At 40.1% G+C, this 288,358-nt stretch overlaps 5 protein-coding genes across 16 annotated transcripts; 2 read left to right on the top strand and 3 right to left on the bottom strand.

Moving 5' to 3' along the window:
• Positions 1–2,745: 2,745 nt before the first annotated feature.
• Positions 2,746–40,599, top strand: WIF1 (Wnt inhibitory factor 1). Of its 2 annotated transcripts, XM_021547379.3 has the most exons (10): positions 2,746–2,915; positions 3,015–3,154; positions 20,024–20,132; positions 25,884–26,024; positions 29,312–29,407; positions 30,998–31,093; positions 32,402–32,497; positions 36,720–36,815; positions 37,441–37,536; positions 39,769–40,599. In XM_021547379.3, exons 1-10 carry the CDS (start codon positions 2,780–2,782, stop codon positions 39,888–39,890), a joined length of 1,128 nt encoding a protein of 375 aa, XP_021403054.2. In that variant the 5' UTR covers positions 2,746–2,779; the 3' UTR covers positions 39,891–40,599. The 2 variants fall into 2 exon arrangements, with proteins under 2 accessions (XP_021403054.2, XP_085424935.1); XM_085568809.1 differs by lacking the exon at positions 25,884–26,024.
• Positions 40,600–74,214: 33,615 nt separating this feature from the next.
• Positions 74,215–125,372, bottom strand: TBC1D30 (TBC1 domain family member 30). 5 transcript variants are annotated; one of them, XM_077783502.2, is made up of 14 exons: positions 125,105–125,372; positions 122,537–122,701; positions 98,268–98,329; positions 97,779–97,844; positions 94,717–94,842; positions 93,651–93,836; positions 90,277–90,445; positions 88,734–88,902; positions 85,822–85,927; positions 80,447–80,559; positions 80,138–80,277; positions 78,359–78,565; positions 78,085–78,141; positions 74,215–76,822 (listed from the first exon to the last, which is right to left on the bottom strand). In XM_077783502.2, exons 1-14 carry the CDS (start codon positions 125,355–125,357, stop codon positions 76,041–76,043), a joined length of 2,601 nt encoding a protein of 866 aa, XP_077639628.2. In that variant the 5' UTR covers positions 125,358–125,372; the 3' UTR covers positions 74,215–76,040. The 5 variants fall into 5 exon arrangements, with proteins under 5 accessions (XP_077639628.2, XP_077639629.2, XP_085424933.1 ...); XM_077783503.2 differs by lacking the exon at positions 78,085–78,141; XM_085568807.1 differs by lacking the exons at positions 122,537–122,701; positions 125,105–125,372 and adding an exon at positions 103,838–107,045.
• A 946-nt stretch (positions 125,373–126,318) lies between these two features.
• Positions 126,319–146,498, top strand: GNS (glucosamine (N-acetyl)-6-sulfatase). The gene is made up of 14 exons (XM_021547444.3): positions 126,319–126,525; positions 126,995–127,054; positions 127,709–127,915; positions 129,010–129,075; positions 129,481–129,579; positions 131,861–132,028; positions 135,500–135,582; positions 136,915–137,033; positions 137,633–137,736; positions 138,083–138,184; positions 139,335–139,442; positions 140,020–140,130; positions 141,984–142,144; positions 142,972–146,498. The coding sequence occupies exons 1-14, from the start codon at positions 126,385–126,387 to the stop codon at positions 143,045–143,047; spliced, it is 1,605 nt and encodes a 534-aa protein (XP_021403119.2). The 5' UTR covers positions 126,319–126,384; the 3' UTR covers positions 143,048–146,498.
• A 5,164-nt stretch (positions 146,499–151,662) lies between these two features.
• RASSF3 (Ras association domain family member 3) lies at positions 151,663–255,749 on the bottom strand. 2 transcript variants are annotated; one of them, XM_085568811.1, is made up of 6 exons: positions 255,473–255,749; positions 228,932–229,056; positions 158,433–158,540; positions 156,676–156,943; positions 154,898–155,013; positions 151,663–154,529 (listed from the first exon to the last, which is right to left on the bottom strand). In XM_085568811.1, exons 1-6 carry the CDS (start codon positions 255,747–255,749, stop codon positions 154,380–154,382), a joined length of 1,044 nt encoding a protein of 347 aa, XP_085424937.1. In that variant the 3' UTR covers positions 151,663–154,379. The 2 variants fall into 2 exon arrangements, with proteins under 2 accessions (XP_085424937.1, XP_021403117.1); XM_021547442.3 differs by lacking the exons at positions 228,932–229,056; positions 255,473–255,749 and adding an exon at positions 204,705–204,934.
• Positions 255,750–257,065: 1,316 nt separating this feature from the next.
• TBK1 (TANK binding kinase 1) lies at positions 257,066–285,454 on the bottom strand. Of its 6 annotated transcripts, none has more exons than XM_085570154.1 (21): positions 285,332–285,454; positions 281,315–281,435; positions 279,494–279,634; positions 278,431–278,560; positions 277,687–277,868; positions 276,733–276,893; positions 274,753–274,863; positions 272,826–273,005; positions 271,112–271,308; positions 269,876–269,934; positions 268,644–268,735; positions 268,119–268,220; positions 266,076–266,154; positions 265,090–265,211; positions 264,888–264,964; positions 264,506–264,545; positions 262,130–262,231; positions 261,944–262,040; positions 260,794–260,900; positions 260,412–260,483; positions 257,066–259,561 (listed from the first exon to the last, which is right to left on the bottom strand). In XM_085570154.1, the coding sequence occupies exons 2-21, from the start codon at positions 281,399–281,401 to the stop codon at positions 259,510–259,512; spliced, it is 2,190 nt and encodes a 729-aa protein (XP_085426280.1). In that variant the 5' UTR covers positions 281,402–281,435; positions 285,332–285,454; the 3' UTR covers positions 257,066–259,509. The 6 variants fall into 6 exon arrangements, with proteins under 6 accessions (XP_085426280.1, XP_085426284.1, XP_085426282.1 ...); XM_085570158.1 differs by lacking the exon at positions 285,332–285,454 and adding an exon at positions 284,873–285,079; XM_085570156.1 differs by lacking the exon at positions 285,332–285,454 and adding an exon at positions 282,761–284,623.
• Positions 285,455–288,358: the final 2,904 nt, after the last annotated feature.

The raw sequence follows: 288,358 nt of genomic DNA, 5'->3' as shown, positions 1-288,358 counted from the left end.
AGAAACTGGAGAGAACAGACACTGCAGTACAACAGGCCAGTCTCAGCACTAACACAGGATTCACCTAAGCCTTGGCACATGCTGCGGGAGAGATACACTACAGAGGTGTCTCTGGGCTTGGATAGTCTGTTGGTACAAACACATACCCATCAAACTGTACTTCAGTCACTAGGTGCCAGCTAATTTCTGCAGAAAATAAGCTGATTGCCACTGCATTTTTTTACTCAGGATTGTTTAAATTGTACCATCACAGTTTTGGAAATTATGTCCCACCTGTTACTACTTGGAAAATTCATTGTCTTCCTTTGTTGGATCTTAAGAAAGCCCCTTTATGTGATGAGTAACAATGTAAATAATTGCATTAGAATATTAGAATATTAGAATATTAGAATATTAGAATATTAGAATATTAGAATATTAGAATATTAGAATATTAGAATATTAGAATATTAGAATATTAGAATATTAGAATATTAGAATATTAAATATTCTTGCCTATCTGTTTAACCTCTCCCTGTGAGTTTCATTTCAGATAGCACTTCTCCCCACTATATTTCTCTTTTGCAGTACAGTTAAAATTTCTTGTGTACTTTCAAGCTAGGAAGACTCAATCACATTTGCAGGCGAACCTTTCGGAGACTGGCGGTTACGGTTATTCTCCCGGACATCACGCGGTCTCGGGCTCCCCGGCAGCCCGCGCTGCGGGATGAGGGCCGGGAGCGCGGCCGGGGTCTGCAGCGGCGGCGGCGGCCGGCAGAGGGCGGCCCCGCGCCGCCGGCGGCCGGGCGGGAGCGGGACATCCCGGGCCGCGCGCACCGCCCTCCGCAGCCAGACGCGGGGAGCGCAGCGGAGTGCGCGAGAGGGGAAAAAAAAGTATTTGACACAAAATAAATGAGAATTATAGAATCGCAGACCGTCAGTATGGCTTGGGATGGAAGGAACCTTGAATGACCGTCTCAGGTTTCAACTCACCTATGACTAGGTTGTTCAAAGCCCTGTTCATCCTGGTCTAACACTTCCAGGAATGGGGTATCCACAACTTCTCTGGGTGACTTGTGCCAGGGCCTCAACTCTCTCATGGCAAAGAATTTCTATCTGATCTAAACTTACTCACTTTGATTTTGAAGCCACTCTCTACCCACTTTGAGATTGAAGCCATTCCCCTTTGTCATATCACTACAGATCCCTGTAAAAATTCTCTCTCCAGCTATTTTCTAGGCTGCCTCTAGGTATATCTGGGAAGATGCTCTAAGGTCTCTCGTGAGCCTTGACCAGGATGAACAACCCCAACTCTCTCAGCCTGTCTTCACAAGAGAGGTGCTCCAGCCACCTCATCATCTTCATGGCTGTGCTCTGGACTCGATCCAACAGGTCTACATCCTTTCTTTGTTGGGGACCGCAGAGCTGGATGCAGTGCTCCAAGCAGGATCTCACAAGAGCAGAGCAGAAGGAGAGAATCTCTCCCTTGACCTGCTTGTCACACTACTGAATAACCAAAAAATAGCAAATAATCACCCCTATCTAACAAGCGTCTAGACATGAGGCATTTCTGTTAGAGTACATACACTGATTCCAGTTTTTGGAACCTAAGATTTTTCATCTGGGCAAGTCACTAGGAAATGCCACTAAATTACATCTGCCTGGAAAAGAAAGACCAACTTCATGTTGCTGTCCATTACATAGAGAATTCCAGTCCTGGCAGTAGTACTGAGGTAACTTTAGCAGTCACACTAACAGGATAAGATGGAGTGCCAGCAGCATCTAAAGCAGAGGGAGAAAATACCCTCCAACTCCTTCCAGAGCATTACAGATAGAAACTTGGGGGTTTTACTCAAATTGTATCTATCCTAAGTTTTGGCTTTTTGGGTCCATTTTTTTTAAAGGCTTTTCTTTTTCTAATGGAAAAATCCAGAAAACATAGAAAGTTTTTTTTAAAATTCCTTTAGAAGTGGTGATTCTGTTTAAATACTTTTTTTAATAGAAAATTTTTTCAAGCTTTACTAAGTTTCTATATTGAGCCAGTTCTAGTTTCTGGGTAAATGGCTACATTTCAGTGTTTTTTTCAGTCCTCAGTGTTCTCAACAACTTCGGACAAAAGCCAGGTGAAAGCTTTTTCTTCCTTTAGCACGTTGCCTCATTTTCTGCATCGTTCTCTGGTGCTGGGAAGCGTGTCCCTGTGCCACTGCCCGGATGATGGCTCGCTTTAGGGCCTGACCTGTCCAGCTTCGCGGGTCCCCGCTGAAGCCGCCTCACCGCACCCACCTGCCGCCCGGGTGATGTTCCCCCCGTCTCCGACTCAAACCACACCGGGGGGGGCGGCTACGCACGAACTTCGATTCTTCACGCAGACACGAGTGTCTCCAACGACTCGCTTGTGACCGTGGTGGTGCCACCTTGACGGCCGGAGTGCTGGGATGCCCCTGAGGCGAGGGTGCACACAGGGAGGGCAGGACAGCGACCCTGCCGTGTCACGGGTGCCCCGTAACAGAACGGGTGTGGGTCAGGCTCCCGGCACTCGCTCTGCTCTTGCGGCAGTGGGCGGCCGCCCGCAGCGCCGGGCGCTGACCGCCCTCCGCGGCGGGGCAGGACCGTGCGAGCGCTCCCGGCCTCCCGCGGCGCCGCCCGCCGCCCTCCCCGTGCCCGCCCCGTGCCCGCCCCGTGCCCGCCCCGTGCCCGCCCCGCGCTGCCGCCGCCCCCGGGGCCGTCCCGCGGCAGAGGGAGGGCGGGCGCGGCCGCGGCGGCAGCGGAGCCGGCGAGCCCGGGCGGGCGGTGCGGGAGCATGGCCCCGGCGGGGCGGCTGTGCTGTGCCGCGCTGCTCTGCGGCGCCCTCAGCCTCTGCAGCCTGCGGGCCGCGCCGCGCCAGCCCGACACCCTCTACTTGTGGATCGACGCCCAGCAAGCGCGGGTGCTCATCGGTAAGTGCGGCCGCTGCCCCGAGCGGCGGGCGGGAGCCCGGCCCGACCCGACCCGACCCGGCGGGGCTGCCGCACATCGCGCCCCTTTGCCTTCCGCAGGCTTCGAGGAGGATATTCTGATCGTGTCCGAGGGGAAGATGGCCCCGTTCACCCACGACTTTAGGAAAGCCCAGCAGAGGATGCCCGCCATCCCCGTCGGCATCCACGCCATGAACTTCACTTGGCAGGCAACGGGACGGGTAGGTGCCGAGATAGAGCTGCGGCAAGGGGCGGGGGAGGCTCCGTAAACCCAGGAGGCAGGTGGTTTGGCCTTGGAATAGTTGAGGAAACCCTCTCTGAGGCGTGCTAGGGCAGCCCTGGGTGCGGGAGTTCGAGGCGCGGGCGGGGGGGCTCGGGGAGCAGGGAGGACCGCGTTGGGATGGCTGGGAAAGCGCGTTGGGAAAGGGGCGTAAGGTGCGCGGGAGCGCCGGGCGGCTCGGGCGCCGGAGAACCCGCAGGCTGCGGGGACGTGAGACAGAACTCACCAGGAACACCCCAGTCGCCTGTCCTTGCCTTAAAAGTTTGTACCAGTCGGCAGTTCCGTGGATGCAGTTTTCTTTTGAATGTCTTTAGCTTATGGACATACGCTATAGGCTCTTCATTGATCTCTATGTACTAAACGTGCAGGCTTAATTTGTAGTTCTACTCAATAACAATTCTCTTCTGTAGACTTAATTTTACCAAGTTAAATTGCAAAACCACACAAATCTGCAGTTTATTGAATTCTGTTGGATTCTTTTGTTGTATGAGAATCTGTGACATTTTTGAGAATAAACATGTATGATTTGACACACTGGCAACATATGTTAAATTTGCAAAAAGATGAAACTTGTTAGTGTACATTATCATGGATACAGAAAAAAACATGGTGACATAAAAATCTGGATAAAATTGTTTCGTTTTTACAATGCTGGACATTGACTTTATACGACAAAGAATTTGGTAGAGATGAAACAATATTTCATTTAAATTGTGAAGGTTGATTGTTCAATTCAGCTAATTGCAGCTTCACAGATTTGGTTGTGGCTTTGGTTGTTTGAAAATATCTACAGGACTTGTTTGGCTTCAAGGTGTTGGCTGACTCCCTTGCAATTTTTGCTGTCCTCACAAAGCCTTTGGGTTTAGGAAGTGCTTGGCCCTTTTCTCCAGAGAGCAAGGTGAATGTGGAGAGACAAAACTTACTTACAAAAGCTGACTTGCTCTAGGTCTTTGGTGTTCCCATCAAGCTTTACAGAGAAAGCAACTTTGTATGGCAAGGGTTGGCATTTAAATACCTAGAAAGAATTAGTGTCTTTTGGGACTGTATTTTCTGTTCCATTTCTCTGCCAGCTTCAGTTGCTGTTGATAAAGCTAGCTCTTTTTTGAATGGTTGATCAAGATGTTAGACTCAATACTGTCCTCTTGGATTTCCTTCTTGTGTTCTTCTTCCTTTGCCACCTACCTTTGCTACCTCGGTAGGTCATTAGGAGAAGGTGGTTCCCACATTGATTTCAGTGAGAAGAGTCACAGGCTTAAAGACAGTATAGGAAAATGTTCTGCTTGATGCCACTTGCAGGACTAAATCCTTCCTCAGAAGATGAAAAGGTGTTTAACCCATTAGTCCTCCTCCTATTTTCTGAATTGCTGAATTCCTCTTAGACAAAGCATTATTAGTAAGTGAAATACTTAAATGGTTAAAAAAGTTCTGTGGTTCTCCAGAATCTCCAATATTTTATGAGGGGAAGAAATGAGTACATTTTTACTTTTTTCCAGTGTGCTATTTTGGTTTTAAGTATACATGTTCTTAGAAGTTTCCATTAACACATCCAGGGAAGTGCTAAAATTTTGCCACCTTTATTCTGTACTTTTCTGGGAATTTCCTAAGTCAGGGAAGGGAGGAGGAGAGGAAAAGAAGAGAAAGGGGAAAGAGAAGCAAGAAAGGAAGAAAGAAAAGAAATGGGAACTCATACTTTTTGAAAGAAGAAAGGCATTTGAAATGCTGAAGTGCTAGACTGCTTTCTGCAAAATAGCTGTTAATTAACATAGTGTTGCCTCATGTTTGGTAAAACTGAAATAATTCTTCTGTGAGTGTTGTGCCTTATAAACCTCTTGACCCTGTATCCCAGTTGAAATTTGAAGATGTTTCTCTGGGACTCCAAGGTTTGGGGGCTTTCACTAGTATATGCCTCCCCTCCAGGATTAGCTAGACCTTTTTTTGGTCTACAGATGTAAGGCTTCTCCTGAGTAGGTGCAGGAGATCCTGTCTGTGGCATTAAATGGTCCTGATATGAATGAAATGGGGGAGTGAGAGAGCAGCTGGATGGGTGTCTGGCAGCCAGACAAGGTCAACCCACCACACTTGGAATCCCCAGCAGGGCATCTTAGCATGTATAAATATCCAGTGGGCAGATGCCATCCACCTGCTCCTGGGGTAAATGATGATCCAAGCTTGAGGTGAGTAAATAGTCTAACTTAGGGAGTGCCAGTGCTTCTCAGTCCTGCGTGGATGAATATTCTAACTCAAAAATGTCTTGTTGAAAGGCACAATTTAAGGACTAGATTGCATTCTGTATTCTGTGTAAATAGAAGTGCTTGAAACTCACTACATTTAGGTGTTACACTTCTGATACAGTGGCCTTTGTGTCCTGAATACATTTTATGTGAAAAAGATTTTTTTTGATAAGCAAACAAAATAATTTTAATTAGAAAGCATTAACCAAAGAAAAGCATTAGTTGCTTTTAATTCCTAGTCCATTAATTCTAATTAATTATTAGGAAATATAAGGAAAACCCAAAATCTAAGGGCCTGAGGGTGCTGAATATATAGGTTTTTGCTAGTGAAATCAGGATGAGCCAGGAGTGACAAGAATGTTAAGTACTGCAAAATGGGATTGTCATGTTTTTATGCACTTTATGCTTCTACCTATAAATTAAAGCATAACATTACAGATACTATATTCTCTTTAGAAATGTAACCTACATAAATTGACAGTTACAAATTTCTTTGAATTGAAAGGTTTTAAAAAACCAAAAATCAGTGATAATATGTACTATATAGCATGCATCCATGTAACCACTAGAGCTCACTGGTGTGCTTCTTGCTCTTCTTCTGGATGTTTTTTGCAAAACAAAATATAATGGCTTTTAGGGGTCTTGTCCTCTGTGGAAGATTGAGCTAAAAAACTTCCTAGTGAGACCCTAGCACAGTGATTAATGCTGCAACATGTTTTACTGTGTCCAATACTGGAAGTTACCAAAGATTTCAGTGATAACATAATCTCTATAGCATTTAGGAATTTATGACAAGTATTTAATGTCCAAATCCACAAAACCTAGCATGTATTTTTAACTTTCAATGGGAATTCTGACAGCTGTAAAATTAAGTTCACATCTAGGGCATTATTGGTGGAAGAGAACCATGTTAAAAAAAAAAGTTGAGTATTTCCCAGACAGCAAGTGCTCAGTGACAGAGCAGCAGCCTGGTTGATTGAATAGACAGGAGGTGAAAAAAAGAAACTTAAAAGCAAGTTGGAATTTTTGTCGTGTTGCATTCTCTGGTTTGATCCACAGAAATAGTCAACCTGGGTCACAGCCTGCCCAGGCTTTTTCTTTCTTTCAGATATGGAAGAAGTAGTTGTGGTCAGATGAATTATTGTAGTGGCTTAATTCGCGCTCCTCACTGTTATGAGTACTCCATAGTTCCTCTCCTGGTGCTTGGTTGAATGCATGACATCTGAAATAAGTCTCAAAGAGTTATTGATAGCCTTGAGTAAATCAAAAAGATGCCCACCTCTGAGAAACAGAGAGTGTATGTCTTCAGTGCATTTTCTAGCATCATTTCTATATTGTAAAGTGAAGATCAGGAATGCTGTGTACTTTTCGGCTCCTGGAGGCTAATTCTGATCTCAGCAATGTGACCATCAGCCCTGAATATCTCAGCTGAATTGTCTGAAATTGTCTTATATTTCTGAGATGTGGCCTGACCATAAATATAAAATAGAATATACAGCTATGCCAGGAGAGGATTTGTTTCCTTGCACAGAGGAAAGCTAACAGACCATGGATTTTAAGGCATTAGTGGTGCAATAAGGTGCTCCAGTCAAACATGGCTATTTCCCTGACAAACTGAAAGAAACCTTAAAGTATTGAATTTCAAAACTTAATTCTTCAAAGGAAATTTTTCTTCAAAGAAACTACTGATTTTTTGGTAATTATCTTATTCATAACCAGTCATTACAGTGATGCTTTTCAGCTTAAAGAATGTCTAATATGCAAAATCTAGGAGATTTTTTCCAATAAAAGTATGGCTCTTCTCGAAGTTGGGTCAAGGTAATAGCACAAACTCACACTCTTGTGCTTTTCAGTGGTACCTTCACTGCACTTTTATGTCACCAAATCGGGGAAATACTTTGTTTTCTGAACCTCTGTACCAAAATTTTCATGTGGAATGTGAAGATGTTTACATACTGTGAGCATGATTTTTAGGCAAGGGGTTCTCAAATCAAAAGCACAGCTCAAAAGCTTTAATATTTAGATTCTACTCAGCTGTGGTATTTTGCGTCTCAGTGCTGTAGACATGCCACCAGGGATCAAAGTAATACTGTAGAGATCCCACTTTCTTAGTAAAGCAGGCATGTGCCAGCCATCTGTTCTATCCGCTGATAGAAAACAGCAGTAAAGTTTCTCAAAGTTTTTCCAAGAAGAAAAGGGGGATTTATTGCTCAGCACAGATGAGTTACAAGGCACCTTGTAGTGTAAGCTGCATCTGGTTTCCATAGTAATTTACATGGCATATGTGTAAACCACACAATTATTCTTTTTACACAGCAGTGTAAACCTGTGTTAAATAAACAGTTCTTCAAGATTTTCATTGTTTTTCATGTCTATAAATAATCCATTTTTAACAAAAATGCTAGTCATAAAGTATTTTCAGTACTTTTGCAGTAGTAGCTGCAATGTACAACGTAACTGTTGAAAAGCATTAGAACTAACAAGGACACCCCAAGCTTTAAGATTTTATTTTGTGAAAATGTACAGATTTCACTCCCTGAGTTACTAACAATTTTTCTGAAATAGAAAATCCAGGCTTTCCTCTTGTCTTGCCTTCCTCTGTTTCACTTTCCTATTTGTAGAAGTTAAAATGTTTTCTGGCAACATCACCTCTTTGCAGACAGGTATGTTCTTAGTGGTCTAAAGTTAATGCCATCAACAAGTAATGCTATAGAGAAAGAAATAACAAAAAAGAGAACTAACTGAAATAATTTTTCATGTATTTAACATCTTCTCTTGCTTTCACACTTTTCAAAGGGGTTTATTTGGGGTAGCCACAACTATTATTGACTCGATTCTAGCCAAGTGGCTTATGTACATACAAAACAAATGTAAGAAATCTGAAACACTCTTCCTAGGGCATGCAGATATGTGAGGAATATGGTGTGCCCCAGAGTTTTCTGATATGTAGTAGATATTTGCATAATGTTGAACAGAATTTCAAAAGCTAAATACCTTACCTCAGAACAATGGGTTCCTGATTATTATTTTTAAAGCTTTCAAGAAAATGCATCTCAAAACTTCTTCTGTTTTGCCTTCCTGTGAGTTTACACTTCACTTGTTAGGGTTTGCTCTTCTTTTATTTGCCTTTTTCTGTACAAATTCCACCATCTGAAAGATTCTGTTGGGGTTTTTTTTTTTTGTTGTTGTTTGTTTTGCTGAGAGGTTTTTGTTTGCTTGTTTGTTTTTTGACAGTTTATTTGTGACCAAGGTCTTCACTGCATCGAACTGTAGCCCAGACATGGTGGAAATGTAATACCCACCTTGACTGGCTGGCAAGGCTGTGCCTGGAGCAGCCCAGGTCTTCAGCACAGCCTCCCACCGCACTCCAGCTGAAGAAGTGAGGAAGTGTCACTTAGATAAGCAAGGGGCATTGCTCCAGCTGGAGAGCAATTGCTAGTGGTCCACCTCAGAGGTCAGTCATGGGTCTCATGCTCACTGTGAAGCAGCAACCCAAAATTTACCTCAAAAAAAGTAATATAAATAAAGCAAGGACACTGATACTGTTGTACTAGGCACACTAAAGCCTCCTAGAGGCACTAGGAGGCTTTACCCAGCTATGATACCTGAAGTCCACAGTATGTTCTGTTCACAGCCACTTAGCAATGGCTTTCAAAGGTTTGGGGTGGATGTTTTTTTCCCCAGCCATACAACAAGAAAACCCCTGGGATTTTTTTTTTTTGCATCCAGAATAAAAGTTTGCTTTGTTTTCCAACCAGCTGGTGGAGTACATCTTTTTTTCAGCCATACAAAGAAAAATGGGCAATTACCTTTAAGATGCTTCAGCACTTGCTGTCATCAGTGCTAAATACTTCAATAAATAACTTGAAGACCAAACACCGCTTTCAGAGCTGGTCCCACAAATCCTCTGAAGTTGCCTGTTTGCCTGGATAAAAAGCTAGCTAAACCCTAAAAAAGCTAGCTGATCCTTAAGGAAATAAATATGCCTGGCATCAAACCAGCCTGGCAATCTGGCAATCTCCCAGCCTCAGGTTTTGGCCCATCACCAGGCAAAATAAACTCTCCAAACAGCAGTCCACTAGTGAGAAGATCTGTCACTGGCTCTGAACACTGAAGCACAGAAACAAGCAACAAGAGCCAGAGAGCCAGCCTTTGCAATAACAGCTGCCCAGAGAAGCAGAGGGCAGACTCTTGACCATCCTGACCATCAGAGAACAGAGCTTTCAGTACTGTGATTATGAACTTGATTTTTCTCAGAACACATGGAAGACATGGACAAATAGCTGCTTGTTGATGTGCAGAAGTTAAGCTCTCCCTGCAACATTTTCTGCTTGCCCTCAACTTGCAAATGTGTGAATATTCATACAGGCAATTGAAATCTGAGACTTAAAACCTCACAGGCAAATAATCAAATCCACTGAACACCTTCAGTAAGGAGTACAAGTACCAACTTCAACCTGTTGCTTTTGAACAGCAGCTAACACTGGTCTCATTTTGCCAAGTTTGAGCCTTAGCCAGTTCTCTTTCTTTCCAAGGATTTGGGAAATAAATTGAGCTGTTGAAACAGAGTCTATTTGAGTAACCAGGTTGAAACAAATTTATTTTCCCGTTGTGAAGCCACTCATACATAAAGTTTCTGCAAGCAGCTATGTGGCAGCAATATTCCTTGCAGAGACTGTCAAGGAGAACAGGCAGGTTGCATAGCAGAGCACTGTCAGAGAGGAAGAGGCAAAATGCAGTTATCTGGGTCTGTAATCCTGAGCAACAGATGGTATGCATAGACATATTAAGAGCTGAGAATTAATTTGCCAACAGAGCATGTTGGCAGTTACCTTGATTGATTGTTTTTTTTTGTGCTGCCTTTTTTACCTCCTTCCTTCCAGTTTTGCACAGGAACCTCTATTTATATTGCATAGGCTTGATCTGATTTCTGTATTGTCAAGGGAGTGTAGCTGAAAGCTTGTAACCCAACATGTTGATTCCCTCTGGTCAGACCTGTGATGTGTTGGTATTAGATACAGGGTGGAGCAGCTTATACTGATCCTTAAGGGCAAAAATTAAAAGCATTTAGCACATCAAGAACCATGGGTTTCACATTTTTACTTGATCTAACTGTAACTTTCCTTTGATGGGACAAAATCTGCACCTTATCCTGTCCACTGATGGTGTTCACATTTGAATTGTATCAGTGTGAATATCCTGCTTAGTTAATAGTCAATTTTTAGTTGTCTTGCCAAATATTCACAGTAAACTTCATAATTTTTATAGTATCATGATGCCACTGTAACTTTCATTCTATGATTCTCTGAATCACCTGACACTAGAATTATATGTAAAACATTTTGACATGCATATCGTATTTATGCAATACCTTTATTCATCCAAAAGTAAGGGCTTTCTCATCCTGTAAAATACAATTGAACAGTATACATTTATTAAATTATGTTAATTAGGAAATGCTTTAAAGGACAAGTAATCTGAGAGTTTCCAAGCAGGAGGAAGGGCGAAAAAACTCACAATCTCTGCAAATTCTTGTAGAATCTCTTGGCTTTCAGCCTCTTCCCAAGCCCAACTACAACAGAAACTTCCCTCTCTAGGTTTATATATGTGTTCCTGTCCCTGATTGCAAAGCCTGAAGTAAGTGCAGTGAGGTCTTTCCTGCTTCCTGATTTAGAGCTGGTGAGGGATCATTCCAAGGCTCTCCAGCCCTTTCTGTACCCTGTAGTGCTGTAGAGAGCAGACCTGACTGCTCAGCAAGGTTTGTGGTGTGGGACATTGTATTTTTTTCTTCCTGAAATAATTGTGGACCCCATTCAGCCCAGTTCTACTCACTCCAATTATCAATAAAGGCTGGGTTTGGTTATTTGGAGAATCTCCAGCAGAAATTAGGGATTGTCAACATACCTAGAATATACTGAGTAGCAAAAAGAACAATTTGGTCCCAATCTGCAAGAGCAGACCATATTTAACATAGATATTCATCAAGGAATAAATTCCATTTCTGATCTCAGCAAAACGCTTGAGTCCCAAATGGGACAGTTGTCTTACAGCAAAGTGCAGACGTTTGCTGTCATAGAACTCCTGCTTGTTTTTCATCACAGGTAAATTTGGGCTTGAGGAGGTCACACATTGATTTCCAAGACTGCTGTTCCTCTTGCATTTTCTCTAATGAAAATGAGGTTAGGGTCTCTTCAAAAGATTCTTCAGGGGAACTTTCAGCTGCTGGACCTCCCTGTCAGTATTTAGACTGACAAAGGATAGGTCGTGTTATCTAGAATTTTAAAAAAAACTCAACAGAAGGATGCAACTTTCCTAAAATAAACTTCCTGCCTTTCTTAGTGGGACTTATTCCTGCAAGTGAGTTTAAAAGGTTTATTTGGAAGCTCAGCTTGGCCCTGTATCGTCAGCAGAGTCCAGGCCTTGTGAAGATGCCTATGCTGCAGATAGACCCCACCTGCACCCATGGAGGGAAAGAAAGATGGCTCAAGACAGCAGGTAAACCAGATAGGTTACCAGATAGTAGGCCTGAACTTTCTTCTGCAAGCACTGGTCTCTGTCATTTGAGTGTACAGGAAGTCAAGGATGAGGTGGTTTTAAACAAGATACTGCATTTAAATGCTGGGAAGCCTGCTGGACCTTAGCTCAAAAGACTCGACCTGTGAGGCTAATACTGTAACCCAGGGATGAAGTTGTGCTGACCTTGCCTATGGAAACCCTGCCTAAAGAAAGGTGTCTGTAGAACCTGTTCAGTTTCCCATCAGAAACTGGAGATAGGATTATTCTTCCATACTTTACTCTGAAGAGAAGCCCATCTTGCTTTGAATAATTCAGGGTATAGTTATGGAGGACAGAACTGTGTGGCAGCCTGTACTGTATATGGAAATATGACAGCAATATACATCCACCTAGCAGAGTCTTCATTCAGTAGAAAAATCAGTGTGATTTCAGGTACGACAGCAAACACACAAGTTCCTTTTCAGATAAACTTAGAAAGCTCTTAGTAGTGAATTTAATTATCCTTTCACAGTAGTATCTAGAATTTGCTTTGATCAATTATAGCCTGTGAAGTAAGAAAATAATTATTCTCAATTTTCACTAAAAATGTATTTGAAAATCCATGCAATAGGTATTAAAGGACAGCAGTGTTAAGAAAATATTTCCTAATGACTAGTTTTTTTTTTTTTTGCAACTTTTTGAATTTTAAACACTTGTCTTCCTGTAAAATAAGGCTGAAGACCAGTATCTGCTGAGCAATAAAGCACAGTCAGAGGTGCTGCAAGCTTTCTGTCACATGGGTACACAAAAGTGGAGGCATCCCTCTTTAAAACCCTTTAAAGACTCCAGTCTAACAGAAGATGCTGTGAGATTTCATAACTTTTGAGAAAGTTCGCTGCTTACATTTTGAAGAGAGATGTTTATATTTATTATACAGGAGTGCCAGTTAAAGCCAAGATTGAAACACATGGACTCAATAAAGGCCAATTATGTGACCTTTGCTGTTTGCCACGCTTTAAACTTGTGTAAGTAATTGATTACACTTTCATGAGATCATAATCAGGAGGTTGTTCTTTGGTAATGGTGTGCTAGAGGAGCTTTATCCTCAACTTCAAAGCTATTCTGGGAGGCTTAAGAACAAAGGGTTGGAAGTTTGAAGCGTGGCCAAAATGAATCTGTATGCATTATCCATGTTTACCACCATTCAAGAGGTGGATTAGCTTATTCTTTGTCTGTGAGCTTTCTCTCATCACATCAGATGAGCCACCATCTCTAAGGTTTACATTTTTGCTCTTAGAACTATTCTTCTTAACTAAATATAGTGTCTGTTCAGATCCCCATCATAATTAACCTGAATACTTGTTAGTACAATCACTTCCCTAATTGTAAAGATTTTATTGAAATTATTTTACATTCCCTGTGAAGAATTTTCAGGGTAAATATCAGTTATCAATAAATCTATCCAAAGCCTGAAACAGACTATAATCTAAAAATGCCCACTTAGGATCAGCCAACCAAGCTATTCACTTACTTTTCAAACTGTGAGTGAGAGAGCCATGTGGCTTTTTCTCAGTGTAGATAGAGCCACATGGAAGTGTTGCAGGTGGCAGTGGCAGACCTGCAGACTTGTTTTCTTAGGAAGTAACCTGATTAGACAGTGTTGTGTATTTTTTCCTCTAAGAACAGTAATAACTTTCTCATTTTTTATTAGCTTTGGGAGATGGGTATTTTGAATGTCTGTGATCATGAAATGTCCACCAGAGAGAGCACTAATCTTTTCTTGGGTGAACAAAGAATGAATTAGCCCTTGCTATGTTGGAACAAGAATTAACTCTTCAGGAGAATAGCCTTTATCAATTTTTCAGAGCAATATGTTTTGTTGCAGATTTGAAGATAGCAAAGGCACGTGTGTGTGTTTAATTTAAATCTGAACTCTTAATGGTATTTCTCTTTTTGGTATACTGTTTGCTTCTCTCCCCTTCCCTAAAACAGAATTATCTAATTTTCATCTGTAAGACATAAGAGAAAACAACTTAAAAGAAGCTTGTGCACCAGGCCTAGTTCATGCAGAGAAATATTATTCCTTGCTAGAAATTTTCAAGATAAAATTAACCATTCATATTTGTCAAATCCTTAGTGATTTTGTCTTCTTTTAGCTTAATTATTTTCAAAAGTAACTCTAGTGAAGCTGTACTGAAATGCATTACAGCAAATGTGTTAAACAAAAAACAGTCTAAATATGGGAAGTTGGGCTATTTTGCTTTTGCTTTTGTTTCCAAATAAAGCAAGATAGAGGAGAGAGAAACTCCCAGACTTTCATCATTGAGGAGCTGTAAATATGTTGTGACTGTTTTAAGAAAGTCGTGCCTGGTGCATGCCTTTGTGTCTGCGTGCTTGTGCTTAACCTGGAGGTTGCTGTGCATCTGTTTGCACAAATGCTGCTACCTAAGGCTGCAGCCTGGTGGAACAGCCCCACTGGCCCCACTGCAGGTACCTGCTGCATCAAGGGTTGCCTCTGATTCAAACCAAGGCCATATTGTCATTAGCAGGCTAATGATGGACAGGAATGTGTACTAGGTTTTATTTGTACCTCTGTCTCAGGAGCTTGCTTTTTTGGCATGATGATGACTTTCAGAGTTAATGCTCTGCAGGTATACTTGGATTTTTCCTTTTCACCTCTGTTCCTCTCAAATCACAGTCTTTCTAGCAAACCCTTCAGCTTCCAGTCTGAGACTGCTTTCAAATTTCTGCTTCAAATTCTAGAGTCCCTCCAGAGCTCAGGGTCTGCTGAGAAAAAATATTTGCTCAAAATGACTGAGTAGGAGCCCTGTTTCCCATATCTTCTAAAGAGCAGACAGCTGCCAGAAACAATGCCAAGTATAATCTAAATCTATTATGCTGTGACATCACCATGCTTCTTGACAGTGATTTTTTAATATTACTTATCTTTATAGAAATTATTTTCTCATTTGGAGGAAAAGCTGATGTATTTTGCAAAGATTTCAGACCATCTTCCCAATGCAAAGAATTCTTGGAAGCCTGTCATGTCACCTTTCAAAGTCTGAGGCTCCTTTTAAAAGCGAATGATAAATGTCACTTTCCCAATTTCATAAATCATTCTGTTGGAGGACCTGATCTGCCAACCACAGCTGAATGCCACGAGACATTAAGCACCCATTAGTCATCTTCCATTGGCAAAATCAGAGTTTTATACCATTCTTCTAAAACCATTAAAGCCACAAATAGTTATTGTTGAAAGTTTCATGCAGGGATGCACTCTATTGTTAAAAAGTCTTCCCTCTTGTATATGGATTTTCTTCAATCTGCCATGATTTCCTTAATGTGAAGAAAGCAGGCATAGAAGAGGCTCTACAGATTTGTGAGCATTTCACCACAGTATTGTCTAATTACTAATGTCACATAATGTATTTTTCTTTGCGGCTGCTCATTTCTCTGAGTTCTAGTTTGTGTCTTTTATTCATTTATTTGAAACAGAAATATCTCTCTTCCTTCTTTTGTGTGCATCTCTGTTGTTTAACCCTGCTGCTTCTGTCCATTCCCATACCCTTAGCAGCTGATACTGGAAGACAGTCAGATTATCCTGTCTTCTATGTAAACCAGTTTTCTCAGAGCTACAGATTTCAGTATCATTTCATGTTGTTGAGCATGCCTCCCATTTTAGGGCTACCTCTTGAGGCTGACAGCAAGTTTCTGAGCATTACACTGAGGCGTGAAAAATAGTTTACCCACTCTGTGACAGGACCAATTAATGGGTTCTGTCCCCAGCACAAAAATGGGCAGTCTGTAGGCAGACACTTTATTATCTGCTTGTCTAAGGAAGCCCCATTATGTCATTCATTACAGCAGTGTCTAGACTGCACTGCAGTAGCAAAATGCTCACATATATGTACATATTCCTACTCTGGCCAGACTCCTTCAATAGCCTGGTATGCACAGCATGGATAATCTTTGCTGGAATTCATCTCACTTTGCTTCATGCTTCATCTTGGAACACAGACCAACTTCTCTGACCTAATGCAGTTAATGTCTTGAAGAAGCAATGGTCCATGCTGTAAACACCTAACAAACACATACATTGTCTCACTTCGTGACTTTATTTATGGCATATGCAGCTGTGAGCATCTGCTATGGATAATGCAGGGTAGAATCTTCCAGTGTGTGCATAGCCAGAAATATTAGTGGATCTGGAATAAAAATTAACTTCTTTGATGTGTTTCTTTCTTTAAATATAGAGAATTGGCATTAAGATATATTTGTCATTTAATTGATAACAGAACATTCAACACTGATCTCTTTAGTATAATGAGAAGAAAATACAGTTAATTTCTTACATCAACTTTCAAAGCTATCATACATTTGCTTCTTAATTAGAAAGGGTGCAGATTTCATTAGGTTATTGAACCATAACATACAAGAGCTCAAGCTACTCTGCTGTGCTTTAGGTACTACAATTCTCTGTCTATCGCATAAAATGACGAAAACATAAAGCGTATTATTGTGAGTTCTTTAATAAAACATGAAAGAAAAAACAGGCAGAAACAACATGGCATCTGAATGATGAGAGAACTTCAATGCAGTAGACCTTGAGCCAAGGAAGGGAGATCTGTAGGAATTTTAACTGTATATCATTTAAAACCAAACTGCCGACAGATGTTTTCTACAATACTTGTTAGGGGGCTTCATTATTTTTATAACCTTTTAAATTCCTCTGATTTATAGAAAACAGCCAGTCAAAGTCCATAAAAGTTAATCCTGACCAAGGAATTATTTGCCTAAAGTGAAATTACCTCTCTCTGCTTTACCCATATGGGGAACTGTTAAAGGGCAGCTGCTTGGGGCTACCTGCTGCCTGAAAGCACCAAGTCCCCAGAGTGTTCACACAAGGTCTTCAGGGGTCCTTGCCTCAGTTTCTGAGGATCTAAAACAAAGATTTTCCACAGAAATAAAGCATACTTCTCCTCAGGTGCTTCTTGAAGTCAAGTCAAACGTCCTTTGTCCATGCAAAGTGTGCAATTGTCAGTGATCAGCAATTTAATGCAAGCTCCATTTTCTTCACCACCTTTGACAACACTGGTTAAGATTTAGCTTCACTACCAAATTTAGATCTTCACATACCAAAGAGTTTGTAGGCTGGTTTAAAAAAACAAAATAAAACAAAACAAAAAACCAAACAAAACCCAAAAAACCCCCAAAACCAAAACAAAACCCTCAAAATAATAAGAGAGCCTTTATAATGGAAAAGGAATTAGAGATGATGGATTTTTTTCATTTATTCCCAACAATATCCAAGCAAATTTTGTTTTCACTACCAAGTCACTCACAATGACCATGTACAGCATAAACTACAGTTGTGACTAGAAAATATTTTAATTCCACAAAACTATATCTCAAATTAACCATCATCACTAAATTTCACGGTAGGCTGGAGCATGGTAAATATTTGCTGAAAGCATGTTGTTTGTTTTTCACTCATGAGGATTAATGCAAGTTAATCAGCAATCAACTCCAGTTACAGCAGGACAATACTGGATACTCAGTGCAGGGTTAGTGTCAAGACAGATTTTCTCCAAATAGGATTTATGGTAGTCAAATCATTTTTAGATTCACAGATTTGGGGAGTTAAACTACTCTGCTTCACTGTGCAGCCTCTGTAGACTGAGATTTTTGTATATAACTTTTATGTCAAAATTTAACCAACTCAATCCAGCATACATGATTTGCAAACATACTCTGCAGCACATGACTTCGAAGTTATGCTAGCTGGGCCTCCCTATCTGAGGTGTTTCAGATCTTAGATACTATAATTCCAAGAAGTTCAGTTTCTGTCAACTCAGCAGATGTACAAACCTTTGCAGAGAAATGGTGAGAGCAGTTATCTCTCCCCAGTGCAATATGTGGCTTTCCTTCTGAACAGCCTGTTGCTTGTGCAATGTCTCTTCTCATCTTTTGAACATGCCATCAGAACATACTCCTGCCTCAGGCACTAACCACTGCCTCACCTCTACCCTGGTTAGAGGAATTACTTCCTTGAGCAGCAGTGAGTATTGTGGCTCATGCAGCAATGGGTCCCTTTTCCATGGGGAACTTTATTTTTGTCTTTATCCTTAGGCTCTAGAAAATTTGCTCTAAAGGATGAGATTCCAGTCCTTTTCCTACAAATTGGGAATCTGGCTCACAAGCTGACCTTCTACAACAGTTTATCTGGAATGGAAATACGGTAGTGGAGCTATTTGGTCTAGTTACCAGTTGTTGTTTACTAGAATAGAAAGAACATAATGTTTTAATATCCTAGGTCATAACTCATTATGACCTGGTTTAGATACAACTAAACATCAAAGCTAGCCAATGAGAAACAGACAGTGGAGCCTTGAATCACTCACTGCACTATTCTATAGATGTGTGGAGACATACAATTATTTTTCTGAACCAAAGTTTTATTTGAAAACAAAAATGTTCACAATCTGACTTTATGGCTTTTTTTTTTTTTTTTCATATTTTGGCATGGTATATTGTATTGGGAAAAAAAAGTCTTTAATTAAAAGCAGCATTTTGAACATTACCCCAGACTTCATTTTTTGTTCTCTGGTTTTACTGTTTCTCTCCATATCCTGTCTCCTCACACATTCACTCCATGTGTTTAACCCCTACTTAAAACCTTACATTGTGTCCTGTCCTATTGTTTTTCAAGTCCTCCTCTGAGGTCTCTGTGCCTACACAACACCCTCTGAAGATTGCCTATGTGGAGTGTAGCCCCTCATGCCCTCTCCTCTCTGTTATGGGGTCTCTTTATTGTCCCTACAGAGCACATGGATACCAGGGCTGATCAGGAATTTCATAACAACCATTCTACCCAAGTCATGAGTGCTTTTCTGGTGTCATCAGTCTTTCTTGTACTAGGGAGCCAAGATATTACAGGAGAAAAAGGACCTTGTTCTGGCTAAGGACATGGACAGACATCTGCTAGACATAAAGTAGCTATTGTTTATCACACCAAATCTTGGCTTATACTCTCTTTGCTGCACTGTTTTGTCTAAAAGGTAGGCAGAACACTACTATCTACTGTCAGTGAGAAGATGGAAACATATCTTTGCCAGTGCCTATGCTAAGGTCTCAAGCATTTATTTACCTGAGATCAGCAGATAGAAGTACCTGCAATCCCTTGTATTGGTATCTCAAGGTAAATTAGATGCTACAATTTAACATAAAAGTTTCATTTCCACTTGCTCTGCACACCAGCAGTTGTGCTACTGACAGTAGTGGAAGCCTCTAGTGACTGGCTAAGGTGCATACATCTCAGGTATATGTGGTGTGTACAGCCACATTGCAGACACATGATGGCACTTTGCATCAAATGTGAAGAAATTTTGAACAGATGACCCAATGGGAGGCCAGGCTCCCGTGGACAAAAGTACCAGAACCTACAATTTATGCCACAGTGAAGGTACTTATTGGGTGTAGGATTAAGGTAGTGGAAAGTAGTTTTTAAATCATGCCAATACTTTCCAGAGATCGCCAAAACAGATCACTGATGTTGCAGTTAATGAGTGACATGAAGCCAGCTTGGTAGGAGAGTTCTCAGCTCCACGCTTGGAACAATGTAATGGAGCAGGGTTGAACAAGGCAGCGTCAGAGATGTAAATAAGATATGTGTCCTGCTGTGGTGCCCCAGCATCGTGGCTACTCACTGCCTGCCACTGTTTGCCCAAAGTGCTGTGCTGTGAGGTCAACCAAGAGCAAGCCTGGATAATCTCATGCCACACTTGTATGTGCCTATGTCTTTTAAAATGCACTCATGGTAGAGGCGGGTCATCCAGGCTCACCAGTCAGTTCCAGGAGGATTCTGCCCAAAAATCCTGTGTATGGTCACTTGCAATCTATGAAATAAGAGGAAATTACCTGAAAATTATGTTTACATGAAGAAGCACTCAGGGAAATTATAGAAACTAATCCAATGAATGGCATCATGAAAAGTGTAGCAATTCTGCTATAATTTATGTGCTTAATAGTTTGCTTCTGTGAATACAATTAAAATAAATATGGATTTTTCATTTATTTTGTCATAGGCTGAGTACTACTATGAATTCCTGTCTTTGCACTCTTTGGATAAAGGCATAATGGCTGATCCAACTATAAATATCCCCCTGCTTGGAACAGTTCCTCATAAAGCATCAGGTTTGTACTGTTGATATTATACATTTTGTTTCTGTAAAATATACTCTACAGCCAGTACAGTCTAAATATTTCATAATGAATTGTAGTTCTGAAGTTTATTGCCTAAAGCAATGCTTGCCACAGTGTTTGGCACCAAACATTTTGTAATTGCCTTGACTTAAGTCCAGCAGTATATTTTGTCTGAGTCAAGACACATGGAGCTTTTATGTGTAGATAACTCAGCAGAAACTTGTGAAAAATTGTTGCATAAAATTCATGAATGGTATTATTTAAGTTGTACAACTTTTGGAAAACAAATTCTTTGATCACTATTGGAAAAGTTACCTAATTATTCTGTTTCTCAGAAGATGAAGTTTGAGGATGTTTTTGCTTTCATTTGGGGTCATCAGGCATTCAGCTCAAAGACACAAGTTCTAATTTAGGATATTATCATTTATCCCCTAATTGTGCATTCTTAATCCTTGGCTGGAATTTACAGCTCCACAGCAGAGGCTGAGCCCAAGCAATGCAAATGCTCCAGAAATACCATGGTTCATAGTGAGCTGTTTTGAGTAAAAAAATCTTTCCATTAAAGATTATTGAATCTGGTTAGCTCTGAAGTGGATAAATAACAATTTATGTGATCTGTTTCAGGGTTCATACGTGATAGCCTCTGGTAGGAAGGCAGAAATATATATCTGGATGACAGTGGTGTCTTAGTGGTCATTGTTTCCTAAATTGCCTTAGCCAACCTGTGGGATAAATGTGGGAAAGAAATGACTAATTAAACAGGAGGATTGGACTGCAAATGAAGCACTGATATACAAGTTTTCATCTTTGCTGAGTCTTTATTCCTTCTCTCCTTTTCAGTGGATAAATTCTGAAAGGTTGTGTATAATATTCTCCATTTTCAGTTTGCAGTAGATTAGCATTGAAGGAATATTTCAACACCCCTTTTTGCCATGCCACCTGGAATTTAGCATGAACAATTGGTCTCTCCATTCAGTGTGGATTGAAGCAGTGGTATTGAAAATAGATTTGGGTGAAAGATGGTATGATATTTGTACCACAACTGCTGCAATTGAATTGGTTCCAAGTCCAATGAATGTCAAATAAAGATACTTAAAAGCAACCTAAAAGTCACAGAAGCCAAGTTGTTGTTAAGTATTATTTCTATCTCCTTGTAAAGCAGGTGAGATATGTGAAAAGCACTCTCTGCTGCACTCAACACTCTCTGATATTACCTAGTTTCTCGTTTAATTTGTAACTATCTATAAAGGCTAGACCAAAATTACCCTTTTCTGATTGTGTTTAGGAAAACCTAATCTAAAAGTGCAGGGAGGCTGGAGATAAGAGCTCACAGTTGAAGCAGAAGGTCTGTTAACCATCATGATGGGAGATCTTATTAAAGCCAAAAAGGACTTGCCTTGTTGGCAGCACTGGTACTTCAGTTCCAGGACTAATAGGGTCATGTCCATGGAGTTCCCTTACATGGATCATGTGCAGGGCACCACTGCACTGGGTGTATATATAAGCAGTATTTAAGTCCTCTTTGGTGTTCTAGTGCTCAGTACCCATAAACTGCTTGAAGCATGTGTACTGCTAATGGTGAGACACTACTGTTATGGTGGGGTTTCTACACTCCCTGTTAGCTGGCCAAAATTAACTAAGTAATCCTAAGTAAATACATGTTATCAAGGTAGTCATTGTTTGCTACTTTGTAATTATTGTTATAATTTAAATCTTGGCAAAACAGAGTTGACAAATCTAGTCTAGTTTGCCTGGATCTACTGCATTACCAAAGAATTTTTTCTATACATACAGATGTCAGAAGAAATTCAACCACAAGCTTGTATTTAGTAACAAATCAACATTTATGGGTTTTTTTGAAAAAGTGTTCTTGCCCAAAGAAAATTAATTGCCCTTACAGACAGTTAAGGAGAAATAAAAGGGGAAAGACGACATGAGTGTGGGAAACAAGAATGAGGATTAACAGATAAGTTATTCAGAGGTAATTGAACCAATGGTTTTATAAAAATCAGTGGATTCTTGAAACTTCTTTGAGGATATCTGTCTCCATATAAGGCATATAAACAGCTTTAGTGCAGTAGGGCCTCTCTAGTCCATATTTGCCTTATGGCCAATGGTGGCCATAAGAAGACCTGTGGAAGAGCAAAAGGAGGAAAAGCACATGTGATACTTCCATTTACCCTCTCAGCTTTTACTACCTTCAGCTGGATTTCCTGTGTCTTAAGTGATTTGTCTACTTTGTAAGCTCACATGAGTTATAGATCTCTCTTTCTAGTACTTCTCCAGGCTGTCCTTGAGTCCGTGTCATATTCAGTTATCTCCAATCACCTTGGCAAGGAGTTCATTGCATGAAGATCCCCCTCCTGTAATTTCAAGTCTGGCTGCAACAGCTTCATCTGATGGGCACTGGTCCTTGCACTGATAGAGACAGTAGCCAATCTATACTGATCATCCTATACATGATTTTGTACACATCTATTATGTATCCCCTGATTTTTTTTCTCTTTACCAGACTTTGAAGAGTCACAACCTACTCAATTGCTTCTCTTTGAATGCAGCCTTGTCCTTCTCTTAGCTTTCTCTAATTCAGTATATCCTGAGATGTGGTACCATATTCTCCTTGGATTTAAGTGAGATTTAAATCACCTAGGTTCCTTAGACTTATTTGAAAACCCATTCCCAAGTCCCAGAATTGGTAGCTCACAACATGGATATTGTTACACCTAAGCACAGTAAGATGTCAAGAAGGGTGAAGATGCTTTTCAGTGGGAACTTAAAGAGCTAAGACTGCTCAGCTTGTGCAAAAGAAGATATTTGGGAGGAGTGTTGATATCTGCATTATGAGAAGTAGCTGGCTGCTTATTTCTGACTGCAGGGAAAAGCCTATGAAGATCCAGTGATTCAATCTGAGGTTAACAAGTTCAAAACAAAGTGAGTCATTTTTGTGGCAGTGATCAACATCTTGAACATCACACTCAGAGAGGTAAACACAGCTAAATGTCTGTGCCCAGGAGCAATGTAGTGGTCTGTGACTGAGAAAGAGATGGCCCCTTAAGTGACCTGAGTTGGCCCCTCCTGTCCCTGTCTGACCCAGGCAGTGCAGAGATGATGCAGATGGTGTGACCAGGCTGATGGCACAGCACTTCTTCATGCATTTCATGCAGTCCCCACAATCCACCAGCCAGGCTCAGTAGACCTTCTCTCCCTGCCCACTGCCAGTGTTGAGACATTAAAATATAGGTGCTGAGCATCCAAAGATGCTGAAAATCTTTCCCAGCTCAGCAGCAGAAATCAGTGTCTTCTCTGAGTGCAACACCATCTCTTCTCTGTCTGCTGTGCTGGTAGAGCGTGGCAGTGGACTGCAGGACTGTGTATGGGCTCCTGCTCCTCTCCAGACCTTTCATGACTGCTTCTATTGAGATTGGTCATTCAGAGACGTCCCTTTAGCAGTCCCACCAGAGACTAAAGATGGGTTTTGTTGCTGGCTTTGGCATATCTGCTTAGTGGGTAAGGCTTGCAGACGTACAGGAGTTACTCTCAGCCTGCTTCTACTGAAGACAATTTAGAGAACCTCAGTTTCCTAAGCAGAGGGAAAAGGCATGACCTCCCAGACAAAAGGTATTAAATCTGCATCCTCTGCATCCTAGGAAGCATTCTAATTACTACCTAAAATTAAATTAGGTTTCGGTCACTATGTTTCCTTAGGTTACTTTTCAAATTTGTTAAACTTTCCTTGTTCCTGTTAGAGCCATATGCTCTGCAGCCCTAGATACAAGTGCTCTAGAGGATGCAGAAATGTATATGTGCAGGAGAGGCTGTTTTATGGCCTGGTGGTGGGAGGATGGTTAACACAAAGAAGTCCCTGTCCGTGATTCCCTCTCCTTGTTTTTAGCCAGTGACAGACAAATGTAGACAGAACTAGTGAAGCAGGGACTAGTGGAGAGCTGAGATTTGCCCTCCTGCAGCCCTGCTCAGCACTGTGATGGGCCACAGGAGCTCATGGCCATGTTTTTTAATGCAAGGGACTTCTCTCTTTGGTTTGACTGTTGTGCTGTTGGTGAGTACTTAGCATTATTCAAACAGGCATAAAAATGAAAAGATTCAGGAAGGGCTTTGGGGCTTTATTTCAACTCTGAACCACCACATAGTTCAGCCAAGATCCAGGTGGTTTTTGCTCACAGGAGGGTCTTTTACTGCATATCTGTGTTCCTAGCTGTTCAGACACATGGTAAGTCCAAAAATTCCAGAATGGTCAGTGCTGGAATAAAAGGTTTATGATCTGTGGCCTTGGACTCTAGGGATATATTGCTGAGACTTTCCCTAAGCATTTAAACGACTGTCAGATCTCAGGGGAGCTCAGGGGTTGCTACCAATTAAATGCAACCTAGATAAAGCTATAGTGCTGTCATTAACAGTCTGCCACATCTTCCTCTCCATTGCAATTTGTTCAACTAAAACACATCCTAATCCAAACACTGATCTCCTGCACTTATGCTATAAGAGTGTTACTACTGTTTAAGATGTTCACAGCATTTAAAATATGTTTTAAAATTATCAACTGTAGTAGTTTCCTTCTTGCCACTTGGCTACATGGTTTTGATCTTTGCAAAGGCTGATGCAAAAGCCCTTCGACTATGTAATTGCTTTAGAATGAGAACTGCAAGGGACCTTTCAGTTTGTAGGACTTCCCAGAGGCAGAATGTGTTTTAGTAATAAATAATTACCAAATAACAAAAGGCACCAAATAACAAAAATGGCCAAATTATGGCTTGCAAAATTTTTATAACTAACAATCTAAAACAACCCAAATGTAGGGCTTTTAGCTCTGTATTTTATTTGGAAATCTCAGACCAGCTTCAGAAGAAAGGAATAAACAGATCCAATTAGTTGGATTTGACTTATTAAGCAGCTAAGAAGAGCCAATTTTGAAGAAAAGAGAAAAAAATCATTTCATCTGAAGATTATTTGAGATCACTTGTGACAATCACAACAGAGAATTCCATAGTTCTGAGGTATTGGACTTACTTCATCATTAAAATACTCCAGATTTGCTGGCCTTAATTAGTTGCTTAAAATCTTTGTATTTCGAAAGTGTTTGAATATTTTTCCTGGGAAGGCAATGTCCAAATGTCACTACACTTAACTAGTTCTGTCAGAGTGAGGTGTCTGTGTATTTTTAAAAAAAACTTCACCCATGATCACACTTATCAAGTGTACCATTTTGTCAGTACTTTATGGAGTAAGCTTTGGTTAGATCAGTATCTTATTTAGGTGATAATTGCAATATCCAAATTAGAAAAACTTACCTAAAGTAGTTTTTTTTTTTCCCCAAAATATATGTTTTTACAGAGGTTATAGAACATTTAGCATAGAAGTGAGAAATTCAACTCAGAAAATTAAGAGTAGACTTCCAGCTTGTTTTGATATATCCTTAGATACCTCCACACGAGTAATTTCCCCATCTGCAGGAAAAGTATGGTTGTGTTAAGATCACTGTCTGTGCTATAGACTCTTGGGGGTATTTCAGTAAATGAACGCAAGCTCTTCTCGTGTCCTGCTTTAGTTCTAACCCTAGGGCCACCTCTGAATAAAAGGATCTGTGTTACATTATTTCATCAATGGCATTCCTCCAAAGCTTAAATACAACTATAATATTTTTTTTATTATTGTAATGTATGCTTTTATATGTATGTGCATATGTCCATGTAAATATAAGTGTTATTGGTATTATTATCCTTTTAGTTGTTCAGGTTGGATTTCCTTGCCTTGGAAAACAAGATGGGGTTGCTGCATTTGAAGTGAATGTGATCATAATGAATTCAGAAGGCAATATTATTCTCCAGACCCCTCAGAACGCCATCTTCTTTAAAACTTGTCAGCAAGGTAACACTGAAGAAAACATGCTGGAATGCTGTTAGACCAGGTCACCTAACTGTCTTCTGTTTCATTTAGAATAAGAGCTAGAGAGGATGGAAATAAAGCAGTCACACAATGTGTAGCAATTATGGTGAATTCCAGGCTTTGTGGCTCTGTGTGCCTTTGCTGATCATTTACTACATGTTTACTGAGCCTTTTCTTACAGAACTCTCTTAGCAGACTGGGTCAGAGGCATTTCTCCCTCCTCCTCTTCACTGCTCATCACGTTAACATCAGTAGAATGTTAATTGAGGACATTGATAGAGATGTATCATATGAAAAGCCCCTGTTAGCAAACAATTTGAGGTGCTTGGAGGAGAGCTAGTTCTGTGAAAGCAGGCTGAGGTTAAAGTTTCCAGAAATGACACATCATCAAGGGAACTGACCTTCTGGGAATTATACTGGCGACACTGGTATGAATTAATGCTGTCAGTGCCTTGGTTCCAGTTTGTTGTTGTTAGGTCCCTAAATCTCAAACTTGCACATCCAAACTGAATTCAAACATCTTAAATCAGAAAATTTCTGCGAAACTTGGTTTTACCTTCTTTGTAGCTCAGGTGTAACCTCTTGGCTTTTGATACAGGTAAAATGGTGGAAGTTGGTGTTCAGTACTTCCACTTATCAAGCAGTAAGCACACAGAGGACACATTGGTAGAAGAAAAGCCATGAAGTTTTTGCAGTGTTTGCTTGGAAAGGAGAGCACTTGTTCAATCAACTGATCTATGAACCATAAGCACTATGTAATCAGACTTTCTGAATTAATTTGATATACCACAAACAACTATAATTATAACTTTAAGCTGAGGCTATGGAAATTGAAAAATCAGTGTCTAAGATAAGATAATTATACCGTATCATGTGCAATTGTATCAAATTAACTCATGAGAGGGCTGATGTACAAAGAACAAGAATTTTTCTTTCCCTATTAAATCTTCGTTCACAGTCCCACATTTTCTTATCTGCACTATTTTCTCTGAGATAATTGGCTGTACTGTGGCTTCAAAGAGTGAGCAGTGGGAGCAAGAGTTGTTTATTCTTTGAAACCTCACTATGCCCAAATAGCAAAGCTGCTTGTCCCCTTTGAAGCCTTGCTGCTGCCAATTAGCCCAGGGAAAGTGAAGGAGGGGGAGAAGAAGTGGGCAGAGAATCAGGAAGAAAAATTGAGGCTTAAGGTACACAAAATCAGTCAGATCTCATGTATGAAGTTGTGTGTCCAGTGTAAATACATCATAAAATTTTCCTATCTTTTTATTTTCAGTTCAGCTCAAAGATACTGAACTCAATAAACTTTGGAAATAGCATTGGAGTATTCTAATAGGGAGAGTAGAGTTACAGGTCTGTATTTTGGAAAGTAGTGGTTTAAAGAGGAAGGGCTCCAAACTGAGTTTAGTAGTAGCAATCATCCAAGTTATCATTTCTGTGTTATTATTTGTTGTTAGCATTTTTATATGAGTTGTAATATCTAACAATTTAGCAGTATTGCATCATATGACCTTTCAAGAAACCTGGGGTTGATTATTGTCCCAGTTCTTTGTTCATGGAGCCAGCTGAAAGACACAAGAAAGATTTCCCAAACTTAAGAGATATGCAGAGGAGGAGATTTCTCACATCATTTCTTCCAGCCCATACTGGAATAATTCCCATTCCTGCCCTGTGTCTAGTAATGGGTAAACAGCAGTGTTTTAGGATACTGAGAAGGATAAGAATGTCTTTAGTGGTTGGTATTAGGTAGGTGTGAGTTAACCTTCCTCTGTAAGATATCATATATGGTGAAGAGCTCCTGTCAGGGCCCTACTCATTGATTCCAGTTATTCTTGGCCATACAGAAAGGCTCCAGCAGAGGAAAGGAGGGGAGCAAGGGAGTAATTTTGTGGATAAGAAAGAATTTGTTGTGGCTAAAAGGTGGTCACAAATAAAAAATAATGTTTTCCTACTTTTCTGCTTGAAATGGTATGCATTTAAGCTTGCAATTTTTTTGGTAATGAACAGCAGCTCTGAAATTAAGTACAAAGACAGAAGCATTTCTAGAAAAAGTCCTAGAATACAGTGTTAGAAATTTTGTGGATAAGAAAGAATTTGTTGTGGCTAAAAGGTGGTCACAAATAAAAAATAATGTTTTCCTACTTTTCTGCTTGAAATGGTATGCATTTAAGCTTGCAATTTTTTTGGTAATGAACAGCAGCTCTGAAATTAAGTACAAAGACAGAAGCATTTCTAGAAAAAGTCCTAGAATACAGTGTTAGAAACAAAAAATCCTTTACTACAATTACTACAGCTGCAGACAGCCTTACTTTTAAGGCATATCATTTTACTTCAAAGGTTTTGAACATTCTCACTTGGAATGTAACACAACAGAGCATCAAGATGAGGAGTTTGCTCCTACCATTGATCCGACTGATGTTAAGTTTTTCTAATGGGAATAGACAGTCTCTCCTGCCTCCCTTATTCTTTGTGAGGGATCTGGGAAGGTATTTTTTGAGTAACTGTTTTTCTACCCAGCAGCCCTTTTTGATGGTGTTCCATATGGCTTGATTTAGTTTGCCTTCTTGTTTGATGGACTCTGGTGATTTGAGGATGGTGGTGGCACTCAGAAATGTCTCTCATCCTTGTATAATCCTGCCAGTGTTGCCAAATGCTTTTACATATTTGATCAATAATTGAGATATGAATGAGAGTTGATGATGATGCAGAACTGTTGTGCAGGAGGGCTTTCATCTTCCTTTCTGGCCTTCTTCCATTTAGCCTTGATGCTCACTCTTTCATGTGAACACAGATTTCATCATTGTCACCTCAGTAGTAACAGATGTGGTAATTAATGTAATGCAAGTTGCAGTGACGTCTACTTCAGTCTGCAGAAATCGAAACTGGTCTTGCACACTAAGGGTAGGTCTAACCAGCCATGCAAGTTCTGCACTAAGCTGCCTGCTCATTTCCACACAGAAAATAAAGTACTGGATGAGCAGAGCATCCACATTGCTCATGCACTTATAGAACAGTAGAGAAATGAAAATGCAGAGTCCACCAACAAGTGCATCACCCATGTGAACATGTGATGGAACATCTATTTGTAGACTACTAAAAGAGAAACTAATTTATCTTGAAGACATCTTAGCTGAATTTCTATTTCTTCAGTGTTTGTCTGCCAGAAAATATTTTATCTCTTGTGTCAAAGAAATATATTAATCCTGTTGAGATCTGGCTGGCAGCTGAAGTATATAACATTTTAATTAAGATTGTTGTTATATTTTATGAAGCGGAATGTCCAGGAGGATGCAGAAATGGAGGGGTTTGCAATGAAAGACATGTCTGTGAATGTCCTGATGGATTCTACGGGCCACACTGTGAGAAAGGTAATTTAATAAAGAATCTCAACTGTTTTCTTTACCACAATCTCAAAAAAACTGTATCTCCTGCACTGTAGGCTTTCCAAAAATTAAGAATGGCCTGTTCTGAAGATTTCATATATTTTGACTTCATAATGTAAGAGAATTGTTATTGTCATCCATGGTCTAGTGGAAATACAAATTTCTTACATGAAACATATTTTCTCTTTCACAAACTGCTTTTAACAAAAACTGATGCAATAGTTAAGTGATCCCTAATAACAGGGAATCCATCTGGCAAGAAGATTAAATAAAATTCTTCTGCTAATGAGGACTAGCTGTGAAACAAAGCACAGTGCTTTTGTTGCTCTGCATTTGTTTATTTAGAAGATAAGATTTGTAAGCTAAAAACAAAAATGGGAAGATGAAGGGAAGATTCTCTTTCTCTTCCATGAGTGGATAATAGCCCAAACCCAAATTTCCAGGAGTGAAGAACCAGGAAATTGGTCTGACTTGGCAAGGAAACCAGATCTTCCTATCCCTCCCTTCCTTTTCCCAGTGGCAGTGCCTCTCCAGGGTGACTGAAGATGCCCATTCCCATGGGCATCCTACTCCAATACAGTCATTCACTCCCAGATACTCTGGATACATCAAAAATATTAAATACAAAGGATTAAGGATTGTTCTCTGGCCTGGAGAGTGTCTGGCACAGCTTACATTCATATATTTAATAAACTCTTACCTTCCAACAAACCCAGTACAAACTCACTCCTGGGAGGAGCCTGTGGTCACTACTCATCCCACGGCCATGGCCAGGAGGATTTGCTGGTCAGCCAGGACAAAGCCAAGCCACTAACAATTTCACAAGATGATTTCACAAGGCCATTAGGCCCCATGCCTGGGTGCTGTTTAACTCACCAGCATGGACCCAACCTCACTGCATGTATCAATTGTGGGCAACCACAAAGTGAAGCATTGCCCCCTGACATGCCTCCCTGAAGAGCCTTTTTGTGATGGCCAGAAGGCAGATAGGTCTTGGGAAAGCACAGGGGCTCCAGAGAAGATTTACTGGGAGCATGGAGGACAGTTTGGCTGTGCAGCAGGCTTTCCTAGTCAAAATTAGGTAGCCATGCTTATTTATGCTCAGGTATGCAGGAGTAGGGAAGGTTCATTGTAAAGCCTGCCTGGGAACCCCACTGAGTTACTGACCCCTCTGAGATTGTCCTGCCTGCACAGTTGAGGAACCAGAATACAGTTGTAGAGAGGACTTTTCGGGGGGGATTTTAAATATATGTAGGTGGTGTATGTGGGTACTTTGCTCTCCTCTGTCTGGTATTAAACTATAGAAGAGACAATTTCTGTTTACATATTGAATCAGATTTGAACTTGAATTAGCCTACAGTTTTTAGTAGCACTATACAGACGTTTCCAGATACAAACCAAAGATATAATAGATTTAACCCCCTACCAGAGGCACTTTGCAAAGGTGACTTAGAACAATAAGCAGAAGGAAAAGTAGCTTAAAGAGCCAATGTGCCGTGTATTTAAATACCAGGAAAGTGCTGACATTTGGACATTGCCACCAGCAATGCTTTTTCTGCTCTTCCCAATCCTCAGCACTGTGTGTTCCTCGCTGCATGAATGGTGGGCTCTGCATCACACCCGGCCTCTGCATCTGCCCCCCGGGGTTCTACGGCATCAACTGCGACAAAGGTAAATGCCAGCCAAAGCCCCGGGCTCTGCACACACAACATCCCTCTAGGCAGCTTCCCTCTACGAGTGCATTTTGGAAAGTCAGGCAAGCCATAAGTAAATAAGTTTTAAAAATATTGTGGTTTTTAAAATAGATGCTATAGCACAGCCCAGAAGCTGCTGGAAGAATATAGAAATTTGCAGGTATCCATACATCCCAGCTCTGTGAAGAGTAGTTTGGATAATCACTTCAGTTGATCCACTGAAAACTGTGGATCTTACCACAAAAATCACTTCTACTTCTGGGGTGAGAAAAAAGGATTACAAAAAAAAATCTCTATTTGAGCTCTAGTTTCCTGTAGTCAAATTAATTTTACTAATTATTTAGTGCATTAATGTGCTGCATCTGGACACATGAAAAAATATGCAAGCTATTCATTTTTTGTTGCTGAATTGGGACTCATGAAGGGTAAAAAACAACAATCAGTTGTTCAGAACAGTAATTGGGAAGAGTCTAAACTACCATGTAGAAAAAAGCAAGTAATTTCCTGCAGAAATGTAACTGACCTGCTCATGGCAAAATGCCATGCTCCATTTGTCATTGCAGGTCTATATGAAGTAAAGATTGGATGCAAAAAGTCCTAGAGGACTTTTCAGCAAAAGAGTGGGAGCCTTCCTATTTCTTTGCACAGACTTTTGTTTGTGTCAATGCCCTCACGTCTTTGAACAGATTTTCACCACATTTAGAAAATGCTTCAAATGTGTGCTTTAATTAAATGCTCTCAATGTCTTGAAGGATTAATGTGAATCCTAGCTGTTTGGTGAAAAGTCACATCTAACACAATGTAAGTTATTTGGCAGCTGAAAGTCAGAGCATTTGCATCAATTGCACCATACAGAAAAACTCACAGAGATTTCTTTTTAGTCAAAGTATCGCTTAAGAACTGCAGTGAAGTATCCTCTTGTAGAAGTAGCTTCCAGTCCTAGGCTGCGCTCCTTTTATCAGACACTGGCAGTTTCAATAACAATAGTGTCTTAATCCTTCAATGAGCTTTATGTGTGGGGGTTGAGAAAGATGTAGCACAGTCTATCCTCAGAGAGCTCACTGCTGTATTGTTCACTTGTCTCATTCTGTATTGCCTTGTGTGTGTGCCCGTGTAAAGCATTATGTAGGAATAGCTGCATTTCAGTCTTGCTTTGTAAACTAGATGAAAAGAGGTTAATCCTCCTTTTACAGCCTACTCAATGTTTATTTATGATGTACAGCAGAGAACATTAAGTCCAAGTTAGTCCCAGTTCATATTAATGACTTCCTTTTATTTGTTTCAGCAAATTGTACAACAACCTGTTTCAATGGAGGGACGTGTTTCTATCTGGGAAAATGCATTTGTCCTTCAGGCTATGAAGGAGACCAATGTGAAATTAGTGAGTAGCATCTTCTTCTAGTATCAATGCCAGAATGGCAACATTTGACCTGCCTCTGCTGGGCTCAGAGCAAAGGTCTCACACAGCAGTTTGGGACCCTCGGAGTCAGATGCCACATGCCTCCAAACAAGTTTCCTACTCAGAAGTTTGATTCGTTTCTGGACCATCTGACCCCCTGCCCTGCTCTGTGTTCACTCGTAACCAGGCATGGTAACACATGAAGGCATAAGTACTCAAGCAGTGCCCTGTGGCAGACAGATATGCTGCCATGCCAAGCTTGTGGGGTGCATCTGTTTTCAAACATTATGGCAAATCACACTTGGGCACAGCAGATTACGTTTGAGCTGTCACCTCTGAAAGGGTTACTGTAATTTGGGAATTAAAATGTTTGGGGCAAAAGGAGGACTGAGCTGTAAGAGCTGAGAGCTTTCATGTAACATGTAAAGTTACATTCACAAGGTAACTTGAGGATGTACAACCAGACATTCTTTCTGGACTTAGAACTTTTAACAGGACATGGTGCAGTAAAGCTTTCCCTGCTGTAAATATTCCCCAGCACCTTCCCAGAAGCATGGAGAGCAGTATTTGGCCTAGGATGTGTAAATGCTGATTTTTTAATATACATCAGTAGAAACAAGTTCTCCTCGCAATTAGGAAATTTGTATAATTTTGGAAACAATGGAAATAAACTCTTAACTTGCTATCAGCCAATACACAACAACAAGTGAATTACTGTGCAAAGAAAGTACACAGATACAGTAAGACCGATGTTTTGCTCAGTCTTTATGTGTAGATTAACAATAGGTGTGTGTAAATGTTTCTACATGTCTCTATGCATTACAAAACATTTTGCAACTCCTTTTTACAGCATTAAAGATTCAAGGAAAAAGGACCAACAAAGCTTTATTGTTTTTAAGTTAATAATGATTGCCCATTGGTATAAATTCAGATCATATGCCATGAGAACAACAGTACAGGTTTTCACTGGATTTACTTTTGCTTACATCAAGTTTAAATTTGACTATTTGGCAGAACCCCATTTCTTTCTTCAGTCCCTAAAAGGTCAACATTATTGACATTTTTCAGATGAAGATTAAAGCTTGATTCAAAGAGAGAAACATGTATTTTATGTCTGGTGGTGTTTTTTTCAGGAGAATTCTTAGAACTGTTATTGCAGCCTGTATAATTAAGGGCAGTCCATTTACTTGATCTGTCTGAGGAGCTGGAGCTCCCATTTGTCTACTGCTGCTTGGAATAAGTGCAACTGTTTTGGCTTCCTGGAAAGGTTTACCTGTGAAACTCAAACTAAATTAATTAAAACACAGGCAGTAAACTAGTTTCTGTACAAAAGAAAAAGAAAGCAAATTCAGATCATGGTATGTTATGACCTAAACTAGGAGAATGTCAATGAGGGCAAGGAAAGCTATGCACTTACTCTGGCTCTTGTAAAGCCAGGACCGCAACTGTTAAACTGTGATTGACAGCTGTCATCACCTCTGGGCACTGCACCAGCACAGCAGTGGAAGATTGCAAGAAATCTAGACAAGGCTTAGAAACACCAGAGCAGAAACACAGCTCAGTCCATTTTCTTAGATCCAGGGCCAGCTACATTCAATCATGGGATTCTTAAAATAATTATGGGGGGGAAACTTTCAACAGACAGAAAGCCATCTTCTGAAAATTGCAAGGTTTTTGTTGTTGTTGGGGCTTATTTAGTATAGGTTTTCAGTGCTTGTGTAATAATTGAATCCCTCTGTAAGACTCCTGTGTTGCCTTCAGGGGAGGCAACGGTGACCTGGTTGCAAGGAACAGCACGGCAGCCCGGTTTCGCCCGGGCTACTCAGGCTAAAGACACATGCTGACACCAGTGTGGTGGATGGTCGAAAGCCTTTATTGTCTTATCTCATGGGTTTAAATAGTCTTGGGGGACTGTGCTACGTCAGGGGGGTTTGGTAGGATCTCTAGGGTTAGTCAGGAGTGGAAAACTACTGGATTAGGTGTGGTTACATTCTTTGGGGTAATGGATAACGTGCTGCAGGAGAAGAGGGGGAAGGGGGTCTTTCTTTCCATCACATCCCGAGATCTTCCGCTCACCTGTCCCTATCTACTACACTCCTGGGAAGTGTATTGAACCCAGTCTACAAGACTAACAAGCATTCACAGGCTTCCAATTTTTTTTTCTGGTTATCAGTATGCATTGTCTCTAATTAGTGTTTCACTTTGAATCCAGAGTTCTATTTTGCTTTGGATTCCTCCCCTACTTGTCACCTTTCTTAGTCAATAGAGTTATTACTCTTTCCTTCATACTGTGACAATATCTTAGTCCAAAGTTAATTGAGCTGTGCTGAGCCAAATGCTTGCCTGTTGATACATGGTGGAAGTTGGTGTCACATCTCTTGACCCATATCTTCCATATTTACTTAAAGAAGTAGGAAAATTCACTGATTTCTTTAGCATTGCTCTTTCCAGTTGTTAATTACTTGGGATGCAAATGTTTGCAAATTAGAATGCCTGAAGTTTCCCTTCCCCAGAGGCTCCTGCAGAGGAATTGTGCTTTTACAGAAACTCTCCTCAGCACTGTTTGTCCCATCAGCTGCTTATGAAGCTTCTTTCAGGATTATTAAAATAATTATAGAATAGAAATAAGTGTTTCCTTTATGTTGACAACACACATGTATCACAAGGGTCTGCAGGGGCTGAGGGCTAAGCAGGCACTGCCTCTGATGTTGAGCTCCCAAGAGGGCAGTCTGTGATCATGAAATGAGGTTTTCAGCACAGTAAGCCAGTGTTGATGCTTAAATTATGATGTGTAGGTCTCAGTTAATGCCTTTCTTTAAAAAAAATATATAAAATGGGAAAGGGAAAGGGAAAGGGAAAGGGAAAGGGAGAGGGAGAGGGAAAGGGAAAGGGAGAGGGAAAGGGAAAGGGAAAGGGAAAGGGAGAGGGAAAGGGAGAGGGAAAGGGAAAGGGAAAGGGAAACAGTTTGCTGCCCCAGGTTCCAGTTTTTGTTTGCTATATATTCAGGTAAATATTAATGTTAAATCTAGGAAGGATGCCTTTGTTTTCTCTTTTCTGGAGAATCTATGAAGTCTAGTGGCATTAGAAAAGATAAAAAATGGTTTTTTTGGACAACAATGAGAAAAGCTGCACTGGTACATATGGGCACCAAGGTGGCAGGAAAGTGAAGGTGAAGTTCCTGGTGGCTCAAGAGTGCCCAGGAAGTGATTGTGAGCCTCCCTCAGCCTGGGAGTGACTGACTTCATGGGCGCTGTGCCTCCCTTCCCAGAGATGAGTGAAGATTTAATTAGTTCAGAAATGCAGACAAATTCTGACCAGGTATAGGCAGTCTGATAATGGGACATTAGATGTTAAGTTTGGGGAAGGTCCCTGGTGCACCATGCCCAGCATGAAAGAAAGAAATTGAGTGTGGTTCTCCACCAGTGGGGGCCTCCTCAGTCCCAGGTGATCAGGGCCAAACAAGACTTCCTACGACACCTGACCCAGCCTATGCCTTTGGCAAAATCTGTTTGTGAAGGAAAGTAATTTCCAGACCAAGAGCCTGGAAAAATGTCTGCCAGTTCTGATTACTGTTAGCAAAGTTGCTCTGTTCTTTAAAGTTGCTCTATTCTTTGCAAGCAGGAAAGAAGGGCATGTATTTTTAATGTGCCCTTAGTTTCTGAGCTGCCATGTGGAACATCCCTCATTACACCATCCACAGCACCATGGTGCTCCTAGCCTGTGCTACAAACTGATGGGTATCTATTTACTGTCTGCAAGTAGCAGCCATACCTATCATTTCCAGAGCGTCTTACTGCTCTCAGATGTCACCAGATTTTTTTCTCCTGGGGCCCCTCAGGTTTGAATCCCGCTCTTTGGAACTGCATAGTCTGGACACTGCTGTGTCCCCTGTAAAGGGTGAGGAGAGCAGGAGTCAGTACTGACCAGTCATGTGGAGGATTCTGCAGGGGCAGAGTGACACAAACCTGGGCAAAAGCTGCAAGGTCACACAGCCTTTGGCCATGCCAGATTATTGTCATATTTTCAAAGGAGAAGAAAGCTTATAAACTAGAAGCACAGACTTGCAGCAGAGTCTTTCCTGATAGATCCACAGTTACACTCTAACATCTGATGAGTTTTTCAGGTACAAGGCAAACTTATCAGACACTTGTCTCCAGCAGGCACAGGGGACTAAGACCATTGTTTCTGTGTTTTCAATTTCTAGGTAAATGCCATCAACCCTGTCGAAATGGAGGCAAATGTACTGGTAAGAATAAATGCAAGTGCTCCAAAGGCTACCAGGGAGACCTGTGTTCAAAGCGTAAGTACCAAAGCCAAAAGTACCATCCATCAGACCTTGTGGGAACATCGAGCTCACTGTGCAGTATCTTTTTTACATAACATCAGTACCAATAGTCTGTTGTCAAAATAATTCAAGTTATTTTACTTTCTAGATGTACATCATACACCAGACTTAAGGAAATAAAGAAACCAGAAACATTTTTTTACAGAAGTGTCCTCACAATCTCTTCTGTACCCTTGAGTTTCTATAAAACAACAGTGTGTCACCTCAGCAAATAGCAGTTTAGTAATAGAGAAATGCTTAATAAAATGTCAATACTTTCCCATGCTAAAATACAATAAGAACATTTAGTGAGTGAGATGCTGGGGACTGCTCTACTTCTCACGCTGGTTCTGGTGGATGCTCAGCTCTGCTGTACAACCTGACTCTCTGGCCAGGGGCTGAGCCAGACCTTGCAGGTAAAGAGATGGGTGTGGACTGTTTCAGGGCTCTGACTGCACTCCGTGCAAAGGCACAAATTTACTTTGAGAGCCACAGCCTGGGCCAGGACCAGCCCATCATGTGAAACAACAGGGAGACCAAATGTGTGACTGTCTCTGGATGAAATGTCAAGAAACCAGGTGTATGTATTTATTTTTCACAGCTGTCTGTGAACCCAGCTGTGGTCTGTATGGCACCTGTGTGGAGCCCAACAAATGCCAGTGCAAAGAAGGCTGGCATGGGAGACACTGCAATAAAAGTAAGTGAGAAACAAACCCTGAGGTGTTACACACCCAGTGCTGTGCAGAAATGACTGCCTCAAGAGCCTTTCCAGCATCATTAGTGATACCATACTCCTTTTTCTTCAATCTTTAATCCAAGCAATAAAACAAAGGTTTTCAATACTCCATAATTTTACCTACTTTAAAAAAATTCAAATAATAATTTGAAAGTGTTTTATCAAGACCATTTTTGTATTAAAAATTCCAGAATCTGGTATCAATCAGAGGAGGACCTTGTATGTCTTCCAGCCATAGCATGGAAGGGATCAAATTCTTTCAATACTCCTCAGTAATACCAGCTAGCTTTGAAATGCTAGGTAGGTATTTTTAAAAGTGAAACTCTGACAGGTTTTAAAACTGATTGAAAATTAGAAAAATATAATGTCCTTTAAAAATTTTGGGGAAATTTGAAGAATTATGCAAGATCTGTTCTTAGCAACTTCCCATTTTTCTTCTCTTCCCACCCATGTTCCACAGCATGAAAAATACATTGCCCCAAAGCAAAGTTAAAGTTCTTCAAATGAATTCCTGTTGTGCTTTTTGGTCCATTTAACCACCTATTGTAGCAACTGATCATTTCACTGGGCTTAAAATGGTACTATATAATTATTTGAAATACAATTGGATATATCCAGTAAGAACCTCAGATTTAATTTTATATTTCATGTGCAACAATACTGTAACAGTAGATCTTCAATATGTGATCTTTATATACTCCCAAAAGATACTAATGTATATCACTGTTGGCTACCAATTCACATGTTGTGTTTTATGTATCAATAATAAAAAAGTTTAAAATTTTGCAGCTACAAAACCAATCAGCCATAAGGAATGTGAATCTTACATTGCAGCATCAACTGCAATGTAAGATTTTATTATGTTCAGTTTCATTAAAACCTGTTGATGCATATTATTTTTGTCACATCAAAATGTAATAGAAAAAATATAGTATTTTCATTAAAAATGAGGTATTATCCAACTAAGATGGATTTTGCTGTGAAAATTAAGTTTGCTGTGAAAATTGGGAGTCTGATTTTCTGTTGTTACCTAGTGGATTTGTGTTTAAGTATTCATGCTGCTCTCTGAAGGAGAAATACCATTCACATAAATTATGGTTAAAAAAAATATAAGGAAATGAACTATACAAGGATACAGTTCATAAGTTTGGTATGAACTTTTTCTTCCTGTCATACTCTCCTTGTAAAGAGCAGATGCAAGTGAAAACAAATACATATTTTAGGTGACAATCACTAAAGAAGTAATTACGCATACAACAAAACCAAAGATCATACCTGCCTTGTGATAAGAAGTCAATAGTCTCACATTATTGTAAACTCCAAGGTTTTGCATCCTTCATTACTTGGAGTTTGGGTACAGTCCTGCTGTGTTTAATACTGCAAAACTCTCTTTTTATTCAGCAAAGAAACTGTGAAGTGGACATTTAGGCAAAATCCACCCCCATTTTAAGTGTCCATTAATGTACATGCACTGCAGTTCCCTCTTTTCAGCTGAAACCAAACATCTCTGGGTCTTGAAAGGAGATTTATAGTTAGCTTGAGAAACTTGTTTCATATTCCATCAAATGAATGGCTCTTTAGTAAAGCTATACTCTTTTAAAAAGTGGTTAAAAAAATTAAACAGAGGAATCAGTTTTTCAAAGTCATTTCCATGAGCTTTAAGTAATGAGATGAGTAAATGAACCTATAAAGAATTACAACATAATACTTTGGATTCCATTTTTATTGTTCAGTTTCATTTTCCACAACAAAGCAGCTCTAGTAAGCCTGTTTCAGATGGCTTCCCCCCCACCCCAGGTGTTTATGGTCAGTGGTGTTCTTTTTCTTTGCATTCAGCCATAAACCAAAGCCCAGCTCAGGTAGCTGGTGCAGATTCTCCCCAGGGGATCACTTATATCCCATTCTAGAGCTGGCAGATCATAATGACTGAAACCCACCTGGTGTGGGGGTTACAGATGTGAACCCCAGGCTAAGCCACAGCCTGGCAGTGCTGAGGTCCCTGGCCAGGCCAAGCATCTTTCTGTCTGGCAGGGCTTTGTTCATCCTGAGGGATGACAGAAGCATGAGCACTTTTGTAAGGCTAAGCAAAATCCTTTGTTCAAATGGGTAAGACAGTTTCCACTTGAAATATTAGCTGTGGATCGTGAGCCCACATCTGTGGATTCTTTTTTCTTGAACTGGATAATTTTCCAGGGTATGGAGCCAGCGGTCTGAGCACCCTGAGGCCAGCAGGCAGCAAGAACAGGCAGCACACGCCTTTGCCAAAAAGGGCTGAAGAGAAGCGTGTTCCACCCGAATCCAATTATATCTGGTGAACTCCAACATCTGAAATGGTTCGTGTTACACAAAGTTCACAGCCTTCATTAACCTCTCATGGATTGAATGTTAAAATGTTGTTCATTACAGTTAAGATTACCAGCTGGAATTTTATTAGCTTCATTATAAACCACTGAACTGACGCTTACTATTCCTTTTAAGTTTTATAGATACTTCTGTAGCATGATTATATAGGCTTCTCTCAGTGCTTTGGATGGTGTTTTGTACTACACTTCAGTTACATCTAAACTTCGTTTTTTTGGTTATATAGCTGCAAATATTATCCAAAAATTAAGTAACAATATTCAAGCAGAAAACCCTTTAGATGCTAACCCTGAATTATTTCCATGACTACAGATGCAATTTGCCTAAGACAAAAGAAAGGCGCATTTTGCAAATTTTTACTAATTGTGTATTTAGACTTTTCCCTAAGAAAAACAAATACATAAATAAATAAGTTGCCTAATTTAAAAACTGAATAACTCAATTGAATATTTTTTTTTACTTTTTTGTGTATTAAAAAGAAACTGCAGTGGTGACATTTAACCAACATAATATATTGTAAACAAAGTAGAGCTATAAAGTACGAAGTTTCTGCATCAGCTTGAAGCAATATAATATATTGTAAACAGAACAGCTCTTATGTAATAAACTTTTTATACTGAATGTTATGTATAAAATAAAGATGCTGCTTTAGTTTTTTGAGTACTGCTCTGTGTGGCCTCCTGCGGTCTCATCAGTGCTGGTTTGGGACAATGGCTTTTCTAGAGCACCCTCATAAAACAGTGGCACTGTGGGGTTGGTCTCCCTCTGCTTTTAGCCCCACAGCTCTTAAAAATATTTCAGAAGAACAAGTTCTTGTGCCTTTGCCAAGGAGGGGAGAACCGGGCAGGCCGTGTATCTCACTCTCTGTACCTGTCCTCCTTATACCACATCCTCCTTTCCCCCAGCACCACCAGCCAGCCATGTTGGTGTGCCCAGTTTGTGGTGCCTCAGCTACTCAGAATATTCTTCTTACAACTTCTGCCCCAGCAGGTGATAGCTGGGCCCTGGCCCTGCTTCGTGCTCAAGGGTGATGGTCCTGTGTCCTGTTGTGATCACTCTGTAGAAGCTTGGCTGCTGCTTCTTGCAACAGTCAAGGGCTACTTGCTTTGTAATTTGATGTGGCTTGGAAGCAGGAAACATGGTTTCTGTCTGAACTGAGGAACAGTAAATATCCAAAGAATTATTACTGACCCTTGCTACAGTGCATTTCTGGCAATCTTATTAACTGGGAGAAAAAAAGAAATAACATAAAGGTGGAAGCATTAGACCTGGGCTTTTCCCTTTACTGTGGCCAGAAAGAGGAGATGTGGGCAGGAAAGGTGCTCAGCCTCTGCCCACAGTCAGTGCTGTCCCAAAAGCACCCTATTCAGATTAAATAAAGATGGAAAAGAGGCAGCCTTAAGCAGAGGAGAAAACACTTTGGTGATGAAAACCTGGGGGATCTGTTCATGAAGGAAACATTTTTTGATATTTTTGTTAAAAGTGTTGAAAGGAGGAGATTAATATTAGGTTGAAATAAAATGTGTAGCTGCCCTGTATGTCCATGGATGCCTCGGGAGCTGTGAACAAACATGAATGTCACGTTTGCTTTTTGTTCTTTCTGTAGCAAAGATTAAATGGCTTATCCCACAGTACAGTAAAAAGCACAGAAAATTATTATTTAAAATTCCTCACATATTTTGGCTGAACTTTTTCTGCTCCTGTCAATTTCTTAGAAAGTGTTTCCTTAAAAATGGCAAGCGTGTTCTTTTATACAGAGTAAATTTTTTGCTACTTGCCCTAAAGACACTTAATGCTGCTGTTTTGTTTTCAGAGTTTCACCACTGATTTTTGGAAATATCATTAATCATAAGAATAATATCATCAGAAAGTTACAAAAGGAAAAAATAGTCCTCAAAGTGCACACTGTACCACAGCTCTGTTTCTAAAATAACATCAATTGTCTACACAAAATTTCCATGGCCTTGTCCATCTGAGCACAAAGTTTCCTGTGTAAGAAACAGTACTTGATGTCAGAGAAGTCAGTGATAACTGAGAATGCTAAAAGAAGACATGAATTTTCCAGAAATGTCCAGTTGGAAGTTGGAAGCAATTTTGCCATTTGAAAATAAACTACAGAATTTATCACAGAAACTGCCTTTTCAGTGGTACTTGGAAAGTTTGAAGTTAGCCAGAGCCAGATGCCAAACATTGCACTTGTGAATAGCAGCTGTAAGGAAATGAAAATGAGTAAAATGATATAAAATGTTAAAACACTATAGCTCTACCAAAGAAATCTCAATTCAAACAACTGACTAAATGCTAACTTTACAAAGGGCTTGGTAATTGATAATTTGGGTATCTAATTTTGGCATCCTGCTATGTCCAGGTGTGCACAACATTTCAAAGGACAAACACACAAGGCACACAAAGAGAGCAGAAACAGACATCCTAAGGGCAAACTGCCTTTTTTATACTGCTGCCATTACTAAATGGATGCACATGCTTTTGGGGGCTGGTAGGTTTTTTTTTGAATTTGCTTTTTAGGTTGACTCTGTCTGTGCCTCTTCACATCTTCACCTGACTGATGGGGAGCTGGAGAGAACTGCGGCCTTTTCTGGTTCTTGCTATGCAGGGATTGGCAGCCTGTGCTGGTACCACCTGCAGAGCAGAGGTATCAGGGGCAGCAGGGCCCAGCACCACTGCACACACCAGGTGCTGCTCATGGGATCTTTCTGACCAGGAGAAAGCAGCACTGGCTGCTGGGACTCAGCACTCTTTCTCCATGTGGTGGGACTGAATGGTCCAGTTGTTCTTCTTCAGCTTCATTTCAAGGAATATTAAGCAATAAAATTATAAAGAAAAAAATTCAGAATTGTTCCAGATGACTCTCTGCCTGTAAGATTCAAACTCCAATAGCCAGACTTAAAGCTTTGGCCAGACTTTCTGGTATTAATTCAAAAACGTCAGCTTTGTTTCTGCTAGACAGATTTGTTACCTTTCCTTTCCCCTCACTCCTCTACATCACCTGTTCTATTGGTATTGCCTCCTGTGGAAAAAATTCCTACTTGCAGATGCTGATGGGAGATCTGGCAGCAGCAGAGAGGGAGCTGCCTGAAATGGCCTGGAGTTATGCCAGGGTTCCCCCAGTGTCTGCACTGCCCACGGCATGGCATTGGGGCAGGGGGAATGGGTGAGTGGGTGTTGAGGAATCACTCAGAGGCATGGTTTCATGGCAGCTCCAGGTCTTGCAGTGATTTCAGCTCTAGCCTAGAGGAACTGCATCTGTCATTTAATCCATTACAGGGATTAAATCCTACTAAATCCCACAAATCTTTCAGTGTGAATACGACTTTGTGTTCAGTGAGGTGATAAGGTGCTATGATTAGCCAAACCTTAAGACCCTGACTAAGCCAGTGACACCTCTCCAGCTCTGAAATGTGCCAGCAAGATTAGCTCACATGACGCTTTAAACAGAAAAGCATCAAATTATACAAAAAAATCTCAGGTGAAATGTGTTCATGTTGCTGTTTATTTTTTCTTGCATCTCTCTGACAGGATGGCTGCTGAGCCACAGACCAGTGGCTCTCAGCACCCAGCTTCTGCTGGAGCACAGCTGGCTGTGCACTCCTTGGTGCTGGCAGCAGCCCAGTCCAGCCATGCAAGTTCACCTGTACTCAGCAAAGCTGAACTGAGCACAGAACAAACAGGTTGGAAGAACAGCAAGGTTTGGGAAAGGCGTGCATGTAGATCTGAGAAGATGTATTTCTTATCTTTGTGGCTTTATGAAGTTAAATTTAAATGAATCCTCACAATTTTGAGTTAAAAAAAGCCCCCACTCCATATATATTTTATTTAGAACACCATATTCTATTATTTATATTAGTTACAGAGACTGAATTTTCACCCCTTTCCACACAGTCCATCAGAAGAGAGAACAGCCTCGTTGCAGGAATCTTTCCACAGAAACATGGATTTTTTCAGAGGATTTAACACACATATCCTGTCTGGCCAAACCACAGCTCAAGAGTAGTTCAGATGCTTATGAGGGACATCCCCTACTTTCTACCACTTGGTTTCCTGGCATATGCCTGGGGAGGTGCTGGCACTGGGGCACTGCACAGGGTTTACAGAGCTAACTGGCTCTAGCTGTTCTGAGTGTTTGACTTTACAACCCTTAATTATATATATCCCCTAATCAGTGTGCTGCACTTGTACTGCATCCTTCTAGTCCAGACAGCCTAGTGAGCCTCTCTCCTAGGCAAGGACCTGTGGCACTCCACAAATTCTCAGGTAGGCAGTATTTGGAAAGGATGGCCCACAGTGTTTATAGCTTGTGTATCAAGTTTCTGTGCTATCCATCATCTCTAACTTGCAGGAGCCTTGCCCAAATGGAGCTTGCTATGATCCTGGGCTGGAATTTTCCCCAGTCCTCCTACTACAGATTGCCAGACCTTGTTGGACGAATTTCGCTACTACAGGAGCTGCTTGTGTGCTGGACTCTGATTTTCTTCAAATTAGGGTAATCCAGCTGAAAGTCTGAGCATTTAATTACGGTCATGGTTGTTCTCAGCATGCACAATTCCACCCTTCAGTGGCCACCTCTTCCTTGGTCTATCTGGAGAGTGATTGCTAAATGTATACATCTCCCAGACTGTGTCACTGTTAAAAAAGCTAAATTAATGTTAAGCACAATCCACCCTGGTTTTTAAACCACTCTTTTTGTGTAAAGGCATAAAGATTTCTCCCCTTTTATCAGCAGTGATAGTTCCACCTCCAAAGCTTATTCCTAAAAGGAACTAACTGTATTTGAAATGTAGCTGAGATGTTAACCTAGTTTGACAGTTGAGGGGTCCTGAGTGGTTTAGATGTCACAACTTACAGCAATCCACTTAAAAACAAGATGTACAGGATTTCTAGGGAGAGGTGAGTTTAGAGTTTCTATTCCTTGTGGTCAGAGAAAGCAGGAACTCCCCCAATAACAGAGGACCTCTCTAGCTGGTGTTTGAAAATTGACAGCAACAGCAGGTGAAGTGTGCAAAGTGGCCCCCTGGAATTGCACCTTTGTTGCCACCAGGGAGCTGAAACAGGAATCACCGAGGGTTTTGGTAGTTGTTCCTGGACATTTTTACAATATACAATATAATAATGTAGAACCACAGAATGGTTTGGGTTGGAAAGGACCTTAAATGTCATCTAGCTCCAGCTCCCCCCTTCCACTAGACTAATTTGTTCAGAGCCCCATCCAACCTGACCTGGAGCACTTCCAGGAACAGGGCACCTAAACTTCTCTGGGCAACCTGTTCCAGTGTCTCACCATCCACACTGTTAAGAATTTCTTCCTTATGTCCATTCTAAATCTACCCTCTTTAATTTAAAAAACATTGCCCCTATCACTACAGGACTTGTTAAAAAGCATTTCTGTCTTTCTTATAAGCCCCCTTTATATATGGAAAGGCTGCAATAAGGTCTTCTTGAAGACTTCTCGAAGCTGAATAACCCCAGCTTTCACAGCCTTTAATTAAATATTTTATTTTGGTTTTCCCTCTCTACTATGCTTCCTTTTTTTGGTTTGTCTTAAAACAAACTAACATCAAGTAAACAAATGAACAAACAAATAATTAAAGAGACCCCAAGTATCTGAAATCCCCAAGAATTTAATTTGTTTAGGATACACCACTTCTGGCCTTTTTAGAGGAACAATTTAATATTGCAGTAGCACCACATTTAACTCTGTGCTTGTCCCTGGAAGTATGATATTACTACAATGTTTTTGAGTACCTTGTGGACCATCCACAGGGAAGGAGCTGCAACAATGAGGGTAGCAGAATGCTTTGGATGTGATATTTTCTTGGGTTTTTAGAGGACAGCGAGAAAATAGCTTGATGATTAGTATTTTGACTGAAATAAGTTTTGGTCACTCAGATGAGTCTATTCTGCTCGAAACAGAGCAGTCTTCTCTGAAGCAAATGAGTGACATGAACACTTAGGCAAAAAAAGTGAGCTGTCAAGTACAGAAAGTACCCAAAAAGTGCCATGAGGTTGTTTAGGTATTTAGGTTCCTGTCCATTTTTTAAGTTTATTATTCAAAGTATCATGCTGCAACAGCTCTGACTGTGCTGCAATCCTCTATTGTCCGTAGCAAAGGTTATTCTAGAAGAGTTTAAGGTAAAAGATCTGCTGAACACGTCTGGATCAAAAGAGAAATGCAGAATTCTGTTTCTTTCTAACTCTGCTTCCTCTCGTAGCAAAACACAGTCCTTTTGTATGTGTTCTCTTTGCATTCCAGAAAATAGAGAGGGAATAATTACATGGAAAAAATGGCTAACTGAGAGTTGTGCTTTTTCTGTCATACCCAGTACAACAATTAAGGTCTCAAAAAGTCAACATGGTGAATGTCCCTTTGAAATTGGTGGGGCTGTGGGGGGAGACTCTTTTAAAAGCCTGGCAAACAATTAACAATAATTATAACTTCATTATTACTGCCACCTTCTTATCTTTTGTGTAACACTCCACTCAGGTTTCCTCATTTAATAAATAGACAGTGATACAACACTGCTGTTTCATATCTGTGAAGTTACAAGAGACAAATGATATTGCTGTGAAACTGGAGTGCAGCTATAAAGTTGCTGCTCCACTGCTTTGGATCTGAAAACACAGCTACATGGCACAAATGTCGCTTGGCTCTTTTACAGGATGTATTTGGAGCCTAGAAGTAACTTCTGCTGAATGTGTGGAGGTTTATTTGACTTTCAGGATGTTCTGGGCCAGTGGTGTTAGCCAAGCCCTGGAGACTGTCCCAGACTCAGAGCCATGTCAAGCAGCTTGATTCTGCCTGGTTTTCCCAGTTTAGCAGAGCTCTCCCAGCTGAGTTACCCATCAAAGTACAGAGGGGAGCAACAATCACAAGCTGACAGTGGCTCTCTTCCTTTTCAAACAGTACTGAAACACAGCTCACAGCAAAGGGCAGGAGAGGAAGTGATGCTGATGTAATTTTCTGTAACAAAATTAAAGATATTTATATTAAAGGTATGTAGCACTAGTTCAAAGAAAAAACCAGTCTGCTTCCAGTATCCATATTTCAAGAGATCACAGAAAATTTATGAGAATTAAGAAGAAAGTTGTAAGAGCTATTCAGAATCATAGAAAAGTGTGAGACACAGTGAGATACTTCAAATGTGTTTCAGGAAGACTGGTTGGGCTGCCCAAAACACTCCCTGCTGCTAAAAGAGAGTTGTTTTCTTCATCTCATACACTATCCTGACCAGAAAAAACAAGCAGTTTTCTGCTGAATAAATGAGCTTGACCGGCTCCCGGTAGATCAGCAGAAGGGATGAGATCTTCAAAAGGAATCCCAGCCATTTCAGCTACTGGCAAAACCAACTCCCTTTCACAAAAATGCCTCTTGGGCTGGAAAAATTAAATCTAGAGAATTTTAGAGAATCTAGAGATTGGAACCAGGGTACACCACTGTTATTAACAGTGTATTAAGTAAGTGTTAGATTTTACTGGGGACTACAGCAAATTCTTCATCATCTGGTCTTAAAAGCCGACCTTCTAAGAGATACATTAGTAGCTAAAAATAAGTTACAGTCTTCATATAGAAATGGCAATACAAGGTTTTGGTTCCTTCCGCACTGTGGTCACCTTAGATTTGGTCTAATAGCTTAGTCTGATCTTAAACATATAAAGCAGTGAATAACCCCAAAACTGAAGCCAAATCCTAATGCAGGTATTTAATTTCTGAGTACATCTATAATTTCACTCCAGAGGTCGAGGAAGCCAAGTAATAACTGAAGTCACAGCAGGGTGCTGTTCATACACTGATATTTGGTCATATGCCATGACTTCAGCTTGTCAAGGACGAGGCAAGGAACTCGAGGCCATATCAAACCTCAACATATATAATTAGAGAAGAGTAGTGGCTTTTCTATTTCCTTCCTTGCTCCTGAAGTGTATTTTTCACTGTCCTATGGCAACTGTTTCTCCTCATCCTGTTGCTAAGTGAGAATTAGAAATTTCAAAAGCTATTGTGAAGGAATTTTGAGAAACACTTCAAAAATTCACACCATTTAAAGAACAGGAACAGAGTTCATGAGGGCACAGAACTGCAGTGTGCTTGTGACACAAGCCTTCATAAAGGCAACTACTCACAAAAGCCCAACAGCAGAATTTAATGTCTCAGTTTATTTCAAATGATGCATTTTCACAGATACAGTCATAGCTATGATGCTTTTACTTTACTGAGTACCAAATGTGGGTCACAGGGGCTTATGTGATTGCTCCTGTCTATCTGGGCACATTGGGTTTTGTAGTCCTGGCTCAACTCCACCCTGGACAAGTGCTGCCTTTATTTGCTGGCAGATCATTCAAGGGATCATTTTGTGCAAGAGACAGCTGAAAGGCATTAAGCAGTACAGTAAATCATTTAACTGGAGCCTAGAATGTGTGAACACTGAACCACAAGCTCTGATGGAAGAAAATTTATTTTGTGTTTTGAATAGTCTTTAATATTAGTGGCCCAGTTTAACCACATATAATGAGCATAATCTGTTCCATTTTCAGCAAGGTCTTTAACCAGATATTGTATACCCTTGGGGTGGTTTCCTCTAATTATTTGAGGTTTCTTACTTGGGAATTTTGTTGTTAAAATGAAATTTTATTTGCACAACCATCAGAGAGAAAGCCTTGGTTTGAGGGAATATTGGTGTGCTGCAGCCAGCCTAGGTATTGGAAGAAGGTGGTGGATTGAGGCTGGAGCATGTAGCCATCTGTTTCCCCCTCAGGCTGCACTTCCCAGGACCTGCTGCTGCAGGGGGAGATGTTGCACTCGCAAATGACCTGTGCTATGCAGAGGTATCACTTTCTGTCCAGGAAAGGTGCTCACGATCACCAGACTGCCTTTCCTCCAGCCTTTCCCACTCCAGTCATCCATCCATCTCTTGGATGCAGCTTCTGAATAGGCAGAGCCAATTCACAGCCACCAGGCTACCAAACCACTGGGCATTAGGAACCAACTCTCAACAGCAAAACCCACAGGAATCATACATCCCCAAGACACCACTTGAGGAAAGAGTCTTATGAACACAACAATGACAACGTGACTGTGCTCCCTGAGTCTTGGCTGTCACCTTCTCCTTCTACACCTTCTCGCAGATGGACTCATTAGTACAGGACAGCGCGCAGGGACCACGGCACCACAGGAACACTCATTTCAGCAGAGCCAGGGCACACGTGTCACTGTCACTCCTGCAACAGCTGCCTTCCAACACACAGATAGCCTGTGCCATTGAGCTCCCAATGCTCACTGCACCCTGCCACCACCCTGCTGGCCTCTTCAGCAGCCCTACCCCTAAGAAAGGTGCTCCAAGAGTGTTGGACAGAAGGAGAGCAGAAGAACTCTGTGTATGTGCATCTTTGGTGCCACAAGGCACTGCCAAGATGCCCCACTGCCACTCTGGACTCCCACGATGATGGAGGTTCAGCCTTTTCAACTTCCAGCAGTTTGGATGCCTCCTGTGTTTGAAGCCATTGGAACCACATCAAACAACCCCAAGCAAAGAATGCCGTTAAAGGATTTATTCAGCCTGGATATGAGTGCTGCTGATGGAAGAAAAGGGAACAAAGATTTCTCAGCCACCATTGTGATCTATCCATTTAAAATATATTAAAAAAAAAAAAAAGATTCCATTTACATTTTGGCTGAGCATTTTACTGCAGACCCTGAGCTAGTTGCAAATTTCTTGGCTTACATAAATACCTCTACCACCAATGGACCTTCACAGAAGGAAAAGGTTCATAATTGAGGAGTAATTGACAATCATGAGAGACATTTTTCAAAAGCGAAGTGTCAGATTTTTAAATTAAAAATCTGTAACTAGAAATATAAATCCCAAAACAATAAGTAGATTAAAACAGTTCTGTAATTAACACTAAGAGTAATGCATCTGTGTAGAAGAGATAATAAATTCTAACTTTTTCTGCTAAGGGAACCTGATTTTTGGTAACAATCATTTTTCTTAGTTCCTCTTCTTCTTTCCATATTTTATTCCAGTTGCAGGGAAGGACACCGTTCAATATATTTTCACCTTTACATTATGTTTAGTGCATTCAAAGTACAGCAGAAGTCCAGTCCACAAGCATATTTTCTCTAACAAAATCCACCCATTTTAAGAATTAGTTCACAGCAAAGCTTTCCCTTCCCTCTTCCTATCTAACCCCAATAAAATCTCTTTAAACTGGGCATTTCCTTTGCCTTCTCATGCTGGTCTTTTAGAAGGAGAGGAGCCATCCAGATGATCTGAGCCCCTCTGTAGGGTTTTCCACAATCATTGGTACTGTCCCTGCTTTAGCAGTGTGTCCCATTACCAGGTTTAAGTAACACACAGATTTTTCCCTTCCTTGCTTGCTTTTATTTTTCCTTCTTTGCTGCCATTACAATGGGTGCACCTAAATGGAAGGTATAGAGGAGAAGGGATCATACTCTTCCATCAGGTGCGCAGCAATACAAAAAGAAGCAGCAGACATAAACCACAACAAGAGATATTCCAATACAGTAAGAAAGGGGGGAAAAGGGATTTATCATGGGTATGGTGGAACACTGCATCAAATGTTGAAGGAAGGTGTGCACTCTTGATCCCTGCAGGTGTTCACACTTGCCCAAACACAACATCTGCAGCCTGATGCAATTCCCAGCTGACCCTGCTCTGAGCAGGGGTTTGGACCAGGTAATCTGAGGTGACTCCCAACCTGAATTATGATTCTATAATGGCCCTTATTGAAGACTACTACATACAGATACACATGTCTGAGACCTGTAATAAGACCACAGATAGGTACCTACTGTCTATGTTCTAGTTCCACATATCACATGGAGGTGAGCTTGGGACAACTGAAAAAACCATCCATGTCAGACGAGTCCAGCGAGAAAAATTCCCTTTGATCTGTTTTGGTTTTTTAAAGATACATATCACTTGAGCTCAATTCTTGGGATGAACAAGCATAACCTACAGTGCTCAACCCAAAATGCTTTTTTCCATAGCAGAGAATGAGGGTGTCTAGAATTTGAAACAATAGAAGCCCTTGAATGTAGATCTCCAAAAGACAAGTTTTATTGGATACCTTCTCATTGATAACGAGTATTGCAAGTTTAAGGCACAATTTGACTGCAATTGCTACACTCTGTAGTACTCACAATTCACCTTTAGCAACCTCATTAATGACCTTCACACACAGCCGTACTTTGCAAAGGCTGTAACCATTGGATCTGTAGTTTCCTCAGGGAAACTAAGTTTCCTCAGTCTGTTACCATCTTCCCTGCTGTACACAGGGTCAGAGCAGAAAAGAATTACTGTAGATGGAAACAAGACCAACATGACAGAGTAGACATGAAACAGTCACCTACCAAAATGCAAACATTTAAATTTTTAAAAGGATAGGTGAAATGAAAGGTTGCTGTCTTGGTTTTTGTTTTCCTCCTCAAAATAAAAAACAACATCCAAGCAGGATTGCCCTTGGAAGGGGAAAAGCAGCAATGAGCAGTAATGAGAAAACTGAGAGAAATCTGAAATACAAACCAAACCCTCCTGCCTCTCTCTCTGACTCTTGGCCACTTATCTCTTATGTCCATGGAACACACAAAGCAAATGTTCTCTCCTTGCAGTGCTTCCTTTCCATCTGGTAAGAGGCACAGCTCTGAAGTACCTAAAGTTTCAGTGAGTATTTCATGCTAGTTTGGAAATATGTCAGGGGATTTTGTGAGTGTAATATAAATACCTCCCACTGCAATTAGTCTCTGCTACTGGTAGAGAAACAGACTTTTGCTAAAGTGCTGCTGTAGTTTCAGTTCATCCCACAAATGTGGCATTGTCTCCTAAAATTACATTACTAATTGCAGCTAATACAGCAAGCCCAGATGAATGCAACTTTGATCTGAGTAGCACCCCTACGCAATCCCTCTGGCATGCAAATGGCAATTACAAAACACAGCTCAAATACAGCTTGAAAGCAAAGATGTAAGGCCAATTTATTTAGTGCCCCTAGACTAAAAAAGGTCCTTATTACAGTGCCAGATTATGATTGACTGAGATTTACTCACAAAAAATTTCCCACTGAGAGTGTGCAACAAGCTGCAATTATTACTAGTCCAACTGGTTTAAAAGAAAAAACAAACAAGCAAAAAAAAAAAAAAACCCCACAAAAACACAAAAAAACCCAAAAAACCCCACAACCAAAAAAATCCATCTTAACTTCAATTTTGGCTGGGCTGCCTGACAGAGACCAGCTGCCAACTACAGCAGCAGAGCAGGCTGAAGGGAGTAGGTGTGGCGGTATGAAAACCAGAATAATATGGAGGAGTGGCAAGGAGCAAGGTAGGAAAGAATGAGGGAGAGGAGAGAGGAGAGAGAATATAATTGAATGGGACAAGGGAAAAGGACAAAATAAGAGAGGTTAAAGGAATAAGAGGACACAGAAAGCAAACACAGAAAAGTAAAAAACAGATGTGAGAAAATGAAGGAAATTGAGAAAGAAAGCAGAGTAGATGAGTAAAAAAAAAAAAAAAAAATAGAAGGACTAGCCAAAGATAGTTCTCTTGAAAACTTGCCACAGACTAGTTCACTAGGGCAAGAACAGGACCCCATGATTTCAGCTTTTGGAAGAAGTCAGTCAGCAGACTTCTTGTGATGCAATCAAGCATGTGAAATCTTCATTTCTCATATGAAATGACCACAAGCATGAATGAATTCAAATGTAGAGCTCTCCTCAGCACAGCTAAGTGAGAAAGTGCTCTCCACGTGGCACCTAGTCCTAGACACATTGTGTGTAAGCTCTGCCATGAAAACCTGACTGAAAAAAAGACTGTTTGAGAAATAAAGAAATGCAGGGGTAGTAATTTAGCAGTACCCTGTGACAACACTAGAGAGCAAGACAGACATACATATGTGATTAACAGGTATGTAGCAGGCAAAGTCTGTTAAAGACAAAAAAATACCAAAGGAACTTCTCCACTGCATGAATCCAGAGATAAGCTTTTCTACACACTACAGGGTTACAAGGGAATCACAAGCCAAAACAAAAGGTTCCTTTTTATTGTCAGTGAAGAAAGTAAGCAATCCCAGAACTTTGGTTGATATACCCAAACAGAGCTGAGCTGGATTAGAAAAACTGATATTTAATTGCAAAAAAAAAAACCCCAAAAACCCCCAAAGTTATCTGAAGCCTTTTAAAAGGTATGTTCATTTGAAGAGACACCAGTACTGCATATAGAAGATGAAAAAGTGGTTTTGCTTCTTAAAAAGAGAAAAACAAACAAACAAAACCAGCAAAATAAACAGTGACTATGTCAGAAAGACTGAAGTGAACAAAATAGGCAGATAAATTCTTATTATCTTAGCATGGAGAGTGCTGCAGCAGCAGCACATTACTATTTAGCTCTGATTTACTCTCTTTTTTAATTTAAATCTCAATTCTATGACTTAACACCCACATTTAGACACACTAAGATAAAGTCTGCAACTTTCAAACAAAATGCAGCTTTAACCCACATAAATAGATAAGTTAGTCAAACATTAATTAAAAGGTGCCTAAAATACTCATTTGCGGAAAGCAAAATAATGCAGATAGCACAAAAGTCTTAATTAAATTCAAGCCAAGCAGAAACCATTTCAGTAGCAACTAAATGACATTTTTAAACAGGAGGTAGGGCAAAACTTCACAGGAGCATAAAATCCTTCTGATTACTCATCCCAAACCTACCTACTGAAAACTTGCATAAATATCTGTGATAATTACTACATAATCACTAAGTCATGCTGCCATGTGGGACTAATTTGTTTTAAGAGAGATGAAAAATGTGAATTGTCTCTTCAAGCAAGAGACCAAGGCAGAAAACCTTCAGGGAAGAAGTTCAGATTCCTGTTTACGTGCATGATTGTTTTCAAGTTAAATCAGTCAAGCCAAGCTCACAGACAGGTCTGACTAAACAATAATCTATCTCCTCTGAGTGCTTTGGAGGAGTACGGAAGAATTTCCTTACTATTTCTAACTATTTCAGTCCTCACTCAGAACATCCTTTTCTTATAACTGTTAAAAAACCACAAACAAACAAAAATAACAAATAGGAAATAATATGAATATCTTAATGACAGAATTCCTGAAGTGAAAGCTGTTCTTACATAAAAGCATGTAGAATTTCCAAGATCAAAGAAATTTCTACCTTTAAGCAATAACCTTATAGGACACTTTATAAGCACAGTTTGTGCTTTTTATTATGCCTTTTTTTAACTAGTCTTAAGGCATCCTTCACAGACAGAAGGTGTATATATCAAACTTTGCCAGATGGGTCTAACCTATATAACTTAAACTCCCTCCTCTTCCCTTGCTTTTCTAAAAACCTTGCTAAAAAGAAGCACCATAGGCTTTAAGATTACATTTTCCCCTAAATAAGGGAAGATTCACCATAATAATGCACTGAACTGAGTTCATTAGAGCAAAAACAAGCAATGTTATCATAAACATGTTGACTTTGCCACACACTGAAATTTTTATAAGAACAGGATGACTGTGGTCATGGCATTGAACTGATGAGCACTGGGTTGAGCTCTCTACTGTCATGAAAACTGGGATAGTGAGCTTGGGCATGGAAATCAATAAATCTCCATCTGTAAAATGAATGTAACTATTGACTTAGAGTTGTCCTTTTAGTTCTTGAAAGAGTAAATCCTCAAAGACTGTGACATCCTGTGTGCAGACAATCACGAAGCTACTCTAGGTAGCTGGAAGGTCAGGGTTTGACTGAAAACTGTTTTGAGAAGTGTCTATCTCCTGAAATAAAGCACCCAAGACAGCAGGACTATAATGTCAATAATCAGCACTGCATTCTGTGGTTGCATTTCTCTGAGCCAAAAACAAATGTTTCTGCAAAATATGCAATCAACAAGATTCTAAAATTGTTCTGTGGCTATGAAAGTGCTCAGAAACATTCATTTTTAGCTCTCAGATTATTTGGGTAGGCACAAACACAGTCATTGTCAGCTTCAGATTAGTGTGCCACTTCATTCCCATGCCTGTAAGTCTCCTGGAGCATTCAGATTCCCTCTCATCAGCACTGGCAAAGCAGTCAAGCTCTTATCAGCTGCAGCTTTGCAGCTGCCCAGAGCACTCAGGTCCACCAAAGCACAGAAAGTGTAGAAGGAGAAGAGGAGGGTGCCCAGGCAGTGCAGGGTGTTGCAGCACAGTCAGCAGGTGCTGGTGGCTGCTCAGTGCCATACAAACAGTCCTGGGAGCAGAGATTACAGGACAAGACTCTCCATTTCAGCTGCTTAGCGGGGAGTTCAGCAAACACCTAAATTTGGCATTGAAAGCTAGATGCATCACAGAATTATAACATCATCTATGAGGTGAATAGGAGGCTTGGCACTCAAGAGTGACAAGGTGCTTAGCCTATTCCTAACTGAGGGGATCCATGAGACTTTATGTATTCCCTCCTGAGCCTAAAACTGATTACCTCAGGACATCAGAAAGATGAAGGGAGATGTTTACTGAACCTCAGGTAAATTATTGGATTGTTTTAATGGAGTTTGACTGCATGTAACGAACTCTGAGCCTTGCAGCCATCCCAGCTGCAGAGTTCAGCAGGCAGCACTGGGTGTTCATGCTCTCTGTGGGGCAGCTGGTCTCCAGCTTAATGCTTAACACAGACATCTGTGGATGGCTTTCCCTGGGTTTTTTCTGAGACTCCTATCCAACGAATGTTTCACATAAAATATGGAACTCGGATTAGCAAAGGTAAGCAAGCCCTGGGACTATCTACTCCCAGTGAACCCCATACACATTTTTGCTATAACACTGTTTCATGAAATTACTGGTAGTACTGAAATTACCTCTCTTTGCAGATCTCTAACCACCACATTTTATAATAATAAGGAAAGACAGCAGCAAGAATTTATTTGGAAACCACATGGTTAAGCAGATCTGGCATCCAGAAATGGCTTTTTACCCTATAAGAATGAAATTACATTTTCAAACCCTAAGTAGTGAGGCATCTTATGTTTGTTAGCCAGCATGCTAACTACTGTAGCTCTTCTTCTTAGAGTCCTGGACATCTTAGATGTTTAGATCAAAGCTTAGCTTTGTTCATGGCTGTAGTCATACACCCAGAACTGCTTGGTGCCAGACTGTAACACCCAGCAGGTTCTCAGGGAGTGATCTAATGCAAAGTCCTGCTGAGGGACACATAAACTCCTTTTAAAGCTATTTTTCCACATAATTAATCTTTTCCACCCCTTTTTGTGTCTATTTTTCCACATAATTCATCTTTTACTACCCCTTTTTGTGTCTGTCTGGAGACTCCTGAGAATAATACTTAAAAAAGAGCAGGAGCTCCGAATTTCCTCCAGGTCCCTGGGAATTTCTGCTGTAATTTAGTTCTTCCTCTAGGGTGAGAAGTCTCCTCTGCTCATAAATACATATGATAAACATATGTTTGTCATAATGTTTGTCATATCTTCTTAAATCACTTTTTCAGTGATCTTGTCACAGAACATAAAGAAAAATATTTTTATCTCCCCCTTTTAAACTCAAATCCAGTAGAACATCATGCAAAATGCAGCTTTGCTAAAAAACTGGGTGAAAAGATTGTCTCTGAAGAAGAAAGTTTTGCACACAGTGTTTTTAGTCCATATCTTTCCTACCCCTTCCAATCTATACCAATTATTAAGCCCCAGAAATTGCTAAAACTTTTACTTGGTTGTCTCCGACTCCTCCTAGATATGGACCCTGTCAGCTGTTTCCTGATCATTGACTTGCAAGGGCCACCTGGCTCAGCTAAGGCACAGTTAATAACCAACCAAAGGAGCTCCTGCAGCTTGATGCAAATTGTCTGTGACTGCTTTACCCTAGAACAGACCCAGACACAAATGGTAGGGCTGTGTTTCCACCCTGAGGCTGTTGATTCCAGGTGTACCCCTACAACAGAGAGCAAACTGCACTCTGCTGCCAGAGGCATCAAGAAGAGCTCACTGGCAATATCAATGGTTATGTGGCATTTGGCAGCGTTTGACTCCAGCTCATTTTGGATTTCCAGCTTCTCTGGTTCCACAGCACTCACCACAGTGTGACTTCATTTGGGTCACCATTATCCACTGTTAGTCTCCACTCTCCTAGACTTCTGCACTGGCTGTATGGTGAGAAGGCCAAGGGGTGAGCAGGTCCTGCTGATCACTCCTGGGCCGTCCAGTCACCAGATCAACACACGGATGGAAACCAGGGAGTCTCAGCCTCTGCAATATTGTCACCAGTGCATTGCCATGGTAGCAATAAGAACCTGCTCTTCTTTAAACACCAAACACACCGACAGATCATCTGTGAGAGAAGGCAAGGTCTGCTGTTTAGACAGGTAGAAGCTCTTCAATCTTCTATGTACTGAAGGCATTCAATGCACCCACTGGTACCCTCTTGGGTCTTTGAAGTACTCTCCCCATAGCAGTTTATGCCAATGATGCAGAGACCCCAGACCACTCAGAGCAGGATGCTTTTACCCCTCATTCCCGGTTAAACTTACTTCAGCTTACACGCCAGGCAGTTGTTGGGATCTTCCTATCACTCAGGAACTGCAGATGGATTCCGCCCCTCTATAGTCTGCTGGCACTAGGGTACACTGTGTGCAGAGGTCTGCTAGAGCTTTATACTCCTGTGGGGCCGATGAGGCAGGCCATGTAAACCCCACAGTTCAGTAAACCCACATTTCCTCCACCTGGCCAAAGACAGGGCCCCTCTATTCCTGGCTGAAGTCTTCATTACTCAATATTTGTAACTGCAAAACAGACAAAGAAACCTCTTTTTGGGGCTCAAAGGTACAATCAGCTCTTTTACTCCACTCAACAGACACTGGAGCAGTAATTTTCCTGGATGGATTCTTTTGGACAGCATTTTCCTTTCAGTTCCTGTATCTAAGTTTCCAGTCTCCAGGTAGGTTACCATCACAATTCCTCGTGGTCACACAGGAAGAACCACAGGATCATACTTAGTGTGCAACACTGGTGCCCTTTCTCTTGGACAGACCAAGGCTAACTCTTCACAGCTGAGGCCTTGGTAGAAGTGCGAGAATATGACCCATGTTCCTCAGCTTGCTCAGAGTTTTTTTGGTCAGTCTGTCCACAGCTGAGACACAGCCCCATGTGGGAAGCAAGATAATCTTCATACTCTCAAAGTTGTCTGCCCACTTCATCTGTAGTCGGTGCCACCATGTCTGTCCAGATGTTATCACCAGAGTGTGGGTGATGACATTGGTGCATTTTGTATAATTTTCACCATGTGGGCCACATGCCCCAGATTTCATCTGGGTCTTTGGATGCTGGTTATTATAGATCACCTTCCACATGGTTAATTCCCTCAGATACTGGATACTTCCCTCAATGTTGGACCATCTGCTTCAGGCATACGTGAATTCTTCCTTGAAGGGACACCTGTCCTTCACACATGTTTGACTTTTTTGATAACAGTTGTGAGGGGGGGTTTTGTCCATCTTAGCAAACCTAACAGAGCCTTTTACAGCTGCAACTGTTGATTCAGTGCAGTAGCTAAGCATTAGTATCTGGCACAGAGGCACTGGGAAAAGGAAGATGCACCCATTTGGTCTGTTTATTTTTGAAAGCTTCCTCATTAGCGTTGTTTTTGTGGGTTCAAGCTCTGTAGGCCTGTCAGGAGATAAAGATGCCTTTCCTGGCTGCTGAAACCAGTCTCCAACATCTGCCCTGTCCAGAGAGAAGAAAAGCTATATTAAAAGAAGAAAAAAATGCTACCACAATTGTTAGCTATTTGCTAGTATGTTTAGGCAATGAGATCAGAGCGGTCAAGACGAAGAAAAGTTTGCTCAGTTCTGATTAAGAGAACCAAAAACTTCTGGCACATAGGTTTTCATCTTACAGTAAATCAAAGGAGCCTCTTATGAACAAAGCCCTTTTCATATTTTACGAACTATAAAACACTCCAATGGGTGTTTACTTGCAAATGACAAAAGGAATGACATGCAGATTTCACAGTACATTGAAAAACATTGGTCAGAACTTAGTTTATATTTAAAAGCAGTTATTGTAAACTCGATTGTATAACATGCTGATCTTTAACAGCAAACATCTGCTTATTCCTCCCAGACATTTATTTTCCCACTCTTCTTCTAAAAAATGCTTTGAATACTGGGGAACAAAAGCGTCTCCATGCCGTGTTCAATCTACATGCACATAAAGTCAATGTGTGAGCATTTTCCAGGGACATTGCATGAAAATTCAAGTGGCTTTACTACCAACAATCTACTCCAGAGATTAGAGAGATGTCTGCCCCACAGTATAGGTAAACAGAGCTTCATTTCCATGTCTATGTTTCAAAAGGCTTTTCTTCAAACTATTCCAAGTTGTCTGTAAACTTTGGAATATTGTCTAAAAAAATTATGAGAAACATTTGCTTCTAAACCTGTCTCTCTAGGCTGAAAATCAACATTGATTGCCAGCAAGTCACCAGCCAGGACGTGCACAGGAAGGATTGTCACTGAGTCGCATATCTGAAGACCAAAAGTTTAAATGTCCGTATTAGCAAATGATCATGTCACCTTCTGTGATGGTGATGGTAGGTTCAAAACTATAATTAAGCTGACAAGCTCCACTGAAACCTGGAAAATAGAGCAAAGCCCAAGTAGGGCTCTTCCTTCCCATAATTAGGTCAAGAACCTGGAGCTATCTATCTGGTGGGTGCAATTGTGGTATGTTTAAATTAAAATCAATCAAGCAAACAAAATACAAAAAAACTGTAGGGAAACTGCCCTTTGCAAATTTTAGTCAATCCTTTCATTGACCATTCCTGATTTCAGTGGGATGCATTTAGGCTGCATTAGGATTAATACACTAATTGGAATATAAAAATTAGGACACTGTGCAGTGCAGAAGAGAAACCTGCAGCAGGTCATCAGCAGATGTGAGAGCTGTCAACATAGGAAAAGCAACATGTTTAGTCATTGAGAGAGGAGGAGGTACCTCATGTTACTCAAAAGCCACGTGAATGAATGAGTAGATGCCACAGTGAAGGGAGGCCCTTCCAGCCTCCAGCCACAGGAATGGCTCAGTGTCCTGTTCCAGGTCCATTTTGGCACCTCACTGTACCAAGAAAGTAGCTGCATCCCTACAGACTTTTCCCTGGGGAAAGGAAAGGAACAAGTGTGGCTGCCATCAGGAGATAGTAGGTCTCATCTCACTTATTAGGCAACAAGTTAAATTTATGCTGTCTGCCACATGTTCCCTTTCTCATCAGTGGAGCCCGCAGGTGGAGCAACTGCTCTGTTTGGTTGTTGGTTTTGTTTGTTTAGGATGGGGAGAACCACACTGTGGAAGTCCCTGTTTGTCTCCTTTAGTTAGAGATAGTGTCCAGAATATTCTGTCAGCTACAAGCATCTGCACTGGTCAGATGAAATCCTTTAGAAGCAAATGGTCAGGAAAGGCAAGCTCAGAGCACTTGGGTGACTTGGCTAGGAATCTAATCAGATCTGTCCAGCAGGTATGAATCATGGGGCTGGGGAGGGCTTAAATGTTCCTGAGAAAACAACATGGTTTGGATTTTACTTAACAGATGAGTCACTAAACAATGTTTATTCTCTGGTCTGCATGATCAGTAACGTGTGTTATGTCATTCACCCTGACAGTGCCATTTCTAATCGAGTCTGGTGGGCTGATGCTGGCTGGATGCCAGCTTCCCCCCAAAGCCACTCTATAACTCTCCTTCCTCAGCTGGAAAAGGGAGAGAAAATGTAAGGAAAAGTGTTGGGTTAAGACAAGAACGTGGAGAGATCACTCACTGGTTACCATCACAGGCAACACATAGTCGATTTGGGGGAAATCAGTTTTCTTTATTACCAACCAGATCAGAGAAGGATAATGGGAAATAAAACCAAACATTAAAAGCACCTTCCCCCTGTATTTTTCTTCTTCCTGGCCTTAACTTCACTCCCCAGTTTTCCACCTCCTCCCAGGCAGCACAGGGACATGGGGAATGGGGGACTGCAGTCCATTTATCATGTGTTGTCTCTGCCACTCTATCCACCTCAGGGCCAAGACTCCTCACATTCTTCCCCTGCTCCAGGGTGGGTGGGGTGGGGTTCTTCCCACACTCCCACATGAGACAGTCCTCCATGATCTCTCTAACACAAGTCCTTCCTACAGGCTGCAGCTCTCTGCAAATTTCTACAGCATGCATTCCTTCCACAGACTGCAGTCCTTCAGGAACAGACTATTCCAGCATAGGTTCCCTGCTGGGTCACAATTCCTGCCAGGAAACCTGGGGAGTCCAGTGTGGACTCCTCTCTCCGCAGGTGCTGTAAGAGCCCTGCTCCAGGATGACCTTCTCTTGGGGTCACCTTTATGCATCCACCTACTCTAGCCTGGGGTGTTCTGTGGGCTGCCAGTGGATCTCTGCTCCACTGTGCACTTCCATGGGCTGCTGTGGGACAGCCTGTCTCACCATGGGCTGCAGGGGAAGCTCAGCTCTAGCACCTGCAGTATCTCCTCCCCCTGCCTGCCCACTGACCTTGGTGTCTGCGGAGCTGTGGCTCTCAGATATTCTCACTCTGCTCTTCTCTGTCTGCTCCTGAACAGAGACTTTCCCCTCTTCCTGAATCTGTTATCCCAGAGATTCTTCCACTGTCACTGATGGGCTCAGCCTTGGCCTGTGGCAGGTCTGTCTCGGAGCTGGCTGGCATTGGCTCTGTGCTTCTGCAGCTTCTCACAGAAGCAGCACACCTGGTAAAATGTGAAATGGATTTGTTCTAATTCACACATCCCACAGAAGGCACACTATGGGGAAAATTTTACACCCAAGCCTCATCATAACAGCCAGCATGTAGAAGGGGTATCTACCTAAACTGAAGCAAAGAAGTGCTCTACACTCAGCAGTTTAAATGGGCTGAGAAGATCCCTTCTCAGATAAAGGCACATGCCAACCCAACCAGCAACATCCTGTGTCTCTGCAGACTGACCCATTTCATGTCCTCCTTGATGAGAATCCAGCTCATCAATCTTATTTTATTGCTGCATTCTAATGTCTTCTTCTGTCAGCAGTCTACCAGTGTGTGATCCTGACTGCTCTCCCTCTTTCCACAACATGCAGATTCAGGTACAATGTTAAATGTAATTAGAATGCTGTCTCTGTTAAAACAAATTATTTTTTGCTACTTGTTATGAAAATGTATAATAGCTAAACATAGCTCAAGAGGTTGACAAACAACTTGTTTGTGAATAAAGAGATCTATAAATATGTAAACAAAGAATGGGAAAAAATATGTGATCACAAAAGTGAATTCTAAAAACATTTCTTGCTTAACTTCCTAGGTGACCACTATATTGAAGAGTACATCTCGTAACATTTAGAAAACACACACTGGGGACAAACAAGGGCTCCCATTTGTTTGTTCTGTCTGTTAAAATTATACTGTGGTTTCTGAATCATAAATCATGGAGTGGAGCTGGAGCTGCATTAGCTGTACTATACAATCTCCCTCCTGCACACAAAGTAAAAATGAAATCCATTTGTGTCCTACGGTGAAGTTAATATGTCCACCTGCATATCCTACAGTTAGTAAACACAGAGCAGGTGAAATCAGGAGGAAACTTACATGAGATCAAAAGATATGTTCAAAAGAAGGGCTGAAGCCATCTGGAATCCCTCAGAGCTGCCAGCTACACAAACGAGACCTGCTGGCATCCTAAGTGGAATTTCTTGCTTCTCTTTCTTCTGAAGCTGGAGGAAGTTCAAATGAACTCTGGGAGAACAGTTGGCACTTTCTTTGTAAGGAGGCTCATTGTTCAGAGAGGTGAGATCAGACACATGTTTCAAGAACACCCAGATTTGGACTCTGAAATGTTGCTGCTTTTGTTTAGGGAGCACTTCGACACAGAAAAAAAATATAAAAAAAGAAAAAGCAGTGTATTAATCTCTGTTTTTTCCATTGTTCCATAATACACTTTGACTTGTCCTACATCTTTCTTAAACTGAAGCAGAACAAATCTAGGGAGCCCACAGGAAAATTTGTTTGGCTCTTTGTTTGGAAAGTCTCTTTATTTAAAAGAAGTAAAATAAACAAAATACGTCCCAGGACTGATTCCAGAGAAACTAGTCTGGCTGCATAGTAAGTAAGAAAGCTATAGATTGCACTGCCATGATTGGGATAATATATGCAAATCCATGACAGAATGAACAGGATTAGAAATCTAAAGTAAATATAAAGTTAAAAAACTACAATTAGAGGGAGCCATGTACTTCAAACAAACATCCGACAAAATTCGCATATCATGAAGGAATGCAGTGCTCCTCCTCCCCCCAGCTTTTAAAAGAGTGTTGGTAAAGGGACAATTAATGCAACATATCTAACACAACTCTGAAGTGACTTTAGTTTTCAACTTTAGGCGAACTGAGGATCTCAAACTCTACTTTGAACACTGCACGGCTTGGGAACAGGGCTATTCCCCTTGGAAACAGAATGCATTCCATGGGGGTATTTTTTGCTTTGGATAAGGAACAGGACAGTTCACAGAAGTCTTGGGTAGAAGGGGGGAGTTGGCTGTTCCTGATGGACTGCCAAAGGACAGCAAAAAGATTTTCAAGTGTGTTTGCCTTTTCATCTACTGAGACACCCCAAATCTGAGAGAGATCTTAGGTACTTCTATACTTAATTTTGACTATATGTGAATGCATCTACATTTGCCCTACAATTTGCCCCTCTTTCATGCTGCCTGGATGTGAGACACACCCCTTGACCCACAACATGCATATTTTAGAGATAACCCAGGCTGACATATCCCTAGGTTATGGTAAAAATGGCACAGCAGGGTCTGTATCTGTTCAGGCTGTGCCTATGAGATCTACCCCAGTGCTTACTGGTGGTGGTATATGCTGATGCCAAATCCAAAACTGCTCCAAAAGGCACCACAGAACACAGAAGTATCATGACAGTGTGGGCAGCAGAACAGGTCCCAAAATATAGACCTACAGCCTGTTCCTGTGGAGAGTGTAAATGTAGTCTTTAGTCTCCATTTACATGGCCTCTGGATATATAGGCTGATATTTTTATGGGATATTAGTAAATATTTTATTATAACAGTGTCTTAAAGTGGAAACCACATTTTGAAATAGTTCACAAAGCAAAGCAAAGTAAAAAGTTTTATCATGTTTCCAGGTGAAGCTAAAAATACATGTATTTCTATCATAACTGAAGTCCACAATAACCTGTGTGTGCTGAGGAATGTTTCATAGCCTAGGAAGAAATTATTTTAGAAAGCCAGAAAGATAGTATCAACCCCACACAATCCTAGAAAATGGATGCCTTCCTCTTCAGAAATCTTGCTATAAATCCACACAGACTTTCACAGAGGTCCCAAACATGCTTCAGCAGCAGACTGAATTTAAAAATAAAACCTCTTGCTGCTTTTAAGTACCTCAAATACTGCAGGATTCTTTCTGGTTTTAAACAGAAAATCTATATGCACCAGTGGCATTCAACTGTTCAGAAACTGTCTTGCTGAAAACAAAGACATTTCCAGAAAAGCAAGTCCTTCAGCAAGTTCTCCAGTTCCCACTGCTAAGAACATGGATAGTAAAAAGAAGGGACCACATCGTTTGAATGTTCTGTAACAGACAAAATAGTAAAAAATCAGAATTAACGTGGAATAAACATTCTTGGGTTAATAAGCCAGGATCCCATGAAGCAGTGGGATGCCTGCAGCAGGAGCAGTCAGCCATACCTGCATGGAAACTGCAACAGAGAAAATGCACTTGAGCATGGCTGAGGTGAGATGCTGTAGATGAAACCCAAACACCAGCATCAGTTGCACATCAATTCTTTAGCAGTCTCTTGCTCACGGAGATGGAAGAGTCCTTTCTTTTTTGGGACATTAATGTTTTCAACTTCAGTTTTTAATGTTAAGAAGGTTATGAATTTTTTATTCTCTGCATTTTGCTATGAGAGGATTTCCACTGGTTGCAGTTCAGATTTCACCTCCAGGTGAAGGGTCTTCCCTTACTCTATTTAGGTGCATGGCTGTGAGCCCCTGTTAGCCTTGTCTTCTTTGGGCTGGATCCAGCCAGTAGCCAAATACCTACATAGCCACTTGCTCACTCCCTTTTCCCAAGGGATGGGGGGGAAAATCAGAAGAAGACAAGAAGACTCATGGATGGAGAAAAAGACAGTCTAGTAAGTGAAGCACAGGCTGCTCATGCCAGCAGAACAGTAACCTGCTGATGACTGAGTCCCACCAGACTAATCTGCAGTGTTCAGGAAGAAGAAAATCAGAATTTCAAGGATCTTGATCTTCACATATGAGATTTTTCTTTGTTTTGGAGAATCATAGGCAATATCTGAGTTCAAGCATTACATCCAACATGGGGAGGATTTAAATTTAGCCCTCCTGTTTGCACAAACACAATTAGCAAAGTAGAAGGTAGTGATAGCTTAGGAGCCAGCAGTCACAATTTCATTACCTTTGTTCTCTGTAACTAGAAGAGACTCCAATTTATACACATCATTGAGGCTTCAAAAGAGCCAGCATTCACACAAGTTGAGAACAATTGACTGAAGTCAGTTGGGAGATGACTCCAAAAAGAAAAATGTTAATTAGGAGATATTTAAGAATATTTCACTAGATGCTAAGAAAGCCACAATACCACAATTGGAAAAGAAGGCTATGACAGTTACAAAATAACTTGATTTAGTAAGATTGCAAAATAAGCTAAAAATATTATGAAGAAATAGAAGTCATGAATGAAAGGATGAATTGACAACAATTAGTACAACTTAGGAATAAAAAGCTAATAAGAGAAACAAACTAGAATTTTATGGGTGGCATGTGTAAGAACAAAATAAAAAAGTAATTTCTTTAATAGACCAGAACAAAGAGACTTGATGATGATGCTGGTTTATTACTGAAGGGAAGTGGTGGTGGTGCTGCTGTCACAGAGGACAGTGATTTATTTGGGAGTATTTGGGAAGAGAGCCAATGGAGAGCAATTTTTTCCCAGCCCTTTCACAAACACTTGAGCTTGAAGACTTAAATCATCCCATATATAGACTTCAATCTTCCTGTATCTTTTTTTGTCTATTTTTTCCCTTTGTACACATCACCAGTAGTGCCTGGTAGTTTTCCACTTTCTACCTCAGTCTTGTGTCATAAGTTGCTGATAAGGAAAGCCAAACACAAGGCTAACTCCATGCCCTATTCATACAGCCTCCACACAACTTTCCTGCCTTTGGAAGGCTCAGCTGAGTTCAGCCAGCACTCTTTTTATAGAAAACTTACCTTGGCAAGTGTCTAACACCATTTCTTGCTCAGCTTCAATTTATGCCAGGAGAGGCACTAGAGCTCTACAGATCCATTTGTGATTCCCCTGGGGGTATAAGGGCATGCATATTTTTCTTTGGAGAAGTTACTGGAGCTACCTCAAACCAGACAAGCTAGCAGAAAACAGATCCTGATATCAATTTTTAGATCCCAAGGCTGCAAGACCACTATGCTGCTCTAGTATTACTAACAATTGGTTAAGGTGTCATACCAGTGCCAAGAGAACATGGAAGTGCATAAATGAACTGGAAACTGGATAAATTAGGTAGAAATAAGGTGGAAACCACTCTCAAATGACTGTCCAGTACTGCAAGGTCTTGTACACAACCTTGCTCTAGTTGAAGCTTTTTCAGTGATGACCAAAAAAAAGAAAATGGGAGATGGAGAGCCTCAGAAACCATACTGCCCAAGCGTGGGCATCTGTGTCCCATGTGAGTCCCATGGGCAGTAGCTGGATGTCATCCCCTCTGTGAGTTGCTGTTGTGGGCACTGTTCCTTCCCACAGAATCCTGTAGGAACCTTCCAAATCTCCTAAATACCCAGCTTCTAATTCCTGTGGCACAGCACAGTTCACAGAGCAGAGGAGGGGGGAAAACCCTATTTGGCTGATGAGACAGGACTGCCTCAGGACACATTTACAGAGCTGGGCATCACAGAGAGGCCAGCCACAGGATTTTTCATGCTCCCCTGGAAGAAAGTAGAGGTTTGAGTAGAGATCCGTGCACCGCATAAGGCTCTCAGGCTCTCCTGCTGAAATAGTTTCTACTTGCTTAAATTAAGTACTTTTCAGGACAGGACTAAAAATGTGGAGATTCAGAGATGAGCTGTGAGAATAACTAAAGGCTATTTGCAATTAGATTAAGGAAGAGAAAGTTGAAATTGTACATGCATACCTACCTAGGCACATCTTCTGTTGGAAGGTGTTTCTCCTCTAAGATACTGTTAGGAATTCCCATTTAAATAAATTCTGAAAATAAGGCCCACAGTCCTATTAAACATTACAGACATCATCTGAAGGGATTGACCATGCCTGAAAACCAGGCTTTGCAGAAGAACAGGTTTGGGTTTATCTCCCTCTGTGTTCTGCAGTGGTAGGAGGCTTTGTAAAGATGTTAAACAGAGAATCAGACAAGAGTATCACAGTGGTCTGTTCTAGTCTCATCACACATTGTGGAGGATAACAAGCAATTCATCTAGTGGTACCTTTCACATAAGTAACCCCCACCAGCATAACATTTTGTAGATTTTTAGATTTTCAGGATCCTACCTAGTTTACACTGAGAAGTATTCCCAGCTATATCCAGCTTCTCCAGGTAAGTTCCCTTCCCTCCTCTCTCTGGCTTCTTTGCTTCTTGTTCCAACAATAATGCATTTCTTTATTAAGACTTTGAAATTTGGAGCAAGAAGATAAAAGGAAAGATATCCTTGGGTTTGGACTAAACCAAAGAGAAAACTGAGGAGATCCTTGCCAGGAATATTGGACAATTTAAACGGATTACCTAGCTGGGGGCTCAGGGTGCCAAAGAAGGTGAATAACACAGCTGGCTGTCTCCTTTGCTATTGTCTAAGCCAGACTTATAAATCACCACATGATAAAGAAGGCATTTCTGAAATTTTGGAGGGAAGAAGGAAAGGAGAACTATAAAAACTAGCCAATTTTTTAGACTTTCACAACAGCAATGGTGTTCAAAGCAGTTAATCTGAATTAAAAACACAGAAGGAATATTGCTTTAAACTCACAAAAACACAGCCCATGTGTGAAGACCAAATCAGCTGTGCTGAGAATGGAGGGGTAAAATCTCAGAGAATGGTAAGTACCACCCCAGAAATATATGGACTATATAAACCCTGCTGACATGTAGCAAGGGCCCAGTAAAGACCCTTCTTTGAAAAGGGTCTTTTTGGACCAGCAGTCACTAGGGATTTTTTTTTAGTGGGGGAGAATGATTTTTAATGGCATCCTACACTTTTGGCATCTTCACAGCCATTGTTCGCTGCAGCAGAAGTTTGCTCTCCTCCAAAATGAAAAATGTGTCTGTTTCTTAAAACCTCAGGGATGGTGTGTAACAGAAGTTGGTCAATAAACCACATAACTAAACTTAACTTCTCCCCTTTCAGTGACAGATGGACTTACTAATGTGGAAATGTCATGACTATATAACAGCCCCAATCTTCATTAACATTTAACAAAGAGTAAAGAATACTTTATGCCATTGGCATAATTTCCATACTCTCAAGGACACTGAAAGCACAAAGCAAAATTCTCTTATTAATTACATATGACGATGCTTACTCAAGTACCCTCCTTTTCTACTGTGCCTGCAACTCTCCTTAAAATCAACAGGGAATACCGACCTCATAAAAGGCACAGTAAAAATCACAAGCCAAAATGTATATCCTCTGGTGAATAATTCACCAGAGATAACTTTGCCCTTAAGTCCTCAAATATCCTGGCTTACTACATCTATAACAGTTTTATGACAAGAAAGGATCTTCATTTCTTCCAAAGAAAAACTTTCAACTGAATTTTAAAGAAAAAGGGGAAAGATTACAAGGAAAAAGCACTATGGGGATGAGAAACTGACTAAGGTGAGGGAAACTAGTTAAAGCTAGAAAATAAATAGTCCTGAAACATTCAATTTTTAGGCCATTCTAAAAAAAAGATAGATGTCAAAGGGCAGGGGTTTCAACGGCAGATTTGTGCAGGGACATGCTCAGGACAAGCTTATTCATATAAGATATGGGACCATCCAGATACTGTGAAACAGGGGAAGATTATTACTAACATGCCAGAAATATGACTGAATGCAGAACTCTGAAATATAGCACATATTAAAAAAAAACCCCAAACTATGGGTATCTCAAAAGTAAATAAATATACATAAAATTGATAGTTTCAGCTTTAGTACCCAAGCAACAAAATGTGAAATTAATCAGATACTGGAAGGAACAAAATGCCACAGCTATTACAAAATTGTAGAAGTTTCTTAAAGACAGTACCATTTATGGACACTAGAGGTTACTAGCTTGTAGTGCAAGAGGAATCATCTTTTTGTTTTTAATTGGTTGTTTTTGAAGAAAAGAAACATTTTTTATGGTTGTATTTGAGCCTGGATGACAATGAAGGGATTCAACTTTTTGTTGGCTTTGGCTCACTGTGTTGTACTAAGCAAGTTATTTAACTTTACTTTGCCAGTGTCTTTTAAATTATAATCATGAAGTAGCTTCTATCTGTACAAACTTCAGACTGTACTGCAAATCATTTGGTTGTCATTTACAATCAATATCAGGCTGGCCAAAATGAAATTTCTCCTTTTTTATCCTTCTTGATGCCATACTACATTTTAGTCTTGCTATGGGCACTGTTTCCAAAGATGCACTGTTAGGATGTCTCTGTGCTTTAGGATCACTGTGCAAGGGTAGCAAGCTCACCAAGAGGAGTCAAATAGAGCAGAAGGGTTGCAATATGTAATCAAAGGTAAACGGACTAGAAACTACTTAACATCTGATCGAAATGAATAAGCATTGAAAACACTAATCTATGACTCTATTTCCTTTCGCAGGAATTGCAGCAGTTGTTTGCATGGAGCGCCGGTGGCACCTAGTGACCACACTTAGAAGATCACGTCGAATGGGTGTGAACTCAGAAAGCCACAGTGCAGACTGGGCCGGAGACCCATCACTGACCTGCTGCGGTGGTGGCTGCAATCCTGGTCTGACCTCTAGCAGCAGCACTGCATCTCTGCAGCCAGACACTGTAGCACTTCTACAGAAGATGCTCTGGTGTCATGCCAACTGCAACAGTGAAATCCTTCCCAGCTCTGTCTGCCACACCAGCCTGGAGGTTCAGCAGCAGTGTGGCACAGCTTGCCTCTCCCACGATGGCAGAAGAAAGCCTCTTCAGCAGCAAACGCTTGGTGGAACAAGTACTTTGCAGTCTGGATGGAAATCAGTGACTCAGCGCTGGCTAGTGGGGATAGAGAACGTGTCCAGCAGCACCGAGTCACCTGGCCCTCTGCCAAGCAGAAAATAGTCCTTTTGTTCCCTCTGGAGAAAGGCCTCTTCTCCAAGAGCACTGGAGGCCAGACACTGAACAGTATTGTTCTAACTGGGTGAAAAGTTTACTAGTGCAGGGGAAACAGTATAAAAATTATCATACAGAGTAATTTGGAGTTCAAAAGGGCACAATGTATGCCTAATGTAAGTGACTAGTAGTGTGGGAATAAGCAGAAGACCATCAGGTCTGTGCGTTGGTGTAGATAAAACAGAGCAATAGACCTACATTTATTAAAAGAAAAAAAGGAAAGCAAAAAAAAGAAACCAAATTTCATTAAGGGATGTCATTAGCAGAGTAAGAGAATCTGCAATTTTAAGTCAAAGTTGGGTAAAAAAATGGTACCATTTCTGACACTCTTTTTGGTACCTGGAACTACAGATTCAGACCTTGTAAGGTGCCACTAAGCTCTCCTCTCCCTGGACATGTGTGACTGGTTGCTGGTGAGCTGTAAATCTTTGGCCTCTCAAAGCCTTAACATCGGATTCCTATGCATATGCTGGGTGGTTGCTAGCGATCTTTCCTACTTTTCCTAAGAATAAAGTTACTTCCTTCTTGCTGGCCAAACACCTTCCTTCCACAGCTGTCCTTGTGATGTGTCTGCACAGACTGGCACCTGCCCTTTACTCTGGGTTTGTACCCATGTGTCATCTAGAGCAGCCACTCGAACCATTAGGAAAGGAAAGCAAGGTGGAGGAGCCATCATGGACAGTGACAGAGAAACACCACTGTTTGTGCCCAAAAGGGGCTGAAGAACTGGCTGGGAACTACTGCCCATGAGTCCTTCACCACTGAACAGGCTTTGTGATGCACTGGATCTGGGGTTTTCAGCCGTATCTGACCCTCTGAGGGCCTATGAGGCTTTTCAGTTCATTCCCACCTTCTGCTGGAGGATCCCTCCAGCTAAGTTTCTTGTGATCTCCCCTGCAAGGAGGCCAGTCAGCCTGGAAGGGAGGAAGCTCAAGTGGAGCCCACACAGGCAACCCAGTACCCAGTAGGAACCACCACGACAGCTGCTGCTTCAGGCTCACATTTTGTGGTGTTTATTATTCTTTTCATTCCTGGCCATGTCTTCATTATTATTATTCTTTTCATGTGAAGGAGGAAATAAGCTCTGTTTGTGGTCCCTGCTGTGCACACCGCTGCCCAGATCAGCACGCTGCTGTGGGTGAGCTGCTGGCCCAGCCACCACCTCATCTCTGTGTGATGTACTCAACCCAGACAAAGCTGGATGACTGCCCCAAGGGAAGGCTGTCTTTGGATGTGCTGTGCTCCTACAGGACTCCATTTTTAGCCATTTCCAATCATTAACTGGCAAAGACACTGGGCTAAGTCGACAAGCATGGTTATCCTTATCTTCCTGAAAACTCTCATCAAATACCCAGACAATGAGTATGAGCAAGGGAGTCCACAAAGGCAAAATACAAACTAAACAGAGAGGAATAGCAGCAAAAATATTGAGTCTTGAGATGCAGAAAGCACTTGTCTTTCCTGATGCAGTATTCAAAAAACAAGTATCCAAAAATTTCCCTATGCCACCAGCAAATATAAAACATCAGAAAACCAACAAATCAGAACACAAAAACATACACATCCATGAGAGGAGACCCTTCTAGATAGCTCAGTGTGAACCTCATCAGAGGGCTCTCCACTGGCATCTCCCTCCTGCCAGGGCAGGAGCAACCATTGGGCTACCAAGTGGGTGGACAACACCATTGCAAGATGTGCACCTTGCTGGCAACAGGCAAGTTCATGACCACTTCGAACATAGGAAATATGGGCAGGAAGCAGCATTTCATAGACTTGTTGTTTACAACTAAAAAATCCTAAAAAGCCATACAGGCACCAAGGAGTTTGTTTTCCCTTGAAACTTGTACCTTTTGCCTGGACAAGTTGATCCTTCCTTCTTCCCAGGCTCTCCATCCACATGTATTGTCTCCAGTGCCACCACCACGCCTGCCTGCTTATTTGTGGTAAACCAGTGTGGTTTGATACAGTTTTATCAGAAAAATACTTGGAAGCATTTGTGGTTCTTTTTAAACCTGTGGTGAGCCAGTAAGTGCTGTGTGCCGCTTGTAGGTCAAAGCACAGCTGAAATGGCATCCTGCAGACTGAGGGAGCCTGGGCCTGAGCATGGTCTGACACTGCAAACCACTTCTATGTCCTAAACTGTGTCAAGTATCTTGTATCACCAGCCAGTGCAAGCCCTGAGGGGTCTTCATTGGGAAAGGGTGTGCAGAAGAGACCCTTCACACGTGCAATTCCCTGCTGTGCACCAGATTCACCCGTCCCACAGAGGAGCACGCCTTCCCAAGGCTGTTAACACAGAGGTGTTCAAAGGTGTAAGAGCAGTTTCTGCCTGCCTGAGAAATCAGTCACTACACCAGTCCCTGTGGCTACTGGCACCCAGCCTGAGGCTGCTTGTCTGACATGACTGCACATCTCAAATCACTGGCAGGCCTCTACACAACCCCCTGACTTGAACGAATCCTTCACCAATAAAAAGCAAGTAAAACTGGAGCAAACAAGGCATTGACTAGGATAGGGATGCATTTGGATCAGTTTTCTATCTCTTCTTACTTCAGTGGAGCTGCTGTCAGATGATACTGGCTCCCTGCCACTCAGCCAGATGCTACTACTGCCCATGGATGGGCGCAAGACAAGTCCTTGCAAATAAGGTCAAGGAAAACTACAGTACAGTGAAACAGCTCACCTTATTTCTGTATTAAATATTTCACACAGTTTAAAATAGATGTTGTGAAAGTTTCATACAGATTTTAAGTCTTGAATTTTGAAAATTAGCTTTTACGTGAATTGGAAATACCTATGTAAAGGGCTGCATTTTACTTTTCCATGAAATAATGTTTTGCTTCCTTTCTAGTAACCACTTAGGTTGTTTTGAATGGATATAGGATTTTTAGTTACACAAAACTGAATTTGCACTATAGCTGAATTGTGGATGAAACCAATTTTTGCTGAGAGCAATTCTGAAAAACTTATCTATCTGCTATTTTTACCCCCAAAGCACTGACAATTTCTAATAATATCTAAATAGGTGTGGACCTGTTTCCACTTGCAGACCTGCAAGTGTCCACAAAATGGAATCAAATGCCTGTCCTTTGAGAGCTTTCATTTGATGATGGTGAAACACATGCTCGGAAGTAAAAGTCTACATAATCCTATTAAAATCTTCTCTCAAAAAACAAACAAACAAAAAAACACCCCAAAACCATTGGAATTAAAAAAAAAAACCCAAAACCCAGAAATGTCATTTGGTCACATGGAATATGGAAGAGAACAATAGAACAAGAAGGTTCAAGGAGAACAAAATGTTTATGGAGCAGATTCCCACCATCATACTTCCCAGCACCCTCAGTTCTGCAATTCCACTCTTCATAGCACAACTTGCTTCATCACTAGACCTCATTTGCTTAAGGGATTCTTTAAGGAAAAATAATGGGAAACCTCTCTGGAGTTCCCTGCATCTCTGGACCTCATCTTAATGTTCTGTCTCAGTACTAAGCAATGAAGTTGCTTTTGCTGTATATTCCAACAGTATTTCAGTTAGAGAGTGAATATCCTTTGAGGTACAGAAGTGTACCTTTGAGGTAGCTAATATGACATTCTGTTTTCTCATCAAGTTGTACTTCAAGAAAATTTCCTGCAGCAAGCATCATCAATGTGTTGAGCAGCTGTGGTTCCTTCACCTCAATCCTAACAGTCCAAGACCTGAATGCACACTTGTAAATTAATATTCATTCTAATGAATCATTAGAATGTGTTGTTCTTTCCCCAGACCTATATCCATGCATAATTTACTGATTTCCCACTGCTTACTTCACAAAACGTGAAAAATTCATGCACATACTTGGACCATTTTAGCAAGTTTTACAGACTGACAGTCCTTTTATTTGTATGGGTTCAGCATACAGTCGCATGATACACTGAAGCTAAGAAATTGGGGAGGATGATTCACAGGAAAATTTTTGAGAAGTCCATTTCTTCTAATTCAGTGCAAAAACAATTCACATACAGTCCATAATCAGAGACTAAATTCTACATTATTTTAAATTTACTTAGTGCTGTAAATAATCATTAGTGACAATACTACTATTGCCTGGAAATAAGGCAGGGCAAGATCTGACCTATATCTGTTTTATAATTATAGTGTTCATAGATGTATATTACTTTATATGCATACACTTATATGAAACAACAGCAAAATAAAACTGTTCCCACAACAATGAACACAGTATATTGTACAGCTTATAAATTATGGTATACAGTAAAATTGTGTCACATACTATAGGTTATGGAATACATTCATAGACAATTATATATATTAATTTTCAAATTCAACAAAGAATTTTTTTAAGCAAGTAAGACATAACATACAATGGTGCTGATTCATCATCACTGCAGTTTAAAATATTGGCCCTTTCATGCCATAGGAAATTTGGAATCAAGGTAATGAATCACAGTCAGTACATTGCATTTGACAGCGCTGCAATGATTTAAGAGCGAACTGAATTTCTTGGAGTTTGAGTATTTGATTTTGCAGTCCTAAAGTTGAATGATCTAGGTTTAGTTTCTCTGTCTGCCTCCGTTATAGACATATAAATACTTGTCTTATGGTATTTATCAGCTCTGCTTTTTGATTTGGAAATAAATACTCAGTTTATCACTTTCTTTCACATCAAAGAGGAATCAAGACATGGAAGCCCAAGGGCACATCCCACTAACATAGTGGCTGATGTGTTGGCTTTAATGGGAAGTGGCACTCTAAGTATCTAATCACTCTATTTATAGAATTTAAACCCCTAAACTACTTTGGAACATTCATATATTTTACCTACTGCTAAGCTGGCAAATATTAATTATCTACAAGTCTAATCTAAATAATAGCTTTTAAATCCATTGAAGTCAAGATGCATCAGAATAATAATCATACAACTATACAAATAGTTGTACCTAATTTTACAGTGCTGCAACTCTCCAGCAGTAAGTAACAAAATGTATGTATGTACACATGTAATAGAGAAAGAGCAAACCTGTGTTGTGGATGGACTTATGCCTGCTGTTCTCATGCTCAATGTGTAGGTTTATATTAAAAATAGTATCAGCAGAGAATTGCTGTGGGAAGAGAAGCACAAAATGCTGCTCAAGAATATATGTAGCCAGATGTCACAAAATGACACTTTTGATTGTTGGGGCTGCTTGTGCTTCTGTTTGTTGTGGCTTCTCCAGCTACTCCCAGAGTATGATGATGAGGTCAGACGGGGAAGCTGCTTAACAATCACAAAAACTGTTACACCTGTCTGCTGCACTGGACAATTGGTCCTTTGAGCTCAGCTAGACAGGAGGCAGCCATGGGGGGCTGAGGGGTTAAAGGCAGCTGGTGATTTAATGTCCAAGTTAGACTTTAAGAAACAGTATGTTTCTCATCGCAAATTAATGTTTATTTTACACAGAACCATCAGAATTAACAATAGGGTGTTAGAGTGCATCTTCACTAATCTATCCCATAACAACATGGAAGTACAATTTTCAAAGACACATATTTATATATCTGGTAACCACTTTTGTCCCTGTTACTTAACTAGCAATTAGAAATGCTTTGGGACACACATACACATGCACACATAAAAAAAAAGGCAATACAAATTCTTTTGTTGCTGTCAGAAATAATAAGTGCCAGCACATCATCGTTTCCTTGTCCCACTGCTGCCACTGGCAGATTTATTGAAACTTCTGCTCATTTGTGGGAAGTGAACAGTTGGTGTTCTTTCAGTGGGGCCATATAATCCTAAATTCCTGGCTGTGGTTGACTTTCGAAGAGGCTTGACACTGGGAAAAGGATTGAAGACCTGTGGCTTTGGGTTCCCAGGCTGGGGCGATTTAGCCAGGTTTCCACTGTCTCTGGATGAAGTGGAAGATTCTGATAAACATGGCTGGCTGGACTGATGGGATGTTGGGTCTACATTGGTTTGGGTATCTGAGGTGAGTTCCAGTGCTTCCAGTTTTAGCTGAACCATGGACACGTTTGTACTGCTGTCCGTAGAGTCTGCCTCAGAGGACTGCTGGTCAACTTTCCGAGTAGTCCTGTCATCCAAACCACCTTCTTCTCTTTCTCCAAAGTCAGAATGTTTGGAAGCCTCCTCCTTTGCACCAGGACTATTTGTTTTACAGTTCTCACTCTGCTCATCTATCAGTCCTACAGTATCTCCATAGCCCAGCTGGCCTTTCGCCCTAGCAATGTTCTTTCGATGAACTCGTATGTGAGTGCGCCATGGAGAGTTCAATTTTGTTTTAAGATCTTCTTGGGGAATGGGAGACATCTTCCCTGTAGCATGGCTTGGAATGTGAATAACAGCATTTTTGAGAGACTTGTTATTTAATTTCATCTTCTTTCCTAAAAGAAGGTGGTTTATCACTGGGGAATGGTTTACCTGAGAAGGGAGGAGGCTGGTAACTGGCCCCTTGTCTGAAAGAAATAATTTAAAAGAAACACAGTATTGTTAAAAGAACAGAACAAACTAATGTTCTAAGGCTCTACCACCAAATTTGATATCTTTCTTGAGATATGGCAAAGGTTTCTAGGACAGAATATATTTTAAACAAACTAACCCAAACTTAAAAATCATCACTGAATTTCACTTATGTCTTAGAGTTGAACACAAAACAGCACCTCCTATATAAGGATTTTTTGCCCTCCTTCACTGCTTTGCACCTATGGGTATACCCCAAGCCAGGAATACCATGAAAATATATAATTTTAAAAAATAGTTTTGGAATTGCACTATAACTGATAGTTTAACATTAATATTGGCTTCTGATATTTCCCCTCTCCTTCATTTCTCTTCCAACAGCAATTCAGTCTCCACATGAGGTCAGTCACACAAGCCTATCCATGAGGCATAATGCATAAAACCACATTTTATTAAGCCAGAGGAGTAGACTCCGAATTAGTGATTAGATGACAGTTTGATTAAATTACAAACCCAGCCCTGTATCATGATTAGTAAGATTAGAAAGATTTGTGTTTGGAAGGTAGGGGTTGGCATCCTTGGAAATCAACATTTTACTGTTTGCACTGTTTCTGCTGGCTACAGCCTCTGTTCAAAGCAAACACTTCACTAATATTTTTTTAATGTCCTTCTAAACCATGTAAATAAAAAAATTGCAGCTCCATGTATTCCAATGCTCCTGCTAGCACAAGTTTAGACAATCTAGAAGAGAAATAATAATTCTCCACAATGACCCATTTGCATGGTTCAATGGTGAACTTAGAAAGATGACACCTAAGCAGGGAGGAATTAATGGGGTGGGCTGTGTTCAGCTTCTACACCCAGTAAAACCTTCAGCTATGCATTTCATGCCAAATCTTGCACTGCTGAGTCTGACAATTAGGGAGACAGACTCCATAATATGGGTTGTTAAATAAGGGACTTAAATCCAGCTCAGTCCACAACAGTATCACTATGGCTAAGTAAACTGCTAGCCACAATGGAACTCTAAGCCAGGTCCTTCAGTTGCATAATTTGCCATGCCCAGATGAATTCAGAGGGGTTTGGATAATACAGACCAGCTAGGAATCTACCTGCCACATGATCTGAAGTATCCTCATCTCTGCATTCACTTTTTCCAGTGCATCAATATGTCAATTCCAAGAATGCCAAAGACTTAAAGTTTTCTGATCAGAGAGATCACGCAATGCACCCAGATAGCAAAGCCACTTTTAAATACCATTGTTTAGTTGGTCCCTGGGACCTAAGAAAAGCCCAGGGTCATCATCTTCAGATCCTGATAAAAGAAGAAAAAATATCACCTTGTTTTCTGTTTGCATGAAGCAATACCCACTTTACTACAAATATTGTGTCATTAATGTCATCATTTACTATAATGTTGTATCATCAGTCTTTCTTATTTTATCTGTTTGGTGAAATATAAAAGAATGTCATTTGCCTGATGAAGTTAGTTTGCAATAAAGCAGGAAACGAAGCACGTTTTGATGTGTTACCTGCTCTGATATACACATGGTGAACCTGCTGTTGCTGCTTCTTCTTTATCCTGGAATATTGCTTTTTCAGTGCATTAATATCAGTGGTCATACGCTCCATCATCATGCTGTTAAAAGCGGTGTGATAGTCACTTCTGCAAGAATCTATTGCTCCTGGACTTAATTCTGCAATGTTACTGGAACCAAGACTTTGTTCTTCATTCTGATCTGTAGAAGGAGGGAATAAAGTGGAGATGAGAAGTAAATTGGCATACTCAAGAGATGTATCTGTACTTCTGTAGATTATTTCCAAGGGAAGTCTGTGTCTGATTCCTACCATCTTATTTAACTATAGTTTTCAATTAAAAATTTATTATAATATGCATATTTAACTAAGCTGTGCTATTACAAAAAGAAACATTATAAATAGCACTAATGCTTAAGAATAGCAGAGGTTTGAGGGGAGGTTAAAGAGTATAAAAGTCAATTAACATGACAGTGCAAAGTTATAAGCATAATTCTTCAAATATCCAATAGTACATCAAGCCACCACTGAAGTAATTCAGTAACAGATTATTAAAGATACTTGGTTGTCATAGAGGCCAAAAATGCAAGTTACAAAATACATTACAGTCAAGCAGGCATGAGATTAAACAACCAACTTAGTGCTACCAGCAAGAAGCATTAGGAAACAGAATACCAAAGGAAGAAAACTGCTAGTAGCAACAAAAGGGACAGGCACAAAGCAGCTGAGGATCAGACAACTTGAGAGTGTCCCTGATCAACAGCTGCAGAGCATTAGCAGCAGGGCAGTTTATTTTCACAGCTGTTTCTGATGCACCAACCTGGCACTACAGGGTCAGGAGGATAATTCTTTTTCAAGGAATGTTTATTTGTCTTTGGCTTAGTTTACAACAGCAGTTTGATGTTCTGACTAAGTGCTAGTTTGAAGCAGCAGGTAGAGAGTCCCCCAGGAAGGGAAAAACAAAACACCACAGCAATTGAGAGGAAAATTGCAGCTTACACGTCTCAGCAAAACCAAGCCACAAGAATGATGAAGTGTGAACAGCAGCTTGTTACATCAGTCTGGCATTTTTTGAGGGTAAGGTGAGAATAAATAAAAATGGCCGCTCCCAAGATAACTGTTGTTATCCAAGAAATAACTGTTGATCCAATACCATTTCATAAAAGCTACTGCTTTTCTTGTATGGATCAGCATTTTGTATTGCTTATTGAGAATTTGCACTGGTGTTTATACAACTCTGTCAAGAAATTTTATTTCTGTGCAGAAGGATTTGAAAAATGGTGACATTTTGAATATATCCAAAACATACAACAATCTGAAAGTTTGGCCAAAACAGCAGTGAAATCACCTGCAGAATTCACTCACTGCTGATTGGTTCCAGTCTTAGCCGTGCATATATATTAATAAAGATCAAGATAATTTATTAAAGGTATACCCTTCACAAAATGCTGATTACCTAACAGCTGTCTCAAAAATATGCATGGATTTAGGTTGGAATTTTTTTCACACATGCTTCTTTTTTTGTGTGGGCAACACTGTGGGGTTGTTTTGTTACCATTACTGCAGCCAAATCATTAACTCATGCCATCATTTACTGTACACCTACAGCCTTCTGTACTTCATGGAGCACAGAAGAAATAATTTGGTACATGCTGTAACCTCTTTGTGCACAGAAAACACACTTTCCATAGCAGCTTTCACAGACAGAGCTGCAGATAATTTCTGCCAGGTCATATAGATTTAATTGTGTTTTCTAAAATTAGAGAAGTCATTACCTTTCATCTGTTTTTGGTATTTTTGGAGCTCTGGTGCCAAAAACCCACTTAATGGTCCAAGACAACCAATCGCATTAGCAATTGAGTCTTCATCATCTAAGTCATTCTCTTCATCACTGTCTCTGGTTCTGCCTAACTTGCTGTCAAAAGAGAACATAAGACAAGTAAGGAAGGTACATTCTTGAATGTGAACATTACCAAGCATTTTCATCTTTTTTAGAAGCATAGAAGGGAGGATCCACCTGCCTTTTCATCTGCAGAGGGTAAATAATAACTCTATACACCATAAGCAGCGCATTTCAAACTTACCCTGAAAATGAAGTTGATTTTACTGCTGCAGGGAAAGGAGTAATATTGTATGTGTATTTCTCCCTCAGTTCTGCCAGTTGTGGAAAAGGAAATTGAGCCATGGTGTAAACAGTCTAGGGGGGGAAAAGAAAGGGCAAGCAACTTTAAAAACTTTTGCTTTAATTAACAGTCTCACAAAAGATTTCTTCATGAACATATTTCCATAGTCTTGGAAGATTAAAGGTTGTACACTCTTGCACATTCGCATGCTGTAAGAAAATGGTCAAGTTTTATGATTTAATCAGTATTTCCTGTAAGAAAAATAAAGACTGACTCTCTATAAAGATACACAGTTTCATTAAAAAAAAAAACAAAAAAAACCCAAAACAAAACAAAACCAAACACAAACAAGGAACTTATAACGTGAGCTGTAGGATCCTTTACAACTCCTGTACTCATTTAATAATTATTGTCAACCCAGTCTTGCCAGCACACCAGAAGTCCTCCAATTTGATTTCACTTACATGTATACATCATTCAGGATGCATCACTGGGGATCTTTCCAGGAGACCTAAGTTTTTGCTGAAGTATTTAACAAAGTATTTAGCACTAGCATAGATAGGAAGGGGCAGATCCTCATCAATGTGGACTGTTGGTTGATTCATTATTTTACCTGAGAAGCTCAAGAGCTTGTGTGAAGGAAATCATGCCAGCAAAAAAACCATCACTAAAGAGGAAGGACCCAACATATCCAAATTTTCTTCCCTCAGTTTCTAGTTTTGATTGCTGGTTGGTTTTGAGGCTAAAGTTGGAATTTGGTGGGGTAAAGGTAGTTGTTTTTCTAAAACAAAGTCATCAAAATGCTAATAAATTTTCTTTACATCAATACTCAGAGTTTAAAAATATACATAGTTGCAAATGCATTTCTTTTCAGCATGATTTTTGCCTTAAGTCACCAGCCAACCTGGCATAAAGATACATCGTATTCATTGCAATATCACTGCTGATTTGCTCCTACATACTTTAGTTGCCTTTTTTCCCCTGCTTTTGTTCACTAGTCAGAACTTTCAAATAATTGCCAAATAATTCATTCTGAGCCTCAATGTGAGAAGAAAAAAACCCCCACAAATATAATTTCCCATAATTTCTCTGAAATATTAAAGTTTTTGCACATCCTGAAAATTAAATATTTTCTGAAAGACAGCAATATAAAATTTTCTTATTAGCTATGACAGTAAATCTTCACTTATTTTTTTTCCTGTGCTATTAAGTCATCGACATTTTCATCTGAAGGCAAATGACCTCAATTAAAATGAAAGAAAATTCTGAACAGGTTCCACATAATCCATTCTTGAACTATACCTTGTTTATGCTAAGTACACTAAGGAAAATTGAAACATGAATTCAATACTAGACATTTCCTGACATGAGGAGGGAAAAAAGTTTAGTTAATGGCAATGATGTAAGCGCTGAGGAGCAGGAAGGACAGTCCTGTCTGAATCAGAGACAGGGCAACAGTGCACCTCACAGGCTTCTGTGTGAGAATGCTTTTACAGTTCAAGCCATTCACAGTGTCTAAGGAAAGGAAGATGCCTTCAAAAATCCATAGCATGAACTGAAGCTTTGCCACTCCATTAAACTACAATGCTACTGTGAAAGACAAATATCGTCTAGGGCCTGAACAGTAATTTTCCGTCAGTCTACCAGACAAAGGAATTTTATGATCTGGAGGAAGACCTCCAGCCCAACTGTCTGCCTGCTTGTTTGATCTCCACCATACTTTCCTGTTAGGTCTTACTTTTTTTCCATATGTTTCAACTCTCTCCAGAGGTTTGTCTGCAATTTATTTCTATGCTTTATGTCAATGTTCTTCTCAGGTAACTTGTTCCATATGCTAGTTACCCTTTAAGTGAAACAGTCGACTCCAATTCCTCCGTTTGCTCCTTGTACCTACTGTTTCAGATTATGCTTTTAGCTTTTGCCTGTCTCCAATCTGTGTCTCTTCCACATCTTCTACAAGTTCTTTCATTTAGCATACATATTTTTAGTTCACCTATTCTTATCAGGTTATAACTGCAGGCCTTGCTTACAACTTGGCTAAGAGACCCACAAAACAAATTGTATGCCAGTGCCAGTTCCACTGGAAATTAAAAAGTATATTACCAGCCAACACCTCTGATATCCTCCCAGCAACAATTCAGAGTCAAAGTATTCTTTTTCTAGTCATTACACAGCCTTGGATGCCATTTGGTTAATTCTGGGGAACTGTCCCAGAGGGAAATAGCCTACACACAAAAGCATGATGCAGCCAAAATTAGCATCTTATTTACATAAGGGACAGATCCTGGGAACAAGAAAAGAGATAAGAATAAAACCCCTCTATTCTCAGTTTAAATAATTTGACAATCCTTTGCATTACTCTAAAAATGCAAAGCTGTCTACACCCTCAGCAGTACACCATACGGGAGGTGATGGGCTGTGGCTTCTAAACAGGGTAAACCATTCTGCAGACAACTTATCAAACATACTTATCTTCACAGCTTCCCCTTACTGGTTTAAAGATCTTCTTTCTTTTCAGTTTGACTATGCAAACAAAATAAAAAGCAAAAGCAAAAACAAACCCAAAAGAAAACAGTGCTACTCAAGTAGAGAGTTAACAGTGAATACCATCAGATCAGGGTAACTGCCTAGGCAGATATTCCAAAATGCTAGAGTACCACAGGATTAATCCCTGTTCCCCTCTGTTCTAGTAAATACAATCTCATCTTCTCTGCGCTATAATGTTCCTGGTTGTACAAACTGAATTAGTTTAGCTGCTTATAAAAATGCTCACTTTCTGACAAGGCATGGAAGCACAGACTCAGACTAGCACACTCTGTTTAGAATATCTGCAGACACCTGATGTGCAGTCTTCTGTCTCCATATTGGAACCAAAACATACCCAGTCTAGAATCTGATGTGTATAGCACTTACCCTTTATTCACCCAAACTGTTCAATCTGAAAAAGGAAGAAACTGTAGGCTGGCTTGCTCCTCCAATGCCATCATGCTCTCCTCAGTAAAACATTAAGAACTTTTGCCACACAAGGGGCAAATCTGCAAAAGCTTTAAGGCTCCCATCCTAACTATAGGTACTGTCTGCATGGGAATGATAAATCTGCAGCAACGATACATACTGGTGGAAAGAATGAGGACATGAGTCCCCAGCTCTTCTTTAGACATCTGCTCTGTCAACACTTCCCTTGAAGGATCAGTTGTACCTCCCTCCTCTAACTCCTAAAAGAAACAAGGTTCTTAGAGTGGAATTTGCTTCCCAGTGGTAGAAATGTGCCTGTTACTCTGGCTTAAGTGAGCCTGGACAACAGTTTAGATGCAAATTTAAGTGTTATGCAAGCCTAAAGAGAAGTGAAATGATTGCCACCAGTGAGCTCTGCTGAAATGTGTAGAGAAGGCAGAGTGGAATATTATAATCCTTTCCGCAGAGTAGGATACGAGTCCTTAAGCCATCTTGTAAAAAGTATTAGATGTAAATTCATCATTCTGATTTTTATTAGGCAGAAAGAAAAAAAAATGAAAATAAAGCATCCCTGGATGACTCCTCTGAAAAAGCTTAAAGCAATCTTAAAAACAGTGTGTTCAAGCAGCCTGGATCTTTTCATTAATGCAATGGTTCATATTTCTTAACTTTTTTCTCCAACCAGATACATGGTAGCACTTACATGCCCTGATGGTAAACTCTTGTAGTTCCTTATTCTTTCCATTTAGGGTAAAGACTGGAGACCTCAGAGATGGCTACACTGCCAGTGCCTGCCTTTGACTTGAAGAAAGCTATGCAAACTATATTGTGGTTTCTTCATCTGAGAGGACACACATAAACCAGATACACTGCTCCTCCATACACAGATCTTAAACCTGCCACATTCTCCATATCAATGGCAATGCCATCCTACCTTAACACTCTTATCAGTGCCATAAAATACACACACACACTATGAACACACATATGTACTGTGCCAAATACTCATTTTTTGCTGAAGCACAAAAAGATTGCTAATTTGCTAGTATTTTTAATTGCAAGAGTTAAAAAAAAAATCCATCCATCTCTCCAACCAGTAAATTATCCATGCCTTATCTTTTATTACACACAGAAGCAAAGAAAGAAATCCACAGACTCACAAAAGACCACCTTAGCTTTCCCAAATATATTCTTATTCACAAATGCCACATCTTGGTTTTGTACCACACTGGAGACCAGGAACTGAAACACAATGACAAGATGTCAGCTTGTGCTGCCCTCTTTACACATCCTCACCATCTGAATTGTCTTGTGAGGGACCTTAACCCTTTCTTAAAAAGCATGTGAGTACCTCTGACCAGCTGCATTTCCATTTTTGAAGCAAAACAAAGCCACAACACTCACTTCTGCCATTCCTAGAGCTTCCTCATACTGCTAACAAATGACAAAAATAACAATGACCAAAATAATAAAATTGAAAATAGTGTACTTTAACACAGTCGTTCAACAATAGGTAATAGTGGTCACCTGCTAACAACTGTTACTAAACTTTTGTAGCTTCACAGACTGACTTTTTTCCTTCCCCTAAGTCAGGTACAAAGTTTCAGGTGAATTATGTTCTCTGTACTTGCAACCATTTGATCAGTATGCTCTAACTCATTAACAGGAAAGTTCCAGAACTGTAAGTCCTTATATAGACAACACCTTAAAATATCATAAGAATAAGTGTTACTGTAAATAAATAAATGTATCTGCTATACTAAAGGCCCTTTCCTTTCCCAGAACAATGTGGGTCTTTATTCTCATACAATGGTATATGCTTCAATAATTCAGGCACTGCAATTATCTACAAATATTTTTGTTTACAATACACTCCTGACTGTTCATGGTGTTTTGTTTTTTTTAAAATCATGAAGGACTTTTTATACACTTCTTACTTCATACACTCTTATTTCCCGCAGTGTTTGCAGAATGGACACAGTATAATATGAAAGTGACCAAAACATAAAAAAAAAGCAAAAGAACACCCTAAAAATGGTGACTACTAAAGATTCTACATCTTAATTGTGTAAATGCAATTGAGTATTATATCACAAAAGACTCAACTGTCAACATAGAATCAATTTTTACTAAATGACACCTAGTGGTTCTCTACATTCATATAAAAATAAGATTCTAGCTCTAACTTAATGTCATCTATTTGTTTCATTGACATGCTAGCTCATGTCAATGCTAGCTCATGCTAGTGTTATCTGAAACTTTTATTCTTGGGAGAATTTAGGTTTCTGCAGTATCTGAAGAAAAATCTGATTTGTTAAAAATCAAGACCTGAAGAAATCAACACAGAAAACACAAAAAATAATTATGTCACAATTACTCACCTGCATAAGTTCATTGCTGTCAACCAGACTGTCTTCAAGCATCTCCTGGGTCAGCTTGCCCATAGTACTGTAAAACTCATCTGCAGTTTCACAACACTCAATTTGCCTACATCAAAATACATGTTGGTTTTTATTTTACTTTTACATATGATTCTACATGTTCAAAACAAAACTGATTTTCTTGTCATCATAAAATATGCATTTCTGTTAGATAGCTTAACTTTTAAGTTTATTTGCAGTTCTGTCCTGACTTCCAAATAATAAAACTATGAACACAACACTGGAAATACTGCAGCAGTAAAAAGATGCACTGACTACAGCTTACTGTCCTGACTCCTCATGATAACAGATTGATGTATCTCTAGACAGGCTATTCCCTCTGCCCCTTTCACATCTACAGCTCAAGAAACAATACATTTTTCCTCCTACGAGCACAAGAGGGTTCTCTTATCAGCCCAAGAAGGGAGCATAAAGATTTCTTGACTGCCTCATCACCCATTCTTCACCATGCACCAAATGGCCAAATTCACTGTCTGAACTTAGTCAGACAGGAAAATATTCGCTGGCCAGAAACCATTCCTGTGGAATAAATTAAGTACAGGTGCATTCATACATGTCATTCTGTTAAAAAATAATTAACCTAACATAAAGCACAATGAAGGAAAATTCACTCATCATATTTGTGAATGCTATTTCTAAATTGGGAATGAGAACTCTGTTGGTTTGGGTTGTTTGTTTGCTTTGGTAGAATGTTTTCTTTGCCTTGTTTTGGGAAGGGGGATTCAATTGGATACTTTTTGTTCACTTTTCCTCACATTTCTAAAAGCACAGAATCATTCTAAACACACAGAGTGTCACCTAGGGGAAGAGAAATATGATTAATATGCTTTTGTGAGTTGGTGTTCTACACACATTAGGGTCAGCTGCTAAGCATCTCTCCTGTCAAGTGAAAAATTTGTTTTTCTTATATCCCAAGGAAGTGCTTTGATGGCTACATATTGTAGCCTCTCCTCTAAAACCCAGATGCTGGAATGATGAAAAAAATACACCCATGATGAAAAAATGCCTTTTTTCTTAAGCAATAGAAGAAGCAACTTCCCTTGATCTTCAGCATCTGTACGTAACAATCATTGAGCTATGAAACACCTTTTGAAACCATAACACAGTTTGGGTAAAATAATGATTAAATAACCAAAAAAAAAAAGTTAAAAATTAGTATAAACAATGGGTTTGCAGCCAATTACCACAAACTTATGGCTTACCTGTCCTGATACCTTCAGTCTCTCGTGACCTCCACATACTGCTTTCTCTACTGCACCTATATTTAACTTCCCCATTCCTTCAGCCTTCCTCAAAACAGAAGTATGATTGAGCCACCTACAGTTTAAAAATGCACTTCTCACCCTATTTTCATTTTGAGAATGAATCTTGCAAAGTATGAAGATCATGAGACTACAAACACTATTTTTAGCCCCAGCTCTTTAAATCCTCCATTCTAGTTCTAATGGTGGACAAAGAGAAACAGAAATATCAGTCTTCTCCCAACATAAACAGGGTCCAGTCTTTTAGCAGACCTTCTCCCATTTCCCACAAACAACAGTGACAAGATGTGCAGTGTCATCATGTCATCAGCTTATTTCTCTTAGACACATTCTTACATATTTCTTGATTCTGTTCCTTGCCATATTTTAAAACATGTTTAATTTTTCTTTAAGTTTTACAGTAAAATCTCCGAAGTAGTAGCTTCCTTTTTATCATGTTATGAGTTGTAGCATTCACAATTAAAACTTTTAAGTGTACAGAGATTTACTGGAAGAACTTTTTATCTAAAGCACTATATGATCACATACAGCTTAATCCCAATGCAAATGATTTGTGCAAGTTTCATTCATGAACTGAATATAAAAAAAGCTCACTAATTATTATTCTTCAGATTAAAAATTAAATGTACTAAACAATTCCTCTTACAATGCAATTAGCCTGCAGTGTTAATTTATTCAGAAAGAAAAAAGGAGATGAAACCTCCAAGGACAGAACTGAACATAAATCCCAGTGGTTCAATTTCAGAGAAAAAAGGAAGACGAGTTTCAATAGGCATCACAAGGAAAAAAATAGATGCAGCTGCTGATGGCAGCTGAAAAATGTTTCCAGATGAACTAACATCTGCTTGACCTGTCAGAGCTCACACCTCCCACTGAAGCCAGTGACAAAACTCATTTCTCTGGGTGCACTGTAAACTCTTTGGAGCGCAAATATTTGCTTTGACAACAGAGGAGTTTGAAGAACTAACATGTCTTGTGTTCTGGCCATATGGTGAATTTCCAAGGCCACAAAGGACTACAATAGAAACTTGGCTGGAATGTGCTTAAAAGCAGAGAATTTCAGGAAAATTAATTTCCTGGCCTTAACAAAAAAGACTCATGTACCACAGGGTCATTCCCTTAGTAACACTGAACTCTTGTACTGGGCAAAGCCAATGGGCTCAAATCCTTAAGTCTCCCTAAGTGAAACTAAGGGAATTAATATCCTCACTTTCAGGTACCCATTTAAATTAGTTGGTCACCCTCAAATTTCTTTGTGTGTCTTTACATAGAGTATTTACCAGCTCCTTCACAGGTTTATGTTCAGGAAAGTCCAATCTTTTAGCACAGCACAAAGACAATATACACAGACAACTCCAACATCTGTAGACATTTTCTGCAAAAAGAGTCAATTAATTATCATGCCCATTCTAACATGATGTCAGAATTACATGTTTCTAAGAAACCATAAAGGTCCTTTATGCAGCTTTTTCAAAACAATCATTCTCCTGAAAGATTGCATCTTGTTTAGAATTGAGAACATCTTAGGGAAAACAAAAGTTCAACATGGCTCATACTGAAAAGAAAAATCAGATAAAAATGACCACTTACTCTCCCAGCTTTGCCCAGATAGCCAAAGCTACTCTCAGTATAATTTCAGAGCCTTCAAAGAATACTGAATCCCAGATCTTCAGAACTGTATGGTTAGGCAGACAGGTGGCAAAGAGTGTCAGAAACCACTGCATTGTGAAGACATTTGTAAGCGGGGGTTCATAGCCTCCTAATGTTAAAAAAAAAAAACAAACAAGAAAAACAAGTTACTTGAAGTAACTGCAATTTACTATCATTTTACAAGGAGTATAAACTGCATAATAAAATCCAGCAGACATTCTAGTACCTCTGTTATTGCTCAAAACTTATTTAGCCTGCAGCTGTACAAAGATAAGCTGAGAAGAACATCATAAAAATTACATAGCCACCTTCCATTCTGCTGCACTGCAGCATCATTGGCTTTGGACTATAAACCCTGGAATACACCACCACACTTTTCCTCCCTTATGTCAGAAAGACTGTTTCTCTTTCCCCAAAGCCATATGAAATAAAAACTTCTATTAAAAAAAATACAAACCCAGCAACTTCCACATAAAATGATGCATTTTTTCATCAACTGATGGCATAAGTCTTTATCTACATGGTGATAAGGTGAAGGTGACCATCTCTGCAAAGTTGTATCTATTATTTTAATATCCTGATGTACTTGTTAAGTTTCAAACAAAATGTAGTATTTCAGGATGAAACTCTTAAAGTTTTACTTTTTCATTATGCTCAGAGAACATTTTGTGCACCCAGTATCAACTGATGCACTGAAGGCCATGACCAGAGGGGACAGCCTGTGAAAACACTTTCAAACAGTAAATATTTCCTTGATACTATTTGTTTGTTTTTTATACAATTTGGGCATAGACACATGGAACATAGCAACAGATCTTTTCTAAAGCAGAACTCTGGGTGCACTTAGCTTCCCAACTCAAAAAGAAACCAAATCACCTAACAAAAAACCTCTTGTCCTCCCCAGAACATTCCCAAATAAAGGAGCTCTAAGTCTGGATGGAATGCTATGCCAGGAAAAAAAAAAATTCACAGTGCAAAGCCAGTTTTCAGGTAGCAACCTGAGACGTACTTCTGAGTTTTGTACCTATGTATTGGTAAGGATCCAGGTGAAGAAATACAAACCAGCGTCCACTGGCTGGCCCCCACATTGTAACTCTTCCCAGAATAGCTATATGAGCCAGCAACTGCACAAAGCAGAAGGAGGACACCTATCTTGAGCTAAGGCAAAAAATTACCTTTCCAAAGTAGCCCTTGTACTAAGCTACATGTTAGTGTTGTCACTCTGTGCTTTGTACATTCTTGTCAACACAATTCTGTTTGCAGCTTAGTGGTGGGACCAAATGATTTCCCTTTGTTTTTTCCTGGAAACAGACTTATGTTAAGGTTATCAGTAACGGAAACCATCATATTTCATCTTAACAATTTAAAATACATATTCTAAGCAATAAACTCATGTAAACACTTAAAATACTGTATTTTTAAATCAGTGCTCAGATGAAACAACAGCAAGACAAAGTTGAATAGCATTTTCTGTTGAACGTACCTCCACTTTCTCTGTTAGCAGCTCTTTGCAGAGTGTCTAAGTGCTGGGACAGTTCAGGAAGCTTCATTCGTAAAAGATCTCGGAAAACAGCCATATCCACAGATAGAGCACGGAGATTATTGACAAAGTAGCTATCAGGAAGCACCTTATCAATTAGGTAAATCATGATCTGTGGGCAAAATGAAGTACTATCATGTAGGACTAACAGAGCAGTTATTTTCTACGAATAATGGAAAAATAAAATTTCTCTGTTCACTAAAGAATGAAATGGAACCAGTGGCAACACATGCTTATGGCACCTCCACTTATATGAGCATCCTCAGGTATCCTAGGTATCCAGAAGCATTCAAGATACAAAGCCCTCTTGAAAATATCCAGAATTTATGAACCATTAAATTACTGAAATCAAAGACTGAAATCAATGTCAAAGTAAGCTATGCCCAAGCTGGCAGCATTACCACACCAAAAGCAATTTTTGACCCTTCAGATGTTGGGACTGTTTATAAGATTCTTCACTGCTGGAGAGTCTCATTATCCCTTCACTGGTAAATGCCACAGCTAGAAGATTGATTTTGCAAATCCCCTATTTTCCCTCTCCAAAATGCAAGGTACTGTTCTTTAAAAAGAAATTCTCCATTTTTTTTACTGTGATTTGTTACCGTATGCTGCACTCCATCTTGTCACTTTAAAAGGTGCTAAATTAAGCAGCATGAGACATTTTAAGCAGACATCTGTTTCAAGTGAGGTAGCTCAACTACATGGATGGTAAGGAATTAAATGGATACTGTCAAACTTTTGAGAATGAACAAATGCAACAAAACATAGAAGCTGATGTTTATCATCAGCCTAACAGAAGACACTGACCTTTCACTTCAGAATCTTTTATGATCTCTATGGCCAATCTACTACTCACATCCAAAGAGCCTGCAGTCATCCCATCTGCATCTTGTCTACATTTCTCTCATATGAGCATTCTTACCATGTTTCATAAAGACCTTGATTCTCAAGCAAAGAAAGCATTGCACCTTCACATACAGGAGACAATCCTTCCAATCACTCTCTTTTCATAAGATGCTCACAGAAACAGCTTCTCAGACACAGGACTACCAAGTGCACCACCTGACATAGTCTTACTGCTTTCTTTTGTTTCCCAGCTGCTTGTGACCACATACTGCCACTTGTCCTTGCAAGATTTCTCTAGCAACAGCAGTCTTATGTTCCATGTTTTAAAGCATGTGGAACAGTAGCCAACAGCTTCTACATGACAGCCTTGTATTTTGTCAGATGCATTATCTAACCTTTACTGAGTAGTGGGTTAACTTACAGTCTTGTAAAAATATGCTTAATTTTGTTCAGATATATTTCAACCAATGGAAGAATAATTTAATATAGCAACATTAACTTATAACTATGCTATTTGTGTTTTCATTAATTCCTTATGACATAAGCTATAAACCCCCATGTTAAAGACTTTTGCTCCCTTCCCACTGAGCAGTATTACTACATTGATCTCTGATATATGAGAGCACAGAGAAGAACAGAAATCTTTTTCAACACTCAAGTTCACAAACACGTAGATTGCTTTGAGAACACCTTTTTTCTTAAAAAGCACTTAATGTATTTACCAGTTTGCAATAGATACTTTCTTCATAACACAACCCTACATATTTACTTTTATTATTTGATTCTGTAGCATTTCCACACAATAACATGCAAAAAAAATTTTTTTTGAGTTTCAGTATCTATAAGACTTTTATAGTTTCGACTTATGCGAGCTGAGATTTTCTTGCTCAGCATAATTTCTGTAGGCTAACTTTGATGCAACTCCAGGGATTTAACTGAATGCTCACCTTAACTAGTTAACATCAAGTATCACTGGCTGGGTATTCACTGAAGCTTTTGTTTGTAATGTCCTCCCCAGAAATGGGACCTGACTGGCAAGACCTAAGAATGCTCTTGCTCCCTTAACTCCCAGTTTCTAAAATAACCCAAACACAGCTACCCTATAGCTACAATCCTGAGGGCACCTTTACTGGCCTCTGTAGCTGTTCACTCACTGCCTGCTTTAGGTGGACTACAACAAAACCATCACATCCTAATACCAAATTCTTATTTCCTCCCACCCATCCTTCTCCTTTCCTTGCCCTTCCCCTCCTGCCTCTGTCTTCTGGGAAAGTTCCAACCCTGCAAAGCCCACACACTAAGCTTGGAAAAGAAATCACTTTATTTTTCATTCTTACTTTTGGCAGGTAAGAACCAGTTTTGGTACAAACAGCCTTCAGTGCTTTACCTCCCTGGGGCAGTCTAATTCCATTCATTGTCTCATCCACAAAAGGAGCCTGACACAACTCACAATAACAGACAACACAAGGATGCACACAGTTCTTATCATCAGCTTGGTCTTCATAAACCTTGGGCAATCCTATTTCCTATGCAACCACATGTGTTTGGGGAGCTTCTGGACAGTATAAGATCACAATAAAATGTGATAAATTACACCTAAAATATTGAGGAAATCTTAAGCAAGAATTACTGAAAGGAAATTTTACTTTCTGATATAAAGTTAGTATATTATGGTATTTTCTTCCTATTACAAGTAGTTGTATAGAATGAAGGATTAAATACCAGCTAGCTAGACTCTACTGCCACAAGCTTTATATTTCAGAAGCTCTGAATGAATTTAAATATTTACCATATTTAAATCATTGTCTAAGGCAAAATAAACAGCTCAGTATTTGAAGAGTCACAGTCATCTTTTATTAATTTGACCCCAACTCACACACATGAGCAAATTTAAGGAAATTGCACGTGATCTTGCCAAACCTTAAACCAGGGCTTGTAGTAAACTGTATTTCTATTTTCTGACATACTATAAATTTCATGAAGCTTTATTTTATTTACAATAAAAACCATCTAACAAAACAAAACAATGTAAGACTAACATAGTCCAGACATTAGCTTCACAGTGACTTACTTTCATTTTGAGTATTTAGTGTTTCCCTAGGATTTGCTATGAAATGTAGCCAATTTATCAAATGCCTCACATGGAGCTGCCACATAAGATGGTGATAATAAAATTTTAATATTTCAGCTACCTGTAGTGTTTGCATGCAGATTTGGAATTATGGGATAAGATATCCTTTAGTAAGTAACAATGGTCCCATTTAATTAAAAAAAAAAATTAATAGTGATAACATTAAAACTATTCATTTTAGGTCAGACAGGATAACAAAATAAAAAGTTCACCAACATAAATCAGCTAGCTCTTTTGTGTTGTGCTCTTTTAGTCTGTCCCCAAAATTCACACAGTGGTTTATTCTGAAGTTCACAAAGTAAAAGCAATCTTTGACAGTGAAAAAAAAAAAATTACTCACTTTCAGGGCATCCCCTTCATTGCCCTCCATTACTTCCAGAATAAGTGCAGCTAGTATGTTAAATCCTTGACAATAGCCAACTGATTTATTCCACCTGGCATAAGCCAGCAAAACACGTTTTAATACCACTCGATCTTGCTCTGCCTCTTGGCCACAGTAAGAACTGCAGCCAGTTCGGTGAAGGTCCTTTAAAGAAAAAAGAAATAAAAATAAAAGTGACAAGACAAGCAGAGAAAAGATGTGTATTTCCATCCCCTGTCAGTTCTCTTGCCTGTCCCAGTTTTCCTTCCATCTCCACCCTCCCAGTACATACTTCCAAAGTTGATGATAACGTTTCTTTTTTAGTCTGTTAAACCTTTACTTTACCCAAAAAAAATAGTTTCAGCAAGCTCTTAAGTAAACACGTCCCCTAAAAAAGTTTATAAAGCATTACCACAGAAGATGTTAACAGATCTCTGGGTTTCAAACATGCAAGGTACTTCAGCTGCTTAATTGAACAAAATAGAGCACCTGTTTTTATCAAAGTATAAAAGAACTAGTAGATAACTGACTTTTCCAAACATACAAGCCAGAAACTGTGTCCTTGAAATTTAAAATATTTATGAGTGAAAGGCAAAATGTACAAAATGGCTGACTGCTTTATATATTAAACATTTATCAGCTGAGAAACACAAATAGGCAGATGTGTTTCACTCCCGTAGAACAACTGAAAAATGCTAATTTGCTGTATTTTAAAACATGCTTTTACTCCCAGAAAACATTAGTGTTTATTTACAGAGAAGGAAAAAACACACTTATAATCCTTTGTCTTCATCAACTCCAGCACTTTTTCAAAATCAAAATAAAGTAAAAATGAAGGGAATAAACCCCAGAAATGGTATCTTTTTCCCAGCTAACACTAACCAGACCAGTGCAAAAGGAACAAAGCAGCAAAAAAACCCAAAAAAAAACCAAGAAAAAAAAAACAACTTTGGTGGGCCAAAGGTAATTAAGATACATTTTTTGCCAAAGCAGTTGCAGAGATGCATTTAAAAATTAGAAAAGAAATAACAAATTAGCTGGCTACCTTTACTATCTGGATGCCCATAGAGTCATCATCAGGATTACTTCTTTCATTGAATGTGAAACGCATGGTTTTGTCCCAGTCAATGGCTATGCTGTGTAAGTAGTGATCAGCCAGGGTCAACCAAACCTAGAAATACATATGGCAAAATTAATTATTTCTCTGATAAAATATAAAGTTTTGATATATATTTCAGATTAACCTTATCAGCTTCACCCATACATGATCTGCTGTTAGACCTGAAATTCGCAGAAGAGAATTTTAGCCACAACAATTTTTGCACAATGAAAATAATATCTTACTCCCTAAAACAGAAAGGAAGGAAATGGTCAGCATTAAGCATCCAGATCTGTGTACTGCTTAAAAAGATGCAAGCCAGCTGTCAGTGAATTCACAGGGGCCCTACAAAATCTAGCAGTGCTGGCTTCCCTTTATCAGAAGTCTCTTCTGATGACTTTGCAGAGCAAATAGTATTTGCCATCTGAAAGCATGACTTGGATTAAAACAACTTACAAGCGGGCTTCCTAAACTGTTGGTGCTACAGGGAATTCTGAAACAAACATTTTTACTACTTTTAAAGCCTAATAATTGCCAGAACATGTTTATGCATGTGTATCCAACACAAAGGCTGGACCTTTATTAAAGATTTGAAAACTTCCTGAAACGTGAAAGGCTCATGGTAGATCATAAAATGACAACAAGTAACAAAAAAGGACCTTTTTTTTCAGGAAACTTAAAGAAATCATGAAAGCAAACTGGTCAAGTCTTATATCAGCCATTAATTCACTCAAGTGAGAAAAGCTATTTAGACATTTCCCACGGATTTAAACACTGAGATAGCTGCATGATGAAGGAATTTATGGACAGCTCCCGGAATCTCATGTTTTCTGCATTTAAATGTCCCATTTCATATATTTGTGAAGCCACCCATGTGGAGGAATGCTACTGTTCTGCCTCCCAACAGCCTCACCACTGCTGATATCCCTACTGATATTGTTTGACTAGATCATTTATCTCTGCCATCCCCATAAACCAAAAGTCACATGCCACAACAATAATGCAGATGTCAACCTGCTCCTTTTGTTGACAGCAAAGGAGGAAATCAGCATGCTGCCACCACAAAATACTTCCTCTATTTTGGTATCTACCTTAAAATCATTGCGAAACCAGGGAATGGCAGTAAAAAGACAACATCTCTTTTCTTACACTACTTCTTTGGTTAGCATTACATGGTCACATGTGAGCAAACACAGAGATGGGCAGAGTGAAAAGGAAAGACAGACATGAGCTGGATAATGTGGCAGAGCATATGCAAGTCTGCTGACTACACAGAACTTGGAGGAGTGGCTGATAAGCCCAAGGACTCATTGACAGGATGGAAAAATGGTCTGACAAGAACCTCATGAAGGTTAAGCTAGGAGAAGAGCAAAGTCCTGCCTCTGGGGAGAAACAATCCCAAGCACCAGAACATTCTGGGGACACCCTGTTGCAAAGTATCTCTGCTATGCAGGAAGGCTGAGAGAGCCGGGACCATTTAGAATGGAGAAAAGGCAGCTTTGGGGGAATCTTACCAGTGTGCATAAACACCTGAAAGGAAGGTGCAAGGAGGATGAAGCCAGGCTTTTCTCATCCATGCCCAGTGACTGGACTGGAGTTAATAGGCACAAACAGAAATACAGGAGGTTCTCCTCAAACATAAAGAAACACATTTTCACTGCGAGGGCAACTGAGCACTGACACAGATTTCTCAGAGAGGTTGTGGAATCTCTGTCCTTGGAGATATTCAGAAGTTACCAGGACATAGTCCTTGGCAACCAGCTGTAGGTGGCCCTGCTTGGGCAGAGGGGTTGGACCAGATGACCTCCAGAGGTCCCATCCAAACTCAGCCCTTCTGAAATTCTGTGACCTCTGCCACTCATGTACCACAGAAAAGTGTCTGAGACACTTTCTGGAGTGTAGGAAAAGAACATTTCAGGAAAGAAAAATGGCTGCTAGATGGGTATAATAATTCATTGAAGTTGTAGATTAAAAATAAATTCATTGTGGTGTGAGGAAAACAATGCCATGAAGTCTTATCTTCCTTCTCCCCGATTTGTCAAGAGGTACAGTTCAGTTTAGAAAGACATTAAAAACAAGAAAAATAAATTAAGCTGATACATCAGAAATATGTGGAACTATATTATTTAGATATAATTTATAATTTATATAATAGATAATAATAATTTATATAATAGATATAATATATAATTATAAGTTATATATTTACATATAAATATATAATTATAATTTATCATTGTAATTATATATTATAATTTTATAAAATATAATAATATATTATTATATATATTATATGTGGAACTGTATTTTATAAATCTAAAGAAATATTATTTTTATTAAAACTGTGTTTTTAAAGCTGAAATTGTGTAACTTGGTTTAAAAAAAAATTAATAGATGTGCCTCTTTTTATACTAGGGGACTTCAAACTTTGAAGAATGTAGTAAAGTAAGTTTGGCAAAATCCCAATGAACCCTATTCTACAACACTAACTCAGTGCAATTTCCTGTTAATGCTGCACTCTTGCCATTCTACATCACTCCTGACTCTGAATTTCCCTAATTTTGGTAATCTGCCTTTTTCCCAACAACTGCTTCTATAAGCATTCTTGTCAGTATTAAGCATCTATCAACTTCACCTTCGTAAGTGTGACAGCCTACACTGCAGATATGTTCTCCTTTCAGTTGTCTTCAGTTGTGGAGGTAATTTCACCTGTGCAATTTCTTGAGACCCACAGTATGAGATAATAACATCTGCACCAGAATAAGTTACCTAAGCCTCAAGCAGAAAAAACCCAACTATTGAAAACACCATCTTTACCTGTCTCCTCAGCCTTTCCATCTGCTCTGTGAGGTTGTCACTGAATAATGTAAACAAGGAAAAACCCCCAGTACAACTTAAAGGGTCCAGATATTTGTTATAAAACCCACTAACAGATAGTATTGATGTAATTCACCTCTCCTGAGAAACCTACAGGCAACATGGCCCACAAGGCATAAAGGTCTACCTACCTTTCTCCTCCATTCCTTTGGGATGCCTGTTGGCAGTCTGGCCACCGCTTTGAGCGCATCATGCCACTAAAAGCAAAAGCATCCAAAATGTAAAATATCCATCATTAGTTTAATGCTACAGTAGAGCAACATTGACTACCTTGTAGACATGCACATTCATTTCATTTTACTACACACATGTCAGAGTTTAACTGCTTAATCCACTCACAGGGAAGATACAGATTAATTACTTGACGATTTGACTAAAGGATAATATTCTAGGACATAAGGATTTAGGAAATAGCTGAATAAACAATGAAAGCCTATTCCATTTTCTAAATATGAATGAAACAGCTTTTGATGCAATTGCAAATAATATGCTGATATTACGATGACAAATGTACTTCTGAACTAGGGCAAGCACCTTGACTGCAGAGAACACAGAATCCTTGACTGCAGAGAACCCAGAGAATCCTTCACAAACTCAAGACAAAAAATGCATCAAATTACCTGCTGAAAACCATTTTGACCTAAAGATGGCTCAAGAGTGAATTTCAATTTTGTATCAACCCCTAGAAAGAAAAAAAAAAAAAAGTCATTATTTCATTTAGCTCAGAAAACAAAAAGAACCCAAAAAACCCCAAACACAAAAATCCCACAGTTGAAACAAGAACATAAAATTTTATCTTCCTGTTTTAACAACTACATTTCAACCTGTTTCAGTGAATTTTGTCTTTATAGTAAATTCAAGGAACAGGTTAAGAAGTACACAGACAAAATATTTTTAAAATGCAGTAATGTGCTCTTTAATGATGTCATTTGGCACAACTCGTTTCACTAATATTCATATAGTTCACTGTTCTACAAACTGTCATATGCATCCACAGAAAAATACATGTGCACAGACAGTTTCTTTTCATCTATGCCAGCTTCTTGACATTAAGTCAGTCAAAACTAATTTGTAAGTTTGGTGTGCTAAAATTATTTTACTGTTCAGAATATATTTTTTTCAAATTCCTCAGACCATAATGCACATTTGGTTAGTACTGTGATTTAAGCTTAGATTTTACTTTGGCCATATGAGTAAACTATTTTACTTGTTGTGAAGCAGGCCTAGTAATTGTTCATATAATATTATATAAAATACCAGAATCTCAAGTGGATCCCAACATGGCACTGGAGCATGCCAGAACATGATCAACAGTAGAATGTTTGTTTTCCATCCCACAGTTCGAATGTACAATTCCCTGGTCCTTCAAATGCCGCTGTCCAGAACTCGGGTGCTGAACACAGCATCAGATCACATCCACTCCCTCCCATCGGCCGGCACAAAGAATGAAGCCTTCTTTCATTTTCCCTCCATAATTTAATACAGTGCTATTGTTCCACATTTACAATTATGTTACACATAGCTTCTAATCTTTCCAGAATATGAAGCCAAACATTCTTAATATAGAAATATATATATATACATACACACATATCTATACGCACACAGAAAACCCAAACACATTATAATACTGCAAGGTTTTAAGTATGCAATATCCATGCTAATCAACTCACCAGTAATACCCAGTTCTTTGGAGATCTAAACCTACAAGTGTGACAGAAAACCGAACTGTAGTGGCATTTGCTATTTATGGAATATAAAATGCCTTTGAGTATTTGCATACTGAAGTGGTGGTAAGTAATTATAAAGCCTTACTACCTGATAATTATATACCTGAAGACAAAACCTTTTTCTCTATGGCTTTTTTTTTTTTGGCTTTTTAAAAATTTGTTAGGGGTGATTGAATAGAAACAAAGAAAAAATCACACTAACTCCAGCTCTGTTGAGAATTTTAGTTTTTTAGAATTGCATCAGTGAGACCTGGAGATTAGTGCTTTCATTTCCCTGCTTCAGATCTGAAAGACATGCTTGTCAGACCTAGAAAAATAAAGATTTCAAACCACAATTGATACATTTTGAAAAAACATTGAAGGATTAATAGCTATTCCTGGGAGTAACTGTTTATTAGTATTCCTTTCCATGGCGCAATGATACTCGGCAGGGGCTCCTAATAGATAAATATTTTCATAATAATTCAAAGCAATGTAACAATGGCAGTAACCTAAGATTAAATTGTATCACATTTGCTGAAATTGGAAAACATGAACTTCATTCTCAAGCAAAAAAAGTAAGTACTGTAAGACCCTAATACATACAAAAATACATCATGACCGAGAACTCCTTTTGTTAAATTAACAGATGCTGACACATTACCAAACACTACCTTGTAGCAAAGAACCAATAGCCTTCCAAAATAACCATGTATTCTTTTCCAGCCCAGCATCCAAATACTAATTATTTCACAGTTTTCTAAGACTTAAAAGATCCCAGTAACAACTTTTCTCTTTTAGAATCTTCCTAAGAAGGACATAAGCAGATACTTCCATGTCTTCAAAAGATCAAGTACAGCAAGATAAAATCTCAGAACAAGGAAAAATCTATCTATAGTTACATGAACATCATGACCAGGGAGCTCACACTACAGTCAAGGTACATGTCTCTCCTGAGACTGAAATGAGACCCTTCAAATGAGACCTTTGACTAAATGAGACTGAAACGAGATCATCCATCTACAAAAGTTAATTAAATCACAGCAAACAATTAAGACAGGTGTGAAAATTACTGTAAATGAGAATTACATCACATGGTAACACCAGACTACACAGAACACTCTGTTCAGCATGGTGAGGAACTGCTTGGTCAGGCCATGCATGACAACCTCTTGTAAAAGCCATGGAATGTGTCCCTTTATTTGTTCTCCATTAGAAGTACTTTCCAAATCAAATTACATGACCGTTTTGTGGGAGGGGAGGAACCATGGGGAATGAACCCCAGAGGATATATGAATTGTTCTTCATTGCCATCCATTTTAAAGAATTTATATTTCCTAAACCCAAAAAATTACAGCATTGCTTAATAAAAAATACAGCAAGTAAGCATGCTAAAAAAAAAGCTGCAACCATACAGAGAGAGTAAGGAAGGTAACCAGAAAATTGGGAGCAGCATCTCATTGCCCATTACTTATTTCTGGCACAAGAATCATCTTGCTACATGCAATTTCTGCACTCTGCTCAAGGAATTGGTCCCTGAGTTTTAGAGCTTCAAGGAACCTAATGTCTATCCCTAACTCAACCTCTCTTGGTTTCCTAATCCTTCCTTTCTCCATCATTCCCCCTTTTTTTATTATAGTTGTCTTCTCTCCATAAACTAAGTTAGATTTCCCAATAGTTTCTTCCCCCCTCAGTACCCCACACTCATACAACCCTACTGCATGTCTGCACCTATTTTCACTGGATTTTCCCATTTCTAACAATCCTCCATCTTTATGTCACATTGCTCTCCATTACATAAACACATGCTTTTTTGCAAAAAAAGACCCCTTCAGGCCTTAAGAGAACTTTTCTTCCTAGCTCCTCAGCAGGGACAGCCTGGCATAGATGCACCACACATAGAGCAATAGTTCCTACTTTAAACATTATCAGTACAACTCAGCCCTTTCAAATCAAATCAGCCAGGCTACGGTGTCATTTGACATATTAAAGATCACCTCCAGTTCATACACTTTCAACTGATTCTTCATATCTGAGAAGCATACTAACTCGTAACAGCAGAAGTATGCTGGGAACACTCTGGAATTATTAGCTCCATGAATACAAGGACACACAAATGTACATGCTTGACAACAAATTTCTGAAAGTCAGGGGAATGCCAAAACAAGCTCTGTTCAATGCCCTTCCAAGCCTGTCACCAGAAACCACTGCAGAAAAGTTATATAAAAAATCAAAGCATTTAAAAAGAGGAAAATATACCCCCCCAAACTACAGACCTGTAAGCTTTCCTGTGTAAAATACACAATAACTCTTGACAAGTAAAGCCTGTAAGAGGGAAGATTATATCCCTAGGATTCCCAAACCCTAGCAGTCTTCCACTGCATAATCAAAATGTAGCATAGAACCACAACAGAGACACAAAATGGGATAAAAATACTGTCAGTCAAGTACCTGGGTGACAGAATCAAATTCCCAGTCCACCCTCAACAAACAAAAGGATAGGGCAAAATCTGGGATTTTTTCAGAAATATCAAACCAGAAGAAAGTGTAGGAAGATGATGTGTTTTAATGCATGTTTGTGAGCTATAAAGACATAGCTTTAAACTTGGGAAGTAGCACTATAGGTTCTCAGCCGTACTTCACAGCTGTTGAAACCTCTCCCACAAAACGCAAATAAATATTTTATCAAAAATAAACAAGGAAAAAGGCCTAAAGCAGATTTGTACGCAGTGGGAGCCCATAGTTGAGGAAAGAGAAGTGTCAATGTAAACTATCACCTTATACTGCTTATTGTCCCAGGAATATTCTTAGCCTTGCAATTTATCTCTAAAAGTAACATTCTGAGTAACTCTGTATGAAACCACTTCTATCAGGAGCCAGAGCTCACTGCGGTGTATCAAAGCACATCTAAAATCTCAGTCCAGAAAAACTTCACAATACAACTTCACAGTACAGACAGCTAATAGAGACACTAAGTAAATCTGAAGAATGTTTCATTCAGGATATTTTAAAAGGGTTCACTAGCTGTCCCATCTCCACCACACATGAAAACATGTATCCTAAACAGAGTTATTGTCTTTACCTACATATGAACAATATGGAAACCCCAAACCAGTGGGATTTTTAGGATTATGGCATTTATAGTTACAGCCCAATCACATCCCCTGGTCTTTGTGCGAGTGTAAATACATGAATGTCATTATCCAGATAACGTCATTACCCGGGATAATAGCAGACTACTGTTGGAGCAGGGGTCTTTGACAATTACAAGTCAGGAAATCTCCTTGAAAACAGCAACTCCATAAATCTACCAAAATGTGTCCAAGACCTTCAGAAGACAGCTTCTGAATCTCATCTCAAACACAGTGAACATTGTGGCTTGATTCACAGAGCTAATACAATGGGAAACTGATCTTTATTTCCATGTATTGCTCTATGTTTCAGTGGATCTTTGGCTTGCATGCTTTGTAAATGTCTAAAATTAGGCAACAGATCAGCAACGTTTTAGCTACAAGTGACAGTTCTAACATGGTAAATTGAATTTAAATTTCTCGATATTTTATTTTTTTAAAAATCCAAAAGTTTGATGGCAGGTAACTAGAATCTAGCATTCAGTCATAATCACCCATCCGTGCTTCTGTTGAGAGCCCCTTCACTGGAGTAAACACACGTCGTTTGCTGACCACCCAGTTTTTGATTTTGATACTGAAGCTGGATCTAGAAAACATAGCTGCAGAGCTGATGGTTTCCCCTTGGAATCGGAATGGTTGCAAATTTAGACAACACCCAACAACAGACAAAGGCTGGGCGGGAGGAGGGGTCTCCGGCAGGTCAAGATGTAGCAGGTTTATCAGGAAAGGTCTGGAAAGGCTGCGAGGAGACTTCGGGCAGGGGGTGGCAGAAAGCTGAGTCGCCGAGCCCGGGGGAGAGGAGACGGAGGGAGAAAGGCACTAGGGAGAGACGACACAAAAGCGCTGCGAGGCGGCGACGCTGAGCGGGAGGAGCAAGGAAAGGACCAGGAGACCTGGAGAGCGGGGCCGGGATCCGCGGGCCGGGTGGGACACGAGCGGGAGGAATTCCCCGGGGCAGGGGCAGCGCGCTGCCGCCCCGCGGGGCCCCGGCCGCCCCCGGCCCCCGCCGGAGCAGCCTCGCACCCGCCGCGGTGCCTCGCCCGCTGCCGGCCCCGGCCGCCTCGCAGGCCCCGCTGCCCGCTCCAGGCCGGCCCGGCCCGGGCGGAGCCTCGCGCTCCGGACCCGCCGGCCGGGCCGCGCCGGGGCTGCCGCAGCGCGGCCGGAGGCGCGTCTGCCCCGGGCCGGGCCGCCCCGGGCGCTGCCCCTCGCCCCGCCGCGCCTACCCGCGGCCCTCATCGCCCGCCGGCCGTCTCCTCCTCTGCGAGCCGCCCCGAGGCCCCGGCCGCTCCCTCCGCCCCACTAAGCCGCTTGCGGGGCGGCAGCCGCCGCCTCCCCGGCCGGCGCAGGTACCTGGCTCCAAGGTGCACAGCAGGCGCGGCGCGGTCCGGGAGATGCAGCTGCGCTTCTTGAGCACATTGCTGAGGATGGTGCCCACGCCGCCGCCCGAGCTCTGCCGCTTCAGGCATCGCCCCCCGCGCCGCAGCGAGCCCGTGAGCCGGTCCTGCCGCATGGTGCCCGGGGCTCGCCCTAGGGCGGCGGGCTGGGGGGCATGGCGTGCGGGGACCCGCACTGCCGACGGCGAAGTCCGAGTGCCGGAGAGAAGAGGGAGGACAAGGAGAGGAGAAAGACAAAAAGGGAAGGAAAAAAAAAAAAAAAACAACCAACCACTGTTCCCGCCCACAATCCTAGCATCACTGCCTGAATAAACCAGCAGCCTCTCCTCCTCCTCCTCCTCCAGCACCACCTGGAATGCAGCGGGCGAGGGGAGCAGCAGCCCTGGTAAGAAATAAAGGGAGCCCTGGCGGCAGTCAGTGGTGGGCTCAGCCGTGCCAAAGGGCTTCAGGACAGCAGCACAACCCCCAGGCTGCACGGAGACCACCCGACACGGGCAATGCGGACACGGCGCTCTTGACGCCGTTAACAGGCGGCAATACTGACATTTCTTCCGAGAATGAAACGAGCTAAATATCCACCAAATAGTCTTCTCACGTAGTACTCGGGCCTACAGCTGGACATATATAGATAATCCTGCTGCCTTTTTCAAAAAGCTGTCTTGAGAAGGAGTCTGACCAGCACTATCAGATCATGGAGCAGGGGAAGAGCAAAGAGTTTAACAGCATGTCAGTGTTAGGGCAGGCTGGGGTCCTGCCCAGCAACAGCCCCAGCAGCAGCATAAGCAAGCATCCTGCACAGTTTCTTTTCTTCACCTCACTGGCAAAGAGACCCTGAACATCCTCAGCTAAAATAACAGCCTTTTCTATGACTCTACATTGCAAATTCACTTACAAGTAATACGCCATGCACTAAGCAGTCAGAAGAAGCGCTTTATTAGATGCATTTTCCAGTGCAATCTGGCCTAAGAGCATCTTAAAAGGGTTTAGGAGATTCTCAAACTAGTGGTTTGATTGACGAGAAAGAAAAGCATTTGAAATAATGATAGCTTTTATAACCTACACCCATCAGCATTTTTGTAGAAGGAGAGCAGATTTATCACATCACATTAGTCAGGCTCAAAGGCCAAACTACCAGAAGTCTCAGTCAACCTGCTAACAATTGTATCTTTGAAACATTTTGCTCCTTTACTAAAAAGTTGTGTTCCTCAGTCACATTATGAGGAGAGAAAATTGGCAACGAATAAGCAGTAAAGCTAATTATATAAAAGACACACAATATAAAACACAGAATCAAGCCTCTTTTTAAAATCAGTTATAACTATTTTTAGAAGTCACTGTTAAGCTTTCAGAGAAGTGTGATTTTGATCATGCCTCTTTAAATATCTGCTTGGGTTTTGGAGAAAAGTCACTACATTTGAGCTGTTAGCTTGCACTCTGAATAGATAATTAAGTCTGTGTGTCGGTGGTTCTTTTTTTAACAAAGGTGACACTTCCCTGCTGATGTAGATGATGCAAATCACTTTATTTCAGTGCCAGCTGGAGATGATGATTTAGTGGTTAAAGCATCAAATTTGAAATCAGTTAGTCTCCATAGGTGTACAGATTGTACCAATGGGACTATAACAGCAACATTTAAATACAGAAATAGCTGTATTATCTCTGTAATATTATTCTCCTCTTGGTTGACCACTTTTTGCAAATAGCATAATATAATTCTTGGATCATTTCAAGACTGACTAATCCAACACCACATGGTGTTGCCCAAAGTCTTGGAAGCCATAACCAAAGTTTCCGAAACCACTCATTATCCAGACAGTAGTATCAGTCATTGCACTAAACCGCATTACCTCCAATTTTTAAACAATTAGAAATCAGGTCTAAGAAAGACATCAATATTTAGCTGATGAAAATAACCAGCTCTCAAAATGAGAATTACGTATCCCCATTATTGCTATTTCTCCTACTTGTCATCTTGTCTCTATAAGAAAACTGGAAACAATCAGGACAATCATACTGTGACTGGGCACACAGATATTTCCAAGCATACCATTAAGGAGCTTTCCTGCATGCCAGCCAATTAATGCAATGTTATTCTGAAGGAAAAAATGCAAAAATTGAACTTCAGGAGACAAAATGAAGAAGCCAAGCCATACTAATAGGTTTGATGACTCACTGAATCATTAGTACAAATGGATTTTAGATGCAGGGATAAGCCTCCCATTAAGCATACATATACATGTCTTCAGGGCTAGAACCTAGCTTCTAGAAAAGTGGATGGCACTGAGTTTCAACCACTGATCAGGCAAAGCCTCTAATCTGCCTGTGGCAAGACATGTTGACTATCATGAATCTAGTTTCATGCACCAGTGCATGGAAGTCTGGTCATGTCCACAAGCCCTCATCTGCATTTACTGACAAGACAGATGACATTCAGAAAGGATTTTAAGGGGGGAAAAAATCAACACGTTTGCCTAGGCAAGATATTTCAGCTCCAGTATTTTGTAATAATCAACTTGAGACTTTGCTTTTTTTACTCCCTCTGTAGTTCATGTATTCCCTCTGACACAACAGAGTCACTTACTGAAAAACCTTACCTCCTCATTTCATACCTCTTTACAATCTTACCACCATCTTCTACACATGCCACTTTAAGGCCAGAATTAAGAATACTATGAGTATTCTTGTTCCTTTATTACAATCAAACTTAGGATGGTCAGTCCCAAGATCAATGCCAGGTTTTGACCAATTCCATTTACCTTAAACCTGTCCATTCGTTAGCCCATTTGTGTCTGCACTGGGACAATGAGGTAAAACACAGGCTGCCAGAAAAGGACAATGAGTACAAACAGATGGGGCAGTGACAGGAACAGAAGGACAGGCAGCAGAAATGGGGCCACAGCACAATCTACTTTTAAAGAATCTATTTGTTTAAGCATATTTCACTTTCAAATGACAGTATACAAGAGAAAAAAAATGGAATTAAATATATGCACATTAGAGACAAGAAAATGTAAGCCAGTCTGAGGTTCTCCCAGACAGCAAAACTGTTTTAAATACATTTAGCCCATTAAACCATCTCCACCACTGGAGAACAAAATTCCTATCCTACCCAGTTCTATGCATATTCTATTATTAAACATCCCCTCTGAAAAAACAGACCTGCTTCCTTCTGCTTGATCTTAAAAGCCTAAAATGAAGCACAACCCACCTGAAGTTTCACACTTCTCCAACGCACAAGATGGAAGCACCTCTGACAGCTTGAAAAGAGGCCTCTGGCTTGTTGAGTCCTTGGCACCACAGGGACAAAGGTGCTATGGCAATGCTACAGCATGAACACAAATTCCCTTGAACACAAAAGCCTGTGAGGTGGCACAGCCCAGCACTCCTCCCACCTCAGCCTGCAAGGGGAGCATCCCCTCCTGCACCACCCATACTGCTCTGTCCACAGCCCCTGGTACTGATGTGCTACCTCAGAATGCAGGGAGTGCATGCCGTGATCCACCAGCTACCTGCAACTACCACGTGGACACCGAGCACAGAGCCTTTGGCACTGTTTAGTGTATCCTCATCACTGTTGCAGGAGCACCTAAGAAGGGAGCTGATGGAGAAATTGGTGTTATGCAGAAGGAGAAACGTGATTATGGACTAACAGATTCAGTTCTGCCATCAAGGTGGTTTCTGTTGCCGGACAAGTAATCCGGGGTTGTCTTTACTGCACAAAGGATGGTTCCAGAAAAAATACGAAAACAAAGTATTTGTGCCTAGAGAAGGTTAATTCTATACACTTGTTAAAAGCAGGAGTCAAGAAAATGGTGCAGTGTGTTCACAGTCTCATCAACACAGCTGTAATATTTTAGACCTTTTTATTTCATTAGTCATCATTTGTATGATTTTGTACACAAATGTCACAAAAGAGGTCAAGACCTCACTGGGTCCTATATTAGATATCACAGACAAAAGCTGCAGAGCCAATCCTTGTCTACAAAGGTATTCAGCACAAATATAAACTACACAATGGACAGGAAATAACATCTATGACTTCCAGGAATAAAGAACAAAATTTTTATGATTTAGGCTAAGGAAGCATGTAGCTAGTCAAATGTTTCCTCCTCCTTTACACTTCAGGCACATAACCTTATTACTTATTTCCCCCTTCCAAAACTGACAGCATGGTCCAAAACTGACACTTTATTACAGCCTTCTTTTTAAGGAAGCCCTAAAGCAGCATACTTGTTCTTGGTGAGCTTATGACAGAGGAGCTGGGGAATTCACTTGCTTAGAGGTAAGATATTTGAAAAAGAACATTGCTTGCATGTTGTTTAGCCATACCTATTGAGGACTAATCTAGAGACAATCATTTAAATAGTACTGCTTAGTATGCTATATATCTTCAAACAGGAAATTAATCTACAAGTCTGTAACTTATGTAAGATGCTCACAACTGCATATGCGCAACATGATCCTTCAGCCATCATAATCAGGATTCAGCCATGAGATTGCGGATGAAGATTCTTTGTTATGATCTTTAGTTGCAGGATTTGGGGTTTTTTTACCTCATTCTCCCCTTTTCCTCCCACACACATTATCCACTTCTCCTTTCTGTACTACACACTTGAATACACTAGGACAGGATTGATGAGAGCAGAGACAAAGTCCCCTCAATAGACCTAGCATCCCCTACCCACAAGTATAGGTTATAATTTATTCTTGGGAATGATGGTCAGTTATATCTAGTAAGTGTACTTTCAAGTTGAATAATGTTCATAGTCATATTGCTTCTTGAAATATTTGGCAGGTACACCCTGAGAAGTATGCCAGAGTTTTCCAGCAACAGCAACTAATGCCAATGGGCTGACTACAAAGGGTCGCTTTATTTCACTCCAGGCCCATCATTGGGAATGGACTGGTCCCAGAGTTTAAAAGGAGAGAATTGAAAGAATCACAGGCACCTCAAATATTTCAGAAAAAAACTGAAAACTTTACTGACATTACAAAACGGATTTGATGTGGAAACTTGTAACATATGGTTCAATAGCTACACTGAAAGAACAAGGCAGAGATTTAACTCTGAACTACCTATGTGGGACACAAAAAGGAGCTTGGACTAATTTTGCTTAATCACAAGACAGCAGTTAGTTCACCTTATTATGCTACTAATAGAAGACAACAAAATTACACAACTGAGAACGCCTAATATACTCTTAAAGCTATCTGTATTCACTGCAGTGCCTGTAAGCCCTACTTCTGGGCTCCAGCATGTTGCTACAGGTACTGCACAAGTACAGCAAAACCTCAGACTGCCTGCTTAAAAAAAAAAAAAAAAAAAAAAAAGTGAAAACACATTAGCAGATAGAGAAGTACAGGTTGACAGCCAGATGATATTGAAAAGCATAGTGGACAGTATTTTTAATATAAGAGCTGCTGTTGTTTCTATGGCCTTCATGGCAGAGATGAGCTCCAAGGGACACACTATGAACCATGAGGTCAATGAGAGTGCTAAGAGATCAGGTTTTAATCATCAACATGTTCAATATGGTGAAACATCTATAAGAAAATATCAGCATAAGGGGAGATTGAAAACGTGCTTGTTTTAAAACACATGTGGGATGGAGGTAGGAGGCAGGAGCCAAGCTTGTATACTACATAAGAAATTATAAGGATGGGACAACAGAGAAAAAAGTAGGTTGTGAAGAGTTTTGGATATGAAAGCAACAAAAGGAAGACAGACTAGAACTACAATGAACATGAGGAAAGCATTCATGAAAACATATGTACAAACACTGAAACAGGTGATTAATGCTGAAGTCCACCTTATGTTTAATTCTTTACTCATATATATGTTGCCTTCCAAAAGGAGGAAAGTACACCCAACAATAAAAGGAGCTTGCAGAAGCTTCCAAATGCTATGTTCCACATGCTTCTAACAAGCTGAAAAAATGATAGATAAGTGGATAGATACCTTCATGTTGTAAAATTGGTTGTGTGTCTGTAACTCAACAGCATCTAGGTTTCTTATTATATATTTTTTAATTTGGTTCAAATGAATAAATAAACTCTGAAGTTATAATTGCCACTTGAGGAACAGTGATAAAGAAAACAAAAGGAGGGGGAGAATAAATTTATTTTACTTATTGCCTTCATGTGCCAACTATAGCAGTAAAGCTATAGCAGATAGTTGCATCTCATGAGCAAGCTAAAAGATGTGTCATGCAAGCACTGTTAAAGTAACAATATATTTTAACTGCTGCAGTAACCACCAGCATAAAGTCTAGAGTTAACAACTGGAATAAAAGTCATAGCAATGCTTACATGGTCAATAAAATATAGAGAGAACACCCTTTAAATTTAATATGAAGTAATCAATCAAAGTGAGGTTTTGGAGAGCAAAAGACCTTCTTTTGACAAAGAAATTACTTGTATCTACAAAAGAAATAAAAAAAAATATTCTGGTAAGGCATATATTAAGAACAAAAATTGCTGAAGAGGCCTATGTAAGAAAAAAAATATTGCTGAAAAGTACAATTATAAATGTTAAGAAATGTTTCCTAACCTTGCTAAACAATATGAAGCAAATGCATATCTTGGCCAGTACTCACACTTCAGAATCCTGCTTAAATGCTACATGGTAATTTAAAAAAATAACTTATTGACTCAGAAAAACTAATGGAATACATGAAAAAAAAAGAATTCTGACAGGTATGATTTGTAGTTATGCTTTAGATAATATTGCAGAAAAATGGAGGTCATAGCAGGTCTCAGATCTAAAACTGAACTTCTCTTCCTTTATTAGAATCTGATTATTTGCTTAGCACCTACCATATAAATTGAATTTTACAGTGTGAATCACCACCTTCATTGATCTGAACTGCTATTTCAGAAAAAGCAGGATTTTTATCTGCCTAGCATAAAGAAAAAAGCAAAATTATCCTATATCCCCAAAGCCTAGATTTATCCACAAATAGAACACTTGGAAGAATTTTAGATTAAAAATTAACTGCCAAAGTTAAAAAAATTATTAATGGCAAAATCTCTTTGCTTTGGCCAGGAATTATTATGGAAATGGACCACATTTATACATATAAGTTTTTATACAGTGACTCATACTTCTTTGCAGTAATGCTGAGGACATGCAGCAAAGACAGGTTCAGCCCACGGAAGGCTTTCATGTAGCAAAGAGCCAGTCTGTCCTGCACTGCCCAAGGATAAGAGTCCAGCTTCCAGCACAGATCCTCTCTCTCAGTACACATGGTCTCCACAGGAACAGAAACATGACCCTTTCTGGAGTTGGGGGTGGGAATGGTGCTGACTCCTAGAGAAGCTCATATAAGCACTGTAGAGCTCTTGGAACCACAAACCTTGATCAGTCAGTAACAAGGCCTGCACCAACACTCCAGTTTTTTGATTGTGGATGCCTTGGTTCCCATTTGTAGATGCCACTAGTTCCATAAAGTTTTGCATGTATATGAAGTTACTGCAACCCCAAGTCCTCCAAACCACCTAATTCTTTTCATCTCCCAAGTGGGCCGTAGCTTCACAGAGCACACTCCCCAAGTGTTGGAAACAGAAGCAGCTAACAAAGCAAAAGAACCTCAAACCACCACCTACACTTTCTGAAAAAAATACACACATTATCCATTTATACAAGTTTGACACAGAGTTTTTTCATTAAATTTGTGAGATGAAGAAGAGAAAATAGTTATCAGTTCCAAAAACATTACTACTCAAATATTTTAGACTCAACAGCTAAATGATAAAACTTCAGGTCATAACTTACTCTTACAGGGCAAGTTCATTGAATTGGATGTGTTTAGGATTAATCAAAGGCTCATTTAGTACTGAAGCCTAGAGGCATTAAAATTGATTTTTAGCATGTTCACCAGCACACAAGGATGAGTTTTTTGGCTAACAGCAAAGCTCTGACTATTTATTTACTACTGCATAGTTCAGAACAACTCACATAATTTCTTTAAACATGTGCTTCTTCTGCCAGCCTTCAAGTAGCCTTGTTTCTTTAAGTTTGTTTTGCAAAGAGCCTCATACCATATATTTGTCCAGTGATATCTTGTTTGTCCAGCTCAATAGGTACCTGACTTCTAGATATCTCTAGATATTACTATAAAGATCAGTAATATTTACCTCTTCAGATTAATGTACTTTTAAAAAAATTATCTGTACATTGATTACCTCCTCACTCTGACTTCCTTTAGTTTCACTGTATAATTATTTTTCCTTCAGGATCTAAGGTCCAATAGCTATTTCTGCCCATGAGCATTGGATAAGACTGGAAATTAGCAATAACATGTTGGGAAAAAACCCAAACCCCAAACAAACTATGAAAACCACACAAACACACACACAAAAATGAAATGTTATCTATTAATGATGCCTAATCCAGCCCAAGAACCAAAAACTGTTCATAGTCTGTATTTGGCCATATGTATTGCATGGATGGCAAGGAAAACATGTTGGTCAGAACCAGGTTCTGTGATTTTAGGAAGTTACCTGTTGCCAATAATTTATAGGGAACAAAATTTAGAAGCTGTTTCACTGCTGACAGAACATTGCAAGAAGGTTCCAAATTTTACTAAGAAAAAGATAAAGGATAGGCTTGGAAGTAAGATGATCTAATGTAGAGATGGAACTCAGACTTGATTGCTCTGGCAAATTTCATGGGTATGTGAGGAACACTCCTTTACTACTCAGTAAATCAGATTCAGGTTATTAACAGCTTCAAGGAGAAAAACATTTTAAAAATCTGAGATTCACATTTAACTCTTCCTTCAGAGCTGCTCCAGTGCAGAATTATAAGCAGAACTATTGATCCAAACAGACTAAGCTCCACAACCCACTCTTCTAGCATCTTGTTTTTAAACACCAAGCTATCCCAAAGCTGCAGAAACATAGCTGCTGGTACTGCCTGATGCTCCATAAATCAGTCTATTTCTATCACTAATTATCCCAAGCAGCTGTTATCCTCCATTTGATCTTCAGTATCCAGGAAAGGTTTTCTTCAAAGACTAATGTGACCAAAGAATGTTTAGCGTGTACCACTTGGAGATAAAATGCATCTGTGTTACTTAAAGGCAATAGACTCTGTTGGGTATTTTCACTGAAGTTCCATTAACCCTCCTATAAGTACACAATGTTTGGGCTTGGTTTTTTGGGTTTTTGTTTTGTTGTTTTGTTTTTTTTTTTTAGAAAAGAGCATTTCAGTAGGAAAAAGAATAGCATTGTCATTGTTTCTTATACAGAACCCCAGCAGAATAAAAGAAAAGCAGTACTCAGCTACACGAGTGTGAAAGACTATGCATACAATCTAAAAGAACTTTTTCCTCTCAGGTTGCTTCCACATCCAAAAACTTGCCAGAAAAAGATTAAAGACTGAAATGATATATTACAGTTATGCAGCTCACACAGCCACACCTGTTGTGAGCTTATACACACAAAGCCTTATATCTTGATTGTCCAACATTTGCCACAGATGGTGTGGCTCTCACTACCTGCAGGTACTGGAGCAGATCTACCATCAGTTCAGAACTGTAAAGATTTGTGAAGTAGAAATGTACTCAGGTGCATTTCTCACACATCACTGCTTCCCATGTGGCCTTTGGCACCACTGGTTGTGGAGCCAGCTTCCTTGAAAATTGCCAGTTAGTGCAATGAGCTCCTAGGTTATGGCGTGGATGCTGATAATGCCTTGCAGCAAAGCACACAAACACTTGAGCACACAGACACGCAGGCTGAGCCCTTTGCTCAGCTGGGCCCTGCACCACACTCCTGCCCCCATGGCCAACACTTCCCCTGCCCCAGGGCAGACATGCAGCTTCTGGGCTGCAGCAGGATGAGCTGTTTCACACTCTTCCTGAACCTATGTGGAAATTGGCACTTCATCTCATTTGATCACAATAATCCCTGGGTGACTGAATAAAACTTTTCCAGTTTTTCAGGGAACTATTAAGACTAACAAAGCTTTACTGTTGATCAGATATCTATAGCAAAAATGTGGCAAACCCTGGACGTTGGGAACAAATTATGATGTCTGGCTCCAGATCAGAAGGCTGAAGGATAGCTTTATTAAAACCATACCGTATTACATTAATATACTATTTGAAGAGATACTATACTATTCTACATACTTACTTCTTACTTACCTAACTATTAAATGAACTTGTGATTCTCTCTGCTCGAGAGTCTGACACAGCTGGATTCAATTGGTCCACGAATCCAAACAACCTTCACCAGAATCCATTCAAGCAATCACTTCAGGTAAACAATCTCCATACCAAATTGCACATGGGGAAAACAAAAGAGCAGAGATAAAGATTGTTTTCTCTTCTTTTCTCTGTGCTTCTCCTTAGAGACAGAATTATGTCTCTCTATCCAGAAAAAGTGAATGTCACAGGTATCCATCTGAATAGCTGCAAAAAAGCAGAGGGAAGAGCAGTGCCTGCCAGTTATTTCTACTCTCATGACTGACTGACAGGGCCTGTAGACAGTGAACAGGCTGTTCTAACTTCATTGTCTCCAAACAGCAGCATCCTTCCTCCAGCGTGCCTCCTCAATTTGAGCTAATCAAATCCCACCTTCTGAAGTCACTGCAGTACCAGAGAAATAAGAGATCACTGGTTTGAGAACCACCTTTTGCAGACAAATTAGTATAGAAATACTACACGTATTGCTTGATAAGTAATCCAAAAAGCTCCACACACAATCTATTGCATTAATCCCTATTTCTAATACCAAGGGAGTATTTTATATAACAAGCACTCTCTAATACATCAACTTCTCATGGCACAGCTGTTAGGAAAAGGGTAATTCAGTGGAGTCAAAATTCTACATGCATTACAAAGCTAATCCTGTGAGGTTAGCTGTGATTTTGCAACAGCAACAGGATTACTGTTATACAGAAAAATATGGAGAAGCAGATAAGCAGTCAGCCTCCAAGTTGTATGCATACCCAAAATAAACACAACCTCCAGTGTACCACTAACTCAACCAATTTCATTGTTGTCACAGCTGCTAGCACATTGACAAAGGATAGTTATAACATCCTACACCAAATGCTGCAGGACAAGAATTCGATCGTTCCTCTGTGATCTGTACATCCCTATACTGAACAATCTGCATTTTCTGTTGCAAACTGGGCCTAGATTAAGCAGCCAGATTATTGCTTACAGAATGATTTACTGAATTTACTGTTCAGCTCCATGATAAACAGTGAAATATTTATTCTGAAAATATTTTTTAATGTTGTAATCACATCCAGCTGCTACTATCCCATCAAGTTTCTATACCATTAAGAAATGCTGCTGAACTATTTATTAGGGAGAAAGGGAGGGAGGAAAGAACGAGAACTATTTGTAGTTAGATAATCAGTGGCTGATTCTCTCACCACCTCAGGTGGCCTTTGCAAGGGTGTACCTTTCTTTTTAGAGGCTGAGGCCAACTATAGGACACACCTACACAACACACTTCAGACAGGCCAACTTAGCCCCACTACACCTTCACCCCAGGTGTCTGCCATCTCCCAGGGCAAGCATTCCAAGTGGGGTGAGATGGCAGGCTGCAGGAGCATTGCTATTCATTTCTCAGGGCCCATAGCTTATACAGAAGTGGGACACCACAGCTGGTTGAGCAGGGTCTCCCAGGTCTCACCACACTGCTGTGGGTGAAGGGAATGTCTCAGAGCAGCCACCTGTTTCTGTGTGAAGCACATTTGGGGCCAAGTTTGATGCTCAACAGGCAGAAGTGAACAGGCAACTGAAGGCTCTCTCTTCTCAGAGACTGAGGTCAGCTGCTCATTTTGCTCAGCTTCCACCGAGCCCTGAACCCCTGGCATCTCCCTTTCTAAGGAAAATCTCACATCTCCAGACACAGCAGCTGACTGAACTGGAAAATGATTGGCAGCAGTGAGCCAGAAGGCAGCACCTTCCTCAAGGGCATCATGATCTCTTAGTCAGCAGGCTCCACACTGTCTCCAGGAATTTACCAGCAGCAGAGATGCCAGCTCTGAATGCAGCCAATTCCCTAATAACCGTAGCAGTAGAATGACACTTGAAAGAAAAAAGTGCCAGTCAGGTGTAGTCTTATCCCCTGTGCTGATACTGAGCACGGCCCAGAGTCACTTGAAACAGAATCACATGGCTTTTAACAAAGGCAATCTCTGTCTCATGATACTAGTCAAAGCAGCCACCAAGAGAGTCTGCTTAGTTAAATCCTGAAGAATATAGCTGAAGGAGCCCATGATAAAAGCCATTTTCAAGAATTGGTGAAATTTTAGCCAATTATGAGATGGCATTTGTTCTGAGGAAGCTGGGAGGTTCTTTTAGTACAGATAAGACACTTCAGTGGTGAGAGTTAGGGACAAAGCAGTTAGGAAAGTATGTGACACAGAAAAGTAAGGATTCATATAACATTACACGACAGACTCAGAAGGAAAACATATGGCTTAGGAATGCATGTGGGTTCCTCAGCTCCCTAACCAGCCTGGCAATCCCAGTGCTGAGCAGCCAGGGAGCGAGCTGCAGAGATGGCTTGCTAAATGTTCCCAGGAGGATCTCTGTAATACAGTTGGTTGAAATCACTTTAATGGAAAGTTCTGACGTAAAATATCACTTTGCGAAAAGCAAAGTCCTTCACAGCAAAATGTCATCTTTGACGAAAATAGATTTCCAAATGCTAAAAGCATGATTTTGACTCCTTTTAGGATTAAACATCTTATAATCTTACTTGAAAATAGCTCATTACGTAATATGAAATGAAAAAGGCATCTGAACAAAGCATTTTAGTTGAAATGCAAACTTTCAGAATTTTGCTTCATAAGCAATTGACTCTTGTGAGTGGGTGTTTTATTTCATGCTGGAACAAGATATTTTAGTTACTGCATCCTTAAAGCAGAATTTCCCTCAAAAGTGAGGATTCCATGTTCTGTAACACTCCAAGCACTTAGTTCTTGCCACCTTTTGAATCTCATATTCTGCAGTGACACAGACCACAAGAACTTCTCAGCTGATATATGACCAAATTAGACAGCAAATCCAGCCTCTTTCTTTCAAGGAAAAAAAGAAAGAAAAATATTATATTTTCAACACCAGAAAAGTAAAGAAACTTTACTTCACCATAGGACTTAAGAAACTGAATTTAGCCTCAAAGTGGCCTCTGAGAGGTATCAAATCTGCACAATTACACAATTTGCCAGGTTTGTAAGGAAACTGCACAGTTTGTCAATTTAGAATTTATATTACAGCTTTGTTTTTACATCAAGAGAATATGGCAGTCAGTTTAAGTATATTTAATTAGTCTGACAAGGGCTTCTGTTGACTCACACGCCAGTCAGCATTCTGGGGTGAGCACAGATCATCCAGAAGAGGTGGCTGGAGACAGTGCCGTGGGGTGGTCTCTCCCCATAGGGTTTACCAATGCTACTGCTCATCAAATGAGAAAAGACATTAAAATTCATTATTTGCAAGATCATACTCTGTGTTCACATCCCATCAGCAGCACAATTATACTTTAAATCTGGGTACTACACTGATAGTTCTCTAGAAGAATATCCTATGAGAGGGATGGGATACAGTGCTATACCAGAACTTTACTGATGTGCTGCTCTGTTAAAGTACTCCCCAAGTCCCAGCATCCCAGCTGTGCTGCTCAAAGACCAGTTCCAAGATGATATTCTCATCAAGAGAAAGTAACCATGGAACTCATTGCCTAAAAACTCCTTGGGATTATTCTGTTAGTGATTGTCAGTCTGCGTTCCACACAGCTGTTACTATGACAAGACTCAAGCTCTCTCCTAGTCTACCTAACAGATACTCAAAATACACAATCTAATTTATATTAGCAAATACTAAATATGCCAAATCTACTTATTGAAACATTTCTTAATGCCCTGATGCACAGTAATGAAGGCTGCAGAAGGTTTGTAGTCCTTCTCCTCCAAGCCTGTTACAAGAAAAGTAATCCTTGTCAGCCCAGACTCCAATTGCAATTGAATAAGCTTTCAGATTTTCCAGAATCTTTGCTGGCTGAAGCTGAATGGAGTTTGTTAGACAAATGGCATTTAATATTATATTCATCACTATAGGCGGCTCTTTTGAATGCCTCTTCGGTAATATTTTCAAAAATTACACAATTTATTAATAATTCTGGCTAACAGTGAGCAAGTCAGTTAAGATCAAACTTAGATCTATAGCCATTTTGCCTTGTGCATGCCCATCCCAAGGGACCAGCAGGTGAATTCACCATCCAGATCAAAAGAACTGCTGCCCAATGCAGCTGACAGACCAAGCACACAGCTACCATCCCCACTGAGCCAAGCTCCAGCATCACTAGATACAGGTTCTCTCCTTTTCTCACTGCTCCATTACCATCCTCTTGGCAAACCAGCACAGGAGACAGAACGGATCAGAAAATCCTTGCTAACCAGTGCCCAGCCCCTCTCCACTAAACTGCCATAAGCAGTGATATTTACTGAATAACTCAAGTCTTCATAAAGAAATAAAAAAATTAAACCAGAGCAATTGGGGTGTTCTAGGTTAAAGCATATTTATACAACTGCAGCAGTACATCAAACTACAGGGAAGTGACTGGGAAGAGACAGATGAGCCACAGGCAAAATTTGGTATGCATTAATTATTACATATGTACAGAAGTACTTGCCCCATGTTGCAAGACATCTGACCCAGAATTAAATCAATCACCAAATCACAGAATACCAGGTTGGAAGGGACCTCAAGGATCATCAATTTTTCTCAACAAAAGCATGATCTAGACAAGATGACCCAATATCCTGTCCAGCCAAATCTTAAAAGCATCCAACATTGAGGAATCCACCACTTTCCTGGGGAGAATATTTCAGTGGCTGATTGTTTTAATTATGAAAAATTTTCGTCTCTTCCATGAACCTTATCAAGTGCAAGTTCAAGCAAATCAGTATTACTCATGTCCACATTATATTATGTTAAAGTTGTTCTTACACCTTTAACCAAACCTTTATCCTATGAACTAAAAACTGTGAATTTCTGGCTTAGTTTTGTAACCATGTTGAGGGAAGAGGAGGGATGGAGAAAATGAGCAAGGAGAAAATTAGTGTATGCAGGAAAAAGACAAGGAAGAACATCTGGAGGGGACCAAGGGATAATGTGAAGAAAATTCAAGGACAAAGAGTAATATGGGTAGACACTGCAAGATAGACAAGATGCAGGGATGGGGAAAATGGAACAGAGCTGAGAAATCCAGTATTTAAAGACTGGGTCATGTAAGAAAAAAATAAAGCATTTGGCAGGGAAAAAAATAAGATGGGACGGGACACAGAGCTGCAGTAGGACTGAAAGAAGGGAACGAGGAGACAAAGACCAGAAATTTAATCTAGGTGTATGACTTTTGCATGTCTAAGTTGCACTTCTCCAGGTACGCATGGTAATGGGATCTTGCTCAGTTCTCCCCTAATCAGCTCATGCAAATAACATCAGGCAAAGCTTTCCCAGTTTCCTCTGAGTTCCACACCCTGTGAGAAAAGTTGATGCTACAGAGACAGTAACTCATTCTCAGAAATTGAGTAGACTTCACAGCCCAGCCTTCTATAAGGAAACTGTTCATGCTCAGGGCACATGCAAACAATAAATCTGTGCCTGGATTATGCCAGTTTATGCTACCTTTCTGTCCAATTAACACTCTGAGGTATAACCCTCTGAATTACTGTAGTTGGATTCCAAAACATTCAGTTCATTTAGTCAGGAGCTCCTGAATAACTTTGACAACCATGTGGGAATTAATGATCTCAGTTATATAGCTTTTTATATATAAAAAGCTATTTGTCACTGTTTTCCATATATTTCACATAAGGAAAATAGTATTTCCTCTGCGAGTAACATTTTTTTGCTACCTTTTCATCCATTTGTAAAGCACTTCCCTTCATGTTTAAGGAAGGTTGATGGCTTATCATCCTTATCCAAACCAGAGATACACCTCCAGTTCTGCACAAAATAAAATATTCTGTGTCTCCCTCTACTGGCTCTGCATTAAATCAAACCAGAAAAAGAAAAACTAGAAAGTAAATACTTATTATTATCTTAGCAAATTCTATACAGAAACAATGCTCAAATAACAGAAGAGTAATACTTCAATCATAGTTTCTAAACAAGTATTACAAGAAAGAATATTAAGGATCTTTCTGAACACAGCATGAGGCCCATTTAATGTTATTACAGGTACATAGCGACACAGCTATTATCAAAAAATTATTTATATAGTTGGGAAGTTTTCTACTAAAATTATTTCTCCATTAAAAATACAAGAGTATATTAATGAACTTTCTGTTTCTATAATTTCAGCTTATTTTATATTGAATCAGATTTAAGCATTCCTGCTTGCTTCTAGCCAGACTGACTTACAGTTAAGCTGGATCCTTTAACTTCTAAATAAATTATAGATAATACATTATTTTGGTTTGGGTTTGGTTGGTTGACTTTTGGGTTTGTTTTAATTAAAACCAATCACGATTTGTGATTCAAGGAATTTCTGGTTTGCAATTTGATCAGTCAAAATATATTTAGTAATGAAAGCAAGCTGTCACTATATAAAATACAAGAGATGTCTTTCATGTACTCTTTAAATGACAGCTGAAAAACCTCATTGTTTTTTACTGAATTCTGCTTTTCTCAAATGATATAATTAAGTGCATAAAGCCCTCTGCTTGTTTCTAATGTGGACTTGAAATATTTCATAGTGCTTCTGGACAAACATATATCTTTTCTTACCCCAAATAAGTCAAAATCACAAGAATTTGAGAAACAAGTGTCATTTCTGCCATGAGGCCAACATTGCGATTTCCTTCTTACTAATTTTCTTCATTGGAGAATTTTATTTAAATTTGGGTAAAAAAAGCATTATTAAAATGTAACTCTTCATTCATATATCAAGTACAGCGCAGTGTACTGATTTTATTATATACTCTACAGAACAATCTATCATTCCTTTAATAGAGCATGAACATTCATGTGCCCAACCAAAATGAATTTCATTCTGCAGTGAATTTTATTTTCTATGGTAATACCTTTTTGTATGCAAAACAAGCATCACCTGCTAAGGACAAAGGTTGGCAGCATAATGAGAAATACAGTAAGTTATTAAATTGTCCCTGGCAAGAGTTCCTCCACATTTACTCTACCCACTCTGGGGTTCAAGTGCTGCAGGTGCTGTGCTGGCTATCAGCGGCCCTGAAGCACAGGCAAGTCAGATGTGGGCTGCCAAGGCTGCCAGGGGGCCAGGCCTCTTCTGTGCATGCAGCAGGGACCAGGAGCCAGCACAGGTCTCAAACTGCAAAACTCACACATTCTGAACTTTGAGAAGCTGAACACAGTTTTGAGCATAGAGCTTTTTAAACAGTACCAGTTTTTTTTTAATTCTCTCTGTAGAAACAGAGTAGAGCATCATAAAAATTATGTCAGAAAATAAGAGATCAAATTTATCAGCCTGTAATTTCTGAACTAACTGAAATTTCCACTAGGAGTTGGTTTGCCAAGCAGTAATCAAAAAGGGTCAGAATTTCCAGAAAAATTTCCATCTTTTCATTAAATAGTATTTGTTTGCAATTGGTCTGTATAGATTGCTTAAAGGTAGCATTCAAACAGCTGAATGTGAACTTAACGTTAATTGAAAACTACAGTTCTACCTCTACACAGAAATTCCACTATGTGGGGAAAAAAGCAATCAGAATTTACAGTCAAATCCTCTAAATATGTAGAAAATTCAGGTAGTCTCATTTAAAAGGAGACTATAGTATATGCTTCCATATTAGTGGCATGGAGGCCTTGCTTATCAAGCTGACATTAAAAAAGGAAATTTTTGAGAAGAAATATGCCTACACAGTAGATGATAGCCAAGAACCTTCATGTCAGGTTTAAGTAAAACAAAAGAACATTTTTAAATGCTTAAAAAATAAGTTTCACATTAATACACAAGCTCTTACCTTGACTACATTAGCACATGCCACTACAGTAAAATTATTTTATTGAAGTCTTTACATGCACCTCAAAGCTCCTACAGACATTTCTATGAAAAGACCATGCTTTATTTACTGTACCTGAACATTTCTGCTGCATGTTAATGAAAAAAATAAGATGGAACGTTAGGTTATTTTCACACATCCTTTCCAAAGGCATAATTTCTATTTATTCTGACATGTGACATTACATGCAGTTTTACTTTAGAAGAACTACCAAAAAGCACTTCAGTCTATCTTAAGACAACAACTTTGCCAAGTCAAATAACAGGTTTTACTGTGCAGAAAAAAAAGGCTAAACAATTAAAGAACAACATTACTTCTCTTTCCCACACAGTCTCTCAGAAAGCCCCAAAACACTGATTTAATAAAGGGCTTTGAGGGAAGTAGGTTTGTTTTTACCAATATTCTTCACCTTGGATCAACTTGGTAAAAGGAGTTACACAGAATTAACAGCTGAGGCTACAGCAGCTTACCCAGCTGAGCTAGATGAAGTTTGCCTGTTTCCAGGTGCTACTGACATCATTAAGAGTCAATCATAACTAAGGAATAGCATAGCCTGGCCTCTTGACTTTAAATTGAGGGCTTAGATGAAACACTGCCCACATTAATGAAATAAACTATTTACACAAGTGCACAGAAAGTACTTACAGCGTTTCTGGGAAACTGCCTGTAAACAAGCTGTGACAATGTCGCAGTTCCTCTGGACTTTTTGTACGAGCCTGTCTTTCTGCTTCAGAAGACGGAGCAACTTTGCTGATTGAACAGAAATTCTGTAATTCAGTTCTCGTTTTATAGTTGTTAATTCATCAACATCTGCCAACAAGCAGAGAAAACAACTTCAGTACTTGCCAAAAAGATTCACAAACAGCTTATTGTAGTTGACACGCAAAGGCACTTGCCCCACAGACATTTACAAATACAAGGTCTCTGTAAATGACAAGTTCTATTGACTGGGGTAATTCCCAGTTATAAACACTCTCAGAATCTGAGCCAAGGTCTTTAATTTTCTTTTAAACAAAAGCACTTGAATTTATTGCACAGAGTATGAATCTTAACAATTATGCTGTTATAAACTCTGAGGAATGTGACAGACATAGACAGAATATATTGATAATAGTGCAACTAGGGGGTACATTTTTAATATAGTATCTTCCAGAAGCTGCCTGGACAAGATACAAATTTGTAACAGACAAGGGAACATGTTCAAGAAGCTGCCTGCAAAGCTAGAAATGCAACTCCAGAAGAAGCTCTAAGTGGGAAATTCTTTCCACTAAAATGCAACTAGATGACTTCTGTCATGGCCTCAGATATCTCCACTGGCCAGTTATAGTGCCACCAGACCCTTTCTGTTCATCAAAATATCTCAGCTAATATTCCTGTTGTCCTCCCATGAGGTGAGTTTCAGGACCAGCAAAGGGAGTTGCTGGGGAGATGCCTGAAGTCCATTCATTTTTCTGAGTCCTCTGCTCTATTCTCAGAGGCTCCCCCACCAGTGAAATCCTAGGTCTTGCCTATCACATGCTGGGCTCTTCGGCTCCTCCCTGTAGTAGCCTGGTACAGCTTGCCACCAGCAGCATCTACACAGCTGCCTGCTCCCTGCAGCTAACTTTTCAAACTACCACTTTCAGTGCAACCAATGTCCCCTGAAGCTGGAAAGAAAATTTTAAAAAATCCATCTTCGGTAACCTGATCTAATGAGAAAAATAAATATGCATCCAGGAAAAGCTACTATCAAGTGGGATGGTAAACAGCTCAGCTTGTGTGGCAAAACCTTTCCAATAATTCTGGAGAGCTTAAAGAAAAGGACAAATTGGGCTGAAATGACCATCAACCATGGGCTAGTTAAAAGTATGACTGCAGTGTCAGGGGAGCCACTGAAAAAACAATACTGTATTTTATAGCCCTGTTTCAGCACCTGCTGCTCAGATGCAATTTTCAACCACCTGTACCAGGCAAGGTAATTTAAAACTAGATCTATGGATTTGAAAACAAAAAAAAAAAACAACAAAAAAAAACCAACAACAAAAAACCCAAACAAACAAACAGAAAACCCCAAACAAAACAAAACAAATCCCACCCCCCCCCAAAAAAAAAAAAAAAAAAGGAAAAAAGTTGCATTTGTAATTTATACAGTCACCACTGGAGTTGTCTGGTAAGTTTTACTCTTTCCCACTCATGCCACTTAGCTGTGCTTGTAAAAAAACAATAACCTGGTAGCAAAACTAATGAGTTGAAGCACCAGAAAATGTATTTCTGAAAAAGAAAATTTCCTGTTGAGTCCCAGGTTACCAAAGGACACACAGAAGAACTTGAGCTACATCCTAGTAACATCAGAAGGCGTGTCATCTCATTAAGAAGCCAAACACGGAAGCAGATAGCTGTTTGTACAGCTCTGAAAAGCAGGCATATTTAGTCACCTCTTTGGTTTTTTCCTTATCAAAAGTAAAAGTGATTAAACATCAGGAGACAAGAGGCCTTTGTTCTCTTTTCCTGTTCATTAGATCAACATGGAGTTGCACATTTAGTCTTTCACAAACATACACTGTTGAGGCTACCTATCATGAGAATTCTTTGAAAAAATTCATTTAAATTTCATTTAGATTCTGATTTACTCCAGCATTTACATTTTTCATTACACTTCTTTTTTTTTTCTTTTTTTTTTTTTTTGAAGACATGCCAACCTCCAAGTAAGCTTTACAGTTGTCCAGTTTAGTGTATGTCCAGTAGAACTCAAAGGCTCTGAGAAAAACTCTTACGATACTGTACTGTATGTGTAGCATTTCTTCTAGATTCAGAAAATAAAAAGAAAAAGAAAGAAAGAAGAACTGGACATTTATTCATTATTGTAAGCGAGGAAAAGCGCCCAACTCGCAGAAACACAAAAGCTTAGGCAGTCTGTCACAGAAACTAGCAGCTGACGAGCCTAATTTGGCTCCTAGGGAACCAAAACAAAAGAGGGGCGATCAGCACAGGAGAACCTAGTCTAAAGGAGCTCTCAGCTAACAGCACGTGGAAGCTTCTGGGAGCCACGGCCACGCAGAAAGCCTGGAAATGGGCACATATACACGCATAGACACATATACACGCATAGACACGTGCGCGCAGGCACGGAGGGCATCTTCGGGCAGGGCTCCCTTGCAAGACAGAGGAAAAGCGAAGCGGCAGGGGCAGCTCCCGGCCCCGGCGGGGCGGCGGCAGGCGCGGGGCGGGCTGTACCTTTCAGCCGCAGGTAATTGACCTGGCTCGGCCGCTGCTGCAGCTCCCGGAGGGCGCGGGAGCGGGCGCTGCCCGAGGAGGCGGCCGCCTCGGCGGCGCTGTACAGCTCGGTGAGCAGTCCGCTCACCAGCGACGAGGTACGGCTGGACCGGCCGCTGCCGGGACCCGCCTCGTCCTCGTCCTCCTCCTCCTCGGCCAGGCTGTCGGCGCTGCTGCCCGCCCTGCCGCCCGCGCCGGCCTCCGCCGCATCCATCTTCCGCGCCGCCGCCGCCGGGTTCCGGGCTCGGCGCGTCCCACGGTCACACGCCGGGGTGGGGCGGGCAGGGGAAAGGGAAGCGGGCCGGAGAGGAGGCGCTCCGGGCAGGAGCGCCGCGCCCGGCTCCGCTCCCTCCCCGCGCACCGTGGTAGAGGCCGGGCGGGGAGCTGCACCTGCCTCGGGTGGGGAGGGTGGGGACCTCGCTCCGCCTCGGGGCGGTGACAGCGGGTGCGATACCCGCACACCGTGCGGCTGCCACGGAGGTCATCACCGTCCTGCCGGCCGTCCTGCTCCTGCCTCCCTGCTGGAGGGGCGGCCTGGTTTTGCCAGCGATTCAGTACCCGGGCTGTGGCCGGTCCCCGTGACACCGCCTGCAACCCGGAGCCGATGGCGGGGTGCGCACGGCCGCCAGAGCCGGGAGCGCCTGGGCTCTGGCTGCCGCACCGATGGCGGTGTAGGGAGGCACGGCCACACGCGTAACAGCCGCGACTAATTCAGGTCAGGAATGGACAGAATCACAGAATGGGTAAGGTTGAGTGCTCCAACCTCCCTGCTCAGGCAAGGTCATTCTAGAGCACATTGCACAGGACTGCGTCCAGCCAGTTCTTGAGTCTCTGCAGTGAGAGACTCCACAACCTCTCTGAGCAACCTGTTCCAGCGCACAGTCACCAGCACAATTAAGAAGTTCTTCCTCATATTCAGGTGGAACTTCCTGTGCGTCAGTCTCTGCCCATTGCATCTCGCCCTATTGCCGGGCTGAGATGACCATTCTTCTGCCCCGAGGAGCTGGCTGCATCCTCTCAGCACGGGGAAGTTTGCCCGTCCCCCGGCGGCGGAGCTCACGCCTGGGAAGCGCCTCCGCACGCAGCGCGGGCCGGGGCGGGGCCGGGGCGGGGCGCTGGCAGCCGCCGGGCCGCGTGACCGCCCCCCGCTCCGGGTCATATGCCGGGGGCGGGGCGGGCCGCGCTGCTGCCCCGGCTGCGCCGCCGCTCCGCCGCCGCTCCGCGCCCCTGGCGGCCCCGCCATGGCCCCCGCCGCGCTGCTCCGCGCGCTGCCGCTGGCCGCGCTGCTGCTGCTCAGCCCGGTGCGGGCGGTCCGGCAGGCGCGGAGGCCCAACGTGGTGCTTATCCTCACGGACGACCAGGACGTCTGCCTGGGCGGCATGGTAACCCTGCGGCGGGGGGCGCGGGCTGGCGGCGGGGCCGGCTCGCCCGGGCCGCGTACCGGGCTGCGGGCGGGGGTCGCTCCGGGTCGCGCCGGGCCCGGCCCGCAGCCGCAGGGGCTCACTGCGGCCTCGGGCCGAGCAGCCCCCGAAAGCAGCCGCGGTGGGGCTGCCACGGGCGGGACGAGCCGCTCTGCGGAGCCGCCGGGGCTCGGGGCCGGGGCCTGTCTGGAACAGCCGCCGCAGATACCCCGGGAAGCTCCCCGCACTTGTGCTCGCTTGGGCCGGCTTGTGCAATCGCTGTGGCCACGCCAGGCCCTAGCGAGAAGGAAAGGGCATTCTTAGTGTCTTGCTGCGGTGGTGCCTAAAAACTGTGGTGTTGGGCCTTTTTCCAGGCAGCCTGCTTAAAGTCCCTGGCTTTACCTGGCATCCTTGCGTTTTTAGCTGATGCCTTTTGATACTTTCTTTTCAGACCCCCCTAAAGAAGACTAACACTCTTATTGCCCAGATGGGAGTAACCTTCGTAAATGCAGTAAGTGTTTGCCTTTATGCTCTGAACCTCTGAGGTGTGAGGATTTATGTATTTTGTGTCTTAGGTCATCTGAGGTCTCAGAAAATTGTATCAGTTTTATGAAAGCTGTAGATATGGATGTGGGGTTTTTAAAATTCAATTGCTACCTACTTTCAGGTCTCAAAATGAATATAACTTAAGGTGATGTTCAAAATCTGTAGTTTCACTTTCTGAAAGCACCTATGCTCACTTCCTTTTTCTGTAAAATAAAACTGCGTAGTCTGACTATTAAAAGAAGCTGCTCAAAACTTCAGTTTTCATGCATGATGAAGTCACTTTATTATTTTCATATTCTAGGGCACCTCCATGGCTAAATAATGGAGTGTGTCAATGGTCAAACAGAATTTTAGTGGGTTCTTACCCCGTCTAAAAACCACATCCAGTCTGGTAGTGAGAAGTCGAAGGACATGTGCTTCAGAGACCTGAAACTGTTTCATGTGCAGATTTTTAATAGTGAAAATACTTCTAATATAATTCTGGGTGTCCAGAAAGAAGTAGGTTTTACTGTTGGTGAACATATTAATCAACCTGTTAGCTGATATTTAAAAGCTATAAATTTTGACATAAAATTGTTTTACTATCCCAGTCTTAAATCTCCTCATTCTGTTTTTCCAGTATGTCCCCAGTGCACTTTGCTGTCCCAGTCGAGCTAGCATTTTAACAGGAAAATATCCACATAATCATCATGTTGTCAATAACACTCTGGAAGGGAACTGTAGCAGCAAGTTATGGCAGAAGATTCAAGAACCATACACCTTCCCAGCAGTGCTCAAAGCTATGTGTGGTTATCAAACATTCTTTGCTGGAAAGTATTTAAATGAGGTATTTGATGTTTATCTGTGTTCTTTTTTTTTTTTTTTTTTTGTGGTTTGTTGTAAGAGTTAAGTGTCCACTGAGGCAAATTCATCAGGAGAACAGATATTTTCAGAGCTCTTTTACAGCAGTTACTCAACACTTTATTATTGAGTCACTTGTATATGTGTGCTTTAGTTTTTTTGTCTTTTTAACTAGGGTATAGTTTCTAGTAGTTCGCACTAAGATGTAAAATTCAGCACTGAAAGCTGCAAGGCTGTGTGTTCCTTTTGTGTGATGGAATTGGATTAGGAGCTATATGAGCTACATAACAACATGTTTTCTTTGCCTCTCATGGTGGAAAACGGTAGTATGATAAAACAATGGAATGTGAGCCTTCATAGCCAGGCATGAATTTGTGTCTGCTGATGTTCCTGAGGCAGCAAGGGGAAGGGAAACTTAGCTGGCTTCCTCTGAGCATCTCTTGACTCAGCAGAGTCTCTCATGCCTGCAGTTAGGCAAGCCACGTAGATTGGAGAGGGCTGCTCTGAGAAAACCCGTTGTGTTGCTCTAAGGCACCCTCTGTTTTGAGTTTGGCACTGACTCAGCAGCTACTTTCCCTATTTTGCTGCCTTAAAGGCTAATTGTTATAGATTATTTGGCACCAAATGGCAACTTGAAGTTCCTACCCCTGTTGGGGGAGGATGAAGGAAAGCTGTTGATCTGTGTGGAATTCTCCTTAGTATCTTGTGAACTGTTATCACAAGTCCTGCAAGTGTCTTGTCACATGGATATTTTGATCACCAGTCATTATTTGATATGTACATTATGTTCTCCAGGATCTTTGCATATTTTCATGTGCAGAATGGAGCAGGGAATAATATTTAAATGTTACTGGTGATTGCTAAGCTTTTAGTTACTGTCTAGTTATTGAACCTTGGTTTCTGTAACAGGACCTACATGTGGTTTTATATGCATATATATGTAGTTTTCCCCATTCTGAAATTGAATTTGGCTTAACATGGTTTCTGAGCAGTGTTGAATGAAGCACATGAATATGAAACATAATGTCTAGCTTTGATTCATCATAATTCAAACTGTGAGTCATGATCTCTTTTTTTCAGTATGGAGCAGAGGATGCAGGGGGAGTAGGTCATGTCCCTCCTGGATGGAGTTTTTGGTATGCTTTGGTATGTGACTTATTTTTAACAACTTAATTTTGGTTGCTTTATAATTCAACTCAAGTTCTAACTTTACTGCTTATGAAAGAGCAGGACAAGAACATCTAATCATTTAATGCAAATTTTCTTCCACTTTTTCATTTACTGTACATCAGATATGTGGCTTTTACAGGGAGTACTCCTACTGAGTGCCTGGAGAAAAAAAAACCAATTTTGTAAATCTAAAGCAGTGAGAGATAGCACTAAAACAAATTTTGTTGGTGGAGACCACTTTTGAGAATTTTTGCAGTATCCTTTGGCAAATGCTCATAATCTATTTGGCAAATGCTTGGAGGCAATTAATTTGGATTATTTCAAGTAATCAATGTACATGTTGCTTTGCATAAGTATCTATGTCACTTTTCTTTTTCACAGGAGAAAAATTCAAAGTACTACAACTATACTCTCTCAGTAAATGGCAAAGCACGAAGGCATGGTGAGAACTACAGCGTAGATTATCTCACAGATGTACTGGTAAGTAATTTTGCAATGTGTGGTACAGAAACTGCTTATAACCAGATAATGCCTCATGCTGGGGACTTGGGAAAGGCTGAGATAATTTGTTAGGCTGTATTAGTTGACAAATGGACAGTTGTACTGTTGTGAGGGTGGGTAGGCATTTATCAACAAAGTAAGACTCCGAGTATATTTAGAAATGACAGATTTATGTTTGAGCTGTGAAGAGGAAAAGGATTCCAGCTGGCCATTTGTTAGCCAGTAGCCCCATTGAGGAGTTAATACTGATTGCTGTGCTGCAGGAGGGACAGGTAGGCAGAAATTTAAATTACTTTATGTGAGGATATGTTTCATTCTATGTAACTTCTGCAACAGATTAACTGGGAAGCATGAACAGATTAACTAGTTGGAAGCATGTAAAAATAAACTTCACACCATGTTTTGTTTAGGTATTATGATGTGTTAGTATCTTGTAGTTTCCAGCTCCATCAGTCGAGAACTTGTAAATATTAAAGCCTAATCAATTCTTCATAGTATATGAGGGCAAAGTGTAGCTGATCAGGGAGGTTTTAGCCTTTTATCTACATAAAATAAGAGAGGTAACAAAGATGTCAGATCCTTTAAGGAAGGATGGAAGACTTACTTTAGCTTTCTTAAGGCCCTGTTTGGCAAGTTGCAGGGGCTGTGGGCGAGGGAAATGTCCCCCAGCTGCCAAGCTAGTCATAAGTTGATGTGCTGTTACAATCTATAGGTTGGTACTGTGTTACTGTGTATAGGTTAACACTCACAAAAACTCTTCTCTAGAAAGGTCTCCTTGTTCAGTCTTGGAGTGTTTCATTGAGACCCTGAGGAGTTTAATTCCACTGGGTGCTCGAATACAGACAGCTGCTCACTAGCAACAGCACTGTTTGATGTTTCTTAGGGTACTGAACAGCTGTCTGATTAAATTTAGATTTACATCGTCTAAAGCTAGATTGGAATTGATGAGCCAGAAGTGAGACTATCCTATTACTGGCATTGTACTGGGATTTTTTGATCCTTCAGCAGCTCGTAAGCATTTTGTCCAACAGGTCATTGTTGCATAAACTGCTTATTTGTGGTATGTTACCTATTGATACAGCAGTGTATCATGATTTTCAGTGTGTTGCCTTCTACTTTCTTTCTGTAGTTACCAAACATGTATCCAGCATTTCAGAGACAGTGTTTAATTAATTTGCTGGGCAGTGCACAGGATAAATTGCTTATGCAAAGTTCCTGTGTTGCGTGATGTGATCCTCAAGCTTTCTTGTCTAAGGGCACCTGGCTACTTGAGTCCAGTATTAAGCATCCAAACACCTGAATCTTTTTACCGCACTTCTCACATGTTGCAGTTTAAGCTCCTAATGAAATCAAAGTTGGCTACCACTATGAGTTTCTGAATGGTTCTTATCCTTTCTTGACTCTGCTGACGTATAACTGAAGTTGAGCCCTACTTGCTTAAATGCTAAATTTAGAAGGAAGGAAGGGGAATTCCTGGTGTGTTGGTTTTTTTGTAGAGAAAGAAAAGGATCTCCAAAATGAAGGCAGGAAAAAAAATATTGCAAAATTTGAATACTGAAGAACTCATCTACAAGTAATACTTTTGAAGCTTTAATTTTAAAGGCTGACCTGGGGGAAGTAAAAATGGAACTCACAATTTCTTCTAACTCACTACTTGAATTTGTGCATAGATTGAAATAAAAATGAAAGTGCAGAGGTGTGAGTGAGTGTATTTTGAGACTGTTCTTACCAGACCTTCTGTAATCTTACCAGACCTTCTTTGTAATCTTGCAGCTTGCTGTAGAATGAGCATAGGCTATAAACAGTGGGGCTGATTTTTTTTTTTTCAGAACTATTGCTATTTCTGAAGAAAGCTGAAGCTCTTAAACTGGGGTCTGTCAGATGGGATCTTAAAGTCTCAGACTTGGACTAGGTTGTAGAAAGCTCTTGACTAAACCAGAGTATAGGTGGACTTTGTTGTACTTGAAATAGGCAAAAATTTCTGATGAGCTTTCCAGGTCTATTTAATGCAAGTATCTGAAGTAGAAAGTCATTTGAAGATGTGAGAAAAATTCTTTGTTTAACATGAGCCACTTGGGGTTATATTTATTATGAGCTGCTGTTCTAGACATTTGTAGATGAGCAAGCAGTAAATTTTTGAAATAGTGTGAATGTTTGCAGTATTATGAGCTCTAAATAAGTTATGAATGTCTAGTTTGGATTTGTCAAATAGTTGCTGCTTTCCTTTGAGGCATGACTTCTCCAATAACACTGTTCACAGGCCAACATGTCACTGGACTTCTTGGAGTATAAATCTAATTTTGAACCCTTTTTTATGATGATTGCGACCCCAGCACCGCACTCCCCTTGGACACCTGCTCCACAGTATACAAAGAGCTTTCAGAATGTCAGTGCACCAAGAAACAGCAATTTTAATATTCATGGCAAGGTAAGCTAACTAGAACGTGTAGGTTATTCTAGTTTGTGAGAGCAGAAGGCAGTGGCCCTGACTTGCATGTTAGATTAGAATAGGCGAGAACTATAACTGCTGGTTGTTCAATCATGTCGAATCGGTGTGTGTCAGGGTCAGATAAGTTTGTTGTGACTTTGAGATATTTGCTTGCTAATGTCTTGTAAAGAAAAACAACATAGTGGCAAGAGTGATATAGTTGTACAGTGGAATTACAATTGATAAAGACAAAAAGTAAATTCTGTGTCCCATTTCTGGACTCTTCTGAAGCTCTTAAAAATGTCTTATGATTGCTCTTGGCATGTTCAGGGGAGCACATAGAGTAATGTGCTACTCAAAGGCTTGGGTGAAGAATGGCAAGAGCTCTGTCTTCCTACACAGATCTGCTTGTGGATGGGGGCAGTCCATTCCTTTGCAGTCCATGGCAAAGCTTCCCCGAGGCGAAAGCATATCATATTAATCAGAGGACTCTGGAATTATGAATTATAGGGCCCAGGGTTAGTAGGTGCTTTAAAAACTTGTTTGAATTTGTAACGTTAAGTTATTTTAGCAGACATCATTGTGACAGGGCAGGACCTTCCACTGCCAGCAAATATGGCCAGATATGGTCTAGTTCAGACTAACCTGCTGCAATTTACTCTGCCAGTGTGTAAACTTCAGAAGCAACTAATTTGGTGAAAACTTACAGAAGTTTTGTATTTTTGATTCAAGTAATTTAAAATATAGAACCCATTGTTGTTCAGTGTTCATTTATTTCACTTCAAGATTTGCTTCTAATCTTAAGACTGAGATAATGTTGCCTAAATGCCTATCAGGAACCCAGTCATACCTCAGGTCACTGTGACTTCAGTAGTACAGAATGAGACTTGTTTTTAGCTGAGGACTGTAGCTTGCAAAATAACCATGTGCTCATCAGTATGATAGAAAAACATGAATAAAAGGAAAGGGCTGCAGGCAGTAACAAATACTTTAGCCCAATCTTTTTAAGTTTCAAACTAGAGAGTGGGAATCAGACTAAGGTTTTTTCTTCCACAAAGGGATTCCAGGTTTTGTCTTAAGGCTCCATTACTGTAATAGAGTGCTTTTAAAATAGTGATTTAGAAGTAACTTGGACAGTGAAGTCAGCAGCTAGCAAAATATACACTGTGGAGTTACCTTACATGATGTGAAAGCTCTGCATATGTCTATATAACACAGAACAAAATGCTGGGCTTAATGTTTGACAGTTAGTATCTGTGGATTCAGCAGTTTTACTAGAGGAACAGACTAGCATTACCTTCCTTCCTAGACACAGGTAATGTGCATTTCTGTAGCTGGCAGTGTTGTGGTCTTGAAGCCTAAGTCTTCTTGGAACTTCGGTGTTCTCTAGAGCTTCACTGTTCTCTAGGACAAACATGATTCCTACAGTAGCAGTACACTTGTAAATAGTCTAAGACCCTCACTGATGTTGTAATGCTTGCTTGACAGTCTTGGATTGTACAGTCTTGACTCCTAAATAAATGTTGCCTTGCTCTCTTATACTGGATGTGGGCAAGGGCTATTAAGAGGACCCATTTAGGCAGAATTTCATCATGGAAAATAGGAATTAAGGTTTTGTATATGTAACTGGTCAGATTCTGAGTTTAACTTCTGCTTTGGATCCTCAGCTAGAAATTATATTAAATGATCAGCAGCTTGGATTCCCAAGCAGAATTATTAATATACCAGATGAATTTTATCTAAGCTGTTCTAAAAGAGAAGCTGATTAAGATATGTGTTTGGTATCTCCCTTGCATACCTTGTTTTTCCTGCAAAATCAAAGCTCAATTGTGTTCTGATTCTTGCAATACATTGTATATTGTCTGGATGTCCTAAAATTTCTCCAAGAAAGGAGCTTAAGGAGGCAGCAGGATTGGTGGACTGCTTTGTATATAAGTGCTAAAAGAGACATGACAGGGAAGCAGATTTGAAAACTCTGAGTGTGAAGTTTATTGAAATCCACAAAGGTGTTTGAGCACTGTGTAAAGCTTTTGAAACTTCAGAGAAAGGTAAGAAGAATGAAATACTCAAAGAGGAGGATTCTGCTGCACTGGGTTGCTTACCTGCCTGAGTTACCCAGTGTGGTTGTGCCTTACAAAGCTCCTCTCCTAAGCACAGCCCTTGTGAAAGGTAGCTGGTGCACTGGTCATGTTGCCAGCTCCTTTGTTCTCTGAAGAACTTCTGTGAGCTAAAGGTAGGATTTGTGCTGTATTTCCTTACTTTTTCTCTCTCAACTGAGACAGACTGTCTCTCCAGAGAATTATTTTACAACTACTATAAAAGAAGCAGCTGAATACAACAGAATTAAAGTAAACTGGACATGTATTAAGTCTCCATGTGAAAAATCTTTCCTTCTGTAGTCAAGAGCAGAAAACAGGGGAACTGAGTAATTGCAGGAGATATGAGTCACTTTGTTGCGAGTCCCTAAAGCCTGAGCCCTTCAGTCATTTGCTTGTGACAGGAGGGAAATTGCATAACAAGAGGCTCTACACAGAGAAGTAACCACCTAAATACAGGCTTAAGCTGAGGGTGATGAGTGGGTCATCTCTGACCTACTAAATGAAAAACTGTAAAGCTGCCTTGACATGACTGTGTTCTTTGTTCTGATCCCCACTAAATACTAACTTCCAGGTTGTTCACAACAGACATTCCCATGTATTTGTACATCAGGTGACCCAGCTCAGACTGGTCCTTCAATTTGGGAGTATCACTTCTTATATGAATTACATCATCTCCTTTACTTTGGGGGTATAGGTGAGGAAAGAAGAAAGGGGCTGTTTCTGAAAGTTGGGAATACATCTAGAAGAATCCATGATACTGCAGCTAAAGAAATGCTCTTGTTTTGGAGTCAAAATCTAAATAAAATAATGTTCTGTCCCATTCAGTAGTGACCAGCCCTGATTTCTTAGACTGCCTGGTAGTGAATCTGATAGTGGCACTGTTACAGATATTTGAACTCACTTTTTTATAACTTAAGTAAATCTAATTGCTTTGGGTGCAGGAGCTTTTGCCCACCTTGCTACCTGTTGAGATGCTCACCAATATTAGTCCCAAAAGTACCTCACTTCTGACAACCAAGTGCAATCTTATAATGATGCTCAATGCTTCACATTGTTTTCCTCAGAACTTTCTTACACTATCACACTTTTACCTCTGACAGAGCCCTCCCTAGATCCTTTCACAATTTTCTTCCCTGAACTGCTTTAAAAAGATCCGTTTCTGCTTTCTTCTCATCAAGGGCTGAGCATAATGGAGCTGTAATGTATCTTACTCTTGAAACTTAGATTTTACATGAACCAACAGGGAAAACCAAAGTCAGGTCAGTTTGATAGTGTTGCCTTTTTCACAGGACTTGTTTTTGTAATTGCTCCAAGAAAGGCTTAAAACCTGATATTTCCCTCATACTCTAATCTTTGTTGTTTTTTTCTTTAGAACAAGCACTGGTTAATTCGACAAGCAAAGACTCCAATGAGCAACTCTTCAATACAATTTCTTGATGATGCTTATAGAAAGCGGTAAGAATTTTTTTGTTGCTTAAGGTTTCTAATCAGAATTTGTAACGTGTGGATTTTAAAAAAAAGTTGTAGTAAGTCTGACAATTTAAATCAGATTACCTCTAATAACAATCAATATCAGATTACCTCTAATAGTTCTCTGGCACTTGTCTTAGAAGACCTGCTGACTTTGTTTACATTTTGCAAAAAAACTATGTCTTCAGAAATACCATATTCACAAATGTTTGTGACAATATTTGTCACAAAAAGACCAATTGCACTTGGTCTCTCTATTGCTTTTCTTTCAGTGCACCACAGGGTTTTATTTAAAAAATGGCCTTACCTTCTGCTTCACTTAATTTCTTACATGATGTACATCAAATGTAGTTGATCTGTCTGCCAGCTAATCTGATGTATTAATTCTGTCTCTCAGTGTGTACATGGGAATGCCTGACTGGCCAGGGGAGGTGCTAGATTCCTTTTTATAAAGGGGATGTGGGGAATAATGTGCAGACAGGACTTGTTCCCTTTTTCAATAGAGAGCAAGGGTATTTGTTTACACCATAGATGTTTTCTTAAAAAGTTTGAAACAAACATTACCTAAAGTGTTGATCTTCATTTTGAGCAGTTACCAGGCATTATTTTGTCACTTTGGAGATAGAAACCCAAGATTTTTAAGATTTGTGCTTTATAAAACGTGAAGGTAAAAATTATGCAACAAAATTTTAAGCCAAGAGACGGCAGAATCCAATAATTGAATAGCTGTAGTTAATTCAGCATAATACTAGTCTGTAGGGTAGTGGAAGCAATCACTTTTCTCAACAGCAAACCCCATGATAAAGAAAAGAACTTGTAGCTGTCAAAGGCTTTAGATACGCTGAAATAATGGACCCTAACATTATATGAGTAATACAAAACAGCTGGTACAGTTTTCAAGCAGAAGGGATCCTATAAAGACAACTAAATTCATGGTTGTTTTGCATTTTATTATTAAACTACGTATAAAGAACTAATAACAAGTGACCTTGCAGGAGATAACTCTCTGTCACTGTGATGCTTCAAGGCTGGTCTTTACTGTGTCCAGATAAGAAGTAATCAGCATTTTGATGTCTTTCACAGACACTACAGAAATCAACAAGAACTGAGGACAAACAGTCTATTTCTATCTTTAATTGCAGCCTTTAAAAAAAGTATATAGTAGTCTATGAAGTTTGTTTTCAGAAATTGTAAGCAAAATAATTTGTTTCTAGTGCATATACTGCTGACTGGAAGCAGGGTATAAATGCCCTACTTGCAGTCAGGGTTATTCCAAATTTTTCATGCTCAAATGTGAAGTACTTTGTTTCTGTGTAGGTGGCAAACTCTGCTCTCGGTAGATGACCTGATAGAGAAACTCGTGAAGAAATTGGAAGTGAATGGAGAGTTAGACAACACGTACATCTTTTACACTTCAGACAATGGCTTCCACACTGGTAAAATTTTCACTTAGTGCTTATTTGTAGAAGATCCAGGAATTGCATAACCTTGTATAGCTCCATGACCACTCCAGCTGTGGGAACACCAGCTGTGGAAAACTATAGATGTGAGAAGTACTGATTTGAATTGTGAAACAATCTGGAGTTGCAGTGTAGGGTGCTTAGGATTTTGTTGTTTTTTTGTTTGGTTTTGGTTTTCAGCATTAATTTCTACCAGTCTAACCTGGTATGCATAAAATTAGGACAGAAATAAAGGAAGGGTCTCTGTTCTGTAGGAAAGGTTGGTATAAGAGGGTTATCCTGTAAAAATCTGTCTGTATCATGTTGTACAACTAAAAGTGCAGTATCTAAGTTGTTTGCAAGATATGGCTTATACTTTGAAGTTATCTCTTCTGTCCTCCAATTTGTTAATGTAGTTCAGGTTAACAATCTCTCTTCTTTAAATATGGGCTGGTGGCAATTACATGCCCATAGCAGAGGGGGTGGAACTAGGTGAGCTTTGTAAGGTCCCTTCCAACCCAAACCACTCTATGGTAACACAAGGCTGATAATGTAAACAAGAAGCCATTTAACTTTTTCCATCTTCTCTTGTTTAGGCCAGTTTTCTTTGCCAATAGACAAACGGCAGCTCTATGAGTTTGATATCAAAGTTCCATTGCTAGTTCGAGGACCAGGGATAAAACCAAATCAGACAAACAAGGTGAGAAAGAAGTGAAATCCCAGTACAGGTTTATTTTTAACGTTATTTCAGAGTTACCGCTTCAGCTGCTCATTTGTTGCCCTGCATAAATATGTATCCATTAAATGAAATACAGAGTGGTTGGAAATGCTAAGACCTCCCTATAAGAAAGCTGTCTGTTCCTGCTTGAATCAAAAGGCCACAAAAGCAAATTATTCACTTTCCAAAATCCCTACTATTGGTTTTCAATGTTACAGGGTCCATTAGCTCATAAAAATGAAATCAGGTAGTCTTTAGATGCAACTGCAAATACGACTATTTAAAATAGGTTCTGAACTTCAGAAGTTAAGTTCTTCTCATCCTGCAGATGCTTGTTGCAAATATTGATTTGGGTCCCACTATTCTGGATATTGCGGGATATGACTTGAATAAGACCCAGATGGATGGGATGTCACTGCTGCCACTGCTGGTAAGTAGAGACAGAGATAGTAACTAATGATTCTTTCAGGGGCAATTCTTCAAAGTCAGTGTTACTTCGTTTGATAGATTAGGTTGACTCATAACCCAGATTCTTCCTTTGATGTTGTTTTCAAGTGGAATGCTCACAGCTGAGTAAAAAAAGTAGGTATTTTTAAATGCAGATGTATTTTCATAAGCACTACAACTCTGTAGTTGCGTCATCTTTTGGATAATTCTCAAATTTGTAATAATTCCTAAATTTTGGATAATTCTCAAATTTGTAATAATTCATGTGTTGAAGCCTGTATTTTGTTTCCACCTTGCATTCTTCTTCCCCTTTTCCTTAGCATTTCTCAGCATAGGAACAGGAGAAAAACAGACTGTTCTTATTAAATCTTTAGTTTGACTCCATTTTCAGCAGAACTGGTGTTTCCTGCCAAACTCTTCAAGAGTGCATGTGGTTTTATAAAGTAAACTTGACCTTTCTAATAGGTGAGCAGAAGCCTATTTAAATAAAGCTGCTTGCTGGTGATCTGTTTAGTTTTAATTCAATTTAGTCTATAAATTGAAGGCAGCTTACTTGGAAAGTAAGCTTGGAAAGATCATCCAGACTTAAAATGGTGCTTTGCTCTTTAAACCTTGTATCCAAACCTTAAGCTGTTCTTTAGACAGAAGCAAGTAAAAGGCACCTGTTCTAAACTCTGGTGGAATCAAATTTGAAACTCATTGTATATTAACTGTAAACTTCCATCTTCCTCTATCTTTTAAAATTCAGCTACAAATAGAGCATCTTAAAATCTAGTTGTTTCTTAAACCTGTTTCTTTTTTGCTTGGTTGGTTTTTGCCAAGGGTAATGTGATACAAATCAAAGGGAAACAGCTTTGTTGTAGGGATCTTGTCTGTAGGATAGTAGTGGCTCCTACTTGGTATTATTGCATGATCTTTATAAATTGAAGATAGTATCTTAAACTCTCACAGGAAGGTGTACTAATATTTTTGGAATTTAATCCTTGTCTTACAGTTACACAAGACCTTCTAACCTAAAGCTAATTATTTAAGACTGATACTGCCTAGTAAGCAGTGGACAGTGTTGTTGTTATTCCAAGCATGGAGAACTTTTTCTATTTCACAGTACAATAAGTTATGTTAACCTCTTGTAGAGAGGAGACAAAAATGTCACGTGGAGATCAGACTTCTTGGTGGAGTACCAAGGAGAAGGATACAATGGCAGTGATCCTACCTGTCCTGGCCTAGGACCTGGAGTCACAGTAAGTAAGATGAGATCTGTTCATATTAGGAAATAGCTGCTGAATTAAACCTATTTGCTATGTGGGCTAACCTGGTTCTGTATATAAGCTCCCAGTGTGTTGGTAAGCAGGAGCCAGCTCACTCTGTAGCTCCTGTGCAGCATTTGACAATTGGAAAGAGATGTCCAGCCTTGTGGAACTGACATGTCCATATGACCAAAGAGATCACAAAAGCCCTTTCAGTGGCAATCTGTGGAACCTCAGGGCTAGAGACTGATGCAGGAAGGTGTGGGTTTAAGTCAAATTGAAGCAGGTTTGCTTTGCTTTACTAAAGTAAAGGATCCTGTTGGTGCTGTCTTCAGTAGTTTGTTGTGCTGTTCTCTTCTGTGTAAATACATTGCTTCCCAGACAAAATGCACTTAATCACCATGATTTTAATAACAACACCGAGTTTTTGCTTAAAATCCCTAGTGGAAATTTGATGTGTTAAATTAAGACCTGGATGTTCATCTGTTAGCTGCAGTTAGCAGGAGCTGGTACAGACCCTAGGAAAAGTTCATCTCCTGCCTGAAGTTTTTGTTTGCTGCTTGCTTCACAGCACTGCTTCCCAGACTGTGTCTGTGAAGATTCCTATAACAACACCTATGCCTGTGTAAGGACACTGTCAGCTTCCTGGGATCTGCAGTACTGTGAATTTGATGACCGGGAGGTAAGTCTGTCTGACTAGCAGATGTCAGCTGTGCACAGGCTGTGTCTGTCTGTGCTCTTATCAGCTCTCAAGGTTTCCATGAAGTTCTCTGAAAAGCAGATTGGCATTGCTTGCAGGATAAACAGTGAAGTACTTGTCGCCTACTTAATGTTTGACCAAAACTGTAGCAGTGTTCTGGGAAGAAGAAAAAAAAAGGGTGTGGGAGGGGAGCAAGGTGTAAACTCTATGGTTATTACCTTCTGGTGTCACCTGACAGCCTCACAGAGAGCTATGCTGGACTGGTTTCAGTTCTCTCTCTTAGCCTAGTTCCATGTAGCAGTCTCTTTTGAACAACAAGTATTTTCTGATACCATAAAGAGAGCAGAGGTACAGTGTTCAACTCTTTTACTTGGGAAGACCTGAAATTCCAGGTTAATAATATCTCATCTAATATTTGCTTGTTTGTCTGGCAAAAATAGCAGTGAAGTTTCAACTATGAGAAAGGTCTCTGACCTTATATTGTGTAGTTTGAGTATCGGGGACATAACGTGCCCCCTTCAGAGGCTGCTTAGGTCTCACTATGGGAGCACGTGCTGTATGTACAAAGGGTGGTGTGTCATGGGGCTGATCTTTAGTTGTGCTTGTTTGCACACAGCTGCTCCAACAAGGTCATGGGGTTTAAGGCAGTTTGGTTGCAAATCTAAAAAACTGTGCTGTCAGCTGTGCAGGCACTGCATGAACAGCAGGTATGCCCAGTAATATGCACCACACAACATGCTGTATGGTAGTCTACAATGAGCAACTTCAGCCAGGGGAGGAAATCCCACGAGATATTTTTGCATTTAGTTAGTGTGAAAAGCTGTACAGGAAACTGAAATGTCAATTAGCAGACTGTGGACCTTGGTTTTTCCCCTCTCTAACAAATTATGATCAACTTAAAGAACTCTTGTTGATTTCTTTGTAAAAGTAGACTCCAAAGTTGACTCAATAATACTCTTCCTGTTGATTTGAGATTTTTCTACTAAGAAGGTATGGTTGTGGCATTTTTTTGGTCACTCTGCATACCTGAGCTAGGTAGACTACAGCCAGCAGTATGTGAAAGGTGCAACAATGGCTTCAGTAACCTTGCAGTGAGCCTTGTAAGAAAAAGGCCAAAGTCTGTCTAGATATGTCTTTATCAAAGTTAGACACAACTCAGCCAGTTTTTATCAGTATCATCTGCACTCAGACCTCCTACTCTAGCACATGCAAAACCACAGCTAAATTCTTGAGATACTATTGACCAATATTTGTCCCACAGAAGAGTCTAGAGATTTAACGTTCCAAAAAACAAATCTGCCCTAAAATCCTCCAGACAAAACTGAAAGTACATGCACACAGAATAAGCTTTTTCTGTTTGAGGCTGTAGCATACTTGTATTCAGCTATTTTGTACATGAAGAAGTTAAGACACCTGTCTGGGTCTGATAGCTCTAAGTATTCAATGCGTACAGAATGTTGATGTGATGGCCATGAAATTACATTATTTTGAGATCCATTAGTGAAAAGACTGCCAGCTTAGGCAAGGCCTCTTACTGTAGTCTTACAGTCACAAGACAAGTGTTGGAAAAAATTCTGCTGTGGCAGGTGAGTACTTTATGTGAAAATAAAACTTCCAACAAAACTGTGCTACTGCAAAGCTTTGCTTTGTTTGCACACTGTCCTGTCTTTGACCATGTAGCTGCATGGCTGAACACAGCCTCATGTGTGGAGCTGTTGCAGAGGAGTTCAGACTAACATCTGAGACTATGTGCTACCATAAAGCATTCTTCTCAATTAATATAACTGTTAATTAGCATTCAGAACTTAATACAGGGCAGGAATTTTCTTCTACAGGTGTTTGTGGAAGTGTATAATTTGACTGCAGATCCACACCAGATCAATAACATTGCTAAAACAATTGATCAAGAAATTCTAGAGAAGATGAACTATCGCCTAATGATGCTGCAGTCCTGCTCAGGAGCAACGTGCCGTACACCAGGTGTCTTCGATCCCGGGTAAACACAGATCCACCTCATTGCTCTAACACTTTTAAATATAATTATTTATTTTTTATTTTGCCTTCTATAGAGGGTATTTATGATGGAATATATCATTGTCATTCATACTGTTTTTTTAATAGATGCTTTCTTATGCTTCTATTTTTTAATAGTTAATCTATATTTTAACTTACCATGTATAATTTTGATGATATGAATACTAGTACTTTAGTGTTGTCAGACATTGTTGACTTAGCACAACTATAGTTGAGCTATTCTGAGTAGTCAAGAGACTGACTTCAGGTTTGCCTGCAAACCAGGAAATGTTCTGCTGGTTTCTATAGGCAGGTATTTTCCAAGTACTCGCTCTGATTTTTCCTGGAGATGCTGTTCACAAGAACGTTTCCTTCAGACCTGAGCTGCCTGTATTAGGTGCTGGAAGTACATCTCACTTTGTGCCTCAAAACTCAGTCACTGATCATTTACAACAAAGCTTTTTTAAGCAGTATTTAAAATATCCTTACTGTGTCCTTAAAGTGCTGTGGAAGTTTGTCATCTAACAGCAAAGTTTTTCTGTTAGAATGTAGCTCCTGAATGCTTGATTGTTATACCATGCCCCTGTGCTGCCTGGACGTTGTAAGCTAGGATTTCTTTCTGTGGAAACAGATTTTTGGTTGCATGTTGTTACAGTTTATATGTTGTAACAAGTTGTCATTGCAGTGTACTGCTGAGGAAGCAGTTTCTCACATAGCCTTGTACCAGAGCTCTTCTAGCACAAAGCTGTCTCTAGAAGTGCTGGTCACTGCAAGCCAAGCAGCTCACACTGACTCTGTTCCTCTCTCCAGGTACAGGTTTGACCCACGGCTCATGTTCAGCAATCACGGCCTACGGGCTCGGAGGTTTTCTACACAGTTCTTGTAAAACCCTTAAGAGCCTCTTGCAATGGGCTCCTACCAACCAGTTCTGCCAGTGACTGCAGCAGGTCTGTCTCTGTTAACTTTCACTGATTACAGCTGGAAGACTTTTAACGGGCTTTTCAAACCCTGTTTGGAAGGAAACCCCTTGTCTTTAGCTGGTTGCCTTGTGCAATATATGTATTTTACAGCTGAACTCTAACTGTAAATTGTTAGACACAGCTAATCTGTCTTGCTCAGATCGTTGATTACCACCTTTTGTCTTTCAAGTACCTTTTCATATCACAGGCACAGAGGTGAACCTGAGTCTATGAATCTGAACAGTTTATTTTGTTCTAAAAAATAAATAAATGTGTATTTTAGTCAGGTTAGATAGGCAGGTGCTATTGCACAGTAATGCTCACCCACATTCAGTGTCACAGACCTTCCTAAAATCTATGCTTAATTATGGGTTTCTGGTATTGAGCTTCAGGCTGCTAAGGACAATAGCAAACTAGCCCAAATGAGAGTAGGAGGGGATTAGTCAAAAGTGTAGGATCTGACTAGCAAGTGTCTTGTGCAGAATTAAAATCCATCTACTAAATAGTGTCTTTCAATGAGACCAATGAATTTTGTAGGACAGCTTCAGTAGCTTGCAAACAAGAATGTAATTTCAGCCTCCTTCTGGTTTTAAATGCTGGGCTGGGTTACTATGTACTACTGAAAAAGGTGTTAGGGTTTTAGACTGATTTCCTAGTGAGTTAAGAGACTGTTGAGACTAACAAGTATTCAAGTAAGTGTGCCTGTGCTTTGAGCTAACTCTTAAATCTGTTTTTAATACACAAACAGCTATAAATAAACAAAATCCAACAACCAGGGCACCACAGTAGAAGTGATCTGTTTCTAACCTCCAAATGTCTTGAATTGTCTAACTTCTTCTGTTGATTAGATTCTTGAAGGTAAATTATTTTGAAAGCAACTAGGTAAAAATAAATCATAGAATCATTGCTCATTAGACATTAGGCAATTTAAATGCTTCATAGTGTGTTGCTTTTTGGTTGAGACCTAACTACTTGGAACCTGCAAAAAGTGGCCTTCACACTAAAGGTCTGCATGTCAGATGTCACTTGGTTCCCCTCCAAAAGGGTGATGTCTTTTCAGCCTTCTGATTAGACTTATCTGAAATGCAGCCAATCATGTGCACCCAAACTTGAGTATCTTTCTAAATCTTGAAAAACACACAACCTTGCATTACCATGTAATTTTTGTGTAGATTCACTGGCAAAACACCATCTGGAAACACTGAATTATGGATCTTCTGCAAGACAAGTTGTGTTGCTCATGGGCAAATCAACTCTGTTTTCAGGCATGATAATCATTCCCTTGTCAAACAAACTAGCAAAACTATTTAGTGTTCAGCTATTTCATGTCTCTTACCCCAGTAGAGAGCATGGTTATTTCAAGTAGTCATTAAGTACACAACAAATTATGACTCAAAACTGCATACCCCCAGTGTGCAGATCCACCAACTGGATACAAGCAATGCAGCAACAAAATAAGTTGAACTTTCTTGGCTTTTAATTCTGAGGCACAGAAGTCCTTAATGTAGCTTAGAGTTGCAAACTTCTGTGGTGGTCTACAGGTTGGATTTTTATAGAACTTTTGTTTCAAATCTCTCAGAAGTGACCAAATATTTGGAAGAGATAAAAAAGCTTGAATGGCAATGTTTCAGCTGAGGCATCTATATAAATGCAGAGGGTTTTGGATATTCAGACTCCTTACATGCTTTCAGAAACTCAGGACATTTTTTTTCCTCAATTACAGCTGTAGCTTTATCCTGTTTTTTGTTTCTCACGATTTAGTATTGGCTCTGTTTTGTCTCTAGAAACCAAACCAAAGTTGTTCATGCTCTCAAGGGTTTTCTTACACACTGAGCTCGTGTAGGTTGTGTTTTGCTTGGAGAATTCTAGCAATTCAGACTTGTTCTTTGTTTAAACTTCATTTTGGTAGCTGTGTGGAGGCTAGTGTGACATACATTGACTGCTGCACATTAAGCCCTCATCAGCCCTATCAAATCTGGGTTGTATATCAAGTTTCTGCTTAAGTTTTGGTGCAAGTAATGTGTATTCTGTTGCTCCTTATTAGAAAAAAAATTTTGTTATGGGTACAGAAATATAACTCTAATACAGTCTTTTCTTGAAGTGATTTTAAGCCCTAATAAGGACACTTTCTTTCAAATGATTTATTTTTTGCCTAATTAGTAATATGAAAGTTGACAATTGATGCAGATTATTCAGTGTGAGTATGAGTGACCAGATGTTTTACCCAGATTAATGCTCTTGCTGTCTGCACATATGTGTAAAGCATTTCATTCCAAGGCTCAGTAATTTAACACACTCACTGTCAGAGAACCACACTATACCTGAAATCTGGCATAGGTAGTAACTGTTGTATTAAACTGAAATTCAGCATAAATCAGTCTTTACCCTTACTTAGTGGTTTACGAGAATATTTGATTCATTCCCACTTTTGATAAAGACTTAAAAACTGTCAAGCATGTAGCTAAAGGAAGAACAGAAACCAAGAGCTGCCTGCCTTCCATTGCTTTTTGAAGCAGTTTATAACTTGTGTCTGTTGCCACCAAGCAGTTAATTCTGAGTATTTTTACAGACTCAAATGAACAGTGTTAATTCTTATCCTTGATAATTAAAAAAAACACTATGAAGGATCTTTGAGTCTTATCCAGATCTAATTCCCAACTAAGTTATTTTAAAACTAAATGGTCTTTCTGGATATACCCTTTCATGTGTCAACCATGGCTGCATCTTTACCTGGTTATAGAAGGCATTCATGTTAAATGTACAGAGTTTTAAACAAAGGGCCTTACTGGTACAGAGTTGCGTTTAAATAAAATGCGATCATGTTTTTTACTTTTTTAAAAAATCATTATTATTAAAAGCAGAGCTGTGATTTTTTTAAAAATGATCTGATCTAGTAAAGTAGATACTGTACAGGGAGAAATACAATTAATAACTTTGTTATATTACCCTAAAGTAAACCAACATTCATTATCATCACTTCAGCATAAGTGAATACAGCCAGTACCTGCTTACCCAGCATGGGCCCGGAAAACTGGGCCTTCTTCATTTTGGGGAATGAAGGTGTAGCAGGGACATGTACATGGAAACACACACCATGGAAACTAAGCAGGTATAATACCTTTTCAATCAAGTTACATTTGAGACTGATTCATCAAGCTGAACACAGTATGTAAACATAATGAAACAGCTGTCTTTTACTGTGATTCAATTAAAATGAGTTTTCTTTGTATGTCTCTGTATGTGAGCATACTTTGCTGTAGCATGGTGTGAGTATATTTCTGCTGTTTTGAACATCTGTTTAGAAAGTGCCCTTCCAGAGGACCCTGTTCACTGCTGCACTTTTGAAGAAAGAAAAAATAAACTGCCTATCAAACTTCCTATCTTTGTTACTGAGCTTGAGTTAAGCCTTCCTACAGGAATATGCTGTGTTGTGTGTGTAATCACTGAATTCCTACTTTATAAGCCTTTAAAAGCCTCTGCTTTACTGCCCTCCTACCTAACAAAGGGCTACTTCACATGGCCCAGGGAATCTTAGTAGTGTCTGGCAGGGCACCACCTGACTGCTTTGCACCAGGAAGAAACCCTGAGGTGAAGGGACAGAGTGAAATGTAACCTGTACTTGCTTGCATTTCCTTGGAAACTGGTGTAGTTCAAGAGATGGGAAACAGAAAGCACAATGGAGAAAAACTGCTGTTCGTAATTAAGTGTAATATGTTCTGCCCCAGGAAAGAGGAAGAATAAAATCTCACATGAGGCTTTTTCCAAAATGGGAACTGTGACCAACAATCTCTGTTACAGAGCTGAAATTCTTGGGTGATTCTGTTTAAAAGTACTACATACATTTAATGAACTATAGAAGGTGGTGACTTGGTACACCTTTAACCTATTTAAGTCTGAGGCCTTCACAAGCTATTCAAACATGTATTTCTGCATTTTAGTTGCATTTCTGCTTAACCATGTGGTATCAGTTTCATCTCTCCTTCAGCAAGGAGGTAGCAGTATTCCATTAAGTAGGCAAAAATATTTAATGGCTGCCTGCACATTGTTTGCTTTCTTTTGATGTTCCAGCCTATGAAAATTATAGTTTACTGTATCACTGCAAGAAAGGACAGCTCTGTATTACTTAGACATTCCCATCACTGACAGCCCAAGTGGCACTACCATCAGGGTCATGGAAGCTTGCCACATCTCCTTGTCATTGATTTCTAAGAACAAGCCACATTTGTGAAGAAAATTGCTGTTACAAGGCTAAAGGAGTCACCTGTTTTTGGAAAATAATTACACAGCCTTAGTATTTCATTCAAGGGATGGAGCAGGGGAATTCCATGATTAGAAAGAAAGGGCATTGCTAATCTATTGCTTTCCAGATGCTGCTCTAGTCAGATTCAGCTGTCAGTATTTTGATAATATCCACTGGACTGTGTTTAGAGCTGTGGTCCAGTAATTGCTCACAAATCTCAGAGTAATCTGCTTTCAAGGTGTTGAAGTTGTTTGAACTTATTCCAGCTGCTAAAATCCACCCATTTTCTAAAAATAGGATTAAGAGGGACTTGATAGAACTCAACTGAATCACCCACTTCCTCATTTTTGCTGTGCAAGTTCTAGAGAGAAGCCAGCTGCATGACTCTTGCTTGGCAAGAATGACTTTGTTGTTTCCTATGGGTTGGCAGCAAAGGCATCAAGGATGAGACTAAAGATTCATGGAGATATTCTCATGCTGTTGATGAAAATCAGTGGAAGCATCAGCAGAGCTCACGTGATCTACCTCTGTCCTGAGGCTTCTGCCTTGTTATCAGCTAACTAAAATGGGCAGTAGATGAAAGCATTACAATTACTGATTCAAACCAAGAACATAACCCTTCTCCTACAGCATGAAAATCCTAAGCAAAAAAAAAAAAAAAGGTGTGTTGGGTTTTGCTTAGCTGTGATGTTTTAAAATAATACCAAAAACATGTAAGTCTTACACTACAGGGCTAACTACATTTTTTACTGGATAACTGCTTAGTGATTTTCTCCTCTACTTCTGAAGTGTTCAAATTAACAAGGCAAAAACTTCACAAAAGTATTTCAAGTCTTTTGAAATTGTATAGTAACTTCAAAAGCTTCTCTGTAGAGTATTAACGAAAAAACACCAGCAGCAATTAAGCCCCACCTTTAGAAAACAGTGTCCTCCTGCCCTTGGGCTGCTCCAGGCTCTGAAGCAGCACTATGCACATGACCAATCCTAGACCTACTGTTCAACAAAACTTGTAGTGTAAAGTCTGTAAGCCTCCTGGAAACCATCTTCTGATACATCTTGTATTTACATAGATTGAACTAAGGCAGGTATTGTGTTCTTCCATGTGACACACATTTTTATCAGCCTAGTATACATTTTAAAATGAGTGCTATCACTTGGCAACAGGTGTTAAAAGATACTCTATATAAGTTATGTTGCCCTTATGTGCCAGTATTACTAAAAACCTGCAAGTTCTGACTGTGACTGCTCATTCGACAAACCAGAGCAGATAAAAATACAGAAATGTCTAACATCTGCTCACTCACATCTACAGAAAAAATGTTAGGAGCAAAGAGGTCAGATTCTACAAGTATCATCTGACAAGTCTAGATTAAAAGAACTGTCTAGGATTACTGGCATATAGAAAGCACCTGTTTATTTGAAGGGAGAGCTTCAGAGCCAGTGTTCTAATGCAACTTTGCCTGGGAAAAAACCAAGGGCTGAACTTAACTGTCAAAAAATACTGGCATTCTAATTCCTCCTGAGACATGCTGGAAACAGCTGAAATTTCTGATCACATTCCAGATTCTGTATTTAAAGAGAGAAATCTTAAACTTGTAATGCTATTTTCTCTCATGCTATATGTGAGGCCACAATGCTATATTTAGGTTTACAGAGTTAGTGAAGGGAGCTTTGCACTCTACTTCTCTCATTGGTATTAGTGGTAAAGTGAAGGCAAAACAGAACTACCTTATCTGTAATATCCTGTCTTATTCATATGGAAAATACATGGAAGAAAGACAGCACCAAGTTAGTACTTTATACAGCATCATAAGAAGTTAGACTTGACAATTGAAGGAATAATCCTTGGATTTAAAAAAAACTTCAAAATTCAAGTTGTGAACATTGCCCTTTCCAAAAGTTGTGGAGGGAGAAGTAGAGAACAGAAAGTGCAATAAAAGGACAATTTTTAAAAAACACCTTTGAGGAAAGCAGGAAGGAAACAGCTTGAGAAGCCATTTGCTAGTACTGGGTGCCTCAGTGCAGGGTGTTGGGCTGGGTCCCTTTCAGGCCTACACTGCTGCAATTGAAGTCAACACTTCTAATTTCAGCTTGCACAAGGGCAAACAAGAACACTCTGGGATTACTTTTCACCTTGCTAGCACATAACACGAAAAGGAGCTTTTCAGACAAACATGCCTTGGCCTTAGCAGTATTTCCTTGAAAAACACCACAAAACAAGTGCCAGCAGCCAGGCTCAGTGTCTGAAGTGCTTGGCTCAAACTGCTCTGAACTGGGCGTTGCCTACTTCTCCATACTGGCTGCTGCAGCAATCTCTTTTACCCATTCACACATCAAGAGGAAAATAATTCCTCCAGAACAGGTAAGTCTTCAGTTCACGGCACTAAACCTGTGTTCTAAACAGTAGATCACAGTGTGTCTCCTCTTACCTGGTTTGAATTTTCAGCAGTCTCCACTTCTTGACCAAGCAGATATAGCAGATGCGTAACTTTACCCATTTGGAAGTCATCCACTTGCCTTCATCATCAAGGGTAAGAGACTCTGAACCTTTCAGAGTCCTGTAAAGATCATCTACAGCTTTTTTATTCACTTGATCCAACTAAGACAAGAGGTGAAGTCTCAAAATGGCATCAAATTAATTATAAAGTAGATGTAAGAAACAAGACATCGGACTAGAAAGTTAGTTGAAGTAGTAGGACTTTATTCCAGAGATACTAGTAACAAGGTATTAACTTTTTTTTTTTAAACAATCTGTTAAAACTGGTACTTCAGAATAAATTAAGGAGTCTGTGGAGCTTTCAGGCCCAAGCTAAAAGTATACAGACTTTTATGAGTTTTTATTTTCTGAAACAAATACAAACAAAAAATTGCCATAATCCTAGACAATTTTATTCCTTAGCATTAGTCTGAGGTATACTAACAAATCTCCCTCTGGGAATGTATGAATACTGCACTAGTCAGCATTGTTTTGCTCAAAATTCACTTACTGAAAAAGTGTTTCTATTTTGCAGTTTTATAGGAGAAACTATTTCTCTTGCATATGAACTTAAATAGTGTAATTTATAGGCTCCTGCAAGGTGAAAAGTGTAGGAAAAATTTTGAAAGCACAGTTATTTCCCAACAAACACAAGCAAGCCATTGAACATTAAAATGAAGGAGGAACACGTACCTGAATGGTTCTAGATCAATGGGAGATGGTAAAAAGTGAATGCTGACAAAACTTGCAAGGGCTGCACGGGAAATCCTCATGCTGGGAACCTGGGAAGGAAAGAAAACCACTCTATACTCACGCAGTCGCAGGAGGGGAGGAAGGGAATGGAGTCTGGTGGGGTTTGTTGCAAGCATTTAAAAATTTCAGCGCTAAAAATTCAGCCTGCGGGAAGACAAAGCAGACCAACAATGTGCCGATCCCTGCCATGGAGAGGAGCAGCCCAACTGCTTCCACAGATGGTGCTGCTGTCCTGCTCTACCTCAGCACTAAACTCATCAGTCTTCAGATGGATGAGTCTGCCTCTGTCCAGCCAAAACACATGAGATTTTTTCTGCCGAGTTGGATTTCTGGTAGTAGATAACTCTGCCACAGGCAGAGCACAGTGACTTGGGTGGTCAGCAGCTTTGCTGACTCCAGTATCTTTAAGGCTTTAATCCATCCCACCCTGGCTGAGTGCTGAAGTACTTGCCATTTGCAGGCCTTACCAAGTGCACACACAGTTGTAATGGGGTTGCTGCACACACCAAACCATGAGGTCTCTCATAAACCAGCCTTCAAGGCACCGGCTGAGCCACTGCCATCTCCTCTGCTGTGGAGCCACGGTGCCTAGGGAAGTGCCACAGACACCAAAGCAAACAGCTCAGCAGCTCCCTTCTACCAATTCAACTTCCATGAAACACAGAGTAAGAGACCGGGAAATTAAACATGGATGTTACTGGAGAAAACCTCTAAAAAGCCATTAAAGATAGAAAGGAGTGAAAAGCATTTCCTGGAGAGAGAGGGCCAGAGTATCACCTCCAGGCTTGGTGTATTGGCCTCATTCCTGCAAGGTGTTTTTTTAACAGAAAGGAAACCACTCGCCCATGGGCTGCCCCACCCAGCAGCTCTGCACTCCCCCTAGGGAGGGGTCAGCTCCATGAGCCCCACAACTCTCAGCTCTGCTCCCTCCCTCTCCCAGGCAAACCTTAGTTTAGGCTAAAGGCCAGCTGTGTGAATCCTGCCCACAGGACTCACTGCTACTTTACACAGAAATCCACTTGGCCTCAAAACCATCACAACACATCGCCAGGTAAAGGAAAAACAAACACATGTCACGTAACCAAGTATTGCCAACTTCAGCTTTAATAATGGAACCATCACTTTTTCTGCCATTTCAGTAATAACTTTAAGGGGAATAAAAACTTCCCTACAAAAATAAAACTAAGCTTGTTAAAATTATAAATAGTTTAAATGTTTGTATTTAAAGACATACATTTTAATGTTTCCCTGCATTCCCCCTCCCTCATCATTTAGTCATTCTGGTACCATCATATAATGACAAGAAAACAGTTTTGCAACAAAAGCTTTGACAGTTCAATTTGATGCTAAAATTAAAAAAAGATAAAACTGACCAGGCATGACCATTTATTTTAAATTAAAGCTGCTGTAACTGCCAGTGTGTAGAACAAAAAAGAAAATTAACTCCACACATGACATCTTAATTAACTGTGGACTAAGACAAAATTAAAATAAAAGTTTATTTTGGTCCCCCACCCCCTTCCCCTTCACCCCAAATCAAGACTCATAGTGCATACAACACTGATTGAGGTTTCTGGCTAAAGTAAATGAAGATGTGCCTACTTAAAAAGATTGATAGTTTAGTTCAAGTAAAACCAAAATTCACATATTTTTATACTCAACTTTAAAACTCAAACAGTGTTTAAATCTGAGCAACAAATGGTTCAATATTGACAGCAATTATGCAATGATTACATAGCTATGGGCAGAAACATAACTTAAGATGTTAACAGAATACCCACCAACACGCTGCTGCATTCCTAGAAAAACAAATTGTAACAAAACTCAAAAGCATTCCCTGAACCATTATAAAGTGTCTCACTTGAGGATAATGTTACTAACTCACACATGCACTACAATGTAACATGTGAAATTACAAAAACAAGCAAGATATGCCTTAGATATATTTTATAGTTAGTCCTACTCTTAATTTCTCTTAACTCTTTAAAACATTATGATTGTCTCATAAGCTCACAAATTCTTTTTACCTAAAATCCTTGTGAAGAGTTTTAAAAAGAATCTTACTAAGGAAAGGAAACAAAGGCACAATTAAATAAAATTAAGGGGAAGAACAGAAGCATCTTGGAGTTTCACACAGTATCCATTAGATGTCACCAAAGTTTTAACCATTCCTTGGGAATTTAAAACGAACACATTAAGAACAGAGGGGAAAAATCCCCAGCACAACTTCTGCTGCTCTTCAATCCTTAGCACTCCTCCACTCCCCCACCCTCCCGTACATAACTCACTTCCTCTCTGGCATGATAATGACTACAGTATCAGTCACTCAAATCTGCCTCCTGCTTCCATGCTTCTATTGCACACCCACTTCTTTGGTTTCTTTTGAACATGCTTTTTTTATTTTTTCTTAGATAAATAACTCTGAAAGAACAACAACTATATTTACACTAAAGTAAAAAGCTTTCTTGCTACATTTTTTCTACTTTTAAATCAAGTAAATCAGCAGTCTGCAGAATTTGGTAATCAGTTTTTCAATTAAGAGTTTAAAAACCATAAAGAAAAAACCTTTTTAAATTATTCAAAACAAGAGGTACTAAGCTCAGTCACCAAAACAGACAATAAATGTTAACGTTCTGCTGGGCTGGAAATGTAAGAAATTCTACTTTCTTTGCCGGACTGAGCTTTTAACAGAGAAAGAAGCAGAGGAAGCTATTTCTGTCTGTCAGATATGGTAATTCAAGATTATCCAGCCTAAAAATGGATCACTGGGCCAGAGGAAGACCTGCCTTACAATAAAGATTAAATGCATCTGTAGTTGTATCTTATGCCTGCACCCTTGTAGACAGGTATTTCTCACAGAGTTATCTGAGACATGGACCACTTTTCAGAATTCAAGTAAGCAGCTTTTTAGGTTTGCCACACTTTTCAAACCCTGACTATGCCTTTATAGAATCAGCTTCTCCAAAAGGGACCAGTATGTGCAGCTCCATTTCCATTTTTACTTAGCTTTTGCTTCTCGTTCCTTCCCACTATTTCTATTATCTTTATTTCTTTTCCAGTGTGGATTTACACAGTTAAAAACCATAAAACTTATTCACAATATTAAAACATACTAAAACTTTAACCTTGCAGAATTAGTATTTCAACTTTCCTCTGTGTAAATACTATTTTCATTGAAAGCCTCCTGACAGCTATTAGAGTTCTTCTCCCCAGCTCTTACCTTCTTTTCAACCTTCTTTTTACTTTCTTCAAAGACCACTTAAAACCTTTCCACAATTTCACAGTACAAAACACAGGATCTCATAAGCTTTCCATCTATAACAGCTCTCTAACAAATTATACAGTAACTATTCAAAAACAGAAAGGTAGTGCAAATCAATTTCATCTCTAAGATAGTGCTCTAATTCTCACCCAAATGGCTTTAATAATTTTTTTAACCTATCAATTTGCACATCCTTACTTGTAAAGATTAAGCAAAGGAGAAAAAAAAAGGTATTATTTCATAGCATCCTAGGAAATTGCTTACAGTTTCACAGCTTGCACCAAGATAACTTGGGAAATTCTCTAGGCACACAGAGGGTTGCAAACTGATGTACAAACATGCAGAATCCCTTACTTGTGGGTGCAAGATGCTAAGTGACCTGGCTTATGGAACTAAGTCTACCCTGGCATCATGAAACAGTCTTCTGAATAAAGAAAACTACTCTCTGCTGCTCTTTGTACGTTGGGTTTGGCATGCTCTATTGACATTTGGTAGTGAGCGTTTTCCTGAGTGTCCTTTGGCCCCTTTTTAACCAGGTTTCAGCACCCCACGAAGGGCTTCTTCAAGTTTGCCCCTGTAAGCTGCATAGCGGTTCTTCAAGATCTGCAGCTGGTCATTTTCCTCTTTGTCCAGTATGCGCAAGAAGTTTTGCAGTTCAGGAATACTAAAAGCTTCCCACTGGAAAGACAAAGAGAGCAAAGAATGGATGAGTGCAACAGAAAATTCACAAATCTTTTATATATACAGTATTTCCAAATTAAACCTCAGACATTGTAGACAATTTCCAACTGAAACAGTATCAGGCACCTTCCTTGTAAATCTTAGGGCATCTGAAAATATTTTACTCTTTTAAATAGCTTTTTTCTTCTGCAGGTAACAACAGGTCAGTCTAACCACAAATGAAATGTTTACATAAGGCACAAAGGAAATTAACAGGGGAAAAATGTCTGCTTCCAAAAAATGATCTGCCCAGTCAGCACAGCTCAAACAGAAGGCCACTCATCCATGAAGTTACACCAACACTGACCCAGGAGGGTGTGACATACCATGGCTTCTCCAGTTTCATGCTCACGTAGAACAAAACTGAGCATTTCTGTTTTGGGGCCTGCCACCAAGCGCAGGTAGAGGGGATGTTCTCTGTCTGACAGCTTGCAGGTATAAACTGCAGGAGAAGGAAACCACAGTAATTATCATCTTAACAACAATGTTTCAAACATTTAGAATGACTAATGCTAGCTAATGCTAAAACAATTTCAGAAAGATGCATGTGCAGCCAAAATTTACACACTGTTTATCTATCAGTCTACATACTGGTTTTGAGCAGTGAGTTTCAGGGAGGAGTTGAGCAGGTGACTGATGGTGACAGTGCAACACTGCGTTTGCACAGGAATGAAATGGCCTCCAGTCAACACAGTGCATGTATGTCAGAATCTGTGGTATTGGTGATTCCAAGATTGTAGAAAGTCTCTGTCTTTCTGCCCCATTGCCAAAGAAGAAGCCATAATTCGTCTGTGCTGTTTTCAAGGTTGTTTATTCTTGCTTATCTCTAACATGTTCTGCTGCCCTGCTGCAGCTCTGTCCTGCAGGGGAGCGTGTGGGGCTCTGCCCTCAGTGGGATGTTACAAACATTAAATACCAGAAACTACGTGTGCTATATTTACAATAATGTGCCAATATCTGTCACCTACATTGAACAGTGTGTCCCCAGCCTAAACCAATAGAAAAATGCCAGCACTACAGTGAAATATGGAGGGCATGAATGAGAAAAAGGACAAGACACACCCAATTCCTCCATCTTGTCCCCTTTGAACCCCTAATCTAGAAACTTAAAATTTTACTTTTGTACCCATGCCACACTTAATTATTACTCATATCAAACACTCAGAGCTTGTAATTCATCCTGTAAGATTGAAAACTCTTTTCCATGGACAGAGATCAGAGACAGTGTCCCTCGGGGCTCTGTACAGGGGGGTTCCTGACCCCCTGCCAGGGTCCCAGGTCTTCCAGGGCAGCCAGAGGGAAGCTCTGGATTCCCACACATGCAGGGCAGGGGGGAAAAATAACTCACAAGAAAAAAATACAACACACAAGTCTGTTGCTCTATCTAAGCATTTATGACATCAGAGCTGTGTATCACTGTTCTGGTACCTTCTCCACTTAAAATTTCATACACAAAGTCTAAATGACAACTCTGCTTGCCTGACAGCCAGAAACATCTGAACTACTGAAACTGCTCTCAATGTCTATGGAAGGAAGGCAGATTTTAAGTGCAAGAACACAGCATGCACCTTTCCCTAAAAAACCCCTTTTCCATCTTCTGGTATTTCCATCACAACTTAAAACAAACTCCTAACAATAGCCAGTGCCCAGGGACAGCCACATGCATTAACATGTGAGCACAACACACGTGCCCGTGGTCATCACCTCAAGAGCAGACTGCCAGTTCCAGTACCTCATGCATCACAGACACCATGGCTTATCTTTTTAAAAACCCATCCTGTAACTTAATCTCACAACTCTGCAGTATAGCAGGCCAGCTAAAATTTAGGACCTGATAAGGGCATAAAATAAAATGGACTGCAAAGCATAGGAGAGCTATGTAATGTTTGAGCAGGTGACTTTGTCTTGGATGAATTATCCTGAAATACCCCCAGCCTTTTACTGTCTTACCACGCTACTTTACATATGGAAAAGAAGACCAGGTAGGAAGATTGTCACCACCATTTATCTGAGTTCTTCCACCTTGCTCACTTCAAGTATTACTATAGCAAAACTCCCTCCCCAAACCCTTCCACTACCAAAACACCAAAAGCTCAGCTTATACCTTGATCTTCCTTGTGACAGCGTTTATAAAGTGCAAACTTAGCAGGGTTGTCAGCCACAAAGAACTTCTTGAGCAAGGCCTCGATAACTTCCCGAACAGTGTTGGTGCTGCTGATGTGGAGGGTGTTCACGCAGCCGTCCGGCAAGTAAAACGCAGTTTCCCGATTGCTGGGAGTGTACCTCCCCTGGCTCTGGGAGGACTGCACAGTGATGGGTCTGCATAGCTCCATCTGCACTTTGATGAAGCCAGTGTAAATCCCATTCGCGTTCTGCAATGAAAGAAAGGCTTGAACTGTTAAAATCATCAGCAATGACCACCTGTGACACAACAGTGGAGCAGCTACATGAAAATGCTCACAGTGAACACTATTTAAATACCACTGCAATACATGACATCTCACAGGAAAGGTAATTTGTTTTGGTAATTCAGTCATTCTTTCTGGAATACCTTCTCAATATTAATTTTTCTTATTAATAACTACAAAGTATTAATTTTTTCTTAATAATAACTGTTGAATTCTAAGTATATTACGACCTAATCAAGCAAAAGGTACAACATACCAGAAATAAGTTTTCACTTTATGAGAGAACTATGAAGAGAAAAAGATCACTAACACGCATATTCATCAACAGATTTAATGCAGAAACACAGAAACTGTCTCCCACATTTTAGCAGTCTTTGTCAACTTAGTCTGAGGCATTTAGATGGTCAAATCGTGTTGAAAAAAACCCTAACAAAAAAACCACAAACAAATAAAACAAAACAAAAAACTCCAAATCAATCAAAAAACCCAACCAAAATATGCAAAGAACTCCCAAAAAACAACAAAAAAACCAAAACAACCCCCCCCAAAAAACAGGCAAAACCCCAAAATAAATGCCAATCCAGTTAACATCTGATATTGTTTATTTCAGTTGCTTTTGAAAGATAAAATAGTGAAGTAAAACAAACCTTACTGAGCTAGAAAAATTTTGACGATCTGGTTTTAGCCATACTAAGTCCTGATCCACATGTAAACAAATAACAAAGATCTTTTTATTACACAGTCATACTTATATGGTTTAGGATATAAGGAATTTCAAAATTTCCATATACACCCACATGAATATGTATTAGAAAATCTGGACAGCAGAGCAACTGAGTAACAGCTTGCTAAGGAGATAGACGTGAATTTTGTTAGTATGGTCTTGAGTAGACTGAACTGAATGTTAGACCTGGTTCACAATCCTTGGAAATGAGAAGTCTTATGTATTATATATGGTTTTTGGGGGAAGAAAGTCTCTTCATGCTGAAAACATGTATGACTACTCTGAAAGTTAAGTATCCTATAATAAATATTTCATGTTTTAACTTTTATCACTGCTTGAGCACCCTTATCAAAGAAATCTGACAAAAATCTATTTGCAGAAACAAGAAAAATATACCTTTCATTTTTACCATTTGAGTGTTTTCAGAATTTGTAAGAAAATTCTGACAAATGTACACCTTAGTGTGAGCTTACAGTTTACCTTAAACACATTTCAAATTACATCAGTTTGTTTTTACAGCACTTTGGTTTGATCCATGTAAAAGAGCTACAGGGATAAAAAGCATTTCAGACATGAGATTTGACTTGCCAGTCTAAGGAAAGGTCTCTTAGAAAATAATTTAAACAGAGAGAGTTTCATATGTAACATGCTGAGAATAAAACAAGTCACAGTGCACTACAAAGTTACAACTTAACATTAAAAATTACAGGAATTCTATGTATAACTTACCAAGGTCATCTTTAATTTATCAGTGACAGATGAATTATAGCTTTGTATCTTCTCTTTAACTTCTTCTTTACTGAGATAAACATGAGGTTCTCTCTCCTTCTGAACATCCTTCAAAAACAAGACAGCAGTTTTAAAACTCAACAAAAAACAAATTATGATTATGGACACAAACATTCTTAGTCCAAATGGTAATTATTCCACAGAGGCACAACATAACAGTAATTAGCTTTGCAGCAACAGACAGGATTAACACATTAAGCAAATCAAACAGAACACTGGGACTGAAGGGAGATGGTTTAATCAATACACCCAAATTCACCTGTGCCCTTTTGTTGGCAACTGTTTTCCTTCAAATATTTTGCAGTAGTATGCAAAACAGCTCAGCTCATTTTATGGCTTGATTTCCTCATGTCAGTGCTATGCCATCTTGTTAAGAATACTTAAAAATTTTGTTAACTATTACTTGGATAATAGGTATTACTGAACAAGTAAAAAGTTTCAACAGTTGCTTTTACAAGGTTGCTATGGATTTCACGTGCAGCAGTAAAAGAAGACCCTGGAATTGGATTTTTTCCAAATAAACATTTGTTCCCAATCTGTATTCCCGCAGCAGCAAACCAGTGTTATAAATACACTCCAGTTTCTACCACTGGCACAAATGCCTTATATAGTATGTAAGAGTTTCAGCTCTCCGCTTTGATGATTTAAGGCTTCATTTAGAAAAGGGAGAAGCTTTGAAGAACCTTAATGCTTTCAGAGAACACCTGAGCACATTCACCCTCCAGACAAACCAGGACGCCATTCCATCTGTCTTCACAAACACATTCCAGTGTAATGTATCCTGAGAAAGGGCTTCCCTGACTGCAGTGGCCTGTTCTGTATCCCACTCCATTGGACACCACTCAGCACAACTCAGCACACAACTTTGCAGGCACTTCAGTTTGCAAGACACTACCCCAAAGATGAGCACATCTGCTGTGGCATTGTAAGATTTCACTTGCCAGAAAGAATCTGCTGAACTTTTTCTGTCTCCTAATTTAAAATAAATTATTTTTAGCTCCTTTAGGCTTAGTTTTGCTTCTCCTATATGGCATTTCACTAAATGACATGCTGAAGGCAGACTTTTTCCCATAGCTATAAAAAGAAAGGTGTGGTCTGAATGGAGAACTTGAAGCCACAAACCTTGAATTCTGATCTGGGCTCAGATACTGATTTCCTGCGTAACATTCAGAACATACCTTTATTTCAAGATCAGGAAACTGAGGCATAAAAAGAACACCAGTAAAAGACCACTCTGCCATTAGTTCTTTAAGCACAATTCTAAGATTGTGTAGCATTTTGCACAGTTGCCAGACCCCACCTACTATACTACAAATACCAAATTACTGAATGTTTTTACAATTCAAATCTCTAGTCTCCCTAGAGAAATGTAACCTTCTTGCCCTTCTGTTTTTCATCTTCCCTCTGCCCCAAATTGCCCCAAATAATAAAGAAAGACAGCTTAATTTGAACTGCCCACTTCATCTCCCCAAAGGCTCTTTCAGCTTTATAGCGTTCAATCTGGGGGCAAACAAAACAGGCACAAACAAAAAAAAGTGACTAAAGGGACAGGAAACAGACTACAGGCCTCTATCTGATGGCTATATGACACATGTCAAGAACCCAAGCTTTAACTTGCTATGTTCACTGTCAGTGTAAGTGCAGACAAACTCCTTCACATGGATTCCAGCCAAGGCTCACCTCAGAGACAACAAGCACATTGTGGAATTCATACCTCTCCAATCTACTAACAATATCGATACTGAAATTCCAATACTGGACACCTCAGCTTTAATGCTTATTATTAATTTCTGATTGTCCAGGCAGGTACCTACCCTGCTGGAACTGTCACCATGATTACTGAAGTCACCCACAACATTTGCTATTATTAAGCAAAAACACTAACTAGGAAAGAGGAAAAAAACCTCACCTTTCTTATGATGAAACATCAACCTTTGTTTAAGAAAAAACAATAAACAATCAAACAACCACTCCACATTAACTTCTATGGCCCTCAAGGTTTAAATTCACAAAAACTACTTTTAATAACTGTAAAAGACAAAAAGAACCTATTGCCTTTAATGGCAACGGCACAGGGCAAAATTCACAAGGCTGACATCTAGGAAATTATCTGTATGCATTATTAAGAAGAAAAAAAAAGGACAAGGAAAAAAACCTTGGTGAATTGGTAGGTATGAATAGACAGCAACTTTCTCCTGTTTTCACATAGGAGAGTTTTCATACTGTTCTCCCAATATGACAGAAATTTGATCTGGTTATAAAAGACACCACCCCACAAGATCACTCTAATCCTGGGGATCGCATTGAAAGCAGGCATGACAAGCAAAATCCAAGCACAGCATCGAAGCCCAGCATTCAAGCCAGCAGATTTCCCACAGACCAGCTCTGGTGATGCTCTTCTAGTCAGCCTTCCCAGGTGCAGCTCCACTACAGAGCTGTGGGCCACGAGGCATCATTGGGGCAGCGGTAATTCCCTCACATGAGTGAGACACAATTCCATACTTGAGCATACCACAGGAATTTCTGCCTTCTTGCACTAGCACTAGAGGCCAGACAAATTTGGCAAAACTCAATGAAGCCCCCGAGAAGCACATCTGTGTGTTTACACAAAAGCGGGGATTGCCTCCTTTTGTAATGAGCATTCTGCCAACAATTTTTCTAAACAACCAAAGCCTGTGCCTTAATTAATTTCAACAGCATGTAGTTCATAGCAAATCTCTGAACTGAATACAAACAGGACTACTGGGATTAAATTAAACAAATGGACCCAAAATCATTCAATAAAAACACAATACGTAATAGGCAGAAATGCTGTTTACTTCAGTCATCATTTTCACCCTACTCCTCCATCTTTCACTATCAAGATGACAGGCAGTGAAAAGTGGAGATGTGTCCCAGGAGAGGAAGTAACTCAATGCCACTGGAAACTTAAGACCAAGATCTTCATGAATTGATCTGGTGATACCATCCTGCAACCAAACAAAAAGCTCAGAACACTCCAACTAATTCATCAGGGTACAACTTCAACCAAGCAAACAAAGCCTCCTCACTAGCTCCACACCAGGACTTACAGACGATCACATTGCTGTCACACAAACTGCAGAGACAGTAAATCCCACATGACTGCTGCCAACAGAAAGCCAACAAAGGAACAGCTCGCTGGGTTTATTGAACAAGAAAACCTCAGCCCACCCACCATGATTCACTGGGTCAGCTGCTCCCACTGAATGTCATTAAGCAGAATACACAGATTTGAGGCACCTGTGTCTTTTAATTTTCCTAATTATACTTAGCCAACATACAAAGAGAAGCTAACAAGATGTTATACGGGTTTTTTTTCCCCTGACTCTTCCCCACAAGTTTCCTGGGGCTGAATTGCTCTCAGTATAAACTGGCACCTAAATTTTGCCATACAGTTTTGCTAGCCATGTTAGAAGTTAAAATAAGTAAGTCTTCTTTGACCACCATACTTAGGTGGGTTGAGGAAGACTAGACAAACTCATTTCCCACAGGAAATAGCAGGTCCTTCATAACAGGACCCACTAAAAGAAAAGCTATCCCCTGCTAACTCTGCTTCTGTCTAACAGATCAAATTCCACCTGGTTATCTCAGGGGTTAAATTTATTTCCTGTGAAGACCTTGAGCCATCCAATACAACAGCAGTACTTCAGTCATGTCTACCATGGTTTACAATGTGCTTCTGACATCTTGCTCTTGAAATGGCCACCAAATGGTTGAAGCCACACCTGCTCAGGGAAAGCAATTGCTCCAAAGGCAGCTGTTTTAAACAAAGGAGCAAGAGCATTTTGGAGGTGAGACTGGGCACAGCTCAGGCACAAGGGGAGCATGATTCATCTGCAGGCTGGTTCAGATGCAGCTGATTTATCTCTGACTCCCTACAAGACGCCCAGCACACACCTCACAATGGTGCAGGGATTTGGGAAACTGCCTTTCTTGAAAAGTCAGGCCTGGTGATGTGTTTCCTAACCAAAGATCCTTGTGTATGTCACAGCAGCAGAGTGAAGCATGAGCACAACCAGCAGAGCAGTTCACACTGTGTCTTCTTCCATCAGCCAAGACTTAGATGTTGCCAGGCTTAACAATATCACTTCTGAGTGCTAGTGCTCAAAAAATGATCTTTCTCTATAAAACAATGCACAAACATTTCCATGCTAGTTTTTGAAAAATTAAATAAATGTATAGAATAAAACCTGAGCTAGGTTCTCTTCCATCACTTAACCAAATTATATTCTCAGTAATGTCTGCCACATCAACACCCCTTTCTCCTCCCAGCTCAATTAAATGTTTTCCTCATCAGAGCTCCTGGTCTCCTTCCACTCCCTGATGTTAATGTGATCTTACCACTTCCTCAGATCAGCACAGATGGGAAAGACAAAAACTAGTCTCAAGGACACAGCTGAATACACCAGAACTCATGCAGATGATATATTTGGGTCTAAACCACTAATTTTCTAGTCTGAGCTATTAATTTTTTTAAAAATCTCTCTGTCCTTAACGACACCTACAGTGCACACCACTGGCAGCCATTTGTATTAAAGGCATTTCTCAAGTCAACCGAAGCAGTATTTCATTCTCAAACAAAATTCCTAAGCAACAGCTGCCAGTAAGAGGGAAATGAGGCAAGTGCTTTCATTTTCCCAAGGGGAATAGCTGGTCTTTCATTAGAGCTCATGATTCAATGCCTCTTCACAGTTGAGGTTCCTCACAATAAAAAGAGCATAAAATTTTTTTCTTTATCGCCTGCACTCCCCATGCTCATCTCATTTATTGTAGCAGAGATGTTTAGACAAGCAGCACTCTCTTTGTAACATTTATGCTGAGTGCAAAGCCCTAGATGAGACTAGCTCAGCATGGATCCTCAAGAAACACAACTAAAACTGCACAAATTACAATTAAAGTGAACTGCAAATCAACTTGTGGTCCCCAAAAAAAGGAATCACATCACATCAGGGGCTTTATGGAAGTCTAAGTCTCACGGTTGCTGCCAACCCTAGTCCTGAATGCAGTAATAGAGCATTAATAAACTCAACAGCTACAGGCTGCTATGGGACGAGGCTAAGAAAAAGTTTCACAAAGAAAGAAAAATCCATATCCATGAAGCCTATATCCTCAGGATCCTTGCCTTGAGTCAAATGCCTGGCTTCCCCAAACTGCTACTGCAGCCTTCTATATATGGAGAGATACAAGAAGGTCTCTCTCTTCCATCCAACCTGCTATTTTCACAAAACTTCAAGAAATTAGCATCTCTTCAGGAACAAGGAATCAAGCTCCTCAGCTTGAAAGACAGAGGAAAATATAACGGACAAAAGGTTGTTTAACCTTTTCTGTTCCTATCCTGGGAACATACATAAAGCATTTTTATGAGAAATCTGAAGAACCAGAGACCTGTGGGAACTCAAGCAATCTATTAAGACACATCAGTCCCTGTATCAGCTCTCATGTTTCACATTAATCCCACACATACTGTGACCATGATTCAGTCAGATGAGTGAAGATGTAATGATCTTGCTGTAAACTGTGGCCAGAAATATTTTTTTAAATAAAACACTGAAGGTTTGAAAATGAGAAATTCAGCCTAATCTGTGTTAAAAAAGACGTTCTTGTTTAGTCATAAAAATTACAGCTAGTGCAATCACATATATCACATATGTTACATTTACATTAAAGAAAGGATTTAAGTAATAGTGCTATCCTACAACAAAAAAAGCAAAACAGAGCATACAGGAAGCAAAGCAAATGGAATTCTGATCTCAGTTGTTACTCCTACAAGCAAGAACAGTCCTTCCTACAGCCTGCCAGCACTCCTACAGGAAAGAAAGAAACTGAAACCTTGCAATTAAATTATTTTGAAACAAGCATCTTACTTCTCCCTCATCCTAGCTCTCCTGAGAGCATAGCAGCTTTCCCAGTGACAGTAATTTCTCCTTCTATGCTGGGGCAAGCCTAAACTCCAGATATGTGCTCTTCCTTCATCTGAAGCCCTGAGACTCACCAAGCAGAGACACTGGTCACAGCCAGTCAGAGACACCAGTAGGCAAAAAGGTGTGAAAAAGACTGAGGGCAGGGTGGCCAAGAAACATTAACATCCAAATATCTCCCAGCATTGACCTTATCACATAGCTGAATCTTGAAATGTTTGCCATCTCCTGAACAAGATGAGATTGCTCTCTGGGTCAGGGGAAAGAGGGACTTTTCTGACAGGATGGATGTGGGCAGAATAATCTCTGTATCTTCCTGTAATGCCTTTTGCTTTTTGCAGCCAGGGAGATGCAATTCTCACAGTGGCAACCAGAGCAAGGAAGCAGTCTCTATTTTAGGAAAATATTTTGTTTTTTCTAAGCAGGTTTGGCTGACATGAGTTTGAACAATTATCCTGACAGCCAGAGAGAGTTCAAGACCAGCTCACAACGTGTCCTCCTGACAGAGCAAGAGAAGTGGCACCCTCCCAGGTCAGGTGTACAGGGCATCCAGGCTGATATTCTGCCTTCTGCAGCAGCAAAAACAAAGGCTATTTCGAACAAGCATGTGAGCCTTTTCTGCAGCCTCTCTGCTGGCATCCACAAGTGTGGAAGCAGGAATTCAGAGGGCACGTCCCTTCCAAGTCTGTTAGGCATCCATTTATGGGCCTGGTGCCTATGCACTGCCAACACTGCCTGTCTCTACACCCCCTGTGGCAAGCTCCACAAATTTATCACTGCAGTATGAAGAGGTACTCCCATCTGCTTTAAGCTGATCTTCTATTAAGACCAAAGATAATTTCTGTTAAAAACATTGAATGCTCTTTAACCCTAATATGGCAAGAGCTAGTAAATCCAAGTTTCACCTTCAGCTTTTCTATCACTTTTGTGATTTTGTAAAACACAGTCACACACCCCCTTTTTCTCCTCTCCAAAGTGAGGAGCCTTGAACTCCTTAGTCTTTTCTAAGGTAGTTGCTCCATCCTCTCAATCATTTTACAGCAGGGTGACTAACCACAAAAATGGGATGTGGGGACCAGACCTGTATCAGAACTTGTGACATAGTGCACCAAAGCTTAGATACTCCTTGTTTATAAATCTGTATGCTACAGGTCTACAACAAATCATTACTTTTATCCATGATGCAATGTGATCTCCCATAGTGGTAACAGAAATCTCCATGCAACACCACAATTTATAATTTTATCATAATTTTACAAGGCACAGGCATTACAGTTAATAAATACTTGTTACTTTCTGACTATTTTCAGTTTTTACCAAGTATCACCATGTGGTTTGGCATGCTAATGAAAGCAATGAATGACAAAGTAAAACGTCATGGCTCCATCTGCCCCCTCTGATGTAAACACTCAAATGTTTATATGGTGAGTATTTTTAAGCAGCAGAGAAACAAAACAAAAGTTGTAACTTCCCTTTATTCCTTTTAACAAATTATTTTCCTTCAAACAGAACTAATATAAACAGAATTCATATTCAGGCATTGTGAAAGGAAGGCTAGAAAACGGAATACATTTGTTGGTGACATTAACATTGTTGCTAGAGTTTAAGTTCATCATGACATCACCTCTGAAAACCCCTAGTTACAAACCCTGTCGTACCCTACATGGTTGTACTTTAACTACTGGCATGCAACCCAGTTTCAAAAAGCAGTCATCTGTTTAAAGTGAAAACCAACTGTACAAATAATAGCAACTCGGGCTCAGCATTAGATTTTGTCCCTAAAGACACAACAGACTTTACACAGATTTGTAAATTTTTCCCTCTCCATACTATGTCACATTTTTAAAGAAATATATTACATTATTTAAATAACATTTAACAGCTGTTTCAGTTTTGAAAATTTCACTAAAACTAGATGTAAGATCACAGTAAATAATTTCCTTCAGGTCTCCTCTTCAGAAAGTATGAATTTTAACTGCTGGCTATTTAAGCACATAGGGTGTTTAATGAACTAAAATTGATTACCAGCCTCTGTGACCTATACAATAAAATCAAGCTTTTAAAAGATCATTAGGAAACAAGCTTATACAGGATATTGTATTGAAAACTCCTTAGTATATCTTGAAAGTTAAGTATGGTCTGAAGCCCAGGGTACTAATACAAGTAGAGACCAAACAACTAAGCAACATTAGGGTTCTGGGTTATTAGACCACAGTATTTGCATACGACCCTACAGTGCAAGAATCCAACATGTTCCATCCAACAGAAGCCAGGAAGACGTTGTTTACAATGACAACCTCCCAGGTCTTCAAATGCAACTCTCTACAGTTTACTTTAAAGCTGACACTGGAAACCAACCAGTCATTCCTGGGGAAGTGAGCCCCGTGCCAGGCCAAGGCACAGTTTTCTCCCCGTGCTTACTGCCGGCACTTTGCAGTCTGAAGCAAGCTCAGTTGTGGGCCTTGTCTCAGCAAAAGCTGGGTGATATGCCAGCTTTTGCCAAGTGTGTCAAACACCATTTTATCTTTAGAGCAACATTCCCTTCTTGGGTTTGGTAGGGTAGTTCTAAGATTGTGTCACCAAATTACTTTTAAAACCTGCCTGCGCTGAGAAAAGACAAGGACTTCATAACCAGGCCAAACCTTAGGGCTGGTGTTAGACAGAAATAGTGAGCCTGTACATGATCACAACAGTCCCACCAACCAAGTAATTTTTGTTTGGATTTGTTCCACTTAAAAGGAAAAACACAAACCTCAAAAATGCAGACTAACAATTCTAACCTAGGAAATATAACATAGTGGCTTCTTCAGATATAGAACAACCCTGAAAGATTTCCCTTATCATAGACACTACAGTGAAACAATATTCAGAAATATGAACAGTCTTCTCAAAGAAATGTGAGGGTTATGGGGAGGATGTAGTACTTTGAAGAACATATAGTTCTTCAAATTAAAAAAGTTACTGTTATTGTCTTTATCATCCTGGCGCTGATCTCATATTTGAAACTTTTCTGAAGGGAAAATGTCCTTCTCTACCATACATGCATCTCAAACTCCCACAAAATTAAGGAAATACAACTATCTTTTTCAAATTAAGTCTGCTTTTTAAAGGCCTCAAAAACTTGTAACAATAACCTTGGCAGACTCAAAGTTGTAAGCAATCACTGGTATCTTCAGTAATATACACAACCTCTAAGCCAAAGTAGCAGAAGCATCTTCTCAGTACATTAAAGAAGATCACAGTAAAACCATCACATGCATTTACAGTCAGCTCATGTAACTGCTGCTTTATATATATACAAAACAAACAGAGCTAAAAACTAACTCTGTCCAAAATCTAATAGTCTACACTGACTGGCTTTAGTTTAAAACAAGTTAGGTTTTCATTAAATAAGTACATAGGAAATATTTTTACACCAACACGACCTCTATCACGGCAATTTGTGCAATTAAGTCTCTACACAGCTTCACAGAAATATTTAAAACCAGTGTCTTCAAAGAGACATCCAAATTAGGTATTTTACAGTGCAAACAAAAGGACGCACCCCTGCAGCCTGGCCTGCACAAAAAGCTTCCTCCTTCTTTCATGCTCTAGAAAATTTATATCACCTGGCAGATTTCATTAACACTTAAACTGTAATGACTGTACCCTTTGCTACAGCCTTTTAATTACCACATTTTATTAAAAATCAGATGGTCAGATGGTACCCAAAAGACATTTTTAAGCCAGCATACTATAATCATTAGCTTTACCTACTACTGCTTGAACTGATCTGGCAAAAATTCAAGAAAGAAAAATTGATGGGGGCAAACTAGGTAACTATGTACTACTGTAGTGTAAACTTACACTGACCTTAATGATAGGATTTTACCTCTATTTTGTATCTTCAGCTTTAAGAAGTCAAATGTTGAAAAAAAAAAATCAGAACCCCTTAGGCAATTATCTCAAGGCTGCAGCAGACAGGAAATTTTCATCTCTTTCTCCACCTTCATTCAATTTGACTGGAATTCCAGTTTGAACTTATCAAGACTTCAGAGCTCAGATATGATTGCTGTACCAGTAAGAAGGAAAATAAAATGCTTGGACCACTCCTGGACTCTTTGCTGCAACACCCCATTTTAAATTATTCCTCTCATCTTGGGGATGAGGGATGCACTAGAGCATTCACGGCCCAGCTGAGAACAAACTGGTACAGGCAGTTGGCTGCTGGACCCCAGCCATCCAGCCCCGTGCCACCACCCACCAAAGCTCATGTCCTAGTGACCTCAAGATCACACTGGTAAGATGGTACTCAATCCTCAGATCTCCGCATGGTGAGGAACCCCACCAACAGAGTCAGGAAGATTATGCCTTGAATAAACTCATCAGCGTGGTAATGATAACCTGCTTCTCTTGTTTTTCTACTGGATTTTAGCTATCAAACACACATTTAAGGCTACCAAGCAATTCAGTTGCAAGCAGAGTGAGACTGACAAAAGGACAAGTTTCTTCAAAACTCCTGTATTTTCTAAAAAGAAAGGCAAACCATACTATTACCATTGCAAAAACTGAAAACTGCCACTAGCTTGTGTTTCAACCCTTTTTGCAAAAATACACTTGTTGCCCAGTTTCAGTATAAATTTGTTTTCCAGAATATATACACACAACATTTCTGCCAAACACATTCATTTCTTACAAATTAATTCAGGTGCCTCCAATGCTGAGACAATTTAAAAGTGGGCTGCTTTCAGCCACATGCCTGCTTCTCTGCTACATGCTACCACTGTCTGAGAAACCAATGTAAGCTGTCACAGTCCTCATCCAGTAACAGAATCACTACCAGCCAGCAGATTACTTCCACAAATCTAGGAGGCTCCTTGCTTAAATAGGATGAATAAGGTATTTTTGTTCTTTTTACAGGTGAAAAAGAACAGAATAAACAAACTGAAAACAGAAGAACTAGCGAGGGAAAGCCAGGATTTTGTTTTATTTTTGCACAGTTTAAAAAAAGACCACAGATAACATAAGCATTAATCAAGTCTACAGCATGAGAGAACTACCTACCGTGCAATAAACACCTCATGGCACAAGTCCCAGGCTACCCAAACACTGTGCTAGCCTGGTGCCATCTATCAGCAGACCGTTTACACCACTGGGATCTCCAGTGCTCATGTGAGCATGCTGCTCCCTTCTCATCAACCCACAGTTTCTGTATCTGGGCAGACCATTCTGTAGTAGTGAACCAGTTTAGAATTGCAGGACAGTTGTTACACTCAAACATTCATTTTTTTTAATAACATCAACAAAAGAGTGGAGTGATAGCAGTTCTATTTAGATCAATACTGGCAGGACACAGTGGAGACAGAACAGAGTAGGAAGCCACAACTGGTAGGTGTTCAAGGCAGGTGTGAACAGAAGACTTCAGAATATGGTTAATGAATATCCCACAGGAAAAGGTGGATAAACCAGCCCTCCATCTGAGGAAAGGTCAGGAGAACAGCAATTAGGCTGCACTGGAGAACAGGGCTTGCTTGCTTACAACCTGATGCTATGGCCCAACTCCAAACACAAGTTATTTGGCCATGCTGGAGAATGGCCACCAGGAAACCAGAGAAGGGGGAAAATGATTCCAAGCTTTGTTCTTAAGGAGCAAATGGGAGAATGTGTTGACTTTACAACATAAAGTTCAAAAAGTTGTTCCTTTTTCCTTTCCAAACAGCTATTTCCCTGCTTTTATGGGCAGGATGTTAGAGGCACAAGGAAGCGCTGCTGCTACTCCACCTTTCCTTAAGCCTGACTTCTGCTTCAGGAAATGTAATTATGAAGCATATGAAGGTATGAGATCTGCTAGAGCTGATAGGCGTTTCAGGCGGAAACAAAAGAGTCTAGTAGAATTTTTCATTTTAAAAAATCATTTTTAGAGATAATAAGGATAATCAGTACCACCACACCCTCTGAGAAAACATTCAGAAGACAGAACACATTGAAAAGGATGGGCCACCTTACAGGCAAGCATCAGATAAGCTGAAACCAGTTCAATCACAGTTTCCTCAAACAATAAATTCTGCAAAGCAAAATCACTGCCTTTTAATAAAAGTATTGGAAATGTTTTGTTAACATTTCCTGTACTTTAACAGAAAATATGGAGAACTCATGGTTTTAGCCAATAAAATGAAGTATGCAATCAGGTATCAACACAATTTTAAAAGGAGATAAAAGTAATTTTTTTTAAAACAAAAAACAAACAAACAAAACCCCCAAAAAACCAACCAACCAAACAAAAAAAAAACCCAACAGCAACAACAACAACAAAAAACCCCACATCACCCAACTGGGAACACAGCATTATTTGTCTAGGTCTTTAAATTTACAGTTGTTCAGTTATTAAGTTATACCTCTATCCTATCTTATTAGAAGTTTATAGCTCACAGGAGCCATTCTTAGCTTACAAATATACACATCACACTTAAAACTCTAAAGTAAAGGGGAGTCTTTTTGAGAGCTGGAAAAATTAAGACTATATCTGGAACTTCTGACACAGACAAAAGCATTAACCTGTAAATCAGAGTTAACCAGTCAGTTCATATCCACTCTTCCACTGAGTGGAATACAATATAATACAGGTCCACTAACAAGACCTTTCTAATTGCCACATGTGAAGGGACTCAGCTTTTACCTCAAGCAAGCCATGTAATTAATTGAAGTATTGGTACTTCTTTTGTTCCAAACCTGTACAGGCAATTTTGCCAGAAGATTGAAATTTGGCCAATTTTCTACCAGTATGTCCTTTGCATAAAGTGATAGCAAAAACTTTTCAAATCAATAAACATTGTGGGGTCACATAAGTAATTCTGCAATGCCTGGCTGCAGGGGGTAGGGAATGGGGAGAGGAACACATAGGTGTCCCTATGCAGCACCCTAGCAAACACTACCACATTATGACACAAGGAACAGTACTGAAAACTACGGACAACAGAACAATGCAGAGGGTGTTCAGGAGGCATTAATTTAGCATCCAATCACTTCTGTCCCACATTAGGAATGTTGGAAGGTACAGTAGCATAGTAGTAAGCCTCACTTTTACATAAAAACTACATGGCACCCCGAATATAAGAAAGTTCTCTCAAAATGGCAGAGCACAGTCTTTGATTAGTAGGACCACTCATCAGGCAATCCTAATGAAATCAGCAGGATTCTTCATTTATTAATTAGTAAAAATTAACAAAAATCAAGCTAGTTACTTACGTAGACTAAGGTGACACACAGTAATGCCAACATAAGCATATATGCAGGAATGGCAACTTTGCAGAAAAAATGGCATGGCAGGCAACATTGAAGTATAGAAACACAAGGAACAAAGGGAGCTTACTACATGCTTTTAAATAAATAGTTTTTACGATGCAAAGTGGGAAGAAGCTAGCTACAGTTTTTCAGTATTTCAGAAAAAGAGCACAGACAATCTAAACAAGCAAACTAAAAAGGGATAGATCCTTTGTGATCCTAAGAAAAGATAAAGCTGTGGGGTATACAACTTGAGATGCCACCACATCTTTTAGTTTTGCTTCAATAAAGGTGCATTTTGTTTGCAATTTCTCAATCTCATACATCTAACTAATTTACATTATTGAAAAATTAACAAGACTCCCAAACATCTTATAGGTTTAGCCAGACTAGGAAATACCACATTTCTAGTGAGTCAGAAGTCATCTAGTTGTATCCTGAGGAAAGAGTGACCAAAACCAGCAACATCTTGATGTTACTGGTAACATAAGGAAATAATGCTCTCAGTTTTTTTGACTCCTAAGCAGTTTTACATGGCCACATAATTATGTAAGAAATTAAGCACACCTGCATCCAGCCACCCTCCCACACAGATACATGGCACTAACCCAGCCCATACACAGGCTAGCCAAAAAGCCTGCTCCAGGATGAGGCTTTCCAAAGCACCCTCTGCTCCTAACAGGAGGGCAGACACCGTGCAGATTCTGCACTGTGTTCTCCTGCCACCAGAGTCCCAACTCCATGTTCCAATACATAAAGGATTAAGCTGGGCAGGAAATCTACTTTTTCCAACAGGACTAACCACACTACCCCTCCTCTCCTGCTTGGCAGGCCTCGGGAGACCACAGCCATCACTATCTGCTTTTCCTGCCTACCAGAACACCTGTGTCCAACCTGATCTCTAAATGCTTTGAAGGGAATTCATATGCATGTGAACTGGCAGATGGAGTATCAACAGGGGGTCATGCTGTTGTTTTAGCCAGTTCAAGTGTTGTCAATGAAACATGTAACAGAATAAGCTTCACTGCAGAAGCAGATTCTTCTATAAATTAATAATAGCTAATAGGCAGATGACCAACTGACTGCCATAGATGGTGGGTGGAGAGAGGCTCCCTGCTGGTAGGCATGGGAATGCCAGCCATTTGCAGTGACTTGCCTATTAACTGTGAGCATAAAACACACTCCTGTGTATTATGATTGGTCATAACTACACTCCTACTCCCTCTGGGATCTCTTTGCAAACTACTACTGGTTAAGAGAATAATTTGCCAGCACAACTGTACATTCCTGGGAATATTTCGCAAATCGGTTGTAAACAGTAGGCTTAGCAAACCTCTTCTAAACATTACACAGAACAAGCAAACATTATCCCTGCACCCATAACCTCAGCACTCTTGTGTTCCAGTTTACACTGAGTCCCATACATCTATTTAATGGGATGTTTTGAAATACCAAGTTATCAGGAATGCTGGCACTAGAATATTGATTCTCACATTAACTTTTCTAACATTACAAGGTCTTCCAGATCTGACTGTTCCAGTTCAGAGCACTCCCACTGAAAGGGCTACTACCACCCTCCACCACAACAGCTGTTTGCAGAACGTGATATTAGTTTCTGTCCAAGCCCTCGCTGATATTTGCTGTCTTGACTCAAGCTGTTTAAGTGACTGCATAGTTTTGAAGTAAAAAAGCACTGAACAAATCCAGTTGAACAAGATTAAAAACTAAGGATTAACAGAAGAAAGAGCAGGCAAAGGAGTAGAGCAATGCTTATTTAGATTTATAAATAACAAAACGCAACACTCCCATACCCAGACTGACTTAGAAACTCCTAATATACAGCTTGTTTTTTAGAAACTAGAGACATCAAAATGCTGCCAAGGGACACCTGGCCCCTTAAGAGGCCTCTAATTTACTGTCTCTGCAGCTGAATAATGGGGAAAGTCTGTATTTTTCACTCCAGCACTCAAACCAGGAATGAAGAGCCAGTTCTGATTTTGCCATGAACACACATATAGTTTTAAGATGAAGTTTGAATCTGTGAGTTTTTAATTGTGTGTCCTTTGGAAGTGAAGTACTGAGCAAGTGTAGGCTCTAAGTTTTACTATGAACTTGACAACCACTAAGTAATGGGTTTAAGTATATTTCACTGAAAATAAAGCTAGGAAAAGGGACTAAAAATTTTCAGAAGATAAATACAGCAAACACCCAAGCATCAAATTTGCAATAATAATTTGCTAACAGATTATTTTAAAAGAACACAAACCATTACCTCTGTGGGTACACAAGCATGTACTGACTGAAATTGTACAGATGGCAACAGCCATTTTGTAGTTGATCACAACTGCAACCAATGTTAAAAAGCTTGAGCTAAGGTTCACAACATTACGTATCAAGAAGACAGTTTTTCCCCTCTCTCAAAACTCCAGCCAAACAGCTCCATTGGAGCAGAGGGAGAAGGTGCAGGGAAATGGATTTGTCTATAACAGAAATTCCTCTGAGCGTCCCTGGAGCAGCTGCAACTGCAAAGGGAAAGCTGTGGAGTCCATGAGGATGACAGGAACCAGTGGGGAAAGCTAGCACAGGCACAGTAGGTCAGGACCATGTGCTGAAAGAGATGCGTTTAGCGCTGTTTCAGAATTGTTGCTCAATTCAAGGTCCACTTTTTAAATAAATGCATGCATCTTTTTGAGCAGCATGGTTAGACTTATTCTCATCAACAACTCAACAGAACTATAGAACAAGCTAATTAATTGATGGATTACCATCAGTGTATTATTCTCCACACTATACGTAGCATTTTCCTCATACACTTACAAACACAAGCTTTTTTAGGTGTTCTGTGGTGATACTTTCATCAAGCAGCTGAAACTGTGAGGCTGGGTCTGTAAGATCCGTTGCTGCAGAATCTGGAAGAAGCCCAGCAAAGAAGGAAGAACAGTGAGAGGAACCTCTCAAATGAATTTGGCTTGGCAGAAACAGGTTCTGCCCCTGCCCTGAAAAGGAGTTTAAAGCACAAAAATATCCACAGATGATTGCTAATGGTAGGTTCTCTCCTTTTAGGGGAGCTGACTTGAGACCTGAGAATTATTAGGATTTGCTGAGTCATGAACATTCACATCTGCAAGCAAAGCAAGCACAAGCCAGAAAAGCTCTCTGCAATGTGAGACACAAGCACAAGTCTGTCACAGCTGTAGATCTAACCAGATCAGAAGCAGAGGACAATTCCTACTACATAGAGGAGGGAGCAAAGTGGGGGAGAGGACAGGACACAAGACACTGATCAAATCTGTTCTGATCAAAACACCTGAACAGTTTAATTCCCATGCCAGGTGATGCAATAACAGAGGAGCCAGTTCCACCATATACACACAAGTGCCATACATGAGAAATCCTAGCATATCCAAGATGCCTACACAGGGCAGGCAGATATGTCAGAGGTTTAGCTGGATGCCTACAACCTATCAAGTGGCAACAGGAGACTGGGCAAGATATACATCCAGCAGTACCCAAGACAACATTAGATACCTCTGGTTTAAGAAGTCCTGAGACCCAACCCACAGGTTGACTTGGTGGTGAGTTGAATGGCTCTTAGCTGTGCTGGCAACATCATCAGTGAGACACCTGCATTCTCACACCTGCATATGAGCATTCAGTCCAGAACTGAATCCTACTCCAGTCATATCCACAAGAGGCAGACTTCAAAAACACAGAAAGACAGTAGTTTTTCCAAGTGAATCTGTGGAATTCCATGTCACAGCACTCTGGGGATGCTACAAGTCTACATGGGTGCAAAAGCAACCACGTAATTCCCAGGAAAAAGCATCCCAGCCTGCAAATCAAAGGGGCTAGAAAAATGTTCTGGCAGGATATCACTGTATAATTGCCCTCTTGCTCTTCCCCAGCACGTACCATTAGTAATTGCCAGACACTGCTCTAAGACAGATCTGGCTTTTGACTTCATATGGGTATCCACACATTTCTTATGTTTCAGCTTCCATATTAAATGGAAATATCATCAGTAATGTGCAAGAGAGAAACAGCAAGTCCCAAAGTGAGATTGGTCAACCAAGATGACTGTCAGATAAGCATGCACAAAGCCCGAGGTGAAGCAGCTAGGGATCACCCAATTCAACCATAACACAAAACACACTTTGACTTAAAGCCAGAAACACGAGCAGTGGTGTACTTGCAGAAGGGAAGAAGCTGTTGTTAATATATTATTATTGGAAGGCACATTCACAAACATTTGTGAAATATCATAGGAAAAAAAAAATCCCTGCTGAAATGATTAATTCTTCTTTTAATGCAAACTTTGAATACCATGCACGGAATTTATGGCCTTATGCCACATACTCTACAATAAGGAGAACGGGATAGACTCATCAAGATTAGCAGCATATATTCTGTGTGCTGGATGAGCCAGAGTCTGTGGGAGGGACGTTGGCAAGTGATAATGTAATTAAAAGTTGTAGTTTAACCCAGAAAGACAAGGAGGAATAATAACGACGGCTTTTCCAAACTTAGCTGTCAAGTTTTTTTAAAAATAAACACAAAAACAATTTATTGTGTTCATTTATAAAATAATTATTTTCTAACCTAGAAAGCACAATACAGAATTGGAGTACCACAGAGCTAGAATTCATTAAGTATCTATGAAGACTATGACAATACTTTACACTTAAGGACAGTAAGATGTTTTCAGATTAAACAGTTGCAGTTGACTTTACAATATTAAGCCTTGGCATGCATATTATACACACATATATATACACATGCATGCACGCACATATAGATATACACATACACTCATACCTCAACAAGAATTCTGCTAAACAACCATTTATTTTTACAAGATTTATGATAAACTAAAAGATGTGGAAGTTGAACCTGAATGGAAAAATAAGGTCATAAACAGATACAACACTGCAAAAATTAATAATGTTTTCCTACTTACTTTCTTATTAAAATAGACTGCAACATAGGTAACTCCTAAAAAGACTTTTTTCAAGAGCTCTCCTCGCTTGGGGGAAGAATCGATTTAGCTTTTTGTACAAATGGTCTTTTAAAACATTTTCTTGCTTTAGATGTTTAGTTATCACTTACATGGCTGCTTCCGATTGAAAGACAGTAATTGCTTTCTCCTTGTTACTAATGCTCTCCTCTGTTCTATTTCAGCACCATGTTAGTGGATTGTCCAGAAACCTGACAAGACAGAAGCTACCTCACATTTAGCAAGACCATAGCACTCTTCTCTCACTTGTTCAAGTCACAGCTTTGAAGCACAAGTCTTGAATCTGAAGTCAGTGTTTTAGTATTAAAAACATCCTCAGCTTATTTCAGAGATCCATTTGAAGCCCACAGAAAAAGCAGTAGTACAAGTTTTCTGCTGCCCTGGAGAAAGTATGGTTAGCCCACCACACATACAGAAGACACTGCAGACAGTAACTGTTCCAGGGTCTCTACTGAGGGGAAAAAAAATCTGCCAAAGGAACTTCCACTCTCTCAAAGAAAGCCTAGCATTTGAAGTAGCAAGCCCAGCTATAGAAAACACGGTTTTTATTTCAACCCACAAGACAGGTATCAAATTGTTACAGCTGGCATTCATTTTGACAGGTCAAGAGTGATCTGCAACTCCTACATACTTAAGGCACATGAGAGCTAATCTATTTGGCTAGGGAAAAAAAAAAAAAAAAAAAAAAAAAAAAAAAAAAAAGCAAGAATTATCCCCTCTGTTTACAACCTTTGAGGACAGAGACTCATATTTTGTAATACTTGCCTTTCAACTGCAGCAAACATTAAAGGACAAGCATTAAAGCAAGCCTGCTATAAAGGACAAAATCTAAAACAAACCAACCAACCTACAAAAAAGAGCACTACTTCTGCCTGAATGTAGGTAGACAAAGAAATAAGGAGAAATGGGAAGTAAAGCCCATAATATAAATGGCCCAATATAAGTAGGAGTACCAAGTGAAGAATAACTAAAAGAAAAATCAGTTGAACTACCACCCATCTTGCTGCAAAGAATATTAAACTAAAATTTTTTAAAAACCCTTGAACAACAACAACAAAACCACTTAAAAGGGTAATAAAGAAAAGCGTGAGCAGATAGGGTATCTTGTCTAGAGTTCAAGACCACATTTGCATTTCACGGGGTAATCAGATACAGTGTGGAAGCCAATGTAACAGGATGCCCTCCCTAAGCAAATAAAAAATTACCAGCTGGAAACTAATAGAACAGCTTCTGTGTTCCTGGGTACTGGGGGGACCAAACCCAGCATGCCAGGCAGCCCTTCAACAAATATGGTATACATTAAAAATACAGAGAGACACTGTAAAACCCCACTTGCACACTTGTTTACATTTTCCTAATCTGAGTAATAGGTAGCATGGCACTACTAGAGACCAAAGAGCTATGCTGCCACCACAGAAAAAGGAAACTCAAGGTCTTACAGTGTTTTCCTTGCAGCTGCAAAACAAAAACCAAAGTCAATCTTCCCTTGTTAATTTTCACACACGTTCCAAAAACTTGCACTAATAAGGGATGGAAAGGGGTGGTGGGAAGGAGGGTGGGATAGCTGTTTGAAAGTCATGTTTGAATAAAAGTCCACCTCAAAGAATCCCACCACCATCTGTTGCCATTTATAGCAGGGATGTATTTTAAACCATACAATCCCCTGAGGCAATGCTGCTGCTCACGCTGGCCTCTATTGAACAATTCAGAGAATTCTGCCCTGAGTAGCACCAACACACAGCTACAGCCCAGGGAATTAGAAGATAAAGACAAGTATCTTCTATTGACAAGTATCTTCTATCTTCTAAAGTATCTACTTTATCAGCGAGTTTCTCTCAACACTTTGTAAATTCTGCTACTGCCCTGATGTTACAACTTTCCCTCGGAAAACCCTTGTGCTGAGGCATGCATAGAGAGGTAACAGAGCATTCACTTTTTGTGAAGTAAAGAGCAGGCTGCAACATCAGGATAGGGCTGCTGCAAGCAGCTGCCAGCAGATCAGAAGGGCAATATATACCACCCGGGGTCAGGACAAACTGAGAAACAACCCCAGTGAGGGCAGCTACAGAAAGAAAAGGCTGAGAAATTCGGAACACCCCTCCACTCCCACAGCAGGAAAGGAGTAGAAGTCTCTTTCACAGCCTCCCTACATGAAAGATTTCTCATGTCCCATCTTGTTTTTACCAGCAGACCTCTGAAGGACAGCTCACAGCCACCCAGGGAGCAGCTGGCGAAGCGCCCACCTGCTCTGAGCCCATGTGAGCAAGGCCAAGTGTGGGTGTCAGCCTGTGATGTGGCTGCACTGACACAGGGGCGGCAAGCTCCTGCAAATTCATCTGGTTGAAAAAACACAGTGGCCTCCTACACAGAGCTGCTGAAAGGCACAGACTTGATGAATGTAAATTAGTTGGTTGTGCCAAACTACAGCGGGTCAGGAAGCAAGTGCAGATGACCATCTGACCCATCCCAGAGGGATTAAAACAAACACTGGCATTTGGGGAAGAAAACAGCTACAGAGAGTAAATACTGAGGGCTACAAGTACCTGCATGGAGAGCTGTGGTATCTGACAAGGGAAAGAAATGGCTCTAGGACCTACATAGTGCAGGGAAGAGTTTAAAGGCTCAAGCTGCAGGCACCCACCCAACACAGGCTGAGTCAGTGTAACAGCTTGGGAAAGACATGGTAGTGAGTACTCAAACCATGATGGAAAAAGGAATCCTGCTGCACCCAGGAGATGTGCAAACAGAAGTCCTCACAGGGAGCCAAAAAAAAAAAAAAAAAAAACCAACCAAACAAACAAACAAAAAAAAAAAAAAAAAAAAAAAAACAAAAAAAAACAAAAAAAAAAAAAAAAAAAAAAAAAAGCCAAAAAACACAACAAACGGTTAAAGTAGGCTTGGGGAAGGGGAATCAAAAATAGGTGCAGACTGCTAGTGGAAGGCAAACAGTCACTGTTCCTACATCATGCACCTCCACTGCAGCACAAATGCCTTGGAACCAGGGTGCTCTCTGGACATGGCAATGTTTCACCATGAAAAGCAAAACTGTTTTCTAGTAAAGTCACACCACCACAGCCTCCGTGACTAGGGAGAAAACACTTAGGAGAAGCAGCTGGAAAGCTATTTATATTGTATCCCAGTAGAAATGTTCAGTGGTCCAGGACATAGAGCTACTTCTCCTCAGCTCCAGTTAAGGATTTGCTTTAGAAGGCCAGGAAACAGACTGCTGTATTTCTGACTTCCAGCTCTCCAGAAGTCAATACCATGCCCGGGAAGGCTCAGCCTTAGTTTACAGTTTACCCTGCAGTTTACCCTACAGTTTACCCAGGTTCAGTACAACAAACACTTTTGATCTCCCTGCAGCAGGTGCTGTCTTCCTGCCTGTCCCAGGCCAGTCTCGGAGGGCACAGATGAAGGTAAGCTGTAGCAGCCTGGCCTGCACAAACATCACTTCAATTTCCTCCTTTCCCTAAAGATACTACTCGCACTACATAGCAAGCAAAAAGGAAGTGAAAATAAAGAGCCAACTGACAGTAGTCAGCAGATTTGTGACCTCAGTAGTACAGCTCCCTTGGTCATACAATAGAGTAAATAAGAAAAAGCAGTGGAAGCAGTACAATTTGGTGATCTAGAGGTACCAAAAAAAGAAGCTTTGTTGGTTGCTGCTAACTAATAATCAAGATCAGTCTGTCTCTACTCACTGAAAGCCAAGGAAAAAGGAAGCAGCATTTTAGTTTTCAACGGTTAAAAAAGCTAAAGAGATTTAAAATGCATGTTAAAAAGGAAAGGGAAAGACAGTTCTTTTCCTACAGAAGTGCACTTTATTCATTAAATGTCCTCATATATCTGAGGGCAGCCATCACTGCACCCACTGCTTGTCTCAGAGGAAGCTGCTGGATGCCACTGACTAACTTCAAACTAAAGCCAAAGCAAAAGGCAAGGGTGGTTTTTTTCCTGTAAAAGTACCTGTTACAGCAGTTAAGCCATTTTAGGAAGTGTTTATAATAGAGTAAGCTAAATGTAGTGCTACAGTTGAGGCTTACAGACCCCGAGTCTATTTTCCAAATTACCTTTCATTTCAATATCACATTTAACAGGTCAAAAGATTAAATGCTTTTCCAAACATTGAGTTTGAAGTCTGATTTCCACAGGTGTCAAAGTGCTTGAAGTTGTCATCAACTATTCTGAAGGTGTAGGGAAAAGAGCTGTCAGTTGCATTGAAGGAAAAAAATCCTTTCATTCTTTCCATATCAAATCTGTAACAACAAAACTTATTTGCACATTACAGTTCAAAAGAACTATGAATTTAAAACTTAATGCTTAGTCTTATCCTTACATTTAATACCATAGTATGCCTGCAATAACACAAAAAATAAAACATCCCTCATCACTTGCTACAAGCTTGATATTACTGTGTATTTTGGTCTTCCTCAAAAGGCATTTAAGCTAACTATGGCAGAGATTCAGTATGTTTACAAATTACTTCTGAATACAGCAGATTACCTGCCTAAGTATTTTCTAAGTACTAAGCAATAATGGTTAGACTTCAATAAAAATCAGCAGCAAAAGTAAAATATGAATATATGGAAAAAGATTACATGGTAGCTTCAACTCCATTTTTTTGCTTTAAAAGAGAATTTTTTCTGCTATTTTTGACATGTCCCCTATTGCCAATTTAACAAAGCTGAAGGAAGAGTCCTCTAACCAAGAGAATAGATGGAGAGCACTTACAAGAGTTGTTTATGAGATGACAAAATGCTTCAAAGAACCCATTATGAACTATAATACCAATTCAAGGAAAGGTACTTCTGGAAAAAAGACACTCATTAGATCTCTCCAAAAGACTGATAACATCTTCAGACTTGAAGTCTGTGCATCCAATTTTAGATTTCCCAATAGCAGTAATTTAGAATTGTTGCTACCATGTATTTTCTTAGTGCTGGAGACTTATGAGTAAGTGGCACTGCATGGTGTTGTGTGTCACTTTAAATCGCCATTAAAGAAAGGCAGTTATTTAAAAAAACCCAACATTGTCTTGTCAATCATCTGCTGTGGGGAGAAGAGAGGCAAGCACAAGCAGTGAATGGCATGATACAGAAAACTCCCATACAAGTTCTCTGTGTTCTGACATGGCTAGTACCAAGCTACTGCCCATAAACGCTGCTCAACCTCAAGCAGCTCCTCCTGAAACACCAAGCCACCCCTGCAGCACATCCCTGCCAAGAGCTACAGTGCAGGACCCAGTCATGCATTGAAAAACTCTCCACACCCCAATCAGCCTTCTCACGTCCCAGGCATCTTGACTGGCAAACTTAAAACTCCAAACAGAGATAGTCTCGTTTGCTGGCACAGGTACACAAACAGCCCCACTCCCTTTTTTCCTAGATGAGTCATGGTACCGGAGTTCCCCTGATCTCACACACTACAGCCCCACCAAAGGCTGTATCAGCTTAAGCAAGGGATAGATGGAACCAATGTTACACTGAGCAACACAGCCATCAATTCATGTCGCACAAGAGTCCTAACAGCTTTCATTTGCTCTAGGGAGCAAATACCCCAGCATTATCATCCAGACTAGGTCAAACATGAGTATCAGGTTTTCCTAGGTGTGACACACCTCAGCAACTTGCTGCTCTCAAGGACAAATGGAGTATTTCACTTCCCTACATCTGTGGGGGTCTCACCTCCTTCCCTGGCTCTCAGCATTTCATCAAACCCTTGGTGAGTGAAAGTCAGCTCACTAATGTGTCAGGAAACTAACTCTAGAAGAAAAACTAAGCTAGCAAAACAAGGTGCATGCAGTACACATAGGGAATACACAGAGTACTGTAAGACTTTTCTCCAGCAGCTTCAACCTGCTCCACTCAGTCAACAACTTCCTGACCCACTCACACCACATATACCAAATGCTCTATTAACAAGTATGGAAGGGTTGGGGTTGGTTCCTTCTTAAATGCAATAAATTAAAGGCATTTCTATGCAAACCTGCACATGCCCTAGTCTTTGCTGAATTCCTTTACATTGCTTTACTCTTAAAAGATTCTTCCCTCCCGCACTGGAGAAGCATACAAAATGCTCCCTGAGTAAACACTATAGACAAAACCTCAGTATTTACAAGTTCAAATCTAAGGCTCTTGACTCATTGGAGCTAGAAGAAATACAGACTTCAGGAGTATTAACATGGGTTTTGAAAGAAGATTTTTTTTCAGCACCAGTGAAGCGATTTGAAAAAGTGCATCAAATAACCACACATACTTTTTTTTTTTTCCTTACCATTCTAATTTTTTTCTTCATTTTGAGGAGATTGAAGGCCTTAAAAGAACAGATCTAGTATGAAAGTATGACACCAAGACTGCAGATGCTTGTCTTGGGAAAACAGCCCAAGAGTCCAAATAATAATGCATGAGTACATCGACTGCAACAGTCACTGTGCATGGACAATCCTTGTCCAGAATTATAAGCATAAAACTGTAGAAGAACTTATAATATTGATGTCAGAGCCATCAGGCACACCTAAGCACCCAGCCTTACAAATTCAACATGTGCCTTTAAACTTGGCAAGCCTCCATTCTCAGCTGGATTTTTTTACTGGGAGCTAATGGACAACATCACAAGTTACCTCTGTGCCAGAGCAAAGTAAAGCCTGTGTGGGTCTGTCCACTCTAGACTGTAATACTGTATGCAATACTTCTTCAGTCAGATGATGTATTTCCTCTGCACCCTGAATGAACTGTCAGCTCTAAAGCAAGGGACAGCTGTGAGGTTTATTAGATAAAGCACCATTCAAATTTTGACATAGGGCCTGCAGTCAAGAGAATTAGTATGGGAAAATGCTACTTGAAATTACACAAATCACCACATGCCCTTTACAATATTACAGGGTCAGTGAAATAAGTTTCATGAAGGACAGAATTTTCACACACTCACTTAGAAGCTTATACATTTAAATGAGAATCTCTTATGTCCAGTAGTTGACTATTAACAATAAAAACAATGGCTACTGGAAACAAGTAATGGGCAAAGTTTATCCAGAAACTATTTTACAATTACAGAACTGCAAATGTCACACAGTCCTTCTCTAGGTATCACTTCCACATTCAGAAGAAGTGTTTCCTTTATTAATATTTCTAATCAGTCTTAATGTTTAAAAGATTTCCTACTGTGCTTCATGATTTCCTTATGAATCATTTGCTTATAATCCATCCTGCAGAATGAACCATCTTTCTTCAAAGCATCAAAGTCATGTTATGTAGTTACTGAGATGGGGCAAGGAAGCAAGACATCCTCAGTAGGAAAGGAAGAATCTCTGTAAAAGGCAGACATGCAAAAGATACTAAAATTTAGCCAGATTGCAAACTTGAATATTCTGTTCTTTTATTCAAAACTATTTCCTGTTTTAAGGTGTTTTTACTGATAGCTTTCCTCAACAGCCTATCAGTTTCCTGACATCCCAGAGTACAAATAAGAGTAAGGGAAGAATTTAACATCCTTTCAGCTTGCTGCTAGGGAAAGAGTCATTTGTGTGCTCCAGCTAAGACATGTAATTAGCTACTTACAATAATGAAGAACTCCACAGGAATCACATTTTCCAAAGATGGGAGCAGTAAAAGCAGCAAAGAGATTAAGAAAACAGCATCCTCTGTTCTGACATATAGCGCCTATCATATACGACTAAATCCTATGTCCTACATGAACTGCAAAATGAAAACATTTTTCCCTGTCAAAATACAAAATACTGTATCTTGAATATACATATAAATGGAAGGGTATTTTATTTAGAAACCAGGAAGTTTTCAACCCTGTCCTTCTTATATCAGCTGTTAGTTAATGAAAAAAAAAAAACAAACCCAAAACACCACAAACTTATTCAGGTCAGAGAATTGCAAGGACCAAAACACACCATTACCTACCTTTGCTTAATTCTAGAAAACACAGATATTATTAGTATTAAGACATTTGATATGGTTTTCCTAATAAAAAAATTTCCAGTGTTTGCCTCATCTGGAAGGAACTAGACTGTTGAAGAGCCCTTCAGTCTCTGCCATACAACATAGAATGAATCTAGAAGCAGATTTTTCACACAAGGTGTCTTGAGTTGTTTACAGTACCAATGACAGATTTAAGCTATTCCAGAAAATTAGTTCTGCAGATATAAGACATATCACTTCTAAAAATCATTCCTAAATCCCACTCATCACTGGAAATCATCTCCAATAAGTATCTGCAAAAGGTGAAAGCCAGAATGGACCACATGGGGATTTTCAAGTAACCAAAGGAAACAAAATATGAAATGCAAAGCCAGATGTCTGCTTTAAAAGAAAGCCAAATCCTCTGATGTTTATAAATGAAGATGCATCTGCCCATTTTTATCTGTGTCTCACGATAAGAATGGTTAGGGGAAAGCACGGCAGAATCCTGCCAGAATCCAGAACAAGCTTGCTGCTGACCACAGCTACCTCAGGAGCTTCCCAGCTAAAAAAGCCCTTTAAAGGAAGTCCTGCACACTTTATTCCAGAACAGGAAGTACTGAGAGGCACAACTGGGGGATGGGAAGTATGCTAGAGTATCCACAACTCCATAGGGAAAGGGGATAATGGGATAACCTCTGTACTGCAACAAATACACAAAAGTGCAGGGAAAAGGTAATACCAAGCCTCCTTCACTGGGAGCATTCACAGGTCTCCACAGTTTTGAGACAAAAGCAGATTGCTTTCTCTAACTAGGCAGTCCCCAGACTGAACTATGCCAAACACTGTGTAAGAGAATAAACACACTTAAGATGCTGACTCTTCTCTAGATAAACACATAGAACTGACAACACAGCCACAGTTAGCAGCAGTGGACACAATCCATTTCCCTTCCCTACACTGAGCACTCACCGAGTGCCACCAATGCCAGAGGGAGAGCCAGGACAGCAATGGGGAACAAAGCTCCTGCTATACTCCCTGTCTTTTAAAAAGAGTCCAGCTGCTACAGGCCATACAAACACATTGTTATTTATCCAACTTTTCAAAACTTCCCAGACCTCCTTTGTTCCAAAAAAGCAAGACTGTTCTGAAAACATTTTCTTATTCAAATGACCCAAGGTCAGGGACACCATCAGCTCCACTCAATACTGAAAATTCTTCCAGCAGCCTAAGAAAAGGCAACAAGAAACCCCCAAGTGGTTTGAATGCAAAGGAACTAATAAAGCCCTATTTGCCTTGATCTTGCATACAACTTACTTGTGAACTACATGACACTTCCACACAGATGCCTCCAAAGAGGCAAGCTGTGATTCAAGTCGTTCTCCCTTGTACTAATCATACAGCTTGTCTTTTGAGCTGTTGCCATGATGTCTTATATGGCATTTGCTGACCTTCTGGCTTGAGCACCAGCAGAGTTAGCTCCTCTGCAAATCCTTCTTACAGGTTAGCTAAAGATTTGTAGAACCTTCAATACCTGTGTGTTTCCAGACCTTTGTGAGCTCTAGTCAACACACTATCTAAGCTTAGGCGAGGGAATGGAAGTGTCACTCCTGCAGGAAACAGCTAAAAATAGATAGCCAGGACAGTTTTGAGATCCTACCACAAGCAGCCAGGCAGGAAAGGTTTTGTCTTAAGCTATACCTCCTCCACAGCAAGAATTGATTCTGCAATAGCTACATACTACATTGAGGCACAGCGCAAACCCACTTGTACTTCTGCCACTCATGTTTCTACTTGTGCCATGCACAAAGAGCTTCCAGCCTCCGAGGCACCAAACAGGGGCTCTGCATGAACACCACAAATCTTTTATGCCAATATGACTCTCTAGTAGCAATGAAAAAGGGGTTCAAGAGTTACAGAAACACCATTCTCAAAGCAACTTCTTGCAAGAGGCTACTGTTAACATCAGTAACATGGATGCAAAAGCAAAAATTCTTCATGCACTTATGTCAATTGTGCAACTGTTCAAATAGAAACAGAAGACAACTTGTTTTGCTCAGAAAATTAATTTTTCCTCCAGAGATGAATGCAAGATGACAGGCCACCTTGAAAACAAGCCATAAGATTAACTAATAATATTTTCAAACTAAAAGAATAAAAGAGACACCATCGAGGTTCAAGGGGAAAGAACAAAGTGGAACTGAAGAACAAGACCATTAAATGCATAGCCTTGGTGGGGTAGGAGGAGAATTTAAAATGGGAGCTATAATTGCACGGGCATTTGCTAAGCAGGTCTGACTATTCAGTTGTGTAAAAGAAAAGAAAACACTCAAGAGATAAGCACTTCAGCCTGCATAGGGCTTGGATACCTGCCCAGAATTCAGGTCATAAGCAAAGACTCTCATAAGCAATGAAGGGTGCCAGAGCAAACACTTCCAAGCAACTGGTCTGCATTTGACTGTCTAGCCAAAAACTAAATGATGCAGTTTTTTTTCTTTTTACTGGCAAACATGTGATATGAAAGTGCAATCAGTGGACAGCAGCTTTACGAATTTCAGTCTTTCACCCACTTTCACTGTCTGTCAACACCCAAATTTTAAATACTGTTATATTTACTATATGCTTCATTTATCCGTTACGTTAACTCAGGAGAAAAAATCTGTGCTTTCTATATTTACTTCCAAACAAGTTCTCTGAAGAACAGCCAAAGCATCCTGAAGGCTGTTGAAGAAAGTTCAATTTTAGCACAGTCACACTCTGACAAAAAGGACTATCACTTTTAAACAACATCTAAACTCCTAAGGATATCCACCTAATACTGCAAAAGAAGTACTATTGGGCTATGGTTTTTGGACTTCTGCATAGACATTTAACCACCTGTCTACTATCAGCAACTATCCTCAAGCCTCCAAGCAGGAGGGATTAATAATTACTCAACATACCAATGCTTATAAATAGACTTGCTTAAGAGATGTCGGGTAAGTGGTAGTGATAAAAATAATCTGAAAAGCATTTGCATCCAGCCAGGTATTGTTTTATGACCTCTTCAGGCACCACAGCCACCAAGGAAGAGGTTTAAAAGAACACACAAAAGTAAAGTTGATGGTATCAGCAGAAAGCTAGTCCAGCCAGTTCTAACACACAACAAAACAGTCACTGGAAGAAAAGATGACAAGAACACCCTACACACCTTTCCTCATACATAAGCTGCTCTCATAAACATCACTGTTTGTATAGCACAGACCAGACTCATCATTCCTTTCAGATGAGATCATCTTCAGAGCTTCCACCAGAAGATCAACTTTCAGAGCTGCACTGCTGCAACACAGACCACCACCTCCACCTGGCCACCAGCCCCGCTGAGGTCACCCACAACACCCAGCATGTGTGCAAACCTCCACTCCAGTTGCCAGCAGGTGCTCCCTGAGACATCCTCCTTGCTGTTCAGCTCTCTGAACTCCTCTCTCTTGGGATAAGGGGCCCTGCATGCTGGTTCTCCAGCTTCCTGCACTGCTAACTGGAATGACCTGAACACTCAAACTACAGGGCTCACAGCCTCCTCCCAACTCCAGATCCCTCACCTGCACAGAAGCTGACCCACAGCTCTTCCAGGCAGCTTGGTCACCCAGATGCCTTATCCTGTACCCAGATCATGGCAGAGCTCTCTGGAGAGCAGAAGGGCCTATTCTCCTATTCCATGGCAGGAAGGCAGGAACCCCCTGTCAAAGCCAGCTGGTATGAGGGAAATGCCGTTGGGAGTGGAGACTCTGCCACAGCCATACGGATAAGCTGGAGCACTCACAGGAGTTCTTACACCTGCTCACATCAGCCCTTCACCCAGAGGAGAGCTAATTCTTTACACGGGTGCTACACACAGGGAACCTCTGAGTCAGGGATGAAGGAAGAGACAGAGACCATGCACTGTCTCCTCACCCTGACTGGGACACTTCATTTCACCTATGGGCTAAATATACACATGCTCTTTGAGTCCCATGGCTCGCTTTCTCAGCTCTCAATAAAATAAAACAGACTTTGCAATTACTTCCCTAAGAAATATTATTAATTGATGGAACCAAAACTGATTATGGACAGATTTGAATATCTGGACAGATTTCTCAGTGCCCCAGTGCACTGTATTCATCTAAGTGCTGAGTTCAGAGTCTATTACAAAATGAGACTGCCTCCAAAAAACCATCAAATTCTTTCAGGTCTTCACAATGCCAGTCAGGTTTTGGTCCTTCTGCTCCTGCTGGTGCTCCCCAGTCTCCTGTTAGCAGTCCATACTTGTTCTTGTTTTAACGAAGTACCTGAAGCAGATTCACACACCTGTAAGAGAAAGATCTAAGAGAACAAGGAAGGGAGGGAACATCTTGTGTCTCGTACAATAAAAACAACCAAGGTAAAAAAATAGATCTAATCTGCCATGTATTGAGGTATGATTTTATGTACTTTTTAAACTTCATACTTTTCTTACATTAGTAGCATACACAGCTCTGCTATTTGCCACGATCCTGACAACACTAGTGCCTTACTCATCTTGAGTTCTGTCCTATTTGTTATTTTCAGTCTTGTGGGGTAAAAGAAAAAAAAAAAAAAGAATCATGATGTGGCCTTCCAGTTTGTCCAGATGCTAATCAGGTAATGTTCTCCCTCTTTAAAACTAGCAAATTAAATTATGAAACAGTCAGAAGTCAAGATGCTCCAATGTCCCCACTCTGTGATTAAATAAAGACAGAAGTGCACAGGCCTGCCTTCTCTTCTTCCAGTGGTCCATCAGCAGAGCAAGATTTCCTGCCGAGAGCAGGTGCCTCCTCCCTTGCTTTAGCTTCTTCACCTACGTTCTTCTGTCTTCCATTCAGCAAAAGAAACTTTCTTCCTCTCGAGCAGTTACATGCAAATAGCTGCCCATATTTACACTTGTGAAAACAGAAGTGCAGTTCATACCATAACCAGTAAAGCCCAAAACAGCAGAACAAAATCATGGCAAAAGGTTGATTATAGCAACTGCCACAGGCAGACAGTTTCAGCTCTGAAACTTATGAAGTGGCATGAAAATAGATACTGATGATACATTTGAGAACCATTAATAAATCCCTTCCAACCTTCCCTCAAAACTGGCAAGCAAGGCAACAAGCAAAAGACTAACATCCAGTTTCCATCAACAGGCTCACACACACCTGGAGTGGAAATATCTTGTAACAGCTGGAGACTTAAGTTGGTCAAGGCATAGGAAAGAGTGCAGCTACCTTCTGGTATGGCGTAACATTCAAAATACATTTCAGTATGTTTAAAACAATGTCCTTAACTTTATTCTCTAAATGGATAAGCCGGCCTGTTAAACCTGTTACAGGGAACAATGAAGGGAGGATTCTAAAGCCACAGAAAATACAAAGAACTAGAAATACACAAATGCATATATTTTGAAAATCAAGAGCCTGCAAGTAAATCCAAGGTTAACATTGCAATCCTATTTGCTGCACTTTCTGTCAGATACCAAAGCATAAACCATATTTTTCATTCAAGAAGTTATACTGCTTTCTTCCTTTCACAACCATTATTCATTAAAAGAATAAACACCAAAAAAAGCCAAACCAAAGCCACACAAAACCAAAATGCCCAGACTTCTGCCTACCTGTATCATGTTTATCCAGTTTAAAAATCTGTCCGAACACTCTAAAGCACATCTTCACTGCACCATCAGCTGGGGCTTTCCCTCTCAAAGTGCAGCTCCACCAGCTAAGCCCAGCCTCTTGTGGTCCCACCCTCTCAGTCAGTTTCCCCATTCGCACATTCCTCCAACTGCTCTAGCACCAGAGCTGTTCCTCTTGCAACCAGAGATCTGATTGAAGGAAGACATCTGAACAAAAACCTACGTTAATTAAACTGAAGCTTCAGTGGAACCACACCCTCTGCTCAAGCAATAGCAGCCACATTGAAACAGCCTTCAACCTGTAGCATCCACCATGCAGGCGTGTGGCTGAGATAAAACAGGGCATGAACAACAGAGGTAGGATTAATTGCTCGGAGATGATCCATTTGTGTCCTATCTTGTGAGATATCACTTCTTCCCTGTGGTTCATAGGACAAATCTAGGAGACTGGAAACCTGGCAGTACTTGGCACTCCCCTTCTACAAAACACCCAAAAAAACCCTGAGTGCTGTGAGTTTCACCAGGCCTGTGTTTTGACCTTTTAAGTCTTAAAACAACTTTTAACATTTAGCTTATTGTGTTTTCACCAAGACGTTTTGCTTCACCAAAAGTGAAGTATGATGAAGTTATGAGCCCACAAAAACCCCACCACCTATTTGCCAATAAATTGTGCAGATTAGCAGTCCAATTACTACTGCAGGTTGGAAGATCTCCTTCGTGAGCATGCAGCCATGGAAGTGCACAGGAACCACAAGAACAGCAGAGGAAACAGAGGAAACAGAGCAAGTGTTGACCAGGAAAGTTATGCTCTGGTGCTACACATCTGAAAGAAAATGGCATCCAATTCCAGCTCAGTTTCAGCATGGCATCCCCACCATATTTCAGACTTTTTCGCTTGTCTGTTTGGAATAGTCAGAACAAAGTTTGTATTTCTCTGTAAGGGCAGTAATGAGGTTCATTTGGAAGCACACAGCAAGGCGAAAATCACACAGCAAGGAAGAATCACAGAATGGGTACTGCTGGAAGGGACCACTGGAGATTATCTAGCCCAACCTTCCTCACTCAATCAGGGTCTCCCAGAGCACATTACTCAGGAGTGTGTGCAGTATGAGAAAGGATCTCTGCAAGTACCTAAAAAACACAGTTTCTTCCCATACTCAGGGAATGGCACCACATTCCTAGTGATTGCCTGTCTTGGGGTGCCAAGACAGACATTGCCCTTAGCACTCTGATGCCCATATTTACAACATAAAAAATACCAATGCTAGTTCTAATAGTCCTTATAGTAAAAAATACTCCTCTCTGCTGCCTTTCATTTCTGACAAAATTACTACTAAATGTCAGTTAAATGCCTTCTGAAAAGTTTTTTTTTTTCCACTCTATCTTCCAGATAGATCTCTGAAGATGAAAACATACAGGTTACTACTTGTTAAATCCAGACAGGGAGCATAGAGCTCCAATCATAACATCTTTACAACTACTTAGTGCAGTAAATCTATTACATAATACATTATTTTTTTCAGCATTGGCCATAAAGGCTGATTTAAACTCATTTTAAAACAGGACCCTTCATTAGAATTCAAGGAGGAGGAGACAAAATAAGAAAAAAGTGAAAAAACAAGGGTGGCATGCTAGCATTCCATATCATGCACTTAAACAAGCTACTTCAGGAGCTAGTTTAAGCTATAAATCACTAAAAAAGAAGTGTGCCATGAACTTAGACTGCTAGAGGAAAAATCACTATATTAGGAATTTTTTTTAATACAAGGTTATTTCCACAGAACATGTTATTTTACTGTCTTAGGAGGCAAACACCTACTGCACTAATAGTCTATTATAATTTCAATTCAAAGCTACATCTTCATATGCCAGTGGTAAATTAAAAAAAGCCTCATGGAGGAAATCACCAAATCATTAAAATCAAATATGCTTTGAAGAATATTTGGGGTCTGCATTCAGGGGTGGGGAAAGATGTGCCTTTAATTATTTTTTAATTAAATTAACTGTGAGTTTTGAAGTTCAGAGCATTAGAAACCACTTTGATGTTTCACTTCACATATCAACCTTTTAGCACAATATAAACAGTCATGTTCCCCCATCCTGAGATAAGCTTCCCACCATGTGAACACATTCACATGAATTCAAAAGCAGCTGTCAGTGTAGACAAACCCACAAACTCTAGCCATAAAACAAACCCTGTGATATAATTCTATTAATCATTCTTACCCATGACTGGGCAAACACAGAAGATCTTTAGAAAGATATTTCTAAATATATAACTTCTGTTCTACTGGCATAACCTGCAAGTTATTTAAACCCTCCAAGATTTGTATTAAGGCACATTTTATCACCCCTCAGTCACGGGAACATGTGGAACAATGGAACAACAGTTTGGATACTGAAATCACCAACTGCTACCACCATCAAAGCAGAGATGTCCACTATAAGAGTACCTAAAGCTCTCCCTGCAAGTGGGATGACCCCTTCCAGGGAAGCATAGTAAGAGAAGAAAATTCATTCTTCCACAAGATTCAGTTCAGTAGGTATGAAACTCCTCCCAAAAGCTCCTATGCCCACTGCTGCCAGTGAGGGACAGCATAACAGCAACTGGAAAACCAAGGACACCCAACAGGAACAAGCCAAACCAAGGGGATGCTGCCAATAACTTTGTCTCCTGAAAACACACGTCAAAAGTTCATCTCAGGCACAGGTGAGCACAAAGCAGCTTTTTGGTGACAAAACACAGAATTAAGCTCCCAGGAACCTCACTATGATTTGGTGATCATGAAGAAGTCAAAAAAATTTGTACACCACCTGCCATGTTTCAAACCAACTTACTTGATCTTCTGATAGCTGAACACTTCTTTAGGGTTACTGTTTTAGAGACAGTTCCATTCTTATTCAGAAATTGAGAAAGGTATTTATCAGGAATTACTTCTGTATTTTATAACAAAGCTCCTATCTCAGCATCAAGGCAATCACAAGTGCCCTATGGTTTAGCAAACCAAAAGAGAAACCCTGGTGGAACATGCCCTGCTAGCAACAGAGCCACTTTGATTTACAAAGCATCGCTGGTTCTCCACCTTGCCTAAATACTTACCATTTATTTGGAATCATGTTACATATGTGATCAGGTCTAAGATGTAAGAACTGTCTACTCTGTGAAGGGTAGACAGTGGCTGGCTAACTGGCACCCAACCTAATCCAGATTATAAAAATGTCACCATACTAAGCACAGGAACTATCCGCTTCATTTAATACAAGAATTCTGACCAGAGCAACAAAAAGCCTGAAACCCACAGTTAAATCTACTTCATAAAGTCCTGTTGCTCACAGGTTTGAGTTAGCAGTAAGAACATTCTCCCAATTATTACACTTTTTGACAACACAGTCTACTGAATATTCACTCAAGAAAAAAGTTATAATTTACAGCACAGAATTAAAAGCCTTATAGAAGATATTTTCTTTAACATACTTTAATTAAAACATGGTGGTTTTAGTTAAGCTCTATTTTATTTTGCTAACATTATACTATTTTTAGAGCAGTAAAAATACCTCCTAGGCAAGCAAGGGACCAACAAAAGTTCAGAGTAATAGATCACATGGTCAGCTGAACACTAATACCATTTTTCAATTTCTGTGAAAACAAACTTGTTCCCATGAAGTCCAAATCAGACCCCAAAGCAATACTGTGCAGTTGATTTTACAGAATCTGTAGAGAAAGTATTTAGATTTATCAGCAATTCTTGTTACAATTGTTATAAGCAACAGCAGCACGAGTCAGTCTCAGACTTAAAGAAGAAGGGAAAGTAATTAGCACCCAAATAATAAAACAAGCTTTTGCTTGGCTAGGACCTTGAAGAAATATAAGGGGGAACGGGGGGGAGTATAGGAAATTGTTCAGGAATGATTTTTGACATAGTCATAGAGCTCAAAGAAAAAACTTAAGAAAGGCAACTAATCACATAAATTAATTCAACTTTATATGAGAATAGAAAAATGAAATTTACAATAATGTGATTATCTGATTCAGAGGTTTAGCTGACTGACATCCAGAAGCTTATGATATTCATATGCATATGCAGTAGTCTGTTACCACTACAGTCACTAAAAGGTAACTAAAAGGTAACTGAAAGTAATTCAGTATTTTAAGAGTCACTTCTCCAGGGAAATAACTAAATTATATTACCAAATATAACAAAAGATATTTTAGTCTTTGAACTCTACAATAGCCCCACTCCAGAAGACTATCTTAACTAGCTACTGTGAAACCATTTACTTAGATCCTGAGATCCCCTTACTGGGCCTTCTAAGGCAGCTAAATTATTTTCATTACAGAAAGAATTGATTAAGGCTCCTGATATCAGTTATCACCCTGTATTCCATATTCTTGGAAGGAGAAAAAGGCATTCCATTAATTCAAGAAAAAAAGTGCTCCTGAATATCAAGTTAAATATCCACAGTTCATCTTAAACTGACCTGCTAACTCATGCAAAAACTGCAAACTCTCCCTAATATTAGATTTTATATCAAAATTTACCCAAAGATCTAGATGAATTTCTAAATACAGAAAATCAGACTTTAGAGTTACAAATTTATGTAGACAGTGCTGTAGAAAAGTAACACTGTGCTAAGTTAGGCTCCATGAAAGCTGTGACTATCATGACCAGTATATTTCTCTAATGAAAGATCAAGTTCCCCTTAATAAAGCAGATTTCTCTTGCACAGATTACATGGGAGTCTGGTTACTGCTTGCATCAGGTTGCTTGCACAACTAATGCTCCGCTGACTGCTATTCTTACACTGCTAGCACTTGTATGTGGGTACCTAATGGAGCAACTGCCTCAAGCATGAATTTTTGATTAAGCTGTGTATTTTTCCACAGGACATAAGACCTTGATCCTATGTGCAGAAATATGAACAGGCAGTTCTTCAGCTTGCACTTACAGCAGGACAGACAGAATACTTTCTCTTCCTTCTTTCCAACAGAACTCCTAAAAGACAACCCACAAATCAACTCCCCATCTCAAATGACTTTTACTATGCCTCACATGTGCGTAGGATGATTTACTCCAGTTTGCTCTCAGCAGTGGATAAGTGCTCATATTATCCTTCAAGAGATGGAGCAAGTCTTGTACACAAAGATTCCTTCCTTCTCCTCCTCCTTCACTATCAGATATAAAAGTTACACCTATTTCTAGCTTTCAGCTGCCAAGTCCATGCCACATGGAGAGTTAGGGATTTATTTTAGCAGTTTTCAGGAGCATCCCCTTATAGCAGCATTTACCCCTGGCTATATCACAGCCATCACATGGGTCTAATTTTTGTATCAAAGTGCTCCTGACAATGGAAATGGGGAGCCTGTATGTTATGACAGGATCAAAACAAACTTTCCTCCTGCTCATATTTCTGTTCCTTGATCTTCAACACTTAGGTTCAACAGCCTAGCCTGACAGATCCAGAAATGCTTCTGCAGAAACCCTTGCTCTCCACTGTTTTTCAAAGTTAAACACACATGCATGGTAACAAAAAAGGGGCTGACCATTCTTTAAGTCATCAGTCTGGAAAGCTGGGGGATCAGTTCCTGCAGCTGGCTACAGCATGTACCTGCTGTGCATTTTAGGCACAGCCTAGGTCACTTGCAAAACATTAATTTTTTTGCTACTTGCAAGCTAATCAAAGACACAAAAAAACAGTGTTGGGGTTTTTTTTACATATTTTAATCATAAATGGTAACATAAGATACCTGTCTATGCCTATATTACATAACCTTTTCACACATCAATAATATAATAAAAAATTGTAATACAGTAGTTCAGACTGCATCTGTTTTGAAAATTTGCACTGACTCCTATGCTAATCTCAATAATACTGATTCTTGAACTTACTTATTTAAAACATGAGGATAAACAATGCAGACCAATTCTCCCATTACACAATACACAACCACCACATTCTTAATCTTTCAGGCAGTGCCAAAGAATATGCCAGTTTCTGTACACACAATCACAATTGGTCATGCTGAAATCCCTAGTGCTGTTGGTGGAGTTTATATGGCTTTACCAGATGCTTCTCATATGAATTATGAGAATATTTTATAATTAGATGAGCAGCTCTGAACAAAAAGACTTCCACAATCTCAATTTATGTATTTAAGTGAACACACTAAATCAAGTTGCTGGTGGGCTGAAAGCAAGACGAGCAGGCTTTGATCTTGAGGAGCCAAATTCTTCAGAGGAGATGAACTCTCTAAGAGAAAAATAATTCTCTACTCTAAATGAATCACCTGAACTAAACTCTTTCCAGTTTACAGGCTAGTGTGACCTAGGCACAACTGCACATAAGAAGTCACTAAGAGGAAGTCCTCTACAACAGAGATTATTAACCATCAATCAAGGTGTTAAACTACTTGTGAAGTATTAACAAATTTGTTCTATTACAAACTTTACTTCAAGGAGGACAAGTCAAATCATGGGATTCCTGCTTCAGCAGAAATAAAATTAAGCACTTAAATATTTGGCAAACTATCATGTTCAGTCAGAGAAGAACTTGATACTCAGTTTTTATTATTACCAATCAGGCTTTAGAGAGACTGTATTGACTCTGCATTACAAACACAAGACAGAAGAACTGTGCACTACGAGGAAGATTTTAGCATGGTTAGACTGTGCATCCATGCACTTGTCCACACCTTGGACCAGTGAGGAGACAGATCACAATACAAGCAGTCCTAATTATGGACAACAGGCATATCTATAAATTATTAGAGACAGCTGCCTTTGTAATTTTCCCCTAGTATATTATTTTGCGTAATTTATAAAAGAAACACACTTGCAAACAGCATTTTCCACAATTACTTAGTGGGTAAAGAGTGAGACAGAGAAGCTGACAACAGGCACACCAAGTACTTCTACATACTCAACATCAACATTTGATGCATCCTCAGAGGCAGATGAACCACTGCTGCCTTTACTATTATATTCGGCACAGCGTAGATTCCTCCGCATACAGGAACACAAATTCCTCTCCAGCATACACACAGATGAGTAACTAGAAAGCATTCTTAATTGCTGCACAAATCACATGTGGCTACTTAGCATAGCCAAATACATGTCTGCATAGGAAGCACTCTCCTCAAAACTGTCTGCAGTATTTCATCAACCTCAGAGAACAGCAAGCATGCCAAAAGAAAAACAGCAATTACTCACTCCAAGTCAATTCATACCTGTCTATAGAAATGTGCAGGCTTTGATACAAAACCCATACAAAAGCCTGACAATGCAGTAGTCAGGTAAGGGCTGCACTGAAACCAGGGGCATGACAGCATGCTGGGGAAACTTCAGTTCCATTAGGGCACACCTCTACCATCTGTGGGACTGCTGGTTTTAAGACCTTTCCTGAATGTTGGTCTCAAAAGGCACAAATCCGTATCTGTGTGTGTCAGATTTACATACATAAATCTAAACTTTTTGTGTATATATATATATATATATATATATATATATAGCTAACATCTAACTATTTTTTTAAAATGTGAGTATGCATCTCTAACAGCCCTACTACGTCTACCTAAGAATGAAGTACAGGATACACTGAATAGCCTGGCCCAATGGCCTGCACATTGGCCTTATCCTCCTATTCATGAGGAGAACTGACAAGAGACCTGTCACTCTCATCTCTCTTCACAAAGCTTACATTGCTTGTCTTGACTCACTAGCATAGTGTCACAGGCAAAATGCTGCATTATATCCCAAGCACTTAATCCAAAATTCTCTGTTCATCAGTTTACTTAGAATCACAGAATATCCTGAGTTGAAAGGGACCCACAAGGATCACCAAAGTCAAACTCTTCACCCTACATAGGACACCCCAAGAATCACACTATGTGCCTGAGAGCATTGTTCAAACGTTTCTTGAACAGGCTGGTGCTGTGACCACTTCCCTGGGGAGCCTGTTCCTGGGCCTGACCACCCTCTGAGTGAAGAACATTTTACTGATACGTAGCCTGAGCCTCCCCTAGACACATTTTCAGGCCATACCCTTGAGTTCTGTCACTGGTTACAAGAGTGGAGAGATCAGTACCTGTCCCTCTATTTCCTTTCATGAGGAAGTTGCAGATGGCAATGAGCTCTCCCCTCAGTCTCTTGTTCTCCAGGCTGAACAAACCAAGTGACCTCAGGCACTCTTCATACAGTTTCCCCTTAATACCCTTCAACACTTTAATTGCCCCCTTTGGATACTCTCCAATAGCTTAATATCTTCCTTACACTGTAACCATTCCCTACAGTTTTGGGCAATATGTTCCTTACATTGCCCAAGACTGCACACAGCATGCAAGGTGAGGCTGCCCCAGTGTAGAACACAGCGTGACAACACCCCGCCTCACCGCAGCTGGCGATGCTGTGCCTGACTCATGTTCAATTTTCCCCTGACCAGGACCTCCAGGTTCTTTTCCACAGTGCTGCTCTCCAGCCTCTAATTCCCCAGTCTGTCCATACATCCACGGTTGCCCCACCTCAGGGGCAGAATATGTCACTTGCCCTTGTTAAACTTAATACAGTTGGTGATTGCTCATCTCTCTAATTTATCACTGTCTCTCTGCCTTTAAGGGACTCAACAGCTCCTCTCAATTTAGTGTTATCAGCAAATTTAGTTCATATTCCTTCCAGTCCTGCATCCAAGTCATTAATGAAGATGTGGACAAGCTCTGGGCTGAGGATGGAGCCCTGCAGAGCTCCATGAGAGGCCAGCTGACAGTCCATGATCATTCACTTTGACCCTCTGTGCCCAACCCATAAGCCAGTAGTGTTTGCAACTGTTAATTCAGCACTGCTGCCACTGACTTTTTACAGAAGAGGCAAACTGTATCATCAGTTTCTACTTTAGTTTTTCTTCATAATTTTGATCTTGCAATAGCTAAATGTTAATCCGCAGGATCCTCTTCCAAAATGGTTATTCTGCTATTATTCTTACACATTAATCTGCAGCTGAAATAACAGATAATGAAAAGGAGGTATCAAATTATCTCATTAAGTAACTTTTTATTGTTTTTTTTAATCTCTTCAGTGTATTCAGACGACCTTGAGCTCTGTTGCTCTGCAGAGCATTTTCCTGGATTCACCACTCTTCAGTTAAAAGAAAATACCCACACTTACTAAGTGCTCCTGATCTAACTAATGTGAAGCCTAGCTACTGCACCTCAAGACTCTGATAAGTGAATCAAAGCCATTTTTTCCCCCCAAGAAAAGGAATAATAAATAATCTAAAGAGTTTCTCTGATGGTACTTAAATAATGTCAATAACAACACATTGTGCTCCCAAAGTTTATAGAGAAGTAACTGCCTGAGATGCACTTAATATAGTATTAATACAATAGACTAAAGAAAACTGTGGAAAGGTTAAGAGTTACTCATCTAGTCTGAATACTACCTGCATATAGTTAAGTCCTCAAAATTTAAACCAATGATTCCAAGAACCAACTGTGATTATAAACCAGCATACGGCAATCAAGATCCTCTGCACAAAGCATAAATCTCATCTCACCTCCAGAGGCTGTCAGACACCAGTAAGGAACTTTAGAGTTCACCACAAAATGGCCATCAAGCCCCTCCAAGTTACTGATGCACACATGCCACATCAAGTCCTCCAAGAGAGAAGAGTGAGGCAAAAACACAAAATAAGGACCACTAGTTTACCATGACAGTGATATGGGCTTAAAATAGAGACAATCTCTACCCTACTCATTCCTTCAGCCCTTAACTTTCAAGTATTTCAGTTGTGACAATGTTTATCCGATAATATTCACTGACTGCCAAATGGATTAAAAAAAAAAAGAACAAAACATTACTGGATATTTTTAGTTGCCTTTTTTAAAATATGTTTCATGACTACATGTCAAACACAAACCTAAACTTTTTGGCTCCAAAGCAATACTAAAATTAGAAGCCTTATTTTTTCTGACAGTCAGGAGAGCCGTTTCCCTAGGGAATGTTACTAAAAGGAAACCCAGGAAGAGTCGTAATGGCCAAACAACGTGAAACATTAATAACGGACATTGGTAATACAAAGACATCCTAACTAGGCTTGAGCAACTACATATCACATTTTACTACTAGAAACTGTTTTCTTCCAAAATCAATTTTTTTTTTAATTATCTCTCTTCCTCTCAATTACATGCCTTGACCTACTGTGCAAATTCATGTGGAAGAACCCTAAAAAGCCCAAAAGTTTGTCCTACTTATTCCCATTTTCACCAGCTCAGTCATTAAAAAAAAACCTGCTACACCTTTCTTTTCAAACCTTCTTCTCCAGCAGTGAAATGAGAGATTACTGATCACCTTGTCAGGACTAGGTAGGGATGAGACTGTCACCCTCTGCCTTTTGCCTTCCCCTTTACACCTCCTCTGCTTTTATCTATCAGCTTTCCATTTCCAGCTTTTCTATGAATTTTCTTTCCCACCACTATTACCACAGTTGCAAATCCCACTGACATGCAGAAAAGTGAGTCACAAAGCCCATGTCATGGCAGAGTGCACTGGGTGAGGGTGCAGGGTAAAGAACTTAGTGGGTCTGGAAGCCATGAAGACCAAGACCAGTAAGGGGAAGAGAGAGGGAGAAATGAGACCTCAGACAGGGAAGGACCAGTGTTGACAGTGAGGCAATGAATTCTTGGGTGCAGAAGGAACATGTGCATTTTTTGCAGACTGCCAACAGAAGAGACTGCATTTTTCTTGCAAACTTTTACAGAGCCCTGTATGAAATAGTAAAAAAACAGCACACACCAATATTTTGGGGTTTTTTTCCAAAGAACAAAGCAGCATCCCAAGTGTCAAACTTCCTATATCCAAGCCATTCTGCATGAGACATCAACCAGAACTCTCTCACATTTTGTTTGCAAACTACTCACAATTCAGATGCTGAACAGAACCTGCAGAACTGGCCCTCTTCTAGCTGAGATCCATGACCTTCACAGCACTGCCAGCTTCCAAAGCAAGGTTTCCCAAAGCATAAGTGATGTCCTGTCTCACAGATTGCTCACATATAAGGGCAGAGAGAGAGCTTGACTACAGCCTCTTCTCATGTTCCAAACTTTAACAGTTACAGTGGAAGGGGCCCTCAAACATAGAGCAGGCAGAACCAAGTACAGGGATGTCCTCAGGTTTTTGCAGTCATCCTGATAGAAGACATGAGCTCCGCGTGGCTTGAAACTAACCACCTACAATGCTTGAAAGGCCACTGTCCATTGAGACCCCTGGGAAAGGAAAGTACTGCAAGGATTCACATCCATCCTGCTCAAAGTGGATAATTCAGGGAACTGGCATGTGGAAGGAAAGCGCAGAAAACATACACAGGAAGATGCACATCCCTCCAGCATATGGTGGGACTTGCAGCAGCAAGGCATGACTGTTTTCAATTTTCCTGAAGGATGGGGGTGGGTTGGAGGAAACAGGGAGAGAAAGGGGTCAGTTTTCAGAAGTTTGCCAAACATCTTATTTTGGTATTTTCTCTACAGGGAATGGACAATTTCCAAAGGCATGATCATACAGAAGCACCAATGTGATCTTGCAAAAGCCTATGTACATGGATAACTTAGCCTCACATGAGTAGTCAGACTGGCAGGACAAAAATATTTACAGTTCTGCCTTTTTAATTTATTAAATTAAATCAAACATTGCAAACATGAAACAGGGTCACACTATGCTCCATCTAGTACCTGACACTCAAATTTTACGCAAGACACGGCTAATAAGAAACCTTAAATAAAGCTAAACTTTCAGGAGCAATAAGACAGCAAAAGGCAACATGCATTTTTATTCACACCGTCCTCAGACTGAAGTATTTCTTGCTTAAGAAATAACTTTTGGACTACTGCTAAACCCTAAGACATCATAACGCCTACTATATGCTGCAATTTTCTTTTAGAAGTGGTATAGAAAGGGGAAGAGTTGTCTAAATCTTTAATCACTCTAGAGATTAGGCATCCTAAGCAAACACCAAAGGTACTATCACAAAATTTTTGCACAACAGCAGTCACTTCATTAATCCTGGCTCATTTGCAGAATTTGTTATATTTAAGCCCATCCTTAACCAACTAAATTAAGGCAAAGATTCACTACTTAAGCTAGTAAATTTCGTTTTCTCTTTCTTTGGAAATCCATACAAAACAAGGCTAAACACTAGTACTGAGTTTTTCTGCAGTCACAGCTGCAAACCAAATGCTCTAAACCATTTCTTCCCTGTAAGAAAAGGGGCAGAGGGAGCTAAGGCAGAAGGATAAACATAACTGCCAGCACTTAAAAGTCTTCTGCAAGAAGAGAAACCCACACTGGAGAACTTAATATTTGTGTAGTTGAGAAAGACACAGAAACAATAACTATCAGCTCCCCTCTTTTCTCTTTGCTCAAGGGGACATAGTATGCATTTTTTAACGAAACCTCAAATACAAACCAAAAGTACCATCCTCATCCCTACAAAGAGGCTTATTATGACTGTTATTGCTGGAAGGGGAAACTCAGTCTTACTGGCCACATGACTGTTGAAATCTACATTCAGCATTGTTTGGAGGTTTGGTTTTTTTTTTCTCTATAAATCATCAGTTGAGAGCAACTGGTAGTAACTTTATGACTAGAAATACGAGCTGAGTATTTCTGATGCTGCAGAGACAGCAATACAGATGAATTTGTTCCAGCCTAGTAAATTTATACTTAAATATGTACCCTGCAACACCTCACTGCAGTATTCTTTTAGGAAGCATTACTAGAGCAGAATATGAAATTTCAGTTATGGGATTTTTTTTTTGTTTTTTTTTTCCAGTCCCTCTTGCTTGGAGATGTTAACACCATATGCAACAATTTACGCATTTGCACAACCTACTACTCATACAGCTAACATTTAGCAACACAACTCATACTTTTTTTTTAATAGCATTAAAGAGATGTGTATGTTTTTAGGATCTGAATTAAGACATGGACCCTCTCACATGTCACGATACAGTAGCTACACCAAGGCAGACAGCAGTTAGGTATCTATTCCCACCGTACTGTCACACCGGGATCCTCCTCTCTAAGGGCCAGGTGGCAGCCAGCGCTGGCCAAATAGGTTACCAGATGAAGTTCAAGGACACTCCACAGCACTCAGCAGCTTCCAGAGAACACCTGAGGTTAAGCGGGAGGCTGAAACTCAAAACGGATGAGACAAAAACGCTGAGGCGAGGTGTCAAGAGAAGTACCCTGCAGAAGCAGCAATGACCTGATACACAGCTGGTCCCAACCTATTTGCTCCAAGTGCCCAAGCTCAGGTGTAGGAAGAGGGTGTGCCCAGGCTCCCTGCCAGACTTTGCAAAGGAAATTAAAGTTCAAGAGAGCTCTTGTACTTCCTCAAACAGGAGCAGGAGTTTCCTGAGGGACAGCTAGAGGGTTTCAGTTTTAAGCAAATCACAAATAACCTCAGAGAAACAGAAACCAAGACTGGCTTTCTGCAGCAGAACACAGCCTACAGGAATGGCTGTAGGCAACAAATGATGTTTTTAGACAAGCGCCACAGGTGGACCAGAGGGCAGCTAACATATCCAGGCTTTCAAATTCAGGTTTATAACCAGGTCCCCACAGCAGTAGTAATACTAACACTGAAATGCATGGCGAAGACTACTAAGAGTTTGCAGAAACAGACAACTGAACAGAAAAAAGGCACTGATGCTGGTGGGAGCAGATGAAGCAGAAATAGCATAAACAGAACAGGCTCGCTAGCCTGTCGTTTCCAAAGACACCATCCATCTCTACAATGAGGTCCTGTGCTTTGGAAGGAGAGAAATGAGAGCGGATAGACTGCTTAGCTAAAAAAGTGTGACGTTTACCCTATATGGTTTAATGACTGCTCTGGGTCGGACAGATCCGCCACTGAATTTCAACGCTGCCCACACAAGGGGTTGGTTCAGAGTTTTTGCTTTGTATTTAATTAGTTGTTCACCTCAAAGCCCCACTTGCCTGAGCCTGAATGCTTAAACCAAGCCACTTAAACACTTCAGACGGCCTTTCGCTGCCAACAAACCAGCTGAAGAGGCTGTCATTCACTCGGAACGAGCTCCGAGAGCGAGGAGGCAGAGGCGGCAGCGGGGCGGCAGCGCGGTCACTCACCGCACAAACAGGGATTTCTGGTCACATCCCTGCCCGCCGGGCAGTGCGGATCCCTCGGAGAGAGGGGCACGCCGGCAGGGGCCCCGCCAGTGACCCCGGGTCGCACGGGAGCCGCGCTGGAAGCCTGCCGAGGGAAGCCCTTCCCGGACGCCTCCTCCCCGCTCCATCCCGCCGCCCGGGCGGCTCCGCGGTCCGTCCCCGTGGGGGAGGGGGCGGCGGACACGTGGAGGCCGAGCCGGAGGGAGCCGAGCCGGAGGGAGCCGGCCCGGCCCGGCGCAGCCGCCCCTCCTGCCCGGCGCACGGCACTCACTTGTGGGGCGGCGCGGCTCTTGCCCGCCGGCCTCCTGAAGAAGGAGGTGCGCGCGGTGAAGAAGAACTCCTCGGACTCTTCCTCCTCCAGGCTGCTGTACCCGCTGCTCATGCTGCTGGTCCAGGTCATCGGCGGCGGCGGGGGCTGCTGGTGGTGCTGGGGCCGGGCGGCGGAGAGCGCCGTCCCGGCCGCCGCATGGGGCCCCGCCGCTGCCGCTCCTCGCCCAGCCCGCGGGGTCCGGGGAGGAGGAGGAGGAGCCGCAGCTCCGGCGGCCCCGCTCCCGCCCTCGCTCCGCTCCCTTCCTGCCGCGCGAGTTCCCGGGCAGCGCCGCCCCGCCCGCCCGGCAGCAGGTGAGGGGAGCGGGGGCTCCGGCCGGGTCCTGACCCCTCCCGGGCTCGTTACCAGCAACGAGGCAGCTGAGGGGGGCCTTGCTGAACTAAGAAGTTCCCAAACCTTTCCCTAATAATTACTCAATTTCACTCTTCAATGTATTGTAAGAATAGTCATTTCAAAAATGACCGACGGCAAAGTAATGGGAAGAGCTTTTCCCTTTCAGATCTTCCAGCAATCCGTGAATTCCGGCTGAGCAGTCACAGCCTCCGGTTCCGCAGCCGCCGCGGTGCCCGGCCGGGGCCGCCCCGCGCACCATCATCAGCACATGGACTATTAAATCAATGGAATTCATTGCCCCAGGATGTAGCGAGGAGGGAGGCTTGTGAAGACTCACCAGGGATTAGATATGTGTGTAGATAGCAAGAATATCCAGACCTGCAACTGGAAAACATATTTAAATCACAAAAGTCCTGATAAGACACAGGGGAAACAACAGACTATCACTACTGGGGGAAATGACAGACAATGCTTGAAGGCCGGATCACTCCGTAATTACCTGCCTCAGAGTCTCATGTCTTCCCTTAATTTATCTAAGGCTGGTCACTGTCACCGACAGGATACTGGGTTTAAGGTACGGCTTCCTAAAGCTGTGCAGCTGCCCGTAGAAGCAGATTCGCCTTTCCTGCACGCCCTTAGCCCGGCGTTCCTGCTGTCCCCTGTGCCACAGCGTCGTCCCATGTGGGGAAGTGAGTCACATCAGCCACTTGCTGCCGGAGCAAACCCGAGACCTTTCAGCAACAGCACAGCCTCAGATTAAACGTATTTGAAGCTGTGCGTTTATACATCAGTTCCCGTGGTCTCAGTACTCAGATACAGATGTAATCTGGGACACCATTAGCTAACATCTCCTTTCCCTCTTCCTGATCCCCATTTCGCTGGTCCCTCACACACTTCTCATCTGCTGTGCGTGGCTGTTCCTTATCCCAACTGGGGGCTGAGTCTGTTTCTGCCAGTAGGTGCTCTTCCTGGACCGAGTATGTCTTACACATTGACAAAGTCACCTCAGAACTGGCAAAACAACTCGCACTGAGAACTAAAACCGGTCAGTCAGTTTGGGAGGTGTTAAATCCTTACTTTCCCATCATCTCTGATTCTTCCGGATTTTCATATGGACTTTGGCATCTGGCAGATTAGAAGCTATCATAGCTTTTAAAAACAAATAATTGAGTTTAACAGTGTAGATGCAGATGTGTCAGCTCTTGAGCCTACTTGTTGGCACTGTAAACCCCTGTGGTATGCAAGATAGCTTTAAGTTGAATGCCAAGTTACTTCAATGTGACTAAAATGTATTAAAATGCTTGCTGTAGAGAAACAAGCTTTGTGTTACCTAGCTCGCTGAGCCCAGACCCATGCCAAAAGGAAGTCACACCAGAGATCCACTGGGCATGCCTCTGAATCTGTCCAAGACCCAATAACTCCAGTTTACAAAACTTGTGGAAAAAACACCCCTGTCCATATTCACAGTTAAGGTGAAGGATTTTAAGTGGCTTAGGTGTGATTAAAAATGGCATTTGTGTTTTCAAACTACAAAAGGTTTTTTATATATTATCTGCTGGCACACTTGATGGACTCCCCAGGAACAAGAGGCCCTGTGTGTATAGCTTGTTTGCTTGGCTGCAGTCTCAAACCTGATAGTGTGTGGGTGGAACTTTAAGCTGGCAAAGAGGATCATTGAGACAATAAGCTGCTGCAACAGAGCTCAAGTTTATCTGTGCAAGATCAGTTGCAAGTTCTGGGCTCGAGTTTATATATTCCCTGGCAACAAGGCATTGCATTCACCTCATCTGTAAAGCATCATTTGTATTGACAACACCAAATTCACATTATCATTTTCTCTAGCTGCAACAAAAAACGATGAAGAAAACATGTCTAAGTTTTCCAGTATGAGTTCACTCCTCCACTATAGCTCAGTTTTTAAGCTTACTAATTTTGACAACAGATTTTTCACTTTAATTTTTTTCAGAAGTGGCACTGAGCAGAACAATTCACATCAAGGTACTAACAGATGTGATGCCTTTCAGTGTTGATTTGTTTGGTGCTTGAAAGTAACATACCCAAAACCAAGTATTTTTCAAGGGTGATACTTAAAGATCAATTGGTATCCCGGTGCATTTCACTGTCCTCTGGCTACTCTCTGCCTATATTTTTAAGGTTCCTATCCCCTGACAAGAACTCTTCCACATTCTCAAATTGACTTTTTAAGCTTACCTAGGTAAGATTCATTCAAGGCTCTTTGTTAGGTGCTGCACTGAAACCACTACAGTACAACACACTACTTTTGGTTTATTCTGACAGGCCTCTTAAATAGTCAACAAAGAAAATGCAAACAGCATCTCATAATGAAAATAAAAATAGCCATGTCTCAAGATAGTAATAAGCTTTCTGAAAGCATACTTGTTCTAAAGGAGAATTATGGATGAATGATTAGGTTAAAAAAAATTAATGTAGAAGCCAAGGAATATGGAACAGGAGTGAGATCCAAAACACAGATCACAGATCAAAACACAGTTATTTCTCCTTCTGAGAAATAATTCAACCCCATGAGTAATTAAGCTGTCAATCAGTTATCATGGGATCACACAGGCAGTTAGCAAGAAAAGAAAAGGCAGATGCTTTTTTAAGATTAATCACTAAGTTCAACTAACAAGTAATGCTACAAATGCACCCGTGAAGAAAAGGAGAATGAGCTTTTTTTTTTTAATTACAGCTTGATGACATAGATAGAATTTCATAGTAGTTTTAAACTGTAGCCAGTTAAAAGTGGTGGCTCAAGTAACACAACATAAAATAGTAATAGACACGCTATTTCAAAGCAAGAATCTCATTAATAAAATATGAATAAAAAGCAATCACAGACAAAGATAACCGGTGTGACATACACTGATTTGTTGTGTAGGAAGAAAAAAAAATTAAATGACTATTCATTTCTAGGATAAAATTCAGTTTTAAATCACTTTGTGGTTTTGGAGACTCAGCTCAGAGAAATGAAATATCAAGCATAGCTTCCACAGAAGTGAAAGCTGCCTTCCTACATGGCAAAACAAGTGTGAATAAGGCAAGAACTAGGACTTTGAACTATCCTAACTGAAATAACCCTTAGAACCAGACATCAAATTGCATAGAGGTGGATTGCTTCACAAGGTCCTGCAGCTTCATTGCTTTATTTGTATTAAAGTAGCACTTTATTGAAGTAATCAAAATACCTCAGGAAAGTATGGTTGAAGAGGTTTACAGGTTTACATGCTCTGAAGAATAAGCAAGTACTTTGCACCATCTCTAACAGTCCTTTAGCTAAACTGTTCTTAAAATGCAATATGGTGCTGAAGCAGCTCCACTATAGGCCATCCCTTCCAGTGTTTAAGTTATTTATTGAGTTAGAAAGTTTTTATTAATATCTCATTTTGAATCCTTAACCCTGCCCATTTGTTTCTTAACAAAAGAAACAGCGGTAGAACAGTTCATTGCTGTTTTTTTAGAGAAAACTTTTGGGTATTTGAGGACTCTTTTTGTTCCTCCCCATTCTTCTGCTTCCCAGACTAAACAAAGGGACAACTGATAAAATATCCTATAGAGTTTACATTAACTCCATTACCAACTGCATGATGTTTACATGTTTCTAAACCATCTCCTCAGCCCTCTGACAGAGAAACTGGGAGGACTCATTGAAAAAGGAAAGCTGGAAACATTCATTTGGCCAGTAATTCTACTTTGAGGCTTGGGACCAAAATGCTCACTTCTGTACACAAGCCTTGGTCTTCTCTCCAGGCTTTGCCAGACTACATCAAAAGCCATTGGGTCAAAGGAGCAGGAAAGGAAAAAACAAGGTACAGCATGGGTCAGAGGGTCCTGTGGCATTTAAGACTACATTTCTATTATCATTTAAAAAGTAATGTGGAGATCTCAAGAGAATAATTCCTCCTTTTCTCTCTCCCCTTTTCAGTCTCCCCTGGCTGAAATCCTGTGAGGGTGCTTGCATGCTCTGGCAAGCAGGATCTGTGGTGGCCCCACAGCTGTGGGCAGCAGCCTCCCATGGTGTGGGAGCAGTGAAGGCAAGCAGGACATGGGCTGTGGGAAGGAAAGCTCATCACAGGGACTAAACTTCCTTGCACCCTCTAAGTCTGCTTTAGTATCCCTTCAGTTTCACCAGTGCTTTTCAGGAAGAGTCTCATTAACAGCTCTAGCAGTATTTCATTCTAGCTGCTATGAATTTACCAGATGCCCCTAGCCCCTGGCTGTTTCAGGAACCCTTTTGGTCATTTCTGGGGTGCTGTGAGTCTCTCCCTCTCTCATTTTCTGCCTTCATATATCTTTGCAAACCCTATCCCTGACCCCAGTAGTCTTATTGACGATTAGTCCCTATGGGACATACTAAATCTTAAGATATGCTTAGGAGTGAAATCCAAAGGGGTTCCTACCAAATAGCACATTGGATTTGGCTTCTGTGTAACATGTTTAACTGGGACATATAATTATTCCATTATGATATTTATTTAAATTATGCCCATATAACAAAAAACATGTCCTAAAAACAAGTTGCAGAGGAAGAAAGACAGCTTGTAACAGACTGTCCCTTTACAATCTGAATAAATAATTAATCGTGTGGGCTTAGTTTTTTCTACATTCCAGCTGAAAACAGTAGTAATTTCAAGTGATCAAAGGAAAGCAATAAAGTTGAAATACAACCAACACAGAACATCCACTCGGGCCTGTAGTTTCCTTACACCAGTAAACTTTCTGTTTACTCATTTCTCCCATTTGTCTTGAATTAATAGCTCAGGTCTGTTTAGTACAACTGGCAGCAGTGACAATTATCCTTTGATTCATACCCCAGCAACTTGTTAATTCAAACAAGGTCATTCCAGCCACACAGGCACATGACTGCAGACTGAAAACAAACAGGAGCCAGGTAAACAACCTTTCCCCATTTCCTGGTGAAGAAATGCCGTGGGGACAGGTACTAGTTATGGCAGTCACAACCTTAGACAGTATTGTCAGGCATTCTTTTCTGGGTCTTCAAATTCTTGATTCTGCCCAAACCTTAAGTCCCTTTGGTGCAACTTTTCATCCAAAATACTCTAAAAGAATGGGATAGCTGGAAGTTAAAAATAACCCGTGTAATTGCTTTCTTACATGTTTGCACATTCTCACTCACCAGATCTCTGCTCTTCATCTATCATACTTGGACTGGTCAGATGATAACAGAAATCAGAGTAAGTTCACCTTTCCCATCCCAAGGGTTCTGCTCAAAGCAGTCAGACCTACATTAGTTTGAAGGGGGAGAGAAAGTAGATGGAACGAGAAGATTGTGCTTGTCTCCTTTCTTGTGATGCTACAAACATGTGACCACCTACCTAAACACACAGTTTGACTGAAATCAATACAGCTATTCATAATTTCAAACATTTCTTTATCTATTCTTTATCTTGTTGCTACCTAAAGCTATATAGATAAAATTGTACCTTTCTGACAGTTTTGGAATTACCATCATCTTTGTGTTAGAGTCTGACAGCTTTCCAGAATCTTCTATACCTTTTTATCTCAAACAGCTATGTCATCAATTCTACTTAGCAAGATGATTCAATGTTGTCCAGCATAAAACTACAAGTACAACCTTCCCCAAGGGACTATTTCTGCAGTTTGAAGACACTGACATGGAGTCTGGCCTCATCATGTGGTATCAGCACTCACATTTCCCACATCCTGCCCTGCCCCAAAACCCACTGGGACCAACTGAAAGACTCTCATTGCCTTTGAAAAGATCTTGATAAAGCAGTCCTTTGCTGTACTGGTGTGCATTTTCCTATCAGTTTTTTGCATCCTAGTTAGGCAGAAGTGCTCTCTAATACAGAGGTTTGTTAGCAATTTTGTTTTGTTCCTCTCCTGTTGATTGTAGACTGCATTATTAAACAGGTGCTTTCTTGTCAAAGATCCAAAAAGGTAGATTTTATAATACAAATTATGAAAAAAAAAATTCAGACATATGAAATATGTTTAATCAAAGGGCTTCAGAGAGCTGTGCAAATGTACTGAAGTGAGAATTGCCCTGCCTTTCACTCTCATTTCCAAGGGTGGATCAGGGATATGTCAGTACTAGTAAGAATTCAAACGTGAGAGCCATGTTCCATCTGGCAATCCATTCCCTGCAGCAATAGCCTTTTTAGCTTATGCTGTAGCCAGCCCCAACAATGTATGCTGTAGCCAGCCCCAACAATGTCAAATAAAGTCTATCAGGACCCAGATGTAGCCCAGAAATGCCAACTCAATAAACAGGTAAATAAAAATCCCTACTCACACAGTCCCATTGATGGGAATAGTCAGACATAAGTATAAGCCAAGGCTGGCATAAGGGAAGCTCAGAGGCCTGGGAGTGCTGTCATCCAATTCTCTGCAAGCAGCCACACCCTGCCGGGGTAAGCAGTAGGACTACTACACGAGAGAATATAATCTCAAGGAAATATTCTATAACAAAGTGTACAAAAACCAGGCATTCTCCTACTTTTAATTCAGTTTCTAATTGCTAACAGTGTATAAAAATACTTGGGGCTGTAAAATTAACTAGGACCTTCTGTTTTAAGTATAGAAACCACAACTGTGGAAGCTCAGCATGCTTCATGGATACCAGGAAAATATAAACCCTAATGCACTGTAGCTGCAATCTGATTCCCAGCATCTGTCCTCAAACTGGTGAATTGGTGGGGGTAGGGGCCTTCTGGTTTGGGAATCACATCCCAATTGTCATTTCCTAGACAAAGAACTAGAAATTGTCTCGTCATACTGTGTATGAGATGACATTTTGCTCTGTTTAATAAGTCTGACTGCAGTAGATAATAGAAATTCCCTAGAAGCTGCCCACACAAGTTCAGGACTTTCTACTAAATCATCTCAACAGCAGTCCATGAAGACAACCGTCCCAGAAAGACAGTGCTGTTTGACAGGACAACAGATCTGACAACTTGTTTGCTGAAATGCCTGTCTAATCCATCCAGTCCACCCTTAGCTGGAAAAATCTGAAAACAATTGCCTTGAAGTGCAGTGCCCTGCACCTGTGGAGCCAGCCCAGCCCGCTGAAGTGCTGGGGCTGCAGCAGGGCAGCCCCGCTTGCTGCTCTGCCTCCCGCTCCCCGCACAGCTCGCGAGTCCAGCGCGCCTTGGGAGGAGCTGCCAGCTGCCAATGCAAGGAACTGGGCTTTGGCCTCTCCTTCTGCAGCGCTGCGACAGATCAACATTTTTCACATTTTCAGCAGGATGTGACCGCCTTTGAAAATTCTGCCCTGAATCAAGCTTTCTCTTAGCTAAATCTCACTAACTTCTTTCATATTTAGTCTGTGTCTTGCTCACTGGCTCAAAAACCTTCTGATTCCCACCTTTGCTATCAAGCTCTTCCTCCCTCAATGAGACAGCACTGCTGCAGGGGGAGAAAAAAGTAAGACAGTTTGAAGAAGAGACAGGAGAGCAGCAAGTGGAAAAAGTTGGAAGTGAGAAATAGGCAAGTCAGCAAAGTAAAACCCAAATTTAAAAAGCAATATTTTAGAATAGAAGTAAGTTTTCCTCACCAGAATTCCATAAAATTCAAAAATATATGTGTATGGAGATTTCTGGGTGGAAAAAGAGCACATGTTTAGGAAAGCTGAGATGTTTCTAATTTTGAAGGAAGGTTTAGAGAAAAAAGCATACTGAAAAATTAGAAATTAAAATAATGAAAAAAGTAATATATGTAAAAGGCAGCTAAGGAAAGAATATGTATCAGGACTGAGAAGATACTGGAGAACTAGAAAAAAGAAAACAAAAGGAAAATATGGTGCTTCTATTTTTCTTTCAAAATTATGGAATGATGTTCACACAGCATCACAAATCCTCAGTTTAGGAGATTTAACATATGGAGGGAAGAGAAAGGGAGGAAGTGGATGCTTTACATCAATGAGAAGTCCAGCAAAGCTGCAGATCACATGGGGCTGTAGCCTTGCCAGAGGCATCCTAGTTCAGTACAGCTCTTGCTCTCCTTTGCCTACATTTTATCAATCAGACATCACTCTGGGGGAAAAAAGAGGTGACCAGAGGAAAAAAAAGCAATATATGTACTTAAATGCAGTAGGAGCACCATTCCCACCCGAGGGAAAGAAACCATTTATGCCCCCACAATCTGCCATGTGGGTGAGGAGGTCAGAGCCTAAGCCCTGGGCTGATGCAGGGAAGTTGACATTACTTATTTTTATCTGTTTTATTAACAAAACCCCATGATGTTATAAAAAATAAACACAAAGGAGATATATCTGGGTCTCAAAAGCATGTACTTGTAAGGTGGGAAATGCCTCTTTCATGACTGACTGCCTCAAGCTTAACATATTCCTGCAAAATCTTCATGCAGGGCATGACTAAGACCCTCATTACTTCTCTGGCCTGCAGCAGAGTTCAGACATGGGTCAGTACACAGGTCACAGAGGAAACTATAAATCTAGCAACTTATATACTTTTGTCTATTTGCTATAGGTAGTCTTTTATACATAACATGTACATGACCTAGAATTTAGAGGACTTGAGCTAACACTGCCAAATGATTCTATTTCCCATCTCAGCCCCAGGGTCTGGTGTTCTGAATATCTTATTTCACATGTTAGTTCATTTGTGGGCTCTATTTTACAGCAAATCAATACATTTCCTTCAAAACAAACCAAAGGTTCTTCCAAGGGTAGTCAGCACCAGAAATCACATCACTGTGGTAGTGTGGAACTCCCCAGTCTTTTCCTGTATTTCACCATCCTCTTACACTATCCCAGCCAGTGGCACTCACTCAGCCACCCCCCCCCACTTTCCAGACACTTTGAATGGATAAAACATGCATGCCATATCCAGAGTCCACGCATACAGGCATGTAGGACACAGCCTGCTCTGAGAAATGTGGACCTGAGGTGCTTTATGGGGCCTGGCCAGATGCCAGAGGTCACTCCCTAGGATGGAAGCCTTTGCCCACAGAGACAATCATGGCTCGCTCAGAAACGGTGCTGCAACTACTCATTACTTTTCAGACTTAACTTTAAAAGAAAAATATTTAATTATTTTAATTTTACACTCTTATGTTTACATGAATTATGTTTACATTGTCTAGAATGTTAGGCTAAATGAATGTTTTCTAAAAATGCGTGTCTAAAACTTTTTTCCAGGAAAAACCCCCTATCCCTACAAAATAGCTTTATTTAATTATTTTACTGAGCTTGCAAGGCTTGCACTCTTTCCTGTGATCTGAAGAGGAAGGATCTGAGGTTTCAGTGCTGTTGTAATCTGGATGGACATAAGTGGTGGAAGAACATGTTAAAATGAGGTTTTATAGTGTAGAGATTTGAATATGAAACTTTGCCAGTTGTGGGACACAGCAAATTGAACAGCAATCCTACAGCAGCAACATCTCTGGTATTTTCCCACCACAGCAATATCCAAACTCTAATGCCATGGCTGTAGATTGATTTTTTATGGCTTTAAAGAGTGTAAACTCTGAACTTCTGGAAACTAAAGTAGTTGTAAATGAAATACATTTTTTATAAAATCATATGTAATTGCTATTTAAGCTTTCACTTCAGACACAGCCCAGACTGACAGCACTTAGGTACTGCTCTTACAGAAGGCAGGGGTTTCAGTTTAGCACATGCAGAGGGGCCTTACACAGGAGCAGGCTGTATTTACGTGCTGCCTCTCCAGCATGAAAACTTGGTACATCCTAAGGAGAATCTGGGGGAAGGGAAGCAGAGGAGCAAAGCAGATTTGCCTAACTCGGGCTGTCTTACAAGCTATGGCTCCAGCATTTGGTACCAAGCATATGCTATATTTTCTACTTGAAAGCTGGCTGCCACTTCAAATGAAATGGTTTTGTATGTGCTGCACCATAAAATTACACAGACACACAGACACAGAGGGCCACTCTAACTAGCTGTTTACCTCTGTGCTTCTACCACAGCACATAAGTTATAATCGGAGGAAGGAAACTCCTAGGAGATGTGAAGGCTTTAATTGTTTCAGTGTGCAGATGGTTTGCATTACAGCGAATCGACACAGCACAAGGTCAATTCATAGTTCAGTAATAGCTGTTTCGGCAAGTGAATTTAGTTTGTTTACATCTCTTCTGGGAAAGTTTTAACTGCTATGTAACTTATTTTATAGATATCTCTAGACTTAAGAAACACTGCAACAGGTGAAACTGGAAGAGCGTAGGTTGCCACAGCCATTTCCTTCATGTCTGATGCTTAGCAATTTTTAGAACAGCTAAATATAGCTTTTTTGCTACAACATTTGAACAACATGTTTCATCATGCTCTCTTTTCTGTCACTGACAGAAATGCTCTGTTACAGGCTCACAAAGATATCTTCCCACAACTCCAATTTCCTTCGCTATATTGAGATGTGCCACACAACCTGTGCAGCTAGAGACTGAAGTAGTTACTCCTGCCCTTAACTGAGGGCCTCAATCTGAGCTGCCTCTCTCTGAGAAGTTTATGTTCCTTTTGCACAGGCAGCTCAGCTGTTCCTGAGGCAGCTGCTGAGCCACCTCAATTTAGGGCTTAGATGGTTAGGATAAACTGGAACCAAATTTTTTCTCTCTCTCTGTTTTTTTTTTTCCTTAATAGCACCAGGCTGAAATCTGCCACAGTAGAACAGCTGCCTCATCAGCTGAGCCATCCCTCCAGGCAAAATGTAGCTTTCCAAGAGGAAAACAAGCTGGGTACTGGGACAGTGGGGGACTACCATAGCAATACCCAGGTAAGCTGGGAAAGCTCCATGTAGGAGAGCCACAAGCACTTCCATTTATGCCATTTACCAGCTGGATCCCAGATCAGTCTGGGTAGCTGCCATTACAAAGGCAATGCCACCAATGCCAACTGTGAAAAATCTGCATCTGGCATGAACAGTGCACAACTTTTGTTTTAAAAAGGATGTTCTTTGTTCCTCACACCTTGTCCTTGAGTTCTGCTGGTCAGTGCTTATTCTCATCAGCCATACTCGGTCTCCATCATTTATCCCCTACCTCTTGTCCCACAGGAGCAATGCCAGATCCCCACATAATCACGGGGCAGCACTGCATCTTCATGTCTGCACTCAGTGTCGGGAGTGCCAGACCTGGAGAGCAAACCACAGCAACATGTTGTCAAAGAGAGGTTATCTTCATATATGTACAGATGCATGTCCATATGCACAGGTAACTTAACACTGTGGGTTCTCCTCCTGTCCTCTGACATGTGACCACATTAGCAGAGACACAGGGTAATTGAAAGATGGGTTGGACCTCAAAGACACTAAATGGTAAGTGAACTTGCAGTCCTACATGCAGACCTCAAAACATGTCAGAAACATCACTCATGATAGCAGCAGAACAATGATAAAGATCTCATGCTCTGTGCTGTATGCATTAGGGTATCTACCTTAATTGTCTTTGGGTCTGAAAGTCTTTCTAAAAACTCTTTGTTTCAAAGACCTGTTCTTAAATTAACTTACAAAAAGTCTGCAAAACTTTGAAAAATATTTTTGCAGCAGAGGTGTGAGGATTTGAAACAGAGAGGCACATCAACACTGCAAGCCATACCTAAGAATTTCACGTCTGTATCCTGGAAGCAATCTCCTCCCACAACCCTGCCACCCTGCACTCAGTGGTCCTTGATGTGGCCTTAACATCTGCTTCGGCATCTGCTCTTTCAGAGGACCTGCCCCTGTGTGCTTGGCTGCTTTCAAAGACCACCTGCGATTGCTCAGGAGGGCTGGCAGCGCTCGCCACGGCTCTGCAGCCGCGCAGATACCCTTACAAGGCAAGGCAGCCATCGCCCCTCTCCTCAGCGAGCCTCCAGCAGCCACATCCACCACTGTACATCCTTGATCCAGCTTTCCTGCGTCCATTTAAAATAACTCTGGGAGGCAAAAGGCAGCCCAAGCTTTAGGTCTAATTCTTCATGTAGATGATAAGCTGAGGTGCACTTGCAGGACAGTGAACAGAGTTTGTCTAGTTCCTAACTTGGACAAGAGATTGCAGGCATCTGGGCCAGAAAGTATTCAGCTGCCAAAATTAAGCAGGCAGCGGGAATCAGAGCAAACTGCCTCTAGCAGCCTTGCCAACAGATTCTGCAGGTCAGCTATTGAAATTATTTGCACATCAGCATATTTCAAATTTTGAATGCAGCCTTTTGCGAAAGATCACAGTGAGAGCATTTGTAAAGAAGGGGTTGTTCTTGGACAAAACCAACTTCCTAAAGAATCCATTTCCTTAACATCAAAAAGGTGAAGGTTTTCCTAAAACTGGCACCAAGAGCATATCTGTGAAATGGAGATAATTACTGGAAATAACCAGTGAGACTGCCAAATCTGACTACAGCAGAACTGCCAGATTTTTTTCCTTCTTAATGGATGCCAAAACACACAGGTGACTTATAAGAAACGAAAGTGTGGAGAAGAGTGTAAAATAAGACTGCTCTTACGCACAGTGCTTTAGCACAGTCTAGAGGACTTGTCTATGAAATGCTGCCAGCAGTTGGACTATGGCCAACTCATCTTAAAATTCAGATAGCCTGAGGGTGGGTGGGATTGAGGCTCACATATTTCCCTTATATCAGAGGCCCCATGGCTCAGGGATGTGTACTGACTTCCCATCAGGCAATCTCAGTCCAAAGAAGGCTCAAAACTGCAAGTTGAGGATATTTTAAAGAAAAAAAGAAAATGGATGTTTACAAAGTGTTAGTAGAACTGGATCTCTTGCAGCAAAACTCCGCTTTTACTGACTCTGCTAGACCCTACATCTCCTTTTTCACTGTCTAACCTAATGCCATGATTCTCAAGAATCCCCAAGAGTAAGGCTGCTCTGGGAGGTCTAGACAGCTTGATGTGACACAGAGGGATAAAAAGAATAAAAAATCCAGATGGCTCATGTCAGGCCCTCTTGTCCCTTTTCTGTGTATCTCTTTCCCTGACAGGGGTCCTTTCTCTGGCCCCACATGGGGGATGTACACATCTGACAGGCTGCTCCTGCACTGCATGGAAGGACCTGGCAGCAAAGGGGTGAAGCCAGCAGCCTGGGATGTGGGTTAAGGCAGGGCAAGTTGTGGGAGCTGTGCAGCCCAGCACAGCTTGGCAAGTTCCTGCTGGGTGATGGAGCATGGGATCTCAGAAAGATGGTTCAGCCAAAGGAGAGGACTCCTGACCTACTCGCAAAGGATCGTGTTAAGGAGACTTCTCAGACAGACAGCAGCTGCCAAATGACAACTGAACGTGTGGATCCTAGGTATTTTCAAAACACTTTTTTCTTCTTCATTCACTCCAATATATTGTTCCTGTCTTTAGTTATATCTGCTGATTGTGGTGAAAATAATATGAAGAACTGAGTAAAATCATAGTTCACAAATGCAAGGGCCAGAGATTTTATTCCTTCTACTCTGTCTTACTGAGTTAACTCTGAATTTACCTTCATCTGTAATCCTCAGCTTTAAGAGATCAACCTTGCTTTCCTTCTCCAAATAATGGATCTTTAACAAATTCAGTGATAGTCATAGAAGTTACAGGTAAAGAATAAAGAAGAAACAATCAAGTTCTCAGAACTCATAACTCTGTGCCACCTAATGCATTCATTCACCCATAACATTTTGCAGGAAAGAGTTCATCTTCATTGTGGTGATAGGTAAGGAACACTACTCACAACCATTTCTAAAACCAACTTCTACTTCTGACTGCCCAGATTGAGACATATTTTTAGGTAAAATGAAATAGCAGGTTTGCATACTGTGGGCAACTTCCTCCCCACAAAACAATGAAGAAAAGAAAGCTGGAGGGAAAAGACTGAAAATTAAATCAACACATCTGAAAACCAAGGCCAAATTGTCTTGCTGAAGGCCATATCTATTCAGTCATTAGTAAAGCAAGGACTGAAAATCTGGCTTCCTCAGTCCCTGTTTCATGCTCTAATTCTCACCTCCAACAAACTGCTTTATAATAATCATAAAACCTTACTGATTAGTCATATATGCAGATAAGGAAATCTCTCTTCAAGGTTATTGTAAAGGAAAATATTACTCAGGATGGCAAAAGGAAGGTCAAGGGAAGAGAACAATGCAAATGGAAATCAGAAAAACACTGGAAAGCAGTATTCTGCTAAACCAAAGTTCATGAGTACTGGGAAATATAAAAGTAATGCTCAGCCTTGTGATACGCTGGTCTTTCTGCCCCAGAGGAGAATGCTGCAGAATTTTCTGATAAGAAATTGTGATAGAAAAGCCTAGTGAAATTAAGACAACATAATTTTTATCTTGAAGTCAACTAAGTGAGGTCCAGGCAGGATGCATGGTACTGACCTCATCCTGCTGCCCCATGGTAACCATCATCACTGCTTTGTTCTCACCTAGGATTGTAAAGCAAAATCATCAATGATGGTATTTATCTTCTTGTAAACACACACTCTAACAGAAAAGACAAAGCCTTAAAATGGGATTTACCATGGCTACAATACACACTTGCAAGCATCAGCAGGGAAAAAGATGGAGTAGTATAGGGTATGATTTAGGCAAATCAAGTAATCATATCCAGTTATCCATCTTACTGCAACACGTCAGCAGACAAAATACCTGGAACAGGCATTTGCAGATTTCCAAGGGTTCACTAATTGAAATACATGTGTCTGATGATCTCTTGGGATCCCATTATGAAAGTTTTCTTCTCAAATGCAAAAGGGAGGTAATTTTTCCATTTTTCTCTAGGGGTATCCAAATAGGGCAGGCATCCAGAGACCAGCCTGGTTTATCTTCTCAGGAAACCATCCAGTGTCCAAGCATCATGGCTCTAGCTTCATCTGGGCCAGGAGCTGATCTAAAATTCATCCATAGGAGGGGCCTCTTGATTAAGAATCATGGCATAAGTCATAAGTAATATGAAGGTCACAGATGAAAAGTGATCAAGATGCAAAGTTACTGTTGAATCAAAAATCCCAATTGGATGTCACAACCATAAATGAAAAATGGTAAAGGGACTTTATCTGATTTTTTGAAAGGTTACATCATTTGTGAAATAAGCATTCAGAAAAAAAAAAAGACCAACAAAAAACAAACCAACCCAACACAAAACCAATGACAACTGATCATCAGTGTATTATTTGTAGAACAAACCATATCTGAAAAGCTTGTAGGAGTATACATTTTGTATCTGTGCCTTTGTGTTCCCAAGAAACTGTACAACAGCCTTTTGTATCCAGGCAGTTTTTTTCACTTGGCAGTAAAATATCATAAGGTCTTGGGAAGCAGAGGTGCTGAATCAGCAGTGGACCTATGCTGCAGGAATGGAGATTTACCATAGCTGAAATAAAAAGGGAGGAGGGAACATGACAAACTAGCTATCGCTTGAGATCTCCTGCTAGTGCTAAGAGAACCCAGCATGTTTTGATCTGAGTCAGCCAACTACTTCTTCATGCTTTGGGTAGGAACAAAGAGACTACTCTCCAGGAGTTTAACTAGTAAGACTTCATTGTCATGCATTTAAATGGCATACAACTGGTGACATTTTCCCCTTTCCCAGTAAGAATATTGAAGCATTAACTCTACATCACTGGATTTTTACACAGCTATATAAACTATTTGCAGAGTAAATGGAGCAGGTTTAAGTTCTTATCCCCAGTTCCTGTGGAGCACACTGATATGAGAAAACATATACAAGAATGGAGCTTCGCTGTAAAATGAGATCCCTTGGAAAAGGGAAACAGAGTGCAGCACAGGCACATAGCTGGGGAGAAACTGAGCTGCTGAGAAAAAGTGGGCTCTTCTGCACTGAGGAAGAGTCTGGAGGGCAGCTTTTAGGCAGTGTCACCAGTTAGAGGAAGCCATGAATCAGTATGAAAAAATGCTACCTGCTGTCATTTGATTCCTGTGCTCTGGGAAACAAGACTTTTCATTTCTGTACGAAAAACAAACAGAACAACATAGGCTCTGTTGTCTACCTGATTTCCTAACAGCTGTCTTTGTTACTGTTAGTTGGCATGCTACTTGGATCAAAGACTGGGAACAAATCTTTTCCTATCTTCACCCAGCAATGTTATCATTAAAATAATCAAAAACCACTCCCCACCTTCCTTCCCCACCAGGGAAGGTTTTGCATCATGCCCTTCCTGCACTGAGTCAAAACCAGCAATCTCTTCTGTGTATATTTCCAGCAGCTGCTAATGCCATAAGTCAAACAAAAAGGCCGAAATTCTATTTAAAAAAAAAAAAAAAAGGCAGATAATGTGAAGCTGGAAGAGTATTTGGGAACATAGGTTTCCCAACAGTTTCCCAACAGCTCTGACTTTCTTTTCTAATCAGCTCTCACTGCCATCTCGTTATTTGCTCAGGGCAGGTCTACATGGGATTAGTTAAGTAGTCTGCATCATATCACAAGCCCAGCTACTTTCCTGAATATTCAAATGCAAAATAAAATCATCCTCTTGAGTAAGTGCACTGGAAAATGTCTGATATTAAATATCTCTTCAGCCCTTTGTTATACTTCACAACCCCTTTACTCCTGTGGATTAATAGGTTAGGACAAACCTGACATGGCTGCTGGTAATTCTATTTAGACTGAGGTGTTTAATGGATATGAAAAACATAATCAGGCCATGAAGGGTAGAATAAAAGCCATTGTCACTCTGTTTGCCAGCCTGTCTCTAACTGAAAGGCAAAGTTCAGTACTCCATCTGTTGTTTATAGCATATGGACTTCTGAGAAAAATCAGTGTTAGGACTTCACTGAGACAGAGATTTGAATGGCCCAGCATTTACACACCATTTAACAATTTCCCTACCAGTGCTCATTTTCTTTGCATGTTTTGAGGGTTCAGTAAGGCACTCAGGACACTATAATGATCAGTGATCTATCACCCAGCAATTGTGCAGCTTCCATGAACAATCTACTCTACAACATAAATCAACAAAATACACATCTTCAAGCACACAAGTTTTGATGCAACATCCATTTGCCTTCCTATGCCACATCAAAATCAACTGTCCTAGTGGTTGATGTCCTGATCTGCATGTTGAAAAATCTACCCTGAAGATAAGACAGAAATGTTCTCTGATCCCTCTGCTGCCAACTGTCACAAGCCCAACCCTCAGGCTCCACACAGAACTTAACATTTTAGAGGATCAGTTCTCCTTGAACTTTTTCTCCAACATGATTCAGCAATGCTATTTGAATACTGGAGAACCACCTGGAACATATAGGTCCTGCAACCCTCTATTACCCGTATTAAATTAGCAATGTTATCATCTGTGCTCTGCTGAGATACTGGGAAGATATTGGTAACTTTGAATTAGGAAGAAAATTGGCACAATAAAAAAATACAGTAAGTATTTTACATCCTACATCTGGCACAACACTGACAGCAGTGGAAAGGATTTGAAAAAATATTAGAAATAAATAGTGTAAAAAGAACATTGATCTTACAATGGCAGCTGACAAAATGGCAGGTTGAGACTGGCTACATTTTAGGGAAACATATTTTCTAGGAAGACAATACAAAACTCTTGAATGTGAAAACACCTAACTGTACAAAAAATCAAAAGCACATTTAAAATATTCCCCTTCTCTAATAGCATTTTCCTCTAATTTGAAGCCTTCTTGTTTCTTCAATGGAACTAGAAAATCAGAGGTGTTTGACAACATTGATCTGGTTGGTAAACAACTGATAACTGACCTTCTCTATGTTTCAGTAATGTGTGCCTTAAGCAGTGACCTTGTTACCTTTCTGTTTGAAAGGTTGAGCCTGAATATTGACCAAGTACTTAAAATGGAAAGAAACCTCCAACAAGCCAATTTTAAGAAAAAAAGATTAAAGACAGATTTAGGGATCAAAATGTGTGGGTTTTTTTAAGTTTAAAAAACATAATGGCATACAAACACAATTTAGATTGCTTCTGTGGGCTGAAAATTTCCACCAGGAAGCTGAAATTTATTCTGTTAAAAATATCAATTCTAATGCTAAGTCTATTTGGTGGTATGATGATACAAGTCTCCTCACCACGTGCCCCATCCAGTCTTTACTTACTGGGCTTTGAGGTCTACTTTGAGTTCTAAAACCCTCTCCTTGTTTAAATGTGTCTTTTGGATTCATCCTACTTGCAATATTCAACTACTGCCTCAGTCCCCATCAACCCAAGAATTTGCTCAGTGTGCCCAAGGAAACCCAACAGACTATTCCTTGATGCTTGTGCCAGAGCATACTGAAAAGGTCCAAATATCTGATAGAGCAAATACAACTCTATAAAATGTTACAATTATTTTATGATTTAAAGACCTTAAGTCAGTATTGTGCAAAGCCCATTTTAATAATAATCCTGTGAGGGAGGGTTACAAAAGGTAGTTCCCCAGAAACTGTTGTTGAAAGTCTCAAATTATTTTTTGAAAGCTTGGAACTAATTTCTAGTTTATATAATTGATCAAGTATTTTATTTTTGACAAATGTATTTTCGTAATAGTAACCTGAGCAATATAGAAATTAGAATTGAAATCAGCTTCAGTTTTGGTTTAAAAGCTTACGCAGTTACTGTCAAAATTTAAATCTTGCTTTGCTTGCCAAAACAAACATAATTCAGTTTTCCTATTTTCCTTTCAGCTACTACCAAGCATAACCATGTTTAACATAGATTTGAAATACGTGAGCCATAAACCCCATACCCATTGTACAGAGTACACACCATTACCAAGAATTAGTAGAGGAAAGCAATCAATAACTCAAAGGTAGCTTTCATTGTTAATCAATAACTGCACACACCTACATTATTATATTCTTCTCTGTGTTGTCAATTTTTTCACAATGGGTTATTTTTGAAGAAATGTTCAACTACCATATCTTTTAAGGCAAGGAACTGAAACCACTTTCAGTTTCACGTACATTTAGGCGACAACCTCAGTGGCCTTCCAAGTCCAGAAGTTTCTGTATTAGTACTGTGAGATCCCCTCATTCTTCTCCATGGCATTCATGCAATTTGAAGCAACCTGGGGGGTGTTGTTATCCAAGCCATTTGCAACACCCTATATCTCTTTTTATACTTTACCAACTGCCGTAGGTCTTGTACAAACTTCAACTCTGAATGCCCTCTGTCTTTGAGAAAATTTGAGCATAGTGAGACCTCTTTGGGAAGGCTTGTCAACTTGAAGAAGAAAATAAATTGTATCTGTGACTTATGCATAAAAAAATATCACTTTTTGATTCATCTAGAATCATAGAAAAATAGGAAAATATCAAAATCCACATAATGGCTTTGATACTTCTTAGACTTTTGAGAAGGCCATGGCATGTCAGTCAGAGGTGGTGTGCCTGTAGTCGGCAACGTGGTAGCACAGAAGACAATTGCTGGAAAGGAGCTTTATTCATCCCACTCTGCTTGCTCGTGGAAGAAATTGGCAACTCTTTCCCCAGCTTTTTCTGAGTGTTCTGTTACAAGATTACAGAGAACCTATATGTATAATTTCCTCTTTAATCTCTATAGGAAGTCTGTTCAGGAGGGAAACATCTAGGGTCACACAATTTTCACCTGAGTCATATATTTCTGCCATTGGGTACTTGCAGTATGTTTGACATTGTGAGTTTCATTTCCCTGTATTAACCCCGCAGCCTTAGCAATCTGTAAGAACAGCTTCATCATGGAATTTCCTTGACCTTTTTATAATGAAATATTTATGTGTGTATATATACACCCTCAGAGAAAGAAGCTCAAAAACTAGGCCTTTTGAGTTCCAGCGACTTGTTAACAAAGTCAAGCTGTGTGACCACATTCCAGATTCTGAGACTGTTTGTGCACACTCATGTGTGCACCCAAGTGCTCTGGTTGCTGGCAGAATTGCACAGGAGGGAAATCCACTGGAAATTTGTAGACTCCCTTTGCAAAATCAGCAGTTAACAGCCTGTAAGAAATTCCTCTTTCCTATAAGGGAAATCTTAAGCCTATATTCTCAAACTGTGTCTCAAAGTGACATTTGTTCAAGGTTATTTGGAGTTTAAGGTGTTTCAGCCACATCATAAGTTCCAGTCCCTGTTGTGCTGACAGCACTGTTCACAGGCTGTGTTGAGAACTGAAGAGCTAATTGGGCTTTGCAAGGACAAAGGTTAGAAGCTACAATATTTTCCTGACCCATTGTGAAAAAGCATTGTCCAAAACCAGCAGTCCTGGTGACAGTGGGAGTGGAAGAGCAAAGAGAACATGGAAAATGTATGGGCATGAACAAGCATTCAGGACCAGGAGCTGCAGCAGGGCACCAAGCTCTGCTGCACTCAGGGCATCACCAGGTCACTGCAGCAGAATAAAGGGAAGTTTATATCACCTGTATCAAGTAGGATATACATTCACACTGCCTGAGCAATCTGAAATGGTGTTAGGTCATAGAGAGCTAGAGTGCAAAGCATTGGCTACTATCATCACAAAATAATATTCTCTGTATTTGAAGGAGCTTATGCAAATACAGAGGTGCCATGACTCTTTACAAGAAAAGATCTAACCTGTACCAGCACAAGAGTGCCAATATAATGTCTTCGAACTAGTGCTTTAGTGTCTTAAAAAAACAAATGCACTCCAAATTAGAACATCCCAGGAAGAAAAGGCACAAAGCCCAGGACTGTGGTCTGTTAGAAAGTCATCCCTCTTTATAAATACTAAAAAGTTTGAGTATTCCTGCAAAATCCCTTCACAATTTAAATTGATGTTCACTGTAGGGGTGAGACATTCCCAAATACATGTGTGACTGTTGTAACTCTGCATTTGACTTGCATAGCTCATGCAAAATTAACTGGATTTGCATGCCATGTGATTTTCAAAGTCACGATATAGATAAAGAAAAAGCATGCATCACTGGGGGAAGTTCTGTGCCAAGAATCTAATGCCTATTTTAGCAAATTATGTAGTGCAATGCACAGCTCTGTAAAAGACAGCAAGTGGTGCTGAGAATCCAAAGTCCTCAATAAAAACCCTTCATAATGTTTACTTAAGAAAATCTCTGCTTTGATCCAGTAGACTGAGTGTGTTAGGTTGGCTCCTGGAGTGCCTCTTCTCACAGGCTTCAGGAAGCAGCTTAGTTTTCACCTGAAGTGGAATTGATTTTTGTCCTATGACTACTCCCTGATATCAATCAAAACAATGGAAGTGAAGACAATTGGAAGATTTGCTTCAAAAGCACAGTCCTGCATCTAAGTAAAAGCCTGCAGACTAGACACCATCCATAGAATAAGAATGCAATGATAATTTTGTAAAGAAGATAGGTTCAGTCTTTTTTCCATCCCCTGACCCCTTCACAATCTTACTAAACACCTATTCAATTTCATACATGGGATGCAGGTTCAAACTTTAAACAGAAAGTTAAAAATCACCTTTAAGGCTGATAAAGTCCAGGAAATTCTAGCATGGAAGAAAATAGTAATTTTGAGAAGGCAGCTGAGCTGGGAGTTGTGTTCAATTAAATAGTAACCTAATGCCATCTTTTGCAACAATGTTCCCCTTCAAAGATATTAAAATTATTGTTAAAAATTCTAATTTCTTTTTTAACTACAAGAGAAGTAGATAAGTCCTAGAAAGATAAAGTGGTCTGAGAAGGTCAGTAGCAGAGAAAGGAGCGAATTCAAACCTTGCAGATTCCTGTGGTAGCTCCATCTGCACTGTGCATGTGGGACAGCCGTGTGTAAAGAAAATGACCCAACAGGAAACATTCCAGGTTTTCTGCATGTAAATGGTTGCTGCCTCAAAATCAGCAGATCATGGATGCTGAAAATAGCATTTGAATCCTCATCTTTCATGTATCAGTTGTCGGGCACACACTGACACAAACAGATAGTTAGGAAAGAGATTTGCAACAACTGTCACCCACTGCAAGCAGTCAAAGTGTGACTTCTTCCAAGAGGAAGGAAATCAGTAGGAAAAAACAGTACTTCTTTGATGCGATCTTGTTGCGCACAAAACAAATGCACATGAAATTTGGCTGCCCTAAGTACTGTAAGGCTCAAAGAACAAGAAACAGTTTCCTAGCTCAGTGTTCATACCCAGGACAGCACTTTCATTTTTTAGATCTCTTGCAGGTGAGCTGTATGTGTCTTTTTGAGTAAAAATTATTTTTAATGCCCTTCTCTCTCTGCTCCCGTCATATTTTCTTGCTGACGGTTACCCACACTTCCAAAACCTGCGTTGCCATGTACTTCCTCCTCTCCATCCCTGCTACTCTGCCTCTCAGCATCTGAGTTATTCCCCTTCAGTCTTCCCAACAGCAAGACACATGGAGCTCACACTATGTCCTCAGTCACAGTTTGGGGGGTTGGACAGTTGGGTGGTGGTTGCGTGGCTTCTACAAAAGAAAATGTTGCACTTGCAGAGAAAATTCATGATGACCTGGAGGACACACACCAAGCTCAACAAGGGTGCTCAGAAATTTTAGAATCATAGAATCATTAAGGTTGGAAAAGTCTTCCAAGATCATCAACTCCAACTTTTAACCAAATACTACTGACGCCACTAAACCATATTGTGAAGTGCCACGTCTTCTCATTTTTTAAACATTTCCATAGATGATGACTTCACCCCTTTCTTGGACAGCCTGTTCTAGGACTATCCTGAACAATCACTCTAGTCACTAGAATTCTTTACACATCTTTGTATTACCAAATACTGTTTTTACTTATCTGGATAAGTAAAATTCTACTTTTTGATAGAATTATCATTTCATAAAAGTTGGTTTTGATATAAGTCTGTGGCAAGTTCCATTTTTTTTCCTGCTAAAAAAATAAAATTATAAAAATGCTTCCTGGAATCTGTATGACTTGTATGGCAAGGACTGAGGATAAAGTCTAATCTGTCCCTCACAAATGTTTCCCAGCTGGATTTTAGGCCTTCTGTATATACTATAAGAATTTTGCTTAACAGGAACCTGGAAACAAAAAGAGCTGCACTATTTTAATTTTTTTTTTTATTTGGAATCCTCTGAGAAAATACATCTTTGGTTGATTCACCGGTAAGTGATCATCACCGAGGAATGCAAGCGCTGGGTTTTATCTCAACTGTGCGCAAATATTTCCTGCTGCTTTTGCCACCAAGCTAAGCTTGTTTTGCTTTGTGTGTCCTCAGACTATTTCACTGAAATGGCAGTGCATCATCTTTAGTTAATGATTGTGCTGTTTGGCTTCACATAAATTCTTACAGTGAATAAAATGAGCATTACCAATAATAGCTGGGACTGGGATTGTTTGGGTTTTAACCCTTTCCCCCAGTAAAGACATTTCTTCAATATAATTCCTAAAGATAGTAAAAGGATTAAACTGACCACTGTGCGTATGCATATTCCAATTTGTTTTCACTAATTATGTTTTGAATAACACTTTTCAGTTAAAACAGTAACACTGTAAGTTTAGACCAGACACGCATTAATGAAGGAGTCTTTTGATGCTCAAATAAAAGGTTTGAAAAAAGGAACTTACACACAAAAAACTTGCCACAATTCTTCATCCTCTCTCCCCCCTAAAAATAAAAGCAGGAGAGTGTCTGTATGTTACCACAGGTGACATCTCAGAAGTTTCTATTGATTAGGTGTAAATGACCCCACAGTGGACAAAACCAACAGGAAAAACACTGTTTTGTGGGATTACTTTTCAGTCAATTTAACTGAAAACTAACTGGGGCAGGAGTCACCCAGCTGGCAGCAGCCAGTTGCTCCTCGACCCAGCTGTGCTGCAAAATCACAGCAGTGAGTGGGAAAATCCAGCTTTGCTGGCCATGCCTAAGTGAGACATTCTTCCCAAGCAGCCAGATGAGGCAGTCAGACCACACTTCACAGCAGAGCTGACAAGAGAAAGCAGTAACTACATGAGCAGGAGATCTCTTACCTGACCACTGCTGTAAGATGAATCTAAGGTATCATGCGTAGTGAGGCAGTCCATTAATTTTCCATTCCGCCGGCAGCCCAGGTGCACCAGGTCTTGGCAGTAAGCATGGCAGGTGTACCTGCAATCTTAAAAACCCACACACAGACACCAGGCAAAAAAAAGAAAGGGAAAAAAAAAAAAAAAAGGAAACAAAAAGAAAACAAAAAGACAAAAAAAAAATTAAAATTGTATTTAAAAGTTAGGTTTCTGCAGACAGAACATAGGAGTGAGACACATCCTTATTTGCTACGTGACCTCAGAGCAATAACCACCTCTCAAGTGAATTTCCCCACCCGTATCAAAGATAATAATAGCAACACAGTGCTGGAGATGTAAATTCACCGGAGCGAAGGTGACAGTGCAGCACACCTCCCAGTGTCACACTGACAGGCCTGCAGTCGAGCAGGTCTTTAGTTAGATCAGGGCTGCCTCACTGAGATGGTCTTGCAAAAGGTCCATGACACAAACGAGGTATTAGCTGTTGCAATGTAAGCATGAAAGGGTCATTTCTCAGAAAAGACACAACATTTTTGACTTACAGACAAAAAATTCTATCCACATAGAATTACTGCTGCATATCTTTTCATATTTTAAATTCTAGGTACTCATAAGAATATGCACATGAATATTGAAAGCAGAATAAGTGGCTTATCTGAAGATTAATTATGCTGATAAATCAAATAGTTACCTTCAGTAATAATTCAGAAATTTCACTTGCTGGTTATCAAAGTCAACTAAGATGGCTATTAAAAATGTAAATTCATTATAACAGGCAGATAGCCCTATCTCTAGTAAGAAATAGATGACTCATACTCCCTCTAATCTCAAAGAAAGAATCACTTTAAGAGTATTTGCAAAAACAGCTTGTATTTGCTTTGAAGCCCTGTTGTGTTTGCTGGTTTTCTGCATAAGCTGGGCAGAGTTCACGATGCCATCTTTGTCTAGGACTGAATGTCACTTTCTATTTTTAGGTTTTAAATTGCTTATAATTTTGCCAAAGAGCAACCACTTGCACTTCAAGTTTCCATGCTGGGGAACATCATGCTGTTTGTTTTAGAACATTTCAGCTAAAACAATTCAGCCATTTCCAAGAATGACTTTGGAGGAAATGCTTTAATTTTTTCTAACTAAGCTACACTTCTTTTATTTTCTTGGTATAAAGCTTTACACTTTCAAGATTTATAGCAAAAGATGAATTCTGGATGGGCTCTTCTGTGCCCTTATCAGCTTCTCAAAAATTTCAGTTTTCCTTATGTTTAATTAGATTCCCATTGCAAAAAATAAATTATTGAACCTTTGCATTTCCAATCCATACTCATCATGGTGTAATGGGGCAAGATAGCAGAGTGTCCCCTGAAATGATATTCCTCTTGGCTAGGGACTGGATCTTTAATGCAATACCCCTGTACCATGAGACCATTCAAAAGTAAAAATTATAACGTGGATTAAGTACAAACCTGCAATCAAATTCCTGTGCCTGATACAGAATTTATGCTACATTTATGTTACATACATAATCTTGCATTAAGGCAAGATTAATTGTATTTATTTGGTACTAAGTCAGCCTGTCAAAACCTTTTCAACACCAACGACCCAGCAAAATGAGTTCCTGGATCAGCACTGTGAGGCAGATAACTGGGATGTTTCTGATCTTAAACAGACTGACTTCATCACAACTATATCACAATAATATCACTGTATCTCAAGTCACACTCCTCTTGAGACATCAGCTAATTATGGGTTGCAAAGGACCCTGTTGCAATATAAATCAAAGCCCTGAAAAAGACTCAAACTCTCTAAAACAGTTACTGTATTTAATGCAGAATTTGAAAAAGGTGAATCAATACTGTGAAGACAAATAAAAGAAGACTGTGGAGACAAATAAAAATAATCGTTAGGCAGCTGTATGGTGCCCAGGAGAAATGATAGCTGTACCTACGTCCTTGTGTGATGCTGGCAAGCCACGTTAGGCTTGCTTCAGTTGCTGCCTAATTTCTCCTGGGTTCCACATTTGAGTTCCTTTATCCAGCTTTTAGTAAACATGGAGTATTCCCAGCTGCAGCTGAAGTCAGGGAGAACTGTGCTTTTGACCCAAATGAGGTTTTCCCAGGGCTCTGTTTTATGCTTATGCATCTGGGATTATTTTTCAGATGATTCATGTACCTCATGAAATTCTGGAGGAGACAGAACACTCATTTTCATGGATGACTTGAGAAGAGAAGGATTTTGTCTTTGGGAAGGGAGCCCATAAGACACAGTGGAAAAACCAAGAGGAATAAATAAAATAGAGAGCCATTGTTTATCCGGAAAGAGAACAGGACATCTCCACAAGAAAGCCAGGATTGGAGCACTTAAATAAAAATTACATTACACTGCAAAAGCAAAAGAAGATAAAATGAATGTAGTATTTTAATTTCCTTTTTTCCCTTAATTTCTGTGTTTTTTACTTTGCAAGTTCAGTTCATTTATCTTCTTTAGAAAAAATGCATATGAGATTGCACTGTATGGCCACCCTTCAATTCTCCCCCTGTAATTCTGACAAAGCTGGCCATTTCAACTACAAATAGTCTAAAAGCTAATTAAGTTTTATGAAAATTATATCCAGGCTAAAGGAGGGAGACACAAACTAACACCCACACTCAGGGCAAAGCTGGCAAAATTCAGCCATTACGCCATTGTCTGTCCATGTCTGGACAACCTGCTACTGCACATCACCTGCGTGGTGAGGAGGTTATGGGGAATCTCCTACAAATCTGTAGGACACCAGGGTTCACTAATTTCCCAACTTCTTGTGACTGCACAAGTGTATGTACTGAGCATGCACCAATTCACAAATAATATTAGCAGAAAATCTGTTAGCTAAACAGTGTTCTGAAACAGGATTGCTTATTCAGTTAGGAAACATTAACTCTCAATGCTATTTTCTTTGCCATTTATATTCATTTTAATTTGTGAGTCCATAATGTCATTTGCAAGACAAGCTCATAACTTCCACCTGGTTATTATAGGCATAATTACAAAAAATGTGAAAGCTTAATCTCTAAAATTGTTTCAATCTTAAGCTAGATTTTAACATATTATTTATAAGTTTAATAAGCAAGATTAGAAAAAGGATGTTTTTTTCCTAAAACACTGGATCTATGTATGATCTTTTTTTCATCTGTGTTTTAGCTTTAAATATATTATTTCATTCCAGTTGTGGCATACAATGTTCCACAAAGGTTTAGACAGCATCAAATTTTAAAAATACCTTCTTCTGGTAAACCTTTACTGCAGCACTTCCAAATTTCCATGAGTTCAAAAAATAGCTATAATTCTGCAAAGACCGTTATGGTCATCAAATCATGGATTGCTGTATTTCTGCTTCGAAAACAATCAGAATCAGGTGCTCTTTCCTGATGTGGTCTGAAATGAATCCTGTTCTTTGAAATCAGACTCTAGGGACCCAGTACATTTGATAAAAGCATTCAGTCACAATTAGGAAAGCTAATAGTTTTATTTTACTGATGCTCAGACTGTCATGTACACTGAATTTATATATGAAAATTATGCATCAATGCATATTAATTATGCAAGTTGTCCTGAATTATTAAGAAATGCAAAGTAAGTATCTATTTATTAAACATATTAATATTATGGTTTGGAAGTTTCATTGTCAGTTACTGAGACATAATGAAACACCTTATGATTTATTATTCTATTGCAACATTGTCTTTACTAGAGTCATAGAAAAAAATAACTTATATTATTGCTAGAAATCAACACCACTCCTGTCCTGCCCTAGTAGGGGTGAACTGTAAGGCTTCAACATGTTCATTTTACATGAATGGACCCAATGTGATGTTTGGCTTTTCTTCACCCAAAACTTGACTTTGCCTGATAGCTTGTAAATGGCTGTTCCCATAACCAATTTGCTCCAGGGCAGTGCAGCAGAAAGCAAGAAAAGGAACAGGCAGGAACCCAAAAGATGCTCCAATGTCAGAGCTTAGTAACTATTGCGAAATCAGGCAGAGGCAGGCAGAGGCTCAATAGCAAAGTGTCTCTATCCTGCTGTGGTCTCCTGTGCCTAGGAAACTTGTGATTTCATTTCTGTGATAGCCCAGAAAAATTTTACTCCCAAATGGATATGCAAAATTACGTTGTGCCTAAACAACTGAAGCACATGGAAAGTTCAAAGCCAAATTTGTATTACTTTTGCATTATTTATCAACCACAGTAAAAAGTCTTTATTAGAAAGTGTCAGGAGGATACACAACTTGGTCCTACTACTGTGTTGGGAAGTTAGCAAGTAAAGTCATCTTTACATGAGAACCTGTAGCTTGGTTCTCAGCAATCAGAATAGAGTTTTAGTGCTGTGCTTGCTCTATGGAAAGTATGCCTGTAAAGCTTCTTGGAAAAATTATTCACACTATGTGAGGTGTTTAGTGCTTTAATTTTTAATCAATTTTCAGTGAGCAGGTAACAAAAGGAAGGAGAATTAAGTTTAGCTATATTTCTCCTGCACAACAGAATTGAACTGTGTTGTTTCTACAATACATTGGTATCAGCATGTCACATTTCAGTTAATGCTTAATATATGTTGTGTTGGCCTTTTTTTGCTGATGCTTAAATGTCTACATTCTAGTGTGATGCTAAAGTTGCTATAAAGATCTTTTTAACAGTTTCACTCAGTTCCGTAATGGAATGAGTAACCTACTTGAAATAAGCAACCTTCAGAAAGCTCTAAGCACAACTACTAGGAGGTGGAGATCTGCTGTAATAAGAGTTTTATCTCTATTAAATACTCCTTATTTCTGCTTGTTTGTTTATCTGTTAGTCACATGTAACATCAGTCTGAGATTAAAATAACGTTCTCACCATATTTCTCAATTAGAGATTTTTTTAGGGATCACTGTTATTTTCAGATAATATATGATTTCTGAGGTCCTTATGGCCATCCTTTCCCCTGAGGGATCTTTGTGTGTATTTTGTGCTCCTTCCCTACTGGGAAGCTACACAAGGCTTAGATCAGATTGAAGTCCACATCTTCCAAACTCCTGTAAAGCTGTGATTGTCTACAAGTACCACTTAAGGTCGTCTGCTGTGTCTCTATAGACTCTGCTGTCAATAGATGCAATGGCAATTCACAGCCACAGGTCAAGACCCTTTTTGGGATACACACTTCCCACAGAGAGGATCCTCTGTCATTTTCCCAAGAACAGAAAGACCATAGAACCGGCTTAACTTGCTGTCTAGGGAAATTGTCCAAGAAGCACTTGAACTGCAGTTCTATCTGTAAGTGTCACAGCCTAACTCAGGGTCAGGAACCCTGCCTTGGAGACAGGATAAGTTCCTGTAGCAGTCTCTATTAAGAGACTGTTAATGCTCTATTAAGAGCATATATTTGGACCTCAGCAAAAGACAAGTGCTTTAATAAAACTGTCCAGGTTCCAACACAAATGCTTGCGCTGCTTTTGTTTTGCCAAGTGTCTCACTGAGATGGAGTTTGGGTACTACACAAAAAACCTGCCATATTACTCACCAGTTTCAGATTCAGAGTTTTTAGATAACAGTTTATCTATCATCTAGGCAGGCAACAACCTGATTCTGCCACATGCAAAGGACATTACATTTGTAAAGTAGGAGGGAGTGATCAGTCTTTTGGTAAGAAGAAAACACTTCCTTGAGTGAATCACTGAGAACACCAAGGGAGGCTCAAAGGAGAAAAGAAGGTATAAAAATCAGCAGCCTGCATGAACCTGGGACTGTTTGATGTCTTCACGGTCTGGGAACTCAGGGTCCATATTTCTGATTTTATGCACCAGATAGCAAATAATTGGTTAATACCTAAATTCAGCTTCCCATCTACAAAACAGGAAAGAATGACAGGTATTTTAGAGTAAACAGTCTGAACTGGATTTTTTTTTCAGTTTCTGCTACTCAAACCTCTATAACCCTCCAAAATTCTGTCATCTATCTTAGAGCCTTTAAATACTTTTCTTTGGTATGAGCTAATGTTAACATGGTTTGTTCCAGACGGTTTGCTAGATAACTGGTAAACACCAGGACACGTGTTCTGTGTCATGGCTATCCTTGGCCAGGGAGAGGAGATGAGGCAGGCTGGCCAGGAATGGTATCTCAGGGTAGCTCACCAGCCTTTTCTGAGAAGTGGAAGGTGACATTGCCATCCAGCTGCACATTGGAAAACTGACATGTAAGTGTTAGCATGGATAAAGCATCACTAAAAGACCACTGTTAGCCAGGTAAGGTTGCTGGCAGTTGCCACAGAGAAGGTTCCTGACTGAGGGAGGATTCCCCACTCTTGGTGCCAGTGCCACAAGAAGGGTCAGTGATTCAGCTACTGAAATCTGCACTGGTTCTCAGATGCTTAAACATCTCTGAGCCCTAAGTGACCTGGCCCTAAGTGACATAGGAGCATAAATCCCATTGATTTACTTTGGAGTACTAAAGAATTAAAATCAATCTAATTGGTTGATAAAGCTTCTTTGTATTTTTATCAATGTGACAAAACTCAAGTCTTCTCCCTCCTTCCAGAGCTTGCCAACATGATCCAGTGAAGACATGTCACAGGAGACTCTTGCACAAACGTGGGATCCTACATAACCAGCCTATAAACAGGCTTCTGCTCCTGAAATCTATTACACTTCTTTTGGCCAGATACTGCTCTGCATACAGTCCCATTTACAGTCACCACTCCCACAGAAACAGAACACCCAGTGTTTGCCGGACTACCCTGAAATAATCACAAAATCTGTTTGCAAACAAGGCTGAGAATATTCACTTCATTCAATAGAAGTATGGGTTAAAACATAAAGTTGCAATAGGGGAAATACTTTAAAAATTAAAGCCCAAGACAAGAAAAATCAAGTTTAGGTTATGTTTACTTCTCACAGGCTCCTTTATCTGTTTCAGCATCATACCTAGCTGGAGAGCTGGACCACACCCCCACCTCAGGCTATACCATAGCTATCATGATTTTGGGAGCTCTTAGTATGCCAGTTTCTGGGAGGCTGACTGAGAGGTAGATGGCTGAGCTCTCTCTCCCCAGGAAACCTGAAATGCCTCCTTCCTGTAAGGGCTCCCCTGCAGGTACCTGGGCATGGGAACACCACAAAATAATGCCAGTGTGAGAGGAAGGAGAGGCCTCATTTCTCCTTTAGTCTTCTTCATATACAGATATCTATAGCATTCTTTAGTTTTTTTAACTTCCAGCTTACAGCCTAAGAGACAACTTCCTTGTGCTGATTACATTGCTTTTGCTCTGAGTGTTGAGACTCCGACTTCTCCATGCTAGATAGAGGTGGGGAGGCCAAGTTCCTCTGTGCAGTAACTCCAGGCAATGAATTAGAGACAAAATGTGGCAGATACCTTGACATATCACCATGTCTATCCTTTCATGACAAACCTCAGAGAGTGGTTTTTGTACACCTGACCCAGTGAACCACAGACCCCTCTCACATAGGCCCATAGGCTCCAGAAAACCTGGTGGACCTGGATAGTGTCAGGCTTTACTGACCACATGTACCAGTGACAAAACCAGGGTACCACATAGGAACTGGATTTCTTCTTCAGCTCAAGAGCAAAGAGATTGCATTTCTGGAACAGAAAACAAATCTTATTCTTCATTTCTGAACTGCAGTGAAGTAATGCCACACACCCAAAAAAGTGCTCCATAGGTAAAATCCTAGATTTGACCTGTCCTAGAAATCAGCTTATGATAGTTCATTTACATTTGATTTCCTAAAGAAGTATTGATTTTAAGCTAACTTGTGCAAGCCTGCAGCAGCTGTTGGGTATCTCTACACATCATTAAGCAGCACAGGGGAAAAGCAGAGGGCTAAGCCCCTGGCCAGCATCCAGCTCGCAGCCTTGTGCTGTGCCACACACAGCCCCCAGAGTCAGGCTGGATGGACAGATAGCAGTAGCTCCCCAGCAAGTTCTGGCTGCTCCACCTTTTACCACCTGCTCCATAAGGCCAAGCAGCCAGAGGAGTGTCTTTGCATTGCACTGAGCTACACTTGCAGCAGCCACATGGCAGCAGAGTAGCTAGGATGGTAAAATGGCAGCTATAGCCCCTTTCCTCTGACAAACCTGTCCACAGGCATTTGAATCCCAGCTACCAGCCTAATCCACCAGACCCAGTAAATTCTACCAATAGTCTAAAAGCAGCTCAGGTTGTCTTTAAATTAAATCAAGTTTTCATATGAAGACCACAAAACCCAGCAGCTCAGAGCAGATGCTGAATTCCCAACTTCTGAGGGAACAGATCCTGAACAAGAATGGGGATGTGGGTCTACACACATTCTCACACCTGATTTTCCTTTTGTGGTGGCTTCATAAAATGCATTTGAAATCCACCTTTGACAGAATCAAAGGCATCAGATATTACATTCAATAAACACCTGGCTCGGGAACACATTGCTGTATACACTTCTGCATTGAAAATGCAATGGAAAGAAATAGCAGAATTTCTGTTTAATAAGTCAAAAATCAGTCCAAAATATTTATGCAGTTCTACTACAAGTCATGCTGGCATCTTGGGACTTCCACTTGCTTTGACTGTTATCCTCTTTCCAACATTAAATACCTAAAAAAATTGGTAGAATATCCCTTCCATATAAAAAACCAAAAGTGAGCTTTCACTTTTGTATGCAAATCCAATAAAAATGCTGGTTTTTGAAAGCATTTACTCTAGTGCCCTCTATTGCTGAATCCCTGAAATAGCCAGCATTACGGATACTCACAAAGCAGCATTTCCTTTTGTTTTCACTGAGCAACCCAGTGAAAACACAACAGGAAAGAAAAGTATAGTTTAGGTGTCTCCGTCTGTACACTCCCAGAACTGTGAGTTCCTGACCAGACCTGAGTTAACAAACTCCCTCTTCTTGCTGGAATTGGTAACAAACAAGAGTTTCAAGTTCACAGAGGAGATGGAACACAGAAAAATAGTCCTGAGAGCTCGGAAGAGCTCCCTGCTTTACCTGGCCACAACGCTGGGATTGGGAGTTAATTCTGAATAGCTGCTGCAGGATCAATGATCACTCCATTAGAGGAGTGAAACAGCAGTTATATCCTACCAGGACAGAAGCCAGACCTCTAACTGACAGATCACATGAAATTTAAAAGTTTAGACTTTCTGCCAAACAAAACCTGCAGTCTTTTCTGTTTAAATGTGAGATGAGAAAAAAGTTGACTCAAACCCATCAAATTAAATTAAGTTTAATACAAAAATAGTTGCACTTGTGCAGATCACCTCTCACACTGGCTACAGCTCAATTCTAAACTGGCTTTTGCATGCTGCATCCAAGCTTGGTCTATGTTTACATCTCAAGCTCTAGCATTACATTATCTCCTTAAAATAGGTAATTCCACACTACTAATTTATTAATGTTACTCTTCATAAATGACCAATTCACAGCTTTTATTTCAGGCGTTACGGGTCATCATACCAGCCCTGAGAGAATCTTGAAGCAGCTGTACTGGAGAGGTGCTTAATGAAATGCACAACAGCTGGTCATTTTCTTCCACTCATCCTCCTACTAGCACCGAGGGTAGCAAAGAGGTGCAGTGGAGAACCAGCATCTTCTAACTGCTTTTGCTTGACATTGGCAAAAGAAACAAAAAATGTAGCATCAACAAGAGATGTAGAGCTTCAGGGCTACAGTTCCCAAATGCCTCTATGCTCTATCACCTGTGTTAGGACAAAACTCCCTCCATCTTTCCCAGAGGTGGCCACTCTACTACTCAGAACCCCTCTGCAAGCTCTGCATGCTCAGCCTGAAAGGGCCACACTGGCCCCAGATACTGCAAGGGCTCCAGTGAACTGTGGGGATGACCAGGAGAACTTTTTTCAGCTAAAAACACAAGAGTTTTAGGAGCTCACTGGAAAGTTACAGTACCCATGCAGGAGACAACAGGCCTGACCGTAGGGACTGCATACGGGTCACACACCCCTGGCCCCAGGGAGACAGGACGGCGATGGCTTTCACCAGTTGGGTTTTGACAAGGTATGCTACCTCTACATACCCAAACTATTGCCAGAATAATCCAGTTAAAGAGGTCACAGAAGGATGTGGGCACTTATAGCATAAGCCATCATATGTTAGTTGGTCAAATATGAAAACAAAAAAATTAATTTACAAATATTTTAACCTAAGACAATCTAAGTTGAGATACTGAATTATCATTGTCCTCCCATCCCATATGTGTTATAGATTTATCAGCTGGATATATTTTGAAGAGAGTGCTGAAAGGTTGAATTTTTGTACTGCATGATCAGTCAAAGCTTTATATTTTAAAGAATTATCTTTGAGGAGGTAGCAAGTTTAAAGCATGTCATCATACCCATGTAAAGATTTCCACTTATTTTGTATAACACATAGTCTTACATAAATGTAATTTTATATTGGATGCTTAGCCATTCTTACCAAAAGTAGTTTGAAACCAATAAAAATATTCTAACTTTAACATTAGAGAAGGACTAAAGGAGTAACTCAATAGAGCAGAAAAGTTGCAAAAAATGTTAATGAAAGGCAAAGGGTAAAAATCAACTTCCAGCTGCCTGAAATATAATCAGTTTAAAATTCTGTCAATAAATTCTCACTTTCTGTCCTCTGAAAGAACCTTCCAAAGTACCTAGTAGAAACAGTAGCTCAAAATGATGAGAACTCTCACCAGATGAGAGCTGAGAATAAAGGTCTTCATGAGCCAGCAGAACTTGGCAAGAAACAGGACACAAAATCATCCACCTCAGACAGACTTGATTTCTGTAGTTATTTACTTATTGTAATGGCTGCAGAACAAGCAGGGTTTGCCCCTGGGGCAGTTTTGCAAAGTAAAAAAAAAATATTAAAAAAAAATCAGCAAGCATCACGCTTTTTATGTTTTCCACAGGATAATATGGGATTGTCTTCTGAGCATGTCTAAAATCTGACTTAACAAACTCCCTCTTCTTGCTGGAATTGGTAACAAACAAGTTTCAAGTTCACAGATGACATGGAACACAGAAAAATAGTCCTGAGAGCTCAGAAGAACTCCCTATTTTTTTCTATATAAGCCTAAAAAACATCGTAAAGGTTTAAATCAATGCAGATCATAAAATTATCTCTTCCAGGGGGGTGCATTAGTTGCTTAAGGAGAAATTCATGAAAGAGTAACAGTTGTGAGATCTGAGCCACAAAATTATCTCAGACTAATCCTTAATTGTTAAAAGTCATCTTAAATCTTTAAGCAAGAAGATTTATGTGGCTTTCAAAGCTTTTATTGTAGCTTCAATTATCATAATATTGAATATTCTTATTTTTCCAGACCCTCTTTAAATCTCGTTACATTCCTGACCTCAGCAGCATCCTCTCGTAATGAGTTCTACAATTTAATTACATACTGAATTAAAAATAATTTTGAAAAATCCTTTTATCTGCTTTATATTTGTCACCCCTCACCTTATTCCTCTGCTATAAGACAGAGAAAACAGGAGTTACATGTCTATTTTGAATTTTTGTATCATTCTATAGTCTTATCATGGCTCTTCATGATATTTTTTCTAATTCCTTTGCCTTTCAATATCTCTCCCTGTACATACATACTTTATCATGATAAAATTTCTAGTCACATGATGTGCCAGCATAAATTCTCCTAAGATGCTGTAGGAAACATTCAAACATATTTCAAAGAAATGAAGGCTCCAGAACCCTAAAATCTACATCCCTCAATTTAAACCTCTTATGTAATGTACGCTTCATCAAACTAAATGCAGTTAAAATATTATCAGCTACATTTAGTATATTCTGAACCATGTCTAAGATATTTTTTTAATCCTTCAGTAAGTAACTTAATCAAAATCAGTGACTGAAGAATGCTCACAAATTTTCTTCCTTCTTTTAGAGCTTTGCAAGGAGCACATTAGCTGTAGGCCAAAGTCTGGCCACTAATCCCAAAGTGCCCATCCAAGGACAGGCTGAAAAGCTAAACATTTTTAGGAACAGCAACCTAATCATGCTTTGACAGCTCTTTCTAAAATTATGTCAAATGCACCTTTCTGAACACAGTGACCTACAACAATACTAAATTCATTGTTATACTTAAAAAATAATTTTGTGCTTCAGCAGATTTTGTTTCTGGGTCAAGCAGAGAGGACAAGGCATCTTGAGACATGGAGTGATAGAAGCAGAACAAAAGCAGCAAGTCTGAGGGTACTATGCAGAGGCACAGTGCCCATCTCTTGGTTTACATGATGAATGAGATCACCCAAAATCTAAGAGATAGCAGAGAACATAATCTCTGACCTTCCTAACATGTCTAAATAACGAAATTTTCTATTTTGTTGTTGTTAAAATGTTACTTTATTATTAAAGCACATGTGGCTAAAAATTATCGGTAAGTATTACTGAAAGCTTTAATTGCCAGCTAGTTATTAATCCATGGGGCAAGCCTAGCGACACAGAATTGTTCTACTGGGTCATCCTGGGTCCTAGCTCATCCTGAATGAAAAATTCTGTAAGTGCCAGTCCTGGAGTAAAACCTACCAGGAAAAGACAGCAAAAAGTTGTTGGATTCTAGGAAGCAAGGGTAAATCTCTGTGTACCAAGGGATGGTAGTCAATTCTGATCAGGGCAGATGGTCAATACTGCTCAGGGTAGATTGTCAGTACTTCTCAGCGTAGGCTTTTGAGTTGAATAACTCTCTCAGAAGGACAGAAGGGCACCTTGGTAAAGAATTACCAAATTGTGATGTTTCAGAGTCGAGGAAGCTGAGGAAATGGGTAATTTTGTAATTCACCAAAAACTAAAGGGAAATTCTGGACACTGAAGAAAAATGCAGAAATGTTTGTGGACGTCAGGGTAGCTAAGGTTTAACTAACAAGTGTAACTTACTGTCTTTGTACAGACTAAAGAGAAATCAGGAGCTGTGTCTCCTCCCCTGTGAGAGGAGCATCAGGACTTCAGCTTCCAGTTTATAAGAATGGGTTCTGTAAACTTACAAGAAATTTGAGTTGAATTTTAACACTGAGATTTTTTCTGCTTGGACTCAACCTTCCACTGAATTGACACATTTCCATCAAACCCACAATTTTGTGACAAATATCTCATTGCACTGGTAGCAAAGGACTTCTAGGGCACTTCAGACATATTCACAAATTCAGTTCTAAAGAGGTGCTAAAGCATACACTAAAAATGATCGTAAAAAGATAAATTTTATTCAAACCACCAGATGTAGAGGGAGAAGGAAGGCAACCCACAAAAAAGCATTATTTTTAAAGCACTCAGAGTTCACCTCTTTTCTTGTTACAAGTCACAGATACAATTATTTTTTTGCAATACTGGGGTAAAAGATAACTGGCATGCAAACATTTTCACACATGTGTAACCCAGCTAGCAATTAAAGCTCTCCATAGAAGTTATTGATAGTTTTTACTATCAATAATTAATAAAGGAGATGCAGGAATGATCTGATGTGTTAGGAGGACTCAGGATGATTTGCATGTATTAGGAGGACCTGAGATTACCAGTATTCCAAGAAAGGTTCAAAACTCTAGATTCATCAAGGAAAGTTTCATACAGACTTCAATGTCCTGAGATTTCCTTGTGAATATTTGAAATCTGTGGATTCCTTTGGGAAGAAGTCATGTGTCATTTAGGTCCTAACACCCTTACTGTGACAGATTTCAGATGGCACATCCCCTTTCAAGAGTCACAGATCTGTTGTCTCAAGTACAACACTAAGCTGCTCAGCTGTGGAACTGACCCAAAGTCTGTGCCATGCAAATACAAACTTGTTATTAATGTTGCAGAATTGACAAGTTCACCATTCTGTTCCAAAGAGTCCCAGTCAAAAGAAATCTGACCTTGTACCATTAGTCCCTTAAGAAGAACATAAAGAACTTGGCTTCCCCCACTATGGCAGTGCACATTCTTCCAACCCCCTGAGAACATGCCTCAGCCCCAGCCTTCACAGACCGTGCTAAAGGGACAAAACGGTATTTGGGCTGTAAGGGCGTTTATGAGAATGTTAATCTGAGAGATGCAAACAGTTTTCTGCCAGGCTTGGACAATGATCAGAACACTGAGATGCTGTGAGGAACAATGCCTTTAATAACTGGTCAGCTGAGCTGTACTGCATTTCAGCTGATAAAATGGAAGAGCAGGCAAGTGCATCACTGCTGAGCATAAGCCCCTCTAAGCTGCCCATCACTTTGTGTGAACACTGGTACAATGAGTTAAAGTCTTTAGTCAGTTCAGTCTTTGCACAGCCTTCTAGATCAATGAACAGCTCAAGGCAATTCTAAATAACTTTCAGGCAATTATTTGAGTCATATCAGAGCTCCTATATACATACCTAAGGAAGAAACATGGCAAAAACAAGATACCAAATATCAGTGATGTGAATAAATTATGCAGCTGCAAAAGAACTCTTTGCCAGAACAAGCCTGATGAACCTTCTATTGCTTTACCAGAATATTTTGACAGTTTTGCCTAATGACCCTCCAAGAATGAAAAAATGCAAACAATTCTGGCCTGGAAAAATTAACCAGTTCAAAGAAAACAGATTTTTTTTTTCCCCTCTTTTTTTGTTTTTTGTTTGTTTGTTTGTTTTGTTGTTTTTGTTTTGTTTCGTTTAGCAGGAAAAAATCTGGGGAAAAATAGCAGCAGACTTACCCGGAGATTTCCAGAGAAGTTTTACCGTCCTTCTCCTCGAACTGCTCAATGATTTAGGAAACCAGTAAAAGAAACGTGCTATCCTCCTGATGGTTTTGTTCAGATCATTTCTCACTGCCATGGCTGAAAGGGCTCCACTGCTACCCCAGGAACAAGAGGCACATGTATCCAGAGGAGAGAGGAGAGCCCACGAACACCCACAGCGAGTGCGCTGGCTCTGAGCTCAGCGTCAGCCAGCACGTCTCAGGACCACCTGTTAGTCCTAAATCCCCTCCCTCTCCGTCACTCCACTCAGAGCCCTCCAGACCTCCCTCTTTATTACAAGAAGCAGCTATTTTAATAGATGCTTCAGCTAAAGAAAGACCAATGCTCTGGAGTCTTAACCTGTTACTGTGTTTCCAATGATGTTAAGACATGTTTTCTGCAGGAAAGGCTTTGAAGGGCTCCTTTTTTCATCTGTAGCTACCTTTTCCAGGCTGAAAACAAATAAACATCAAAACTGATAGTGACAAGTAGTCTTTCAAAATCCCTTAATGTAAATCAATGTATTTCCTCTGTAAAGAGAGTCTCTCAAAGACTTTCTTCTGAGCAGCAGAAGGTTCTGAGCAGCAAATTTAACAGAGATTTCTATGGATACACACATTGTTCAAAATGAGACTTTCCTCTTAACGGAGTTTAAGGCAAATGTAAGAGTCAAATCATTCACTGACACAATTTACTTAAAAATTGAGCACCTATTAATATATCACTATACAAAGAAATTAACAGTATCTCAATACATAGCCTACACCTGCTCCAATCATAGTACATATTAAATTGTAAATCCAGAGATGCTATTTACTGCAATGCCCCCTGCAAAATTTACCACAACTTCTAAAATACACTTTTAAACAGTAAGACTATATAACAATTTCCCAAGGATGGTATGATTTCCTTGACTATGTGTCCAGCTTCTCACATTTGATTTTATTTTTTTTTTCTTCTTCTAGATCTGAATGGCAGAAATCCCTGGAAAATCAAGACTAATGTCATTACAAAACAAAGGTCCTTTTGTATCAACCTTTAAACTACAGAAAGTAAGGGTTTTGTTACACCAGCTATGTTCACAGCATACAGTTAATAAATCTTCCAGAATTCACAGTGTATTTTTCTACACTAAAATATGTGAAGTATTTAACTCCATTTTTTACATCTGACTTTCTAAACATGCTGCTGCTAGTCAGGACTGAGCTACTGGTTTCTGATTGCATTTCCTGTTGTCAGTATGTCTCTAAAAACAAATAAACATTTCTATTTATACTGTATCTGTCACAATTCTTTAGCCAGTGTCAATGAAAAGAACAGAAGGCAGGACACAGACCACTGGATTTTGTCTCATTTGAGCTCCACCCTGTCATACCAGAAGGAATTTAGTAGCAAAGTGACAGTTTTAGCAAAGCAGGAGGTCTGTCACCCAATTCAGAACAAGAAAGGAGCACAGTTAAAGGCCTGACAGACAGATTGCTTTTCTTAGGAAATAGGAGGAGTCTGAGTGTGTACTGGCATCTGTGAAATACAAGATCAAACAATGACTTCTTTTTTTTCTGAAATTTTTACATATAAAATTGAATGAAAATCAAAGTAGCATAAAAAACCCTGAACAATTTCACACCCTAAGTAAATATGTAATAAATTGACTAGTTTTGCGATTTGTCAAAGAATATATATATATCTCCTTTAGCAGGATATGAAGGGGACATGAATATTTTTTTTGACTTAACAGAAATTGCTGATATAGTATCTTTATACTGGAATTTTATGAGGCTTTAAAACTTACCCAGTTGGAACAACGTAAGGGGATAAATTGACTTTGTTGATGATGGTAACAAACCTGTGGATGTTTATACCTGACAATATTTAGTGAAACAAAAATAGGCAAGAACATAAAACACTGTGTATTACTTTAAAGCAAACGGATCTTACTTTATCCAAAGACTTCACTGGGATGAATCTGGCAATTATACTGTGCAACAAACCACGTAATACAGATGAGAACACAGACCTGAATTCAAATTAAACTGAACAGCAGTGGTAGTTGCAATATAGTAATTTCACAACTTCTACATCACTTTACATTTTTAGGCCATAGTTAGGCCAAAATGCAAAGCTAATGAACAGCCTGCCTCCCACAGCTCAGGGATCGGGGTGTGTGATGGTGACGGGAGTTCCTCTCAACCTGAACTGCTAGCTTTAGAATATGAGCCACTGTGCTGTGCACAGGAATGCACTGCTCTCAGCTGGACTCAGGAAAGTCCACAGAGCTCCTCCTAAGACAACTCTGATTCCTCACATTACACTCATGTATTATTAACGTTAAGAATTCACTGTATTAGAAAGGTACTACACAGGGCTGCATATGTACCTTTCAATCTACTCTGACAGAGAGACAGCACAGAGATACTTTCCAAGGAGGACAAAAGGACCTGAAATGTGAGCAGACTCAGACTCTTGATCACTGCCTCTGTTTCAGGAAAAAAGCCACGTAAGGCTTTTTCCTACAACAGACTTCAACCCCCAGGTCATACTCTGCTCATCTGAGCAGTGTCTGGAGGAGGGGAGGGAATGACTGCTGCCTTCATTGCTGTCCCACCTGCCTGGGAAGGGAGGTGAGCAGCTGTCCCCTCTGCTATGCAAGCAGCCTCTGACCTCCTACCTCCCCACAGCAGTGCAGAGGTCAGAGCCCAGCGGGCCCCTGTGCAGGGCAGAAATGCCCACAGAGCCTCCGTCTGTGTGGTGCCTGGGGTGCGTGGCAGGTCACCACCTAGTCAGGAGAGCTGGGTTCACCACACTGCCCAGCTGTGTCTGCCTCCCAACCCACTTTCTGCATGGCAACCTGTGCCCAACAGCTGGAAAGCAAAGGGGTGCTCATGAAACATCCATCAGTTTAGACATGTCCCTGTCTACCCTGACCTACAGAGCTCAACAGACCAGCTCTAAGCAGAGGGGGATACACGGTGACCTGGTGCCTGCCTTACTGCAGCCCTTCCATACTCACTGACAGAGCTGAAAGAACTAAAAATACCCCAAACTAACCTTCATTGCTACAATAAAACACTCTTAAATGAACTGTAAACAACCAGCAGTGCTTTACTGGAAATATTCTCTTGGGGTCTGATGAGTTCATATATTTTAAAAGCAAATTCTCTGCTAACAAGCATCTTTTAGAGCAACACAGCAGTGCTGAGATACCATAAAAATGAAGTCTGATAATCAGGAGGAGCACACACAGTGGTGCTAGATGTGAGGCAGATGCAGAAGTCTCTGCTCTGGAGCAGAAGAGCATTTTTTCTCAGTGAGGATTTACTGCCATTTCCACTCCCCCCAGCTCTTAGGCAGCAAATCGCTGGGATGAGTAAAGGATTTCATTTGCTTTGACTTCAACTGGAACTTCTCCATTTAGTCTGGTTTCAGGAACAAAGATCCCCACACACCTGTTCACAATAAGAACTATGTGTAGGAAAAGCTGAGAGTATTAAGCAGTATCTGCTTGTCTACATTGGCAAATATCCCTATTAACTAGGCTCAAAATGAGGTTTTGCTTTCTTTGCAGGCGATAATATACTTGGAAAACAAGGCAGTGTCTTTCCAACCTGTCCCAATGTGGATTATATGTCACTATGCTATATGCTACACATGAAGGCACAGTTCAGTATGGAGAAGTCAAGCCTCCACAAGGATATTTCCCATATTGATGGACCTTGAATTAAATTCTGTTCAGCTGTAAATTTTTATCCAACTATCAAAAAAAGGGCCCTGTCTAACTAGTCACTGGGATTCAGCAATACCACGATACTGTCAAGACACAGCATCACTGATTTCATAACAAAACATAATTTATAACATCATGATGTGTGACAAGGCTATGCGGTTGCTAGGAACTTAATAAAGAACACAACTAATGAAACAAAAGAAACAAAGACATGCTGCATTTGACTTTAAAACAGTTGAAACTAGCACAATACTTCCAATTTCCAGCTCAGCTGCTCATCCCTCCCAAATCCGAATAAGCAGCTATATTTGTGAGCTTTCTAAAAAAACTTTTGATTCTCAGCAGCTGCATGTACACAAAAAGAAAGGACTAAAAATTAAAGTGATTGGCAATCTGCAACTTCCAAAACCTTGCCTCCTTTTGAAAGGTAGTAATTGAAGAACTGTAGTATTCAAACTGATGTGAAATACATCTGTTATCAGATTTAATGATCTATTAATGACTCTTTTTGGAGAATAATTTGATTTCTCCCCTTAAGATGTAAGGAGTAAGAAGCTTTCTTCTTAGCAATAGCTCCAACGAAACACATCCTGGATTTTGAGGAAGAAAATCACTGTTCCAAAGCACGTTAGGTCAAATTTGATTAGCTCTTGTTTAATTCAACAATATATTACTCTGTAAATAAATGTCTTCCTGCATTGTTACATGGAAAAGAATGTCTCTCTGTGTATTTCAGCAATATTTATTCTCGATACTTTTCACTATCATCCATTGTACTGTACAGTCATTCCCTGTTTTATTTCAAATACTTCAATCAGTGAAATTTGTTCTAATTTGCTTTATGTTTTTTTCCAGAGGCAGGTAGGACCAGTACTGTGATGGAAGTGTGTGAGGGAGGGCATTGCTGTTGCTGTGCTGGTGCAGCTGAGCATCAGGAAGGTAATGCACTATTTCCTGGAGACTGCTGCTGGTACAATGTGCTGCTCTTGCTCCTCTTTACCGTGGTTTGGTTACAGGTTTACTGCATGTCTGAAGGTTTGTGCTTCAAAACTAAAGCTGAATAAAAGATTATAAAGCCAGATGAAGAGAACAATAGTGTAATGTGAAAATAACAGATTTGTGTTAATTTTAGCTTTGCATTAGATATTATATTAGTAGCAGCAAATTCAGGGAAATTATTGAACAGTCTCTAGGAAAAGCACTTTTGTATTGTAAACAGCTACACTGCAAAGCAGAGGAAAAATAAAACTCAAGGCTAAAACTGGAGAGAAGATACTGAGTTGCCTTGTAACATAGTTTGACACATAGGATTTGACTCGGCGCGTGATAGACATTCGCCTGTGGGCTTTGGGTGACTTTGTGCCAAAATTAGTAGACTTCTCAGTGAGAGCTTGCAGGGAACTATCATTAAGAGAAAACTGATTGAGGCAGAAAAACCTAAACGTGTCAAACTGCTAAAACAGTATGTTTGTTCATCCTAATCTGGTCTGCTTAAAACCTGGTCATTTTTAGGTGCAAGCAAGCTGTGACCTTCCTTCTTTAGATATCTGTATTGCAGTAGGAACAATTACATGCTGTTTGAACTTGAGATTAACCTTGTACATTTCTTCTCTCTTAGAAAAGTAGAATGTTTCTTACTTTAGCCACAGCAGCTGCTAGATAATAAGTGAATATTTAGAACAGGAGTATAAGAGAAAAGTACAATACAAGTGGACTTTCACTGTAGCCCTCCATACTTTCTTCCAAGCTCCTACACTCACTGTCAGGCAATGGCATCCAAGCTTCTGCACACAGTGCACTCTCCTTTGCTGAGCAAAATTAAAAAGGCTTTCTTCAGTACTCAGTATAGTGTGGAGAAAAGAGACATGCCTAGCAGCTCCTAAAGCCACCCCGCCAGCACAATGCTGACCTGCATTTCACTGTCTGGATAAAGAGATCCTTCCAAGAAGGCTGGAGATTTCTGGTAAACACCACTTAACAACAGAAGGAAGAGATGACCACAGCCCCTGGACAAGAGCTGATCTCTAATGCTTGACCAGTGGATCTCACAGTTAAAATGTTAGTTAATGTACTGGGGCTTCCATCTCTGTCTGCTTGGCTCATAGCAATTCAAAGTGTGACTGCTTCTTCCTGTCCAAGCATATTCTCTATTAAGGACTTACATTGACCTCCTACTGCTAGCCCTAAATGCAAAAAAAAAAAAAAAAAAAGGAAAAAAAAACCAAAAAAAAAAAAAACCAAAAAAAAAAAAAAAACAAAATTATGTTAGTCATTTAACAAAAATACATTATCCAGTAAAACCTTCAGTTTTACCTTTTTCTGCAGTGTGTTAAAATCACAGATACTAGCAATATATATATAGCATGCAGGCACAACATAATTTAAAAGGCATCTGGATCATTACATCCCACAATGAACTGTTGAACTTTTAGCATGGTATAACTGTATAAAACCTGCAACAAGTCACAGGAAACTCTTCAAAGATTTCCCATGACAACATCAAGTTTCTCCTTGATTCCCAAAGACTTTCTCTAAGCAGACAATCAGGAGTTATCACACTGGCAAGAAATGCGAATATTTTTATAACTAAGATTTTTGCTTTTCTAAACACATCATTGCTTCAATGTTTTATTACACATGTTGAATGCATCCAAGGTTAGGAACACTGCCTACAGAAACACCAGTTCTATCATGTTTCTATTAGTAGACCCCTTTCTACTCCTGTATCATCTCTCAGATACTGGTGTGTTTGAAATTAAGCCTTATGTCATCTGGGGTCTCTCACCCTGTATGTGAAACAAAACACAGGGTATCTCACATCAAGATGCCCTGGGCAGAGGAGGCTCCTGCCTGCTGAAATAATCCTCTGAAGGAGCTCCCATAGAGTCTCCAAAGCATGTGAGGAAGACAAGTGGGAAAACCACAGACCATTTTCAGAGCTTTTCTTTTCAGTGATTGCATATGAATGTAACAGGATGATTTTGAAAATTTTTCTCTTCACTGCTGTGCAGCCTCAAAACAACTGCTTGTATTCTCTGTAGTCTCTTAGGTTTGCATCTGAGACACCCAGACTCTGAAGAACACCATAATTAATAATTAACCATTTATTCATGAGATGATGAAAACAAGAACAAAGAAAGGTGCTCAGAAACAGGTGAAAGTTTTTACATGGGACAGTGTATGGCTTAGGAGTGGAAGATGGGACTCACACATGAAAATAAATGTCAGCCTAAGAAAACAGGATCCACCATAACTAGAGGAACACAGTGAGGAGTTACCACTCCCTGCAAACAGCAGGGGGAAGAACTCAGCTTTGAGCAGTGAGAACCTTGCTGTGGCTACAGAGACCACAGAAATGCCCCAGGAGGCAGAGAGGCAATGGGGAAGACACCAAGCATTACTCTTGAAGAGCAAGCTCCAGCAAAGCTGCTTCCTCTTTCCATCTCCACACCTCTGCCTTTCACCCTGTGCCAGGCGCAGTACAGTGCCCAGTGCAGGACAGAGTGCCTGCTGCACTGCACAGGGACTAATATTTTCTCCAGCTCTACCAGCCCTGCAAGCTCCAACAAACTCCACTGGGGCCAGCAGACCACCCACACTCCTTCAAATCTAACAAGGAGGAAAACAGGGCTCTCTCTGAGCTGAGCTCCACGAGCAAACCCAAACCCTGACACCTCCTGCTGCTCCAGCCTCTAAGGATTCTGAGAAAATGTGGCCATTTTGGATTTAAAAGAAAATATAAAGCACTGGGGAAACTATGCATCATTTAAAAACTCTCTGCAGAAAGAATGGGAAAGGGAAGCAGACTCCCACCACTGTTATTTCTAATCTGATGCCCAGTGCTCACTCTCTATAGATAAAGCTTTCAGAGGCTCCTTCAACTCTGAATAGCTTTGGTAATTCAAGTAGTAAGCCTTGTAGTTTCAGCAACTTAACGCCCTCATTACATTCACTTAAATATGAATGTAGTCCTACTGAAGAGATAATGGACAAGGTCTGTTCTCTTACCTAAAAACAATATGTTACACAAATTTGGTGGTCAAAAAAGTGCTTTCTGAAGGGAAAAAACCCACTAATCTCTGTGATTGCTCCTTTCCTCCATATTTCACTTTCTACAGGGGCATCTACTTCTTTGCTACTCCTGACAATTAGTAGGCATCTAGATAATATATCCTAATTTTTCCTAAGGTTTTGTGCTGCTGCTTGATTTTACAGATATTTAAAAATCCTTGTAGTAGGAGAGCTATAGCTACATATTAGAATATAACACCTCTGCTCTTCAACTGCACTAAAGCAGGAGTCAGCTACTGCATATTCAGAGCCAACATAAAAACATGTTAAAAATTGAACAAGGCTCCCACCAAAATACCCATTTCAGCAGAGAAAAAACAAAGAGAAGCCCTGACACTGTGCTGTACACTTCACAGGGAACACTTGCTGAAAAAACAAAGACTGAAAATCTGGTAAAAAAAAAAACAGAGAAGAGACCATGTCCCATGACTAAATCCAGGAAAGGAGACACCTAGTTTTCATGGTGCCTCCAAAGAATCTGCTTAAATATATTTAGAAAGTTTTAAGTGAAAGTCATGTAGAACCTGTAGTTTCTATATATTCTCTTAAGTGAAGAGTAAAACTTCTGAAAAGGTTTTCATTTGGTTTCATCTGGTTTCATCTGGTTCAATGGAAAAGTGAAAAATTCAAGGAAAAAGCAAAGTTACAGAAATTAACTAGGAAGTCCAGAGCAAGTGGTGCATAATTCCTTTCATGCTCCCACCACCTACGTACACCCAGTCTGTTCTCCAGACTATGAGGAAAGTAAAACTGCTCAGAAATTGTATTGCATAGCATGGCAGTAGAGACTTTCATCCAAAGCCATGATAAATACCTTATTTTTCAAATGCCAAATGACATGTTGATACAATGCAAGAACCTCTTACACTACATAATGCTGCACACCATCAATAAGATAGAAGAAACTGAGAATTTTCACTCCAGACTACCTTTAGATTGTGAGAAAAACTGAATGTTGAAAACAAAACCCACTCTTTACTGTAAATCATTCCATTACATAAACTGGAATAATCCTGACTGCTTCTATTTCAAGCAACTTAATGCAGAGAAGTCAGGGCAAGCAATGGAATTCTGCATCTGCACCAGGTTTTTACCCCAAATAATAGAGGTGAAAAGGTGAATAGCAGAGAAAACCTGGACTGCTAAACCAATTAAGCCTCTCTTGAAAAGGAGTCCAAAACAACAGCAAGAAGTTGGATACTACAAAGTATCCTTTTCAGAGGTATTTCCTTACACTTGGCTTTCTGCCTGGGCTAGGGTCCAGGAATATCAGCATTGCCTTACTTCTTTATAAAAAATAAGTTGCTTGAATAATGTGCACCTTGTGCACTGCATTGAAATAGACAATCCTTAATCTTGACTTTTTTCTTCTGTTCTCATCACTCGTCCCTGAATAAAATGAAAATAGTTTTTCAATTTTTTATCAGAAGTGTGAAAACTTGTGAATTTCAAACAAAAATCTCACAAAAGGCAGAAAGACCTTTCCTTAGTAGTTCAGGGATTACAGCTCACTTTATGAGGTATACCAAGGAGTGTACAAAAACCCTAAGACAGTCACAGACTCACTGAAAAATGGTAAGAGTAAAGCCTAACTTCTACTGAAGCTCAGCTTGGGAATTCCTCAGATACATTGTAGGGAATGAAGGACAGAGATACTCAAAGAAATCCCAATTCCCATAGACAAATCAAAGACTTTTCTTTCAGAAAAAAGTCTTTATCTAAATACTTTAAAATTACTCCTTTGATGTACCTTTTGACTGCTTCCCTGTCCCAGAGGAAATTTCTCATGCCTTTTTATCCTTGTCACTACACTCACCATGTCTGACTTAGATCATGTCTAATGGCAATGATCTGGTGAGTCTGATCTGACTTCAACCAATACTGAGAGAGGGTAATTTAAATAAATATAGCATTTATGTCTTTGTGATTCAGAATCATGAGAATTTAGTACATAGGTCCCTCTTTATTACCAGATGCCCATCTGGAAGATGCTGGTTTATTCGGCTTTTTAGATGACATTAAGTGGCTTCTGGAAAACATAGGTTTATTTGAGAAACTTCCAGCACTGTTACACCTTGCCAGGCAGATTAAAATCTTTGAAATGCACTTCTAAACCTCTGTTGTAATCTCTGCTTTGCAAAGGATACCCAAAGGAAACCGTGGCATTTTCACAGAGGCCACAGATTTGGCTATAGTCCTGGATGCATCCGATTCAGCTTTCAAGGCCAGTCTAGATGCACTTTAGCTGCTGAGCACAGCCATGTCTGCTGCCTTCCCAAAGGGGACACCTTCCTGTCCTAGACTCACTTGCTCACAGAAGAGCCTGTGACTCTGGGTGTGGACTGACATCTGGCCAGAGTGGGTTCAGTGACTCTGAGCCAAGAGGGCAGCCAGTCACACACACTCCTTCAGGTCTTCTGAGCTGTCCTGACCCAGTCCCTACTTTTGTTGCCCTCAGCCACTTTATCAGCCAGATCTGTTCACCAGTGTGGCTCAACAGTTGTGCCTGCCAAGTGGGTGAGAACAGAGGTTCTCACAGCAGCCCTTGTGCGCTTTAGCTGGTGTTTCCTTTCATCTCCACAGCACTTTACAGCTTCTAAATATTACATTCATGCTAGATCATAAAAGCTGAATGTTTCCTCTGCTACTTAAACAGCAATTTTAGAGAGCAGCTTGAAGTACTATGCCTCATAAAAATTGAGCTTGTCACGGAGGAGAAGGAAAAACATTGTAAGCTGTAATCGTTCTGAGAAAATGTTGCTGGAAGGTACATAACCAGATGTGACACTTGAAGTTCTTGTCATGGAGCATTTGATCATAAAAAAAATTATTATTTCTAAGGTCTATTTTCACATCAGTGCATTACACATCCTGTCAGAACAAACAGTGCACTAATGCAAATGATAAATAGAAGTATTTTATTTTCACAGCCAAAGTATTTCCATTCCAAGAATAACTGTAAAAATTGAGCTACTGAAAGTGAGTGTAACTGTGAGAACAGTGTGTCATAATATAAATTACATTCATCAGCAGAGGACAGTATGAGGTTATTGCATCTCCTTAAGACAGGAAAAAAGGGAGAAGATTGACCTGTGTTTACCACCCTGTGTTTCAAATATCAGCTGTTAAACAATGGCTCAGTGATGTAAACCAAAAGCAAACCACACACCTGAACACATCACACCACTAGGGATAGCACTAGATTGTCCTAGAAAGTGCAGCAGCACTGCAGCTGTGGGTGAGGAACAGCCAGCCAAGTGAACATGCCCATGGAGATCTATGCTGAAATCACCCTCGGGCTTACCATAAAGACAAATAATGTGGCCAAAGCCTTTGCAATCAATCAAGGGATGGCAAAAAAGGACTTTTCACCAGCACTAGATAATGTATGTTGTCCTACTGTAAAGGACAGGAGCTAGAAGGTGAAGGAAATCACCATATTTTAGAGTGTGACATTGGTAACGAAAGGGATGCAAAGGAGGAAAGTCACTTTATAAGCAGGAAAAGGAAAGCACACCTTTGTCTACTAAGAACCAGAGCCCAGAGAACGAAAGGACACGTATGTACATGCTGTGTACGTGGGACATGCGACACACTAACGCAGCTCTGCCTTGGGCTTGACCCTGACGGCCAGGGAGCAGAGCGCACGGCTTTCGGCAGGGCTGGGAGCACTCTGGAGCGTCTCAGGGCAGCACTCCCCACAGCCTGTGATGCCCCCACAGCCTGTGACACCCCCACAGCCTGTGACACGCGGTACCTTTCCGCCGGGTGCCGACGGAGCACTTTTACCTGCATCTCACTGCACGCACCCCACGCCAGGCCGGTGTCCCGGCAATTCAGCCGGCAGCCGTCGCGCTCCAGCGCTTCACATGGCGAAACCCTGGCTCCCGTCGGGGCTGGGGGAGGAGCGCGTTCCCTGGCGCGGATCGGGAGTCGCCTCACCTGGCCCCGCGCCCCTCGGTTTTCTGAGGGTCTGTCGTCCCCCCGGCCCCGCCGCTCCCGGCCCCGCTCCCCGCCGGAGCCGCTCACCCGCGCAGCGCCGGCCCTGCGAGAGGACGAAGCGGCAGCACAGGTCGCACCACGCTCCCGCCGCCGCCGGCCCGAAGCGGTGCGGGGGCTTCGGCGGCGGCGGCGCCTCGAAGATGGTGCGGACGTGGCGGGGCCGCGGCGGCGCCGGGCGGCGGCGGCCGCCGAGCGCGGGGCCCGGGCGGGCGGCGGGCGCGCCCGGCTGCGGGAGCGGCGGCTGCCGGGGCCCCGCCCGGGCCCGCCGAGGCTTCTCCCGCCGGTCCCGCGCGGCCGCCGCCATGCGGAGCGGGGCGCGCCGCGGCCGCCTCTGCCGGCCTCACGGCGCCCGCGGGCGAGGGGAGCGCGGAGGCGGCGGGGCGCAGGAGGCGCTGCACCGCTCCGCGTCCTGCCGAGTCCTGCCGCCCGTCTGCCGCCTCGCGCCCCGCAGGCACAAACTCCGCACCGGCATCAACGCGCTCCGGCGTGCTGCGGCAGCCCCTGGCACAAGGGGAGCTGACAGGAGCTGGCGATGCGCTTCAGTAGGTTCCCATTAAAATGAACTGCCTCAGCCCCTTAAAGCAGCTACTGCGGGAAATACTTTGCAGGGCTGGGTAGAGCTGCCATAACCTACACCTCGATGGGGAGGCTGTGGCGGCCAGGGTAACCAGAGCTTGCATTCAACGCTTGTGTGAGCGTCCAGGAGCACAAGGCGAAGAACTGCGCCGTGGCCGTTTGCAGCACGCCAGCAGCTCAGCCTGCCGCTGCCGGCCTTACTGCCCACAGGCAGCGAAGTTCTCGGAAAGATGGGCACCTACGACTGCTGCTGCCTGAGCTGGTTCCAGTGACAAAACAGCAAATTCCACTGAAGGATACTACCCCTACCACATTTTTTTGGTGACTGATGAAAAAAATAAAGCTGTTTAGGGCACAGAAAAATAGAAGGTCGTGAAGCCTTGCCAATGGCAGAATCAGTCACAAGAGCTCCCACCAGTTACCCTGCTCCTATAAACCCTCTTCAAACGGTATTGCTATTCCCAGAACAATCTGTTCTGGCACTAGCCTCTCTTTACCATTAGAAAGGTTTCTCCAAAGTTGTAGGCTGGGGGCTTTTTGTTTCAGCTACAGCTGATATTAATAATCTATAACCCTTTCACCACACAGTGAATGATGATCTTCTGGAACAGCCTATAGATTACCAAAGACTTTTACTTCCCCTTTCTTCCAGTCCTCCCTTCTTTCAGCCAACAACCCCTTTCTCCCAGTTCTACTTAGAACTCTCGAGAAAGTTCTACAGTGATTAACTACATTAGAACTGATTGAGTTCTACCAGTGAGCAGAGACTAGGACTTTTACCACCATTACAAGAACTAACATAGTTCAGAACACATGTCAACCAAGTAGTTAAAAAAAATAGAATTAGTGGCTCTACCATATTGCTTATGCTAGTGATTCTGTTGTGCAGGGCACATTTTCTGAACAGTTAGATAATGCAAACTGAGTTGCAATTTGCAACTTCATGTTTCAGGTTCTCCGTTGTGCTTACAAGGAAATAAATCTTCTAAGGCAATCCTGAAATGAACAGAAAATTAAATTATGAAAAGACAGAAGTACACACTGTACAATAAGTGGTTGATGATGTATTTATGTCATTAAGCTGTTCACTCATGCATTTTCACAATTGATATGAAGACAGGTTTGTTCAAGTAACAGATAATTAATATATTCAGCTGATTCCTACAGCCCCCCAAAACAGTAAACCAGCTTCAGGAAGAAGAACCATATATTACTTTCTATTACTTATTTTGGCAAATGAATAGCAAAATTCATAGCATCAGGACACTTAGTTTGAGAAAAAAAGTTGATAGTACCAACACTATGCTTTGACTTGAAAAATTATTTGCTTCATAATAATGTAATCAGAAGATTATGAACTGATTACTTCAAGTTCCTTAGCTACTGCTTTGTTAAAATTGCTTTAGAAAAAGAAATTTTAACATGATTAAGATTACTGATGTATTCAGCAAGACTAAAGCCAGCAATGTTTAAAATAAACATAAAATATAACAAAAACTTTTAAAACATGTAAAAGAATGCTGCACATATTTCAACATACAGACTATATTTTTAGTACAATTAACTTTCTTTTTCAGACTGCTTTAGTATAAAGAAGTTGAAAATTATAAATTCCTCATAGCATTTGATTTCTTTCAAGATTAAGAAACAACAAAGTGTTATAATATTGGAAACAAAATACAGTTTATGCACATCTAGAGAGCCCAATTCTTTTAACATTTATTCGTGTGTTTTATTGATACTCAGTGAGACTGTGGAGGTGAATGAACAAATGTACAAGCAAGCATTAAAACATTCCAGTTAGGCATAATTCCAGTATTTTCAAACTGTTAAGAAAGTCAAAGAAAGATGTGTGACAAATGGCTGCACTCTTTTTGCATAGCTAGGTTTTTCTGGTGATAAAGAGAAGCTGCTCACATGAGTGTAAAAATGTTTGAATTCCCTTTTTTGATTCTCACCAGGAACACTGGAATGCAGGTCATGGACATCAAGGCAAGGGAATTTCCTTTTTTTTTTTTAAATGAAACACTCATTTATAAATTTCCTAAGTTTCTTTCAAAATATTTTCTAAAAAGGAAATTAAAATGTTTTGTGTTCTGACCGGGACAGATAAGCAGGGAATAAGCATCACAAAACTACCAGATGCTATCACTGGTCGATGTTGTTTAGCTTACACCTAAATGTTCCACCAGTAATTATGGAAAATTCTAAATATAGTTGGTCCAATTCTTACAGGTGTAATGCAGCAATGAAAAGTGTTATTGGACACTGCTGAACATCCATGGTCAGGTTCCCACAAGGAAGAAATGAGTTCTGTAATATTTGCATGCTCATCTGAAACAAGTATGTACACCTATAGTATCCAAACAAAGGGATGTTTCCAGAATTTTTTGTTTTCATGTTATCTTTTTTATTTGTATTTTGAAGCAGAATGTTTCACTTTGCATCTCTGTATCCCAATCATGTACTACTGGAAGTAGTAACTTTTGATGCTGGAAAATAAATATACAGTCTTACTATATTTTCCATCAAAGTTTGGTACCTCAGTTGGTACCTTATTTTCCACTATTCAATTACTACTGAGGTGTGATACTATCCAGTCTACTGACTGATTTGTGGACAGTCAGTACTAATACTGACTGTCCACAAATTCTCCTCATACCAAATTTTTAACCTTTTAAAAAAATCATACCTGCAAATAAGATTAAGAAGAAGCTGTTTTACGTACCCACTGTTGTAGTGAGCAACAAGATTTCAGGGAAAGTCTGAAAATGCTGTACTCCAAAAGATGATTTTTTACATTCATTCTGACAAGCTGGAGTGCAAAACTTCCATATAATAAGCAGTCAAACAATTACAGACAACATGGCACCAAACATTTAGAGAAGTTAAAAAAATATTGTGAATTTGCTTTCTCAAGTAGAAGTGAGCTAACAGTTTGAATGTGAAGGAAAGAGAAATTTATTTCTGTGCTGTCCTATCTGCACTCAGTCTCTATTCACACTAATTTAAAAACATCTCATTTAAAACATTCATCATGTTCTGTGATGATTAAAGTCATTCAGCTAGACTCCTACATAATAGTGGTTGTTGAAGGAAATCCAAAATATCCTTTATACCACGGTGTTTTGCAAGTCCTCTTGCAATGAAGACTAAATTGCATTCTGAAAAAAAAGGGCAATATTCAAAGCAGACAAATGTCAGTTTCATCAACAATACTTTTCCCTTTAGGACTCATCAGAGATCCTCCAAGGGGCTCAATTCCCTGCCAGAAGTTATTCTATCCTAAAAGTGACCAATAAAAGATATATATTTCTTTTGTATTTACATATTATACATATTTACATTTTCTTTAATATTACAGTTGCTGAAGGAGAAAAAAAAAAAAAAACAAACCTGGATACAGGTTTATTATCTGCTTTTAACTGTCCCAACAGTATTTTTTCCCTTTGAAAAAATTTACAAGTTCTCTTCAGGTCCTTTGGAAGCTACATACAGTCCATGTTCCGCAGGCCACCATCCATAGTCAAGGCACCAAATCTAAACCAAAAAAACCAGTATATTTTTAGGTGGTTGACTAGATTATAGAATCAATCTTTAATTTGTTTATGGGGTTTTCCTTTCCCTTGCTACATGCCAACAGAGGCATTTGTACCTAACTTTTGTATCTGCAAAGAAGATGGAAGAAAGGAAGCTTTGCTTCAAGTATGGGACTGGGAGTGGGGAACAAAATAAAACTGATCCAGCTTGAAGCTAAACTCCACTCTACCAGCAATTTACCCTGGGACTTTCAGGAGAGATTTATTTTTATATATCTTCTCATCTTCATAGGAAAAAAAATCAAAATCAGTCTGTATATGACAATGATAATCCCCTCTCAGGATTGTAAAGAAACATGTTTGACTCTTCATTTTACTCACGCAATCTGTAAACTGTAAAATCATTAATTCAGACTGGTGTAATTCCACAGTTGTCAAAAATAACCTCTAAAAGGGAGGAATTAAAAGATACCACTGCATTGCTGCAACAGTATTGTGTTTAAATTCAGCATTGATGTGTCTGTGCAACAGGATTTTTTATTATATTTTATATTATGTTATTATATTTATATTTAATTTATATATTATTTTATTACATTTTAGTATTTATAGCTAAACCAAAGTAATATGGAACAACAAATGCCACAAAAATTACTGTAAGTTCATTCTGACTCAGCCATGTTCCAAGGTTTTGAATAATTTTTTTTTTGTTATACCTCATTTGAACAGCTCAATATATATTTACAGTTAAAGACATTAAAGAATCGTTCCCTTAGTTTAAATTCTGGACCTATAAAATGTACCAAATTAAGCCCCTAGTTTCAGCCTCAAAAGGGAAAACAAGTGCTTGCCTTTCCAAAATGTGATTGTTTTCAGCCAGCTCTTTAACAACACCTTCCATTTCCTCCTTTAGTTTCTTCATCCTGTAGTAACCAGAAGCAAATGAGAGATTAAGTTTTTTTGGGGATAGATACCTGTTCTGATCACTCACCACCAGAGTTTTCAGCAACTTGCCATTATATACAAAACAAGGGACAGGTTAAGTTGTTTATTTACAAAGAGACAGATAATACATTAGTGCTGTCCCCCACTAACTTCCAAATCTCTGCCACCACTATAGCAATGTAAAATTCTTGGTTTTAATACAGCAATCACTAAGTAATTTAATTTGTTTTCAATTTCCCTGTATAGCAAGCATACAATATTACATCAATCCCATTACAAAATTCTCACCCAAGAGTCATTTCTACTAATGTGTTTGAGCTTGGATAGACTGTATTCATCGTATGTTTCATCCCATTGGAAGCTGCAAACATTTTCTGTGGCAAGGCGTCTTGTAACTGTAATAGATAAAAAGGAAATTTTAGTTACATTAGAAGTTGTCATGTACATCTTGATGCCCACCTTAAAATCCTTTTTTAAATTCTCCACTGCTGTGGTACCTCATAAATTCATTTCAGTACTAAGGTGGCTGATATGCTCCAAGATGAGATCATCACAGCAAGTTTTGTATTGACATGACCAATAATTCCCTGGTTTGTTCCATCTTCTTATCTAATACTTTCATAATAAACTCTGGAAAGGAAGAATTATCTATTTGTTATGTCTGTAGATATCCTAGGGAAACAGGATCCTAATCACTGGATTGGTGGTGCAACTAAAATACAAATAACAAGTAAAATGCTGCTGTTCACCATTCCTAAACTGATTTTAGAATTAGCAAGAGCTTTTTGTTCATTTATCTTTCCTTTCTAAAAAACAATTTCACTACATGAAAATGCTCTTATTCTCTTAATCTTGAGGTAATTCTGGTAAGTTTGCACCCTGTATAGTCACTGTCCAAATCATTAGTTTAACATCGTTAAGTATGTATCCCATACTCTTGACTATGGAAGAAGCATTTTTATACTTCATAAGAGAATTAGGATAATCCTCTAGATCTTCTGAAAATATTATGGTAACAGTTGCACAGAACAGTTCTCAATGAACCCACATCCATTGCACTGATTATTTTTTTTTTTGAGGGGGAAATTATGGGAAAAAAACCCCAAATCATTTAAACCCACAAACTCCACCAGAAAAACCCTACACTAAAAAAAAAAAAAAGACTGCCACCACAAACCAAAGTAGTCTCACCAAATTCCAAAACTGAGTTACAATTCACAAAACCCCATTATTCAGTTATTCAAAAAATAACACCATCCTCCAGTCCACACTGACATGGCAACAAAGCTACTGCAGACCACATAGGGCACCCACAAAGGCCTGTATTTTAATACAACTGCATTAATGTAAGACTCACTATTAGCAACACTACTGACATGAAAATATGCAGAAGTCTTTTAACTATGCAAATGCTTCCCATAATTTTGAAGCATTTTACCTCATTTATATAATCCTGGTATTTGGACACCTCTTCTTCAATACCAAAACATTGGTTGGTGAGAGCCAGTAATTGCTTCCTTGTGTGAAGCATTTTCCTAAAAGAAAAAGAGTTTTCTTTTAAGAGCTGCTTATATAAAAGTGGTGCAATGAACATTGCCAGATATTAAAGAAATCAATAGCTTGCCTTGTCCAGTCCTCAGCTTTGTCCAAAAATGCATCATATTTGCTGACACATTCATCTTTGAAAAGAGCTATGGCTTTTGTAGCATGCAAATACAGCTTCTGCCTGCAACACAGGAACAACCAAACCAATGTCATACTGCTTTCAAAACCCCATTCCTCTAACTTTCTGAAATCTGGAGAAAGGTTTGTGGACTTAAAATTTGTGCAGCCACCTTTATTCAAATTGTTGTAATGTGTAAAAACTCAACATTCTACAGGAACTGACAATTTATGTTTCAAAAATATACCCTAGCAGGGAGGAAGAAAATTATTTTAAGCACTTAGTTTGTATTTGTATTTTTAGATTAATAAATGGTCAAATGTCTTCTTTGAGTCAGCTGGTATATTTCATAACTCTAAATGGAAAGGACAAAAGTCCTAATTATTTTACATTTGCCTAGTGCAGATACTTGGAACTTCTAGCATATATGAATAATCCTTTGCACTGAGTAACATACATGCAAGAAAAAGAACACGAGTTTTGTATCAGCCTAATTTTATGACAAGAGGAAAAAGAAACAAGCAGAAAAGAAAAGCAAGGAAAACAAAACCCAGTTCTTGTTAGTGTGGCAGACAGTAGTCCCAGTGTAATTGCCTCGCCACGCCATGCATTGCACCAGTAAGTGTAAGGAATACTGGAACACTACAGACCAACACCTACTTCAGGTATTTCATTAAGTCTTGCATAATAAATTAAATGTTAATTAAATGTAGCAGCTAAAGTGTAGCTGGACTGGTCATCAGGAATGCATACCTATCATTCAACCAGAAAAATAAAATTCAAATTGAGTGCTGCTCCCTTATCTGTCTAGAGATAAATATTATATAGACCAGCCTCTGCTGATAATAGCTTTAACAAAAGCCACTGCCATTTCCCTGTGGGGTCAATCAAATATAAAAAAAGATGGACTTACAATATCAAACCTGTACAGTCCCAGGGAGATTATTTCTGGTAGAAAATATACCAGTATTCAAACCATGAAAATGAAGCATACTTATTTGAAATTTATCATACACTACGCAAGGACATGGTTTTAGTAGTAGAAAACCCTCTCCTCTGCTTGGCAGTTATCCAGGTTAGGTTTCACTATGGGAAAATCAAGTGGCAAGGTTGTGCCCTCTGCATGACAGTTTCCTATCTGTAACTGTCAGTAAAGCCACACTCGTGGCAGGAAGAGCAAGATTTTTTTAGAAAATTATGTAAGTGGTGTTTAAATTCATTCAGCATTTAGCAAAGTCTAGGGAACCATGCAACTGAAGGAGAATAATTTATTTACTTAAACATAAGCATCTAGCATCATTTGAGGTAGAATCTTAGAATAGTTTGGGTTGGAAGGGACCATAAAAATCATCTAGTTCCAACCCCCCTGTCACAGACCACTGCCAGGGCTGGGGCAGCTGCAACTTCTCTGTGGTCCTGTGTTCATTTGTTCACTGCCTTCACAGTGAAGAACTTCTTCGGTGTATCCAACTTAAATTTCCCCTCTTTCAGTCTGAAGTCATTACTCCTTGTCCTATTACTCCTTGTCCTGTCAGTGTAGTTCCTGATGAAGAGCTGCTCTCTGGCTTCCCTGTAGTTCCTGCATCAGCTACTGGATGGCCACTAGGAGGAGGACTCCATGCAACCTTCTCCAGCAAAGATAGCCTGCTTCTGACCACCTGTCGTCCATTTGACAGGTTTCCCATTTGACTTGTGTCCCATGTCCCAGTCTCAAAGCAAGTCTGATATTTTAGGGCAACTTAAATGGCATTAGCCATCTGCATATGAAGAATTTAATAAATCCTGAGACAAGTACAGCAGTATAAAATCAGTGGAGACTATGGGAGTCTTGAGACCCAAGTTTAGAGACACCACAGATACTTGATGCAAACACCTTGCATGAGTGACAATCATGAAGAATAGCATTAAAATTAATTTTGTGTGCTATATTTCCTGTAAGATTAAATCATTCTAGAACCTCATTGAGCTAGTTCATATTTTACTCATCTGTAGAAAATTATCTCCACCTTAGCTACAAAATCATTTTGATCTTATTCAGGGCTTTTTCCTGCCTGAAAAAAAACAGGGAAGAAGTGAATTTCGTACAAAACAGATATGCCCAGATAGGTATTTTCTTTTTAGAGGGCCTATCAGTGAAAAAACTCTACAGCCAGAAAGCACCTCATTATGATATGCTAGTACCCCAAGGTATTTAAGATATTTAAAAGGAATTCTTTCCAAAGCAATCCTAAAGAGGTTACGATTTACAATAAAATTAATAGTACGGATTACTGGCAAGAGCATCTGGAGGACCTGAAAGCAATCATGATAGTTCCCAAAAGTAACTTAAACACTTACTTGTCAAACTTGTGTATTTGTTCTTCATTATAAGGAAGCCCTAGGATCAGAGCAGATGACACACATTACCAATCTATCTCTGCTAGTTGTATTTATGCAAAACTCTACTAAGTTTACCCATTTTCTACACAGTTTCCTTCTTTTTACAGGTCAAAGTAGTCATATACCTTTTTTCTTCTCTCTAGTCTTGCAACTCAAATTTATGCTATTAATAGTGGTGTTTCATTCATAAGGGCTTTACCATGGTATCAAACTAAGAACCTACAGACGTATGCACTGTGGTTAACTGTCTATACCTACCACTAATACCCTAGTCAAACTAAGACTGACCTGTGCTTTGCATTACATTTTATGTTAAAAGTGAATAAAATAAATTACTTACTTCGTTCTGCTTTGTCTTTTTTGAACTGATAGTAGATGTCTGTGATGGAAGACAGCAGTGCCTGCAGCCTTTCTGGACTGGAGTGACCAAAGGAAGAAAATTAGATGTTTTATACATAAACTCAAGTACCTATCAATGAGCTTTGTGAACTACAGCTCAATGCTGAATTCAATACATATAAGAACAGTAAGCAGTTACTCACTTTCTGTCTTTTGGATGCATGCCTTCCTGATTTGCCCAGGTGTCAGCCAGTAAACCACCAGGAGAAAGTTTGGTTTTGATATCTTGCAGACTAGTTTCTATGGTGCCCTGAGAGCTGGAGAGCTACATAAGAGCAAAAACATTCAATCTTATCACTAGGTAAAGTGAAAAATGACTTGATTATTACTTGAGCACATTAATACTACAAACTTGTTTGTTTCACTGATCTCCATTAAATAATTATGTCCAATTATCTGCTTAGGCTTAGCTAGAAGCAGATAAAGCAAGGTATTATTAAAGAAAGAATCATATTTGATGCTGGCATTTCTATTACTTAAAATTTACTTTCTTTCAACAATAACTTTCACCCTTTCATAAATCCCTTATTTACTTCTATCCTTATTTTTCTAATTTATTAAGAATTCATATAATAACTATCCACATGATTCATACCTTCCTTTCTCTGCAGTTCATACAACCTTCACAATAAAAATACACTAATCATCTTTTGCTTTTAGAATGGAGAACTTTATACCTGCTCCCAGTGTATTAAGTTATTTTCAATTTTTCCTTTCATGACTGGAAACATGAATGCACATTTCAAAGCAGATCTCTTTGAAGAGTGTTTGTGAATGTAACATTTTATAAAGCCAACAAAGTAGTCAATTATTCCTTAAGGAAAGGAAAAAATGGAAAAGAAAAAGTAGCAAAGCAAAATATATTTCAGGGTTATAATTCTAGAGTATTTTAAAAAATTGGAATATCTTTTCAGGAACTCATTTTCACTATACTGAGCTCATATAAAAGGATATGCTCTGTTTTCAGAAAGATATTTACATTAGTATGGACATTTTAACAACTGGCAATCTAGAAACTACATTGAAAATTCAGAGTTGTTATTCACAGAAGCCTGTGTTATCTTGTATTTAGCTTTTTCTTTAGAAACACTATTTTCAGAATGACAGAGTAACTTTGTCAGACACTTACACGCAAGAGTTTTGTGTGTATCTCTGAAATTTCATCCACTTCTGATGCTTCCAAATTGATCTGTATCAAATTTTCATATCTGTCCAGCAAAAAAAGATAGTTTAAAAAAATTAAACAACCAGTGACTACACTCGAAGTATTTCTTGAATTCAGATCATAACAGTAACTGCCCCTTCTCGTATATGAAATACAGTCTCTGTCTAGCAACAACCAAGAAACTGACATGCGGCCAATAACAATGGAAACATTTTAGATTTAAAAAATAGTCCCTGATTTTTTTCCTACATTGGAACTGTTAAAGTTGAAACTTCCATTCCTGAATTTTTAATTCTAGTTTTATTACTTGTACTTGACAGGCAATGGCAGCTATTTCCTTCCATCAAGTAATTTTTTTTAATCTTATCAAACTAAATATACTTAAAGTCTGTGTACCAAAATGCTTTTCTGAGAAAACTGACTGGGTTAAATGTTTAAAGGCTGGGATAGTAGGACCATCTGTTCATATTGATACTTTCCATATGACCATAGCTCAAGTGCCAAATAAATTATTCAGGACAGTATTTTTCCTGTTGAGTCTCATGTACATTTTAGTTTTAAAAACACCATCACAAACAGCTCAACTGCTTTCAAAAAATATATGCTTCACTCAAGTTCAATGCTTTATTTACCTTTTCAAATAAAGACTTTGTATTGTCATGCTTTGAAGGACAGCCTTGAAAAGGAAGGACAAACAAGAGGACATGTCCTTTAGAAGACTTTTATGGAGTTAGCAAAGTCAAACAAACTGAAAATCCTGACCCTTTGTAGGAGGCCAAAATGCAAACACATGCAAACACATAGAAAATTTCTGTTCTCATGAGAACTACTCCAGTTAGCAAATGAATGTAATTTTTTTTCAAACTGCTGCTGAGATACTCTTGAGTGCAGAGTCACAAAACAGAATTGACAGTGGCATCTTCTGAGTGGCTTTCTTCTGGCAGAATGCAGGAAGAAACTATCTGAACCAAACACAGACTGATCAAGATCTAGTCCTGCCAACTAGCGTAAATGGGCTTGAAGAGGAGTTTGGGTTCTTGCCATGATGATTTGTATCTAGGCTGCACAGGTGTTATCTTGCAAGTTACCAACTTCACTATTTCACTGTTGTGGTTTTGTAGTGTTTTTGAAGCCAGTACAAACAGACACACCTGGATTTTAAGGTAGGTTTGGCACACACACAGCAAATCTGTCAAACCCTTGAGCATCCACAACTACTGCATATAAGGTGTTCAATTTGCACAGGCATAGCAGCTCCAACAGGTTTAAGCTTAATTCTTAAGTCTACTCTGCAAACTCAGCAGTTCTACATGCATGTGTTAATCATATTGTGGAGATCTGCATTTTCAGAGAAGCCTGGTGAGAAGTTCAGAAAATTCCATGACTAAGAGAGCATTTGGGAAAGACTGGCAGCAGGTTAAACAGGAAACCTACCACCCATAGCAGAATGCTAAGAAGAGGTGCTATTTAAAGTTCCTATCACACTGCCTAAGAATAACACCTTCCTGGGAAAGGACCAAGGGGGGTTGGGCTTGGTTTGGGGCTTTTTTTGCAGCTGCTCTGTGTTGTATTTCAACACGAAAATTCCTTCCACACAGGAAATACTAGTGTCTTAAAACTGTGTAAGGGGCAATATTTGAAGTCATACACAACCAAACTCAGTGGCAAAAGCACTAATGAAAGCAAAGCTATTTGATTCTTTGTCCAAGCTTTACTACAGCTTCTAGAGTCAACAAGAGCAAATGAGATGAGTCAGAGAAGAAAGGAGAAAAAGAACACACACAGTTACCACTAATTAGTAATTACTTGTTCTTATCAGGTTAAGCAGCAAGAATAATACTATAACTTGAGTAACATATAGGACTCAATCTGCTTAAGTCAGCACCATGGTGACTCAAATTTGATGTTTACAAGCAAAAACACTGCAAATAATCATAACTTATAATATTGTTGTCACTAAAAATGAAAATGAAGAATCAATGTGCATGGTGTAGTGCTTCTACTCACATTTTCTCAGCTTTCTCAATGTTTCTGCTGCAGAAATCCAGCCTGATGACAATCTCTGCCTTTTTATGAACAATTTCATTGTAATCATCCTTGATTATTTCACTAAAAAAGTGAAGCATTAGTCTGTAACAAAAGTATTCAACTGCTATCCTACCAGCAATCAGTAATATAGTAATACACCTGCACCACTAACAGCCAAGAGGAATTGTTTTCATTAGAGATGCATTAACAAAATCTATATAAAAATACCTTGTGCAAGCTGTTCAATTCCATCTGCATGTTACCAGAAGTTAGACTTAAATTATACACAGAAGAAAGTAAATTTGCAAACACCTTAACTTTAATTATTAAAAAAAAAAATTAGTTTCCCTAATGACAGGAAAAAGAGAGAAATACAGCCTACCCTTACTCAAAGATAACCAAGACCTCCCAAGATATCAAGAGATTACAGAATTATGTATTGATAATCAAGGCATATCTCTATTTAAAAAAAAAAAGCATGATGAAATGCAATCAGTTGCTTACATTAGCCATCGAATTCCTTTTCGCATCAGCTCCTGGTAAAGTAGCAAAGAACTGGCAACTCTACAGGCATAACATACAATACCTGTCACTGCCTGGAGGAAAAAAACCCAGCGTAAGTACTGATCTGGCATCCTTTTAACAGTCGCTTCAAGACAATACATCACAACAAAACTACACAGATTAGTAAAAAAAAGCACCATGAGGATGATAGTTTAAAGTGTGTAACTTGGCCTAAGTTTTAGTCAGGCAACAACCAAACAGACATCATGAAGGCAGAGCTAAACATGGGTTTTCCAGTTATGCTGAAGTACCTGTTAGGGATGAAAACAAATCTCACAAACAAAAATGACACAACTTACTATTTCTGTCAAAAGTTACACATACATTTCTTCAATAATTTAGGAATCAAGCACATACATTAGAAGGAACTTGTAAAAACTGACCCTTTTTTAATTCTAAGGCTAGAGACTCTCTTAATTTAACCAATTCCACTTACAAGATTGCTGTGTTATTTAGAATTGAGAAGAAAGTTTCAGATATTATAATTTAAAATACTTTAAACAAATAGTATCAACTGATGCTTTTCTGTTTATTAATTTTCAAGATTACTGGTACTTAAAGGGGCATACATTTTCAGGACTATCATGTCTGAATAGAAGGCTCCTCAGCAGTCAGTATTTCACATATATAAGTGGTTGTCATGAAGTCAAGCATGGCTGTGCATACATACAGTAGTTTTAGAAAAACAACCAAAAGAATGCAACATCCTTTACTTGTCTCCCACAGATTCTGAAAGTTTTTGAGAGGCAACAGAAATTCCACCCTCTGCAGAGTCCTAGAGACTCCTCTCTATTAAGCAAGAGTTATTTTTCTAATGTTAAATTTTGCACCATTAGAAGTTATGAAGCTTCTAAGTAACTTCAGGACTACACAATGTCAGGATCCTTTCCCTACAAGTGCTGAATTATACAGTAACAGAACACTTTGAATTTAGAAGACTGGACTTTGGGTTTAGTTTAAAAAAAAAAACCAACAAACCCAAACCATATTTTGCATATAAAGTACAGCTGTAATATACTTTTCGATCCTTTGTTAATATATATTTCTATCAATTAGAATCCTCATTAGCATACTAAAATAGTTTTATTAACATTATTAATTTGAAAATTAAGTAGCTTTCATTTCAGTATCATTATCCAAGACATATATAACCTAAAATGGTAATTACTCACTTTAGCCATACTGGCATCCCCATCCAAATCGTAACGTTGATGTACTTTAGGAAGTAAAACTGAAACATAAAACAAGTGTTTGTTTTTCATTATTTTTGAGAAGAGACTTCAAAAGTTCAGATTGTTTTCCCTCCCCACCCTGTACACTGCTTTTATACCTTTTAATAACATGGAGTTCTCATGCACTCCTTTAAAACCAGCCTTTGTCTTAACTGTTTTAAATAACTTGGTATCTTCAGCAAATTGTCCTTCTTTTTCCAGACTCACTTCTAAACATGCTGCACAGCACAAAACTCATGCAGGTCTCCACCTGCAATCTCTCTCCATTGAGAAAGCAAACTGTTTCTCTATGTTCTTCAGCCCCATGTTTGCCAACACAGGAGACCATTCCCTTTTCATCACATGGTTGCTTCTTTTCATTGAAGCTCTTAAGGGCAGCACTTCACCAACCTCAGGTAGCCCCTATCACCTGAATCTCCTTTGTTTTCACACTCACTGGCTCCTTCAGAAAGCTCTGTGACACAATATAGAGGCCCTGTTGATCCTTCCACAAACAGCTCACCTACCCACGCTCTTCAGCACCTCTGTGTGAGTGCCAGCTGGCCAGAGCAGTCAGTATTTAGGACATTCTGACAAAAGCAACACTGACCTCTCAACTGCAGCCATGTCCTCCAGCTCATCATTTATAAAAAAAGGGCTCTGACATAGACCCCTTTAAAAGCCTCACAGTAATAAATGGAAATTCTAAACTGTAATTTCTTTTTTTTTCTCCTCTGTCATGGTATTATCTTATCCTCTGAGCAAATGTAAATTGTAAAGACCTCCTCTGTTAACTAAAAGGCTAACCACATTCACAACAAATAAAAAAAAAAAAGTAACACTTGACTTTCCACTTGGTGAATAATGGAACAAAAGAACCAACTTTGAGTTACTTTCCATAATGTTTCTTTCTACTTGTTTTAAGTGTCATACTTCAGAAAGGTTCATAACTCCACAAGCACCACTACATCTTAGCACACTAATGTTTGGGTTCAAAGGACTTGGAACATTACAAGCACCTACTGTTTCTATAAAAATGTTCCGGATACTCAGCAGTTTTGAAAAAACTTCAGATACCAACAAAAGAAAATTTCCAACACTATTTCTAAGACATAACAGACATAAAACAATTACATTAAGTAACCCCAACTATTTACAAAAGATAGCTGTGAGAAAAGTGAAATTACTTTTATATACCTTCTTCATAGATTAATCCAACAATGTTCACAGCCTCCCTGCTTACTACAAAGATAGGATTCTCCTCTGTTGTTCTGGGGAAGTGCTGTGCCAATCTGCCAGGCTCTAGTATTAAGCGCCGACCTTCATATATTAGTTCTTGATTCTGAGATGGTATTTTTGTCTGTTTGTAGACCAACTCATGAAATATAGCAGCTCTATAATACAAACAATATAATTGGTAGCAGTTAGACTCAGTACAATAGCTCAGCAATTCAGATTTTGTATTATTTAAATAAAAATTGCTTTTATTTCTGGTCAATTAAGAACTGGGTTTACACATTAAGCACTTGACTTTTAAGTAAAAAAACAGTAGCATGGTGCTTAAGATCCCATGTTGCTGTGTTACAAAAATAAAAGCTATTTCCTGCAAAATATCAAACTTCCTTTCTACCTCTGATTATCTGCCAAAGCACGTCTGTCTAAACAAAATTGCTCTGGTCTGAAGGTCAGTAAAAACAGGCAATACCACATGAGAGGAAGGAAGCCTACTGAAGTTTTCTATGGCGTATCCTTTTCTTGAAAGGAGATGGATGGTCTCTCCAAAAGCAGAGTCTGGTGTTTTAGATGTCAAAAAATTAAATCCAGCCAGTAAGCTAACAGATAGCCACAGTATTTCTTAAAACAGCAGTGATAAGGAAGAGCAAAGACACTTTCGAATTTTATTTACAGCAATCAACAGATACAAGGATAAGAACACATAATAACATCATACCTCTCCCCCCTAAAAAACCCTACCACAAAAGCCTACTGCCATAACAGCAACCAAAAAACTAAACTAGCAAAACCTCCCACAAAAACCTTCAGTACACTAACAGGAAGGACCAGTTTGCCTCCTGTGCAGCACTAGTACACTACTGCTTCTTAATACTACAGGTAGTTTATAAATAATCACATATGTAAATTATAATAAAAATCAGAAGCAAGATTTCTCTGCAAAAACAGTATTTAGGCTCTCTCAAAATAAAAGTGTTTGAATAGAAAAGAAAAATTGAAGTGGGCAGAACTGTATTTACACATTTGATGAAATAACAGTATGTATCAGTATGTGTAATAGAGATTTACACGTGCTCTGTATTACCTGTAATACAGCAGAGAAAAGACATTTATGTTTGTACGTCTTACAGCTTTTTAACATCAGTACTTCATGGTCAAAAAGGGAACCCCACACAAATCAGGATTCTAAACTGTACCAATTACCACTTCAGAACCCCTGTGAGAGTTTTACACCAGAGACAATGTGTGCATTTTGTATGCTTGAGGACAAGGTGAGCAAGAGATGAATACAGTCTCTAAAAAACTACTTCATAAATAAGGAATGTATAGAAAAGTGCAATGAGTTGGCCTCTGTTGTCAAAACAGACATACTGTTAACACATCAAGGATTAGTCTGTGTTCTGTCACTAAAAATGACTAAGTTTAAGATCAGTTGATTTGACCTTCAGTGACTTTATTTTTGATCAACATGTTTCTATATGCACTATGACTATGCAGGAGAATTGCACCCTTTCACTTCCTCAGATAAACTGCCAAGGAGGGTTGCTGAATTTGTAACACTGGTGACTTGAAGTCACAGGCTACTGAATTTGTAACTGGTGATCTGAGTTCACTGGTGATCAGTGCTGTTAGCCTGAACAAGAACAAAGTAACGCAAATAGAGAGAGAACACACTTACGTATTATAGTTGTGAATATAAACTTTGTGCAAGGTCATCTGCTGTAATGAAAAGATGTGGATTATTATTCGGTGCAGTATGTCACTCGTCTCTGCAAAAAACTGGTCAAATCCCCAGCATTTTTCCTGGTCTGCTTCAAGAATATTCGCAAGGACAGGTGTGAGCAGTACTTGCAGACCCCTAGAGGACACCAGGAAGAGATGAAACAACTTGGTTCTACTTGGAATGTTTTGTTTTGCAACCAGTTGCAATAATTTATTTGACTTGTCTCATGTATACACATCTATTATCCCTTAAAGAATATGTCAGTGCCTTTTCTCCTAGAGTGATCAACAAAACATTCAATGGCAATGTCCATTGTTTCTCATTAATACACATACTCTAAATGTTTTCTTTTTACACTTAACTATAAAGGGTTTTTTTTTGTATTTGAGACATTTCACTCACACTGTAAAAATTACATAAAATTTTCTGAGTCTACCTTGTAGAGCTGAGGCCACTTTCTGCCACCCTAGCAGCATTCTACCCAGCTCACCCCACACACCACAATGTATCACTAAAGGAAGCTACTGCCATTTAGGATTTGCTGGTGGTGACGCTTGTGTAAGCACACTATGTTGCTTTCAATCAAAATCAGCTGGATTAGCAAAGACTCATTATTTAAACTGTCAACACTAAGAATTCATCCTGATTGAGATGGGGCTAAATAAGTACTCTGCATATGCAGCTCCAATGCTGCAAAAAACGCTGTGCTACCTATTGCCTTACAGTTGTTACTGCTCTAGGAGAAAGGTCAGCTTAAATTTCTTGCATATCTACCTTGAGCATCTGAATGGTAAGGAACTTTATGGATCCCACTTGTGCATTACCATGAACAACTTCTCCAAAAATTTTAACATTATGTACACATCAAGCCCGCATCGAGCAGAACTGGTAACATTCTGAAGCAAGCTGCAGTGGCTTGCAAGCACACTGCTGACTGCATTAGAGGTTAGTGGATCCTGTGTTCAAACTCACTTTAGTACTAAACTTATAGCACTGAATACTGTTTGAATGCTATTTAAAAGTATTACTGTAAGCTGATGTTCAATGAGAAAAAATTTGCTTCCTTTATAATTTCAAGCAGTTCAATTGTATAGAATAAGCAGAGGAGCAAATGAGCAGTATCATGAAAAACACATACAAATTGCAATTTTGCACATTCTAAACTAATGAATTCACATAAACTAGACTTTGACTCCACATCCCTTAAGAATGCACATATTTGGCTTTCAGAAAAGTTTGCTTCTACAGTTTCTTCATAGAACAAATTATTTCCTTCTTTACCATGAAAGATTAGTAACTTTAAAGTATGGAAGAAGTCTCAGGAAGAAAAATGGGTAAATGGGTTATGGAGGTGTTTTCAAAGTCATACCAAAATCAGATCTTCCATGGCTCTTCCTACTGAATATTACGGATATATGAAGCAAAAATATGATGATAAAATCGAAAAGATACAAGTATGCATTAAAATGCACTGATGACCTTTTTCCCTAGCAAAAAGTAAGCCTCTGAATTGTCTTTGTTTATAATTTCCTTCCTACTGCCTAATCTTTGTCACGTCTGAAGTCACATTCTTGCAAGAAATGAGGGCCATCAAAGTTATTGACTCTTCATTCCTGAAGGTGGAAAAATGCAGTAATAGTATTTCTTCTCAAACCACATGAGGTGTGCTCATTTGTAAATTAACATCATAAAACTATTTGGACAGATGGGAAGGAAAAAAACACTTCATAACCAAATATCAGACTGTACTCATGTACTGAAGAGTTCAAAGAAAAAACTGCATCAGAACCCTGCACCAAAGACACAATCCCAGAAAATAACTGGAAAAGCCAAATCAAGTGACATTGAAATATTTTGTGAACATTTCTAAGTTCAAACTTACTTTGAAAGGCTACAAGAAACAGGCATCTCCCAACTCCACTCAATAGGTCCATTTTCTGCTTTCTGTATTCCAGAAATAGCACCAGAAGGCTTTCCAGTGATTATTTTATACCTGCAATACATTACAAAAATAATGGAAACTTCAACTACTACCTCTTATACATACATAGGTTGAGTAACTAATCCCCAAAGGGGCAGCAAAAATGCAAATTTAAATGACAGGTTGGCCTAAATTTGTAGACGGTACGATAATTAGGAAGCTTCATTTACAAGCTGGCAGAGCAGCGCTAAAAGAATAAATAACAAAAAGCTATGCTGCAGAATCAACTTTGTCTACCTCAGCCTTGGGGAAAATTTCTGGAGGTATTTCCAGCACACTGAAGGAAACCAAAGGTTTTCACAAGAGTTAATTAATCAAAGTCAATTTACTTCAATTTACACATTACCATGCTAACTTCTAGCATGTTCCACAGCAACAGAGAACATTTAGCCACCACAAAGTGGCTTGGGCATCAAGAAGGAACATCCAGAAATCTGGACATAATTTGGCATTGTTTAACTTTGTATTGCACAGGCAACTATTTCTCAAATTTTTCATGAAACAAATGAGGATCAACAGACTTTTTGCAGCAGAATATTTCAGTTGTGCTTTCTCTTCCTGGAGGACAAGATGCATATAAAACATCTCTCAAGCAGCTACAGCAAGAATTCTTATGTGAAAAAAATCACAAGATGGACAATTTCTTCAACTAAGAAAACTGGAGTCAGTTTTACATAGAGCATCAGAACAGAGGTATTATTGATGTGTTAGAGGTTGGAAGTATCACCTTGCTTTATTCTTAAAATGCAACACAAAGCAAAACAAAATAGAACCAGTCTAAGATGAAACAGGATATTAAGACAATTGTCACATCATAGGCATATCTTCTGTTTTCCATTCAGGAGCCATCCCTATTATTTTCATCTGCAGTCCACAACTATACTACTCAAATGTCAGTCTCATTGGTAGCGCATCCGTTTCAAGACTGCTGGGTAAGACCATAATTTAAAGGACAACAAAAATTTGCAGCACTGAAACCCCATTTCAGAATACCATAATTTTGCCTGAGTATCCAAGTCATATAAACAGCAGTGCAACAGACCAGCCTAGTGCCATGCTGAAAGAAATATGAGTGGAAAAACACCAGTATTTTGGGGGAGTTAAATTCAGGTCTTTCTCAATTTAAATGCTTAATTCATATCTTAAGGTGCCACACAGTAAAATCCTTGTTGAAGCAAGATGTTTCTACTGATCTTGGCCGGCATAGAGCTAAGTTCCTTCATAGTAGTGTATGGTACCATGTTTTGGATTTGTGACCAAAACAGTGTCAATAACAGGCACGTTTGGCCATTACTGAGCAGTGCTTACACAGCATCATGGCCTATTCTACTTTTCTACTGCCCCACCAGCAAGTAGGCCGGGGAGCAGGCAAGAAATTGGAAGGGGATACAGGAGGACAGCTGACCCAAGGGATTTTCCAAACCATATTGCTCAGCGACAGAAGCTAAGGAGGAGGTGGGGAAGAATTTGCCAGGGTGCATTTGATCAGGGACTGACTGCGATCAGTTGCCTACTTGTAAGCAACTGGGGATTTTTCTGCATTACTTGTTTTCTTGGTTTTGTTTCCCTTTGGGTTTAAGAGGCAAGGGTTGCTGTTCACTGTGGAGCTTTTTTTTACTTATTAAACTGTCTTTAACTCAACCTATGGGTTTTTGCACTTTCACCCTTAAAATTCTCTTCCCCACCCCACTACAGAGGAATGAGTGAAGAGCTGTGTGATGTTCAACTGCCTACTGGGGTTATACCACAAGAGAGTGCATTTCCTTAAATATTTTCACAGTTTTAAAGTTTACTATATGTGTGTAGGATTCATTGGTAAAAAGCATTTCAAGGGCTGATTTCATTTACCAACAGATAAAATTCTCCTTCTAAATTACCTACATCACTTCCTTGTTTCTACGAGGTCCTTCAAAAGGTCGGAAAGGCAAACTCCCTGTTGCAGCATGGTAAAAGGTCACCCCTATGCTCCATAGATCAACTGTTGCTCCATACTTTTTCTGATGCTCTTTTCTCAAAACTGCTCGCTCATACATATCAGGATGCTAAAGAGAAAAAAAAATTACAATTGCTTCATGAAACTTTATAAAGAAAAACCCCAATCTATCCTTTCACAGCAAGGTGATTTTGTCAGACTAAACTTTCAGTTCTTTAAAAAAGAAAATCTTTCTTGTATCATAGAAGTTGTTTAAGCTATTCTGACAAACATCACTATATTCCTAGGTATTACTATCACTTCTATTAAAAAGTTTGCAAAAAATATTTTAAAATTCAGCTGAAGAGTAAATACTAGTATAAAAACCACTAAAAAAGAGTAGAAATTCAGTATTCCTCCAAATGATTTTGAAACAACAGAAACTAAATGGAAAAAAGATCCATAGCAGAGTTATGATTCACATGTGGAAAAACATGTCAGGAAGAAAATCATACTAAGGTGCTTGCCTTGATACTTCTCTACCTGAATCTCTTTGGTTAGCCAAAGTTTCACATGAACCTTAACTACACCTAGCGTCACCTAAGTAGCTCAAACACAAACTAAAACACATCTACAGAGATAAAAGCAAATATATTAATAACTAAAATATCATTTTTCCTCCTTTCACATAAGGCCAGTTAAAGCTGGACCTGGAAATTATTTCAAGGCTGATGTATTTACATCAGCAGAAGATAGCACAACCCAGTGTGAAAAAGTCTGGTGGAGAGTTACAAAAACAATTGTAATAAAAAGGTTTAAATATTAATTCCCAATAACCCGACCTTGACCTATTCAACTAAAATCATGAACAGCCTCAGGTTTCAAACATATACTCAAGAGAAAACTAAATTATATGGGCTTACTAAATACTCTTCTGTGCCATAGAGAGAAACAAATTGTTCATCATCTTCAAGTTCTCTTGCTGCACCAAAATCTGTAAGTTTGTAAACAGACTGCCCATCTTCACCTATAACACGCATTATATTGCCTGGCTTGATGTCACGGTGCACTATTCCATTCTCACGGAGATGATTCATCCCAGCCACTTCAATTGAAAAAATAAATACAGAATTCATGTACACACTGTGACACAGACTGTGCAAACACTGAATTGTAACTGATGCTAGGAAGACATGCTTATGTTCTCATTGGGAAATGGGAATGAGAAGGGACACTTAATTAACAGAAAGACTATGACCACAGATTGCTTTTTTCTTCTTTCCAAACAGCTAAATTACAGCATTTCTTGCTCTCAGTAACATCTTTCCCATAAAGTAATTTTTATAGCAGGTAAATTAGCAGGAAAATTTTATACTAGGTAAACACAGGTAAACCATATTATTTTTCTAATTAACTCTTCTGAAATTATCACTAGAAGTCTGTTCAATATGTGAAAAATAATTATATCAATACTTTACACAGAAATGGCTTCTTAATGCAGATACCTATACCAACATAGATATAAATATGTGATTCCATATGACCATATTAATTAGTTCAATTAGTTGACAGTCATTTAAATTTGTCTCTTGTTGTTTCAAGGTAAACAAAACAAGTATGAGATTGTTTCAGTCAACAAATTAGACCAAAGAGCTAAATCTACATACCCACATCTCTCAAAACAATTAAGAACTCAGACTCTGGCAAACCAAAGGCATTAGACGGCTCCTCTAAAACGGTGTACAAACTCCCACATGGACAAAATTCCATAACTAGTACTTTGTGTCTAGTAGTTGTCTGAAAAAAAAATCAAAAAGAGATTAAGAATCTGACTATTGTGACACCAATGTCAGAAACCACCTACAACCACAAGATCTTACTTTCAAAAAAGAAAAGTAAAATCTATAGTTATATCACAATTTCCGTTCTGCTGATCTTCAAAAGAAGTGCAGGTGGATTTTTATATTGTTTCATGTATTCCAACTTGGAGAGGGGAAAACTAAGAAACCCTCAAATTCTAGGCAATAGCAGGTTGACAGCAGTATTGACAGGTGGACAAGTGAGAAATTACACACCACTAGTGCTGAGAATATCAACTATGCTTCTTTACTCATTTCATCATCTGGGTAATTTCAACTCATCAGTCTCAGTTTCAGTTCAGCTGCTCCAATTTACACTATTATACTACTGTATAATACTACTGTATTATACTACTGTATAATAGTATCCTATGTCATCATTTCAGTTGGTTGCAAAGGAAAGGCATAAAATTGTCAGCATTACTGAAACACCTTCAACTATAAACAGTTCGATTATTCAACTATGAAATATTAAAACAGGTAGATACCTTAAAAATCCTTATTCAAGATAAAGGTTAGGACAGTGGCTTCTTGAGATAAGATTCATTACCTGAGCCTACACACTGAAGGTGTTTACCCTACTGAAAGCAAGCATATTCTTTCTTACAGCAACAACAACAACAAAGAAGAAAGAAAACCAAAAGGTGGTGGTGGTTGGGTGGGAGTATTTGTATCATCATATATGTTACCATTCTTTAAAAATGTAACTATACACTCTATAGTTGCAGATAAAACAAAAAAACAGTTACTGCAGTTACTTTCACTCATATCAGATCACAACAATTCATTACCTCTTCCTCAATGGCAAACAATTTGACAATATTCTTACTGCAGTTACGTTCACTCATATCAGATCACAACAATTCATTACCTCTTCCTCAATGGCAAACAATTTGACAATATTCTTATGATTTAGCTTCTTCAATACTTCAAATTCTCGCATCTGAACATCCACAGGACGAAGGAAACTTATACTGTTAAATACTTTGACAGCATATAAATCCCCAGTTTTCTGTTGAAAACAAACAAACTACTCATCAAACAGAAGCAAAAGATTGTAAATGTACACATAGACATTATGTAAGTATTTTGAGATTTTCTATTGTACATGTGAGTATAATCAGACTAGAAATATTTCAAAATACTACCTTGTGCTAAGATGGAAATAAAGACTCTGCTAAAAAAATAAAATTGCATTAGTTTAATATAGACCAGAACCAAACAGACTAGCTGAATGGAAATTCATTAGATCACAAAATCTAAGTGTTCTTAAAAAAAAGAACAGTTAGTATAAGAAAGGCTACACATTTAAGAATTACTCCTAAGCTTAGCTGAAAAATATTTTTTCAGCAAGAGTTACTTGCACTAATCAATGACAGGCACACACATACTTGGCTTGCTTAAGTTAAATGACAATTTCTGCTAGGTGAACACTGCTCTCTCTTTCTTTACCGTTCTGTTTATACTGATAAACCAGTATTTTGTTTTTTCCAAAGGCAGTTTCAAGCACTACATGCCATTCATGTAAAATCCCAAAGTAGCTGAAACCCACATAATAAGTGTGAGGAGCACAATCAAGAGCTTAATCAGACTTAACTTCTCCAGAGGGACTAAGCCCCAGCATGCTCAGGCAACAATGCCACCAGCTGGTATCACATCTCCTGTTCCTCTCAGGGCAAAGCATCTTCCTTGCCCACTCTAGGAATAAGCTTGCACTAGCAGTTTGTGCAAAAGATTATTTCTAAGGACACAGCCTTCCTGTGTTTAGACAAGCAAAGGAAGTGCTTTACAGCACACTCACAATGCACTACTGGTGTCCAGGTAAAAGCTTTCTCCTGTGGCAATGAGCTGCAGGTCACAGGCTCAGACTAGTGAGGGTGATGACAGGTGCTAACATGGTTTACAGGGATTCATTCTGTGTTGAAATTCACTTACCCAGAAAAGCACATTAACTGCTAAATTATTGCTTAATGCTGTTTCACACTTGTATGTGGAACACAGAAACAATGTATCTTACAAATCACTTTGTACTGATTTCACACAGACTATCATTTCTGTAAGAAACATTCACACCTATACTTATCTTTGCTTTGTGAAATTCATAGCAACAAATGACCTACACAAGTAAGGTCCTCTTAGGCCCTCACTCAGGTTGCAACATACACTTAAGTGTATCATTTTCAGGGCAAAAAAATTACTATTTTGCACTGATTACTCAAGACATTTAAAAAGCTTTGACTTACACACAACAACTAACAACAGCTTCATCCACTACAATAACAATATTTCACGTAAAAGAATAATAAAAATCACCAAAACAGATTTTAAAAGAACAAATAAAAAGCAATGAAAAGACAGTTTAACAAAGACATATAATAGGATCATGTAATAGAAACTGGTAGGTCACTTGTTTCTATTCAAATTCTTGAATAAGGTTTTTTTTTTCCATAAAACTGAATAAAAAGTAATGAAGAATTACTAACAGCTAATATTTTACAAGGAAAAATACTACAACATTAAGAACAAATCCTTAGAATCTAACTACAGAACTCTAATTCAATGGACAAATACTAAAAATTAAAAACGAAGCATGAATAATTACACAGACACATTTCATTTGCTTTAGGCCTAAATCTTGAAGTTTTTTTGTTAATTTAATGATACTACTTGCATATGAAAATTCCTCACAAACCTTCTGTCGCCCCCGGAAAACATTTGCAGTCGCTCCCTGTCCTAGAATGTCAGACAACAGCCAGAGGTAATTTGAAGTGCTCTGCATCTTTGCTTTTTGATCAGACAGTTTTCCTTTTCACCTTAAAAACAGAAGGTTCAATACACTGAATTATAATTTAGTAAAATACATGAAAATGACTTATTTAAATTAGAAGGAAATACAAATGTCCAAACCCCAACTGTAACTCCTAAGATACCGAGAATGAAGAACAACCAAGTAGAGGCATAAGAGGTGAAACATGGAAACAAAAATAAGCCAAACAATCAAAACTAATGCTATTCACACAACACCTCTCTGCATTTAAGGTCTGCATTCCCCAGTCTTTGTTTGAAAGGTCAACTGGAAAGGTGAAAAATTTATAATCTCTTTACTGTCGTACATGGCGCTGAAATAATCAAGTAACAAAATATATAGAAAAGGGGCAAAAACACGTGCACAATGTCTCCTACAGTTAATCAAGAGCTGTAATTGAATTCCATTATTCTATACATATGTCAAAGAACATTCATTAGTGATGATGGTAGATATGTATACAGATATTTTACATCACTTTGGCTCTGGAAGTTGCATTTCAATCAAACCATAAAGGAGCTGGACTAACTACACATGAAAAACTACTTTTACACGAGCTCAAAAAAAGTCACCATTGTCACAAGCATTTTCATCCACTTGCAAGAACCAGCAATTACTATTGAAAGAAATTAAGGGACATTTCTCTCATTTCTAAAATATCATACTGGGTATGTCACAACTACAGAGACAGCCTGGCTTCCTGACATATGAACTGTCAAATACTCGGATCTTCACAGATTCAAAAGACAGAGGAAAAAAAGTTTCATTAAATTAAAATTATTAACATAAAATAGAACATTAGAACTGCCAGCTTTTCCTGTTTGCCAAAACAGCAGGAGCTGCAGGTGCATACACCTTACATTAATTTTGCCATTAAACCTAGCAAAAGGCTATAAAATCAAAGATGGAGTTCCCACACCTAAAGAATCTGCAGAGCAAAATGGCAACTGGACCAGGGAAGCTCCTGCAGTGGAGGTCTTTGCTCATCTTGGCAGGGGACACCGCATGTTACTTGCACATGACAGGTGACAGGAAACTGTTGACTATACTCAAAGCAAGAAGCCTTTCCTGTAACTGTTGAAGAAGAGGCACGACAGAATTTCCCTTATCGGTTACCAGAAGCTGACTGGCTCTTTCTGAGAGCTCCCTGGTGCACAGGTGACACAGGAGCCTCACGGTGCGCACCGCAGGAGAGCGGAGGGAGCCGCAGGGCAGCGCCTCTCCCCGCCTGCCCCGGAGCCAGCGGGAGCGCACCCCGCGCCCTGCTCCCGATCCTACCGGGCCACCCTGCAGACACAGACGTGTTCTCACCATCCGAGCACACTGCTCTACCTGTAGTGACTGCAGATTGCACGCTTTCCTTTAGCTGTTCGCTTATGGGAGATGTGAAGCTTCTTGCAAAGCTGTCCCAAAACATCCAAGCGTACAGAATGCAAAGACACAAAGCAAAGACCTGACATTACAGTTAGAGTCATGCAGCAAAATCTAGATAAAGTTCTTAACGCCTCTGTAAGGGACAAAGGTTTTATGTCAAATCTAGACAACAAAAAACCCCTCTAACACCCCATTCCCAACCCTGACAATTCTTGGTTAACTCTGACAAGACAATCTGCAATTGTAGAATGACTTCTCCCATTGGGCAACTACTGTAGATGCCAATGAGCTATCTACAATGCAAACACAGAAGGTATGGAAGAGAGGTTTCAAAGAAATAATGCACAGCCTGCTCTATAAACCATCTGTAAAATCTTCAAGTTAAAACATTCCTCTCATAATTAAACCCCTGCTTCAAACAGGCCAGCTGGCACATTACCAGTAAGCATTTATTTGGTGATTTACTTCAAAACAACATTCATAGACTCATAGCAAAGCGCAGAAACATAAAGAATCCTTTCTAATCAGACAGAAAGTGCACAGAAATTCATCATCAAATCTATTCAAATAAAACCCAAAATTAGCAGCCCATCAAGAGACCGAATTATTATTACACTTCCCAAAATTAATAAAGATGAGGTAGCTTATGTACAAGATCAGCTCTTTTTCTTTACCTTCTTACTCTATAATTAAATATGCACAAAGGTCAATGGATGAAAAAACAAAGAACATGATTGCAACAGATGATCTTCAGTATCATTCAGCGTATATTAAGAATAACCCCAGACCAGAAAGTCATTTAATGGATTCTCAAGGTGTGGTGTTTTTTCACTCTTAAAATTATAAACATAGCAATATTAATCCCAGGGAACATATTATGTAGCAAAACAGAGTCAGTAGTGCACTATTAGCCCTTTTTTGTTAAAAGGGTACACTCTTTTTGGCAGTCTTCACTTTTAAGGTATAATGTTTCATTCAGCTTTAACTTTCAAATTATAATAATTAGATCAAATAAGTTAGGCCTCCTTAATACTCTGTGTTCTCTAACAAAGTCATAACTGATCTTTGCTACTCAGAATCTCAAGTTTTCATTTCTTCCACTATATTCTTAAATCAAGTTACTAAGGGTTTCCTATTAAAATAAAAAATAATTAAAAAAAAAAAAAGAAAGCTCTAACTGTATGACTGATCTGTCACTAGACTTAATGCTGAACTTTCTATTTTTTCACATCTCACTTATGGTCACTAAGTCTGGTATTAGAGAAGTCAAAAGCTTCTCCTGTACATCTAAAGAAATCTCTCCACCTAGCAGTTAGATTTATTGTCCCCCCCATGACTCATTAGTATAGGGGCTTGGGGGCTACTTTTTAGGTGTTTTTTATTGAAGATTTTTCTGCTTCTGGTCATGCTACTACTCTTTTAATTTATTAGCAGAGGGGATCGTAATAAAAAAAGACTGTATTGCTAATGCAGTTTTTTTAAAACTCCCAATGCTTTGAAGCAGGAGCACTGACTGCTTCTAATGAATATTAAAAAATTTTCTGCTACCTCAGGCACACGGGATAAGCACACAAAGCAGGTATAGCTCCCCTGTTGACAGCTGCAATACACAATTTTGCCAGGCAAGCAGGGACAGATGATGAAGTTTAAGTGATGGCTCTTTCTGTTTACAGGCAAGAGTCTATATGCCACCAAAGCCAACAGGCAAGGTGCTGAGGTTCCAAATAAATGTTATTCACAGTCTGTTAACTAATAATGCTTTATACTCCCCTGTATGCTCTCTCTCAAGGCTTAGAAAGTAAGTTTCTTCCACTAAAGCTCCTGCTTCCTACCCCTGTAGGAACCTCCTTAGGGAGTTTCCAGTCCAGCAGCTGGCATCTCAATCACGGAAACACCCTGCCCTTGGCCACACACGGTGCTGCTTGAACCCGAACATTCTTCCAAAGGCACACAAAAAAAAAAGGCAAGCCTGGCTCCAGCGCTGCTCATCACCCCTGCTCTAGGCATGTGCAGTCCGTACTGCAGGCAGAGGACTCGGCCTGTCTGGAACTGCAGCTCCTGGAAACCAACCGAGGGCCACGTCCCTGTCTCGCCGGGTTGCGGGCAGGCACAGCACCGGGGCTCATCCCCACAGCAGGACGAGATTCCCGACGTAAAACTTTAGCGACTCCTACAGCCACAAAGGCGTCGCCGGCTCCTGAGGCACATTCACGGGGACAGAAGTCAGCGAGACGGGGGCAAGGGCCGTGCCCCGGGCACGCCGCAGCGGCCCGGGCCGGCCGCGCCTGGTCCCTCCCGGACGGCACGGCCGGGCCCGCCGCCTCCTCGGGGCGCGCCGCCGCCGCCTGCGGCCCGGCAGCTCCCGCCAAGGCCCCGCCGCCGCCCGGGAAACTGGGACCATCGCGCCCGGCGGCCGCCGCGTCCCCTCGGCACCGGCGCGGTGGCGGCGAGGGCAGGCGGCCGGCGCTGCCCGCCTCTGCCCGGCCCTCCGCGGCCACCCCCGAGCCCGCCCTGCCCAGCCCCACGCACCAGCCGCCTGCCGCCGGCCTGCCCAGCGCCCCGGCCGCTTCCGGCTTCCTGCCGCGGCGCGGGGGGCGGGCCGGGCCGGGCACCGCCCGGGCGGCGCGGGGGGCGGGCCGGGCCGGGCACCGCCCGGGCGGCGCGGGGGGCGGGCCGGGCCGGGCACCGCCCGGGCGGCGCGGGGGGCGGGCCGGGCCGGGCACCGCCCGGGCGGCGCGGGGGGCGGGCCGGGCCGGGCACCGCCCGGGCGGCGCGGGGGGCGGGCCGGGCCGGGCACCGCCCGGGCGGCGCGGGGGGCGGGCCGGGCCGGGCACCGCCCGGGCGGCGCGGCCGGCTCGCCCTCCCCGCCCGGCGGAGCCTGCGCGGCACCTCGCGCGCTGGGGCCAGGCTGCGCCGCCCGCCCCCGAGGCGGTGAACCGCGAGACGGGAAGATATCTGGGAAACGTGGGAAAGTGGGAGTGCAACGTTGGATAAAAGCGGTCACTCGGGTGTTTTCGCTGGCGCGGTGTTCCCGACGGGCTCAGAGCGTTTCCGGGGAGGGGCCCGTGGTGATTTTTTTGCTGCGTAATCGGTCCGGCGGAGGTTTCGCTTCTTCGGCTCCCCCGGAGCCGCCTCTGCCCCCGCTCCGACCGCGGAGCCGGAGCTGTGGCACCGCCGCCTCCCCACGGCGCTCAAGGGATACCCAGGAGAAATGTCTTCCTGCCCCGTGTAATTGCTGTTTCATCTCGTTAAAACCTTACGAAATCGTGGCAGTTTTCACATCCCTTCTCCCGCTCAATTGTTATTGAAATGTTTTAAACATTTCATCATCTCGGCTAATTTATTCCTTGCTATGTGTTTTTTGTCTGTCTGGTAATGTTGCTGTTCCAGTAAATGATCTGTATAATGAAATATTGATAGCTTTATAATTTATGCATAATATAATCTGATCATAATTATAGTGGGAAAATAGTGAAAAGATTTTTTCTTTTCCTTCCAAGACGATCCCTCTTCTGATGCTCTATTTCCTGCTTGGAGTTGCCATCTTCCCAAACCTTGGAAGTATCTTCTCTTGAGGAACTGACTGCAGCCTCTTGCTGACAGGCTTTCTTTGTTGTTACTATCTTACCTTCCATAAATTTTATCACAAGTTCAGGCTTTCTCTGCTTCACTTGTTATAGGGCACTAAGGTTTTTCCAAAGTTATCCATAGTGAAACTGATAAATTTACTTTGATGCCTTTATGGTCTTAATATAAATGCTTAATTTATGTTCCCCATTTGTCAGCACCTGAACTTTGCTTTATAATGCTTTATAATTGTAGAGGGGGTAGTTCCCTATTGCATTTGCGTTCTGTCCTTGCATCTTTCAAAACAGTGCAGTGGTCCTCAGAAGTTACATGGTTTATTTCTGTTACCCTTTCCTCTGTACCCAGCTTTCCAAGCCGTATTTTTTGTCAGCAATATACCCATAGAGCCAGCTTTGTTTTTTTCAGAAATGTTCATCACATCATTAATATGGATTTTAACAAGGGCCCTCACAGAATTAGGAAAATGTCCTATGAACTTTTCGTTATGAATATGTATTTGCTTCTACTTCTGAATAAAATGAAACCGTTAGTTAAGTATGATGATACTTAATAGAACTGGATGTCTTAAATCATAGTCTCATTCAGGATGGATGAAGTCTCTGGTCCAGTCACCTGCTCAAAGCAGTGTCAATGCTTACTTCAGACCAGGTTCCCCAGGACTTTGTTTACTCTAAGTCCTAGAGTATCTCAGATGCAGTGGCACCCAGCCTTTCTAAACCTTGATTCTTTGCAAAGATTATTACTAGTCACTGCATATCACCACAAACCCAACTGTGATAGAGGAGCTGCAGACCTGCCATCTACACCACTGAAGGAAATAACAACAACAACAACAAAGAACCTGCTTGTAGCCGGAATCAGTGATTACAGGTTAGGCAAAAGATAGAGAATGTAGCCCACAGGTGCTGCTTTACAGCTCACATTGCATAAGCTCTGACAGGACAGTATGCTGATTGAACAGTCAAAACTAAACAACCTTTTTTAATTCTTCAAGCTGAACCAACCTACATTCTCTGAAGATCCAGACTACTCGTCCTACAGGATACTCATTCAGTGATGAATGGGAGGGCAGGGTACAAGTTTATAATAGAGGCACACCCACATAATGGGTGCCACACACAGCCCTATCCTACACTTGGCACACTGTGCTATCTGCTCTCACCTGCCACCACCAGAACAGACAACACACTGTGAGGGGGAAGTGTTTCTGCTGCTTCAGCTGCCTGGATAGCTGATTATGGGCACAGATGAGCTCCAGATTTGGCACAAAGGGAACTAAAGAAATGGTGAAGGATGGTGGGATTGAGGAAGGAAAAGAGTCTCTAGGCAGAGGCCAGATTAAAGATTTTCCTCATGAGGGTGTAATTTGTAACAGCCTAATCATCCCAGCACTGCCCTTATTTGAGAAGTCAAAACCCTAATTCACATATAAAAACGAATAGCTTTATTGTTCGCTTCATAATCTGCTGTAACTGTGGGACAGGAGGCCAAGACAGACACAGAACACTGACAGGAAATCCTCAGCCATAGCTGCAGTGTCAGGGGTGCAGCCTTCGTGCTGGGGAGGCACAGACAAACAGCAACACCTGGAAAGCACCAAGTCAGAGAGGGAAGCTTCTAGTGCTATGGGAGAAAATGAAATGGAGCATTGGTATGGTAGCAAAGGGAGGGAAACAGTACTGTGAAACTAGGAAATATGAACAGCAGAACAAGCACACGTGATACAACAAATCAATTAACAAGAAACTTTTGATTAAACACATAAATCAGGAACAAAATCTTACAAAAGTAATAATGTCCTATTGAAGGTAGTAAAAGTACTTTCTTCCCTCAATAAAAAATCAGAATGGCAGTATGCTCAAGCCATCACCCTGCTCTAATCCTGGAGCTGCTTCGGACCCACATTCCCATTTATTTTTCAATTAAAGTGAATGAAGAAGATGAAGAAGACAGCACTAGAGTCCAGGA

This window comes from Lonchura striata, chromosome 1A (assembly GCF_050655825.1).
Source record: "Lonchura striata isolate lonStrDom1 chromosome 1A, ASM5065582v1, whole genome shotgun sequence".
Taxonomy (NCBI): Eukaryota; Metazoa; Chordata; class Aves; order Passeriformes; family Estrildidae; genus Lonchura; species Lonchura striata.
This window is presented reverse-complemented; position numbering and strand designations above follow the sequence as displayed.

What these genes read in the sequence shown, in the direction of transcription:
- RASSF3 (XM_085568811.1), bottom strand. Translation starts at nt 255,749, where the DNA reads ATGGCGGCGGCCGCGCGGGACCGGCGGGAGAAGCCTCGGCGGGCCCGG. An exon ending in CATCTTACAGCAGTGGTCAG is followed by an intron (nt 158,541 to 228,931) that starts GTAAGAGATCTC and finishes TTGTTTTTGAAG; the next exon opens with GATGTTCAGAAGGAGAGAGA. An exon ending in ATAAATTAAAGATGACCTTG is followed by an intron (nt 156,944 to 158,432) that starts GTAAGTTATACA and finishes CTTTCATTGCAG; the next exon opens with AACGCGAATGGGATTTACAC.
- WIF1 (XM_021547379.3), top strand. Translation starts at nt 2,780, where the DNA reads ATGGCCCCGGCGGGGCGGCTGTGCTGTGCCGCGCTGCTCTGCGGCGCC. An exon ending in GCAAGCGCGGGTGCTCATCG is followed by an intron (nt 2,916 to 3,014) that starts GTAAGTGCGGCC and finishes TGCCTTCCGCAG; the next exon opens with GCTTCGAGGAGGATATTCTG. An exon ending in CGGCATCAACTGCGACAAAG is followed by an intron (nt 31,094 to 32,401) that starts GTAAATGCCAGC and finishes TATTTGTTTCAG; the next exon opens with CAAATTGTACAACAACCTGT.
- TBK1 (XM_085570154.1), bottom strand. Translation starts at nt 281,401, where the DNA reads ATGCAGAGCACTTCAAATTACCTCTGGCTGTTGTCTGACATTCTAGGA. An exon ending in TGTTTGCCATTGAGGAAGAG is followed by an intron (nt 278,561 to 279,493) that starts GTAATGAATTGT and finishes TTTTTTTTTCAG; the next exon opens with ACAACTACTAGACACAAAGT. An exon ending in GGGATGCCAGTATGGCTAAA is followed by an intron (nt 268,736 to 269,875) that starts GTGAGTAATTAC and finishes TTTTTCCTCCAG; the next exon opens with GCAGTGACAGGTATTGTATG.
- TBC1D30 (XM_077783502.2), bottom strand. Translation starts at nt 125,357, where the DNA reads ATGGATGCGGCGGAGGCCGGCGCGGGCGGCAGGGCGGGCAGCAGCGCC. An exon ending in GGCAGTTTCCCAGAAACGCT is followed by an intron (nt 98,330 to 122,536) that starts GTAAGTACTTTC and finishes TTTTCTTTCTAG; the next exon opens with GGGTTGATACAAAATTGAAA. An exon ending in ACAGCAATGAACTTATGCAG is followed by an intron (nt 80,560 to 85,821) that starts GTGAGTAATTGT and finishes TTCCCCCCCTAG; the next exon opens with ACTGTTTACACCATGGCTCA.
- GNS (XM_021547444.3), top strand. Translation starts at nt 126,385, where the DNA reads ATGGCCCCCGCCGCGCTGCTCCGCGCGCTGCCGCTGGCCGCGCTGCTG. An exon ending in AACCAAATCAGACAAACAAG is followed by an intron (nt 137,737 to 138,082) that starts GTGAGAAAGAAG and finishes CTCATCCTGCAG; the next exon opens with ATGCTTGTTGCAAATATTGA. An exon ending in TGTCACTGCTGCCACTGCTG is followed by an intron (nt 138,185 to 139,334) that starts GTAAGTAGAGAC and finishes AACCTCTTGTAG; the next exon opens with AGAGGAGACAAAAATGTCAC.